Genomic DNA, 235,217 nt, shown 5'->3' with positions numbered 1-235,217 from the left:
TGGGCTTAATGAATTCCAGTTAACAGGAAGAGATGAAACTAGATTATCTACAGACTTTCCATCCCTAGGATTTAGCTCCTATTAGTTTAAGGTACATGAATTAAACAAGTATGTGGTGGTACTTACCCCCTAGTTGCTTCATTGCTTAACTCACTTGTTTCCTTGGTTTGATACTTCAGCACTGGGGGCCTGTCACCATAAATCACCATCCAGTACTTACTAGTGACATTTTTCCTTTGCAAGTTTATCCACTATCCAAATCAAACTCATTAACTGGAAAACTACTCCCCTCCCCATTAACAAAACAACTTTAACTTTATGCTGTATAGTTCAGGAGACTGGTACAAGTCATCAACCTAAGTTAATAAAAAAGTTTTGTCACTAAAAATAGATAATGGGTTTTACCCATTTACCAAATCTGCAGCTTAAAAAAGCAAAACCAAAACAGGAATAAAAAGTTGAGCGTGTTGTTCTCAGTGCTTTTTTTTAAGGGGGGAGGTGCCAGTGCTGCATACACTTGAGTACCACCAGAAAAAAATCAATGGTTGTTCTGGACACTTTGTTTATAGGCAAGACCCCAAAAATGCAGGAGTAAAACTTTTAGGAAGCTTCTTTTCATTTGCTTGTTGAACTTGGCCTGCAGGGATGGGGAGAGAAAGCCTGTTGGGGCAAAGTGTTCCCTAGCCCTAGTCTAGGAGCAGGTGGTGTACAAGGCTCAGGCCTGAAGACAAGTAAGCCTGGATGTAACCTGCCTACGTCAGATTATTTAAACATTTTTTAAAACAAGTTTGCCATTTTGTTTGCAAAGCGACAAAGCATGCACCTTCCTAATTATCTGTTGATCAATGTAAAAATAATTGTATATTAATCCTTGCTGGGATCAATCATCATCCCAAATATTGCAAAACTGATGACTTTGCATCTGGTGGAAATCAATGCAAATACAGAAAAGAAAACATTGTAAGAAATTAAGCATGAAGAAAGTGGAAATGTGATCATTGTATCATTTGCAGTATCTGTAATACTGGCACCATAGGCGCCGACTCCATGGGGCCTGAGGGGGCCCAAGCCCCCTCAAAAATTCGTTTGGGGGGGCTCTGCCCCCCCAATAATCTCGGGCGCCCCTCCAGCACAGCGCCACCGCCGCCCCTCCCCCAGCCCAAAATGCACAGGGTCGGGCTGCATGCCTCCTGCCCTCCCTCCCGAGCAAAAGCGCCACCCAATTTCCTTCGGAGCTGATTAATAGGCGCAGCATGCTCTCCCCTATTCGCTCACAAGGAGGCGGCGCCACTTTATCTGCATATTCATGAGCTTATTTATTATTCATGAGCTTATTTATTATTCATGAGCTTTCGCGGGCTCCCCCAATGTTTTTTATAAGTCGGCGCCCCTGACTGGCACCAACTTTGATGGATTTAAAAGGAGGGTTAGACCAATCCATGCAGAATAAGTACCAGTCACAACAGCTGTATGCAGGGGTAGGGAAGCCACAGACCACAGGCCTAATTAAGGCCACCAGTTTTCCTCATTTTGCCAGTGAGGTCACTTTGGCCACAATATGCCCACCTGCTCTACACCCACCAGACATGCCTGATGTCAGGTACAGAACAAGTGCTGATGATCAGCTGGTCAGAAGCACTTTGCAGACTATTTTGTCTGCAGCATCATTTAAAATTATGTGGGCAGAAACCGGACATTTGATGTCAGGTAACTGACAAGTGGGCAGCCCCACCTGTCAAATTTGGCCCACCAGCTGGATCCAGTTCTCCACCTGTGGGTATATGCTACTTCAAGGCTCAGAAGCACCAGGTCTCCAAATACCAGCCATTGGGGAACAACTGGAGTAGGAGACTGTCCTCACATCCCACTTGTAAACTTCCTATAAGCATCTGGTATGCAACTTTGGGAAACAGGATGCTGAACTACATAGGCCTTGGGTTCGATCCAGTAGGGATCATTTGGCATTCTTAAGGTTAACTGGCAGGATTCAGAAAACAAAATCCCTAACAAGCTGTTCCCAATGTATCATAGAGAATTCAGAAGATGAAGTGCTCATATTTTATGTTGGTCAACTGCCTCAGACCTCCCATGCACTCTTCTATGTGCCGGAGGACTTCGATGAAGCAGGCAGGGAATGGCAGGTATTAAAAAATTCTGGTTTCAATGAAAACTAGCTGATGTCTGTGAACTCTTAAAACACTTAATTTGGTTGTGTGTCTGCAAGCAGTTACTAAATGAACTTGCTATTCTTTTCTTTGTAATAGTCTCACTACATCTCTAGATCAATTGTCATTTCAAGGTCGTGCAATGTGATTCAATACTAAACTAAGTCTAGAAAAGGCTAACAGCACTTATACCAAATACTTGTGTTATGTGACATACAGTTTGATGCTTTCCATGGGAACAGAAGCTATTTAAGTTAGTACTAGGCTGGTGTCCAACTCTGTATTCATAAAAGAATAAGCAAAAATGCTAATTTGTACACAGAACACGACACTGAAAAGATCAGATTTTCATTCTGAACAATCTACATTGCATTATTGTTACTAAATTGCCTAATTACAATGCAGAATACCTTTCATTAATCACCATAATATTATTCACGGGACACAGATGACTCATGCTTGCAATTCATACCACTCACTTTGCATTCCCCACCACATTATTGGTATTCATTTTAAAAACACATTTCCACATTGCTTCACTGGTATTAAAGCTTCTTCCACCATTTAGTTTAGCCTCCCACACTGTTTAGTGAGTCTTTATCTGGGCATCTATTGGTTCTGTGGCACTCTAAGATTAGACTGCTAAGGTTCCTTTACAACACCTACTAAAGCCGGCCTCAAAGTGCGGCCATGCAACTTGTAGCCCACCTTGGACACTAAAGCCACAGTGCCAGGCTCCTTCCCTTCCATGGGAACGTGGAATAAGGCTTCGTGCTCATAGGGATCAAACTTGGCTCCAAGAGGATTCAGTTTCATCAAGCCATGTTTGGTGAACACTTTCTGTATTTGAACCTCAGTCATGACAAGACCTTCGTAAAGGTTTTTGAGATGTGGATTTTCATCCTTGAGTTCTTCTCTGGGAACACTCTCAGTTGCTTTTTCCAGAACATCAGCAACTTCCAGCAAATCTTTGCAGAAACTCTGAATTCCTAAAACAGGAAAAGCAAATAAAATTTCAGATAATCCTTAAAGATGCATCAACATTTCATCAGACAATGAAAGGAACCATTAATTTTATATTTTCTTCCAGGATTCAAAGCTTAGGCATGTATATGGTTAAAGATACATTATCAAGTATTACCAATACCAAAAATGACGTGCGACTGAATCTCCATTAAATTCAGATTTACCCTTATGTTAATGAAAATATATTTGGATACATTTTTAGAATTGGGGGCATAAAACTTATAGCTAGAAAATTATAAGTAACTTAACTCTTTTCACAACCACCCTCAAGCCTAAGTTTTAATAAGGTACCAGTGTATATGATAAACGTGCATTTTTTCTGTTCTGTACAATGACCCAATGTCATCTCTTGAAAATTTAACTGAAAGGGGTATTTGGCAAAGCAGTAAGCAATTCAAGCTGCAAAAACCTCCACCTTGTGGAATTCTTTTTCCTATAGTCAAGATCAGTGGTGAATTTCCAGCCTGGCATCCCTATTATGGCTCAGCAGAGGTCCTAATTTTGCATCTAAGGCCAGCTTCCCAAGTCACACACACCTGACATATATGACTCTGGAGTAGTGTGGGAGAAGTGAAACTGCAGTTTACCTGTGTGCTGTGAAGTATGCCTTCAAATCACCCGGGCAATGGAAGCAGGGTTTCCAGGTGCCACCAATCAACTGATCATCAGCACCTGCAAACCCAAGCCTTTGCCTGCACTGTTTTTGACTTCAGACCACATGTGCAAAAGGAAATGCTTTACCTGGTGTCATGATGATGTCACATTGATCACAAAAACGGCCCACAGGGGTTCTTGCTCTCACTTGTATATTTTCTCTCATGCTTACTAACCAAACAAGAATCATGTTCACGGATTCAAAGTACCAGCTGAAAAAGTATGTATCTAGATCTCTTGAAGCAGCACAGCATATGAGCTGAGTGGAAGTTCCATTTTGGAATTTCCAAGCTTAAGTTTTTGTTTATGTTTAATGTGGTGTTCTAGTGCTAGTAACAACAAATATAGCCTATACCTACCATATAACTTTGCTTCTTCTACCAATTTCTGAGTTCTTTGTCGTAGATTTTCTGCATCTGCCAGGGCACGTTTATACTTGTCCTGGACAAGGGGGAAAATAAACAGTGGAAATGTAAAACCAATTGCCTATGTAAAAAACTCCCAGGATATGGAGGCACAGAATGAATGAGTCCACCAAACACACCATCCTAACTGTGCTCCTGGATCAAAAGAGCTGTCTTTTCCTCCAAATGATACATTGAATTTGTGATGTGTCAGGTTTTTAATAGAACTTTATAAATGTTGTGACCCACAAGTGAGGGGATAATGGTTAAAAGCAAGACAGAAATATAAAGGGAGAGATATTACAGTGGTGCCCCGCAAGACGAATGCCTCGCAAGACGAAAAACTCTCTAGACGAAAGGGTTTTTTGGTTTTGCGTTGCTTCGCTAGACGAATTTCCCTATGGGCTTGCTTCGCAAGACGAAAACGTCTTGCGCTTTTTTTTTAAAGCCGCTTGAAGAGGCGCAGTTGCGACGGACCGTGCTTCGCAAGACGAAAAACATCGCAAGACGAAAAGACTCGCGGAACGAATTCTTTTCGTCTTGCGAGGCACCACTGTACTTCAGCCATTTGCTATGCTGTTAAATCCTACAATTATCTGGCAATATTAAGAGCAACATCAGCAAACCATGAGACACTCCTATTTTTGTGGCACCAGGGTCCTATTCCTCTTTTTTATTAACTAGATACATGGCAAAATCCTAACCATTCCCTTTTTAGACAAAGATGAAATCCAACTTTAGTTCACCAGTGGGGGGAAATTAATGACATGTACAGAGCTCAGGTAGTCTCAAGACATTTCAGTTACCGTATTTTTCGCACCATAGGACGCACCGGACAATAGGACGCACTTTGTTTTAGAGGGGGGAGAACAAGAAAAAAAAAATTCTCCCCCTCTCTGCCCAGCGCCCCTTCAGTGAAGCGGCAGGAGGCGCTGCACAGAGAGGGGGAGAACTTTCCCCCTCTTGTTTTCCCGCTCTAAAACAAGGTGCCGTTTAAGGTGCGTTCAGGCGGCTACCTTGGAAGCCTGGAGAGCGAGAGGGGTCGGTGTGCACTGACCCCTCTCGCTCTCCAGGCTTCAGGTTCCTTTCGACCTGTTCTTTGGGGCTGGCGGGGGGGGGGGGAGCCCACCACCAGCCCCAAAGAGCAGGTCAGGGAGCAGCGGAAAGGCGCAGCGGAGAGGCTCCTGCCATAGCCGCGCGTCACCTCTCCAGCCGGGAGAGAGTCGCGGGGGGCTGCTTTAGCCCCGCGCGCGCTCTCCCGGCTGGGGAGGTGACGCGCTGCTATAGAGGCTCCTGCCATAGCTGCGTGTCACCTCTCCAGCTGGGAGAGGGTCGCGGGGGGCTGCTTTTGAGGGCTGTACAAATATATAAACCAAAAGGAGTCTTACAGTGATTTCTTTTAATTGTTCTTCTAGTTTGGCCTTTTCCTCTATTAACATCTTTTCAGCAGAGCCAGTAACAGATTTTTGTTCATGTTGAGTCTGGTTTGGCTCTTCTTCCAAGTTTGGTCCAGTGCCTTTCTCCTGTGTCGCTATGCAAAGCAGCTGAGAAGTCCTGAAACAATATCAGGTTCAGTAAAACTCAAAGCAACTTTTTAAGACTGAGTACAAGAGGCCACCAGCACATTGCCACCTCTTATCCCCAAATCTTCTCTGAAAATTTATTATATTTATATACCACCCTTCATCCAAAGATCTCAGGGCAGTTCACAAGATAAAAATAGAAGATAAAATACAGGATGAGAGACTTATACTGTCCCTCCTTTATGTTTTACCTGGGGTTGGTGAGCTCTGCTCTAAAGTATCAGCATATTTAAGTGAACCAATACCCTCTATTGCCCACGTTGGTTTCAAAAACGTCCCGTTGGCACGTGCAAGGGAGACAATCCCTGCTCAAAAGGAATCAAGTCATTTGCTATTAAGGTGGATCGGGTATTGGAAAGCTTTTTAATACTGCCCCAAGCACCGGCCAAAGGTGAATCTGAAAGGATTCAACTGTCTAAAGAAAAAAAGAGAGAAAAGGTTGGGGGGCGGCGGCGGTAAATAGCAGCCATTCGCCCCGTCCACGCAGAGAAACTAAACCGGGAAAGATACCTCCTCCCGGAGTAAGACAGGCTGCGTGACGTAATGGGGTAGGATCTGAGCGAGACCACGGTTCAAATTCCGCCCCTGGGCTGGTGAAGCTCCCTGGGGGTGACCTTGGGGGCCAGGAGCTGCCTCCTCTCTGCCCAGCCTGCCTCACAGGGCGGTTGTGGAGCGGGGGGGGGGGCGGGGAGAGAACTACCTGAAGTCGCTTGGAGGGAAGCGAGGGATTAAATGCGACGAACGGGAAATATGTAAAATAAATAAAAGCAGATTCCGGGACGGGGGGGGGGGATGCGGGGGGACCGTCGGGCTGCGGGCCCGGCTTCCCGCCTCGTCGCCTCAGGCACGCGGAGCCCTCCCGGCCCTTCCCCCAGGGCGAAGTCCCGCCGCCTTTGCCGGCTTACCGCTGCGGGTGCTGTGGGACGAGAAAGGCGCCTCGGCCCGGCAACGCCGACAGCCCCGCCAGCCGCCACACGGACCGCACGGCTCTCACCGCCGCCGCCGCCGCCATGTTGCCGCTCGGCCTCCTCCCCCACCCCAAACGCACCAACGGAAACCGCCGCCGCCCAATCAGCAGGCAGGTCGAGCGGGCCGATTGGGCCATGTAACCAATCAGCGACGACCTCAGCTGCCGGACCTAAAATTGTACTATGAGGCAGCAGCGTTTTGCTGGCTGAAAGAATGGATGCTCCTCGAGAATACAGACATCTTGGATCTGGAAGGCTTCAATAATGCTTTTGGTTGGCATGCATATCTTTGGTATGACAAGGTTAACAGTACCTTTAAAAATCACATTGTTAGAAAAGCATTATTTAATGTCTGGATAAGATACAAAGACTTATTGGAAAATAAAACCCCTAGATGGGTGTCACCAGTGGAGGCTAAAGCAGTGAAGAAACTCAATATGGAGGTCGGATGGCCGAAGTATTGGGAAATTTTAGAACAGGATGGAGACAAGGTTAAACTACAAAGTCAGGAGAAATTGAAGCACAAAGTAGAAAATTGGTTTCAATATCGCCAAATAATGGAAATTTTTAAACAGGATAGGAAAATCGGTTTCCAAGTGGAGAAATCAAAACTAGAGACCGAATTGTTAGAACCCAATACTAAGAATCTATCTAGAATGTATAACTTGCTGTTGAAATGGAACACACAGGATGAAACAGTTAAATCTGCTATGATTAAGTGGGCGCAGGATGTTGGACACAACATTATGTCAGATGACTGGGAATGGTTATGGAACACCGGTATCAAATTTACGGCATGTAATGCCTTAAAGGAAAACATTATGAAAATGGTATACAGGTGGTACATGACCCCAGTCAAGCTGGCAAAAATCTATCATTTGCCCGATAATAAATGTTGGAAATGTAAAGAGACTGAAGGTACTTTTTACCACCTTTGGTGGACATGCCCGAAGATAAAGGCCTTCTGGGAAATGATCTATAATGAAATGAAAAAGGTACTTAAATGTACATTTTCCAAAAAACCAGAGGCCTTTCTCTTGGGCATTGTCGGCCAATTGGTGACAAAGAAAGATAGAAATTTCTTTATGTATGCCACAACAGCAGCAAGAATACTCATCGCAAAGTATTGGAAGACACAAGATTTACCTACTCTGGAAGAATGGCAGATGAAAGTGATGGACTATATGACACTGGCTGAGATGACAGGCAGAATCCGTGACCAACGTAAAGAGATGGTGGAAGAAGAATGGAAAAAATTTAAGAGCTATCTTAAGGACTACTACAAACTCAACGAATGTTAAAATGTTGTGGTTGCTAGAAGTAACAGGGTACAGGGATACAAGGTTAGATGATAAAGGAGGACTAAGATGACAGAGATTAGAAAGTAACAACTGGGAGTTGCTAGTTCAAATATGGACATTGGGATGCAAAGAGGGGGGGTATGGGGAAGTCCAAGAAAAGAGGTTCATGAAAATATCTTTGAAAGTATTTTGTATGTTTGTTTTGTTTTGTGTTTGTTTGTTCTTTTTTAAAAAATGCTGTAAAACCAATAAAAATTTATTAAAAAAAAAAAATAAAATAAATAAAAGCAGATTCCGGGACGGGGGGGGGGATGCGGGGGGACCGTCGGGCTGCGGGCCCGGCTTCCCGCCTCGTCGCCTCAGGCACGCGGAGCCCTCCCGGCCCTTCCCCCAGGGCGAAGTCCCGCCGCCTTTGCCGGCTTACCGCTGCGGGTGCTGTGGGACGAGAAAGGCGCCTCGGCCCGGCAACGCCGACAGCCCCGCCAGCCGCCACACGGACCGCACGGCTCTCACCGCCGCCGCCGCCGCCATGTTGCCGCTCGGCCTCCTCCCCCACCCCAAACGCACCAACGGAAACCGCCGCCGCCCAATCAGCAGGCAGGTCGAGCGGGCCGATTGGGCCATGTAACCAATCAGCGACGACCTCAGCAACAGCCTCTGCCCAATCATCAGGCAGGTCGACCGGAGTTCTCCTCTTCCCTGACCATGCAGCCAATCAGCCACGCCCTCGGAAGCACGTGCGTGAGAGGGAGGGAATAAAAACGTATGTCGACATCCGGGGCCTGCAGTTCGCCTTTTGAAAGCGAGCTACTGTGATTGCGAGTCAAACGAGAGCCGAGGGAAAGGCAGCTATAGATCTAATAATTAGACTCACACTGACATTTAACTTCTGGGTTCAGTCAGACCCGTGCTTGCTCTCCCAACGCAGAAGCATCAGGCAACAACTGAGAAATCTACGAATTTATTGTTAATATTTTTTTATTTTTTATTTTTATATTCAAAGTTATAACAAGACATATTATCCAAAAACATATCCTTAAAAATAAGGATATTGTTAATATTTTTTAGCGCACTGGCGCTTAGACGCCTCCAGATGCCTGCATGCCAAAATAAAGTGAAGTCGTAGAAAGAGTTCCTGGTCTTTCCCACTCAGGTCTTATTCGGGTTTTAATTTTTTTCAGCATTTTGAAAGAGTGCCAGTGCAGTCCATTATCCCCAGATGTGGGGCGTTATCGCTCTCACAATGTTAAATGGAGACGTCAAATTGAACCGAAGACTAGACGGGCGTGCTTCCGTGCGGCAGTTTCCTAGAATCATCGAATCGTAAAGGATTCCCGAGGGTCGTCTAGTCTAACCCCCTCAATGCAGGAATCTCAACATGCAGTCCCCCTTCCAATGGGAAACCATACTAGGTTTGCAAATCTGCTAGAAGTTTTATTGCTGCACCTGTGAACTCCATGTGGCTGACACACGCAACTGTTTTTGCAGCGTTCACAGATTGACCACGGTTGCATCATAACACCATCTCATCCCACCCCCTGCTTTTAAAACCGATTTACCGTTTTCAGCAAGCTCTGTGAGTGTGTGTGTGTGTGTGTTACTGGATTGTCTGTGGTAAATCCAGATTAAATTGTAAATAATATGTGATGGCATTCTGATTAAGACAATGTCATATGTGGGCACTGAACAAAATTTAGAATGGTAAAGTTGCAGGGGGTCCTAAGGGTCATCTGGTCCAACCCCCTGCAGTGCAGGAATCTCAACCAAATCACGCCTGCCAGATGGCCACCCAACCTCTGCTTAAAAACCTCCAAGGAAGGAGAGTCCACCACCTTTCAAGGGACTCCAACAGGTCTTACTGTCAGACAGTTCTTACGGATGTTTAGTTGGAATCCATTGGTTAGGGTCCTACCCTCCAGAGCAGGAGAATACAAGCTGGCTCCCTCTTCAGTATCTCCTCTCAGTCTCCTCTTTACCAGGTCAAACACACCCAACTCCCTCGACCATTCCTCATAAGGCTTGTATGTATGAACAGCACAGAGTCCAGAAGAAACTGCTGCCTAGAAGCACCATGTGCCATCATGGCTTGAAAGCTGAGTTTTCTCTGCACAAAGAGACACACTATGCATGCCATAGGCTTCAAAAAGCATAGCTCAGAAACATGGGCGTAGTCAGGCTTGGGGTGTGTGTGGGCAAAACTGAGATATATGCAACACGATTGGTCAGTTAGTGAAGTATTTTTATTCCTCCCTGTGGAACACCCTCCCATTGGATGTTAATGAGATAAAGAACTCTACAAGTTTTAGAAGACATCTGAAAACAGCCCTGTATCAGGAAGTTTTTAATGTTCGACATTTTATTATGCTTTTGTACTGTATGTGCTGGAAGTCGACCAGGGTGGCTGGGGCAACCCAGCCAGATAGGCAGGGGTATAAATAAAATAAATAACAACAATAATATTGACACAGTTTGGGCAGGGGCACACCATTTTCATGTATTGTTTACACAGTACATTTGTTACTGCAGCTGATACTTCTTGCACTCAATTATATGTAACAGTCAGGCCCAGATGAGACAATTTATCTATATAGACCATATAACACCGGTCTTGAAAGACCTACATTGGCTCCCAGTACGTTTCCGAGCACAATTCAAAGTGTTGGTGCTGACCTTTAAAGCCCTAAACGGCCTCGGTCCAGTATACCTGAAGGAGCGTCTCCACCCCCATCATTCTGCCCGGACGCTGAGGTCCAGCGCCGAGGGCCTTCTGGCGGTTCCCTCATTGCGAGAAGCAAAGCTACAGGGAACCAGGCAGAGGGCCTTCTCGGTAGTGGCGCCCGCCCTGTGGAACGCCCTTCCAGCAGATGTCAAAGTGATAAACAACTACCTGACATTCAGAAGACATCTTAAGGCAGCCCTGTTCAGGGAAGTTTTTAACGTGTGATATTTTACTGTATTTTTGGTTTTTATGGAAGCCGCCCAGAGTGGCTGGGGAGGCCCAGCCAGATGGGCGGGGTATAAATAATAACAACTTCTTCTTCTTCTTCTTATTATTATTATTATTATTATTATTATTATTATTATTATTATTATATATATTTATTTTGTGACAGTGTGAATCATGTGACCTATATACAGTGGGGGGTGTTTCTGTTTCTGAAACATGAAGTACATTCTGAGCATTTTCTTTTCTTTCATGTTTGATGCTGTTAGATTAAATAACGGGGGATAAAGGTTTTATGGTAATATTTGCGGTGGGGTGGACTGGATGACCTTTGGGGATACCTTCCAAGACTATAAGTCATATGATTCTTTGGTTGTATGATGGGGAGGGGTAATCTTGATGTATATTTAGGAGGCTTAGTTTGGTCAAAATCGAGCATACACTTCCAGAGTTAATGCTAAATACATTACTGTACTTCTGGTAAATGAGCCACCATAGCCACTAGAGGGCTGTGAAAAGTTGTGTCCCGGGCTTTTTAGACTTTTTAGACGCAGGTGGCGCTGTGGTCTAAACCACAGAGCCTAGGGCTTGCCGATCAGAAGGTTGGCAGTTCAAATCCCAGCAACAGGGTGAGCTCCCATTGCTCGGTCCCAGCTCCTGCCCACCTAGCAGTTCGAAATCACATCAAGTGCAAGTAGATAAATAGGTACTGCTCCGGCAGGAAAGTAAACAATGTTTCCATGCACTGCTCTGGTTTGCCAGAAGCAGCTTAGTCTTGCTGGCCACGTGACCCGGAAGCTGTACGCCAGCTCCCTCGGGCAATAAAGTGAGATGAGCGCCGCAACCCCAGAGTCGTCCGCGACTGGACCTAACGGTCAGGGGTCCCTTTACCTTTACCCATCTGAAACCAAAGGGGAACATTGGTTGCCAGATGTGATTTTTTAAAAAAGCTCCCACACCACACTACAGAAGCCATCCCAGTATCTGATTTGATCCTGGAACGTCCCACTTTTCCTTAGGACGTCCCTATTTTCATCAGAGAAATGTTAGAGGGTATGGGGGTTACCAATGCATGGACCACTGTGGTCAGTAATGGTTGCAGCTGGTATACCAGCCCAAGTTGATAGAAGGCACCCCTTGTCCCGGAGGTCAACTGGGACTGTAGTGATAAAGATGGATCAAGGAGTTTCCCCAAGTTGCAGACCTTCTCCTTGAGGTCAGAACAGGCAACTGACCTATTTCCCAGACAAGGCTGTTGTCTTTCTAGAATGGAAGCTCAGTTTGCTGACCCTCATCCTTCCACAGACTAGATTCAGCTTCTGGTATGTTAGTGCAACCTACGCAGCATTCAAAACTCCCATTGTTCTAGGTGCATTTTGCGACTGGGAATTTCATTAGCACAAGCATTTTTGAGCTCTGGGCGCAGGACTGCGCCTATGACTTCAGATTAAAACTGCCACTGAAGACTTCCAAGATATTGCTGCAGCGTCAGGCAAGCTGACAGGTTCTACCTCTCAGCCGGCCTTACAGAAAGGCAGTGTTTTGAGGGACCCTCATAAGAATATTAGTGGGGCGGGCAGGGAAAGCATGGCTTCATTTTTTGCATTCTTCAGATGAAGGCTAGACCATGTGAAAAATGAACATAAGATTTTAGCTGCAGTTCATTCATTTTCAGCTTTGTATTATTCTTATAAAAAATGCACCTAGACATTCTGTTGTGGTGCCCATAACCTAGGTTTGAGGTGCCATTTAGCTTCTAGCTTTCATATCTTAGTTTCTAACACTGAACTCACTCTAAATGAGGATTAGTGGCAGTGATGTGCAAAAACCCAATCTGGCATGTGGCAGCAGGATTCAGCAGTGTGTTCAACAAGTGATTGGTAGAAATGGGTGGAAATCAGCTTGAGCTGCTGTTTTCTCATGGCCACCACACACAGACATTGTTGTGAGAAATGGCCCTAAGAGGATCAAATATAATATGTGCCAACAAATATGGGGGTTGGGGTGGAGAATGCACATAGCAGACATGTGGAAATAGTCTATTGTGTGGGATCCTCCCTCCTTCCTTCCTTCCTTCCTTCCTTCCTTCCTTCCTTCCTTCCCATGTAAAAAGTAAGATCCATCTAAATGACCAGAGGAATCAACTGAAAGATACTGAAACCCTACTAATTTAAAAACAAACATACACACTAAGCCTCAATAGACATGAAGTTGCTCCTGAAAAGAACATAGTGTATCTTGGAGCTTATTTGTGGCAGTTCTTCCAGAATTCATTGTCAATAAGGATAATTTTTCACATAATCCTTCTCATTGATTTCTCACACATGGCATTTTACTCAGCGCCTGCCATTGATTTTCTTCTCAGAACCCATCATTCTCCTCTCTGACTCTTTTGACAGCCTGCAACCCCACGGGAACTTCACTCACGAGCCCTGTGGGCATCATTATCACCTTGTGTTCTTCTTCTGATCAGCCTAGAGGCCCTTGCTTATGAAGCAAAAAGGGTGTCCTGGCTCCCGTCCCAAAACACAACAGCAGATGGTCTTACTTGTAAGCAGGGATAGGATCTTTATTAAGACAGAGCAGCAGTACATTGTTGTGAGGTGGAAAGTTATGTCATGGGTATGTGAGCAAAATAGGTTCTCACCCTCATATTCCCATGGACTTGAATCATAGAATCATAGAATCATAGAATCATAGAGTTGGAAGAGACCACAAGGGCCATCGAGTCCAACCCCCTGCCAAGCAGGAAACACCATCAGAGCACTCCTGACATATGGTTGTCAAGCCTCTGCTTAAAGACCTCCAAAAAAGGAGACTCCACCACACTCCTTGGCAGCAAATTCCACTGTCGAACAGCTCTTACTGTCAGGAAGGTCTTCCTAATGTTTAGGTGGAATCTTATTTCTTGTAGTTTGGATCCATTGTTCCGTGTCCACTTCTCTGGAGCAGCAGAAAACAACCTTTCTCCCTCCTCTATGTGACATCCTTTTATATATTTGAACATGGCTATCATATCACCCCTTAACCTCCTCTTCTCCAGGCTAAACATGCCCAGCTCCCTTAGCCGTTCCTCATAAGGCATCGTTTCCAGGCCTTTGACCATTTTGGTTGCCCTCCTCTGGACACGTTCCAGTTTGTCAGTGTCCTTCTTGAACTGTGGTGCCCAGAACTGGAAACAGCACTCCAGGTGAGGTCTGACCAGAGCAGAATACAGTGGCACTATTACTTCCCTTGATCTAGATGCTATACTCCTATTGATGCAGCCCAGAATTGCATTGGCTTTTTTAGCTGCCGCGTCACACTGTTGGCTCATGTCAAGTTTGTGGTCAACCAAGACTCCTAGATCCTTTTCACATGTACTGCTCTCAAGCCAGGTGTCACCCATCTTGTATTTGTGCCTCTCATTTTTTTTGCCCAAGTGCAATACTTTACATTTCTCCCTGTTAAAGTTCATCTTGTTTGTTTTGGCCCAGTTCTCTAATCTGTCAAGGTCGTTTTGAAGTGTGTTCCTGTCCTCTGGGGTGTTAGCCACCCCTCCCAGTTTGGTGTCATCTGCAAATTTGATCAGGATGCCCTTGAGTCCATCATCCAAGTCGTTGATAAAGATGTTGAATAAGACCGGGCCCAAGACAGAACCCTGTGGCACCCCACTAGTCACTCTTCTCCAGGATGAAGAGGAACCATTGATGAGCACCCTTTGGGTTCGGTCAGTCAGCCAGTTACAAATCCACTGAGTGGTAGCATAGTCAAGACCGCATTTTACCAGCTTCTTTACAAGAGTATCATGGGGCACCTTGTCAAATGCCTTGCTGAAATCAAGGTAGGCTACATCCACTGCGTTCCCTTCATCTACCAGGCTTGTAATTCTGTCAAAAAACGAGATCAGGTTAGTCTGACATGACTTATTTTTCAGAAATCCATGCTGACTATTGGCGATCACAGCATTCCTTTCTAGGTGCTCACAGACTGTTTGCTTAATGATCTGCTCCAGAATCTTCCCTGGTATTGATGTCAGACTGACTGGGCGGTAATTATTTGGGTCCTCTCTTTCCCCCTTTTTGAAAATAGGGGCAACATTTGCCCTCCTCCAGTCTGCTGGGACTTCGCCTGTTCTCCAGGAATTCTCAAAGATGACTGCCAGTGGTTCTGAGATCACATCTGCCAGTTCTTTTAATACTCTTGGATGCAGTTCATCTGGCCCTGGAGACTTGAATACATCTAAACTAGCCAAGTATTCTTGTACTATCTCCTTAGTTATTCTGGGCTGTGTTTCCTTTGCTGAATCATTTGCTTCAAATTCTTCAGGTTGGGCATTGTTTTCTTTATCGGAGAAGACTAAGGCAAAGAAGGCATTGAGGAGTTCAGCCCTTTCTGTGTCCCCTGTTTGCATTTCACCATCTTCTCCTCTGAGTGACCCCACTGTTTCTTTGTTCTTCCTTTTGCTGCGAACATACCCATAAAAGCCTTTTTTGTTGCTTTTAACCTCTCTAGCAAGCCTGAGTTCATTCTGTGCTTTAGCTTTTCTGACTTTGTGTCTACACGTGCTAGCTATTTGTTTGAATTCCTCTTTGGTGGTTTCCCCCCTTTTCCATTTTTTGTACACATCCTTTTTTAATCTTAACTCAGTTAAAAGTTCTTTAGATAGCCACCCTGGCTTCTTTAGGCACCTTCCATGTTTCCGTCTCATTGGTATTGCCTGACATTGTGCAAAGCTAACCATGCTGGGGCATTTTAAACATTAGCCTATACAACATGGGGACTACATCCACAGAGGGGCTCTCCATACATCCAAGGGGTGAACATGTACAGGCATGTACAGTGGTACCTTGCTTTAAGAACAGCTTAGTTTATGAACAACTTGGATTAAGAAGGCTGCCAATGCAGAAGTAGGTGTTTTGGTTTGTGAACTTTGCCTTGGAAGCAGAACATGTTCTGCTTCCTGTTGAGTGTGTTCCATTTGTAAATTGAGTCCCTCACTGCTATGGGAAAGCACGCCTTGGTTTAAGAATGCTTTGGTTTAAGAATGGACTTCCGGAACGGATTAAGTTTGTAAACCAATTATTTGACTGGGGGCAAAGGCATTGGTTGTGTGGGTTTTCTATGGGTTCTGCTGTTGGCACTCTGGCATCCTGAAGAAGGGGGCCCTGCCAAATATCTGCCACAGCATCCAGCAAGGCAGCTGATAGACTGGTTCTTGGCATCCTTGTGTGCAAAAGAGGGGGGAATTATAATAAGCACCATGGTTGCTCACACAATCACAGCAGGGGGGGCAGTCCTAATCCCCTTCCGGGAGCCCCAAGAGTGCTAGTTGGGGCCACCACAGTCACAGGGAGCAGACACAGCTGCCTCCAAGACACAAGGTGAGCAAGTGATCCCCTCAAGCTGGTCAGGCAGCTTCCACAGATGCTCCAGTGGCACAGAACCATCACCTTCATTCTCTGTGCAAACCTCTGCTACCTCAGCCACAGGTAGGTCCCTGGCTCTGTTTTGGCTACTGCACACATCCTCCACAGGAGCTGAGAGTTCTGGCCTTGGGGAGAGAGGGGGGAAAGGGTGTTGAATGGTTCGGGCCACTTGCTTCAGCATCCACACCCACAGACCTATCACAACTGTAAAGTCATGTCCCACTGTGCATAACAAACTGTTTCACAGGGCACAATCGCTGCAAAGATCTTCTCTAAGGTTCTGTCTGGAGTTTCCTTGAAGCCCATGCTTGAATGGACAAGCTCCCAGCCTCACTTTCTGATGGTGGAGCCCCCTCGCTTTCCATGGTGCACATACACCATACGTTCCAACATTTCTCTGATGAAAATAGACATCCTATTCAATAATTAATATTTATACCCCACCCATGTGACTGGCTTGCCCCAGCCATTCTGGGTGGCTTCCAACATATATAAAAACATAATAAAACATTAAACATTTCAAAACTTCCCTATACAGGGCTGCCTTCAGATGTCTTCTAAAAGTTGTATCCTTACTTATCTCCTTGGTTTGGGGGTTTGTATAATGGCAAAAAGAAATACAATATGAAGATCCAAGCAGTACAGTGATCAAAGGAAAGGAACAAAGGTTTTGGGGGGAAATGGGGTGCTTCAGCCATTTCCTCCACTCTTTTCCACCACTCCAACTCCCAGCACTTTCTTTGCTAGGTTCTTCTGTCTGCTAACACATAAAAATGAGGGGGGGGGGCTTTCCCTGACATTACATGAGATGTGTATTTAACTTACATTCAAGAATTGTGTTTAGAGGTACCCCAGGTGATTTGGATCATCTCCACACCAGCTCTCCCAATGCCCATTGGCCTTAGACAAAGAACTGAGAGAGCGCTCTCTTTCTTATCCTAGTTCGTTCTAATATTGCAAAATGGAGTCCACTTAATTGCAATCAATGGATAATGCACAAGGGTGGGCTGGGGATCCTGGCATTGAGCCACGCAGAGTATACGAGAGACCCGGACAGCGGGGGGAGGAGGAGAAGGGGAGACACAGAGAGAGAGAGACCTCCTCACAGTCTTTCCTCTAGGTAGCAGCTTTGGATTTGCCGGTGGATGAGCCCAATCCCAATATTCACCTTGCAGGTGCACCACAGTGATAGGAAAAGATTGAGAGTGATCCTTGCATGCATATATCCTGGCTCAGCTTGCAAAGCAAGTCTTTGTACAGAGAGCTGGGCACATCCATAGAGAAAGGAAAAAGTGCGGAGTGATACTCTCATGCACACTTTCTGGCTCCGTTTCCAAAAACTCGGGCATTTTGGCAAATTCAAAAAATCCACCCGGACTAAAATCCCCTGAAGAAGAGGACCTGTACGGGAGATACCACATATGGCAACTTCCAGTGTGGAAGCCCAGTGCATTGTTACTCTCAGTTGCATTCACATACCACTTTCTTCTGTGCTCCTTGACCAGGCTCCAGCCACAACCACAAAGCATCATCTCATCACCATCCATAACTGGCTGATATACAAAGGCCTTCTCAGCATGCCAGATCAACTCACGCTTGCGTTTATCTGGAAGGGCCCTTTTCACCTGCCACCAACCATTCCACCAGGCTCCCTCAGTGGGAGAGATGGGAAGCAGGGCTCCTTCCACCAGCTCTGCTGAAAGGCCAGCTGCATCAGGCACCTTCTGCCCCTGAGCTGGTTATAGTCCAGGTGCTCATTATCAGAACCACTGTGCTTGCGTTTTCCTTTTCCCTCCTTGCCCCTTTTCCCTTGCATGTTGTTTTTGTAAGATGGGAAGCCTGAGGGCAGAGACTGCCTTGTTTTAATTGTTTGTAAGTCACTCTGGAAGTCTTTTTGGAAGAAGATTAGGGTATAAATGCTCAAAATAAATTTTAAAGATGCAGTGTGTGGACATATTCTTTTATTCCGAAATGCAAGATGCACTAGGCTGAAACCTATTTTTCAAGTTTGTTAGTATAGCAGTCTGGTAGTATTTAAAAATAAAAATACAAGAGACAGCTATCCCTCCTTTTACAACTTTCTCCAGGGGACTTTGTACAATGAAATATGCTAATCTCTCTGCCAATCTCTCATACAAGGTATGGGGAACCCTGGGCTCTGCAGATGTCGATCTACAACTCTGTGAACCGCCCCGAGACCTGTGGTTATAGGGCGGTATACAAATATAATAAATAATAATAATAGCAAAATAACTCCCATCAACCCCAGTAAGCATGGCCAGGGATTATGAGAGTTGTAGTTCAGCAACATAGAGAGAGCAAGAGAGCCAACTGTTTCCCACACCTGAATTGTAACACTTAACACGGACACTGGCACCAGAGCCTGCAATAAACCCAGATGCCAACTTTGCTGCCACATACACCCGAACAACACCATTACTGGCCCCAACAACATCACACATACCATCTCGGGACTATTCAATTGCTCATCGTCTAACATTGTGTATGCCATCAAATGCCAACAGTGTCCTTCAGCTCTCTATATTGGACAAACAGGCCAAACCTTACGCCAAAGAATAAATGGACATAAATCTGACATCAAGAATCACAAAACAGAGAAACCAGTAGGAGAACACTTCAATCTCCCAGGACATTCTATACAAGATCTCAAAGTAGCTGTTTTACTACAAAGGAATTTCAGAAATAGACTGGAAAGAGAAGTTGCTGAATTGCAACTCATTACCAAACTTAAAACCATGGAGAGACCTGGTCTGAACAGAGACATTGGATTCTTATCTCATTATACATGACTAAGCCATTTCTCACCTTCTCACCCCTTGCCTTTTCCTGTAAGACCTATTGCAGTCGTTAAGAGTCGTCAACAGGCTCATCTCAGCTATCTGCCAATCTCCCATTCCCACCACCCTTCTGAGTAATACCCCTCCCCACCTTCTCACTATATAGAAGGATCTGGCAACTTCTGTTTCAGTGTATCTGAAGAAGTGTGCATGCACACGAAAGCTCATACCAAGAACTAACTTAGTTGGTCTTTAAGGTGCTACTGGAAGGAATTTTTTTATTTTGACTATGGCAGACCAACACGGCTACCTATCTGTAACTGAATTGTAACAATGATCTCTCCATTTTGGCATATAAGGTGTATATAAATTAATAAAGATTCATGTGCCTGGCCTTTTCAATATGTCCTACTGGTGAGCAGGTCACCCACGGTCCACAGCTAAAGTACCTTCAGTTTTGGGATAAAGGAGTTACCAATAAGCATATGGTCATTATTCTGCTAGATGATGACAAGGGGGGGGGCGGGCTTCTGGATAAGGGCAGCATAACTGAAAAATGAGACACCTTGATCAAGTGGAGCTATTTATTTCACTATTTCTTCACAAACATTTTCTAGTACTTTAACTGAATTTTACATTATCATCACTGTGCTACAAATGGGGGCTTGAGGCTCTATTAAAACAATTTTTTTAAAAAATGTAACTGCACACCTGAAGATATAAGATTCAAAGCAACTGAACAAGTTCATGCATCTATTCATAAAGGAAAAAGTATCTAGGCTCCATTTTCCCAAAGAGAAGCATTTTGGATTTTTTAAACTTTGTAGACAATTATCCCTAATGGGATGAATGGAAAATGTGATTTATTTGCCTATTTGTAATGAGGTTTATTTGATGTAACATCTACTTTCACATACTTAATTACAAACACATGTAGAAAAGTGGCTGGTTCTTTAAAATGCTTTATTGATTGTCTTATTCACGGAGCAGCTGTTAAGGCTGGCATAAATTCATTTAGTCTGAAGTTGCAATCATTCTTTCCTCCAGTTAATATTGTGAAAAGCAGGTGATATAAAGGAAAAATACTGAGTTGGGTTGGTCATTGCTGAAATCTGTTTAGCACTCAGATGGTAAGTGCTAATGGATTATAGTTATGTTGTAGCTTGATATTAAATGGAAATAATGCATTATAGGAATTATTTTTTGGAGTTGGAAGTTGTAGCAGGAGGAATTACATTAGTCAAATGCAACTTGAAAAATATATTGTACTGAACTGGAACTCTGTTGTTCAGGACTACTTCACACTTCTTTGCAATATCTATGAAGCGAGTTGTATATTTTATACGACATTAGTCTACTATCTTACTGTAACACCTGTACCACATATGCTTATCACGTTTGAGAGTGACAGCACCACAGAATATGTATTAGAGTCCTGTTTGCGTTGGGTTTGTTTGATCATAGATCTGACCTTGTTGTGGGCATCACACATGCCAACCCTTGCTGCTTTTGGTATAGCCTACCTGGGAGGGCTGTTATGGTTAAAAACAGGTGAGACACGTATGCCGCTTTGAGCCCAGTGATGGAAGGGTGGACAACAAATGAGATGTCATCAGTCCCTGAATCTTTTAAAGAGCTAGCAACACTCTTGTACTGTCTCTCAATGACAGAATAAGAAGTGCCTGGCTGCCAGATCAGTCCCAACTAGTACAGCACTGCATACAAACCAGATGCCTGTGGCGAGTTTGCAGTGGATTAGAAGAACTAGCTGCACTTTGAACCAAGCAGGCAGTAACTAGTTTTAGAATCAGTCCGTCTGCTGACAGCCACTTCAGACAACGCTGAATTTAGCGTGGTGCAGGTGGTTCCTTGGCACAGGGTGCCAAGCCAAGGGGTCACAAAATTAAGAAAATCCATAATTGAGAAGATTCATTTGAAGAAACCAAATTTTGGCCTCACACAGAGTGCCATATAGGAGATAACTCCTAGGGGCCAAGGTCCCTTTGCTCCCCCTAAAAAATTTGAGCAGGCTGAGCCCCCCAAAGTTGATGGGCTTTGACATTTAAATGGGGTGTGGCGTGTGATAAATTATGTGAGGTTTGAGCTGGTCTTTGACCGTAATTATGATGATGATGATGTGAGGTGGGGCCTACCTGCCCCCCTCAATATTTTATTCAGGCTGACACCCGTTATGAAAGATGACTAAAGTCTGCCCCTGTGGTGATGTATCATTACATTGTCCAGGCCCAGTCTGAGGGCCAGAGCGCGATGGCACCTTCACCCGACTGTGCCTTGTGGCTGGGGCTTGCCTGTGCCTTATTTTCCTTCTCTGCCTGTTGCTGCCTCCTCCCTGTGCCAGGCGCTGGCGGTGGGCATAGCTGTCAACTTTTCCCTTTTCTTGCAAGGAATCCTATTCGGAATAAAGGAATTTCCCTTGAAAAAAGGGAAACGTTGACAGCTATGGCAGTAGGGGGAGATTTGACGGTTGCACCCCAGTTTCTGACGGGGGCCAATGCTGCTTGTTCCTCCCTCTGCTTTTCAACACTGCAATATATCACTACCGTATCACAACATCACCATCACAATGTTGAAAAGTTGGTATCACCCAGCGCTCTGGGACGTCTGCTTTGAGGGGCTGAGGGGCTTACTCAGTACGGACAGGGGCACTCCTAGGAATTTATTGGATTTCAAATCCCATGGGGGGGGGGCAGGGGCGGACTTTGGTAATACGGCCCCCACCCTGAGTGAGGACAAAATTTGGTGGCTCCCCCATAGAATAAATAGGCATCGTTATCATTATTTTGTGCTCCCTTGGCTCGGGGCGGGTGAGGCGCCCGCACGGCCCCAAATCGGGCGCTGGTGGAGGAAGCACCAGTGGCGTAGCGTGGGGGGTGCAGGGGGGGCTGGCCGCACCGGGCGCAACATCTGGGGGTTAGGGTTAGGGGGCGCAAATCCACGGGTTAGGGGGCGCAAATCCACGGGTTAGGGGGCGCAAATTACTTGCCTGGCCCCGGGTGCTGACAACCCACGCTACGCCACTGCGGAAGCACATTTCCCCGACGGGCCGAGCTGCCCCTGTCCTCCGTGGCAAGCAGGGGCCGAGGAGGCGCCGGGCGCGGGGCTGCCGTCCTCTTGCCAGCAGCCGTCGGGGAAGGCGGGCGGGCGGGCGGGCTCCGGGGCTCGGCGGGACCGGCCGGCAGAGGGCGGCGCTGCGCCTGGCCTGGGCGTGGAAGCCCTGCTGGCACGTTGTTTCCCACGCCGCGCGTCCGCGCCGCGCTCCCGCCTCCATCTCGGCTCGCTCCCTGCCGTCCTCCGCCTCCGCGCCCGCCTCGCCTGCCTGCCAGACTCGCATCCCTGCCCGGCGGCCGAGCATGGCGCCAGCAGCGGCGTCGGGCCGGGCAGCTCCGCTCCGCTTGCTGCTGCTGCTCGCGCTGGGCGCCTCCTGGGCGGCGCGCCCGCCGGACCGGAGCGGGCGCCAGAGACGCGGCAGCCCGCGGGACGAGGCGGGCGGCCTGCGGGGTCGCGCCGGCGGCGGGGGAGCTCCGGAGGCGGCCTCGCTGCTCACCACCTCCTTCGTGCTGAAAGGCGACGCGGCGCACAACCAGGCGATGGTGCACTGGACGGGCGAGAACAGCAGCGTAAGTGCGGCTCCCTCGCCCTGTGGGGGTTTTTTGGGGGGGGTGTAATCACGTGTCAGACTGGGGAGGCGGCAGGGGGGACCCGACCCCGGGGCACGTCCCGGGCATGTCTCGGCGCCCGGCTCTGGCAGCGGAAGAGTTAACCGGAGGGCGACGGGTTGCCGATTCAGGCTTCTTCCGAGGCTCCCCCCGCCGCCAGCTGAGCGAGTGGCTGCTGGGTGAGGAGCCCCCTTCATCCATCTGTCGGGCGGAAAGCGGGACGCGCCAGAAAGGGGTTCGCCTCCGAGGCTCCGCGCCGCCTCTCGCCTTCCGACGCCCGGTTCGCGAGGCGCGCGCGCCTTGGCTTCTGGATTGGACGGGGATTCCTCGGAATCCTGCGCGGCGCCGGCTGGAAACACCGGGAGACCCAGACTAGGTTGCGGCGAAACAATGGGAGACGCCCCCGCTCTCTTCTCCCACTCAGTATTTTGGTGCTGTCAAATGTATTGTCTGTCTAAACGCCCCTGGCAATTCATCTAATCGTGATTTACCGTTTTTCATATTTTTTTGTTTTGTTAACTTTGCTGCATGCAATGCACATTCTGTGGCTGACCTCCTTCGCAATGTCTTTATTTTGAAATGTATAATATTTTAGTTTCCTGTTAATCTTTATGTATACTTTATATCTGACTTTCTTTGGTATTGTTTTATTCTGGATTCTTTTATTTGGTGTTTTAATGTAGGCTGTAAACTACATTGAGGTTTTTCCCTTAACAATATAAAGCAGTATAGAAATTAGATTACTGGTGATTAGATTACTGGTGAGCCTTCCACATGGTCATAGAAAAATGATGCATGATCCGCCCAAGAGCCTCATGCTTGCCACAACACCTGTCCTTCTTAGGAATGCCATTTCCTTCCCCCGGTGCCTTGGGAGTTGTTTCAGAGGCATAGGACCAGGTTGTCACACATATGGGAAAAGTGTCTTGCTGGTCACACACAAAGTTGCCCTGGGCAGGGCGGCCACTGGTGTTTGAGGGAAGCTAGTGCTTTGCTGTGGTTATTGGGAGCGAGTGAAGTTGAGGTTGTGAGCACCAGTGTGGCTGCAAGATCCTTGAGTGGTAGATGTGCTTGGCTCCCTCTTGGGCCCAGTGAATGGTCTGGAGAACACATTGCTGGATCTCGACTGAATTACTTGGGCATGTAATCCCCATGTAAGCTGGATGGTGGATATTTAAATTGAAACACCCCCCAGACAATTTGCTTCCTTTGGCAGAGCAGCAAATCCTTCTCCCAACCGAGACCAGCTGATTTGGGGTTTCATGAAAAAGCTGCAAATTGCCAGTTGTTTAATTCCTTATTGCATTTTTGTTGCCAGGGAGAAGCACTTGTATGGTTTTCTGCCTCATGTGCGAAAATAATTTGGGTTACCTTGACTCGGCTTGGTGGGGGGTGGGGCAAGGGGGTATCATTTTTTGTTCTGTATTAGCAGAAGTGAAGCTCTGCTTCCAGCCAAGAAAAGGTGCTTAGTCACAAAATTATGTTTGTACCTGAGTGGGAAATCCCATGAAAACCCTTGTTTTTTTTCTTCCCTGGCTGTAAAAATGACAATGCTGTCTTTTTGTGACAGCCAACGCCACCTGCCCAAGGTGGGTGCACCTCTCTACCTAATGCTATGGCTAGCTCTGACACACATGTGCACTTACATGCATACTTAGAAATACAACATCCATTGTCTTTTTGAAAGCCATTTCTTACACTCTGAGGTAGCAAGAATACATAATGTACTACAAATCTAATAGTTTGTGTATGCAAATGCTATGGCCCCCTCACCACCTCCTGTGATTTCCACTGAGTCCTGTGACTTCTCAAAGGGTTCTGGATGTTTCTTATAGTTGATTGGAGGACTGTGGTCAACACATCTCAGTGCATACGGAAGGAGAATGGTGGAGCAGAGCGCTTGCTAGTTTCAAGGTTTTCCCAAGTTCTTGGTGGTGGGAGGAACGCATTGAGTTTCCCAGTGACTATATGCTAGTATTTTTAGCTAACCCACAACCTCTCTGGCTATTCTGGAGGACAACTCATTTCTGTGGGGGTTGAGGATGGTAGAAAACTCACTTAAGATACTCCTTAAAACTGTATTTCCTCTCCCTTTCTACGTCCAACTGAGTGGCAACGTATTTCTAAAGGGATGGTCTAGTGGTGGGGCTCAAGGCAACATAGCAATCCCAAGTGCTTTGAGGTAGGTCAACTGCAATTCTATAACTATTGGAAAGAAGAACATTTGTAGATCTTGAAACCAAGGCCAACATTGTCCATTTGGATCTGTTAAGTGTTTTCATTCACTTCCACATGGTTCCATCCTTATTTCAGACATCTTGATATATCAATATATCTCCCAGCCCTCTTCTGCTTGACTGTTTGGTGCCACCCTTTTTCATAATCTTCCACCATAGAAGATATAAGCATCAGATCTCCTTAACCAGTTTTCTGCTGGTGTGGGCAGAAAGCAGTGAAAGGGGGGGGGTCATACACACACAATGCTCTTTTCTGAACAGCACTAGCATTGCATTTGGGGACTGCTCTCAATGAGTGGATTCTTCAGGGCTTACTTGAAGATTCCTCCTATGCCCACATGGGGGATTGGTGGTTCTTGGAGACTAAGAATATGTTTGAACCATTGCCTCATGCTTGCCTTTTTTTTTTAAAAAAAGATATTTATTAAAGTTTTTAAAGTATAACAGTAAAAATGAAAAATAAAAAGAAACATACAAAATAAAAACAGTTAAAAAACACATTGATTTTCCATAACATATCTTCCTTACACTTATTTCCCCGGACCTCCTCATACCTCCCTTTTTTGTATTCCACTTCAATTTGTTAGTTCAGCAAATCCTTACCATTAAGCTTTTACCCTTTTGCAAACCTTTTTTCCTACCTCTTAAAGCATTACAGCTGGAAACCACTTAGTTTCTATCCAACATTCTTCTAGCATTCATTAATTTTACAATATTTCTGTAAATAGTCTTTAAATTTCTTCCAGTCTTCTTTCACCGACTCTTCTCCCTGGTCTCGAATTCTGCCAGTCATTTCTGCCAATTCCATGTAATCCATCACCTTCATCTGCCATTCTTCCAGAGTGGGTAAATCTTGTGTCTTCCAGTGCTTTGCAATGAGAATTCTTGCTGCTGCTGTAGCATACGTAAAGAAAGTTCTATCCTTCTTTGGCACCAAATGGCCCACTATGCCCAGGAGAAAGGCCTCTGGTTTCTTCAAGAAGGTATATTTAAATACCTTTTTCAATTCATTATATATCATTTCCCAGAAAGCCTTAATCCTTGGGCACGTCCACCAAAGGTGAAAGAATGTACCTTCATTTTCTTTACATTTCCAATATTTATTATCGGGCAAATGATAGATTTTTGCAAGCTTGACTGGGGTCATGTACCACCTGTATACCATTTTCATAATATTCTCTCTTAAGGCATTACATGGCGTGAACGTAATACCTGTGGTCCATAACTGTTCCCAGTCAGCAAACATAATATTACGTCCAACGTCTTGTGCCCATTTAATCATAGCAGATTTGACCGTTTCATCCTGTGTATTCCATTTCAACAGCAAGTTATACATTCTTGACAGATTCTTAGTTTTGGGTTCTAACAGTTCTGTTTCTAATTTTGACTTTTCCACCTGGAAGCCAATTTTCTTATCCAAATTATATACCTCCATTATCTGATAGTAATGAAGACAATCTCTCACTTTGTTCTTTAATTTTTCGAAACTCTGCAATTTCAATTTGTCTCTTTCTTGTTCCAAAATTTCCCAATATGTCGGCCCTCATGCTTGCCTTTTGTTTGTTCCTCTTCGTTTCCATACTATTCAGGAGATACTGATTTTTAAATCACCAAGGAAATGATGATTTTAAACTAAATTAATTTTCCCATTTTGTAAACCATGTATTTCCGTCGCAAATCTGCACACTGATAATCTCACATCAATTAAAGCATAGTTGTTGCAAATAAATAAAGTCTTTCTACTACCTAGGTCATGCAGCCAACAAGCCATTTGCCCTCTCACAGAATGATGTCTGCTTACAGACAATAAGGACAAATCGTGGAATTGCTGGATTTTTCTTTGACATTATCTGAACATATGGAAGAACACTAAGGGCAAGCTAGTGTATTTAAATGCAGACTTAACCCAATCACATGGCTAGGGCTGTGTAGGTGAAGATGAAGAATCACCATTCCTACCACACATGCCCCTGTTGTACTTCAAATTACACCCCCTCCTCCTGCTTTATTTGTGATTGGGGAAATTCAACATTTACTGTCACAAGTAGTTTGACCCTAAGCAGGATTATACCAGGTGTTTCTCATATATCCTTGGGCAGGGCCGGATTTAAGTTTGATGAGGCCCTAAGCTACTGAAGGTAATGGGGCCCTTTATATGTCCAGCTGCTATATGGTAATTTATCGACCTAATAGGTATCTAAAGCCTGTTGCTTTAGATTTTAGGTTTTATTTTATTTTATTTGTTTTTTATGTTATATTTTGGAAATGTACATCCAGTTTTTCCCCTTTAATTTTTTTGGGGGACCCCCAAGAGAGTGGGGCCCTAAGCTACAGCTTGTTTAACTTATAGGTAAATTTGGCACTGTCCGAGGGCATTCCTTGGGAAAACAACAGATGCCTCCTCAAGGATTAGCCTTGCCTCCCTTTCCTAAAATCCCAGGTTGTGTTTTTTCTTTTATTTTCAAAATTCAGACATTTTGTTGTGATCCACCCCCACCCCAATGTAGCCAGCTTACAAAAATGCTCTGGGAATATCCTTTGGTGGTATCCAGTCTTACAAGCAATTTAAGGAGCTGAAATGATGTTATACATCTGTGCCAGCAGCTTGTTCATTACCTTCAGTTTCTGCTTCATCTTTGTGTGATGGAAGATTCAAAGGGATAGAAGAGGTGCTGCAATAAAATATTTATCTGACACATAGGCACATATGCATTAACCTTTCCACTCCTGTTAGTGCTTGCTGGCAATATGCTGTGAAACCGCAGAATTTGCTGATGGCAGAGAAGTGGCAGAACCACCAGCACCGATTTTGGGCAGGATCACACCAAAGTCAGCACCGATGGCAGACTGGGACATTGCCAAGCATGAACTCCAGGTGCTGCTTAGAATGACAGAATCATATAATTTAAAATACAAAATAGAAATCTAAAATGAAATGTTGTTGTTGTTTAGTTGTTTAGTCGTGTCCGACTCTTTGTGACCCCCTGGACCAGAGCACACCAGGCACTCCTGTCTTCCACTGCCTCCCGCAATTTGGTCAAACTCATGCTGCTAGTTTTGAGAACACTGTCCAACCATCTCGTCCTCTGTCGTTCCCAACATCAGGGTCTTTTCCAGGGAGTCTTCTCTTCTCATGAGGTGGCCAAAGTATTGGAGCCTCAACTTCAGGATCTGTCCTTCCAGTGAGCACTCAAGGCTGATTTCCTTCAGAATGGATAGGTTTGATCTTCTTGCTGTCCATGGGACTCTCAAGAATCTCCTCCAGCACCATAATTCAAAAGCATCAATTCTTCGGCGATCAGCCTTCTTTATGGTCCAGCTCTCACTTCCATACATCACTACTGGGAAAACCATGGCTTTAACTATACGGACCTTTGTTGGTAATGTGATGTCTCTGCTTTTTAAGATGCTGTCTAGGTTTGCCATCGCCTTTCTCCCAAGGAGCAGGCGTCTTTTAATTTCGTGACTGCTGTCACCATCTGCAGTGATCATGGAGCCCAAGAAAGTAAAATCTCTCACTGCCTCCATTTCTTCCCCTTCTGTTTGCCAGGAGGTGATGGGCCCAGTGGACATGATCTTAGTCCCCCCCCCAAAAAAAAACTAAGATCAAAAATGAAATGAAAGTAATATAAATAATAGAACCATAGAATCTTAGAGCTGGAAGGTGTCCAAGTGTCATCTAGTCCAATCCCCCACAATGCAAGCATCTAGGCTAAAGCTTCCATGAGAGTTGGCCATCCAACCTCTGCTTCAAAACAAAACTCCAAGGAAGGCGAGTCCACCTCCTCTTGTGGGAATCGTCACCTGCCAGACAAGGAAGGAGCCAGTCTGGCTTCTGCAGGGAGGGAGTTCCAAAATGAGGCACAGTAGAGACTACTGTATGGTGGTTTTTTAAATGATATTTGGTTTATATACAACCTGAACTTAGATGGAGGGATTGCAGATTACAGTGGTGCCTCGCAAGACGAAAAGAATCCGTTCTGTGATTCTCTTCGTCTAGCGGTTTTTTCGTCTTGCAAAGCAAGCCCATTGACGGATTAGCGCTATTAGCGGCTTTTAGCGGCTTATCTGCTGATCGGATCAGCTGATAAGCGGCTTAGCGGCTTAGAAAAAGGGGGGGGGGGAAACCAGCAGGAACTCGCAAGACATTGTTGTCTTGCGAAGCAAGCCCATAGGAAATTCGTTTTGCGAAGCACCTCCAAAACGGAAAACTCTTTCGTCTAGCGAGTTTTCCGTCTTGCGAGGCATTCGTCTTGCGGGGCACCACTGTATTCACATCCTATGGGGGTCTGGCTTCCCCATTCAGGGTAGCCTTGTATTCAAAGGGCGGCAAAAAGCCATCCTCTGTGTCTCTTTGTTCCAGCTAGTCCTGCCCAGCTCACTTGGACCTCTGCCCCATCTTCTCATTTTCTCTGCCAACCAACTCCAAGGACCTCCCCAAGCCTACGGCATTCAAAGCTGAAGCCCTAAACCTTGCATTTTCCTCTTTCCATTAGCACCCAGCCAAGAAGGGGCACCACTCCCCTTTGTTTTCCAGTGGTTTCCTGGATGGCCACCCCTGGCTTTTGTCTCCTGCTAATGGCCCAGCCAGCCAGCTCTGCCTAGCCACCGTGACTCTTTAGCATAACTCAGGGGTCGGCAACGTGCAGCCCATGGGCCAGATGCAGCCCACGAAGATGGTTTTACCAGCCCACGAGCCGCCCGCGCAGATACCGGAAATCACATCTGCGCATGTCCAGACACTGAAAATCGCTTCTGCGGGAGCACGATTTTTGGCGTCTGGGTATGTGCAGAAGTGATTTCTGGCGCCGCGGACATGTGCAGACGCGATTTCTGACGTCATGCTGCACCAGTCCGGCCCACGGACGATCTCCAGGGGAGTGATCCGGCCCATGGCCGGTAAACCTTGCCAACCCCTGGCAAAACTAAATCCAAGGGGTTTCCCTGTCTGGCCAAGTTTAATCAAACCTTAATTAATTCTAACTTTTACTAAATCTAGGAGCTGTGGGGAGGAGCTGCCACCCAAGAACTTAGGGGAATGAGCCCCCCTCCAAAACTCATAACAATATGTTAAGTAACTCTTAGGGGGATACCCCCCCAATGCCCAGTCTAGTGAGCATTCTTTGTTGCCATGGAACGAGGACTGACTGCTTGGGAAGGGAAAATGGAAGAGGAAATAGAATGAAGTGCCTGGAACCCTGAACAGAAGCACTTCGTACTGCAACATTTTGTTGCAGGTGACACATGCATTCTTTAATCCTGTGATCTGTTAAACTAGAGGCTGATACTGGGTGTGCCCCCCTTCCTTTCAGAGATCAGGAAGCAGTTTGCAACAGGGATTGCTGTTTATCAATCCCGTTGTTAGACTAAAAAGAGGTGTTAAGGATTCTGAACGTTTTCTTCTTTTTCCAGAAAATGCCAATGGTAAAGAGAGGAGACCATTTTTAAATCCACATAATAGACATTTCCTTTTGTTTATTACATTGCTGATGGTTTCCATTTTCAACTTTTATTCTGTACCCCCCCCAGCCCATTTTCACAACTAAGATAGGAGCCTTTGGCTGTAGCAGCTCCGCCTAGTATGTGCTGTTATTGTTTCAATAAAATGAAGACCATTTTACTCATTTAGTCTATCATATAGTATGCTTTTATGTGCAAAGTTATACACAATGTTGTTTATGTTCTTAATGTCGCAAAGTAAGTTTGCATCTCATTTGCAGTTATTTGTTTCTTATGTTTCAGTCTCTCCCAACATTTCCATTTTTTGTGCCTTCAACATTTCTGAAAATCTTACATCTGTAGCCAAGGAAGAGAAAGGATTTTCCTGTGCTGGAAATCCTTTTCCTTCCAACCTCTCTTCACCACCACTAACCTTTTTGCTCTCAGGTTCCCATCCTTTACCTGTGTTGACACTGGGAGGAGATCTAGATTGTGCCTTGAATCTTTAATATTTTAATAAAAATAAAAATAGTTCTATGTTACAGCTTCATAGTTTACGTTTGATTTGATGCTTATTTGAATTTCTCTTTCTATAATAAACATGTAATAAACATATTCCATATAGTCGTTGCTAATAAACACTGGGATTACCAATGCTGTACTTTATGAACGTTGATACAGAGTGAGCTCCACTTTTAAAAACCAGTCCCTTCTTCCACCTGTCTTCACAATAATTATCAGTTGTGAGTATTTTGGACATTGTTTCCATTTTTACAGAAGCAAATTCTGAGTACAGCCGTTTCTGAAGACGGTTGTCCCACTTTTCACTGCTGCCAAGGGATGACGGAGGCTTTGAGAGAAAGGTTTCAGACTTAAAATCCTAAAGTGGTGGCTTTGTTATAGTGCAGTGCGAAGGAGGGGTTTTGGCGCTCTTCCTTTGGGGAGAGTGTAGGGTTGGGGAGAAAGCAATTATTGTCTCTTGCCCGTGGGCCCATTGAAAAACCAACCTAGATTAGGTGACTTTAAAAGAGATTCAACGCCATCCCCTGTGGATTAGACTATGTCTATCACTGTACCAGATTCCAAATGGAAAATTAATAGACCTGGCCCTGCCTGCAGGCTTGCAATTGAGAAAACTCAACACATGAGGGAGAAGGAAATGGGATAATGTGTCAAAAGTTAATTAGGAAAAGCAGAGACTGCTGGCAGTGAAGGGGAGACTGATTCTTTACACCAGAGCTTTCCAAACTGTGTGACACGTTAGTGTGTTGGCGTGTCACATGAATGTTCCCCGCTCTCTTCCCAGGGCTGGAAAGGGATACGTTTACCTCTGGTTTGCTAGTAAAACTGAATTACTGTGTCACAAAATGATGCACGTCTAAAAAGTTTGCCAACAACATGAAAAGTTTGGAAAGCTCTGGTCTAGACGGACCAAAGGTCTGACTTGATGTGGGGAAGCTTCTTATGTTCTCAGCTGGATATTCACAGTTTGAATTCTACACAGGAAAGGACAAAGGGACAATGAAGCTTATTTTGATGCTGGAGAATTGTTGTTATTTTTGTTCCTATATATTTATTAAATTTGCTAGTCACCTTATCCTGCCCAGGGCAACCCAAAGCAACTTACAACCAACCGACCAATGAAACCAACAATAAATCCCACATAAATACATTAAACTAAGAGGACAGAGAAATACATTAGAAACACCCCACCCTCTTCAAAAAGGCCACATATAGTAAAGGCCAAATGCCTGATTATAGGGGAAAGTTTTTGTAACGAAGGTGCCAGGCAAGCCTCCCTAGGGAGAGCATCCTACATGTTGGGATACTGCCAGGGAGATGAAGTCCATCATGGCCCCAAGCCGTCTGCCGGACGATCCATCGATCTCCCGTAGGCACGCAGTATCAGCAATTAGCAACATGAGTTTCTAGAAAAAAGCTTGCCACATTCTAGAGCTCATGCACACTCTATCAGCAGATAATTCACAGCCAAAAGTTGCACTCAGGAGAGCATTATTTACAAGTTTTATTCAGCGTTGATCAGAACAAAGAAAACCATGACTGCCTGCGTCAGTGTCTCCGGACACAGAGAGAAAAATGAAAGCAACAGAAAACATAAACATCCTGTGAACAGGAAATGCGCAGACTCTGTGACTCACAGCCTGCTCCCTTTTAAGGTGGAACGGAAATATCCTAACAGGATCCACCCCAGAAAAGGCCTGTTCTCGTGTTGTCAACCTCCGAAACTCTCATGGAGGGGGCGCATGAAGAAGGACCTCAGAAGATGATCACAGGACTCGGGTTCATATGGGGAGAGATGGTCCTTCAGGTATTTTGGTTCTGAGCCATTTAAGGCTTTATAGGTCAAAACCAGCATTTGAATTGGGCCCAAAATTTAATTGGCACCAGTGCATAGTTCAGTTTAGGAAGCTCTAATCTAGTATTTCAGCACATAAAGAAAAAATGTGTGATAAAAATAGTATAAAATACTAAATATTAATGCAGCTCATTGAATAACCACTGCTATAGAGAAAGAACTTAGACTAAAGGTTATTGGTGACAGTGAATACCAAAAATGTACATTATCAGTATTTAGGATGTTTGATGTAGGGAAGATTTAGGAAACTGAAACAAATAAATTGTATGTTCCCTCTTTAAATTGAGCTCCATGCCAAGTGTCAAGGAAAATTTAAATTGATTACTGGTATGGTTGCAGAAGGAAACTGTATCTATTGTATTTTATGCTTATAAATTGATAAGCTGGTAGACTGTGGCTTTTTCAATGCCTCTTGCCAAAACACAGCCATGAATGCAGGTGGCCTGCTACATAGATACCTGAGGTTTACAAAGGACTGTATATCTGTGTACTCTGTATCGGCAGTTTTTCAGGTTTTACCACTCTTCTTGGTCGCAGGATTTCTACCTTCATGTCAATGGAGTCATTCCTTTGAGCACTAATATGATAGAAGCATTGTGAACTTAATTTTGGAGCATTTTGTTACCATTAGCATTTACTTTCATAATAATTTACCAAACATGGCATATGACAGATATTTTTAAAAATTCTGGTGGGTGGGAGGTATTGGGGCAGAGGGCAGGAGCACAGGGTGTATTCAGAGGTGGAGAATATTGCATTAGTTTTCTTGATTATAATGCTAACACTTCTCTCCCGTTTTCTAATGATTCTTTCACGCTGCAGTACCTGTTGTATTATGAATTTGTGGATTTTTAACCAATATACCAGCATGACATGCCGAATTTCATTCACACCCGTGGCCATGGAGTGACACAACAATGAACAACCTTGGACAGTTTTCTATTCCCCCAGCCTTCTTCTCACACATGCTTCTGTTGCCCCCATCCCCCCCCCCCCCGTGAAAACAGCAGGAAAGAACACTATGCTGACATACTGCCCAAAATTTCGTAACTTTGCCCCCCTTTATTTTTTGGGTTAAGGGGGATCAAATAACACAGAAATAAGTGCTAAACATGCACTATATCCCATTAGTTTTACAGAAGTGGCTTTTATGTCATATGAAAGCTATAATATGATGCAGCAATTAAGGAATCCTCAGGGTAATTGAATAAACTGCAGTGTGAATTCAGCCTAGGTTGGGTTTCAGAGCACATGAGTTAAAACTAATTTCTCCTGTTTCTGTCTCTCACGTGAGATATGACCATTCACAGGTCTAGTGAGGGGCTATCTGTTCACAGATCACTCCTTCCAGAAGCTAAAGAAGCTCTTACATTAGAGGGAAATCTCCTGACACCAACTACTGGTCTTGTCCAGGGCCTGTCATATATGGACTCTGTTGTACCTTCCTCTAAATTCTGGAGAGGAAGGGAATCCAGCTATCCCTGTTGTCCCTCCTGGTGATTACGTTTGTGGGGAAACACAGCTAGATCCACAGGAGGCAGCGTGTTTGTGGGTCCCTGGATTGAACGGTGATCGCTTTTATTTTGACTGTTTGAAGCTGATGGCCATCTTAACAAGAATTATTTAAAAGCAGCTTGCATTCCCAGTGGAATGCATGCAGCCAGACAACTGATCACCCAGTTGCCAGCAGTCTGAGGAATAAGGTAGGATGAAAGCGGACGCGGCACAGCTGCAGCGGCCTAATGAGGATTGGTGGCGGCAGCGAGTGTTGAGGCATGGGTATGACACCCAGAGCTGTGCTACGTGTCAGAGGAGATGGAAGCAGCTCCAGTTGGATTTTATTATTCTATGTAAGTTACCTTGAAGCAGAGCCAGCCCAAGACAGTTTGGCACCTGAGGCCATCCACAAGATGCACACATACACACTGCCAGGGAAGAAGGGATGAGTGAAGATGTACATCAGAAACAAGGGTGGGAGGAGACCGGAAGCACCTTCTATTCACCATGAGGCTGCTGTAGAGGTGGCATTGTGGAGACTGCCAGGAGGCAGCAGATCTGGCCTCCAAGGACTGTGTGGCAACTGTTGCTGCCACAGTGACAGCAGCAGGTGATGCATTTGGTGGGGGTGAATCTGCTGTCCCTGCCGGTCCTGTCACCTGAGGTGGTTGTCTCACCCTGTCCTGCCTTGAAGGTCCTTCTGGATTGAAAGGTGAAGAGAAACAACTAACTAAAATAGGCAGATGGTGGTGGCTGCTCTAATGGAGAGCTTCTGTGGTGTAGTGCGATGAAAGTGCCAGACTAGGACTGGAGAGACCTGAGTTCAAGTCTTCAGTCAGCCATTAGCTCACTGAGTTACCTAGGGCCAGTCAGCCCTAAGCTCATGGAAAACATTGTGTTACACAGTTCCCTTTACTTTCTTTAACCTAGATATCCACTAGACTGCAGCATTAAACCCCAATCTAACCATATTTGCTGCTGAAAACCTGTGTTTGTCAACTGTTTTTTTAAACTGCTCAAGCCTGTTATTCTCTGTGTCAAGCAAGAGTCACTTTTGCTTAATTTGTTAATCATTGTATTAAATCAGAAAATGATTTATCTAGATAGGGCATTTGAATATGTGCATGTTGTTCTAGTCCTGCACAGCTCCTCTACTCGGTTCATTGTTCTGGTGAGGTTTTAGGGTGGAGGTTTCTGGTTTCAGCTTCCAGGCATAAGGACAGTTAAAGAATCCATTTAGCCAAACAGATTAGGCATATTTTCCATAGTTGCCACTGGTATCTAATTCAAAGCTTCAAACTGTAACTCTTTATTAAGTGATTCTTGAGTTTTCCAGATACATTGATACCTCGGGTTACATATGCTTCAGGTTGCAGACTCCGCTAACCCAGAAATAGTACCTTGGGTTAAGAACTTTGCTTCAGGATGAGAACAGAAATCGTTCTGTGGCAGCGCGGCGGCAGTGGGAGGCCCCATTATCTAAAGTGGTGCTTCAGGTTAAGAACAGTTTCAGGTTAAGAACGGACCTCCAGAACGAATTAAGTTCTTAACCCGCTGTATTGCTAATAATAATTAATAGTCTCTTGTGTTGTCTAGTGCCTGGCTGGAATATTTTCTGGGAGTCTTTTATAAGCCGCTCTGAGGTTCTCACACCATACATTTGCAGTGCTATTGCGTCACTTTAGTCACGGTTTCCTCCTAAGAATTCTGGGAACTATAGTTTGTTAAGGGCACTGAGAATTGTTAAGAAACTCTTAATCCCTCTTCACAGGAAACTGGGGAAGTGTAGCTCTGTGAGGGGAATATGGGTCTCTCAATAGCTCTTGGCACCCTTAACAAACTACAGTTCCCAGGATTCTTTGGGGGAAGCCACTGTTAAAGTGATATAGTAATGCTTGGTGCAGATGTGGCCTTGATTGCTCCATAACTGCTTAAATGAAAAACCGTCCACTCAAAAGCTTTCATTATCAGTAAATAATACAGCAGTGTGGTGTAGTGGTTAAGAGCGGTAGTCTCGTAATCTGGGGAACCAGGTTCGCTTCCCTGCTCCTCCACATGCAGCTGCTGGGTGACCTTGGGCCAGTCACACTTCTTTGGAGTCTTTCAGCCCCACTCACCTCACAGAGGGTTTGTTGTGGGGGAGGAAGGGAAAGGAGAATGTTAGCCGCTTTGAGACTCCTTCGGGTAGTGATAAAGCGGGATATCAAATCCAAACTCTTCTTCTTCTTTAAAAACAATGGTTTTTTCCCACAATACTGATTATCCTGTGGATAATATATGCACTGGCGGCGGAACAGGAGTGCGGAGGGAGCGGACCGCCACCGGCACCACTATTCCGGTAGGGTGCCATCCGGTAGGGTGCCACCCCACACACACATTGCCACCCTCCTGCGCACCGGGCGCCATGCCCCCACAGGCAGCGCATCACGCTCCCAGAACGCGTGCCACGCCCCTGGGATGCACGCCACGCCCCCCGGGGGGCACCAGCCACACCCCGCCTTCTCTCCGCCCCTGGTAGCAAAGCATGCAGCTTCACCACTAAATATATGGCCCACATTTGATGGTGATAGTAAGTGACAGCCCACTTGCCAAGATGGACTGTAAAGTTCTAAAATTATAGTTTTGTAATATTATTGAGTAGTATGAAGTAACCAATAAATTAATCTTTTCTTTCTTTGAGCATTATGCATTTCTGACCTTATTTCAATAATATAATTTATTTATTTATTGTAGACTCTCACAGAAGTTCAATTTAGCAGAGAAATAATTTATCATATTCAAAACAAAAAAATTGTGGAGTAGTGTGTTGCTTTTAGGCTGATATATATATATATATATATATATATATATATATATATATATATATGCAGGTTTTGGTGTCTTCGGGTGTCTTCCCGTGTAAGAGTTGGGGTGTCTAGGCGACGTTTCGACGAGGTCTCACTCGTCATCTTCAGGCTGGTGCTTTCGGCTTCTTGTTACTGGAACAGAGCAGGATCTCAGTGTTTGAGTTCCTATAAATACTGTTGAGGGGGTGTGGTGTATAGCCTCCAACGTTCTGGGCAGAGAGGAAGTTTCCAGGTTAGTGTGCCTTTTCTTCTTTTGTTCATTAATTACTTGAGGGATATCTTGAGTGATTTCTTGAGTGATATTCTGAGTACCACTTAGGCGGGTCATTAGGTGTGGATTAGTTGCTAAAGCTTTCGTGTCTTGACCTCTTGAGCTTGTGAAGAGTTTTTTTCTGAGAAGATGGCTGTACTGCACTTAGTTGTGCTCTGGCTTGGCTTCGTGTATAGGGGCGAGCTGTGGTTTTGTGCCCTGTGCCAGCCAGATCTGTGTAGGGATTGCAGGGGGGTGCAGCATCCGGAGGTGCCACTATGGTTTGGCTACTGGATGGTGTCTGTAATTTATCTGTGGAGAGGGTCTGGGTTTGGGTCTGGTGTGGTTGATTGGAGATGGCGTTCTGTGTGCCTCTGGTTCTGGTGTCGGTTTTTGTGGGGAGGGCTAATTTCCAGATGTCTGGCAGGCGGGACGTGTCGTCACGCTTGTTCATGTTGTGAGGGTGTTTCTCTATCTCGATGGCTTCCATGATTATTCTCTTGTGGTGATGTTCCATGTTAAAGAGCAATTTGGAATCTGCAAAATTAATTTCGTGTCCTGTTTCTTTCATGTGTTGGTAAAGAGAGGAAGTTTTTTCTTCTTTTTTGACGGCATTCTTGTGTTCTGCGATACGTGCATTTATTCGTCTGTTTGTTTGTCCAATGTACGTGGCTGGGCAGACTTTGCAGGGTATTTCATAGACCCCTTGGTTTTCTAATTGGATTTTATCTTTGGGGTTTCTGAGGATATTGGCTATTTTTTGGTTGGTGCAAAAGGCTGTTTTGATATTGTGTTTATGGAGGATTTTGCTAATTTTATCTGTAGTGCCCTTGATATAAGGAAGGAGGGCCATGCCATTGTTTTCTTCTGTGTCTTGGTTTTTGGGGGGTGTTTCTTTTTGGATTAGCTTCGTAACCCTGTTTTGCTGGTATCCGTTGGCGATTAACACATTTGAGAGATTCTGTAACTCAGTTGTCAAGTGGTCTTTGTCAGCCAGGCGTTTGGTTCTGGAGATGAGAGTCTTGGCTACGGAGTTTATTTGTGCAGGGTGGTGGTGTGATTGTGCATGTAAGTAGCGGTTGGTGTGTGTTTTTTTCCGGTAGATAGTGTGTCCTAGGGAGCCATCAGGTTTTTTGTAGATTAGGACGTCAAGGAAGGGAAGTTGGTTATTGGCTTCTATTTCCATAGTGAATTGTATTTTGGGGTGTAGGCTGTTGAGATGTGTGAGGAAGCTATCTAGTTTTTCCTTCCCGTGTGGCCAAATTACAAAGGTGTCGTCAACATATCTGAGCCAAAGTTTGGGTTTGTGTTCTGACTTGTCTAAAGCATTGGTTTCAAAGTGTTCCATGTACAGATTTGCGATGACCGGTGAGAGGGGTGATCCCATAGGTGCTCCTTCTATCTGTTTGTATCTTTGTCCATTGTGGATGAAGTACGTGTTGGTTAGGCAGTGGTTGGTCAGGTCCAGGATGTATTCGGGGGGATTGTATTTGTTTTGAATGGCTGTCAAGGCTTCATTAATGGGCACTTGTGTGAAGAGAGATACAACATCGAAGCTCACAAGTAGGTCATCGGGATGTAGGTTTTGCTTCTTTATTGTTTCTATGAACTGGAAGGAGTTTGTAACGTGTGAAGCGATAGATTCTGCATAGGGCTGAAGTTGCTTAGCGAGAAATTTAGCGAGATTTTGTAGAGGTGAGCCTATGGAGCTGACTATTGGTCTGAGTGGTGTTCCTTCTATGAAAGGAACTATGAAATACCCTGCAAAGTCTGCCCAGCCACGTACATTGGACAAACAAACAGACGAATAAATGCACGTATCGCAGAACACAAGAATGCCGTCAAAAAAGAAGAAAAAACTTCCTCTCTTTACCAACACATGAAAGAAACAGGACACAAAATTAATTTTGCAGATTCCAAATTGCTCTTTAACATGGAACATCACCACAAGAGAATAATCATGGAAGCCATCGAGATAGAGAAACACCCTCACAACATGAACAAGCGTGACGACACGTCCCGCCTGCCAGACATCTGGAAATTAGCCCTCCCCACAAAAACCGACACCAGAACCAGAGGCACACAGAACGCCATCTCCAATCAACCACACCAGACCCAAACCCAGACCCTCTCCACAGATAAATTACAGACACCATCCAGTAGCCAAACCATAGTGGCACCTCCGGATGCTGCACCCCCCTGCAATCCCTACACAGATCTGGCTGGCACAGGGCACAAAACCACAGCTCGCCCCTATACACGAAGCCAAGCCAGAGCACAACTAAGTGCAGTACAGCCATCTTCTCAGAAAAAAACTCTTCACAAGCTCAAGAGGTCAAGACACGAAAGCTTTAGCAACTAATCCACACCTAATGACCCGCCTAAGTGGTACTCAGAATATCACTCAAGAAATCACTCAAGATATCCCTCAAGTAATTAATGAACAAAAGAAGAAAAGGCACACTAACCTGGAAACTTCCTCTCTGCCCAGAACGTTGGAGGCTATACACCACACCCCCTCAACAGTATTTATAGGAACTCAAACACTGAGATCCTGCTCTGTTCCAGTAACAAGAAGCCGAAAGCACCAGCCTGAAGATGACGAGTGAGACCTCGTCGAAACGTCGCCTAGACACCCCAACTCTTACACGGGAAGACACCCGAAGACACCAAAACCTGCATTCCTGTACCCGTGAAAATCTACGAAAGCAAATATATATATATATATATATATGGAGGTTTTGGTGTCTTCGGGTATCTTCCCGTGTAAGAGTTGGGGTGTCTAGGCGACGTTTCGACGAGGTCTCACTCGTCATCTTCAGGCTGGTGCTTTCGGCTTCTTGTTACTGGAACAGAGCAGGATCTCAGTGTTTGAGTTCCTATAAATACTGTTGAGGGGGTGTGGTGTATAGCCTCCAACGTTCTGGGCAGAGAGGAAGTTTCCAGGTTAGTGTGCCTTAACAAGAAGCCGAAAGCACCAGCCTGAAGATGACGAGTGAGACCTCGTCGAAACGTCGCCTAGACACGGGAAGATACCCGAAGACACCAAAACCTGCATTCCTGTACCCGTGAAAATCTACGAAAGCAAATATATATATATATATATATATATATATATATACACATACACACACTGACATGGGAGTACCTTCCATTAATTCTTATATATGTTAGCTATGTAAATATAAGGGGACGCGGGTGGTGCTGTGGGTCCACAGAGCCTAGGGCTTGCCAATCAGAAGGTCGTGCCAACCTAGCAGTTCGAAAGCACCCTTAAGTGCAAGTAGATAAATAGGTACCGCTCTGGCGGGAAGGTAAACGGCATTTCCGTGCGCTGCTCTGGTTCGCCAGAAGCGGCTTAGTCATGCTGGCCACATGACCCAGAAAAACTGTCTGCGGACAAACGTCGGCTCCCTCGACCAGTAAAGCGAGATGAGCACTGCAACCCCAGAGTTGTCTGTGACTGAACCTAACGGTCAGGGGTCACTTTCCCTTTACCTTTTTATGTAAATATAAGCTCGGAAATTAGTTCAATTGTAGCATGTGCATAGTTCTTGTGTTTGCTTGTGGTTTTATTCATTATTATTAAAAAAACACTTTTACCACCGAATCCTGATTTCAGTGGGACAGTCTTAGATGAGGGTAAACATAAAATAACTCTTAAGAACTCAAAGTCTTGACATTTATTTATTTAATTGCATGTTGCTGTTTATTATTTTTGTTGTCTGACATAAATACCTTAGTTCTCTTATTCATTTGTTTTCCTTTAGGTGATTCTGATCCTTACCAAGTATTACCACAGTGATATGGGCAAAGTATTGGAGAGCTCTTTGTGGAGGTATGTTATTGTCTCATGCACTCAGTATGTGGTCAGATAGAGTCACATCCTGCTGTTTATTTCTTTTGTTCTCTTCAAAGAGCAGCTTGAAAAACTTGGAAAGACATTTAAAGGTTTGGAGCAATGGATACTCCTCTGATGTTACAATTTTAATAATAACTAGAGATTACAGGGGAGTATTTCATTTTCAAGAGTGGAACCTATTTGTAAACTTCCAGAGCCTTAATTCTGTTCAGATCTCTTCTAGCCTTATTTTATCTTATTTATTTTAGTTGTGTAAATGGGCAAGTAAATTAGCTCAGGATGTGGTATGTGCAGTTTTGGGTGCGTTAGTTTGCTTTATAAGCATTTTTACAGCCTTTACATTTTACATGTACCGTTCTGCACATGTTTACTCAAAAGTAAACCATACTGAACTCAATACTTTTTAACAGTGTTAAACACTGCAACCTTAATGATGATTAACCTTTAAAACCTTGATCAAATACATATATGCACACGCACACCCCACCTAATGCTTCTTAATGGATGTGATGAATTTCTTACTATATTCATGCACTTTTGTTAGTCCATATTTAAATCATCCACTGATTTTAATGGGGGGAAATCTGGAAGAGATGACTGCAAGTTACTTAAGATTCCATTTACTTCAGTGTGATTCATACTCAGCGGCAGAGCGTGCCTTCATGGCGCCCGGAGGGGGGGCATGTGTTTGTGCACTGGGGGAAGTACACCATCTCAGTGCCCATTTTATTTTGTTTTTTCTAACTCTTATTTATTGGTTTTTCACACAGAAAGAAAAAACTTTACAAATTTTAAGATGTACTGTAAATTACTTTATCCTTTGACTTCCCATTCTCCCCTTCCATGGTTTCCATATTTACTCTTGAATGCTGCATATTTCGCATATACTATTCAATACATCAATTTTAACCTATTTATCTTAGTAATTAATGCTGTTGCTTGCTCATATTTCAAGTCCTGCATGCGATTTCATCTTGCTATAGTTAGTTCTTTAAATACTCAATAAAAGGTTTCTAGACCTCAAAGGAGTTTCTCGTCATTTTGATCTCTAATATTTGCTGTTAATCTCGCCTGTTCCACATATTCTTCCTTTGTTGGAACTTCTTCTTTCCATCTTTGGGCATACAGTATTCGTGCTGCTGCTATGATATACATAAATGAGTTAACCAACTCTTTTGGTACATCATTATCTATGATTCCTATAAGAAAAGCTTTGGGTGTCTTGGGAATCATCAACCTGAACATCTTTTTAATCTCATTCTATATAATTTCCCAATAGCCTTTAACTATTTTTACAAGTCTACCACATTTAAGTGGCCATTTACATTTATTTGTTTACTGCTGCCTTTTTGTAATTTTACACCCCAGTCTGATGAAGGGGTGTGTGTAGAAGTAGAACTGACCGATCCCAACCCTTGCTGTGCTCAAACTAACCAGGCTGAAAGGCTGGAGGAAAAAAGAGGGGCTTAGATGTGTCATGTGGGCACATCTAACCCCCACCCCAAAAACATGGCTCTGTATGCCCTTTGTCCCCTCCTATCCCAGTTGGAGTACTTATGGCTCCGCTGGGCACTGGTGGCTTCCACAGTGGCAACAGATCTCTGCTCTGTCTGCAGATCTCCCTTTCCTCTCCGTCCCTCACCTGTGAGGGGGACAGCAGCAAACTCCTGTGGCTCTCTTCCAAGGCCGTAGGTGTACACCCTTAAGGATTTTGATGGGATTGCTGTTACTGTGGTGCAAATTTATTTTGTGATCTCATGTTTTTGTGCGTGCTGTTAGCATGCTATCAGAGCATTCTGCTACTGTTATTGGGGAGTGTTGTTTTGTGTGCAAGAGTGCCAACTTGAATAAAATATTGTGCGGGCCCAGATAAATGCTGCCCTGCATAATCAATCACATAACACAGTGCGCACACACCATTTCTGTGGGAATGCCCATCAACTTTGTGGGGGCCCGGCCCCCTCAAATATTTTATTGTGGTGGCCGAAGCCCCCACCGTCCCTAGGAGTTGGGTCCTATGTTTGTGTATTTTTTAAAAATAATGTATGTGTTTTTGTGTAGTAATACTGTGCATTTTTTCCTTGGGCTTAGGTTTTAAAATATGCTGTAAGTCGGTCAGAGACATTTGTGCAATAAGCAACTAATAAATAATAACAAAAATCTTAATGTTTTAATATCCTGTCTGGCTGCTGCAGTTTAATTGTTTTGTGACCGTGTGTTATTGGTTATAATTATAATGTTTCTATGTTGCTGCACATTTGTTTTGTCTATATGTTGCTGCGTAATTTAGAATATGATTTGTAAGCTGATTTTATTGTAAGAAAGTTTTCCTAAAAGGCAAGATACAAATTCATGAAGTCGATCAAATAATGGGCTTAGTCCAGAAACACTGGAGAAAATAAAAACATACTGTACTTCTTTTGGAACATGTGCTAAATGCTTATGCATCACTCACTGTCTCTGCTTTAGGCTTAACCCAGAACAGGTTAAATCAAACCTCCTAGTGCAGGTGAGCCGCCTCCTACCAACACTGCCTCTGATTTCCTGGGCTGAGCATCAGTTGGTTGGCTCCCATCCAGTCTGTTATGGATTACTGATTATCATGCATGAGCAACGCAGAAGTAACAAGATTTGTGGCAAAATACAACCTATGCTTCTGAAGGCATTTGCAGCATCTCTCTTAATTCTGTAATTTTATCAGCATGGAAACACTGAGATTATGGTTGCTTGTTTTTAAAACCCCTGTGATTAAATTTTATAGGCACTATCAAAATGCCAGGCATGCTGAGAGGTTGTGGTAGAGGTTGGTGGAGTGTGTGGTGGGAGCCCATGAAGGGGTGCAAAGAGTCTTTCTGTGTGCTGTGGACAGAGGCCCAGTTCTACCACTGCAGGGTCCTTCTCCACAGAGGCCATGTCCAGTGTCAAGGGCATTTTGTACAAGCACTGCCACATGTGCCATACACTTTTTTTGGGACATACAAGTAAATGAACGCCATCCACCTACATGGTAGAAAGTAAAGGAATTGTTGGTGGGGGGACTTAATCACTGAACTGTGCTTCTTCTAACAGCTAGTCTACTTGCCCTTAGAATTCAGTGGGAACCATAAACATATTAAGAAAATAATGCACTTAGGACACAGTTGAAGTGGAGTCCCTGGGACCCAGTGAATTTGGCTGGAATTTAGCCTCATGCCTAAGGAGCTAATTCTGTAATTTCTTCTAATGGGATGATCTCCCCTTCCCCACGTGTGCTGTTCTGGGGGTTCTCATTGCTGTGGAAGGTGGGATGATTAAAGTATCCCCTCACACCCAGTTTAATATTCCACCATTCTTCAGCAGAGTTTCTTTCTTTCAGCAAAGTAAGCGGCTCACGTTTATGTCAAGCAAAGCTTTAATAATAAAGAAAATTGTAACACAATAACATACTATCTGAGGGAAACTAAAACAGCATCATAAGGCAGGAATGAGACAAGAATGAAGAATGACAGTTTGTCTCTCTAACTGAACTTAACTGAGCACACAAAGGGAGGGGCCAATTCCGGAGCAGAACACCAAAGCCACACCCACCAGATGCCAGACATTCTACTATTCGAATTAGGCCCCAGTGTTTTTCTAACAGTCATGACCTTCCAGAGCAGATTTGGGGAGGCCTGGGGGTGGCACGAGGCAAGGAGAGAGAAAAGCCCCATTATGGGAGTCCTTGTGCTGGCTTTCACTAAAGGTACAAGGTAGTTGAATCCAGACCTTAATGTCGGAAAAGGGAGGCTGATTTGCTGTTGCTTCAGGGTGTCTGTTATTAGGGCCCCAAGGGTCACATTACAGGGAGTTGTACAGGCATAAGACAACTGAATCCTTTTGTCTTTGTGTAGATGGCAATGACCTTTTCTGTGGCACTCCAGAGTTGTGCCTTAGCAGGGGCTTACACAAGAAAAAGATGGGGGGCGGGGACTGGGACAGGAAAAATATTACAGGGGAGGATGTGGTTTTGCCACTCCAGCCCCAAGGAAAGTCTGCTGGAAGGCAAGGTAAAGAGTTGCCCTAGTTACTTCCACCATGGCTGGTGAGGGCTGGCAGACCTGGCTTCTCTAGTGGTGCCTCCTGCCTCTTTCCCTTCCTTATTTTTCCTCCTTCCAGCTGCTCCCCTCTGCTCCCCCCCCCCATCCTGCCTGCAAGAGGGTTTTGTTCTTGAAGCTGCAGACCGGCTCTCCTTCTTTGATGAGTCGTCCTCCCAGCTGCCATCAGCTGCTCCTTGCCGCTTCATAATTGCAGTGCTGTGCAGCCGCCATGGGAGAAGCTCATTTTGTTTGCCAGCAAGGGTGCTGGCTTAAATACAACTTTCACCCTGTGTTCCTTGTTGCTGGGATGGAGCAGGCAGTGATATGTGACTGGAGCTGGCTGCGGTGTCCCTGAGATCAGGGCTCTCATTCTCCCCACCATCTTAAGTGAATGGATGCCATTCACCTTATTGGAGGGCAGGGGAATGAATGGCCACTGCCAGTGCTTTTTTTCTAAAAAAATGTTTAGGGGTACTCTCATTTTGGCTGCTCCCCCTCCCTCCCCCCAACCCCTGGACGAGGGACTTGAGGTGGCGGTGGTGTTGAGAGGACGGGAAGGCCCCTGGTGGTGGCGGCTTGAGCGAGGAGGGGCCAGTGCTCGGTGGCTTACTCTAGCCCGGCAAGAGGAGGAGGAGCAGTGGTGGTGCCATCATCTTCACCGCGGCTGCCCCAGACTCCCCTCTCTGGGCACTGGCGGGGAGAATGATGGAGCTCCAGTCTGCGCTGCTACTGTGGAGACAGCTGGCATGTCAATCCGTCCGTTGGTCGGTCGGTTGGGGCAACACAAAATGTTTAGGGGTATGCATACTCCTGCGTCCTCCAGAAAAAAGCACTGGTCACTGCCAAACATATCTTTTGGGGACTTAGCTATACTGTACAGTGGTGCCTCGCAAGACGAAATTAATTCGTTCTGCGAGTTTTTTCGTCTTGCGAATTTTTCGTCTTGCGAAGCACGGTTTCCCAAAGTCTTCAAAAACACCAAAGTCTTCAAAAACCTCAAAAAAGGCTACCACACCGCGTGCTATAAGTTGCTCCTCGAAGTCACCCTGGGTATTAACGGTTTTAAGAAAAAAGAAACAAACTTGCAAGACGTTTTCATTTTTCGTCTTGCGAAGCAAGCCCATAGGGAAATTTGTCTTGCGAAGCAACTCAAAAAACGAAAAACTCTTTTGTCTTGCGAGTTTTTCGTTTTGCGAGGTACCACTGTACAGCTGAAAGATAACATTTTAAGTGCACTTTAAGTGCATTATACAAATGTGACACTAGGTGGTGCAGGTGAGCTTATGGGGAATTCCATATATATTTTAAAATGTTTTTTTAAAAAAAGCATTTTCACAGCTTTTTTATTTATGTGTAGATTCAGCCTCTGTGTAAATTAAAACTGACCATGAATGTGGCAGCTTCAGGGGCTGTGGGCAGGCTCTGCTCCCACCCTTGTGGCACTCCTGTGGTTTTACTTTCTCTCTATGGCAGGAAGTTGTAGGCTGCGTGAGGCAGCAGCCTTGCCCTCTAGCTCTCCTGTGAGTGTGTGTGTGTGTGGGGGGGGTATCTCTGCCTTCCTTGCTCCTTTCCACACCTCATCCACAAGAGCAATTCTCAGGCAGTGGATGCTGCTGCCGCTGCTGGAGAGAGAGGCCAGGGAAGAAGACTTGGACTCACCAGGGAGAGTCTCTTCTTGCTTCCTCACCTCAGCCATGGCAACAGCCCTCCAACTGGGCTGCCCTCACTCCGTATTGTGGAGGGAGGCTGGTTGTGGGCAGCTTTGAGAAAGCAGCAGCGCATCTGGAAAACCTGCTTCCCTCCCTTGCCTGTCTACACATTGTTCTGCTCTCAGTGGTTGATTTGCCTAAGGAAGAAAAAAAGAAGCAACTTTTAACACATAATGCCTTCTGCTGACCTGCAAGGGCATATAACAGGGTCCCGTAAGCAGGTAGACTTTGTATTTGTGGCAACCGCAGGTGGAGAGTGTCCAAAATTATTTATTACATTGCCCGCTATACACAGAACCTAGGAGGCACTTTTCAAATCCCTTGTTTGTCCAGGAAAGCTGCCTCTCCCTGGTGGAGAGGGTTCTCTGGCTGCTCAGTGATGCTAATGCTCCAGTAACTTATAATGTGGCCCTCTTTGCACTGGTGGCAAGTAAGATCAGGAAGAAGAACCTGGACAAATTTGCAGTAAGGGAGATTCAGAGCTCTAAATAGGAAAATACTGTATGCTGTGTGGAGTCCCCATTCTATGTGTGAATCTTCATTTTATGATATTGATTATTCAGGCAGTGGCTTTGCTTTTTATATACAGTTATATAGATATTTCTTTTCCTGAAAGTGTTTGTATGGTTTTGTCATGACCTTTGGCTAGTGCAATAAAGCTTATTTACCCTAACTAGAAAAAATTAAACAAGAAAACTTTTAACACACAAAGTTTTCTTTTTAATATATTTGGTGGTTGGGAGACTCTCCTGGTCCTAATTATTGCCTTTTTATTTTAGAAAAGTAGGGAGGACTTTAAAGGTTTGGGTTTCATTGCATCCTCCAAAATTCAAGGGTTCTTGGTTTATACAAGAATTTCCATGGTAGTTTCTAAAGTGCCAACAGATTTAAAAAGAAAGTGTTCTCAGGCTCTCAGTAGATGGCAGAATTGATATCAGGCCTATTCAGGGAGGTGCCATGGTGATAAACTGGTGTTGGAAGCTGAGAGGAAACAAAATGCCAGTGTTCTGTTAAGCTTCTGCAGATTTAGCCAGCTGCAACTAAGTGCTGTGGTGACAAACAAATTAAGAATGCCACAGATTAAAAACAAAGCATTGTCTATGTAAGGACCAAGACCTGGTTAAATTGCTAAGGATGGTGCTCCCTCCATGCATGTGTTTGTGGTTTTTGAAAGCAACAGCAACCTAAAATGATGTTGTCCTAGCAAGGTGCCCACCAATGTGCATCAAAATATGGCCACAATGATAAATTATAGCTGAATGGGTAAACGAGTGGTCACCTCAGCGACCATTCCCTGTTGTTTTAACCGCCTCCTGCCTTGGCCTTGTTTATTGGAAGGGACAAGGTTCTACTCCTCTGACCTAAAGGATCATGTTTGCTGTCTGGGGACCCAGATAAATGTCACTGAAGGCCCAGAGACGGTTGTGACGCAATGTGCCTTCCACCAACGGAGGCTGATGTGCCAGCTGCTCCTCCTCCCAAGCAGAGGTAGCTCAGCCACAGTGGTCCACACTTGGGTATCTTCAGATTAATGACCACCAATGCTAGTCGCCAAAGAGCACCTTAAACCTAGGTTACGGTCGCCTCCAAGGAATGTCTGTTTTCAGGGGATTGGACTGGATGACCCTTGGTACCGCCCAGCACTACAATTCTATCATTCTATGATCTCAACTACATTGCTTGACTGGAGCTTACACTTACAACAATTCACTTGTATGCAATAATGAGAAACACACACAGTAGAAATGGAAATGGTATTACGATTCACAGAGAGACTATGCTGCTGTGGACAGAATCATAGAATTGTAAAGTCCGAAGGGACCCCAAGTCATCTAGTCCAACCCTCTGCAGTGCAGGAATCTCAGCTAAAGCATCCCTGACCGATGGCCATCCAAAATTTGCTTAAAAACCTCCAATGGAGAGTCCACCACCTCCTGAAGGAGACCATTCCACAGTCAAGCAGCTCTTACTGTACTGTCAGAAAGTTTTTTCTGATGTTTAGTTGGAATCTCCTGTCTTGTAACTTGAAGCCATTTGTTCAAGTCCCAGGAGCAGGAGAAAACAAGCTTGTTCCCTCTTCCATGTGACAGCCCTTGAGACATTTGAAGATTCATATAGAACCAGTTGTGCATGTTCTTTTGTATCAGACGGTGCAGTCTAGTTCATTAAACATTTGGTTGTTAGCAGGGAATGGCAGTCAGATGTATGCAAGGTGACCTTCCTAATGTTTACTCGGGATGGGGATAAGATGGAGATAGTAGCCAGGTTGCTGCAAAACACAACAGTATTTTAATTGTTAGATGCAGATTCTGCTAATTGGTTTTATTGTACTGAACCTTTCAGAATCTTGTCCATATGCCAAAAAAGGTTTGAGATTGACTGAGATTGATTGATCGAAATGGTATTAACTATGGGCTAAGGCAGAAGTTTTTAAACTATGGTCTGTGAGTTCCATTTGGGAGGCCGGTGGAAAGGCTGCAGCAGAGTGAAATTTATCTGTACTCAGCTCCACACTTACGTTCCTTGATATGATGATGGAGGACAGAATTATTAAAAGGTTAGCAAGGCCCTAGACCAGGCCTCATGTTTCTCATAATGCATTGGATGATGATGGGGAAAGTGTTTTATTTTTCACATCCCTGTACGAGATAGGATTTTCATCACTTGTCACCCTCAAATCCAAATACAGAAATGGGAGGACTGCTGAGCCCAACCCAAGGCTAAAGCAGACAAAGATTACACCTGACGTTTGCTCACAAAAACCTCTGAGCTGCGTCACCAAGGACGTGCCACCACACTTGACGAAATGCTTCCCACCGGTGCCATCGGGTGCCAGGTGTGGATTGGGGCACAGGGCCACATGTGCCAAGTTGGAAGGAGGGGCGCTGTTGGCAGGCAGTCCTGCACGCACTTAGCCAACCTGCCTGAATCTCGGCAGTGCTTCCTTCCAAGTCAGGGAGTCCAGAGCGGGCTGCCTGGACTTCTCTGCTCCTGGGACGGGGAGGGAGAGCAGCATTTGCAAGAAGCTTCCTCGCCTTTCATTCTCTGAGAGGGAGAGGCGCCACCACTGTGCGCCCACCTCTCTGCCACCACCATGCAGCTTCTTCCCTGGCCCTGCCCACCCCCCACTGATGAGGTCCTGGGTTCAGGCTTGGTCCTCCTGACAGTGCCTCTGCGTGCCCGCGTGGCTCCTGCTTGCCTCTTCACCTAGTTTTTGGGAGCTCTTTGTTTTTCACTGCCTTAGAAAATTGGGGCCACCTCACTTTTCACCCTAAAAGCCAGTTCACTTATGAACCACTTTAAAAGCACCTGTAGAACCCTGGGGAGATTTTACTTCTTTATTCCATTGTGAGAACCATCCATTTATTTCTACTCTTTGCATCCAGTTCTAATTAAACCAGCTACTAATCCATAAGTGGACCTTCCCTTTTATCGTGTGATAAAGTGCAGTTTAGGAGCCTTCAATGAGGATTTTATCAAAAGCTTTTTAAAGGTCCAAGTACTCTGCCTGCTGAATCACCCCTATCCACATTCTGTTTGATATTTTCAAAGAACTCTGAAAGGTTAGTCAGAAGCCACACTGAGTCTCCTTTAGCAAGGCTTGTTCTTTTATGTCTGCCATTCTGGGGCCCTCCAGATATTTCTAGACTACCACTACACTGACCATTAGTTGGTTCAGGAGAAAAATATATAGAAAGGAGAATCCCTAAAGGCCAAGGTCCAAGTTTGGGGCAAGTGCCCTTTGGTGAGAGAGCCCTAGCAGACATTTAAAATCACAAAATATGCAGCAAAGTAAAGCATAGAAACATAGGTGTTTAGACCTTTAAAATATGTGCCCTTTAAAGTGAGTTCCAAAATGTCCTCTTAAAAAGTCCCCCCCCCCAAGTTTCCCTCTTCCCCCAGCATAGGAAAAGACATTTGGTAATTTTAAAAATATTTTACTTACAATCTTTCCAAAGTTCAGATTCATGTGCTTCAGAAAAGAGGTTGCACAGGCAATAAAACTTCACTTAGTTACAAAGTGGTGAAAGTTCCTAAATTATTGATATAGGAACTCAAGAATGGCTGGTGAGAGCCATATAGCTGAGCTGGAACAACCAGCTCTAACATCTTCAAACGTTGAGTTTCTCAGGTAGACTGGAGGTGAACAATAGGCTTGATTACCTATTTCCTCCCAAGGTGAGGGGAAGTGACCTAGACTAAGCCTGGCAAGGCAGCTTACTCTATGGCAAGGGTGGCCAACTCGCAAGAGACTGCATTCGACACACAGATTCAGCCCCCAATTTTTGAGAATTTGAGCCTAAGATCAAGGGAGAAAGGGGAACAGCCACTCATCAAAAGATCACTGCGGAAACAAACAGCCTCACTGAGTAAACTCCGTCTTCCGTTCTGCAGATCGTGCAACAAGGGAGGGCGGGAGGGGGGGTTCTGTTTTACCAGTGCTAAGGAAAGGGACCCAGCAATCGACCGCAATCTACCAAAACCTCACTGGGTCTACCAGTGATCCCTCGTGATCAACCTGTTAGACATCCCTGCTCTATGGTATTAACCACATTATGCACTAATTAGACTTAAGCATGTTGGGACGCGGGTGGCGCTGTGGGTTAAACCACAGAGCCTAGGGCTTGCCGATCAGAAGGTCGGCGGTTTGAATCCCCGAGACAGGGTGAGCTCCCGTTGTTCGGTCCCTGCTCCTGCCAACCTAGCAGTTCAAAAGCACGTCAAAAGTGCAAGTAGATAAATAGGTACCGCTCTGGCGGGAAGGTAAACGGCATTTCCGTGCACTGCTCTGGTTTCACCAGAAGTGGCTTAGTCATGCTGGCCACATGACCCAAAAAAACTGTCTGCGGACAAATATTGGCTCCTTCAGCCAGTAAAGCAAGATGAGCGCCGCAACCCCAGAGTCGTTTGTGACTGGACTTCACTGTCCGGGGTCCTTTACCTTTACCTTTTTTTGTTGGTTTTATGAGACTGGTTATCCAACACCATTGGTCATGTGGGCTGAACTAGGGCTGATAGGCGTTGTAGTCCAAGCATCTAGAAAGGCTGGAGAAGGCTGTTCTGTATGATTGATAACTTTATATTTAACCATGCTTTCCTCCAATTTACAAGGATCAGAAGTTATGCTCATGGTCCTAGATCTTACTTTTAAAATTGGTGGTATATGCACTACTTTGCAATCGTCTGGTATGGACAATTTAGGGACAGCTTACATATTTTTGTTACAAGATCAGCAATTTCACAGCTTACCCAGGGAGTTTCACTTGGCATCTATCATTACGTCTTTTTAGCACCATGCAACGAGAACTCTTAAAAGCCCAAGTGAATTGGATTTATTCTTCCGCTACAATTTTATTTTTGCTTTTTCTAGTCTGCTGTTTTTACTGTTTGTATGTGTTTTTATCAGTTTTATCTGATTTGTTAGTTGTCTTGGGAGTGATAATACTGAAAGGCAGTTGTCAGAGCTGCTTCCAGATCCTAGCTCACAGAGGATCACGCTAGCCAGCGTTCACTTTATAAAAGTCTTTATTGAGTTACAGTCTCCATTCTCAAGCTGCTGCGTGCAGCTCTACGTCTTATGGGTTAGACCGGCGAAGCTCCGTCTGAGTCTCCGCCTCCTGTACACCAGCTTAATACCCTAGCCTTACTCCACCTTTTCCGCCTGACCGTTCTTCTCTGGGTCCCTCTGCCCCCCGCTGTCTCTTCCTTCCTGGACTCTTCTGACGCGGACCCCCCGGACCCTTCTGTCTCCTTGCGTCGGGCTTTAGGACCTGGCTCCCTTTCCGGGCTGCTTACTGCGCCACCTTCCTGTGCATTTGAACTTGGCGCGCGCGCCCAACCTTCCACTTTCCGCTTAACCGTTTCTTCGCTCCCCGATGGAGGTGTGGCCACTCCTGACTCATGCCCTCCCCCCTGCTGCGAGCTGCCAGAGCTCGATACCTGGCGCCCTTCCTCTCCACTGCGCTCTGTTGGTGACGCTGGCCCCGATTTCCAACTGCTGCCCTCTGAGCCCCCTCTGGACCCTTCTTCCTGGGGTGTCCCCCTAGGCTCCCCCCTTGCTCTGGCCACTGGCGCTCCTTTCTGTGAATCTTCTGATTCACTGGAAAGACTCGGAGATCTCGGGTCGTCGTCATCACTCATCTTTTCTTCGGCCTCCTCCCCCTCGCTCTCTGTTTCCTCCCTTGCCCTCGCCTCTGCTCCTGAACCCCTGACAGCAGTTTTCAAAACACCTGATAAATAATAAATAGCATTGACACCATTACCTCACAGGCTTTGATTTCCTGCAAGGAACTGTAAAGTGTGAGTTCAAGGGAGTGGGGGGCATAAGTGCTGGGGAAGACCACTATCAGCTGCAGTACCAATTGGGACAGAATTAGTAACCTTTCCCGCCACAGCTCTATGTATCAGCATTGTGGTGTGTAGTTGTTGAGAATATATGAGAATATCTGTGAGTACATTAGAGCAAGGCTTTGATGCACATTTCTTTGACACAAATGTGGTTTGTTTTTGTTTGTTTTAAATACATTATGATACACAAAAAAGGGTGTACAATGGAAGGAAACTTTATTTAAGATGTGCAGTATAGATCCTTTAATAGCTGTATACATGAGATAAGGGCTGGGGTCCAGAGTTCCTGGGCTCATGTTCTGCATGGCCCCATTTATAGTAAATGCCCTCCCCCCCCCCCGCATGTCCAAATGGTATGTGTGGAATGTGTACCCCTTTCTCTCTTGCCTCATTCCCATAGAAATACCACGTTTCCTGTTTTTTGGAATAGACAGATAAACACAGAGAATAAAGTGGTATTAATTGTGTGGGAAAGGATTGTGATATTTTTGATAGGATTATTTTTCATGAAGATTTTAGTATATTGGAAGTGCCAAAGGAAATACGATACATTCTGGCTGGTTGTTTGCCTTTCCTATTTCTCTGCTTCAAGCTGGTAACTTGAAGCTTCTACAAATCAATTTTCATACTTGTGGAACGGCTTCCTGGTTGCCAGTTTCTCATCAAACATTTCTGTTGTTGGATGCTGACATATGTGGCCTGACCGTCCTATGAACTTTGTAAGAATTCAGTCATAATTATTCTGCTTCATTCAATGTCTACAGCAACAATTTGCCACAGTATAGTATGCTTGATGTCAGAACTTCTCACAGATTTTCATTTTCTATTCACCTTTTTATTATATTCTTTTACAAAGCAAGTGCCATAAAGCAAGTACTGTCTCCTCAGTATTAGACATTTGAAATAGGGTTCTCGTTTAATAGCCAAGTGGGTAGCTTGCTCATTTGTGGCACCCCTGCTGTGGGACTCCCACCCCAGGAGGATTTTGTTTTATTGTCTTTTAGGTGTCACATGAAGAAGACATCTCATTCTCTTGGGCATTTTAATTGGTTTGATGTTGGATAGTATGGGGGAGCTGCTATATTTTAAAACACAAATTCTTTGCTTTTTAAATAGGTATTTTAAATGTATATCATGCTAATTCTGTTGTTTGTTTATTGCCTCTAAATAATTTACTGCATTTTATTATTGTCCTACTGTAGATTACACTGTAAAGCAATTTTGTACCATGGCGTAGAAATGCTCTTAAACAAACAAACAAGGAAGCAAATGTGAACTCCCAGAAGGGAGGTTTGTGCTCAGAGGCCATCACCATGTGGGGCATTCCAGGGGCACGTTGGGGGAGCACTTTGGACCCACCAGAACTGGAGTCCCCTCTTCCCCTACACTCTCAGGCTGAAAAATGTATGCTTGCCTTGGAGCTGGTGCAGTTGTTTTCTCTCCCATTAGAGTCTATAAGGGGAGAATTTTCTGAGAGGGCTAACTGGTGGAGAGGGACACCTGGAAAATCCGCCCCTGCCCTTCCCTTCCTAGCTGGTGTGAGTTGGCAGGGCCTAGGGAGTGGCAGTTTATCTTCCACATAATTCCAGCACCACCATCACGGCCGTAGGATTCCTCTGTCCATAAATAATTGTGAAGGTAAAATATGTATCTGAGTGAAGAAAGGAGGCAGTTAAGGCACCATAGATGAAGAATTAAGACCTCAGCAATAACTTTCCACTCATTTCTGGCTTATCATAAATATAAAACCCAGTTTCATTTCTTGGCAACTTTGGACTTTCAGGGTGGCTAATAGAGCAAAGTTGTAACCCCTCCTTTTGTGGCATCTTTGAGTAGCTTCTCCAAGAGAAATTATACAGGACCATTCTCTACATGTTCTCTATTAGTGATCTCATCAAAACTTACAGCTTTCAATACACTGTTGATATCTAGCTCTTAAGCCCTGCCTCATAACTTTCTCCCTCTTTCCAGTTGTGTAACTTCACCTGCCTGCTTGCTATTTCTTACAGGATCTAAAGGTGTGGACACATCCAGAGGTTACATTTGCCCTGCTTGTTGCTCTATGGCATTGCTGAGCCAGAGTTAAGTGATCAGCCAATATGCCTAGAATTCTTTTCTCTGTTGAGCCCCTAGCCAGCAACAAAAAATGTGCGATTTTCTCTGTGTACATCTTACATTACTGAATTTAATTAGTATTATTCCACAAATTTGAGATCAACCAATTCATCCTGTGCAATTTCCTAATAATCTGTATTAACAATGGCTTGGGATTGCTGTCATCTAATGGTTAGATTCTAACCAAAACATTTCTCCTCAGCCCCCAGGCTTCTGTAAAATATGCAAATATTTAATAAAGTGGGCCCCATCACTGATTACATCCACTGCTTTCTTTTCTTCAACTGTACTGTTTGCTTTTAAGCAAAACCCTAAAAAGTCCCTTTAATACATATTTGACATGCCTCTTTTAAAGCAGAAATAATAGTTTCTTACATCATATGTAACCAAATGTTCTGTGAAATTTTAAACTGATTCAATCTGCTGAATTTAATTTTATCTGGAAAACCATCTACCTTCTAAAAAAAGGATATCAGATTAGCTTTAGTAGCCCCTGTAATGCCTTGCAGCTGTTTTCCTTCTCTGTCTCTGGCCCTGATTCAGAATTGCTAACAAGTAAAAAGGCAGAATGAAACCCAGCCTCAGCAACATAGAGGGTAGGATCCAATGTACTGTAAGCAGGAATCCCCTCCTGCAACAGGACTCCTCATTCTTCTCCCCCCCCCCCACAGCAGATCCCATGTGCCCCCCCATCTGGATGGGGACCCTATGGATCAGATTTTGGGGTTGCATGAAAGGGTGGAGAAATGCAACCAGACTCACGATTTCACCAGTGTCTACTGTTGGTTCCAGTAATTCCTGCATTGATGGATGGAGGGAACATCTCTCCTTTGTCTGAGTGGCAGCAGGGGAGTTGGGCATCACAATCTCCTGGATCTGACTTTCACTCTGCAGTACCAGCAAACTTTATGCGAAGAGGAAATGCTTTGTTTTTGGCCTATCTCCCTTCTCAGTCAAACCTAACATGGGTTGGCATAGTGCAGATGCACGCACCTTATGTACTAAAATGATTAAAACTGTTGAGCATTTAAAGTACATCCACAGGTTCTTTCATCTTCACCTGGCCTTTTGAACGCATTCATCCCATTTGATCTCTTTCTTTCTGTTTCTCCTACATGACCCTTAAGTGGCTTTTTACTCAGTCAGGGTGTTATGCTAATGTAACCACTACATTGGCCAGGATAGTAATTTTGTATCACAAATATTTCTCTCCTGATTTTTCTTTGATATTAAGCAGGAAAGATAAACCCTGTGGATAAATACACTTAAAGATTATTACTTATCCAATTTGGTATGGGACCTGTGCTTCCTATGCAAATTGCTTATAATTATTGCACAGTTGATTGAAAGAAGTTCCACATGTTTTTCTGTATATACAGTATCACCTACCTCTCTTCTCAACATTGGTCCTGTTGAAATTAAATACTTCAGTTACTCTTCTAATTCCAGCTACCTACCCACCTAAATTTTGCTAGAAAATAGTGATGTCCCTCCCTTTCATTTTTAGAATAGAATTGAGACTGTGTTGTTAAGAACAATTTGATTCCTCACTAGTCTTGAAATCTGGGTTGGGAGAGGAGCAAAGTTGCTCCGTTAACTCTCCCTCCTGATCACCCTTTTTACTACTACTACTACTACTACTACTACTAATGTATTATTTATTATTTATACCTCACCTATCTGGCTGATATATTGGTAGCACCATGTATAAAGAACCAAACACCATCCATGGCATTCAGTTATATACATTTGAACATATATATGCGAATCTGAATTGAGTAAAACAGGGCTAGGAACAGCCTGCAGTTACTTGGATTATTAATATCAATCCAAGGCACTGCTACATCTTTTCAGATGCAGGAATAACCTGTGGGAGTCATCCAGTAGCTCTGCAATTTAATAAGAGAAGCAGCCCATAGATTATCACTATTTTGGGTCCTGTCAAAAGACGACATTGTCTTATCCCCCCTCCCACTCTCTCTAGCTGTGGAAAGCTGAGGGCAGCATTCTTGCATTTATTTTATTACCTAATAGAGGATGTAGATCTTCAGACACAAGACAGCTGTGGTATTGTGCTTAATTTGTCTGGGGGGAAATTATGTTGAAGCTGAGGAGCTGAGAGTTAACCACGCTGTTTCCCGCCACGCCCCCCTAGGCCTGACCTGGTGGTGGAGTTGCTGCAGCCAGGCGCAAGGCGCACCATGGCTGAGGAGGGTGGAGGGCAGCATTGCCACCCATTCTCCTGACCCGAGGGCAGAGCTGCTGCAGCCAGGCGCAAGCCCCACAGCCAAAGCACGGCTCCTCCTTGTGTGGAGCCAGGCTCCAATGAAGGTGCCTGCTGTGGAGGTGCCTGTTTGTGCCCCCTCACAAAATTGCGCCCTGGGACATGGCCCCCATGTGCCCCCCCCACTAAGCCTCTGATGACTTGCCCATCGGATCATGTTTTTATTAAAGGGCAGGTGAATGTTGAACAATGTTGCTCTCAGGGAACACTCAACAGTTTTTCAATCAGTGGGGATGTCTTTTGAAGATTGTTCAGAAACAGCACTGGATTCAGAATATAACAATTGTTAACTGGAACTGACCTTTGAAGACACATAATGCCTGTTTTCAAAGAACGCTGACTGTTAGTTTTCTGGGCCAAGTTCAAAGTTTTTGAGTTTGAACATCCACAGTGACTTGGATCAGGGCGCCTTACAGATCTGCTCTTGAATATACGGCCATGTGTATTACGATGGTCCCATGTGCAGGAGGCAGTCTTCCTGCTGTCTTCTGAAAGTGAGCTGAGAACCCGCCTCTTGGTGCTTGCCCCCTTATTGTGGAATTCATGCCTTAAAGAGCTGCTCTCAGTATGTGGTTGCTTAGGTAGACATTTGCATCTGGATATGCTTCTAGATGTTGACTTTGATTTCTAAGAATTTTAACTGGCTCCGAGTTTTGTTTTTATTTCAGTGTTCCTTTTAAAATTATTTTAAGACCACCTTGAGCATTTCTAGTTATTAAGTGAGATAAAAGTATTCAAATAAATACAAAAATAAATTCAGAAATGTTCCAGATTTTACTTTTTCTATGCCTGTAGCTTCAGGTGCACCACAATTTTGCTTTCAAATCATTCAGCTATTCATTAGTTGCTTGTCCGCTCCCCCTGCCCCCACCCCAAAAAATGGCCTGTTGTTTTGCAGGCAGGCTTTTCAAATGCCTTCACTGTTTTCAGTATCCAAGAATAAAGCTCAAGGTTGCACAACAGGAAGGGCAAAGGAGGAAGACTTGATGTGATTCAAACTGTGCGGGAAGAAATTAAAGCTCAACTGCTTTGAAAGATGGATGCCTCTCAGTAGGAACTGAAAGAGGAATTACATGTAAGAACAGAAAATTGAGATGGGTTGCTAGGAAACTGATAAATGAACTGGAAGATAGGTTGAGAGGAAAAATAGAACAACAGATGGAACCTGTCTTTAGTGTCACATAGACTGACAGTCATTCCCATGTAGCTGAAGGAGTATGAAATGTCGCAACTAAGCAATGTGATGGTGAATTACCTCCTTCCCTACTGCTCTACATGCTGTCTAATTATATAATACATTGTCATTATTGCTGTTTATAAATAAACAAAAATAGAAAATGAAGCTATTGCCATTTCCGACTGAATTAGGGTAGCAAGACATAATTAGATCCCTTAATCTAGAATCCAAAGTCTCCAAGTTTAGAGCAGTCAGCAAGACTGCTTTGATGACAGATGACACTGTTCTACTCTCACTCTGCAATGCTGGAGAGGGTGCTTGGGGTGACTGTGTCAAAAACCCAATGATCCCCACTGTTACAAAATGGAAAGGGCTTCAATAGGGTCCTCTGCCCTATGTTCTGGAAAGCCCCCAAGAGCATTCAAGAATCCATTGGATTCCATTAGTCTCTGAAAGTGAACCATCTGGATTGGTGGTGGTGCTTGGCCACTTAGATTTTTCTTACAGCTTTGACATTTTTTTTTATATTAAGTGGTTTATAAATGCTTTTATGAAGAAATAAGGAACCAGGAGAAACCAGGAGGGGGAAAAGTTCACATGCAAATGCATGTGCTTTAAATGTATGTCTGTGCAGCTTATATTAAAGGACTCAGATGGGAGCAAATTTTCTGTTGGAACAGGGACTTGTGCCTCCACTGGAATCCGAGTTGTAACTGTGTGTCCTGTATCCTCTACTGGGCTCAGGGTGCCAATGGGTATGACTGATTTCTTTGGTTCACCCTCCTTATGTGGTTTTATGACACTTGCTAGTATCTGTCAGGCTTCTGGAAAAGCCTGCTGTCTCTTATCCAACACTGTAATCAGAAGCAGGCAAACTTACTTGTCAGTAATTAATTTTATTGCCCAGCAACCAGGGAGTCAGCATCCATCACATCCATCAGATAAGCAGGTCAGTTGCAGAAGCTAAAGTTCTGTGCTCTCTCTCCCTTATTTATACCTCCCTCCTTGCATTTTTTGCTGTGACTCAGCTTTTCTTAATTGTTCTAGCCTTTTCACGACACTTCATTCCTGCGCTGAAAGAGGGAGGAGAAGAAGCTGAATCAGGACTGTATTGCGAAGCAGGAGACCCAGCTCCTTCTCCATCTCTCTCAGCGTCTGTGGCCACCTCAAGCCTCTCCCTTCCCCCTCACACTCTGATGATGATTCCTCCCTGTCCCACCACGCTGAACCTGGTTCAAAGTCCCCTTCCCCCTCAGGTGCCTCCTGAACCACCGGCTGCCACCACTCTCCCTCATCCACCCAGCCCCTGACAGTGTGTCTCTCCAGTCATAAAAAATCTGGAAAAAGAAACCATAGTTAAAGGGCTAAAGTAGTAATAGGGAGAGATTATGTTCTTATTGATACAAACGTATCTAGAGGTCAGTCTCCTAAAAAATCAGAGGCAGAGAGCAATTTTGATGTTCTCAAACATCATCTCTTATACAGTGGTACCTTGGGTTACAAACACCTTGGGTTACAAACACTTCAGGTTATAGACTCTGCTAACCCAGAAGTAGTACCTCGGGTTGAGAACTTTGCCCCAGAAATCGCGCCGCAGTGGGAGGCCCCATTAGCAAAAGCGCGCCTCAGGTTAAGAACGGTTTCGGATTAAGAACGGATCTCCAGAACGAATTCAGTTCGTAATCAGAGGTACCACTGTACAGTACACTGCTAATCTATTCACGTGAGTACAAAATAACCAAGCAGTTACCACAATTGCAGCAATCTTCCCTATGACAGTTACACAATTGCAACACACTATCATCATTCTTAAGTCACTTGGAGATACTTGGATTCTTCTGACTAGCCAACCCTAACCATCTCATACTGTGTGGAAACATGTAGCCATCTTTCAGTGTCTCCTTTCATTGTCTTCTATTAGTGGTCTGCCAGCATCTGCTTTCAGTTACCTATGCTAATATTTTTGTTCTCTTCTCGACCTAGGACTTAGTGTAACTTCTATGCTTGACTGATCTTCTAGCGTTTAGTACACCATCGTCATAGCATAGCTGTTTACATTCCATTCCTTCAGTATTCTTTCACTGTTATCAGTAGACAAGCTATGCACAGCTTCTACCTTTTCTGTTAGGCCAGGGGGTGTCAACCTGGTCCCTAACACCCACTAGTGGGTGTTTCAGGATTCTAGGTGGGTGGTAGGAGTTCTACGGCAGCCTTCAAGGATTACGAAACACGTGTTTGTTGAGGAGCACGTGCCACTATCTCAAGATTCAGAGGCATCCTTGATGTAGCTTCATTGTAGTACTGTACACATTCACATCCCGATAGAGACAATATTTACTCAGCTACCTGTGTTGCCATTATGATGTGGTGTGGCATGTGAATTAGCAAAGCTCCTCAGTGTGCTAAAGTGTCTGGAGGCCGCACACACACAAATCAATTCCAAAAAAATATCTACAAAAGCCGCCTTGCAACAAAGTAGGAATATGAGCACTTGGAAACTTCTAGGATGTAAGGGATATGAAGGTTGCCTTAAGCATCCACTTCTATTAAAAAGGCAACACAAACAAATAGTATGCTGGTGTGCAACCTAAATAAAAAGCAACTGAAGATGATTTGCAATAAATGATTTCCACAAGAAGACATGCTTCAATATTCTGAGCAAATGAAATGGAAATGGCAAGAATCATTTTGGCTCAGTCCTATTGCCCATCAGCACTGGACTGACTTTCTCTCTGTGCTGGCAGATCTGAGCCTCTCCACTGAGCACAGAGCCACCTCCTAGGGGCTGTGGGGGCTTTGGCCCCCACAACAAAATATTTTAGGCGGCTGGAACCCCACAAAGTTGATGGGCATTCCCATTCAAATTGTTTGTGTGCACTGCATCGTGTAATTGATTATGCAGGGCGGGGCTTACCTGGCCCCCCACAATATTTTATTCAAGTTTGCATCCCTGCCACTAAGCAGTATTTTATGGGCATTGTACCATTAACGGTCTGATACTTTTCCTCTTCCATGCTCTGAGGCCTAAAAAAACCCCAACAAGTGTGCAGGCGGACAAGTGAACTGACTAATTATACCAATTAGGATGCCCCTTGGTTTCTTTTGGTTACATGTGACTGAGGAGAACAGCAATCAATGTCATTTTGACTTAGTGTTTGGGAATATATAAGGAATCTGAAGGTGTTTTGAGAAGCTGTTGTAAAATGTATGTTAGGCATGCTGTCATGTCCAATTTTCCTTCACAAGTTCTAGTTTCTGTGCTGCTGAAAAATTGCTTAAAATTCTGTTATTGAATTCATTTATTTTTCAAACCCTTTAACCGCTAAGGAGAGCCAAGTGAGAAGCAATTGAATGGTTAAAAAAACAAAACAATCTAGGTTTCTCTTGCATGTCAAGGGCTGTGAAATGAACAGATTATGCAGAATTTCAAATCTTCACAATCATAGCTATCTTTCAGATGTTGACGTTAATGCATAATTATTTTTACAAGATTATTATTTCCATGGTGACTTTGCCGTCTTTCCCTGTTATCCTATTTATGAGATTTCTTACCTGCCCTTAACTGCAAGGTCCCAGGATGGGTTCCACAAATGTAATATACAATCATAAAACCAGATAAACCAGCTATAATTATAAAAAAGTAAAACTTTTACAGTCAGAACAGAACAGTATGAATTCAACAAAATAGGTATGTCCTACAAAATAAAATATTTTAACTGACAGAGACCAAGGTAAAGAGAGATGTTTTGGCATTTGGTGAAAGCTCAGTGTACCACTGTGGGGAGTGGGGTTGCCACAGAGAAAGCTTACAATACTGAGGGTGGCAGAACTAGCATGAGACCCCCCTCAGTTTTAGCACCCAAGAGGGTCAGTAAGAGTGGAGATTTATTTCAGATATTAAAATGCATTGAAACTTAGCATGGTTTGTGCATGTTTTGGTGCGCCTCACCTGGTGTCTTGTTCTTCGATCATGTAGATCATGTTCTCTCTTGTCCTTCCCCTTGAAGGGCCCCACTGAGGGCAGAACTCACCATTATTTGTACATCCACTATTGTTTCTATAGGCTGCTGTAGTTTGAAAATGTCAAGGCTAAGGCTAACACTGGAAGGATACCTGTGTATTTTTTACTCTTGGAGACAAAAGCATTTTCTGATGGGTTCTTCCTACAATATAAGGTCAATGTCTTCTGTTTCATAAATCTGGATGATGCAAAATGGCGTGAATTTATGTAAAGCTTATTTCATTCATATTGTTACAAAGGTTGGGTAGCACCCCGCCCCCGCCAAGTGGTAGCAAGATTTCAGGGGGCTCCAGGCACTTGCCCAGGGGTTGTGCTCCTTTGGGGAATTGAAGATGCTGCTGGGATTTTGAAGAAACATGATTCAGTCACATATTTACAGCTTCAGTCTGCATGCAGGGAGTCCAGATCTTACAGCATGGTCCTTTCAAGAGGGGCTTGTTTCCCCACAGCAGTGCAACCATGGAGTCCAAGGCATTTTTCCCAGCCAGCCTGCTTGGCATAGGCACTGAGTTGCACCCAACATGTGGGCGGGGGCAGTGCATGATGCCACATGTGTGACACCCCCCCACACCTAGCTGGGCTGACTCAGCCTGCCATCCCCCACCCACCACCAGCCACCTTTTCTTCCTGCCCCATCCCTGGTGATCCTCAAAAGGAGGCAGCAGGGCCAAGCATCTTCATCCCGGTGCGTCCTTTTGAGGATCGTCGTGGAATTTTGGTGAGCCCAGGCCCCCTTCTTGAAAATATGGGGGGCCTGGCTCCCATGCCCCCCATAGATGGCACCCCTAGCTCTGTCTTTGTTCTCTCCTCCTTCCCAGCACACCTTGCTAAAGACACCCTTTTCCTGTCATCTCTCACATACCCCATCACCTCAGCATCTTCTGCCTGCCCAGGGAAAAATTCCCCTTAGATGGACCATCAACACATTTTGTCATGTTAATGCCTCTATCCCAGATGAGGCCCTGGCTTGGGAAGGAAGCTTAGCCTGCATTTTTTCACTGGCCTGCAGTCTTCCCTTCCCTACAGGTACGCGGGTGGCTCTGTGGTGTAAACCACTGAGCCACCGATCGGAAGGTTGGCGGTTCAAATCCCTGCGACGGGGTGAGCTCCTGTTGCTCGGTCCCAGCTCCTGCCAACCTAGCAATTCAAAAGCATGTCAGAGTGCAAGTAGATAAATAGGTACCACTCCAGTGGGAAGGTAAACGGCGTTTTCGTACGCTGCTCTGGTTCGCCAGAAGCGGCTTAGTCCTGCTGGCCACATGACCCAGAAAAACTGTCTGCGGACGTTTCCGCAGCCCCAGAGTTGTTCATGACTGGACTTAACTGTCAGGGGTCCTTTACCATTTATTAATTTCTAGGGTTTAGCTCCCCATCTATAACAATATGTTGTATTTGAGCAGGGCCTTCAGAATTGGGCAGTTACTTTACCTAAAATTTTTGTTTATAACAGTTTTCAGATGTATAATATGTGAGCTGTATATCAGCTCTATTTTGAAATGTAAAAATACTGGTTAATTACCACCATGCATTTAAAGTTCTGTTTTCCACCATACCAGGTCCTCAGATTTTGGAACATTATATACCAAGTTGAATCTACAGCCTGGAATTGCTACAGTCATTGAAAATTTCTACATCTGCCCCACTAACAAAAAAAAGGTAAGGGGGTACTCTTTACTATACAACTCAATAGGTCAGCTCAGGAAATGGCTGTCTTTACCTTCTACTTGGCCGAATTTAGCTCCTGCTGGATTATGCCATCCATGTTTAGCTCATAAAGGAGCAGCTGTAAAATAGGGATTAATGGAATGCTGTAGAACTCTGTATCAATACCTAAATATCATGTTTGAAGGATGCTAGCAATAAATAGTTTTAGTATTAACCATAGTTTGGTTTATTTAATCTTACTCTTTGAGATATTCATGTATCTAGCAAGTGACATAAAGGGTGGGAAGAAAGACCAATAACATGCATGAAAAGGTAAAAATAGATAACCTTGCCTGCAGGATCATAAGGAAAGCTGGAAATGTGTGCTGACATGAGCTGGAAGTAACTATAATTTATCTGAAAACATTGTATGGAACAACTGAAGAAATCTCATCTTTGTTGTCTGAAATGTTGTGACCTTTTGTGGATGCACACACAAACTTCCCATCTTTGCTCTTGGTACTCTGGAACAGGAGGCAATGCTAAATGTGAGTTTTAAATAACATAGCTGTGACTTCAAATGAACGTTATGAGAAGGCAACAGTTTTAAGAGCACTCAGGGTGCATTCAGACGTGGAGATAATTGCATTAGAGTTCCTGGTCACTTCTGTTCTGGTGTCTGATGTTCCTTTTACACTGCATTCCCAGTTGCATTATGCATGGAATTGTGGCTTTTTGAGTGAGACATTCATGCTACATTTAATTCACACCTGTGGGTCAGTTGCGACACAACAGCAGGCCTCATTAAACATGTTGCCACCACTCCCCACCCTTTATGTAAATGTGTGCTTCTGTTCCCCCATGATTCACCCATGAAAGCAGTGGGAAAGAACTGTATGCTGGGCAGAAGAGCAAACTCCTAGGGGCTGAGGGGTTTCCAGGCCTCCACTAAAATATTTGAGAGGCCTGCCCCCCAAAAGTTGATGGGCAGTGCCATTCAAATGGTGTCTGTGCACCATGTCATGTGATCAGTTATGCAGGGCAGGGCTTACTCTCCCCCCCAATATTTTATTCAAGTTGGCACCCCAGATGTTGGGATTCCGCTCCCAATTTTTTCACCCCACAGTTTTTCAGGTCAACAGAAATGAGTGCTAACCTTCTACTAGATTCCACTATTATTTCCAGAAGTAGCTTTTACATTGTGTGGAAGATCACACAAAATGTGAAAATGATCAAGTAAGGAAATTTTGGGGAAATGAAATAAAACACTGTATGAATGCAGCTTCAGAACTGAATAATTCTAGGGAGTGTGGCCTGTACAAGAGAAGGGGCTTTAAAAAAGAGGAACAGAGAAATAGAAATTGTATTGTCATCCAGTTGTTGCTTCTAATATCCCAGGATTTGATGGATGCTCTGTAGGAAAGATCTTCAAGTGGGAGAGGTTGTGGCCATCAGAATTAAAGGGTTGTGAAACAGTATTTTAATTGTTTTGGTTAAGATGACTGATTTATTGTCTCTAAATCATATACAAAGCTGTTTTTTCAGTGTCCTGGATGTGGTGTTCATGGTGTCTGTGTTCAGTAATGTATGTAACATTAGATTTTCAGGTGATGTTCTGCTTTATGAAATGGGCTTTATCAGTTGTCCTGCTTTAAAGGTAACCATTTTCCTATGGGAGGTCCAAGTGATACAACAACTCAGTTTATCATGATGTGACCCAGAATTGTTGATTGGTGGTTTTATTTCAGCACTCAGCTGTAAATTTAATAGATTTTGAGGTTGGCAGAAAGCAATTATGGAGGCTTGCTGATTGCTTTTGTTGTGAATTGGCTGCCAATCGGGTTGGAGGAATATAGTAAATGCCCAGTGTATGTTGATGTTCAGGGTATATCCACAGTGTACAAGGTGGGCATCTGTGGTCTATATTTTCCAGTGCATGTGGAATGGAGTGGACCTCAGTTTTCTCGTTCACACATTGAATTCCCCTAGGAAGACCCCTGGATTTATTCCAGCCTGTGACATTTTGTATTTCCATTCTTTTGATACTAATGAGCTGTAAAAACACCAAGTTCTCTCAGTTTAGTTAGCTTTGAAGCTGACAAAACCTCCGAAATCTTCACTTCTTGCTCTGAGCTTTTTAAAAAGTCTAGTTCCCATTTCCTCTTTTTAGCACACTGGTTGCTTTGTTAGGAGTGGAGTTGGGCATTTGTAAGATTGGAGGACTTCCTGGCTTTCTGTGTGTCACCCTTGTTTTAGTGCCCAAGACAGACAAGAATTGGTCTTGTTAGGATGGGGCCATCAGGCATGCTTGAAGGACTGGGATAAATTACAGGCTGCTGTTAAATGAGGTGACCCGAGCTGGAAGCATATTGATAATGCCTGGTAATTTGGCTTATTTGTCAATCAGTTGCTTCAAAATGATGTTTGAAGGCCTGATCTCTGTTTTTCTGGAGCCAAAGATGTATAAAGCTGGAGTCTGGAATGTAATGAATACTGCTTAGTTCACATGACAGATGTCATTAATTATGGGTTGCCTTGGGACTAAATAATTGTGTGTGCCTTTGTGGTTTGTTCATTGGTTGTAATGCTGTGTTACAGAAATATAATGAAAGCAATTATCATAGTAGTCAAGACATGAGATGATAAGGATTTGATTATTCAAAGACTTGTCCAATCATCAGTTGACATATTCGAGGGACATCACTGCAATTGTTGTGGGTCCCAATGGTGTCCCATGGGTGTTTTCTGTCACAAGTGTGGAAGCAAAATATGTGCTTTTTTAAAAAAAAAACACATGTCTGATAAAAATGGTACAATTGAGCTTTCCCAGCTGTATGAACATGAGAGTGTAAAGACATGGTTTTACACAAGTTGCACACCCATTGTGTACTGCTGCCCTTTGACAAATTACAAAGATACAGGTCTTGTTGACTGAGCTGGTTTGAAGATAAAAGAAAGGCAGGGATAAGACATGACTTTGAGCAGGAGAAGAATGGGCCACCAAATCAATACCAGTAAGAGAGGGGATGGGAATGAAAGAGAGTCTGGGAGAAACAGCCAATGAATTCTATTGATCTTGAAGGGGGCACTGGAATATCCAGAAAGAAATGGCAGAGAAAGACAGAGATACAAGGAAGACAGAGCTATTGATCAGTGCAGAGTCAGTCCAGATTAAATGAAGCTATATGATCACACACAGAGAGAAATGTACTCAAAAGATGCCTTAATGAAAGAACCTTGAGGAGATAAAGTGGGGAATATTCTTATGGGGAATCTTGAAACAATGCACAAAAAGTATGATATCTAAGCACCAAGGACCAAGCCACATATGATGCGGGAGCTCTGTCACGGAGACTGTAATGCTCTGTATGTTTACCTGGGAGTAAGTCCTGTTGAAATCATTGGGATTTATTTATAAACATGATATGATTGCTACTTGAATCTCCCAGGTACAATACAAAGAAGTCATGGGGTTTGGGGCAGCAGTGCTGGAGAAAGGAGTGTTCAACTCTTCCTCTGTGTCATTTTCCTGATCAGTATTTCTTCCCACCTGCACAAACTGCTAATAGCCTAGCTAGAAAAAAGACAGACACCAAACATGCCCCCCCCACCCAGCCATTTTGGAGAGTGATTTCGAGTTGAGGAAATTGCACAGGGGCAAATGCTGCTAGGTGCCCCTTCACCCAGCACTGCTGCCCAAGTCCACTCAGTATCCCCACACCCATAAGTGCTTTAAAGCTCTCACATCATCTGTGTAGTTTAGCCCTGCAAAAATGAAAAGCAAGAGAAATACAAAGACCAGGCAAGAATTCCAGAAGATTAGCGTGAGCAACTGTGTGAAATGCGGAGAAGAAATAAAGGAACATAAGAAGAAAGATGACACCTTGACCTTTAACTACCAACAGACCATTTGACATGTTTTGTAAGGGAGGCCTTAGCAGAATAGTTTGAAAAGAAACCAGATTGCAGGGATTCAATAAGAGAAACAGGGAGTGGAGGGAGATTGAGACTGTAGGAATAGACTATAAGTAATAATAATTTATATGGAAAATATAGCAAAGCAATAGCTTGGGGAAAAGTATAAAGATAAAAGGTATTTGCCAAGAGGAAGGCTGTAGCTGGCTTGAAAGGTACTCATCATGAGTATCATAGTGGGGAGCGTGGGAAAATGACAAAGAGCCAGAGTTTCGGGCTACATGAGCACCAGAATCAGCTTGGGAGAGCCAAGTTTGACCATGAGCCAATATGTGGAGATGTTCCAACAAGAAGAGTTGCCGACAATTACAAATTTGTTAAACACTGAGCAGCAATTAAGAAGGCCACAGAAAAAGAGAAGCAAAGAAATAGGAACTTGTCAGTTTAAGACCGATCAGATATGAAGAAAGGAAACAGTGACTGCCAAGGGATAAAGAATGAGAGAAGAGAAAATCAGGACAGTGCATCCAGCAAGGTAGGAAGGCGAAAACAAATGCACAGAGGCATGCAAAGCTAAGCTAGTTCAAGGGCTGGTGAAGGCCAAAGGCATCTGCAGGGTGGGAGTGGCCTTGTGTGGTCTGGTCCCATGCTGCTCTTGGAAGAACATGTGGGCAGGTGGATGGTGAGCTTACTTCCTATACCATTGTTGCTTATCAGGGCCAGTAGTACTAATGTAGAAGGTAGCCACGCCATCCTGCCCACAAAGATGGTAGCATGTTACTGGAGCTGCATAGATTGGAAGGTGCAGCAACCATGCTCACACTGCCAATGTATCTTTTGAATTAGCCTTAGAAACAGCAGTTGACTGAATATATGGGTTGCACAAACAAGACTGGAGAGTGCAGATAAATTGTGTGTCATATTGTAATGTCCAGATATCCACAAGACCTCACACTTTTAATTTTTTAGGAAACTGACAAACATTTCCTTAAATGGACCCACAAGAAGGACCCGTGCTAAGCATGCTGCAAAATCAGTGCCATCTTTTTATGCATTTAACCAGTAGTGGCCAGTGGGGGGGGGAGAGGGACAGCTGCAGAGCTGGCCCCCTGATACTGGCATCGCTGCAGCTCCCATGGCAGAGCCAGCCTGGTGCTCCTGACCTCAACACCACTCTATGATGCCAACCTGCAGCAACATCAAGTGTTGGGAAGGAGGTCTCGCAGCTCAGCCATGCCACACTGGCTGCTACCACATTTCAATAAAAAAGTTTGGTGGCCATTTCCCGGCGTGTGGCTGCTGTCACATGCTGACAGCTTCTAGAAGCCACAGGTGAGAGCTGAGTGCAGGAGTGGGGGAGCAAAGGTGGACAAACTACCCCAGAAGGAGCATGACGTGTCCCCCACCAGAGGTACTACCCCTCCTCTAAGACCCCAGACACCCCAAAAGATTGCAAAGATTGTTGCTTCTGGTGACTCATGTGACGGAAACCAAGCCCCTCCCCCATGGTGATACATGAGTGCCATCATATGTGCCGCCTCCCCTCAAACAGTCGCCGGTGCATAGGCATGATATGTCTCCTCAATGCACTACATCACATACACACCCCAAAAACCCAAACAGAATCCCAAAAACCTAAGCAGATTTCTCTAATAAAGGCTCACACCTGTGAGGTCTTAAAAATTTTAAGTGTCAAGTTGTCAAAACTTGTGCTGTCAAAGTTGTTGCACCACAGCGCCCCTAGTGGCCACTCCGTGGTAGTAGCAGGCAATGCCACAGGTTTCAATGAATGAAACACCCCACTGCAATTGTAGCAAGCAGCACCACGGGATAGGGGCCACTCTATCTATTTAAACTGAAGCAATTAATCAAGCTTGTTTTGCTAGGGAAAGTTTGTATATATGAATGTTTCGTAAATGATTTATTCTATAACATAAACCTCCAAAATTACCCCCACACACTTGTATTCTGGGAAACCTCTGCTGCCATAATCCCCTAAGTGTAAGATTCCCAGTACATTTCCAAGCACAATTCAAAGTGTTGGTGCTGACCTTTAAAGCCCTAAACAGTCTCGACCCAGTAAACCTGAAGGACATCTCCACCCCCATCATTCAGCCCCAGACACTGAGGTCCACCTCCGAGGGTTTTCTGGTGGTTCCCTCACTGTAAGAAGGGAACCAGGCAGAGGGCCTTCTTGGCAGTGGCACCCTCCCTGTGGAACACCCTCCCATCAGATGTCAAGGAGATAAAGAGCTACACAACTTTTAGAAGACCTTTGAAGACAGCCCTATATAGAGAAATTTTTAACATTTGATGTTTTATTATGTTTTCATATGTACTGAAAGCTGCCCAGAGTGGCTGGGGAAACCCAGCCAGATTTGCGGGGTATCAATTGTTGTTGTTGTTGTTGTTGTTGTTGTTGTTGTTGTTGTTTGTTGTTGTTGTCGTCACGTAGGCTCCAGCTTCTCAGGGGAAGGATCTGGGCAGGGTTTCTCCAGCACAATGGTTCTTGGTGGAGATGATTGAGGAGGTGTATGGCAATGATTGCCCAGACTTTCCAATGAATAGGATGTACCAATCCTGTTGATTGCTCATGTTGTTATTTGAATGTAACTGTTTAGAATGTTTCATGCAAATTCTGTCTGGAAAGGTGTAAGACAAAATGTTTGGTTTGACGCATTGTGATATTGACCTGTCTGACCTGCTGTAACCCCTTCTAATTTTGTGATGCACCTTTGACGTTTTCTGTGCCACAGATGCTTTGCTTATTGTTTTGTGGGAAATGTAAACCTTCAGAAGGCAGAACGTCCTTTAGGTTCTCCTTTCTTTGCTTTTAGAGAGGTTGAATCTTTGTCACGACTAATAAACGATCAAAGGCTTAACAGCCCACTTTGCTTATGGATTTTTGCCTGGTTGTCTTTTCTGTTAGTCTTCTACTCTGACCAGGGAGCCTAGCTTCTAGCAAAAACCTCAGGACAGCGAGCTCCAATTTCGTGTTGCAACGGAAAGCAAATTGATAGCACTCACAATGGCAATGCTAACTTCCATCCTTATTTCTGACTGAGTTTACAGTAGATTGCTAAGAGCCAGGGACTCACTTGTTCCTAAGATCCAGCCTGGCTCCACATGAAGCATCTCAGTTGTCCCCAGGGATGTCGGTTGAATTTGCAATATAATGTGCAACGTGGCTCTTCCATGACTGTAGCTCAAGCAGCCTGACGTGAATATATACAGATTGGGGGGTGGGGGTGGGAGAGAGCCCAGCAGTCTTAGCTGCTACTCAAGGGGACCAACTGAAATGAATGAACCTGACTAAGTTATGTCCATCAATTTCAATGGGTCTACTCTGAGTACAACTTAGCTGACTGCCATCCATTTCTAGCTGACTAGAAGTCACAGGTTTGGAGAAAGGCTGATCCACACATTGCATTCTCCATGTGTGACCACAGATAGCTTTGGACAGGTTGCATGGAGCAAATTTTGAATGTCTGAATAAGCACTTAGACGTTTTCTGATCTCAGCAAGGTAAGAAAACATTGCAAAAAGCATGTCTTACATATTTGAAGACCAAATAGGTTTCAGTTCTCTTTGTGCATTGCTGCTAGAGATGTGATCACTTTCTTTCAAGTTCTTTCTCCATATAGCTCTGGTACCAAAGGGGGAGAAATTGGGTTCCATTTGCTTTTTAATGTAAACTGTCTTATTTTCATTTTTCAAACCAATATATGAATATGAAATGCAACCACCTTTCAAAATCTAATTTCCTAGGTTTCATTAATTTTAGAATTTGGTAAAATTGAACACTGCCATGATGTCAGACATGCCTGTGATTTTAGCCACATCTTGCCAGGCATGTGTGACACCATGAGAGTTTTCAGTTTTACCAAATTTTCCAAACTAGTGAGAAATTGGATATGAACTTGCTTCCAACTAAAATGTTGGAAAGTCAGTGTTGTTGAAAGGTCACTAGGCAGCACTGAAATCGGTAGCTAGACATGCTTCTATTCTGTTACCAGTGGTTTGCCCATCTATTGTATTTTTTATAGAAGTGAGACACTGTTCTTTTCCAGGGGGTTTGTGAGAAATGTGCTACTCCTGTGGGTTCAGCCTGTCAGCTGTGGTCATTCTCCCCCAAGCACATTTTCTGATTATTAAAAATGCATGATGTGGTAAGGCCCGCAGTTCCTTTTTTTCTGCACCTAAAAGATCTGCTCCCCCAAAGTATTGAAAAATTTAACACCTTACTGACAGAATGTGTTCAGAAGATCAGTTTGTGAGTCTGCGTTAGCACTTTCAGAGGTTTTGTGCTGTGAATATACTTAGTACAAAAGTCTTGTAGAGAAGGTTTCTGATCCTGATTCTTGTTATGCACTGTCTTTCTCAAAGCTGCACACCTGCAGTGCTGTGACTAGTAGGTTTCCTGGCCAGAAGTTGTTGGCTATACAACAGGTCATCTCTTGCTGTAAAAAGAAATATAAGCCCCCAAATGTATCTTGTGCATTGCACTCTCTCATCTTGACCACAATGCCCTCTTCTCTGTTCATCTTTTCGTGTGTTGCCCTACGTTTTCTTCCATGCCAAATTCACTGTATATTCTCATTTTTGTGTGAAGGAGAAAAGACTATGATTTCTCAAAAGGCAAATAATTATAGCAAATTGGACTCTGCTGCCTGTCAAACCTATAATAGCTGGAGAGATGTAAGACTCTGCCAAGCAAAGGTGATGATCTGATTTACATTCCCAAATTCAATTCAGATCAATCCCCAAAGGCAATTTTGACTTAAGCAATGCTTTAGAGGGATAAAGGGGGAGTTCCAATCCTACAACAAAGAGTATTGAGAGCTATGATATGCCACTTAGGATTTCAAAATGCTTATAATCCAGGGGAAGGAAACCTTAACATTTCCAAAATAGTATCATGGAACATGATATGGGTGACTTAATACAATTGTAGATGGAAAGCAAGTAGAACATTTAACTGAATTCCATATTATACTCCTCTGGAAGACAAGGATTTTATTGTCAAATTGGATTTCTCCTCAGGGGTATGTAACTTTTAAAACCTGAGCTCTTGCATCAGTCAGGAAATTAATATGAACATAAAGCAATCCTGCCAGCTCCCATAGTTTTGTCACTATAAGCACACAAAGTTGGTATGAAGAACCACATTTTGGGAGGGTGTGTGTGGAATCTATAAGCTCTCTCTCTCTCTCTCTCTCTCTCTCTCTCTCTCTCTCTCTCTCTCTTCCTCTTCCAAAATTCTCAAAGTAATCATCTGCCAAAGATTTATTACTTTGGTAATATTTACTATATGCCGTATGCTGCTGGGGAACCAGTTGTCTCCAGCAAGGAAAGGGTTTAGATGGGGAGAAAACTAGCTGAGGAATCCATTATTCAGAATGCTTGTTACTTCCAGCCATGTCCCTGTGTTTAAGAATGAGTTGGCTGAACGGGAAATTGGTGGGTGGTGGTGGTTAAGTAGGTCATACGGTTCAAAATGGTTCAATGGATCAATTTGAAACTTGGCAGTATAGAAGAGGTAAGTTTGAGGATGCCAGATTTCAAGCAGAAAGGATGACAAAATTGGTTATTTTAAGAGATTAAGTTATTTACATGGTTTACACTGAGGGAAAGTAATTTCTGTCTGCCCAAGAGCCCCCACTCTCCCCCAGTGCCAATTCTAAGTCATGTAAAGAACTCAAGTTGGAGTAAAACCAAGAAAACATTTGGGCAACTTAATGATATGTTTTAAAATATATTAAAAACAAAAACCTGTAACAGGGTAAACATTTTCTGGTCTGGAAATACTATCGTGGGGAAAGCATCACGTTGATATTTTGTTTGTCAGACCTCTTATATCTTGTGTGTGGTCTTTGATTTATTTTTGCATCCTTCACCTCCATCGCAAAAGGGCACAAATATCCACATAACAACATATATGCAAGTTTCATGCAAATTTGTGTGTTTTGTGAATGCAGCAGAAATCCCAATTCACACAGGCACACAAAATCCTGATGGCACTCCTCTTCAAAAGTGTATTGTAAAGTTGTTGCAAGGGCTTCATTTCATCTGGAAGGAAACCACCTGTTTCTTGTAAAACTGAACCGGTGGTGCAACTGCAGTGGAGTTAAAGGGCAAAGACATTGAATATGTGCATTTGCCAAAGTGATTTTGGAATCACTGGGTATGTTTCGCCTAGAAAAGACAAGATTGAAAAGAGATACAATAGCCATATTGAAATATCTCAAGGGGCATCACATGGAAGAGGGAACAAGCTTATTTTCTCCTGCTCTGGAGGGTGGGACTCAAACCAATGGCTTCAAATTACAAGAAAGGAGATTCCAACTAAATACGAGGGAAAACTTTCTGACAGTCAGAGCTGCTTGACAGTGTAACGGTTTCCCTCAGGAAGTTGTGGACTCTCCTTCATTGGAGGTTTGTTTTGAAGCAGAGGTTGGATGGCCAACTCTCATGGATGCTTTAGCTGAGATTCCTGCATTGGCAGGGGGTGGGACTAGATGACCCTTGGGTACCTTCCAGCTCTAAGATTCTATGATTCCCTTAGGGTCCCTTTTATAAAATAGAGAATTTTAATGGCACTTGTGGGTGTTCCCAGGCATGCGAGAACAGAATCCCTGTGCTAGGAAACTGAACCCTGCAACATTCCTCAGCTGAAAATAGGGACTTTTCTCAGCCCAACTCACCCAACTGATAAGCGTCGGCTCATCTTGAGCTTGGCAGCAGCAGCACTAACAGGGAAATAGGGACATTCTGGGATCAATTCAGAGGCCAGGATGGCTTTTGTAATTCCAGGACTGGCCCTGGAAAATCAGGAAAAAAGATTCCAGACCTTTGGGTAATATAGGTCCAGTGTGGAGCGGATCTTCAATACGTGATCTGTTCAAGCATTATGTCTTTACAGTATATGAGCCACACCACTAAAAATGGTGAATTGGTACCAATTGGTGCTGGATAAAGTTGAATGTGTGTGGTTTTTTGTTTTTGTTTTTTGCAAGATTTATACCTCAGTAGTTGGAAGATAGGTGGTAATCTTGCAGTTTTCACTGTCTTACATATTTTCAGTGATGCTAAAGTTGGTGCCCAGTTCCTTATGCGACAAAGAGCCAAACTAATAGCCTCAATAGTTTATTTGATCCTACACCAGAAAATATGAATTATAATACCCCATATCGTACATTGCAATCACTTCTCCCCTTCAAGATACATTATTGTTTGCTGGGATAAAGATTGTTGTTCTTGAGCACTTCAATGCTTGATGACTTCAGCCTGCTGCTATGAATTAGAGGACTGTAGCTTTGCACCCCAAAAGAAGCGCCAGGCCACCCCCAAACGATACTTCCACAGCACCAGGGGATTGTCTCCTATGACATTCCATAGAGTTTTATCTCACCCACTGCTTCCTTTTTCTGCAAGGCATAGTCATTGCCCAAGTCAGCCCAAGACATTTTGGCACCTAGGGTGAACCGCAAAATGGTGGTGCCACACTCACAAACACCCAGGTGGCGTTGGAGGGTGCTGCTGAGGAGGAGACAGATCTGGCCTCCAAGGAATGCGCCACAGCCATCAGTGCTACTGCAGCAACGGCAGCAGCAGGCAATGCATTCCTTGGAGGCCAGATCTGCTGCCCCTGTGATCCAGCTGCCTGCATAGGCGCCGACTCCATGGGGCTTGAGGGGGCCCGAGCCCCCTCAAAAATTCGTTTGGGGGGGCTCAGCCCCCCCAATAATCTCGGGCGGCGGTGGGCGCGTCCGCGGCTTTTATAGGGCGCCCGGCGCGCACCAGCTCGATAACGGGCACCGGCGCGGCGGGGGGCGCCAGGCCGGGGGAGGAGGGCGGCCGGCCTGTCTCCTTGGCAACCCCATTGAGCAGCGCCGGCTCCCCCGGGAGGGCCATCCCCCCGCGCCGCCGATCGCCAACACCGCCGACGCTGTGGCTGCCCGAGCCCGAGCCCGACCCGGAGCCCGACCCTGAGCCCGAGCCTGAGCCCGAGCCCGAGCCCAAGCCCGTCAGTCAGTCAGTCAGGAAGGAAGGAGAAATGGGGAGGGAGACGAGGGAGGAAAATTGCGCGCAGGGTGAAGAAAGGAGAAGGGCGAACGAGACGAGCTTCCAACCCAAAAAAGGGCTGGAAGACTGGGAGGATGCAGGATCGGGAAAGAAAGCGACGCCTTCCCCGCCCGCGACGTCACCCGCTTGTCATTGGCAGCGCAGCGGGCGCCCAGAGGGGCTGGGCACCGGCGCAGGGCCGCTCCGCAGCCGCGGAGGATAGCTGCGCGGCTAGCAAGGTGCGCCGCGTAGAGCGCGGCCCTTGTGTGGCCCGGTGGCCAGGCAAGCTCGGGCGGGGACCCCCATGCGAATCTAAGACGGGAGAAGAGGGCAGAGCAAAGGGGGTCCCTTCCCCAACCTTCGGCTCTGAGACTTCCCTGAGCCCCAGAAAAGCGAAAGGATTTTCTCTTCTTCTTTTTTTATAAATATTTTATTAAGGTTTCAAATACAAAGTTAGAAACATACACTGAAGAAAAAAGTAAAAGAACAAGAAAAAGAAAAAAAGAAAAAGAAGAAAAGAAAACCAACCATTCAACACATTTTTTATATAACTAACTGGACTTCCTCGCATCTCCCTTACCCTGCATTCTTTATAATAAAGATATCAGCAAATTATTACCTTGTTTCGTACCTTATTTTGTACTTTTCAAATACTATACCTCTAAATTTAACATACTTTTCATCAGTTACTTATATCTTAAATTAAACATAGTATTACCTTAGATTTTGACCTTTTCTTACTTAAAATATAATTTCCTGTTTCCCAAATCTAATTGCTGAAGCTATAGTTTCCGAATCGTGTAAATTTTTAACATTCATACAACTTATATTGTTTTTGTAAATAGTCCTTAAATTTTTTCCAGTCCTCTTCCGTTGTTTCTTCTCCCAAATCTCGGATTCTGCCAGTCATTTCAGCCAGTTCCATGTAGTCCATCAATTGCGTCTGCCACTCTTCCAGTGTGGGCAAATCTTGTGTCTTCCAATATTTTGCGATAAGTATTCTTGCTGCTGTAGTTGCATACATAAAGAAAGTTCTATCCTTCTTTAACACTTTCTGGCCAACAATGCCCAAGAGGAAGGCCTCTGGTTTCTTGGGAAAGGTATACTTAAATACCTTTTTTAACTCATTATAGATCATTTCCCAGAAGGCCTTCACTTTTGGACAAGTCCACCAGAGGTGAAAGAATGTCCCTTCAGCCTCCTTACATTTCCAACATTTATTATCAGACAGGTGATATATTTTTGCAAGCTTGACTGGGGTCATGTACCACCTATAAATCATTTTCATAATATTTTCCTTCAAGGCATTACATGCCGTGAATTTCATTCCGGTGGTCCATAACCTTTCCCAGTCCTCAAACATGATGTTATACCCAATATCCTGAGCCCATTTTATCATGGCTGATTTGACTGTCTCATCCTGAGTGATTTTCTCTTCAACCTGCCCTCCATCCTCTTGCAGAAAACTCTTTGCCTGCCCTGCCCGTATCTCGTTTTTGCTTTTTAATTCCACACACGCACCCTTCGGACTTCGTGGCAATCGGGCGCGCGGGTGCGTTTCCTAAGAGAGTGAGTACCCCCGCCTCCTCCTCACCTGCTCCCTCGCCAGCCAGCCAGCCGCGCGCCCTGGCCGGAGAGCCCTGGCCGTCCCCGTCGCGCAATCGGCTGGATCTCCCTTCAGCAGGCCGTGCTCACAACTCGGCCCAGGGACCCCCCAGCAGCGGATCTCCGGCCCAGCTGAAGAATCCGGCAACAAGCCCCCTCCTCCCCAATCGCTCCGCCGAAATACGCTCCAAAACCCCCCAGATAGGCCGCCGGCCACCAAGTCTAGTGGCGCCCTGAGCGAGGGTCTCTCCCCAACACCGCCACCTCGAACTGCGTTCTCCCGGCTACCCGAGCGAACCAGCGGCAGGACCCCGGTATGGGCCCCCCCAATATTTTTTATAAGTCGGCGCCCCTGGCTGCCTGAGGCAGTTGCCTCACTTTGCCTCATGGGTGGGCCGACCCTGGCCACTGCCCTCCATGACAGTAATGGCCACAGCTGCCACAAATGTTCAAGGGAACTGTAGATTTGCTCCTCCAAATAAGCACTGGGTCACTTCCCAAAGACAGCCCTACATAGTGTGCATGTTTGCAAGGGAGCCCTGCAAGAGGAGAAACATCTGGCATGGGGGATTTGAAGATGAGGAGCAGTGCAGTTCCCTGCAGTTCCCTGTTCAAAATCACATTCTCCAGTAGCCAGTTTTCTTAGCCAATGCATCTTGTCACAGTATTGTTGCACACTTGAGTGCTCCTGTGCCACCGAAAGGTCAGTTCCCCTTACTCTCAGTTGCCACAAAGTACAGCTCATAACATGCCCCTCATTCATTTCCACTGTGTAAATGCAAATAGGACCAATAATGTTTATTGTACTACTGCATTATAGGACTCAGAAAGTTGATTGCATTCTACCTAATATGGAAATTTTCATTTACTTCTAATCGGGCTCCCTCATTAACTATTCTTCTAAAATGTCAACCTGGCAGCCTTTCAAGTGGGAAATTGATTTCTTTTGTTTTCTGTTTTTTAAAATAGCAAAAGGCTGATCTTCAGGTTGGGCTATTTATCTGGAAGATGCTCCAGAGGTGAAAACTAGACTGTCACTTTTATCTCACAGTTTCAGCAATACTCAGTTATTGCTACAGTCAGTTCCCTGGGTGTATACGTCTGAGAGTTAAAAACAAAAACCCGGAAAAGAGAATGAGAATATACACATTCCCTTTAGCACAGCTTTTGAAGGGAATCTGCATAAAATGTTTCCTCTAATTTCCCTTTTCGTGCCTAAATAAAAAACACTATTTTTGTGTATAACACTCAGTCACTTGAAGTCACCCTAAAATAGATAAGCACATTTATCCTTGCCCTTATAATAGAACCTGTTATCTGTTGTTGTTTTTTTTGATAATAGAACCTGTTATTAAATTGATGGCAGCAGATGGCCGTATTGTTGCAATGTGAAGATGTTCCCATATGCTGTTGTGATAAAATGGTGGTTTGTTGTTGTATCTCCACAAGCCGTAATTCTTGCAGGGCTTATGGAAGAGTAGCAGTACTGTATTTCTCTAGCCTAGTGAAACACAGGAACCTTTTTTGTACCAAGACAGACTATTCCAGCTGAGTTTTGTCTGCAGTGATGGGCAGGTGTCAGACTTGTAGGATCTACTTTGTTTTCTTCCCTAGAACCTTGAGATCTATTAGTCCAACGCATTTAATAGACCCCTAGATCCAGAACTCCATAGTAAGAGGTGCTTCCATCGCCCCATTTATTTAGAGGCCTAGGAGGGCGTGGGGTTGAGGAGGCAACCCATTCACGTTTTTCTCTTTTCACCAGATGACACAGTTGTATAGAGGACTGGCAAAGATAAGCCTGATGCAAGGTGTATTGACATAAGCAGTGATAAGGAGAATATTATTTAGCTCTTGGAGATAGTTGTACACCCTTTAAGCCAAATATTCAAAACAACCAGTAGGGGTTGAGAGGTGGTATGGAACAATTTGCCTTAGGTACAAATTGACTTTATTCGTCTTGAGCAATTTTAGCCTTCGGTGTGATGCCACCTTTGCCCCGTCAAAGCCTTTGGATGAATGCCAAGTTAAAATAGAAATTGAGATTAGTCTATTCAGCTACAAATATTTGATTGTCAATCACCATCACTATTTTGAATGACAATGTGTGTGTAACTGAATGTTGTATTAACACAATAATTAACACAAAAATACAGTTTTTCATCTACCTGGGTAATAATTATTTGTTAATTGGAATACTTAAAATACCAGTTTTTTCTGCCCTTACTGAGACTTTCAAAGTGGCCGACAATCACCATAAAAAGATCTACCAATAAAACAAAAACAGCAACAGCAGTCTTTAAGCAAAAGCAATCTGCCAAAAAAAGGAGAAAACTTCAGTAATTTACTGAGTAAATAGCTGTCTAAACAACAGTGTCTTAACAGCAGAAAGGGCTGGGGAGTTCAGAGCCTGCTTTCTCTCTGCCTCGGAGGGCCGTGGGGCGTGGAGCAGACCTCCCCGATGATCCAAGCATGTGGGTGGACTCATGTGGAGAAGGTGGGCCTTTATATATCCTGCTCTGGAATGCTTTAAGCCAGCGGCCAGCAACCTTCTTCAGCCGTGGGCCGGTCCACCGTCCCTCAGACCACGTGGTGGGACGGACTATATTTTGAAAAAAATAATGAACGACTTCCTATGCCCCACAAATAACCCAGAGATGCATTTTAAATAAAAGGACACATTCTCCTCATGTAAAAACACACTGAATTCCGAACCATCCGTGGGCCGGATTGAGAAGGCGATTGGGCCGCATCTGGGTCCCCAGGCCTTAGGTTGCCTACCCCTGGTTTAAGCCTTTAAAGGTTGGAAGCAGCACTTTGCATTGGGCCCAGAAACAACTGAATTGAAACTGGTTTTGTTTTGTCTGATAGTTTGAATCTTGCCAGCATTCTTACTGTGGTATTTGGCATTCAGCTGAAGTTTACATTCTTCAAAGGCAGCCCCACATACAGTTAGAAGTTATGTATAGCTAGATCTTGCTAGGATGCTACTAAGGCAGGCAGTAAAATACCGTATTTTGCGCCCCATAAGACGCTCCGGCCCATAAGACGCACCTAGTTTTTTGGGGGGGAAATAAAGGGAAAAAATTATTTTCCCCCAGGCGCGGGGCTGGGGCAGCCCGAGCTTCCCCCGACCCCAGCCCGCAAACAGGCAGCTCTCTGCAAGCCGTGGGAGCCCAGCGGTGGTTCCCGCTGCTTGCGGAGAGATCCGCGAAGCCTGCAGGCGCTGGGATCAGCGCGCGCAGGCTTCGGGATGCCTGCAACTCTCCCCAAGCAGCGGGAACGTTCCCGCTGCTTGCGGAGAGATCCGCGAAGCCTGCAGGCGCTGGGATCAGCGCGGGCAGGCTTCGGGATGCCGGCAACTCTCCCCAAGCAGCGGGAACGTTCCCGCTGCTTGCGGAGAGATCCGCGAAGCCTGCAGGCGCTGGGATCAGCGCGGGCAGGCTTCGGGATGCCTGCAACTCTCCCCAAGCAGCGGGAACGTTCCCGCTGCTTGCGGAGAGATCCGCGAAGCCTGCAGGCGCTGGGATCAGCGCGGGCAGGCTTCGGGATGCCTGCAACTCTCCCCAAGCAGCGGGAACGTTCCCGCTGCTTGCGGAGAGATCCGCGAAGCCTGCAGGCGCTGGGATCAGCGCGCGCAGGCTTCGGGATGCCGGCAACTCTCCCCAAGCAGCGGGAACGTTCCCGCTGCTTGCGGAGAGATCTGCGAAGCCTGCAGGCGCTGGGATCAGCGCGCGCAGGCTTCGGGATGCCGGCAACTCTCCCCAAGCAGCGGGAGCATTCCCGCTGCTTGGGGAGAGGTCCGCGAAGCCTGGAGAGCGAGAGGGGTCGGTGCGCACCTACCGCTCTCGCTCTCCAGGCTTCAGCGAAAGCCTGCATTCGCCCCATAAGACGCACCCACATTTCCCCTTCATTTTTGGAGGGGGAAAAGTGCGTCTTATAGGGCGAAAAATACGGTATACAGTGGTGCCTCGCAAGACGAAAAGAATCCGTTCTGTGATTCTCTTCGTCTAGCGGTTTTTTCGTCTTGCGAAGCAAGCCCATTGACGGATTAGCGGATTAGCGCTATTAGCGGCTAATCCTGATCGGATCAGCTGATAAGTGGCTTAGCGGCTTAGAAAAGGGGGGGGAGGGGAAAAAACCAGCAGGAACTCGCAAGACATTGTCGTCTTGCGAAGCAAGCCCATAGGAAATTCGTTTTGCGAAGCACCTCCAAAACGGAAAACTCTTTCGTCTAGTGAGTTTTCCGTCTTGCGAGGCATTCGTCTTGCGGGGCACCACTGTATAAGAAATCAACCTTTTCATTATAAATACTTGGGGGGGGGGGAAGGAAATTGATCCATTGCTTGCACATTTTGAAATGTAAGCATGGTTTCAGCATAATTTTTGAAGATGCTCTTTTATTAAGCTTATTTGTGATACTTCTTCTTTTCCCCGATATAAATAAGCTTGCTTCTTACTCTTCTATTAGCTACAGTGGTACCTCTGGTTACGAACTTAATTCGTTCCAGAGGTCCGTTCTTAACCTGAAACCGTTCTTAACCTGAGCTACCACTTTAGCTAATGGGGCCTCCCCCTGCCACCACACAATTTCTGTTCTCATCCTGAGGTAAAGTTCTTAACCTGAGGTACTACTTCTGGGTTAGCGGAGTCTGTAACCCGAAGTGTCTGTAACCTAAGGTGTTTGTAAGCCAAGGTACCACTGCATAAAGATTTTTCTAGCATCCATCTCCATGTATTTTGTAGGAAAAGGAAGCTTCCAAATGTGACAATGTAACCTACATTCTTTTTCTTACCTTCTGAATTTTTGCATTATTGTTTTCAGTGACTGCTTTCTATGAACAAATGAACGAACAATTGATGTGAGTTGTCATGACATGATGTGCCTGGGGCACTTTGATTAGTCGTAATTTTGTAGACCAGCCATGACCTTCCTACCCTGTTGTCATCTTCTTCTCTTTACAGAAATGATGTTCGATGCCACAGTGGCACATGCACCCGGGGCTATTACTTAGAGGCTGCCATAAGCATTGCTAATTACAGTAATTGCTTTGGCCACAATCCAGCCAAAGTTAAGCACTTTTAAGTCCCATTGATTTCAAATCAAAACTAAATGCCAGCATTTAAATCAATGAGTTTGAATGTGATGTTTTCACACACAAAGTAACACCCGGAAGTGTCTAATCGAATCTGTCTGAGGTTACATGGAGGCAAGCAAATTACTCTATAAATGTTAGATTTACCCAGTCTGTATGGAAATAACTTTTATAAAAAGACCAGGACAGCACAGAGAAACTACTGAGGTGACAGATGTGACTGGAGCACTTAATCTCCTGTATTTGGGCAGAAAACCAAATATTTAGACTCTGTTATACTGTATATACTATACGGCATTTCCGTGCGCTGCTTTGGTTCGCCAGAAGCAGCTTAGTCCTGCTGGCCACATGACCCGGAAGCTGTACGCCAGCTCCCTCGGCCAATAAAGTGAGATGAGTGCCGCAAACCCAGAGTCGTCCACAACTGGACCTAATGGTCAGGAGTCCCTTTACCTTTACCTTATACTGCTCATTAGACTTTGGCTGTGTGGCTTTGTTTGAGACAGAAATATGTTACTATGTGGGAAAATGATTTTCTTCCTCTTTTGTATAGAACTTTTAAAATTTCCTAATCAGTAAAGAAGCTGTACTTTGCTGCTTTTAAACATATGTATAGGAGCATGAACAGTGGGGGAATCAGATAAAACATAGTTGATATAGCCAACACTAATGCCATGTTACTTTTTTAAAAAAATCATTTTGGGTGTATTCTGGAAGCACCCATTGCCTCATTCAGTTCTGACATCTCTATGTACAAAAGTACATTACATCCACAGCGTTCCCCTGCTTGTTCCACCAAGCTTGTAACTCTTATCAAAAAGAGACATGAGATTCATCTGGCATGACTTGTTTGGGGAACTATAAAATAAGTAATTGCTTCCTCCTAGAATTTTCTTGTCCCTGTTGCTTGCATTCTTCTAAAATACAGACCTCACAATGGATTCTTTGTTCTGGTTCCACTCAGCTCCCCCTCCCCATAAGGCACGCCTGGTCCTTGAATTGTGCATTGTGCAAGGGAGGGGGCCCTTGATTTGTGATGGCCATGGTGAGGGGATGCGGAGGCCAGTCCCATTTGGTGGAGCAGGTGGGGATGGCGACTCTTTGCCTTGCTCTCTTCTGCCCCCTGCCTTCTCACAGCTGGCTTTCCTACTCCCACACCCACTAATGGTATGAGGCAAACAGACAAAACTTTTAGTCATTTTGGTATAGATCAGGCATGTCCAACAGGTAGATCGTGATCTACTGGTACATTGCGTGGTAGATCCTGGTTGACCTCTGGCTCCTCAGCGATCTCCTTACAAAAAAGCAAAAAAAGCAAAAAAACCCCACCAACTTTGGCTTCGGCTTCCTGAAAAAGCTCCACAACTTTGGGTAGATCACTGCCAGTCTTTTTACGACAATGGGTAGATCACTGCCAGTTTTTTTATACTGTGAGTAGATCACAGTCTATTGGGAGTTGGACGTCCCTGGTATAGATGAATACTGTTCACATGGAATCATACCTGCAGCGTCTTATCCAAGGAGGCACACAAAATTAATATGCACGCTATGTGAATTTTCCAGTGGCCAAAAACTAGAAGGTGTAAATTCTGTTGCATTACGTTTTATGGTTTTTTTATATTATAAGACATTTCTACATACCACCTGCTACATAGAACATATGCTGACAGTGTACAAAAATAAGCTCATAATTTGGTAACGCTCCCAAATTAAGAGCAGTTGCACGATATTTCTTTCACATAGTAATTAAAAACCACAGCAGAGCACTTCTGGAATGTGAAATTGCATAATAGTATGGGATAGAGGCTAGAACAATACAGAGGGAAATTTAATGCTGCCATCTCCAGGTAGCACATAGAATAGCATATGTCAACTGAGATCAATTTACCTAAATTCATGTTTTTAATGAGTAATGGAGTGAACAGACTCCTCCATACGGTTATATACATGGGTGCACTGCCATGTAGAGAGACTGGATGTGTATGCAGGAAGTCAATAACCATTTCTGTGATCACAATGGCTGAGGTGAGTGTGGCAGGGATGAGGGCTGCATGTACAGACTCATCCCACCTCCATTTTGCCTGCTGCTTTCCCCTGGGGAAACCCATGGTTTAGTGCTGAATCAGAACAAATGGCAACCAGGTTTGTCTCAGATTGCTGTTTGTTCCGATTTAGCACTAAAGAGCAGGTTTTCCAGGGGAAAGTGATAGGGCAAAGACAAAATCATTTGGCACAAGACAAGCAGAAGTGTGAATGAGCCCTGACTCACCCTAGACTTTCTCCATGTACCTGTTACCCACTTACACAATCACATGGAGAAATCTGAAAGAAAAAACTGGCTACTAATATATGAAGAGCAGAATGCCACTGTATACTGGTACATTTCTTATCACAGAAACCTGGTTAGCAGGAGGAGAATTTTATGTTATTACAAATCTGACAAGTTACTCCTCTTTCTGTTGTATTACAAATGTCCTTGGCAGTTCGTTGTATAGGTGCAAGCAAGGTTGGTATGTTTTTGGTGTGTCAAAAGGATGTGGACAGGAATCTCTAAACATTATGGATTTCCTTCTTCATGTTTTGATATGCAGCATTTTCATTTCATGCACATTTCTTTTGGTGGTACATGGACATTTCATTGGAAAGAGATGTAAAGCATCAAAGAACTTCTCTGGCTTTGCTGCCAGACTACAGACTGTCAGTGAGCTCTGGAAATTTATCTGTGATTGGTTTTTCCAGGCGCAGTGGCCCACATGTCAGAATAGTTAGGAGTTGCTTGGTTGCAGGGGTGCCAACTTGAATAATAGGCCCAGGTAAGCCCCGCCCTGCATAATCAATCACATGATGTGGCACACACAGACACTATTTGAATGGCAATGCCCATCAACTTTTTTGGGGGGGGGCGGCAGCCCCCTCAAATATTTTTTTGGGGTGGGCTAAAGACTACTCAGCCCCTAGGAGTTGGCTCCTGTGCTTGGTTGCCAGTTCCTCTTTTGCATAGCTTCTAAATGTACAGGGTGAGTCTTTTAAAAGAGGCCCCGTGGAACATGTATACTCTGTATCCACAGAGCCTCTTTTAAAGGACTCACCCTGTAGCATAGCTTCTTCTTTATGGGGCTCAGTACACTTCCACATGGAGTAGAGCACTGGAATGCATGTAGTCTGAATACCACCAGGCAGTGCTTATAGTCTTTCTATTTAAGCCTGTGTTGAGCAGACATGGGGTATAATTTAATTTCTGCATGATTTGCTTGTTAATTGAGCATTCTGCTTTCATTATATTTCCCTCCTAAACTGTTGTTACTAGGCTGCAACTCTTGGGAATTGGTGGGACAGAAAATGAACTCAATGAATAACTACAGTGGAACCTTGGTTCTTGAATGGCCTTGTTGACAAACAAATTGGCTCCCAAATTCCGAAAACCCAGAAGTAGGAGTTCTGGTTTTCGAATGTTTTTTGGAAGCTGAATGTCCGATGCGGCTTATGCTTGAGTGCAGGAAACTCCTGCAGCTAATCGGAAGCCGCGCCTTGGTTTTCGAACGTTTTGGAAGTCGAATGGACTTCCAGAGCAGATTATGATCGAGAACCAAGGTACCACTGTAATTCTCTTCTAGAGTGAGCCCAGTTTACTCTGTTCTTTGCTGCTACTGGAAATCTTTTCTCCCACTATCAGAGGCTGATGGAAGCACACAAACCGAGGATCCCTCTGTGCAGCACATGAATTTGGAACAGAACAGCACAATTGTGTTGTTATGAATCGTGTTGGATCATGTGTAATTTGCACAGTGTTTTACAATCTTCATCTTACTGATTACTGCAACATTAGAGATAATGCAATATTCTAATTTTACAAATAATGAAAGGAAATTGAGAAATGGCAAATTGCCAGATAGTGAGCTAGTTATGGTAATTCATATTAGGATTCCACCCCCTCCCAAGTTGATCTCCTATTTAATCCAAAATCAATTTTAGTCTTTTCCTCTTAATATTGTAGTTCAGGCTCAAGGCAAGCCCTGATAATGAACACTAGGTATTTTCAGAGTATCCATTGCAGGTATCCTGAAGTTGTAGCACTAGCCGACTCTGGTCTGATTTCATTGTTGCTCTCATTGCTGCAGCATGAACGGCAGCAAAACGCTTCTTTGCCATGCTCTTGGCCCCTTGCCGTATGTAGCGCTTAACATTCATAACATCTGACTGAAAAGGCATGATGTTGAATGTGTGAACGCATTTAACATGCCTGATTTTTTCTTATAACAATAGCAGCTCTCTCTTCCTGCGGCCCCAAGAGGGATTGGAACCTCAGCTTTGTGGTAATGGAGTTAACTCTTACCTCCCTCTGCAGTCCTGCCAAAAACCCTTCCTCCAGAAGCTTCTATTAGCTCAGGGGTCAGCAAGGTTTACCTCGCCTGGGCCGGTTCACTCCAGCAGAGATCCCTCCATGAGCTGCGTTGCGTGTGCACACACCTGCAATTTCCGGTGTCTGCGTCTGCGCAGATGCAATTTCTAGTGCCGCAGAAGCGAGTCCCCACGCCACGCAGGTTTAGTGCAGCACGTGGGGACTCGCCAAGCGGGCGGCTCGGTTTGGGGGCGGCTCGTGGGCCGGTTAAACGACCCCCATGGGCTGCTTGTGGCCCATGGGCCTTAGGTTGCCTACTCCTGTATTAGCTCCAGGAGACAAGCATGTTGGGACTGTTGCATGCGTGAAATGGTTAACCTGTCCCCCCTCTCTGTGTGCTGCAGTCCCAATCCTGGTTGAATGTCCCTGCAGCTTGCTATTGCTAAAATAAACAACAGCCGGTGTAGGCATTTGCATGCTTACATCACACCTGTTTGGACCCAGAGAATCACTTGGGGCATCTCTACGCTAGTGCATTCAGCCACAGGGGTTGCAGCCATGGGCCCTCCCCTCCCCTCCAACAAGTATGGATATTTTGCTTCCTATGTTGCCTGCAGCTCCGCAACCCTGCAGGGATTTTTCAGCAGCAGCCACGCTGCACAATGATGTGATCATCTGACCTTTGGCTCTATGAGGAGGGGGAAGTCTTCAGTGGTTTTGCTTACACACAGAATGTATCTTGAACTAATTTGTTCACTTCACCGTGTTTCACCGTGTTATTTCATAATCCATGGTACAACAGCCTTTCAGTCTCCTCTGAAATGTCACTTGTGGACAGTGAGTGACACTGTTACTCACTCTTGAGTTGAAAACAGCTATTTCTGGATCTGCCGTTAGTGGATTCAGTCTAGTTCCAAGCAAAATCTGGAGTGGATTGTCATGTGGGTTGTGTGCAAACTGGCAGGTGAGGAGGAGCAGGCTGGCTGAGCTGCCAAGCCCCAGCCCTGCTGGCAGGTCACCTTTTACAGCACTCAGTGGGTTTGAGGATGAAGGCTAGACATAGGGGGCCTCCCCTGCTTCAGGGCCCCCCAGGACATTGCTGCTTGGCTGTTAGCACATGAAAATTATAAATGCCTGAATAGGTCTGCCAGTGGGAACCGTGAAAGGTACTGCAGTGTGGCTCCAACAGGATGCCTGCATGAGACAATTCCTCTTGCAGAATTCAGTTAGTTTCTTTATGCAGTTTGCAGTGAATTGTGATCTAGACAAATAATTGACTGCTGACTCTCACCACCGCTAGAGATTTACCATGTACATGTTGGCATTTTTTAGATTATGAGCACATGGGCAAAGAATTGTCATTTTAAAATGTATTGTATCGCTCAGTAAGGAAAATGCTGTCTTAGGAAGCAGCTTTGCAGCATTAATGGTAGTATTAGGAAGATTAGTTCTTTCCAACATTTTATTATCCCCTCCTCCTTCCAACTGCAGTCCTTTCCCCCCGTATTTTGCTGCCTCCTTCCAAACATCTTGTGCCAGTTGTGATATGATCACTGATAAAGCATGAGGATAATTATTGTTCTAGCCTGCAACCCCACTAGGGAATAAGCACCGTAGAACAAAATGGAACTTTCTTTTGAGTTAACATTTATATGATTGTGCTATAAAAGTCCCTTCTCGTCTTCAGGGGATCCTGGGAATTGTAGTTCTATGGAGAAGTAGCATAGGGGATCCAAAAACAGAATTCCTACACCATCGTCCTACAAATCCTAGGTTGGTTTTTTTAGGAAAAGCCATGGGAGTTGAAGTGGCATAAAATCAATGGCTATAATTGTAGCTTATATGACCTGTCCTAAAGGCATTATCATTAAATGGCTGGTATAGTTCCTCTTTTGGTTTCTGGACCAGTTGGAAGGAAGATTGAGCTGAATCAGCTCAGTACATCTGTGCCTATTTTCTGCTCCTACATTTCTTTGCCTTTTAATAAGATGAAAAAGATTCCTGTAGGTAGAACAAGAGTCTGGCTAATCTGCTGTTCTTTTCTTTTGTAGATAATTCTTGTAAGTTCTTCCCATAATGACCTGGATCAGAGTCTTTTTATTAGCACAGATGAAGGAGCAACTTTTCAAAAGCAGCCTATTAATTTCTTTGTGGAAACCCTGATTTTTCATCCAAAGCAGGAGGATAAAGTGCTTGCCTACACCAAGGAGGGACAGGTAAGAAGGGTCAAGCGGTCATTTGACATTTCTGAAATGTTATACCAAAATAAGTTCTAACCACTTTAGAGGAATAGTATTCAGATAAGGGTGACATTATTTAGCAATGGAAAATTATTATTCAGGTCATTCAGTGTAGGCTGTACCCTACGCACATCCATCTCATCCTATTCTTCAACAGTTAGTGTTTCACAGCTGAATAACTGAGCAGAGTCCATCAAACAGCATTGGCTTTGAGTTGACACCAGCCAGTAAGGAAGTGATATTAGGTATATGAAAGTCATGACGATGATTGTACATGTGTGAGCCATTCTGTCATGCTATGATTATTTACCGTATTTTTCGCCCTATAGGACGCACTTTTTACCCTCCAAAAATGAAGGGGAAATCTGGGTGCGTCCTATGGGGCGAATGCAGGCTTTCGCTGAAGCCTGGAGAGCGAGAGGAGTCGGTGCGCACCAACCCCTCTCGCTCTCCAGGCTTCAGGAAGCTCTCCGCAAGCCTTGGGAGCCCGCGGGAGTTCCTGTCAGGCTCCCTAGGCTTGCGGATAGCAGCCTGCATCTCGAAGCCTGGGGCGCACTGCACAGCATGCCTGGTTTGGAGGCCGGTGGTGGGGAGAAGCGCGCTTCTCCCTGCCGCCAGCCCCACAAGCTCGGGGGACAGCAGGGAGGCAGAACGCCGCCACCCCGCTGTCCCCCGACATGGTTTGGAGGCTGGCGGCGGGGAGAAGCGCGCTTCTCCCTGCTGCCAGCCCCACAAGCTCGGGGGACAGCGGGGAGGCGGAACGTCGCCATCCCGCTGTTCCCCGACCTGGTTTGGGCTTCAGGCAGATATCCGCAAGGTGTGGGAGCCCGGCGGGAAGTCGCGCCGGTCTCCCAAGGCTTGCGGAGAGCTGCCTGTTCTGGGGGCTGGGGTCGGGGGAAGCTCGGGCTTCCCCCGCCCCAGCCCCGCGCCTGGGGAAAAATTTTCCCCCCTTTATTTCCCCCCCCCCCAAAAAAAACTAGGTGCGTCCTATGGGCCGGTGTGCCCTATGGGGTGAAAAATACGGTATATGAATCTGAATGTTGCTTCCTTTTTGGTCATGTTTTGTTGATATTTAAACAAATTGAAATGAACTAAGGGATGGCAGCCAGTAATTTGATCACCTGGACAGCTCACTCTTCATATTACTTCCAGCCTTGAAAATTCATTTGCCTGTGCTTATTGTACTTTGTAAGAAGGAATAAATAAAAACTGTACTAAAATGTTCTGCTTTTCTTATATTTTAAGCTTTATGCATCTCTTGACTTGGGGACAAGATGGACACTCCTGCAGGATCACGTGTCAAAAGACCATATATTTTGGTAAGAAACATAATGTTGGTCTCCAGAAATTAGAATTAAGGCAGATCTTTTGTTGGTTAGTGTGGTTTGATGAAAATTATCCTTGGATGAAGGAATACACTGCTCCAGGGCCGGGGAATCCTTGGCCCTCCATATATTATTGGTCTCCCATTAGCCCCAGCCAGCATGTCCAGTGTTCAAGGATTCAGGGAACTGGCAGTCCAGCAACTTCTGGAAAGCTAATACAATTGCGTGACCTGTGGTTTCAGTAGACATGGTAGAACAAATAGGTACAACTAGTCCTGCTTCTTCAATGGCCCACTCTTCAATGGTGTCACCCTCATCCACTGATTTGGTAGCAGCATGTGAGCTCTGATTTAGACAAAGAACTTGCATATTCCAAAGGTTTTCCTATTCATTGCAACAAAGCAGAAAATTTTGCGCCTGCAGATCTGAGCCCTGTGTCAAAGATAACTGAGAAACTTCCTCAGCTCCACTAAACACTAGATAATAGATAATATACTTATATTTTATATATTTGATTCCACAATCTGATCCAGTTATTTCAGTATAGTTCCTTGAATCACTACTTTTAAGTTTTATGTGACAAAACCCAATCAAACTACCATTCTTGTATGGAGGATTCATATAGCAAATTAACTGATGAAAAATGAATGTGAGAAGTATAAAACACACAAAAACATATATCAGGGCACAGGTCACTTAGGGAAAATAATATTGTGTGCAAAGTTGGAGGTAACCACTGCTGACTTTGTAAGAAAAAAATAAGTGAGACTTCTATCACATGTGCCCTAAGGCAAAAAGCTTTTGGTATATGGCAGAAGTGGGGATGCCCAGACCCAAGAACCCTCTTGACTTCTCTGTTTGGCCCTCTGTTTGGCCCATGCCCCGTCATGGGCCCTTCTTTCCACCCTGAGTGGTTTTGCCTGGCTGGAACGAACGCCGATGATGCTTCTTGCTTGCCCGGATGTAGGATGGAGAGCAGTGTATTGGTGTATGTAGAAACTAACTGGTTTCCACTTCTGCCTCAACTGATGACGATGGATCGTTCCAGTCCTCCAGGGCTGAAGAGAGGCTTGGACAAAAAGGAGGAGGGTAAGGAGGCCATAAAGCCCCCTGAACCTCCTCAGTAGGAATTGGGGAGACTAAGATACCTGCAGGTGCCTGTGGTGCCTGGGTTTGTCCCTGGGGGGCAGGGTTTGTCCCTGGGGGGGCAGGTGAGAGCTTCTCCATTGTCTGCCTCAGTGCATGGTAGATCTCCTCTTCGAGTTTTGGCTAACTTGAATAAAAGTTTAAAAGGCGCTTTCTGGGCAACATATTGAGGGATGCCACAAGCAAATCAGCTGCCGGCTCAGAGGATTGGGACTATGAAGGTATTTATTAGAAATTTCAATGACTTGAAAGGACAACTCCTGCTGTTAACTGGAATTAGAGGCAGTGGGCCAGATTGTTTGATGTTTTACTTGGAAATTGCCAAGGCTTTATTTTACTGCCCACCCCCAAATGAGGATTAAAAAGAGAGGAAAGTGTTTGGAACGTGAAAGCAAAGCAAATAACAATGGCATATAATTTCTCCATTAGAGAAATGGAGGAAAAGAGATCGCCTGAGTTGTGCTTGGTGACTTTGAGACTGGTTGAATTTGCAGTGGATCATCTTGACAAAAGACCTCAGAACAAAATTTTAATTTATGTTGGGAAGACTGGAACTGATCACTATGATCAAGGAATAGCCATGAGGGATTAAAGTAAATAGTAAGTCGGTCTGAAGAAGTGAATATATTAGTGTAGTGGTTCATCTGGAACTGTAAGGATACATTTGCCCTCAGACAAAAGGAGGTGGCCAAGTCTTTTATGGTTGGAATTCTCCAGGAAATATGGTAATATGGCACATCTCCTTCCTAACACAAAGGGTTGGTGGTAAAAGCTTTATCTCCAAAGGAATGTAACTAATGGCCTTGAAAGGTTGGAGCAAAGACTGAACATTAAAAGGAAAGAATCTGGTTTAAGGATGAGTCTTCATTGGAAGGATCTGTGCAGAGATTGGAAGAAAATGAAACTACAAGCAAGTTGGAAAGATGAAAGATTTAAACTACTATAACCTCACTTGTTGTTATTTGATATAATTTTGTTTTATTTTTATGCAGGAGTTAGTAAAGGTGCAGCTGAGGGATGAGGAATTTGCTTAAAAAATGGATGTTAATTGGTGATAAATTTGTAAAATAAGCAGCATGTAAAAGGGATGAATTGGAATACAGTATATGTCAAAGAGTGGGAAACCAGTTTTGAAAGAAACTGTATTAAATTTATTTTGATTTGGTTTTGATGTGTTATAAATTTGAATAGGAATAAAAATTAATTTGCAGAAAAAACCCTAGCTGACTACATTTGTTGCTCCACCCATTTTTGCTTCCATATGGGTCTCAGAAGGTTGTTGAGAAGTGAGTGTGGCCCTGGGCCCGAAAATGGCCCCCCACCCCTTATCAGGGCTGTCAGGCAGGCAGGATCATCGACAGGGCTGGTGCCTCCAGCCAGTCCCTGACACCCCTGGTGTCTGATCACTGAGGTAGAGTAACTACTCTTGCAAATCCAAATGTCAATTAGCTCATTATGTAAAGCTCAATATATGTTAAATGTTGGGAGAACAACAACAAAACCCGCTGCTGAAATAGAACTCATTAGAAAACTAGGTGATAAATAGTAATTGACAATCTTGAAATTATTAGCTGTGAGGATATATCATCATCATCATCATCATCATCATACCCATACTGGATGGCTTACAGCATATATAAAAACACAATAAAACATCAAACACTGAAAACCTCCCAATACAGGGCTGCCTTCAGATGTCTTCTAAAAGTTGTGTAGTTTGTGTAGTTCTTTATCTCCTTGACATCTGAAGGGAGAGCATTCCACAGGGAGGGCACCACTACTGAGAAGGCCCTCTGCCTGGTTCCCTGTAACTTCTCTTCTTGTAGTGAGGGAACCAGCAGAAAACCCTCAGAGGAGGACCTCAGTTGACTGGGCTGAGCGATGGGGGTGGAGAGGGTCCTTCAGGTATACTGCGCCAAGGCCATTTAGGGCTTTAAAGGTCAGCACCAACACTTTGAAATTGTGCTCGGAAACGTACTGGGAGCCAGTGAAGATCCTTTGGGACCAGTGTTATGTGGTCCTGGCAGCCACTCCCAGTCACCAGTCTAGCTGCCACATTCTTGATTAGTTGTAGTTTCTGAGTCACCTTCAAAGGTAGCCCAATGTAGAACACATTGTAGTAGTCCAAGCAGGAGATAACCAGGGCATGCATGACTCTGCCAAGACAGTCCACGGGCAGGGAGGGTCTCAGCCTGCGTACCAGATGGAGCTGGTAGACAGCTGCCCTGGACACAGAATTGACCTGCGCCTCCATGGATAGCTGTGAGTCCAAAATGACTCCAAGGCTGCAGACCTGGTCCTTCAGGGGCACAGTTACCCTGTTCAGGACCAGGGAGTCCCCCACACCCAACTGCCCCCTGTCCCCCCAAAACAGTATGTCTTGTCAGGATTGAACCTCAGTCTTTTAGCCACCATCAATCCTTCAACTGCCTCCAGACACTCACACAGGACATTCACTGCCTTCTGATTTAAAAGAGAGGTAGAGCTGGGTGTCATCCAAGTACTGCTGAACACCCAGCCCAAACCCCCTGATTATCTCTCTCAGCAACTTCACATAGATGTTGAAGAGCATCAGGGAGAGGACAGAGCCCTGAGGCACCCCACAAGTGAGAGCCCAGGGGTCTGAACACTCATCCCCCAACACCACTTTCTGGACACGGCCCAGGAGGAAGGAGCAGAACCATCTTCCATAGATTGTCCGGAAGGATACCATGGTCAATGGTATCAAAAGCCACTAGGAGATCCAGCAGAACCACGAAACAGCTTCCCCCTCTGTCCCTAACCCACCAGAGATCATTGACCAGTGTGACCAAGGCAGTTTCAGGTCTGAATCCTGATTGGAAGGGATTCAAATGGTCCTCATCCTCCAGGCCTGCCTGGAGTTGTTCAACGATCACCTGCTCAGTTACCTTGCTCAAGAATGGAAGATTTGAGACTGGGCAATAGCCGGCCATATTGGCCGGGTCCAAAGATTTTTTTTTAATAACCGCCTCTTTCAGCGGGTCTGGGAAGGCTCCCTCACAGAGGGAAACATTCACCACCCCGCAGAGCCCATCACTCAGTCCTTCCCGGCTCGCTTTTATGAGCCAGGATGGGCAAGGATCAAGGAGACAGGTGGTTGGTTTCACTTGTCCAAGCAGCCTGGCCACATCCTTGGAGGCAACAGATTGGAATTGAATTCTACGTTTTTAAAGATATATTAAAATATTTGTTGTTGTAGTAAATTGTATTATTTTACCACTTTGGTGTTTGCTGCCCTGGAAGGGTAGGGGTAGCATTGTAATAATTAAATGATAAAACCAACCGTGATACTCAAAATGTTGAAGTATCAGGAAGCACTGATTGGTTGGAAGCCTGTGGCTACCTACATTTAGTGGCAATAAAGAATTATAGGAATATAGTTTGATTTCATGATTCTATGAAAATATTAATGATATATATCTGAAAGAAAATTAGGCTGGAAGTCTTCAAATGATTAACTTTTTTGAAATGTAGTCTTTTAGAACTTCCGGGTTGGCGCTATCGTTTATTGGCGGATTCCCTCCGAGCTCCGGAGGGAATCGGCTCTGCAGAGCTGGGTCTTGCCGCGGCGGCGACGCGGGGACCCTTAAAATCACAGGCGCAGAAGCCTGTGAGCGTAGCGACTCGGCGGGCACCATTTGCGCCCCCCAAATCCGTGAAGGAGCCTTTCTAAAGGCTCGGGGACGGGGTGCGGCGCGGTGCTGAAAGTACTTCTTCATCTGCAGAGTGAAGCCGCAAGCCATTATCGGAGAGCGCTGACTTTTTCCTTGGGACATTCGGACTTTAAAACATCAACCCGTAAGTAATACGGAAATTGGAAGTTTAAAGAAAAATTTGCTGAAATCAGGAACGAGCGGGGAAGGGTTAAAAAGGAAGTCCGCCCCCCTCTTTGTAAACAATTTAAAGCAAAGGACCTGCTAGCTAAGGTCGAGAGAATTTTCCCTTTCTTTTTTGCAAAAGACTTTAATTTCACGGTTTGATATTACAAGAATTTTCACTGGAGGATAAAAGATTAATTTTAAGAGCTGAAGTTCTACCCCCCCCCCCCCGGATCCGGGATCGCTCCGTGAGAGAGCCTGTTGATGAAATACTGAAGAGCTTGACAGCTGTCAAATTAGCTGTCAAGACGGAAAAAGAGAACTATGTTTTTGTTGCTTCTGCTGGTTATATTTGTCACAATTTGTTGAAAACAAGGAAGGGCTGATACAAAATAACTTGACTTTTGGACTTGAGCTGAAAAAAATACTAAGGAGCTAAAATCCCCCTAGAGGGACTCAGTGACATTACAGGAATGGCTGGAGGAGGGAAAATCCAGGCTGAATTGGACAGAGCATTTGTTCTCTTGGGAAAGTTACAAGACCAATTTGATGTTTTGGCTACAAATGTTACAACTCTGGACTTTACAGTAAATAACATCTTGGAATCTGATAAGGATTTGAAACAAGAAGCCCATTCAATTGGACAAATAGAGAAACCTGAGAGTTTTGAGAATATGGAGAAGGAGACATACATCACCCCTGAAGAAAAGGAAGGAGGAACTGAAATTTTGCAGATGTCAAAGGAGAGCTGTATTTTGAGGCCTGACAGGATGGCAACAAAGGAAAATAAAAATCTGATGTGGAAAGCGCGGCCTGAACTGGAGATTGAGAAATGGAGAGATCTTCTTATGTGGAGATCAGAAGACCTAAGGATTACAAATGTGATTAAGGTGGAAGTTAGAGCTTTGGGGACTTTTGGACTTGAAAGGAACAAGAAACAAGAACTGGAACACCCCATAGGCTCTACTCTTAAGTATGGAGGCCTAGCTGGAAGAAACATGGTTCCTGTTGGGCCGGAGCTTCTCCAAGATTTGGTGTCTTATATTAAGGACTATCAAAAAGACCGGCAGAGAGGAACTGAGAGAGAATTAAGAGCCTTGGACGTGAGATCTCCAGGCTGATAGTAGATTAAGACTGATGGATACTTGTGGGGGCTGAAGCCGGGAAAGGGGGGGTTTAGTTTGGGAATCCAAAGGGTTCATAATTACAATTTATCTGGTTTTTATTTTGTTTGTTATTGGTATGTAAAATGGGAAATTCGTGGAAGGGAACCTTGGTCGACCTTAGGAAAAAACGTTTTAAGAATAAGAATCGATGTATAAGTTCGAGGTTTAAGTTTGGATAAGGTAAAATTGGATTTTTAAAATGAATTAAATTAAATGAAAATAAGGATAGCAAAAATAAATCTAAGATAAACTATTAAGTTAAAGTTGAGAAATAAGTAATAAGGATTTGCTGAGCTAATAATTAGAATTGGAATACAAGAAGGGGAGGTGTGAGGAGGTCTGAGAAATAAGTTAAAAGAAAATAAGCAATTGAAATTTTACATGTTTTTAATTGTGTTTTAAGTTTGGAAGTAAGTGATAAGAAAATAAGGGATTGAAATTATACTTGTTTTTTTGTTTGTGTTTTGTTTGTATTACTGTGTATTATTGTTCTTTTTATATAATTTTTGAAACCTCAATAAATATCTTTTTTTAAAAAAATGAAATGTAGTCTTTTAAATTACTCCACCTTTGTATTGATTTTGTATGTTCTTTGATGTACAGCTTTCAGTCTTTAATACTATTCGAAATATTGTACATCTGTATAGCTTTCTATTCTGCTTATACCTCATTTGCCTTTGTTCTTCTGTGTTCTTTATAGAGATAAATAATTAAAATAAAAGTAAAGGAAATGCACAGTGTGGAATGCAGGACAGAAATGTCATAAGCAAGCCTATTTAGTAAAAAAAACCCCAGAGCCCATAAATTAAACATACTCTGTTGTGAAGATCAAGTTAATTTCTTTCTCTCCAAGTAACTCAAAGTGCCAGAAGACATTAGCCTTTCATGCTAATTAGAGCAGACTGCTTATTCAGTACACTTTTTTATATATATAAAAATAATCCCCAATAGAACAGTATGTAGCAGCAACAACAACAACATCTATTGAGCTGGTTGTTTTATTGTACTTATGAATAATGCTGTTTTGACTGGATGATCAAGCAGTGGTTTACTTGTCAATCAACACTGCGGATAATAAATCTTGACTCCATTTATGTGTTTGGGTAAGCTCAACGTTAGCTTGGTGCAGAAGGACAAATGGGAGAAAATTCTCTAGGGCCATCTGTGATGTTAGTGAGGGTTTTAGGTTGTTATTCAAAGGATGACATTTATGACATCTCTTGGATCAGATACATAAGAGTGAATGCCCTGTGGGAGGGGGGTAATTAGAAAATAATAATTACACAGATATGACAGATTCTGTCTGATTAGAAAGCTTCATTTGTGCAGCATGAATTTAGAAGAGTTTACAAGAACTAAATCTGCACAAGAACTGAATTTGCTCACGCTGCTAGGATTCAAGTGTTGACTAGAGGCAGGAAAAAGTTGGCCAGAGTCTCTTAAGGGTTGTTTTGGGTATAATACAGCCTTGGTGGCTAAATGGGGGTTTTGGAGGCAACCCAATTATCCAACAAAGCCTGCTGCATGAAATGGGAACAAATGGTCCCACCACAAAAATGGTATTTTAGATTTTTCTTTAACACCCTTAATTTCCTCTAGACTTTAGGAAGGATTGTATGTACATCTATTAATTTGATATGCTATTGAGTTTGTTTGTTTGTTTGTTTGTTTGTTTGTTTGTTTATTAAAATTAGTTAACTTCCCATTAGAAATACCCACAATGGTATGCAAGAGTGAAAAAATAGGTATACAAAGAAATAAGAAATGAGACAGCCTACGAACACCCAGACAGGAATAACAAAAGCAGAGCATCATAACTAAAAGCAGACTCACCATGTTCAAATAAGAACTCAAAAAATTGTAGAATAGAAACAATTGGTTTGTTTCCAATGCTGCCATTCTGCTCATGCACCAGACTTCTGCTCACACACCGGTGCTTCTCCCTACTCTTCTTTTCCCCAAAACGCCCTCAAAATCTGCTCCAGATGTTTTGCAGGGGGAGGGGGAGCAGAGGAGAGAAAGGGCAAGTCCTGTTGTAGAACTGAAATGCTTCTCATGAAGCACTGGATGCAACCTGCTGCCTGGCAGGCTTCTCTAGGAAAACTTCCTTGCTGCAGATCTACCCCGACAAAGAGAGCAGAAGCTTTCCAGACAATTCTCCATAAGGTGGACTGAGCCAAGGGCATTGAGAGCTTTAGACATCGTATTCAGCACATTGATTTGAATTTTTTAATGGTTACACTTTCTGAAAATAATCAGACATGACTATTAGAAATAATGGTGTGTTGCTTTCAAATTTATTTCCTGCTTTTGTTACTTTGAAAACAAATGCAATTACTTTTTAGAAAAGGAAGGATTATGTAGAAAGGAAAGAATAAGTGTCACGAAGAGAAGACCACACAGAGGCTGCAGCAACAAGCTTTATTTCAGAGCCTATTTCTTTTCCGCTGTGGTTCAGCTTCCACTAACACCTACGTTGTTTGTCTTGCTATCTGCTATGATTGAAACCAACAGTGAATTATGTCATAGTGAAGGGATGGGGCTTGACTGCCCTGAACTGCCTGTGTATTATATGGGAATGCATATTTTTGCTTGTGTGCACTATGGGAATGTATGTGTTGCTTGCATGTAACCTACAGTGTAGTTTTAGGGATACTCTGGACTCCTATTTTTGTGTTTTTGACCTTTTACATTTTTTGAGATATTATACTTAAAAATCAGGAGGCAGAAAAAATGATGTCTTGCTTGATGTTGTGAGCAGTTGCATATAAATCCTTCTGTTTACCTGCTGCCCTGAGCTCCTTTGGGAGGAAGGGCAGGGCATAAATATAAGTAAGTAAGTAAGTAAGTACCCAAGGTCTATAGCTGTCCTGAGATACGTTTTGGTTTCATTATGCTCCCAGGGCAGTTGATGGAGTTGATGAAGACCCTAATTTGGTTCACATGGAAGTCCAAGATCCCAGAGGAGGTAGGCATTGGGGAGGTGATCCCCATTTCCTGCTTTCTTTTATTTAGAAACACACTTTTCATATATCATAAATTTGTTTTACTTATATGTATTCAGCAGGACCATTTTATCTCTCTTGCCTTGCTACTGCAATGGCTGGATGACCTGTCATTGTCATTGTGAACCTGCGTTGATGGTTGCGGCTTTTCAGATGAGATAAGTCAAATCCTTGGCTGCAGACGTACTAGCTCACATGGCAAATATATATAGTGTGAGGCACAGAGTTTACAGTGCAGGCCTTCTTTGTACACAACTACAGGTGAGGATACGCAAATGAAAATTAGGCTGATGGAGGTTTCAACCAAGCAGTCCAGCCCAGCAAAGATGAGCTCCATTAAGTATACTAACATTGCCAGCCACCCAAGAGGTGTGCAAGACCTCTTTGTTAGGAATGTTTCTACATTGCTGTAATGTAGAACTATAGGATGAATTTGAAGTTCTTTTTGAGTTAAAGTCAAGCCACCATACCCTGCTTCATTGAAAAGGCTATAAAGATGGCAATCTGGTCTTGCTTTTAATAATGAACATGTAATCCTAATTTTGAGTGAATGCTGAGCTAAGGTCAAGTTCATGTGCTGAAATAATATGTGGATAGTGTCCTTCTTGGGCTATTTGGAGACCTGAGAAAGAGTTGCTTCCTTCTACCAGTGCTTAGAACAATGAGTTCAAGTAGAATATGCTTCAGGAGCTGACTGTCCCCTCACCCTTTGCTCCAAGAAAGGAAGAGTGGCCTTCCACTGCTGCTACTCAGTACCAGCCACCTCCAGAAGATGTAGGCCATACTACACATAATGCTAATCCAGGCTCAGTACTACAACTGGGGAGGTAATTTTAACCTTTCTGGAGCTGCTGTGATCAGCAAAAATCCCCTGACCACCAGGCTGCTATTTGCATTGTGAGGGAAGTCTTCATTGGTGGGAGATTCCCACCCTATGCAAATGGCAGCCATGGGTGTGTATGGTTTCTCTAGTCTGTACAGCAGGGAAAGGGTTTAAGTCTACTGACCCTTTTAGTCCTGAGGACACACCACAGCTTCTACTTGCATTTGTAAAAAAGATCCACCCAGCTTAAAGTTATGCGATTCAGTGTCATGGGTAGTTTGCCTCACAACTGGCAAACTGCTTTAAAAGGAGAAAAGCAGCTGTCAAAGAAGTCAGGCAGCAAAGCAGTTCTAATGGGCTCCTATCCATCCCCCAGAATCCCTGACTTCTGAAGGAGGACCCCCACCCACATTTATATATCACTAGCTTCTGGGTGATAGATTTGTTGAGCAAACCTTTTGTGGCATGTGCATTTTCACAATAGGTCAACTGCTTCAGGAAAAGAATGTTAGCAGTTTAAAATAGCGCATCTGTTATTTATTTGCATGGTGACTAAATGTTTCCTGCCCTCTCTAGGCTTTCGCTACATGGCTTGTCAAATTCAGAACTGTTCAGATAAAACACCGAGAGCCCTCTTCATTGATAGCATTGACAAAAACTCATTGACAGTGCAGGATGACTACATATTCCTTCAGGTAATGCCACTCATGGAAGGTAAGTTACAAAAGTTTTAATGCAACCCTTAGCATATTTGCTTCCACAGTGTGGGGCTTACTGGCCAGAAATTTTCGGTTCGTAGCCTACGTGACATAAGGACCATCAGAACCAAAACGGAAATTTATTATAAGGAACATCTTTTAAATGGCCACATAACCCATTATGTTTCTTTGAAGACCTATGACAGGCAAAAGTGCTAATACGTCAACATGCAGCTTCTTTGGCCCCTTTTATAAGGTCTTCAGTCAAGGGGTCACTTGCAGTTGATGAGAGGTCCCTGCATTGCCTGTTGCGTCGCCCTCCAAAATAAGGCTTTTCCAGGTTAGGGACAAGGTAACAAAGGGTGGAAGACATGGGGGGACGGGACACACACAAGAGTAGCAATTTGAGTCAGGCCAAGCTAGGATGGGGTTTGAACCAAGTTGACCTGGTGTCAGGGTTGGTTCAGATGCAGGTCAGCGCTCAAGATCCAGAGACAAGCAGAAGTGTTAGCTCTTTATTCAAGAAAACAGCATACCAGGCAGCAATGCCCACAAACAAGATTGGCCCCCATGAAACAGTTGCCAGGATTGAAGGTCTTTGCCTTTTACTTCTCACTACGTCTCCCCACCAGCTGATGTCTCCCAAGCAGCCTTAACCTATGTCGGGGAGGGGCCACCTGTGCTCGTTGTTATGCAAACGCTAAGCTCTCCTTGGCCTTGGAGATGGGGGGGGGGGAAGCTTACTACAGTGGTGCCTCACAAGACAAAATTAATCCGTTCTGCGAGTCTCTTCGTCTAGCGGTTTTTTCGTCTTGCGAAGCAACCCTATTAGCGGATTAGCGGTTTAGCGGCTATTAAAGGCTTAGCGGCTATTAAAGGATTAGCGGATTAGCGGCTAAAAGGCTATTAGCAGATTAGCGGCTTAGAAAAAGGGGGGGAGCGAAAAAAATCGGAACACTTGCAAGACGTTTTCGTCTTGCAAAGCAAGCCCATAGGGAAAATCGTCTTGCGAAGCAGCTCAAAAATGGAAAACCCTTTCGTCTAGCGGGTTTTCCGTCTTGCGAGGCATTCATCTTGCGGGGCACCACTGTATAGTAGGAAAGACACTCTGTGGATGCGACAGCAGCCTCTGGCCCCTCCTCCTCTGCTCCGTGTCCTGAGTCTGCATTGCTTTCTTTGCTCTCACTCAAGCCTGTTGCTTCTGCAGCCTCCAATCCTTCTGCTCCGCTTCATCCTCTGACTTGTCCACCCTCTGGGCTCTAAGCCTTCGTTCTCAGAGCCCTAGTGGGCCTCCCTAGTGGACTCCCCAGCTGGTGCCTCTCACCACGCCTCTTCATCCAGCTAGTCCCTGATATTTGAGGCCTCCTTCAAGTGGAGCAATTCACATTTCAAGTCCCCACTTTTGAAAAGTCACTGCCTCTCTACTCAGCAGGTCAAATTTCATATGGAAAGGAGAATTTGTCTTCAGAGAGTGAGAGTCTCTTTTGAGGCCACCAAGTGAATTCATGGTGGAAGCAAGATTTGAACTGAGAGCTTCTTGATTTGTACCTCTACACTATACCAGCATTATGTTGAGATGCTATATAGTGACATTGAAATTTCTAGTTTTAATCATCAGTAATGAACTTTGTTTCTGTAATAGTTAGAAACTGATGATACCCACTATAAAACGGTACCAACCTTTTCTCTTTCACAGACATCATCAGTAAATCAAACAAACTATTATGTGTCTCACCTTCGGAATGAATTTGTACAGATGAAATTGCCAAAGTATGCATTACCTAAGGTAATTATCCACAAAATTCCTGTCCCTTTTCTTAGCCCAAAGTAGACTTGTTCTGTGCTTTGCTAGATTTCCCCACTAATTATTCTGTGCAAATGTTTAAATACAAGTAGCTAGCTCCCTGGTTGCATTCGTTAGGCACATGTGCGATCATTGACATGTGCTTTGTTTTCATCTCTGGAAGGGGGCAGAATGGGTCAGGGCGGGCTTGTACACACACCCTTCTAAAAATTGTCCATTTTAGAGCCAGTTACCTGTCAAATCTCTGGCCAGCCTCATTAAGATTATCTTTTACTGAGCTGCCTGGATGGACGATACAACAGAGTGAAGACACTTTGTATATGTGGACAACCACAGGTGGAGGACATCTCTCACTATTTACTGTACTGCCTACTATACACTGGACCCCAGAGGCAATTTCTCACCCTACCACCCGTACAGGAAAGATGTCTCTCCCCGGCAGAGAAGATCCTATGACTTCTTAGCAATGTAAACGTTTCAGTGACTCACAAAGTAGCCCTTTTTGCTCTGGCAGCCAAAAAGATCAGAAAGATGACCCTGGACAAAATTAGCATTGAACTGTAAGGGAAACACAGAGATCTAAATAGACACTATTATTTGTGGTGCAGCATCCCTTTACATATATTTATTTTTTATTCAGATTTGTCATGGCCTATGGCTAGTACAAAAGTTATTTACTTACACACCCCATCAAAGCACTCGGTGTGTCAGAACACAACCACCATGCAAACAGGGAGTTGCTTGTAGTTTACTTGCCCCAAACTGATAGTTGTTCCACTTCACCCACAGCCCAACACTGAAATACCCTTATATGAAATTGTGGGAAATGTATCCCCACATTCTCTCTGTGTATAATAGTCCCCTCAGAGCTTGAGGTCTAGATATCTGGAGGATCACCTACTTCAGTATCAACATGTTGTCCATGCTTTGGGATCTTCTTTGGAAGCCCTTCTCCATGGGCCCCCACTTCCTGAGATGAAGTGGATATAATCTGCAAAGAGGGCCTCCTCAGGTTGTTGCCAGATAGCCTGTTTATCAAACATTCACCCTGCAGGGACATTTGACAACATAGACTATACATTGAGCATCCATTATTATTTGTATGTGGATGTGTTAGACAATGTTGTGTCAAGCGAGAGTGAGTGATGTTGATACCTGATAGGTTCCAGAGAGGATGCACTGAACTCAGGAACCTATCATCATCAACAGTGATCATGGGCTTAGCTAAGTCTGCCTTTATCAGTCCTCAGAATTAGATATCATCAGCCATGGCTACAAATTCCGTCTCGGTCCCATACACAACTTTAGACCTCAGACGGGGCATCTGATGTGTGTGGCAACCATCTATTCTACCACTTCAACCCAAAAGAAGTAGATAGAGGACAGGCAGTTGTTGTCCGGAGCATAATTTCTTGGTGCTTGTTTCCTGATGAGAGGGGGTCACTACAGTTTAGGGAACCAGCCTTTCAGAGTATTCACTGCCTATGTTAACTGGTACAAGATCAAACTTCTCCTTCATCAACTTGGATTGCCAGGGGCCCAACCTACTTCTGATTCCCTGCAGCTTCACAAGCACTTCTGCATCACTGATTGATGCATATGATGTTTCTGACAAGTCATTCAGTATCCAACATGGGTAACTTGCTGTATAATCACACAAGCAATCCCAGCTCCCCCTTTGCAGAGGCTGTCATTTCCGTTCTCCTCAGTCCATGTATCTTCCTCAGAGATGTTGCATCTTGTAATCATATGGAAACAACAGAGTCTTATCTATTTTGTATAGCAGATAATGTGCTAGCAGATAAAGCTACATATTCTTTACCCTTCAGTTTTTCTGTTCCAAATAATACATGTGAGATTGGTCTGTGGGGTGAGAATTATAATAGTTTTTTTCTGGCATCTGGCAAGCGTGAGTTGGTTGTAAATGCTGTCCTGTCTGGTATACATTTTATTTTATATTGATCTTTTCCCCTTCAGGATTTACAAATTATCAGCACTGACGAGAGCCACGTGTTTGTGGCTATCCAGGAATGGTATCAGACAGATACTTACAACCTTTACCAGTCTGACCCACAGGGCGTCTCCTACTCCATTGTGCTAGAGAATGTCAGGAGCACCAAGCAGCCTGAGGAGAATGTGCTAATAGATATTCTGGAGGTAAAAGGCTCTTCATTTATTAGGCCCTTGTTTTGCTGACTCTTCTTGTTCCTTGATCCTTGTTCCTTTGAGTACTTTTGAATCAGAACGATTGTTCCTCTTTTTGCTATAATGGAATAGTCATGTTAGTATAAATACACCTTAGCCCTTTTGTGAGGGTGCTGGTTGAACTTGTTGTCTCTGGCCATGTGTGTGAGATGAGAGAGGGGGGGGAGAGAGGGGGGCAGAGAGAGAGAGAGAGAGAGCGCCTTTGGGGGTTCATGGAGCTCCTCCAACCTGCAGAGGGAGGATTGTTCAGTGTGCAGCCTCTATTTGCATTGGCCTCACGCATGGAGTGCCAGACCTGTTTGTGTCTTTCCGCACGATCTTTTCTAGACATCTGAAATCTTATATGTCTGTAACCCAAAGAATCTTAATTACTAAAAAAAATGGGCATTTGTATTACCCCCCCCCTTTCAAAATAAGGGACATGACAAATGCCCCCAAATAGATAAGGGGCCTCCAGGAGGTCAGAATTTGGTATACAACTAGTCTACTTTTGATTACTAGAACTACATATTTCTGAGGTGCATATTTGACTCTCTCAGAATAAGAGGAAATAATTGCCTCCCAAAGTATTTAAGGTATTTGCACATTATTTAAACAGCTAAAATTTAGTGCCCAATATATGCTGAGCACTGTTTAGCCATAGGAGGAAGACAGATCTCTAGACCTATCCTTTGTCCCTATGCTTAGCGGAATATTCAGTCTTACGCACGTGAAATACTTATTCTGCATCTGGTACAGTTACCACATGCCCAGATTGGCCCTTGGATTGGAGGGCATGACCATGGATTTCACATTATTTAATCTAAAAAAACTTTCAGTGATATAAAAATAAATGGTTATGTAGATAAGCAACTGGCATACTCACTTTTTTGTTACTCAGTAGCAAAATACTGCCATTAAATATACGTTAGAGAAGGCTGTGAATACTGCTTATTAACCTTTCTACATTTTGTGTTTGCAATGTAGATTAGGGGAGTCAAAGGAGTGTTTTTGGCTAATCAAAAAATAGATGGAAAAGTTACCACTCTTATAACATTCAACAAAGGCCGTAACTGGGACTATCTTACACCGCCAGCTGTTGATATGAATGGTAAACCAGTTGACTGCAAACCGGTAAGCATCTCCACCCCTAATTTGTAATGGCAAAAATAGTTATAACATATTACAGGTGTTGTGTTTTTTCTCCACCCTAAAATGTTTGTTCAGATTTTCAGGAATTAATCTAAACATTCAGCATAACAATCCAATTTTCCTAGTACCTTTTCAAGCTCCAGATGAAGAATTTCACAGTTTAATGTTCCTCCATGAGACAATTCCCTGCACATAAAATGCTAGAAGGCCAGCCTTGAACTCTTCTCCTGGACGTGCAACTTTTCTAGGCACGGTTACATTCCTCAGCCCCCAGGGATGCCGTCTGAAAGGGACCCAGTACAGCAGGAGCTGCACCTTGTGGTTCTGCTGCATGTTCAGATTGAGTCTCCAGCTCTGGAATTTACCTGGATTTGGAACAAGTTTTGATTGATCAAATATACAAATCTGATTAGAATGAGTGAGAAAATAATTTTCAATATCTTTCAAGCAAAACAGTATTTGTTCTTGCATCATATGACCAGGAAATTTGAATATGAAATTTGGATGTGTCTTTCTTCTATAAGCTCAGCGTCCCTTGAGACTATGCAGTTTTTCTTCTTCTATTGCTGTTTCATAGAATTGATGTAAATAAATAAAATAAAAAACTGGATTCATGCTGTAACATAAAGCAGCAAAAGTTTAAACTCAACAACCCCATTAATTTTGTTTAAATGGCCAGTCACATACAAATTTTCAGGTCCATTGAGAGCTGTGTTAAAATATTATATTAACTTAGATTTCTGAAAGGTAGCAGTCTCAAATAAAAGAAATCAAGATTTATGTGTTCTGAATCAGTAATAATAATAATAATAATAACAACAACAAATTTATTATCTATACCCCTCCCATCTGGCTGGGTTTCCCAGCCACTCTGGGCAGCTCACCATTAGTATTTGTCATTAGGCCAGACTAATTACTACTATTCACTGCTTACATTTGGACCATATGGGATTGAATTGTTTCTACTTCACTAATTTTCATTTAAAACAAAACAAAACTCCAAAGGGCATGATTTGGCATTTGGGACAAAAGGCGGAACTTGATCACTAAACAGAAGGAAGTGGGGGCTGCCGTGACATGGGCTTCAGCACCAGCCTCTCTTGTATAGGAAATGTATTGTAATGATTTTAGAATCATAGGATCATAGAATTGCAGAGTTGGAAGGGACCCAAGGGTCATCTAGTCGAACCCACTGCAATAAAGGAATATCAGCTAAAGCATCCATGACAGATAGCTATCCAACCTCTTGACAGTAGTCCATCTAACTTTCCTCCATCCTTTCATCTTCCTTACAATTCAGAGTAAAGGCACCATAATGCATGTAAATATATGTAATTAATTTGCCATCATTCTTTCTCAGACTTGCCCCTCTGCCTGGAACATGGGAATAATAATACTCATATGGTGGTGATGGTAATTGTAAAGGATAACAGCTCTGAAGCTGCTACACATTTCCCCCTTTGTATCTTAGCCCTATTAGGGCATTATGGTAATCTGGAAATTCCACATGTGAATATTGTTCATGAGGACAAGCACACTATCTGTGACCCCGCCTTGTCCCCCTCCGTTAGTTGAAGAACGACTGTCTGAAGCAGGGAACCTCCTGTATTTTTGTAGGTTCCCTATGCAATTTGAAAACAGGTTCTCCCCCATTACTTGGAGAGCCTACATGAGTAATGTAGCAAGGGGAACATCTGGGAGCATAGGAGTCTCCCCATTTCAGACCATTCATTCATTCATTTACATTTATATCCCACTTTTTTCTCAAAGGAGCTCAAGGCAGCATACATGGCTCTACCCCTCCTTGTTTAATCCCCACAATAATAACTCTGTGAGGCAGGTTAGGCTGACTGGCCAAAAGTCACCCACAGAGCTTCATGGACAAGTCGAGCCCTGGTCCCTTCCAGGTCATAGTCTGACATTCCAACCACAATGCCACACTGGCTCTTCAGTTCATGGAGGTTGATGAGGACGGGGGCGAAGGGCAGAGCTAGTGTGCTGGATCCCACAGGTCCTCTCCTCGCTTATATCACAGAATGCACAAGGAGGACTTTTTTTGCTTTATTTCCCACACTTTTTTCCCTATATGAGGATTGGTTACTGTGTTTTTCTAAACTGTTATGCATTAAGGGATTGTGTTTTGTGCTGTTTTGTGCTGAAGAGATGTCATGGAATACTCGTAAGTATTTTATCTATGGAGTCAGCTGCAGAATGTTTCCATCAGTCTGAGTTGATACAGAACACCAGTTTGTTTGAAAAACAGGTTCACACAGACCTTAGAGCAGGGTTGGAGAACCTGAACTACAGCTGCTGTCATGCCTGATCTTATGGGGCTGTTAGGGCAGCCTCCCCTTCTGTTTTTCCTTTCGGATTTTTTGTACTTGTGTGTACTTTGGGATTATCCTAAATCTGCCACTCTTGGTGCAATTTAGCTACATAAATATAAACACAGGAATTATTAGTACAATCGTACCTCCGCTTACGTATCCCTCTGGATATGTAAACTTTGGGTTGCGAAAACGGCAAACCCAGAAGTGTATACTTCCGGGTTTTGCCGCATGCGCAGAAGCACACCTCTGGTTACAGACTTTTTGGGATACGGCCAGGCCTCCAGAACGGATCCTGTCCGTAACCAGAGGTACCACTGTATATAGATAGAGTTATAATGTTGCAACACTATAGTGCAATATCATTATAACTTAATGTTATAGCACTATAATTTTTAAAAACAATTAGAATGATAGGATTATAGTGCTATAACACTCTTTCACTTTAAGTAACAAGTATAGCTAGAGAAGCATTCTAGCTCTGATTAAAATATTGATTAAGGTAGGCAAATAAAGGGACAATAAAATGCCAGTCACTGCATATATTATAATGAAGGTGTGCTGAACTGTGATGTGTTCATCTGCCCCAAACCTCACTGCCTATTTCAAATCTCATGCTTTAAAAAAAAAAAAGAAGACAGTGTAGTCCTAAGGGCATGTACGTCAATGAGAATTGCACTGTTCTTCCATTCTTCAAAAAAAAGGTGGACTTTCTATGGTCTGAGAAAAGGCAGAAGAAAGGAACAGAATTGGCACAGGAAAAATACTGGGTGCCAATGATTGGATAACACTGTTGTGTGGATGTCCCATAAAAAGTGAGTGACTGAAGCATGGCAATTCCAAAGTTAATGTCTAGTGTGGAAGCACCCAAGAACAGGGGTAGCTGTGTGGAGGACATAGAATAGGAAAACCTGATGAGGTGTCTGACCAGGAGAAAGAGAAACTTGGAGTTAGGGAACCGAGATGGGACTGCTGGAGGACAAGGGGAGAGAGTAGTGAAGTAAAAGCAAGAATCAGAAGGGAAGGAAGGTAGGAAGAAAAGGCAAAAGCGTTGGGGGGGAAAGAGGCAGGTTGCTGAGGAGATACTGGGCCAAGGATAAGAGCAGGAGGGAAATTTATCCTGTCCTTAGGGCAAGGGAGGCTGTATTGCCATTGACAGTAGAGGTGGCGGGGTGTGTGTGTGTGTCTAAATGCTGAACCGGCAGGGAGCGTGAGTCATGCTAAAATGCTTAAGGACCTTAGAATGCAATGCATAGGAAGAAGTAGGAACTTGTGGAAATGGAGGGTCGGGGCAGCATAGGAGCGAAGAAAGAGTGGCAAAAGAGGAGGTTGTTTGAAACTCAGCCTCAAGAGAGCGCAGGTCCAGGAGAGGCTGTGAGCGGCTGTTTTGTGGGTTAGGGAGCCAAAAGGGGGTGAAGTACCCTAAAGCAGCTTCTGACCCCCCCACCTAATTTGCACATTCTGAAACAATCCATTGAAATGCAGTCATCCTTTGACATTCACACTTTTGCAATTGATATTTTGCAATGCCATTCTCCAACCAAGTGGTGTGTAGTATAATAATAATAATAATAATAATAATAATAATTATTATTATTATTATTATTATTATTATTATTATTATTTATTTAAACCCTGCCCATCTGGCTGAGTTCCCCCCAATTGAGTGTTAAAAACAATACAGCATTTAAAACGTATTTACTGGGGGTAAAGTGTGCATATAAATGCATATATTAGTGAAAATAGTGTGTGCACTGTTTTGGGGGGGAAATTGCATACAGATATGTATCTGTTAGAAGAGATTCTCTGATGAATTTTAATGAGAACCTTTTTTAAAAAAGAGTTGTTAAAATCACAGACTGCTGCAGAAATGTGGAGAGCTGAACTTAATGTTGGGAAAATGTGAAACTGAGAAAAAATGAGTTTGACAGATCATATCTGGGCTCATCCACAATTCCTTTTGACCAATTGCTTTCCCCCAGGGAAAACCAGTCTTTAGCTCTCAGCTGGAACAAACTACAAGTTTTCTCCAGATTGATGTTTGCTCCGATTTAGAGTGGGTTTCCCTTGGGAAAGGAGCAGGGCAAAGGGAAAGCTGCTGGGACCCAAACTTTCTAGACACAGGACAATCGGAAGTGTAGCTGACCCCTCTCTTAATACATTTGTGAAGTCCCAGATCTAAGCTTGAAGAGACTCCAGTGAATTACTGAGAGGGTGATTCTTTGGACAGTGATTCTTTGTTGAAAAAAATGCAGAAAGTATTTTTTTGTCAGATCCTCTAATCATCAACTGTGGATCTGTGGAAATGTAATGTTTCTATTACAGATTTTGATTATTATTGCTTTTTATTTCCATTGATGCACCCTTAGGGTGAAGAGCAGGATAGAAATATCAATGATAAATAAATTGTGAATAAGAATAAGCTTAGTTTACAACTGATGACCAAACATTATCATCTTTGGAAAAATGTGTTTGGTTAACCCTTGCATTTTATTTTATTTTATTTTATTTTATTTTATTTTTGAAGCAGAAGGGTGTGAGTAGCAGGGATATCACTTTTGATTTTGCAATGAATCTTCTTTATTTACTTGTAATAATCACAATCACTTCCAAGCCTGGAGGAAGAAATTAGATACAGTAGAAAACCACGGGGTTGTCTGATATATATGGGAGATATGTCTTATTCCAGTGCAGAAAGAAGTATAAATGGAATTACCCTGAACTAGGAGAATTCTCTTTAAAATATATTTCTCAAAGTGACTATGGTGACTATGTAAAACATCCCTGTGACAACACATTTTTGCTGGTTAGTTAGTTGATTGTGTCTTGATGTTTTTTCCTGCTACAATTTCAATCTGATTAAGCAAAGGATGGGTGACTTTTTCAAAGACCACCAAAATCTAACAGTGCTAATGCTCTTAGAGATACAATAGGGTAATATCTCAGTACAGGGTCTGCTTCACTGTGCTGTTGGCATTAATGCACATTACATCAGCACAGGAGCAGTAGTCAAAGCAGAAATAGTAGCTGTACTAATAGTGTGTCTTCATGAAATAATTACCCTTGTCTCTCCAGAGAGAGCTGTCATTACATACCATTTACCCATAGTGTGTGGCTGTTTCAAAAATTAGAGGCATTCCTGCCATTCTGCTAAAAACAAAGACTTTTCTTTGTTATCTTTATAGCCTGATTGCCACCTTCACCTCCATCTCCGCTGGCCAGACAATCCATATGTGTCAGGAATGGTTCATACCAAGGATACAGCACCAGGACTCATAATGGGGGCAGGTAAAAAAAGAGAGTGCACTTTGTGTTTGGTGTTCATTGATCAAAAAGTTACATAATATTATATGACATTTAACCAATTCTCCATTGCATATTATCTATCCATATAAAGCAGTTAACTTACTTCATGTGTGCCTGGTTATTTTCATTGTGCTTGAAGAATAAAGCAGCACAGAAATGACCAAGGATGGGGCTCTCTCCTCCTCTGTCTTGCTTTTACCTTGCTGTAACTGTTGATGCCATCACCCCAGATGCCACACCCTCGGAGGAGAGGAAAATGCAGTGTATCTCATTCTTTTTATTCCTGACAAGGGAAAGAAGCGGCAGTGGCAGCAACAAGCACTTGGTAGGAGGAAGGTGGGAGCCACTGGGTGCTGTGTGGAGTGTTGTGTTCCCCTCTTTCTCCAGGCAAGTTGAGCACCAAGCGCACTGCACCCAGGAGGAGAGAGAGAGCCCAGGGGAAAGCCACATGACGCTGTGCAGTTCACAGACCCACAGCCCTTGCACTCTTGCCCTGAGTGCAGAACATCCAGTGGGAGCAAGAGAAACAATCCCATGAGCAGAAGGGGAGATGGGACAGTGGGGTGAAAGCGGGGGTGGGAGGCAGAAGCTGGGGGTGAAGGACTGAATCTGTCTGTTCCTCCTCTTCCTCTTCACTACTGTAGTTCACGTATGAAATAACTGAAGTTTGAAGACAGACCGAGATATTGTGGAACATAATTAACCAAGTGCATGCAAATGCTTTTTGCCATGATAAATTTATCCATGATAAATTTCTGCTGCCCTAGCTTGGTGTAAGGTGATTCAGCTCCGTCCGAACAAACAACCTGGCTCTTTCCCTTAGTGCTCCACGCCTGGAGTAACTGATTGCAGACACTTTCCCAAGGCCCTGCCACTGTAGTGTTGCTTGCAGGGGGTGAACCAAAAGCGCCATTGATACAACATCAGAATCATCAGAGCCACTGGGAAAAAATATTTGCCTATTCAGTGCACTACCTTTTTCTTGCCCTCTCTCTCAGTTGACTTCATTTCCCTTCAGTGATAGCACATTGCCAAATATTATTGGCTGTGTTCTGTAGTGTAGTGATGTCAACCTGGTCCTGCTTAGCTTGGATCACACATGTGACTAAACCAGGAAAGAGACTGTAGCAACCACCTGGAGAAAAACAGGGAACACCAGCAACGCCAAACAGGATTAAAAATTATATTCTCACGATGGAAGTGTTTTCCACATAATTTTTCCAATCCTCCCTTCCTCTCAGTCAAAAAATTTAAATGAATGAATATTGAATGCAAATCTGTTCATTATTAATTACTTTGAAAGTGACTGAAGCTGCACTGTATGAATTAAAAGGAAAAAAAGAAACAAGTTAGCCTACAATTAAAAAACAAGACACAAAAGGCAAAGCCCTTTTGAGGTCACAGGGAACCCTGGACTTATCTACACTTCCTCTTCTCCTGCTGCTTTCCCCTGGGGAAAACCACTCTTTAGTGTTCAGTTGGAGCAAACAGCACTTCAGGTTTTCCCTGGATTGCCATTTGTTCAGATCTTTTGCTAAAGAGCAGGTATTCCCGTGGAACCACTGGGACCCTTGCTTTCTAGGCACGGATCAAACAGAAGTGTGGATGAGCTCTTTCCCTGATGATGATGATGATGATGATGATGATGATGATAATTTTATTTTTTATTATATACCACCCATCTGACTGGGTTCCCCCAGCCTCTCTGAGCACTGCCTTCAGATGTCTTCTAAAAGTCAGGTAGTTGTTTATTTCCTTGACATCTGATAGGAGGGTGTTCCGCAGAGCACCACATATAGCATTTTAATGCAGAATGAGTATAATCACTTTATACAGCAGGTGAGAGTAATAATCTTTTTGAATGCTCCCTGGACCCAAATTAATTACTTTTCTTTTAAGTAGGAGTATCAAAAGCTAGCATATCAGAAGGCATAGCCCTCTCTTTAATATGCCTGAGTTTGTTCTGTGGGAGCATTCAAAGTCGTCTGGAGCAGTATAGTGCAGAATTCTAGCACCTCATTCTCTCCTCAGATTTTGCACAAAATAATTCTTAGAACCAGTTGAGGCCTTACTTCCGTGTGCAGGGAGATTGGGAACAGACCTTTGGCTCAAGACCTCCCTCACCTGACCTCATGGCACATAGAAGGGAGGTCCTGCAACTGGAGAATATTCCATGCATTTGTGCCCTGGATCTTTCTTTACTTTGCTTCTTGGACTGGCTTTCAGTGTTTTTTTTATGTTCCTGGTCTTACAAAACTTAGAGGCATGTGTGTTATCAAGGCCAGAACACAATAAGTGTAGGACCACTGTCAAAGTGTAGGATGAAGATGCAAGCTCAGCGACTGATCAGAAAACATCAACTTTTGTGTTGATGCTTGTGGTAAATTGTGCAGCCCAGCAAGAGACAACTAGTGGCTTCCTGTTAGTCATATGTATTGTTTTATACCAGTTCGAGGAGCAAACTAGAATTTAAAATGTAGTTCTTACTACTGAAGTGAAATGGGGTGTCTCTCATATCTAGAAAGTTACTTTTGAAGGCGTCGAGAGAGAGAGGCAGCGGCCTATATATACACTGCAAAAAGCCTTCTGTTCTCTGGTAGTCAGAAGAGACAGCCAGAGGCTGTGCAATTAAAGTTCTGGGTCTGACCAATAGGAAGTCACTTTGGAGGAGACAGTCAACATAGGCATCAAGACAGAAGATGAAACAGCAAAAATATATTGAATTGTATTTCAGAAAGTGGATTTTTACAAGCACTGAAAGAAAGTAAACCCCTGTGGAATGAAGTGCTTCATTTCTGAAGTGTGATACCAGCGACACACACTAGTGAGGGGAAAGAATGGCAGAAAACTAAACTGGCCGCATAGGAATCTTCAGAATTATATGAAAACTTACTGTTTGTTTGTATAGACTTACTGTCTATAGAATAAATTTCAAGGAAGTAGACACTGATGTAGCACAAGCTTGCCAGAACAGAATCGGAAAGTAAAGGCAGAGGATGGCTTGTTAGAAACAGGCGGAAGCCAACGCAGTACAGTGGGACCATTGTTCAGCTTAGAAGAAGAGACTCGGGGCAAGCCTGAATTACTGAGACTGCTCAACTTCTGACTTCACAAAGAAGGAAAGTTGTGACATGATATTTAGCCACATTGATCCAAACAATGATGAGGCCAACCAAAAGCATGCTCATGGATACATTGTTAACCCCAAATTAATTCAGATGAGCAGGACCTAGTAAGTGTCCAGGCCGGGTGAGCTTTCCCAGTTTCTTTGCTGTCATAGCAGAACTCCTGGGAAACCAGTTTCCTCCTAGAAGACTGGAGAAAAACTAATTTTGTCCTTGATCTTAATTAGGCTGGGCATTCTTTTCAGAATGAATTAACAGTTAAATCAAATGGGATTCATTCAGTTCAATTTTAATCCGTTCAAAAAGATCACACAGAGTATCAAAAGAATGTGAATGAAAATGGTTCTTGTTACTCACATTTGTATCTATTTGCTCTAAATTGGTACCATTCAGAGTTGGGGGCTTACCTTCAGGAGTGGCAATGGTGGCAGTGAGCTAACCTCAGAGACCCATCCTAATAGCTGCTATTCTCCTTCACCCTTAAGAAATGCTCTGAATTTTACATTGTCTTGGGGCATTCCAGTGAAAAAATGTTGTCTGCTATTTTAAATAACACAGCATCTCTGGGGGGGGGGGGAGATGGGGGAATGGTAACCTCCAGAAGGACCAAAGTAAAACTCTCTTGCCATCTGAAAACTAAAATTAAGGGAAATAATGAAATGAAAGTTCAGTATTTTTTTAAAAGGGCACCTCTGTAAGAAATGAACATCACTTGCATTCGTTGCAAATAGAAAAAGGATGACTAAGGAAATTTCTATTCCTGGAAAGGTCCCAGAGGAAATAACAAAAAAGCTCATTAAACTAGATTAAATATAGCAATTAATAGTGGTGAGTGTGGTTTTATACAAAGTTGCCACACAGCCCAGTCCTAGGCAAGTTTACTCAGTTTAATCAGAATTGCATCCTGCTATGTTCCATAAAAATATTGGGGTGAATTTGTAGAGTGCATTCCAGGATTGGGGTGCTGTGTTTGGGAGGGGCTTAGCATATTTGATAACTAATTCTGGCCGCCCTTTGTCTTCCATGCTGAGCCTGAACACTGTGGCCCTGTTTTCATTCTGCAATTATTTTATTTAACAAAATGTTGATTGAAATGAAACCTCTAAACGATTTACAATAAATATTTTAAAAGTATCAGTAAAACAACAACAACAAAACAGCAACGAAGTGATCAAGGGGGTGGAGCAACTCCCCTATGAAGAAGGGTTGCAGTGCTTGGGACTTTTTAGTTTAGAGAAAGGGCAAGTAAGAGGTGACATGGTACAAGTTTATAAAATTATGCATTGCATAACACTAGAACTCACGGGCATCCAGTGAAGCTGAATGCTGGAAGATTTAGGACAGGTAAAAGAAAGTACTTCCTTGCGTAGGGCATAGTCAGACTTCGGATCTTGCTCCCCCAGAGGCAGTGACAGCCACCAACTTAGATGGCTTTAAAAGAGAATTAGGCTGTCGTGGTCTTGGGCTTCCAGCCACGGCAGAGCTTAGTGGAGGGAGAAGCCAGCCAACCAGCCAAGTCTCAGTGGGGTCCTTGCCTGAAGGCAGAGTCTGTATACAAGGTCCAGTCCAGTCCTAAGGTCAGGAGTATCACATAGTCAGATGGTCTGGGAGTCAAGAAAGCCGAAGGTCCAAGGTCACGAGAAGTAAGAAGCAGCAAGGTCTGGTCAGGAACGATGAATGTCCCCAGCCTCCACAGTAGAGACACAGTCCCTCTCTGTGTTTCCCTTCTTCAGGCTGCTGCTCAGCAGGTGAAGCAGACTCTTGACCCATGGCAGACAAATTCATGGAGGAGGGGGCTATCAATGGCTACTAGCTATGATGGCTATCCACAGTTAACAGTGGGTGGAAACCACTGGAGGAGAGAGGGTAATCCAGCAGGCTATTTTTATGTTCTTATGTTCTCATAAAGTACTTCTCTACACCAGACAGTGTATGGGGTGTAACAGAGAGGAATATGCATATATGTGGAACCAGGCATGCTTAATCAACATAAATGATTAAAATGTGTTGGAAGCCACCCAGTGTCTGGGGCAACCCAGCCAGATGGGCGGGGTATAAATATTATTATTGCTATTGCTATTAAAATGACATATGCAATTTTTTAAGAGGCTCTCATACGAGGAGGGGGAATAGTTAATGCAACTTAGCATTGAGGCTATGCCAAGAAGGGATTACTTTAACATGAGAGAGAATAAGGGCAGCTCTCTGCAGCCAAAGTTGAGCAAGCCCCTGGCAGAGGAAATAAGATATTCTGCTTTGAGACAGAACTTGGACCACTAGTCTTTCCATTTCAGTCATGCAGTTAAATGGTCTGGTAATTGTAAAGTCTTTAAATGTAATTCTTCAGAACTGCCTGACTCATTATTGGGTGTTGGGGTTGCTGTTGGGAACCTGGAAGACACAGACAGCCTTTCACAGCTTTTGTGAGGCTAATGCTCATCATAAGATGAAAGCCCCTTGCTTGTGGGGTAGGTGGGTTCTTGTGTTTTGGAACAAATAACCACGAGTAACCCTTGCCTATTTTGCCTTTGTTCCCAGGCAATCTGGGTGCCCAGCTTGTTGAATATAAAGAAGAAATGTATATAACATCTGACTGTGGCAAAACCTGGAGACAAGTAAGGAAAATGAATCTGTTATGTTGTGTTCGTGTGTAGATTGCTATCTCCATTTCCTTACTGGCTCAGGCGTCTCTTCTCATATTATTGCTGTAGAGCTCCCCTAGTCAGACTAATACTGCTATCCCATCCACTCTTCCTTGGGGGATTGCTTCGGGTAAAGTTGGAATATAAAGTGACCAGTGCAAACATTTGCCTCATGCAATTCACCCTACCTCAATCTGCTCTGAAAGATTGGGAGAGCCTCACAGAGCTGTGAGCTGGGGAACAATAGGGGAGATTGTTCCGAATAGAATGCTTGCTCTGATGGAATAAGCACCATAGACACAGAATTCCACCCCATATATTCAAATATTTCTTATGTATTTAAACAAGTCTAGCACAATATACAGTCAGTTCAAGGAAATGTGTAACCATTTCAGTGTTTTAAGGACTGGTCTACACATTTCATTAATAATTAAATATATAGCATGGGATACTTTAGTAATACATTCCCCACCCCAGCCCAAAGCATGGTCATTTATTGGGTTTCCCCCCTACTTTCTAGGTCTTTGAAGAGGAGCATCACATCTTGTATCTGGATCATGGTGGAGTGATTGTGGCCATCAAAGACACCTCTATTCCACTGAAAATACTCAAGTAATTCTACAGTAAACTTCCATTTTCAGGAACAAGTCTATTCCATTGGTTGATATAAGTTTTTCCCTCCAATAATTTACTAATCTAATATTTGCTCTGCAAAGATGATGGTTTGGTTATATTGATGCAGTAATAAACACCGGACCTCTCTGAATGATACAAAGATCATTCATAGATGGGGCAGGCTTTTTGTTGAGCTTGCTTCCTCTGGGTTATCAGTCTGTTGCAGACAGAGGCAGGAGGCTGACTGGGCAGTGCTTTGATCCCAGTGAAACCTCCTTTAGGTAAGATATGAACTCTACTCACTGAGATGATCATCACACTTTTTGTAGGATATCCAGCCACATGTACAAACATACATGCATGCTGCACAGACCGTATTGTGAAGTTGAGTAACTGAGGGATGGGACATCACCACCATCCTACTCCCCTTCTATAAATATTCATTGTAGGCATGAGGATCACCTGAATAGTGTTACAGTGGGTAGGGGTTAAGACTGTGAAGGACTGTTCCCCAAGTTAAAGCAGCTAAGTCATGTTTCTGTGCAGTGCTTGCTTTGTTTTCTTGTGTTGCTGGCAATATTTCCTTGAGTCATTCAAACTTTTTAAAATTAATTATTCCTTGAGTTATATGTTTGTGTCTGGTGTGGCGTGAGAAAACTTTGTTTCATCCTGGACTGGATTGCCTGGGTCAAGCTGCACAGGAGCTTGGAATAGCACTGGAGGTTTGGATGAGCACTGGAGACTCCTTTGCAGCCCTGTGCTTCTGTATTTAGTGTAGAGCCCTACACCAAGCTTTTGAGTTAGGCAGGATTCCAGAACGTACTAATTCTTCATGAATTCTGTTTTTTAAAGGTGGGGATGATAGAGAATCTGCTGAGAGATACTAGAGAATGCAAGGTCTGAGTACACACTGGGAGCCAAAAGAGACATTGCACTAAATCACTTGCTGCTGCATCATTCAAAAAAACAATAACAGGTGCACAGTGTGATTTTCATCAGAACTGTATCACAATGAAAATCTCTCTCCCCTGTAGCAGTTGTTAGCTCCATGAGGAAAACTCCCTTTCGCCTTAATAGAAGTTTCTCTCTCTGGACTTATCAGCAGCTGTGGAGAGTGATATGTGAGATGGTACAGTTTCTGTCTACACTGTTCAGTTAGCCCCTCTCCCCAAGCCACAGTCCCAATGAAAACGGCTCCCACACCTGCCCTTAATTGATGTTTTTTAAACGGCATACCGTCTAGTTTAGTGTCCTCTCTAGCAAGGCCCTTAAACTGTGGGTGGGGTTCACCCCACCCTCCTGCAGCTTCAGCCAGTGCATAAACCTGGGATTCTCCAGAATACTATAGGACTTGGAAAAATATAGAGCTTATCCACGCTTACCTTTCCTCTGCTCTCTCCAGGCACAGTCCCTGTGAAAATCTGCTCTTTAAAGCTCAATCAGAGCAAACAACAGTCTGCAGAAAACCCGAACTGATGTTTGCTCTGGTTAAGCACTATAGTGTGGGTTTTTGTGGGGAAAGCTTAGAGGCAAGAAAAAACCACATTTGAACATGGAGCTTTTAAATGCGGACCTGTGCCTGGAAAAAACAGAGCAAAAGGTGTGGATAAGCACATATATGAGAAAATTTGCAGACTCTGGACTAATATAAAACCCACCATGTTGGTTTACTGGAGGAGAGGTGCTAACACCAACTTTTAAATTGCAGCTTATAGTGTAATCCTTCCATAGACATCTGTCTAGAGCAGCCTGTATCTCTGTTGTTGACGTCCATGCCTGGCACTCTGAATGGTGTTGTAGGTGTAAGGTAAATTAACAAATGCTAGGGTTTTGGTTATTGGTGATATGAAAGGAGAATACAAGTTGCAAAGGAATTTCTTGGTTGGCTTATGCAACCTGGCTGGCTTAGTGAAGAACAAACCTAACATGACAAAAAGTGTTGATGGGCCATTGAGGAGAGGAATCCTTTAGCCTGCAGGGGTGAGATGTTGATGGGGTGAATGTTTGAGGGGACAGGAAAATGAAGTTTTCAAGCAAGGGGTTGCTGGGAGAGAGAAGGAGGAAGGATTGTGGAGATCCATCTTGGAGAGGGAGGCGAAAGGTTGCCTGCACTGCTGCGGGTCATGCTGTGAGATCTGGACTTCCTCCATGCAGACTGAAGGTGTAAATAGGTGGGGGGAAAACATATTTCTTAAAGCACAACAGTCTCAGCCATGTCTTCTATTTTCCAAAGGAACACAGAGAGAGGGGCAGGCACCTGACTTTTGTAACAATATGGACATCTTCATCATATGTGAAGCTGAACTTCCACAGCAGGTCACCAGAGTAGATGTTATAATGCTGGAAGAAATATTTACAGTGGTGCCTCGCAAGACGAAAAGAATCCGTTCCGCGAGTCTCTTCGTCTTGCGGTTTTTTCGTCTTGTGAAGCAAGCCCATTAGCGGCTTAGCGGATTAGCGCTATTAGCGGATCAGCTGATAAGCGGCTTAGCGGATCAGCTGATAAGCGGCTTAGCGGATCAGCTGATTAGTGGCTTAGCGGATCAGCTGTTAAGCGGCTTAGCGGATCAGCTGATTAGCGGCTTAGCGGATCAGCTGTTAAGCGGCTTAGCGGATCAGCTGATAAGCGGCTTAGCGGCTTAGGATCAGCTGATAAACGGCTTAGTGGCTTGGGAAAGGGGGGGGGACCCCGCAGGAACTCGCAAGACATTTTCGTCTTGCGAAGCAAGCCCATAGGAAATTCGTTTTGCGAAGCACCTCCAAAATGGAAAACCCTTTCGTCTAGCGGGTTTTCCGTCTTGCGAGGCATTCGTCTTGCGGGGCACCACTGTACATGCATGTCTAAGAATCAAGACAGAAGTAAATCACAAACACTTTATTCTAAAACAAGTAGTAACAACCATAGCACAACTGAACACATATTCTTAGGTCTCACTATTCCGTATAGTTGACTCTCATCTCTTTTTATAGGCTGAATCCCTTCAGCTGTCGTGACTCAGAGAGAAACTGCTGTACATACTAAACCACCATAATTTGTCTATGCATGGCAAATTCTGTGTTCTTTCCTCTGAGGTGCTTATCAGTCCTTGATTTACTGGTGCAGTGTGCAAGACATGCTATTCTACAATGGAATGTGAAGATTTTAAGTTTCTAATTTGGAGAACTGATATGGTTGTTTGAGGGAAATGTACTGGTGGAGAGATTTAGCTGACTGGGATAACAACCAAAATAGGCATCCACACATTGTGACCTTCTCCCTTCATTGCTGTCTTCCTCCTCCATGACTTTTAGGGGATGGATTCAGTACATTCAGTCTCAAACCTTTATTGGCATATAGACAAAACTCCAAAAGGTTCAGTACAATAAAATCACTCAGCAAAATCTGCACCTAAGAATTAAAATACTGTTGTATAACATTCACGCATCCTCCTTGCGTACATTCACAACTCAACTACTATGGGCTTTTAAAGTCCTATGGCTTAATTAATTATTTCTAATGGTGGTGATGATCAGTACTTATTTTCAAACCATTCTGTATAAATGAGACCTGCAATAAATAAGAAACAATATTTTTTTCATTTACAGGTTTAGTGTGGATGAAGGCCAAACATGGAGCACTCATAACTTCACCAGTATCTCCGTTTTTGTTGATGGCCTGCTCAGTGAGCCTGGAGATGAGACTTTAGTCATGACGTGAGTAGAATCTACTGCACCAGTACACAAACTGCATGGGGAAAGTTGGAAGTTGCCTTTAGAATACATTCCTTGTTTGTGTGCGCGCGTGTGCTCATGCACACACCTACATGTTACAAGAATCACATCAGCCTCCACAGGCAACACAGATTCTCACTTCTGAAGATCCCCTAGAGATGGGCAGAGAAGGCTGTTGAGGATGACAAGGATACACGCAGGGAAGGGGGAGACCTAGTGACAAGGACTCGTCCACACTTCTGCTTGTCCTCTGCCTAGAATGCATGAGTAAGAGCAGTTTCCCTAAACCCTGATTGCTGTTTGTTCTGATTCAGAGCTAAACCATGGGTTTTCCTGGGTGACATCAGTGGGGCAAACGGAAGTGTGGGTGAGCCCTGATTGTCCCCAGGCACTGTGAAGGGAGGGGTAGGGACACAATTTGTCACTGATACGTAGAATTGTACACAAAATACTGTGACTACTAAGAGTCTGAAAATGCAACGTACGTTTTTACACCCAACAACCAAAATAGAACTTATTGATTGGTGTTACTCTCCTGCATTTTATCCCCTGTTTAACTGGTATCTAATTCTGAAGCTTTTGATCTTTCTCTTAGAATCTTTGGACACATTAGTTTCCGCTCAGATTGGGAGTTAGTGAAGGTAGATTTCCGCCCTTCTTTTCCTCGAGAATGCACCGACGAGGACTATGAATCATGGGACCTGACAAATCTACAGGTATAACCTCAGATAAAATAGTTGCTGCCACAACTGGTGACACTGGTCTGATTCAGTGTTACATGTACAAACTAGAGTGAACCCTTCTGTGCCTCTCCTCTCCTGCCTCCCACTTTTGTTTGTAAAGGGTGGATATGTAAAGCTTGTGTTATGTACTGAAGTTCTCACCCGGGCCAGCAGGGGGATACTGTAGATAGTTTTCACTCAGGTCCACATATGCAAATAAGGGATTGAAAGTGATGTTCAGTGATTGGATAGTTACAGAAAATGGTTACTGTTGCATTCTAGTGGAGCTCTGTATAAGCAGGCTGGCTGAACCCTTCAGTTCAGTTCTGTTCTGGTCTGTGAATAAACAAGAGCTGTTTGAAGAATAGCTGTGTCATCTGATATGTTCACCCACAACTTAACAGCTTCCATTCATGGTCTAGATATAACAAACTGCAGTTGCCTGTTTCATATAATTACAGAAAACTGTGGTGGTTTGCACAAACCATAGTTATTTAATAAGGCATCGTGTCATCTTGGCTTAATATCTTGGTTTCTTAACTAACTGTGATCTGTAAAAACTGCAGTTTTCTAATTTCAGACAAACTAAGAAACTGCAGTTTGTTATAAACACCAGTTGAAAACTTTTTAATTTCCCCCTCTTGTAGAGGAAGGGCAGTAGGGAGCATTTGATGCCAAGGCTCAAAACAGCTCATGTGTTTAACACTAAGGCGGCAGTCCTGCACTGCAGTTTAAGGAGTAAGTACCATTAAACTCAGCCTTTACTTCTGAGTAGACATGCCTAGGATTCAATAGGAAGTTTTTTCATGCCTAATTGTGTTGTGGGGAAATTTTCCACAGGGGTCACAGCACACATTAACCATTTCCTCCCTATCTGTGCCCCCCTCAAACAAAGCCAGCTTGCCACAGTAATTAGACAGACCCCTAGAGTAATTAGACTTTAAAAGCCACTTGTTGGTTCCAGTAAGATACTTTTTCTCAAGCCTAATTACTGTACTGTGGGGAGGGGAGGTTGCAGTCCAGATGGGGAAGCCTCATAAGCCACACCCAGCCTGTGGGAAAAATCTTCCCTACCCTTGGATGTTATTTGGGTTTCTAAATCTATGTCTTGTTTATTCCCAGAAATTGTCAGGGACTGGGCAGAGGAGGAATGGTGGATACCGCCTCCCCAGCTTGACCCTTCCAGGGAGGAGGAAGAGGAAGACAGTTTAGATTTACAACAAGGGTTTAAGGGAGGTCACAGCTCAGAGGCAATGAGGGTGAAAGTTGGGAAATAATGGGAGAAGAGGAGGAGGAAGAGGAAGCATCGGGGGGGGGGGGGGCGGACAACAACTGATGGACACAGTGTCTTTAGAAAGCATTCCAGACACTCCATCTCCCAGAACCCGGCAAGACTTGAAAGTAGAAGAGCAAAGAGCTCAAAGACACTTGTCAGCACCCGTAGGAGAGATGATGCAAATGACGAATGAGAAAGTGGGGGAGACGGGGGTGGAGATTCAGTTGGGACAGTGCCATTATCCAAGAGGCTGGGTTCTATAGCCTCTCTCTGTAAATACTGAAAGCAAACGGTAAGAAACATTTCCATGTCTTGTACATTCCTGGGCAACCAGCCAGAGGTCACTGGCAGCAGCCTGACAAAAATTCAGGTTGATAGCTGGCCATTAAGGAGTCACCAACATTGATTAGTATAAATCAAATATTACCTCTACTAATGTCAACCATTTAAAAATCTATTTTTTTAAGTGCTAAAGAGAATTGGCTAGCTGTTAGCTAAGGTGAGAGAGTCTGCATTATTAAAAGCCCTGTAGGCCAATTCAGATTGCTGGTTTTGACTTATAAAGCCTGAAAACTGGAGGGTGATAACGTGAGAGCGGGCCTTTTCTGTGGTGGCTCCCCGTTTGCGGAATGCTCTCCTCAGGGAACCTTCTTTAGGCACCAGGCCTTCTCCCAGGCCTTCGGTTAAGTAAACAATCTATGTCCTTTTAAACTGAATGTGTGTGGGTGTTTTCATTGTTTTCTTTGTCATTATGCTATGTATTTTAGTTTTTTATACTGTAAACCTTTCTGTGATCCTTGGATGATGGGCGGTAGGTAAATAACAAACAAAAAAACGAACAAACAAACAACCTTTGTATGTTTAATCCTATCTGGTAGTTATGAGAGTTCACATTCTAATGTTCAGGGCGACCTCTGCATCATGGGTCAGCGGAGAAGTTTTCGGAAGAGGAAGAGTTCCTCATGGTGCATTAAAGGAAGAAACTTCACATCCGCACTCACTTCCACAGCTTGTGAGTGCAGCCCTTCTGATTTCTCATGGTGAGCTTTTCTATATGTCTTTGTGATGGCTTAACTACATATTCTGTATTAATCTTATTGAAAACCCTAATATTTAACAGAAGTGGTAGTTATGCACTGGTTAGAAAGAGAAAATTATTTCTAGCTTTCCTTTGAGGATGTGGTGGTGGTAGTAGTAGTAGTAATAGTCAACACTTCATATCTCCAGCTGTTCTTTTTTATATATATATAATATTTTATTAGGTTTTAACAATAGAAAAGTTTAGAAAAATACAAAAACAAAAAAGATACAAAATTACAAAATACAAAAATACAGACATTGAACACAAAAAAAGAAAAAGAAAAAACACATCTAAAAGAAAACACAAATTCCCTCTTTCTTAATTTCTCATCTTTAGTTAACTTATTTTCCTGACTTCCTCACGTCTCCCATTTTTGTATCCCTTTTAAAAATTGGTTCAGCAAATTCATGTCCTATTAGTTTATCTATTATTAATCCAATCTTACATTTTACCTTGTTGCTAGAACCGCTGCAATTCATTTCAATGTCATCAGCATTCAAAAATTTTACAATATTTCTGCAAATAAGTTTTAAATTTCCTCCAATCTTCTTCCACCAACTCTTCTCCCTGGTCTCGGATTCTGCCAGTCATTTCCGCCATCTCCATATAGTCTATTAGTTGCATCTGCCATTCTTCCAAGGTGGGTAGGTCTTGTGTCTTCCAATGCTTTGCGATGAGAATTCTTGCTGCTGCTGTAGCATACATAAAGAAAGTTCTTATATCTCCAGCTGTTCTACCCCCCCCTATGCATTTGTCAGAGTTACTTAGAAGACTTCATACCCCACCTTTCAGTTCCAAAGGACCCCCATGGTACCTTACAGACAGATTTTGAAAACAATATAGGGCATTTGAAAATAAAGTATAAATATGTAGAATTTTGAAGTACATACAGCAGCAGCAGTAACTTCCCTCCCAAGGCCTTCGCACATAATGTGTTCACTGCCCACCAAAAGTTGAGCAGTTATTGAACCTGCAGGAGTTTCCTTGTAACATCATTTCGTAACTGTGAGGACTTGACTGGAAAGGCAGTGTCTCAGTCACAACCCCAAGCAATTTCTGGTGCCCCCCCAGCCCCCCCATAGTTGGGCTGTTGTGTTTGTTTTGTTTGATTCCATTTATGAATTTCACAGTGATTCCACAGCAAACAATTGGAAACATATTTCATATGTAAGAACAGTTAAAACCCAATACAGATAGAGGCCAGGATAACGAAGAACACTTAAAAGGTTTGTTGAAAAAGGATTGTGTTGTGTTTGGCTGCTAGCTGCTCTGGTCCTGTGTCAGTCAGAAAATGGACTGAGTGAGGACAGGAAGTAGCTACATACTCAGCTCTGAACATTTCCTGCCTTGGATGCAGGGTGGCTATCACAGCTCATGTGACGGCCTGAAAACTCACTAAAGCCATATTTCAGCTGAGACTAATGGTCCTTTTACAAGCACAAATGATCAAGCTGGTGGCACCTGCATTTAGTCCACAAAAACTAGGGAGAAACCCAGGACACAGTGGCTCAGCCATGACCAGAATCCTGCTGCCCAGGTCTGGACCAGCCCTTATATAAAGGTTGTTCCTTCATGGAGTGCTGTAGGGCCAGACCACGCTAGTGGAAAGAAGCATTGCACACATTCTTTCCAGAGCCTTTTTACCCACCACACTGCCTGCTTGGGTTTGGGAAGGAGCTTGCAGGTGATAGGCAGTTTGTTTGCATTGGGTCCTCTGGGCCCTGTGGCTGCATTCCGGTTGCAGGGCTCAGTAGACTCCTGCCATACAAGAGACCCTGGGGTGGGGGCTGGCTGACCCTCACTCACTTGGCATGAGATGGCCTCCCTATGGGCTACAAAAGATGCCAGTTGTGTACTCGTACTCCCCAGGCCACGTACACTACAAATAACACTTTACAAATTAATAGTAAAGACAAGTCAACTTCATGATTAATGCTTGTTTGTTGTTCTGTAGTGATTATGGGTTTGAGCGTTCAGCGCTGCAAAAATCTGAGCCAAACACGTGCTTTGCTGACTTTTGGTTCAACCCTGAAACTCCTCCTGAAGACTGTGTCTTAGGGCAGGCCTACAGAAGCAGCACAGGGTAAGTACTTGGGGAGTGTTCTGCTGTGGAAAGCAGCCCCATAGCTTCCTTCCTTTCTTCAGTTAATCCATTGCCTTTCTAAATGGATATTGAAAGGTTGCTGTTAGCCATTCCCAGTTTGGTTTAACAGACAAGCCTTTTTCTCAGGGAACTCTGAGAGTTGTGGCTTTGGGAAGAGAATAGGGGTCTCCTAAGACTCTCAGCACCCTGAACAAACTACAATTCCCAGGATTCTTTGGGTGAAGCCATGACAGTTTGAAGGGGTATCTTATTGCTTTGAATGCATGGTGTGGATGTGGCTTTATGTGGAAGCAAGTCCCATTGACCTTGGTGGGAATAACTTCCAAATAGAGATATAGCTCAGTGCTTTGCCTGCAAAATGTCCCAGGTTCAATTCCTGGTATCTCCAGGTAGGGGTCAAAATGCCCCCTGTCTGAAAGCCTGGAGAGCCACTTCTGGTTAGCCTGAACAAAGCTGAGCTAGATGGACCAGCCGTCTGGCTCAGTATAACACAGCTTCCTGTGTTTCTGGATTGTGCTGTTGGTTACCTTGGTCTGGTTCTCTTCCTGTTTTCCTCCTGCCTCATCCATGGAGAGAGATCAGATCCCTCCAAGTTATGATGCATGCTGTGTTTGGTGCACAGTCCCATTGTGCACTTAGATATGCTCTCTATTTCCATTTTTTCTACAGGTATCGCAAAGTTATATCTAATATATGTGAGGGTGGTGTGGATTTGCAGCAAAACGTATCTCGGCATCTGTGCCCTCTGACTGCTCCCAGAGGACTGCAGATAAGCATCAAAGGGGAGAGCCTTGCTGTTAAGCCTGGAGAAGATGTCACCTTCATTGTCAAACAAGATCAGGTAACTGTAATTTCCTGCCTCTGTAGATATTTGTCTCCCATCTGCTCAGTGAATGGATAGGAAGCTGGGAAATGGCATGAGGCCCTGCATATTTGTTAACCGCAGAAGAAAAGGCATATTAATCCAGGTGCTGACGGTTCCAATACCAGGACACTTAACACATTCTAAAACATTCCCCATATTAGTATTTGCTAACTGGGGCAGTTCAGTGGCTCCCATTGCAGGCCCAGGCCGCACACTTCCCACTCCTCCGCTCAGTTGAGCTACCAATAAAAGACACCACACAGTGGAATGGGATCAAATCAGGCCACAACTTTTATTGACTACAGATGAAGTGGTTTGGCATAGACATTGAGTAAGCATTTTAATTTCTGAGCTGCCTACGGGAAATGATATCAGGGTCAATCCGGCAGCAGGGATTCCTATGACTTACATCAAATGGGGGGATCCCTGCAGGGGTCCCTGCCTCTAGGAGCACTGAGGCCCAAGCCCACCGTCTGGGCAAATGAACAGAAGCAACTCCAGCATGGATCCCTTTAATGGGATGCCCTGTTTCTGGAGGGGAAAGCGAGGGTACAACCCCCCTCCAATCAAGACTAAGGTCACTCAGTGCCTAAACTGCCGAAGTTGTGATGATTGCTACGAGGTGGGCAAAACCTCCAAGTCATAGCCAGTTCTCCTGAGAGGCAAATTCCTACCCAGCCACAACAGCTACCGCAGCCGTAGGAAGCTCAGTTCAATGAGTAAATGCAAAATTACTAGAGTGAGTGGTGGGTTGATCCAACGAAGAAAAGCTGGGTGTCGGGGTCTGGTGTGGGCTGCTTTAAATCCCCCGGGAGCGGACCTGAGGGAAGCCTGATCGTTCTCTCTAGCGCGCTCCCGGAGAGCCCAGCTCTCTGTGCCAGTCTGCCACTGGCCAATTTGGCAGGCTGACACAGAGCAGGGTTTCAAGCTGGGAGCACGAACCGAAGCTCACGCTTCAGCAGGGATCAAGCCCTTCATTGTCAGTGTGGTGGAGGTGCTGGCCGTCCTGCAAAGCCACCACACCCCTACCTATAAGGGGGCAAGCGGACTTGCCCATGATCCTTGCAGCTGGGATCAACTTTTATTTGGAAGCAGGACATGTGTTTTATTCTTTCAGGATAGAGTTTCCACTTGGGTGGGTGGGGGGGAACCTTGGCCAATTCTTTCTGGGGAAAGATTCATTCCAAACTCCTTGTCCTCCCAGATCCAGCCCTGCCAATTAACGTGGAAGGAAGTTTGCTGCAGAGCTTTTCCTTGCTATTAATCCCCTCTGCTGTCTTCACATAACTTCCTCTTAACATATGTTAGGAAGAAAATGGCCCTTTGTTAGGTTGTTTGGATTATCCAAATATCACTTCTTCCAGAAAGTACTCCCAGTTTATTTTTCTTCCCCCACGGTGTTTTCCCCCTCAAGGCCATGCTGTTATGAACACCGCAGAGTCTCTTCTCTTGAGATGGAGCAGGAGTGGCAACCTACAGGCAGCCCTACTCTCTGTCCTCTCCTGATATCAAGGCTGGACAAGGGTTGCAAGACAACCCTGTGGAGTTTGGAACTGACAGGGTTAAAACTCCGTGGTGTCCTGTATCTGGGAGGAGCATGATGCAGGGAAGTGCATCACAGGCTTTGTCTGGGAGAGTTGCTTTCACTTCTGACTGAGACTGAGAGAAACAAGCAGCTTGGCACAGAAGCTGCACGGGTGTGCCTTTGGAGCACAGAAAGATGCTGGAAAGATGCCGGAAAGCTCTGCTGGAATGTGACTGATTTATGGCTTGTAAATAAAACGCCTCTAGAGATAAGAACCGATCTGTCTTTGGACTTGATTTATCCCTCATCTCACACGAAGCAGGACCGCTGCTGCTCTGCTCCCTGCCTGGGTCAGCTTCAAGCTTCCGAGCCGAGCTGCGCAGGGGAAGCGCTGGCTGGACGGCAGGGTCAATTTTCCCAAGCTTTAATTAAAATGATGCAGCTGCCTCAGGTTGGGGAATGTTGGTGAGGGGGCAGGGAGGAGTAGCAGCAGCAGCCCCCTATAGCTACTCCTCCTGAGTCCTTCACCCATTCTCCTCTCTGTGTCTGTCCTGTCCTGGGTCTCCTGGCTTAGCCTGCTGCCCTCAAATGCAGTGGAGTCTGCTGTCTTGTTGCCAGTGTTGAAGTACGAGCCAACTGCTAGTTGCCTTCTGTGTAAGGAATGTGGCGGTGGGGAACATGCCTGTGTGGGATGGCATCCCTTGCCCCGGAGTGAAATAAGCTAGGGAAAGTCAAAGATAGGGTGTGTAATCTAGGAACATCCTCATCCAGAAGACATCTGACCCTATATAAACCTCTGGGGAGATAGGCCACACCTCAAATTCCTGGACTTTTATTTGTTGTGGAGCTTGTAACAAAGCTTTACAGAGCTGCGTAAACTTGGGAAAGGGAACCCACATATTCACCAGTTCTGATCCAGTTCCCCATGCAGGTAGTCCTCAAAGAGCTGCTAAAACCACTCCAGTTCCAAGTGTAGGGTGCGGGGCTGCAGTTGTGCTTCCTCAGCCACTATTCTGGTAAACTCTTCCAAGAAAATGTTTACCAGAGTCTCACGATGCCTGCCCATTGCCATGTTGTTTGGGGCCAATGGGAGGTGGGGTCCAACAACATCTGGAGTTCCACAGGGTTTCCCATCCCTGATCTAGAGCAATGCTGAATCACCCTCTGAAAAGAAACAGAGAAGGGGCTTCTTCCAAGGAAAAAAAAGGAAAGAAATATTCCCTCCTCAGGCAGTATTCTTTGATGCATCATTCCTCATCAAGATCCAGTATTTTAGTGGAATCAACACACAGTGGGAATGGTGAATTTCCAGAGGAAGAGGAGGATTATGTATTGATTGATTGATGGTTCCCCGGTGTACATCAAAAAGGGGTTCAATCTATGTTAGAGAGAGTGACTGGGCTTGTTTCCCCTGGTGTAATGGGAGAGAGGGCTTTCTTGCTTCTGAGATCATCTCTCTCTAGTGTTGTGCCCAGCTTATCAGATACCTTATCTGGGCTGCTGCATAATATTTTGAGAGATCAGGAGCAGCTGAGCCACCCCCCATGGGTTGGAGGGTTTATTGGCTTAGATGTAGGTGTTTCAAAATATGACAGGTTGGTAGAGTTTGGAATAAGACTAAGATATATTGCCAGATATTCATTCTCACCACTGAAATTCATGAAACTCGGAATAAACTTTTCACTGTCCAGTTTTTTAGACCCTCAGGTTGGTTTGGGAACATTCCAAAGTGACCTGAGCTGGGGACAACAATCAGAAAAATCTGAATCTGAGGGAGAGCCTTGGATGATTAATTTACTTCTGTTGTTCTGCATGACACTGTCCCAAACACTTGGATTTTGATCTGAGTGTGGAGAGGAAGTTTGAGGGTTGGAAGACTTGATTCCCATTTTGAGGAAGGTCCTCATTGACATTTGAATCCAAGCCAAGCATGGATAAATTCATAGGAACTCCCACATTCTGAATGCTGAACAGGCATTATTCCAGGGAATAGTCTCACACATTTCATCTGATTTATTTAAGAATCTTCCAAATGTCTATGTATTAAAAGAGATGAAAGCCCTATGAAAGAATTGGCAGTAATAATCCTCCTGATGACTAATTCTGTTTGTTTCCCAGTGTCAGTCTTTATGATGGAGCTGAATGCAAGTGTGTGTGTGTGGCTTTGTTTTGGTTTTACCTGTCTCTTATTTTTGCTGTCCTTGGCTTTTCATAGGGAGATATTTTAAACACCAAGTATCAGCTGAACCTTGGCGATGGCGTTAAGGCCATCTATGTGAATCTCACATTGACAGGTGAACCCATACAACACCGCTATGCAAACCCTGGGATTTACCGAGTCTCAGTGATAGCTGAGAATGCTGCAGGCCGAGACGAAGCAGTTGTGTTTATTCAGGTTCAGTGTAAGTCTTGACCTCTTTTTCTTAATTCTTCTCTAGTCTTTTGTCATCAACATCCTTAGTAGCAGTAGAAGTAGTCATAGCCATACTACTATTGCCATAGGTCAGTCTTGGCAACCTGTGAAATGAAGGCTTTTGTCACTTCAGAAAGAAGCAGAGACTCAGCTAAATTTGACCAGCTAAGTGCTCTTTTTGTTTATGAACCCAAGGTGTGTTGGTGTGTCAGGGACTGCCAGAGGTCCATAGTATGTGATCTCTGACACATTTATTCAGTACGCTGGATCCCTGAAAGCTGTTCAGCACCCAAGCCCACCTGCTAGAAATCAATGGAAGCATACATAGGTGGCGCATGAGCTCTGCTTTGCACAAATCCCTGTGCTACAACATTAGGTAAAGGGTAAAGGGACCCCTGACCATTAGGTCATACCATTAGGTGCTACAACATTACTATTTGTCAATGTAGTACCTCTTATGCAGTCTGTTTTGCAGTGATGTGCAAAACAGATAGTGCGGAAAGTCTTTCAGTAACACTTAAGTCCATCTGTTTTGTTGCCCTAGCATCAAACTAGTGTGGGAACAGAGATTGTCTAGTCGGTCAGACATCCAGCAAAACCATGACTTAAGCTTTTGGCAGAAATTCAGGTGTGCAATTCCTGAGCTTGTCTGGCCAAGATGGAGAAACCTTCCCCATCCCACTAAGCTGAAGCTGAAGCAAAATCTCTTTGCATACTCTCTGGTCCCATAGGGTGTTGAAAGTGACTCTGCCAATATTTTGGCTCAGTCTGGTTAGGGAGTTGCACTATAACTTGGTCTGTCAATTTTGGGAGTTGCACAGCTCCTTTTATCAAAGCAGAAGGCTAAGCTACTTCATAGAGTCTCCATTCTCTGAATCTTGAAATGCCTTTCAAAGTTGGTGTGTTCAGTGCTGCTCAAACATGGATATGAGGGGCTTCATAAAGGCTTTGGAATCTACTTCCTACTTGTAAGCATAATAAAATCCACTTCTCTTTTTCTTGATGAAAATTTCAATGTGTCACAAATATTGCTTGGGTCCCTTAACGCTTTGAGTGGACATGCTGAACTTTCAAGCAAGAGCATCTCAAATATTCAAGAAAATTTCATTCTGTAGGAGAGTTAATTCGGTGACCATTTTCTTGTATATTCTAGCATGCAAGAGAAAGTGCTGCCGGAAAGTGATTCACCACTTGGCTTTGGCCATTTACCTCAACCTGTTGGCAATGTGGGATTTGCTTGAAATGCATTGCTTATGTCTCTCAGCGCTTCAGTATGATATTGCTGATGAATTGTTTAAAGATTTCAGAACCTGAAGTGCTTGATAAATTAATAGTTTCTTAATTAATGATGGGGACTTTTTTTAGCTCCACTGCAGGCATTACAGCTAGAAGTAGTTCCTGTTACTGGCAAAAATCAGAAGGTGAACCTGACAGCCATCATCTTTCCCAGAAACGCTAACTTTACACTGTTTTACTGGTGGATTGGAAACAACCTTCAGGTATTGACTAGTAATTAATTCTGACTTCTCCAATATTTAAAACAGGAGTTCCTAACCTGTGGCTCTCAAGATATTGCTGGACCCCAACTCTCATTAGCCCCAGCCATCACGGCTAATAGGCAGATATAATGGGTCTTGTAATCCAGCAACTTTTAGAGGTTTACCACCCCTGTTTTAAAACTTTGCTTCTTATTCTTGTAGCACATATAAGAAACATCACAATCTTATGCGATACCATTCTGTTACACAAAATTTTGTCTCCATTATCCTTTGTATTTACCTGAGCACTGCAACTCCTTTTTTTCAAGAGTACTCACAATTATAAAGACCTTTTGGGTCTTTAGGATTTTAAACTATTATCATTTTCCAGAACTAAGGTTAGCATTAACCTTGGCTAAGTGTCAACTAAGGAATTGGCTCTTCTGGATAGAATCTAGAAGAGACCTGCAACTAATTAGAAACACCAATTTCCCCCTTGATATCCATTCCTGAGAACAGAGCATTTTAGAACTAGTTACCTGAACAAATTCTCACCAGTTTCCTTAAGAAATGCCTCTATTGAGCTGCATTCCCAAGTGATGCCCTGCAGTCCTGGATAGTCACTACAAGAAGGTCCCATATGCAGACAGACCACAAGTGGAAGACATCACTTGTGATCTGCCAGCCTGCCCCTTATGTGGAGACCCAAGAGGTCGTTTTCTGAAGCCTTTGTTCACACAAGCAAGCTAGCACACCCCCAGCAGAAAATGTGCTGTTTCTTTGGAGTGACAATAATAGTTTCGCAACACAGACAGTGGCCCTCTATACACGGGCTGAAAAAATCAGAGAAAGGGAGTTAGATAAAATTGCTATAAATTGTTGTGGAAATTCAGAGGTTTGATTTCAAATCAAATTGAATTTGAGTTTGTTGTCTCTGGTAACTTCTCTCACTTAATATCATGGATGTTGGCTTATATTATTATTTTAGTAATACTATTGCTACAAGTTTGTCAAGGCTTTTGGCTAGAACAATAAATTTAGGAACAAACAAAGTATAGCAGTACGGAAGAGTGATAATCCTTTTATAAATAGTAAATAATATTTTTATTAGGAATTCAGTGTATGAGAGGGTAAGAGGTCACCTTAGATGCCCTGATAGAAATTGGCTTAATTTCTTACTTTGGCCAACTTAACCTGTCCAGCTTCTTAAAACTATGCCCATTCTCAAGCAACCTGTTTGATGTGGGTGTTCAGTTTCCCATGTACAAATCACAGAAGGGAGAATCGTTGTCACTTACGCACATACAGACAGACTCCATCTACATTAAGGTCCCATCCAGGAGTGGCGTGTCCCGTTTCTCCACTGGAGATGGAACAGGAAGTCCTGCTTTGCCCTGCCTTCAGGGCTCCTGCCATCACTGACCTGCTTCCGCAGCTGCCACGCAGCCTGCCCCATCTCCCACTGGTGAAGGGCTGCCACCATCAATGCCAATTTTGGGCACGTCGATTTTTGGTGAAATCTCACCCAAAATGACTGTGATATTGTCCCAAATCAGCACTGATGGGGCGGCAGAAGCAGCAGCCTCACCTGCCTCATGGCTGCACCCGCTCTGGTCACCTCCGGTCACATCCACACCATCTGCTTGGCTTTGTCCAAAGAATCCTGGGAACTGTAGTTTTTTGAGGTTGCTGGAAATTGTAGCTCTGTGGAGGGTAAACGACAGTTATCAGGATTCATTGGAGAAATTCATTGTGTGCTTTAAATATGTTTTAAATGTATGGTGTTGATGCGACCTAGGTTTCAAAAGCTTATTTGCCTACTTTTCTTAAGTTAGCTAGTTTTTTTAGTCCTTTCCCTCATTGGCTAATAAGCTCTGTCTGCTCATTTCAATTGGGTAAGATTTTGAAACAACTGAGAGAATTTAGGTACCGTATTTACACGAGTCTAATGCACCACCAAATTTAATGCACATCTCAATTTTCAGAACCTTGAAACCAAAAAATTGTTTGTTGGTAAATGTAAATGTGCCATTGAATCTAATGCACACCTTTATTTTTGCAACGTGATTTGGCCAAAAAAGTGCACATTAGATTTGAGTAAATACAGTAATTCAAACAGCAATCTCTTGGCAGATCCAAAACTGGAACTGGTTTTGGCCATGATGTCAGCTGTGTCTGCTTTTCCTTGCATCTTTCTACTGGTGTTACATTTGCTTGGGAGCTCTGGAAACCAGCCCTTTGTGCACTGCCACCCCCACCACCAAAACACCCCCACTGGAAATGGCTGAGATCAAAACGACTCCTGAAAGCAAGTGGCGTTTGGGGCACTGCCCAGATACAACATCATGCCAGACAGTGAGGAAAGGCTTTTGTCTAAGGAAACTGGTATTTTGTTAGTTTTTATGCTTTTTTTGCCAGCTCTAAAGTGTTCGTCTTCCTTATTTATTCCATTCAAATATACTGTACATTCTGATTTCCTTCATAATATAGTTAATATTTTTGCATTTTCCTTAAAATTTAGTGTCTCACATCTTTCATACTTCTACTCAGGCTTGTTCTGGATAACATGCACCCGATGATACACAGATAATTTTGATGTGTATGTATGTATGTATGTAAAAAAAAACATTTTAAAATTAAAAGCAGCACCAGGAGGCTGCAATTTTGAGGGAAGTAGCAGCAGGGGACGAGGGAAAGCTGCTTTATTTACTTTTTTCTGCCCAGAGCTGCCCCTCCCAAGCTGCTTCCCCCTGCCATGTGTTCTAGGTGCATGTTTGCAGGATAGACATGTTCAGAACTGGAAAAGTCAGCATAGGAGGATTTGGAGCCAGTTGAGAAAGGGTTAAGCGCCTTTCCTCCCCTGCTGTCCTTCCACTCAAAATTGCAGGTTCCTGAAGCTCTTCTTTTTTTCAAAAACTGGTGGGGTTTCGTTATGCACATTTGCATGCAGCATCTAGCTTCCCATGTGAATTTCTAAAAAAGAAGAAACAAGAATATGTACTGCATGCTCCTCTGAAAATAATTGTTGCTTGACCTTGGATCTTCTGCTGCTAATCCCCGATGCCTTGGCGCACCCTGCTGCTACCCAGAGACTACCCAGGAGCGCTTTCCAGGGTTGAGCCTTGGCAGCAAATACAAGTTCCAGGGTAATGCCCTGGTGAATCCTCACACAAACAAAGCCCTGCTTAGACCAAATTAAACAGTTTGTTACCATATGAAATATTTATGCTTCCACAGTTGCAATGTTCTCAGCATTTTTCTTCACCCTTCATTTGTTTCTCACCCTCTGCTCTAGGACTGAAAGAAAATGGCCCCCATTCCACGTGCCATTTGCAGGTTTTTGTGAATTGGTGCTAGCAATGGTAGTCTTCTTTTTGGTTTTTTAAGACCTTGTTTGGTGCCCTTGCTCATAAGCATTGGAGCTTCTCTTGGCGGCTGCCACCTGTTGGCTTCTGTTTTTGTTTCATAATGTCCTGGAATGACGCTGCGTCTGAGACATTGCAGGGAACAAAAATGGCACCTGCCAGCTGGTAGTGATCAAGGGAAGCTCCTCTGCTGACAAAGGTGGTGTGGACACACTTTTTTAATAAAAGGGTTAAAAGTGGGGAGAAAGACGAGCACCATCGCTGCTGCCAATGGGAAGTTCCCTCAGATGTTTCAAATAATTTTGCTTCCCCTGAAAATTGTCCCCAGGTTTGTTACCCCCTTCAATTTGAAGATGAAAGCTCTTAGTTGAACATTTGGGCTTTGCTTATTTTTTCCTCTTTCTTTTCTTTTCTTTTTTTTTAGCCACTTCTGTCACTGGAGAATTTTTTGGTAACCAGTTTTGCAGAGGTGGGGGAAGTCAGAGTTACAGTTCAGGCTTCCTGTGGGAACTCCATGCTTCAGGATTCCAAGATTGTCCGGGTTTTGGGTGAGACACTTTCCTTTCAAATATATATTTTAAACTATGCAAATTCTTTCACCTCCATCCTATTGTAGCTGAGACAGCTTGGGTTAAAGCTTGGGCTTTTCTGAATATTTACAAGTCCGTGGGTGCTTCAGCTGTGAACATGACAAATCCTGGCACGCAATCAGCTTTGGGGAATTAATTCTACTCTTCCAGTGATTGTCATGGTTTTGTTACTCGTGTGTGTTCATGTACTATGTAGTTATGCCCTTAGTTGCTTGTTTTCTGTTGTGAAAATTTTCAGATAAAGACTGTGGTTATAGAATATTTCTTTTGCATAATAGCCTTGTTCAGAGAAACTTTTGTGCAAATCCAGAATTGGTTTTTTTTATGTATACAAAATTTGTTTTTAAGTTCTCTCTCCCTGTTTCCAGATAATTTTCAAGTACTTCCTCTAAGGTTTTCTGAACACCTGGACTTATACAACCCAAACATACCTGCCTGGCGGGAAGATGTTGGCCGTGTCGTAACACAACAGATTGCAAAGGTGCTCTGATGGTTTGCAAATTTAGCAGAGAGGGAACAGAGGGAATGTGGAGCCTTTGGAGAAGCTTGTATATAGAGTTAGTGCAGCAGGATGACATACCTGGGTTTTGGTTTTACTTCTTGTTCCCTTTGTGTCTTTAAATGAAGTAGAGACATTTTTCAGGGAGAATGTGGTTTTACGTTATTTATTTATCAAGTTATCAAGGTTTTAACAGTGATTGTAAATAAATGCTCTTGAATTGCTTGTATTTACTCAAATCTAATGCTCACCATTTTTGGCCAAATTGTGGTACAAAAATTAAGGTACGCTTTTGAATCAATGGCACATTTACAATCACCAGCAAATACTTTTTTTGGTTTCAAGGTTCTGAAATTTGAGGTGTGCATTAGATTTAAAATTATGGCATATAATTTAGGGCTCAAGCAACAAAGTGCAAACAATGCTTTGATATACTGTACATCAGCGAGGATCCATAACAAGCACAAATTGACTTCTCTTGAGAGGAATATGATTAACTCATTATTCGGGAGTAATTTTCTTAAAATACTTGTCACTGGCTTGAGAGGAATGCCTATCGTAAAAAGAATAGTGGAATACTTATGATACAAAAATGATTTTGATCTGTTATGTTCACCTCCTATCAGTATTTCACTAAATTGTTTTGCTCAATTTCAGACACATTACCTACATCACTATAATTTTCAATATCACCTCCTCACAAGAAAATGTTTCACATTCAGATTGTTTTTTTATTTATTGTCCAACGATGGAAGGAACCTCTAATAAACCAATAGAGGCTTGGGTTAATAACATCTGGAGCATTGCTCTATCATCATCATCGAGGGGATATATCAATTAAAAATGTCTAGCCAGATTGTTGCTTGGGTTCAAGCCAACATGACAGTGATGTGGGATTGAGGATTAGAATGATCATTTTGTGATACTATGGCAATGGACAAAGCTGTATTGTAACTTTTGAAAAAATGTTTTAATGTTTTTTTTTTAAAGAATATATACATATTCCACCACCTCCTGCCTCCGGTTTTGATGTAACTATGCAATGGGGTTTTGTTGGTTGTTCAGTTGGAAGTTGCCTTGAGCAAGATAAAATGACTAACTAACTAAATAAATAGATCTCCCACCTTGCCCTGCAAGGTGCACACAGACAAACATATTGCTTACCATGTTAGAAGATGGAACTGCAATCTTTTGCATACTTAGCTAGGAAAGAGACTCACTGAACACAATGGGACTTAACATAGTGTAAATGCATAAGATCAGACCATAGCTGTCAACTTTTCCCTTTTCTTGCGAGGAATCCTATTCAGAATAAGGGAATTTCCCTTTTTAAAAGGGGGAAATTGACAGCTATGGATCAGACTGCATAACCATCTGTTAAAATTGGGGAGGAAAAAAGGGAATCTTTGCCAACTTGAGTCCCATCAGGGGAAAAGGTGGGGTATAAATAATTAGATGATGATGATACAGCACTCAGCACTAAATCTGTCATTAGTGCAAGCAATAAGGCACTGGTGAAACTACAAGACACTTGAACTTAATAAGTATTTTCCACTTTTTAAAACAAATTGCCTAAATCTTCCAATTATTATTCTTTATTCTTTATTACATCCATTTGTTTGTTTGTTTGTTTGTTTGTTTGTTCTTTTCCAGTAGTTATTCCAAACCTTGACTAATTCATGTGAGGCAAGAAACAAATCAAATCACTTTAAAGGAGCTATAATAGAGCAGTTTATTACAAAGGTAGCCGTGCAGTCCAAGTCCATTTCTGAATGGTTTCTCTCCCCTCAGGAAACAGGCGTACCTGAAGAAGGTCTTGTTACAGTAGTAAAACCTGGACTGCCCACAACTGCAGATTTACACGTGCTTCTATCCATGAACCACACCAAAAGCAAAATAAGTATGTCTAGCAATAAGGTAAGAAGACTGATGAATATTAATTTAGAACACAATACACATTGACTGTCTCACTCCTTATTAAACTAAGAGCACTGTGTAATTTTGCAACATGTCTAGCATAGCAGAAATTCACTCTTTGAATGGCCTAAAAGTATTTTAGGAGGGGACTGTCACATTGAATGTTCCCTCTAACAGCTGATGCATCATCACGACTACATCTGTTCTATGTGCCTGGAGCCCCCAGGACACAGGTCATGTATGCACACTCCTAATATATGGGGATGTGCAGCACTGGTATAGGAAGCAACCATCCAATTAGGCTGCAATTGTAAGGTATGAATTGGCCCTAGATTCACATTCCAATTTTCTTATTTCTCCTTCTCCTCCTTGGAAAGAGTGCAAGGCATTAGCCTTGGAGAGCGTATCATGTTACATGAAAAAAAAACCCTGTGCCCCAAATACTGTACATGCTGAATTGAGACAGATATCATCCTGACAAACACTGCTCAGTCTTGTCTTATCATTTCTTTTTTAATATGGGCAGTTACTGGATGCATAATCATGCCTCAGTGCTCTTGCAGCTGAAGCATGAAGTGAAAAGTCCTTGTGACTACCACTGAACAAAATCAATATTTCAGAAGTCACAGGGCCCCTATAGTATTAAAATATTCATCTTTTGCCATCAGCTTTAATAGCAATTATTTCAGATTCTGCAGCGTCAGGATTCACTGCCTTCTCATAGATGAATGTTTTGCCTCAAAATTTGCTGTGGGTAACCCAGATTTGAGTACAGTGGTACCTCGGGTTACATACGCTTCAGGTTACAGACTCCGCTAACCCAGAAATAGTGCTTCAGGTTAAGAACTTTGTTTCATGATGAGAACAGAAATCGTGCTCCGGCAGCGCAGCAGCAGCAGGAGGCCCCATTAGCTAAAGTGGTGCTTCAGGTTAAGAACAGTTTCAGGTTAAGTACGGACTCCCGGAACGAATTAAGTACTTAACCCGAGGTACCACTGTATAAGAAACCCCTACTTCATTTTGAATTTTACTTTTGGCTGAATTTTCATAGCAACTCAACAGTGAATAACTCCACACAAGCAATGACTTCCTTTTGGCGGTTGTGGAAGGTAGGACCTGCCTAATGCAGTTTTTCTTATGTTTCCAGAGAATAGCTGCTATTAAGCAATCTTTGAATGCCCAGAACATCAGTTTCTTCATGAGAGGAGGACACTGGGTCTTTGTGACCTTAGTTAGCTCGGATTCAGGTAAAATGTGTATCCTTTTTTGACAGTTAGTTGATGTTCCTCTCATGTTTAAGTTAAAATAATATTGAAGCTCCATATTGGTTTGGAATTCACACACACACACACACACACACACACACACACCAGTCAGCCTATCATTACAATTAAAACAATCACTTTGAATAAAATTTAAATCTTGCTCTTAAATATTATATGGAAGAAAATCCTATTGAAGTGAAGATTCCCTGCGTCCAGAAATGAGGTTAGGCCTGGGGAGTTAGATCTTTCCCACACCATACATAAAGCACGTGGCCTCCCCCAAAGCATCCTGGGACTTTGTGAAGGGGGCTGGGAATTGCAGTTAAGTCAATGGCTATACCCTTCCCAGGACCTTAGTCCCATTGACTTTACTGCATTGTGGACAAGATGAGTGGATACAGTTTAGGGTCACTTTATTAAAAAAGAATCTGCACTAATGCTAAATACAGAGGATGGTTGGTTGTGCTCAGGATTGAATTTAACAGTGTGTGCCTTTGGTTTCAGATTCTCAGAGTATTGGAGGAGGAGGGTACTGGGCGATAATGGCCCTTTTTGTCATCTCTCTGGTGGCTGTAGGTGCTATCATCCTCTACAAGTTTAAAAGGCAAGTGATTTTATATCTGGCATCATATGCAGAATATGTTTATAAAGCAGAAGTTGTCTGGAAATCATAGGAAAAGCTTTTCTTTTCTTTAAAAAAAAAAATTCACCTTTTTTCCAACATCTTTTCCCTAACCCTATTATTATAAGCTCATGGTATGTTAATAGCTTCCAAAACAGATATAAAGCAGATATAATAATAATAATTCCCCTTTTTAGGAAACAAAATATTATTCACAGTAGGGACAGATTTTTAAAAAATTAAACTGAAAGTAACTTTGCCTGTACAAAACGTTGTGAGTAAAGTCTGTGGGGAAATGATTTTTCCAGGATGTGTAGCAGCTTCAGAACCCCTGTGCCTGCAGGGCAGAAAGGTCCCAGTGGCTTTGCGTTCCGTTCCCTGCCCCCACCCACCCAGGCTGGGCTAGGCTCCTGCCCCACGTCCCGGGTGGAAGCCTTTCGGTCCAGAAATCAAAAAGTAAAAAAATACCCCCTTGCCTGATCAAGTATTTGGGGGCGAGTCCTGAATAACACTGTATGACTAGACTTCAAAATGGTTTGCAGTGGTTGATGTGACTGTTATTCCCTCTGCTGCAACAAGGGAAAAGTAAGAGTATCTGGTGAGTTGGTGTCAGCCCTCTCTACCAAAACTCAGCAGAGCAGAACCTGGCGCTTCCATGCATCTTTCAGGGGTTGCCTGGTGCTCAGCTTCCTAAGAGCAGCATTGTAGAGTTAGGACAGTAGCATTCATTTCACTTTAATTATAGTCACAAGCTGTACCAATCCGAGTTACTAAAGATCCATTGTTCATAATAATGAGTAAGCAGGAAACGAGCAATCTGTTGTTCCAAGGTCAAAATTCAATTCCTTCAAGTGAGCAACGAGCAATCATAACACTGGAAATACAAATGAGAAGAGTACTTCGGGGCTAAACAAATCATTTTCTTAGTCAGCTTATGTCACAAACACTAGGTTAGATCTGGGGATACTTGAGGAATTCAATTTCTGATTCAAAACAACCTGATCTACACTTCCCAAATGGAAGGAGGAACATAACTATCCTTCAAAAGTAGTTCTCAACTCAAATAAAATACACAAAAATGTGTTAAACTTTTAAAAATAACATCTATTTATAAATGTGCACATTGAGATAATAATGAACAATCACAAATAAATGCAGAAATGGAATGGACCTGAAAAATTGACACAGAATGTAAATAGATTGATCTGTCCAGCCCTAGTTGGATAGAAGAGTTCTCTGGAACTGAGGGTTGGGACACTGAACTCTGCAGACATCAAATTTCCCGTTCTTTGGCCACACTGACACATAACAATCAGCCGTTGTTTCTGGTTTGTTGTGCACAATCAACACACAGGTGCAACCTGAAGCTTTGCTTCTCCCCTGATGCAAATAGAGAAACAAACATGGGAAAAACGAAGCATGACTATGGGTTCAGATGTAACAGGAAGCCAAGCTTAACTGACAATTCCTGGTTTGTATCTCTGCTTGCCTCAGGGAAGAAGCAGAACATCAAGTCGTACCTGCATGTTGATTGTGCACAACCAAGTCATATAGAACTGTGTCCGATGACCCAGAATGCCAGTGGTGTGCCCCATGGGCAGACATCCCACAGGCATCTTGTTGGCCACTGTGAGAACAAGATCCCGAACCATGGCCTCTTTTTATGTTCTTAACCAGGGATTTGCCTCAATGCACCTTTTAAACATTCCTTTTGGAGGTAAAGATTTAGGCCAGGGGTCAGCAACGTTTTTTGAGGCTGGGGCGGTCCACTCCCTGACAGACCTCTCGATGGGCCGGAGCGTGTGCACCCATGCGGGTGCTCAAGCTATTTTCGGCGCTCTTCTGAGATGGAGGAGCACCCGTGCACATGCGCACATGCTATTTCCGTCGCTCTTCTGACCCGGAAGTCAGTTCCCATGGCGAGAAAAAAAATGGTGCCCCCCCCCAAGCACGGAATCTGCACGCCGATCCACGGAATGGCCATGGGCCGGTTCCAGGAAGCTCATGGGCCAGAACCAGTCCATGGGTCTTAGGTTGCCAACATCTGATTTAGGTCCTAGTATGGCTATAGTAGCATGCAAAAAATAGGTGGTTCTAGGTTGGCAAGTACATTCCCATCAGCATGAATAGGTGCTTCTAGCCAATTCAATTGAGTCTTAATGAGCTGGTACTATCCACACCCATTTGTGGATCAGAGCAGCACTGTACAACATTGCATTACAATCCTGTCTTGTACTCTTAAGGAAATTACCAGGCAGAAATGTCTATGCACAGATGCAAAATGAAAAAGAACAAGAGATGACCAACCCTGTAAACCGTAGAGAGGACACCCAAAATATCATCCAGGGGGAGGAGTTTATTGATGATGATCTTGATTGTCAAACACTGGGAAATGCAAGAGGTACGTACACCTTCTCTTTCTTTACTGGCAAATTTCTGCTCCGCTCTCAAAAGGGTTCTCATAATCAATAATACCAACTGCTATATTATTGCAGCATCCAAAAAAATATGTTGTACACATGTCAGTCCATGGGAACAAATATTTATTTAGGACCCAAGTGCTGAATGAATAAAATAAGGAAAATTATAACGGCAGTGGTGGTAGGGGAAAATCACTACTAACTGTATGCTTGACAAGCACTATACAGCAGTAACTCACTTTTTCTTTTATAATTACATTAATTATGAAAGCAGTTGTTTCATTCCATTCCATAAGCGTTTGGAAATCCATTTCCAATGTACCAGCAGCCTGAGTGGCATTCTTCATTATGTTGTGGTCATTGTAGACCACAGCAGCTGTATTATTCATATCTGAATTCTGATTTACCAAAGGTTACATCCACACCATACTTCCTCCAGAGAATCCTGTGGACTGCAGTTTGTTAAAGGTGTTGGGAATTGTAACTGTGTGAGGGGGAAATGGCAGTTTCCAGGATTCTTTGGGGAAAGCCATGACTGTTAAAGTGCTATACAGTGGAACCTCGAGTTGCGGATGTAATCCGTGATGGAGGCACGTCCGCAACCCGCAGCGTTCGCATCCTGAAGCGCCGCGTCTGCGCCGGCACAATTTGATGCTTCTGCGCATGCGCAAAGCGCGCATGTGTGAGTGGCGAAACCTGGAAATAACCCGTTCCAGTACTTCCGGGTTTCCTGCAGTCCATAACCCAAAAACACATAACCTGAAGCGTCCATAACATGATGTATGACTGTAAATGTGCTTTAAATGCAAGGTGTAGATGTGGCATCAAACATACATTCTGGGTTCTTCAATCTATATATTTTATTAATTAATGGAAATATTGATTTTAAAAAGTATATGCTGAAGTAATCTAACATTTAATACTTTATAAAATATGTCAATTAGGTTGACATTTATTAGTTCTTGTAAAAAGTGACTACAGCTAAATCTGTTAGCTTGACTAGGGGTTACTTCCTATTCTAGTTACTCACTGCTGAGGGAGAGGTGACTCTGAAGGCCTAAGGACTAGAAAGTGAGCACCGTGGCACCAATTTTAAAAAGAGGATTGGGGCTACAGGGAGTGGCAAGAGAGCCTGGAAATCACGGGCCAATTAGCTTAATGTTTGTCCTGGTAGAAATACTAGTTGAAGATAAAACAAGCAAGCATATAGAACAAGCCCCACTGAAGCAAAATCAGCATGGCTTCTGCAAGGATACATCCCATCTCACTCCTTTTTAGAGTGTCAATACCATATAGATAGTGGTGATCCAGTTGAGAAACTACTTCACCAAAGACTCCTGAGTAAGCTCAGCAGTCATGGAATCAGAGGCAGGCTCCTCTTTTGTATCAGGTATTGTTTAAGTAAGAATAGATGGACAGATCTATCAACAGAAGGATGTAGAAAGTGGAGTCCCCCAAAGATCAGTATTAGGACCTATACTTTTTAACTTATTCTGAAATGATTTGGAGCTAGGGGTGAGCAGTGGGGTGGCCATGATTGCTAATGATGCAAAGTGGTTAAAAGAAAAAGAGGTAGTGAAGAGCTCCAAAAAAGATGAGTGGTGAAATGGTGAACACAGTTCAATGTAAACAAGTGTAAAGTGGTGCATGTGAAGAGAAAAAACCCAATTTCACATATACCCTAATGAGGTCTGAACCATCTCTGACTGACCAGGAATGATACCTTGGGGTCATAGTGGATAGCTCAACAAAGATGTTGAGCTGTGAAAAAGGCAAATTTCCTGCTAGGGATAATTAGGAAAGGAAAACAAAACTGATATAATGCCATTACACAAATCAATGGTTCAACCACATTTGTAATACAGTGGTAACTCGGGTTACATACGCTTCAGGTTACAGACTCTGCTAACCCAGAAATAGTGCTTCAGGTTAAGAACTTTGCTTCAGGATAAGAACAGAAATTGTGCTCCGGCGGCGTGGCGGCAGCAGGAGGCCCCATGAGCTAAACTGGGGCTTCAGGTTAAGAACAGTTTCAGGTTAAGAACGGACCTCTGGAACGAATTAAGTATTTAACCCGAGGTACCACTGTATACAAATTCATGGAAGATAAGACTAGCAATGGCTACTAGCCACAGTGGCTTTGTTCTGCCTCCGCTGCCTCTTCCACTGTGAAGACAGACACAAAGAATCCATTCAACTTTTCTACAATCTCCTTTTCTTCTTTTCGCACACTTTTGACCTTGTCATTCTAGGGTCCCACCACTTCTCTAGTTATCCTCCTGCCTCTGATGTATTTAAATAATTCATTGTTATTGTTTATGTTTTTAGCAATTTGCTTCTCAAATTCATTTTAAGCCCCTGCTATTGTCTGCTTGCATTTCTTTTCTTTTTTGTTCTCTTCATTTGGACCAAACTTCCATTTTCAAAAGGAAACCTTTTTGTCTCTAACAGCTAATTGAATTCTGCTTTAACCACAGAGGCTTTGGTGGTACATTTCTTGATCTGTGTTATATATTTTAGCTGAACTTCCCAAGCACATGGGTGTCTGCAGAAATAATTTCAGGGGCAGGGGTAGATTTGTAAAAAGTAGATTTGTAAAAAGATTTTTAACTATAGGTTGTTGATGATGATTTGCAGTCTTCATAGAACGTAATTCCACAAACCATTGCATTGTGCTAAAGAGAAGCAACGAGAAATCATAGTGGATTGTGCCTGTTGGAAATTCACTGCATTTTATGGGATTATACATATCAGAACTAACTTCTAACAAATTCCTTTATTTGTCCATTTACCAATAACAGAGAAAAACATACAGCTTGAGTTTGTCCATTGAACATCAATACTTGGAATTCTAAACCAAATTAAAACCCCTAAGGCTGAATTTCCCCTACTTTTACACATTCATTGTGGTGAATGCCAAACCCAAGGTCTGAAACCACTCTGGTTCTTTTGTTAAAGCTTTTAAAATTATTATTAAATTTCTATACCAAGGGACATGGGTGGCGCTTTGGGTTAAACCACAGAGCCTAGGGCTTGCTGATCAGAAGGTCAGCGGTTCAAATCCCTGCAACGGGGTGAGCTCCCGTTGCTCGGTCCCAGCTCCTGCCAACCTAGCAGTTCGAAAGCACGTCAAAGTGCAAGTAGATAAATAGGTGGGAAGGAAACTGCGTTTCCATGCGCTGCTCTGGTTCGCCAGAAGCGGCTTAGTCCTGCTGGCCACATGACCCGGAAGCTGTACACCGGCTCCCTCGGCCAGTAAAGCAAGATGAGCACTGCAACCCCAGAGTCGGTCACGACTGGACCTAATGGTCAGGGGTCCCTTTACCTTTAAATTTCTATACCACCCTTCATCTGAGGATCACAGGGCAGTTTATAATATAAAAACACAAAAATACATAACATAGTAACAAACAAACAAATAACCGTCCCACCCCCCAGTTTAAAAGGCCAAAGATTGTTTAATTACCCGGTGGCCTGGAATAAAAGGAATGGTTTTGCCTGGTAGCTAAAGATATATAATGATGGTGCCAGGTGACCCTCCCTGGGGAGACCATTCCACAAATGGGGAGCCATCACAGAAAAGGCCCATTCTTGTTTTGCTACCTTCAAGATCTTTTGTGGACCTCAGATGAGGGTTGCCGGGTCAGGGTTGGCTGATAAGGAAGAGGGTTATCTGTCCTTGACACTAAATAAAATACAGTACTAGGTGGATCATTCTGTAAACAAAAAGTGAAGTTGTCAACGGTCTTTTATGAATTTATCCTTGGGATAGCTCTTCCATTTTTCTCTATGGGCGCTCAACAAACACAAGCCTGACAATTAGTCTTCACTCATTGTCGATTTTAGCCCTGCCTTCGCCCTCCACAATGTACCAAAGGATTGTTTAGTTGTTCATTGTGTAACTGGGAGGGAAAGTGCTATGAGAATGACCATTTTAATAGCAGAGCACATTTTGTTGTGGTCCAGTAGTTCAGTAAGGCTCATGATCCAAACATCACCCAGTGATGGTTATATTTCTTTGGTAGACTCTCAGCTTGTTCAAGGGCTATGTTCCCAGGGTGTGGGGGGGGAGGGGTACGCATAAAACTGAAATCACATTTAGTCAGAAAACCCTTGGCACCAACAAGTTGTGTTTAATTTGTGCAATGTCAGCTGGCCAGCTGCAAAGCAGGTAAAACTGTGATCACACAAGTTAAATGTGTCCAAGTTGTGAGTCTTTTTGCCAACAATTCATACCAAGTAACAGACTCATCCCCAAAGTTTTCAAATTTGTAAAGTTCCTGAATGGGATTGAAAGTTTCATCAATGAAAGAGGACATCCGTGAGATAATTAGTGAATCCAAAGACAAACAATGCAAGTTGTTGTCCATGATGCACACAACTGGAACGAAATACGTCTTCTCTTGGTTTTGCCTGGTCCTGCTAATTGCTTGAGTTGCTTGATAATAAGGGGTATTTTTCTGCAAACACACAGATACTCTTTCATTGTTGAATCCCCCAGCTTTCACATAGCATTGGTATGTTGGGAATTAGTCTTTGGATGCTCTTAGGGAAATTTTTTATGATGCCTTTAATTGTGCCAACTGTGGGATTAGCAGTAGACAATGGTGGTCTAATATATTGCCCTGATTTGTGCTTGAACCCTTTAGTTGAGCAACCCTTGTATACTTGTACAACTAACTTATTGAGACTGAGTCCAAAATCAGAACAGGCAGATGAGATGGCATTGAGAATACCTGCTGCAGTTCGGTCTGAGACTGAAATGAACCCAATGAATTCTCACGTTCAGATGCATTCACATCACTTTCTGCCGGGCTGGAATGGTTTTCCATGTTTTATCACTGCTTTCATGATTTGCTGTAACCTGCCCTGTGCCCTTATGGTGAAGTGCAGGTAAGAAAACTTATAAGCAAACATAGGGCAGCCTTCCACCCAACCCCCATGGAAAATCCATGGAAAGTCAGCAGAAACGAGAGCTGCCATATTTCACGAAGTGAAAATCCAAAAACATACAAATTGTGCCCCCCCCCCTTTTTGGAAAAAACAATTTTTTGGTTATGTAGCAAAAAATCCAGGATGAACTGCAGCTTTTCGGAAATTCCCCACAGACGTCACTTCCACGTTGAAATCCCGGAAATTCTCCCCAGACGTATGGCAACCCTAGCACAAACAATGTTGTTTCCTTCTGCCCCACGCCAGGGACATTTAGCCTCATGGTAATATCATCCCTACCCTATCTGAAACTGCATTTTTCTGGTGAATGGTCCATTCCAGAATTTTTATTTTTTATTTTTGTTTCTATAGCCTCCATTTTGCTAATTAGCCGCAATAGTGGTTTGATGCACATTCCCTTTTTCGAGATCTAGTGACATGCTGTTCTTTTGAGAGAGATCCCTGTGATACACTCAGATTCAGCACAAGGACCTATAAACGTGAGCACAGCATCCCTAGGTGGATGAGGAACAGCTGCCAGGCTTGGTTCCCAGCACCCTCAGGGCCGACCCACCCACGAGGCAAGGGGAGGTGGCTGCCTCAGACGGCAGGATCCACAGGGGGCGCAGATTCGGGGGGCCATGGTAGCAGCAAGAGCTGTGGCACACGCCTTGGAGGCCTCCTCAGCATTCGCACCCCCCACATGCTGCCTCTGCCGCAACATCTTGGCGAATAGGAGGCATTGCTGGGCTCCTCCCACCCTTGTTCCTGATGTAGATCTTCCTTCATCCCTTCTTCCCTGGCTGGGTGCAGGGACATTTTGTGGTTCGACTCAGGTGCCAAAGTGCCTTAGGCCAGCCCTGCTTAGATGATAGACCAGAACTACTATTCTGAAGGGGGAAGCAGGATTTGGATTAAGCCTTCCCTGCCCCGCCTCACACTCCCAGCCAGGTGATTGGTACTCTTGTTGATTGACTGGGGCTGCCTGTATGCCCCCGGTTTAGTGCAAATGTATCATCAGGTCAGGGCCATGGTGTAAGGAAACTTTTCAATTATTCCATTCATTCTCTTTGTCGTAGATTTTTCTTAGCTAAACTGCAGGGGACGCTTCCTCCAATTAGGATCTGAAATACATGTGACAAACGTTAGATTTGCCATGGGGATTCCCTCCTCATCTTTGAGACAGTTTGAACAGACCCTTCTCTGTTTTACAGCGTAGTGTGACTAAACAAATCCTAGCTTTCTGTTCTCTCTTCTCATAATTTTGGAATTTTTACAGTGGCATATTTCTAGACTCACCCATCCACTTCTTTTGTTTTTATATATTTTATGTTGCCTACTTTATCGCCACCCCCACCTTGGGACTTCTCCACACCATTACCTTGCAGTGACTCCTTCTGGGAGAGGTGGAAACTTGAACAGCTACAGAGTTCCCTTATTGCTGATGGCAGTCAGTGTCCAGTCCCAGGTCAGTGTCATCTTAAAAGGAAGCCTATGGTTCCATTCTTCTCCCTTGCCTCCTCCCCCAAAACCACTTTATGATGTCACTTGGCTCAACACTATAGGGATTCCCAATAGTTCATTGAAAGCCAACATTTTTAGCAACACAAAACTGCTGCACCACTCTCACCTGATGCGATTTTGATAAAACCCACCATCCCATTTGGTGGAATTGTTCCTGGACTAGATGGGGGTGGGGTTCCTGTCAAAATCCTGTAATTTGCTAACCATTGTGCTTTGTTTTTCTGTTCCTTAGGCAATCTCTCAGGCATGGTTCTGAGCACTAATTCCAGGGAGAAGCACAGTTACCTGATTAGCTGATACTCACAAATGAACATATAGACTCTTCTGTTGGGTCCCTCCTTCTCCCTCTGAAGATATAACTACTGGTGGGATGGAGAAGTTGTCTTGAAGATAGGCACAGATGTGTAATACTTGGAGAGAAAGATAATATAATTTGTTTCCATGGCTGTGGACTTTTTTTACACCTCAAACTAAGATAGCAGATCTGTAGCCCTAGGCACACTTGCAACCACCTTTTCTGTCTCCCGTGTCTCTAGTTCTCGATGTTCATTTAATTGAATGCATACAGCACTTAGCTCACTGTGGCAGTATCAAGTAGGAGGCTGCAGTTCTTGAGCCATGAAGACTGGTATTAAAAGCTGTTGGCTAGTTGAAGCAGAAATCTGGTGGAATGTTGGGAATAGTTTCCTTTTACAAGGAAGTGACTCCTGGGTCTGATGTGGCCCAACCGAAGAATTCAGAGAGATACTGTCAAGAGACACGTTGCTGACTCACTAGCATCCCTCTTCAGGCCCCGTGCAAGTCCTTCAGGCTGCAGCAGCTATTTGAAAACATCGTACAGGGTGATGCTGAAGTGGGAAGTCTCACAGCTTCTTGTACATCACCACTAGGAAACTCTCTGCTTTGTTTTGTTCCCAGACCAGGTTTCCTCCTTTTCAGACACCACCCACCCTTCCGTAAGTGGGTACCACTAGACTGACTGGTAGTTTGCAACCTACATAATTATATAGTATACAGCTTGGGCTGCCTTACTGTCTTTTGGTCCCCATAACAGCAAGTGTAATTACTTTTTTATTTCTGTAACCCTTTTTTGTATCTTTTTAAACTTTCTATTTTTATAGCTATACAAGCATTCCTGTCTCAGGATAGTACTGTCAAAGCAGCATACTTGGAACTTGCTATTTTAGTCTTTTTCCTTTTTCTACTGTGGGGCGGAACAAACTGGAAAAAACACACTGCCTTGGATGTGTCTGACAATCTGGTGAATTAAATTTGAGAATTAATTCCATTGAAATGATTGCACTTTCTCAATCTTACCCCTAGGTGTCACGCTTCATTCCTGAGACCTGCGTTGAGCTAGACCTTATTTCTGTGTGCAGGACAGTGGTCTCCTGTGATGGTTACTGTTGTTTTGAAGGTGTGAAAGTTAAATGCTGTGTTTGCTTATTCTACCCCAAGTAGCTTCATGGAGCAGGAACTGCAAGGTTGCAGCCGAACCTGCATCTAATTGTATTTGCTCTGAGACTCTTGTGTAGGAAATGAACCACAGCACTGCTTGGAACTAGTCACTGAGCATCTTTCTAACTGTCTCACTTTTTACAAAGAACTAGCAGAGTTACCTTAGGTTTGCTGAATAGCAGTGGATAACCAAGCATAAATAAGAATGAGTTATGTCACACTTACTAGTATTGTATGTATTAGATTATTATGTCTCCAAGGTGCCAATGTTTATTTTGCTGAAAGCACATTCCATTTTGTCATGTTCTATTTTGTCCTCTTGTGAGCACTAAAGCAAATCCTGCAGAACTGTTAAGCACAATGCATTCAGGAACTGGCTATCCAAATGGATGATGACATTGCTGTGAATGAATTGTGTCTTTTTGCCACTTGCTCAGGATCTCAGTCTGTCTTTGTTGATGCCGCAAGACCTACTAATGCCCTGAACGTTTGCTTTGGAAGGAGCCATGCAGACTGCCGCTTTGCCTGCACAGTGCTTAGCAGCTGGTGAGAGAACATGGGCATGAGAAGTCCCAAGGACTTTATTTCACTGTTCATAGTACTGCTGGCACTGTAAACAGCAAAACCTCGCCAGATAGGATATAGGATAGAATTCCTGTCCACCAGAAACCCTATGAGGAAGGCAAATCACCACAGGTCTATGGGGTACATCCAGATGGGTGTTTATGCTTCGCATGTGGGCAAATTTTTCACAACATTTTCATGATGATTGGTATCAAATGCCAACTCTTATTTCAAGGATAATCAGGATTTACCCTTTCTGGAAAAATCCAATAAATTATATATATTAAAAACCTGTTTACAATATTAAGCCCCTGTTTAGAAGAACACAAGGTCCCATGGATTACTAAAAATGGGGGGGAACTGGTCTGTGTTATGACTCCAGCAAAATTAAATCTTATGGCATTCAATAGTTTCTTGGAACACTTTCTTGAGAAGTGGATTATTAGAACAACTGTATTTAAAGTGCTAATAAGTCAGTTGATGTCCAGTGCTAACTCTTAATTCTAGATTTTTAGTATTGCCTCATGGAAAATACTGCTTCTCGTCCTTGGAATGGAAAATTCCCACCTTGAATCTACACACAGGAAATTCCAGTTCTGCTCCTCCCCCAATCAGAATAATCAGAATAATAATAATAATAATAATTTATTTATACCCCACCCATCTGGCTGAGTTTCCCCAGCCACTCTGGGCTGCTTCCAATCAAGTGTTAAAAACAATACAGCATTAAATATTAAAAACTTCCCTAAACAGGGAATAGAAAGAAGCTAAATGGTGTGTTTGTTTTGAGATGTTTTGGTTGTTGTGCTTTTGATTTGTTACTTGAGCACTATTTAACATTAGCATGCATTTACTGTAAACGCACACTTGTTTTCTCTGCCTGCCTTAATGTTTTTATAAGGTGTATTGTTCATGCTGGGTATGAGTTACAGTCCATTATTCCAACCTATAGTTCCATGGGCATTGTTGCACAGACATGGAACTCCTGCTTCTTATATTCTTTAGTAAAGAGAGAAGCCTTGCACATATGAAAGAACATGTGCAAATACGCAGTCCCCTTTACTGAAGTGACTGAGCTTTTATTTCCATCACCTTCTATCTTTTCTTGCATGTGTGAAAAAACATTGTCTTTGGCTGATAAAGTGCAATGCAGAGTTAACATTTTTCTAACTTTGCTGTAAGTGCTCCTCCTTCCAAACATGGAGGGAGACTTTTTTGGGAGGCGGGGGGACAAATTAAAAGGGTTGGACTCTTATTGCAAGAAAGTTCAGATTCTGACAATTTGAAGTCACATAATATTGATATAGCTTTTGCTGTGCTTTTTAATATATACATTTGCATAGCGGTCACAGCATGATGTTTTCTCCATTGCCAGATAAACTGCTGGGAACTGTGGGTGAGTTTCTGCTTGAATGCCAGAAGGGAAATCGTGACACAATAGGGGTTTTCACATTGCATTCAAAGAGTGTACAATCTGTGTACCTGTGTACACAAATAGTTGAGCTGTACACTCGTACAGCTACTCACATGTAGCGTTCTAGGAGTGTGTAATCTGTGTGCACAATAGTTGAGGTGTACCAATCAATATGTGTACACTCTTTCACAGAAACGCTTGTACATATGTAAAGACAGCTTGTACCTATGTACAGTGTAACATGTGAACAAGCTTTGTATCTTCTCCCTATATGAGAGTGGAGTGGAGCAGTACTGATTGCAAGGTTTTTTTTCCTGTGTAATAAAAAGTTTGGAATCTTTTAGCAGTTCTTTTATTGACAGGTAAGGCTGCAATCCTAACCCCACTGCCTCCAAAGTAAGTCACATTTACTTCTGTGTAAGATGAGTGTGTTTGCAAAAAGAGGATGCCTGTTACCCTTGCCTCCTTCCTCCATGTTGTGGTTGAATAGATTTTTAAAGTCCCATCCTTAGCAGCAAAATTGAAGCACAGGAATTAGGCTGTAAAGCCGCCTTTTGAGCAAATCCAGCTAACTAAGTAGGCTGGCTTCCCCCTTTCTTCCTTAACAAACCATCAGGCAACAACTTGGGAAGTAAGTTTAAAAATATTATTTACTTCCTTATAATCTTGCATTGGTTCAACAGTCAAACCTTTGCAGGCAAAATATTTATATTTACAGTATAGCCAGCTTCAGGCTGGAGCAAGCAGAGATATGTCTGCATCCAAGACTGGTCAAAAAAAGCAAGAAAGAAAAGAAGGAAAATGTTTTTCAAAGGTCTGACTTTCTGCCTCTCAACAATACAGCTCTGTGGTATTAGCCCCTTCTAACTAGCAAGAATGTGCATTTGTTAGATTTGGCAGCTAATCTCCCGCACATGTCTAATATTAGATTGTAATCTCCTTGGTGCAGCAGTTTGTTTGTTTTTTACTCTGCAAAAGCATAATACACACTGATGACATAATATAAATCATAAGAAGATGCTACATGATCTGTTGCCTGGTCCAAAGCCCCACAGTGAGGGTGGCCGGAAGAAGCAAGGGTAGGGATACTAGCAATGTGAAAGCGTGGCTCAGGCATGGAAGCTCTGAGCAGTGGTGACCTGTTCTGGGCCAGCTGGGCATAAGACTCACGGAGGCCTGACGAAAAGGGGGCAGCTCAGGTCCCAGCCCTTTAGAAAGGGTTGATGATTCCACTCATCAGTTGATAATCGGGACTCACTGTCCAGACTTTTAAGAGAAGGCATAAGGAAATTTTGAAGCCGCCTAGTAGGGAGCACCTCTTTTCATAAAGCAAGGTGGAGGCTTAAAAAAATTAAACAGAAGCAGCACTGTCTCATTGGTTTTGTGGTGACCTGCAGTTTTCACCTCTCCTAAGGTATGTACTGCAGTTTCATGTCTTTCATTTTGCACCCTGTTTCTCATAGCATGTGCATGCACACACCCCACTGTCTGCAACTGCCAAAAGGCTTGTTAAGCTCTGAGATGCCTGATTTGAATTCATGAACCACTTAAAATGGGAGCAGTATAAGGCAGAGACAGGTGACCAGTAGACACCAGTAGACCAGTGACAGCAAATGCAAAACTCAGCTACCTCAACTTCTGCTACAGCTTTTGTCATCTTGTTTGTAGGTAGTAGGTGACAGCTCATGGTATTTGCTCCATGGATTAAATTGAGACAAAGGAAGTGGCTGCCGCCACCCACATCTCTCTTCACTGCCAGAATCATCTAAAAACACTGCCATCCCTATAGCCATTCACTTTATCTCTGGGTGATGCTGTGGTGGAAGAAAAATTTCAGGAGAGCTGACACATTTTAGAGTTTGACAATATATCCAAGAATTTCTTCTGATTTAAAGAGATGACTCAGGCATCTTGGGAGAGTTCATAATCTTTCTGTTCATAATTATGGTGAAAATTGACATTTTGAAAGGGGAAATGAATCCATCTTAAATTAACTGACTGAAAAGCTTGTGGGAAGGCAATTAAGTACAATCAAATTAATATAATTGATCAAATTACTAATTGGTGCAAATTCAGTTGAAATTAATTATTTTAAAGTTCCACTGATTTCAGTGGGAGATACTGGCATATTAGTTCAGTCTTCTTTATGGAAAGCAATGGGAGTTAATGCTTTGACTGGAATGTACCTTCTCTGATGACTAAGAGAAAATGGGTGGTCATTGCAGCAAGAATGAACTATACCTGGAGATTCTTTCCAGAACACTACCAATACAGAGAAAACATTATAGAAAGGGAGAAAGGGGGCATGTGTGTTGCCATGTGCCATGTATTTTGTACATTAAAATACATAACAAGAAGACAGGCTTTCAGATCACCCCCACTAGAAAACATACATATTTCCTGATAGATTTGATTTTTATGGACAGGTGGACTTGGATGTCTGTGTTTCTATCAAGTTTTGTAGCCCTTTCTAAATACTTCAGAGCAAGAACCAAGCTAAGTATTTATCCATCAACATCCTTTTGAAAAGCGCTATGCACCAAGAAACAAGACAGCCTTTGCTGCTTCAAAACATCTCTAAAATCTGCAAAACATCACCTGTGTGGTGTTCCCAGCCTATTTCACCGATGTATCTACCGTACCTTCCAACATTCTTCAGCTCCAGATAGCGACATTTCTCACTCCACCCCCCCAACCAACTGACCCTCCTCGACCCCCATTTTTGTGCTCCCGCCCACAGAGCATTTCCTATCAGAAGGGAAGTGCTTCCACCACTTCACCAACAGGACACAGCACACAAGCCCTCCACCATTCTGAAAAACCCTCTTAATCCCTATTTTATTTTATTCTTTGGTATGCTTACAAAAAGAAAAACGCACATCAATAAATACATTTGAGAAAGATTAGATATGGATGCACAAAGCATTAAAAAAATAAAAATAAATCAAGACTCCATGCCCTTTGCTCCGCTCCCTTTCCTGCTGTCCTGGGCGACGCTGCCCTAGGTGTGCCAGGCAGGCTGGGCCTCAGTGGAAGCCGCCTCTCCTCCTCTCCCACTTTCCAGCAGTCTCTACAAGCTGCCCAGGGAGGAGACTGGCAACAGCGGCCCTGGAGAGGCAACGGGATGCTCCCTCATCCCTCACAGCAGCCACCACAGCTGCTACTCAGGACAAGCGCCGGCTCCTCCTCTCCTTCAGCTTAGTGTCAGCAGCGCTGGGGGGGGGGTAGGGCATTCCAGGATCAAATCAGAAGCTGGGATGGCTTTCGGAATGCCAGGACTGTCCCTGGAAAATTGGGACACTTGGAGGGTATGATCTACTCCTATTTGATATGTAATATCGTATGCATTTTTTTGTTTTTGAAAAGTCTTCTGGGATAGCTCAGTCAGGAGAGTATAAGACTCTTTAATCTAAGGGTTGTGGATTCAAGCTCCATGTTTTACAGAAGATTCCTGCATTGGATGATTCTTGTGCTCCCTTTCAACTCTACAGCTCTATGATTCTGTGAAATACAAGAGACACCCAGGAAGCCCCTGGCCTGAAGAGCGGGGATATTAAATTATCAAAATTAAATGACCAAACCCATTAATTTGTGAACTGAGGTGCAAGTAAGACTGCTTAGGATTTGCCTCCCGCTACATTTCTAGCCCAGTTTCAATTCTTATTACAAAAGAATTTCAGAAACAGACTTGAAAGAGAAGTTGCTGAATTACAACTTATCACTAAACTGAAAACTATGGCGAGACCTGGTCTTAATAGAGATATTGGATTCCTGTCTCATTACATGCTAATCATCTGCATACTATCCCTTGCTTTTTCCTGTAGGACTAATTGCAGTTGTTAACAGTTGTCAACAGGTTTACCATACCCAGTGAGTCAATCACCCATCTCCTACTACCCTCCTGAGAAAAACCCCACCCCACCAGGGTCTGGTGACTTCTGTTTCAGTGTATCTGAAGAAGTCTGCATGCACACGAAAGCTCATGCCAAGAACAAACTTAGTTGGTCCCTAAGGTGCTACTGGACAATTTTTTTATATATTTCGACTGCATCAGACCAACCCGGCTACCTACCTGAATCTAGCTGTTTCAATCATGATTCACATGCAATGTGCAGCATGTACTTTGAGGGATGAAGGCCAACAGTGCATGTTATGGCTCCACATTCACTCGTAGTTGATGGCTTACTGTTAACTTGCAGAAGGCTCAGACATCCCTCCTCCCCTCTCGGCCTATGATTGCAACAAAAGGTGATTAGCATCACATCCAAACCATAGGTTGTGGTTCATTATTGGCTTGTGAATTGTGGTTTTGCTCAGTCTGCATTTCAGCCCTAACACTGAACTAGGGAGTGTGCTTGGTTGCTCCCACTCAAACTAGGTGGTGAGTGAAAGAGCAGAGATCTCTCCATTCATTGTAAACCATTAGGGTTTAACATGCTGTGTAAACTGCCTCATTCTATCATTGTCAGTAACTTCCAATCTTTGAGCATGTAGGCATCAGGAACCTGGATTAAGGGGGTCACTCCTGTTAGCACCCTGTGAGTTTTCTTTCAGCCCTGCATTACAACAATCTAGAGCGTATATTTTCAGTAGTTTGTGAGGTACTGGTCCTCTGAGTGTGGAACCTGGGTCCCAGAACTGCTATAAAAAGTTGTGGTTCATTATTGGCAGGGAAGCAAAGGGTGGGTTTCTCCCCTAGGACTCCTGCCTCCCCACTTTAGTCTGCAATAACCCAAGATAAGGCAGGGGAGGGAGAAAGAGAGATTTGTCTTTCCCCCTCACATACTAATGCTGGCCAAAAGCCGACACAGGCCTCTTTAATGATCACACTCTTCCTTCTTGCTGTGCTATTCTCTTTCCTCAAGAGGCATCTCTGTAAAAGATTCCATCTGTGCACTACCTACAAACATCAAGGCAAGAAAGAGAGGCAAAAGCTGCTTCATGTTTATGGAATTTCCTACCCCACCCCCTGAAGGCTTGTCAGAAATCTGCCCTGAGAACATTTTTGGAACCGTGAAGCAATCCTGCCAAAGTAAGGTGTGGCTAAAGTGGAGATTTAACTGTCTTGTGTTTTCATTCTGATGGTTCCAATGGGACTGAGGCACACCTAGTGTACTCTGGATTTCATCCACTGTATGTGCACACTTTGGGCTTTGGCAAGAGAGAGATGTGTGCATTGCAGTTTGCTTTATTTCGTTAATTCTTGCTGCCCACTGTCTTAGTTATAACTACAAGTGAGGAAATAATTTGATTTCTCCAAAATTATATGTATAAAACAATGAGCAATCAGAATGGCTTGGCACCAGCCAATTTGCCTGCCCTGTCTGATATTCTAAATAGTTTCTCATATGAGCACCTAACAACAAAACTCCATGGAAAAAGCTTCTTCCATGACTTGCTCTTCACACCAGTATGAACAATGCCTCAGATAAGAGAATCTTCAATCTAAGTGCTGCAACTTTCCTTATAGTATTGCATCTATTATTATTAGCATTTATGCCCTGTTAGAATTATTGCCCAGCTCATTCTGAATGCAGAACAATTCCATTAAGACAATCTTGCAATGCATCCAAAAAGTGCTCAGGCTTGGACTTCTAGGAGTCTTCAGGTAGGAGCTGTGGATCTGGGAGAAGGGTGAGCTACTAAAAAAGAAGAAGTGAGAATGCTTTTCTAGACAGTTTGAACCTGCTGTTTCTCTCAAAGATCACAAGCCTTGAATTTGGATCCAGAAGGTAATGAGTACACAATGCGGAAGAATCTAAATGTTCTGGTGACTGATGCAATGCATTCTGCACTAGTTGACATGCCTGAATCTTCCCTGAAGGCAAACCGGCAAGTCTCTTTTAGTCCATTGATGTACACTTGCCAGGTTCCTGATAAAAGAAAGTGCAGCTCTTATTGGATAGCATTGGAGGGAGGTGGTCTTGGCCACTGTTACCATCTGGGCACTTCTAAGACTATAGTCCTGAGTGATGAGAATATGACATCCAGCCCCTCAAATCTTTGTTGAGAGCTCATGCATGACCATCATTTCATTAGTCTAGTCAAATTCAGTTTTCAGTTGCCCTCATATCACAGCACCCTCACAGCAAGCCGCTATGCTTATAGTAACCATGACATTTGTTTATTAATGTGAACTAGACTTTAGGCTCATGAGAAATGCTTGCGTCTCTTTATATGGAAATACAGTAACACTAAAGGCTTTCAGCTCCTGGATGTAGATTTGAGTCAACTGTGATGCTTATTTATACAGGCCATGAAGGTGTAAGTTACCTTCCAAACGTCCAGGAGCATGAGGAATAATTTATAAACAGTGATTTGTACTCAGATTTCAGAAATATGTTCAATATGTTTATATGCTCTTAATAATCATCACAAGTTTTCCAATCTTTTACTTCTGTCTCACCTAATTTTGATGTGATAATACCAGACACACTTTCCTATTACTATTTTAGATAACATTAGCCAGGTATCTTGGTACATAAGGGGTGGGAAGAAAGAGGAGTCTTGATTGCCAAACTGGCTAGAGGGTGGGTAGGATGGAGGAGCCAGTATATTTTTGTATATTTGTAGTGGCAATTTTGTAGTGATATGTTCTGGTTTTGAGCAGCAGCAACTAAAACATTTGAAGAGACTTTATGTTAACACTTAACTATGGTTCAATTGCACAATCAATAGTTCAATCTAAGTAGCTGAAGACTCTGAATTAGGAGCAGCCACTGATTTGATAAATAAGTACATAAGGTGCACAATGCAGCTTTATGCACATCTACATCAAAATATGTAAGCAGGTCAATTGCTGTATCCCACAGCAAATTGCATTTGTTCTGAGAAACTGTACCACAAAATTTCCTTTATTAAAAGTTGTTTGACACTCTTGATTTTGTCTTTATTTTTGAGTTAAGGCTCTGAGTCAGAGTACATGCAGAGGACAGATGGGCGGGGTATAAATAATAAATAATTATAAATTATTATTATTATAACCTTTCTATGCACAATTGCTAGGATTTAACATATACCATAATAGTAATAATATGAGGCTGAATTTGGTCCAGTTGCTTTGCATTGATCAGAACTGGCCATATTCTGGTTATAATATGTAGAAAGAATGATTGGTCTTACCTGAAGTGTATATTTGGGAGTAGGGATGCTGAAGCCAATGGGGAAAATATCGACCCCCTGGAGGCGGAGGTGTGCTGTGCCACGAGCACATTACTTTGGAGAACATTATTGGAGATGAGGAGAGGCCAAAGGGGAGTGTCCTGAATTGAAAAATGATGGTTGCCTAGGGTGAATTGAAGATATTGTTGATGTGTGGGATGGAGTGAGAAGTGAAGGTATGCGTCTTAAGAGATTGCTACTCAATATGAAATATCTGTGGTGTAAGGACTCTCAGTTTGAGTTCTGAGATTCCATCTTGAATCTCTTGTAAGCCACGTAACGGTTGAGGAAGCGTAAATTGAGAACAGGATGCCATTTTTGGGGATCTCTTTTTGGCACAACAAAAAATATGGAGTAGGAACCACGAAAGTGCTGATCTGAGGGAACAGCACTATAGCTTCCACAGACAGAAGATGGCGAACACAAGTCCAAACAGCTTGCAAACGTACTTTATTTCTTGGCAAGGGCAAGGGAATGAAACGTTGGGGGACGGATGGAAATGAATTCTATGAAATAATTTCTGAAACCCAGCAATTGGATACTGGCATCTGCCAGGCGAGGAGGGAAAGAATCGGCCCCCGCACCCGGGGCACAGATCCGCCATTGGGTTTGCTGTTTTGTGGCTTTGGTACTGGAAAAAGTTGGAAAGCGATGAAACCCTTGCCTGCCTTGGAAGCATTGTCTAAAGCATTGAGGTCTGAACCTGACGTCCCTTTGCCTATTCTGGGAGTGAAAGGATTGGAAACAAGAAGAGTCGGAAGAAACGCCTGGTTGGGTGCTTGTCATCTCTCTGGGTCAGCAAGATTTTTCTCTTATCTTTTGATTCTATAAAGACATCTTTCAACACCACTTCTCCAAAAAGCTGACCTCCTGAAAAAGGTTCAGTGGAAAGGTTTAGAGGCAGCACCAGCATGCCAGGACTTCAGCCAGAGAGTGCATCTACCTGGATGGCACTGCTCTAGCTGCAAACTGCATGAAGTCCATGGAAGCATTTGCCATACTGGAGCTTTAAGGAGTTTGGCAAGAATCTGTTGCTGTCGAGCTGGATATGGGGAGGAGATGGCAACAGATCCTCAAACCAGACAGTATATGCTCAAGCTATGCAGGCAGCTCTCATGGAGGGGGCCGCTGCATCATGGGTCTTAGTAAGGCATAGTCAATTCTCCTATCAGTAGTGTCCCAAAGTTGAGCATTCCTTCTTGGGAACCAAACTGGTCTGTCTATAGAAGGAGAAGACTATATGCCATGAATTCAGGATTCAAGTCATATAGTTTGCTAACTAAGGCAGAATTTCTTTTAGAGTGCATAGGTGCATCAAGCTCAGATTTAACTACTGCCTTAAGCACTGAGGGAACCAACATGAAGTTGGATGGGATATGGCTAGGAGTTAACAAATACACATCACTCTCTGGTTCAGTGACTGATCTGTCAGGTTGAGCAGTTAATTCTAAGACGTGCATTATCTTATGTTTCAGGGTGAGGGCACTAGCCTCCTGAAACAGCCACATGGAAAAAGGTTCATCCTGCATAAATTCTTCACTCCTATCATCATCCACCTCCTATTCCTGAAAAACGGTTGGGAAGGAAGGCAAGGGAAAATCCTCATTCTTATCATCACCTATGGAGGCGAATGGGTTAGGGGCTCCATAATAGTCAGAGAAGCACAACACAGACAGAAAGACTACAGAGCCACAGCCCTTGATTGCAAATTATAAGCTCTCAATTCCATTTGCTACACTGCGGACCAGGAGGAGGAATAGGCAAAGTCCACCAACTGCCTCAGTTACACGCAAGCAGCCATCTGGGGGATAAAATTAGAAATGTAGAGGCCCCACTCCATCTGTCATTCCACGGACCAGGAGGGCAGAGTTGCCAATCACAATGTAGAAAGGGCTAGCTAGTGGCTGTGGTGGCAGAAGGAAGGAGGAAACCATGGGGCAAGGGCTCCTCCCTTACCGCTTTTGTGATCTGAGGAAAAAAGGCGCGCGGCCTTTCAGGGCCATTGTGCACCAAAGCAACACAGAAAGCAAAAAGAAACAAACTGCCAGAAGTGAAAACAACCCCCTTAAATCCAAGCACTAAATAGAAAAAAGGACGAGAAGAAACCAAGGAGAAGAAAACAGTTTGGTGGCAAAAGCCACCAAAGCGCTGCAGAAATAAAGAGTGTTCCTTATCTTTCCAATCAGTAAAGCTGTAGCACCTGAGGCGCTGGTGAGAGAGGCTAGAAAAAGAAAGAAAAAGACGTTCACAGGAACTCTGGATTTTCAGAATGGCAACGATTACCTAAAAACAGGGTAAAAGAAAGTAGGAATGGGTTTTAGGGAGAGTTGGGGTTTTTTGGTTTTGTTTTCTAAAGACAGGAATTTAGAGGAAATGACAGGGAAGGAAATTAAACTGAAAATGAGAAGAAATGAAATAGGCTTATCTGGCGAAAAAGTAGAGCCATGAGGAATGAACTGCTGCGCCAGGCAGGAGGAAAAAACTGGGGACGCCTAGCCTACTTCACGCCATTCTTTGCTCCTGCCTAGTGTCCTGTGACGAGGACACAGCCGTCCCACTGGCTCCAGCATCCCACGAGGTAAATTCAGTGCTTTTCTTCTAGAAAAATGGTGCCGGTCCTGCGTACCCTTGAATACCCCAAGAAAAAAAGCTGTGTGGAATTGCCATTGGATCACTGCCATCGCATCCTGCGCCTCACCCTCTGCGGCCACAAGGAACATGGAGTGGGGGGGCATGGAAACGGGAGGAGGGGTCCAGAGGTAATTACTTCTATGCCAAAGATGGTGAAAGCAAAACACACTCTTGACACTGAAAGTTTTCCACTCTTATCACCGGAACCCAACTTAACCTTGTAGGTGAAATTTGAGCTTCCAAACATATTTCTGCTTCTGCTTTCATTTCCGCAAGTGGCACCTGCCTTGGAGGTGGCCCAGATCAAACCAAAGTGTGATCTGGATGGCAGCTGCATGCTAGAGGTATGTTCTGGTAGTAGAGGAAGGCACAGGAACGTGTTATTGTGTTTTCCCTACTGTTCTAAACCAATCTAAAGTTGGCAGTGTAACCCAGAGACAGAAATAACTTCCCAGCAGCTTCAAGACATCACCAAAAAGCTGTCATTCAACAGATCAGAAAAGTGAACAGTTAAGATACAAAGGCTGAGTTTTCACAGGTATTTTTATTAATAATGTCAATTAATGTGTTACACCAATTAGGTGCCTGTCATATTATTTTCTGGGAAAGAAAGGTAAAAAACTAAAACAAGTAAGGCCTGCATTTCGTGTGGCCCTTTTCTCCTTCCAATTTGGGCTTCTACAAACTTCTATTGTCTTTCTCAGAAGATAGAGATTGCTCTTGACCCAGCATTTCATAACTAACAGCAGCCACACCAACACTGAGAAATGAAATGTAAAATACAATGAAATAAAACATAGGAGATATGAAAACATAATAACAGCTCACAAAAAATCCCCTTGCTTTAGTGTTCCTTCTTCATGGAAAACTTTAAATACGATTTTGTCTTTGAAAATACAATCATAAAAATAATTACATTCTTAATACAAGAGTATTCTTTTAAGTGAAACAACTCAGATCCATTGGTAGGTTTGGTAATAATGGAAGACTGATACAGAATTATTAATACATTAAAATTTTATTTTTTGCAAAGTCTTGCTCCCCAAATTATAACCTGATATTTAAAAAGTAGACCCACATCCCCACCCAATGACATAAATTACAACTTCCATAACAAAAATAAAAAACAGTTCCTGATTCATACTTTATTTTGGAATACTAGATCAGTAAAATGTCCTCACAAACATAGAAATGCAGTGTACAAAACCACTTCCTTAAAGCAATTCTTGATCATTAGTAAAACCTTTGCTAAAGGCCTGTGTGAAATGCATGATGGGAACGGGGGGGGGGAGCAGGTGAGGAGTAGATCTCTCTCCAATCTGCAGACTTATCCTGGATTCTGTTTTTCTAAGTTGCAGCAGAGCATGACAGAATGCTTGTAACTGGTTTATCTAGAAGGTTGCACAGGAACCCTTCTACCCAAGCTAAAATCACGGAAACTGCTCCCCTGGAAGCACATCAAGGGGTCTTCCTGGCCATTCAGAGCTCTGCCACAGCACTATTCTGCGCATGCACACACACAAACATACACACTGAGAAAGGGGTGGAGTATATTTCACAGCATTTAATATGGTCTATTTAGAGGTTCTTTCTGTTTTGGTTTGTTTCTGCTTTTTTATCTGTATAAATCCATACTGTACATTATTTGTATATACCTGGCACTTCCAAGACAAAAACCAAATAACAGCAGGAACATCAGAAGGACTCCCACTGGGCTGTGGGGAGGCAGCCCAATCCCTTTACAATGCCTTGTTTTTGAAAAGTACTAACTCTCGTGGAGAAGAAGTTCAATAATACAGTTACCAAAATGGTTCCTGCAAAGTCAGCATGCCAAACAAATCCCCACCTTCTGCATTAAGGGCAATACACACAAACCCTCACTCTGCTGAAAGGTTTCCCTCAAAGGGTGTAACTACACAGGGACTCCTTTCCCTCTCAGGCCCAAGACAGGGACGCCTCCTCCTCCCATTCACACCCTGCTATTTGGGAAGGCTTTTCTGTTTTCTTAAAAAGTCCTCTGCACGTCTTAAGAATTTTTAGATATGCATTTTTATGCCTTCTTAAAAATGTACCAATACATATATATTATTATTTTAACAAAACAAAAAAAGGGACACCTGCTTTTTGATGGCCACACTAACCAGTCAATTAGTATTCTGCTAATTCAGATGAGGAGGTAACTTTGTGCTTGTCAAAAGGGTTAGCCAACCAGAACTCCACTGAGCCTACTTTTACTGGGAAGAGGAGGTACCTGATGTTCCTTCATTTCATTCATTCACTTATGTACCTTTCCTTAAAAAGCTGCAGAGCAGGCAGGCTCCCTCCTCAAGCTACGCACGTCTGTCTTGGGCCTGAGTTTAGTGAAATTTACCAACCAGGGGGGCGGATACGAAGATGCAGCAACTGAAATTTAGAATACACATTCTGCTCAAAGTAAGTTTCACAAGGGAAAAATAAAATTGCACATATCTGGTAATTTATTCTAGTTATTGTGCTCTATGATCTGTTTAAAAGGGACAACAACAGAAGCTGCTTCCTTATTAAACGTGCTGATCTAAGGTCTAGCATATATCATAAATATGTACATCTATAAATTAAACATTTAATGAAATATACAAATAAATTAGTTTAAAATAATTTGCCTAAATAAAATAACTTTTGTATACACTTCCTTGCACGGGACATTTTGTGGGATATAGATGACCTTTCTGCACACCTGCCAGAGAACTAAAGGAAAAAGCAATGAGAGAGGTGGGCAGTGCTTGCCACAATTAACCCCTTCAGGGAGCATTTCATCCTCCCTACACGCTTCAGAAATTAACAAAAAGCTTATTATGTGACCAATTTGCAACAAGTGATGCATCTACAGGGTTTACTCAAACCCGTCCATGGGCTGCTCCATTCAGGACACTAGTGGAGGCTGTTCTTATACAAATTCCTTTGCATGTGCAGAGCTGCCCTCATCACTTCCTCGATATGAAAGCAAAGCATGGGCTGTCTGGGGACATTTTGTTTGCTTCCCCTCCACAGGCAGACAATCCAAGCAGCTGGTCAGTAGGGCACCAATGGACTATGGCAGTAGATTGCCTTTCCAGTCACATATGCAGGAAACAAAGCCCTCTAATTCTTTGTATGCGCAGTGGTGCCCATTGACACCAGCGGCAGATTCAATATGCATGCAGCAAAACAAATGGTCCTGTGCTCAGATCTGGCTCTAATCATTCTGAACAAGGACAGTGCCTCAAAGCTTCACAGTGTGGTCAGTGTGAATGATTAGATTAGGAACACAGGAGCACGAGGAACATGTTGGGAGTTTTCGTGGGAATTTTAAACCTTCCTCTGATGGAAATCATGCAGATGGAGGGCAGAACTGTGTAAAAGAGCCGCCTTTCATCACACCAGCCTGTCCAAACTTGAGGCCCTCCTCCGTAAGCCCCTGCCAATTAAAGTTAGGTAGGTGGTGGCCAGCAAGGGGGGGGGGGAGAGATGACACTTTAATTCATAGCACCCCATTTGTGGATTGTCGTCTCCAACTATGATGTCATTTTAGCACCAGAGGAAGATCTGAGCATTTCAGCATATAATGTGAGCTGGTCTTGATTACAATTTTACACATTCTGCTGGATTGTATGAGTTTGCTTTAATTCCTGCTTCTACTCTGCAATATATACCACATCTCAAGGTGGGGAAAACAAAGTCAGTTTATCCACCTTCTTCCATGTTCTGGAGGGATCCTGCCAACAGGGAGGGTCAACGTAAGGGTGTCCCGTCCCCCACCTCTGGCCTTGATTTTTAAACACAATTTCCCTCCCATTGGAAATTAAATGGGGTGAACTGATGGGCTGACGTAATTTTCTCCCTGGTTTGGGGACATCAGGGGAGCCGGGAGGCTGTGGATCCTTTGGCTACTGAAGTTGTCATGACAGCACAGAGGAGAACTCCCACGTCAGATCCCCCTTTAGGATCAAAGCTCTCTCTTTCCACCAACCAGGAGGGATCTCGGCCATCCTATGGCCCATGGGGTGCCTTCAATGGATTTGTAAAGCACAGTAAATAAAACAGCATAAAGCCAAACATAATAATGCTCTGTTACATTTATCTGTAACACAGCACTCGCCCAGAAGGCGCCATTTGCCTACGACCTGACCTTCCCTATCCTCAGTTTCTGGGTGGTGGCTGAAACTTTCACTTTGGGTCCGATTATCCCTTTCTGGAAAGTCCCTGGGGGGCCTACCTGATCTTATGTGGAAGGATATTGCTGGGATAGGAGACTCAAAAGAAGATGGATGCCACCTCTCTTGAGTAGTTCCCCCCTCCCTACTTATCTTATTAAAATAAAATGCATACATACATAAAATTAAAACTCTGACTTGAGCTTGGTCTCCTCCGTGACATGGTGATGGGGTGCCTTGGACCCCTTGAGTTGCAGGGGAGGGCAGGATGGAAAACTTGTCATTTGGGGAGGGATTGTTCCTGCTCTGGCTCTTAGCTGAGCACCCCCAAAGTGGCAGGTAGGTCAGAAGAGCAGCCTGCTCCGTCAGCATTGCAGCAGGGCGGGAGAGTGTCCTGGCTACCTTGTAGCTTGACCTGAACTCAGCTCCATAGAAGGGATAAAGAGACGCTCTCCCTGGAAGGACTGCCTGCTTACAGAAAGAGGCAAAAAAGAATTCAGGGAGCAGACACACACTTCTAACTAAGGCTGCAACCCTAACCCCACTTACTTGGGAGTAAGCCTACTGAATTCAATAGGGCTTACTTCTGAGTCGACATGGTTAGGATCACACCGTAAACCTCCCTATCGTGGTCTCTTCTGTCTGTTCTCAGGAAAGAAACAGAAGGAGCAAGAAGCACCGGCCAGTGGATGCTGCCTCCCAGCTGCCTTGCACAATATGCCTGAAGAGGGAAAGACCTTGGAGCAGCCCATGCGCACAGCAGCTGTTTTCCTAAGATCACACAAAACTCTGGACTGAAGCAACAGATATACTAAGGAGTACCAGAGGAAATTTTTGTTACACTTATGAGACATTTCTTTGGGAGGTGCAGAATAATAAATGATCATTTATATTCCACTTTTCAAGCGTTTGAAGCATTTCACACACATTATTTGCAACAACCCTGCAAGACAGGCCAGTATCATTACCATTATTGATGATGATGATTATTATTACTATCCCCATATTGCAGATTGGGTGGTGAGGCCAAGACACTGCAGCCTGCCCATGGCCACCTAGCAAGTTCACAGCCGAAGTGGGTTTTCAGCTGCAAACTTCTTGGCTTACAACTCATGCTTTTAGCAGGAAAAAGAAACGTCATATAAACTTAGAAAAATAAACATGAAATTGTTTTCTTTAAAAAATATAGGGACACATACCATCTTCTAAGCAGAGATCACTGAAGAGAAGAGGTGCTTAAGGATAACAATTAAAAATTCATTGGAGGTTGAAAGAATTTTGCCTTTTAGCATTGAGAGAAAAGTGGTATTATTTTAAAAAGGGGGGGTGTTACATTTTTTAAAAATCAGATTTTTTTTCTTGGAATGTTTCTGAATGCAATGATACATTAGTTGTTCCTTATTTTCTTCCTATATATCCTCCTCAAAACAACTTTAACTCTGGAGGGGAATTTGAAGTAGAGAGTTATTGGTCCTGTTTACTTTGAGTGAAGTGAGATCCATTTCTATTGGCTTTTTGTGGGAGTGGGGAATCCATCTAAAACATTTGAAGAAAATAAAAACATCTTCAAAAATAACATTTAAAAATGATGGAAGCTCTTTCTAGTACAGCTGGGAGGAGCCGTTCTACACTAGTACCAAGGTAATATTTCACTTGTGTTATCCTTCTTGGTCTCTAATCACCATGGAAAACAGCAGGTCCACGACTTCCACAGCGGCTGCAGTTTTTCAGTCTTCTACTTTAAAAACCTTGTAAGAACTGAATGAATGCCACAGAGTTGAGAATCCCCACATCTATCCAGCAACTTCTACAGAGAGCCAACATCTGATTTTGTACCAAATGATTAAAGCTATCTAAAACTATTTCAAATGAGTACTGAAACATGCCAATCTCAAATTCCATCCAACACAATTGCTAGTTTAACCTGATCCATCTACGTAACCATTTAAAATGTTCCTTTTATATTATGTTATTTCCGGAAGAAGTGTCACAGTAACAAAAGTGACACATTCAAGATGGCCCTCCTCTTGGCTGTGTTAAACTATATTGACCACTAACTGAACAGGATTGACAAACCCTTTACATCTTGGTGCAGGTAAATCTTCTTCAGTCCATCTTGAGCCATACCAAACAGGCACTAGTGACGATTTTACTTCTTTATGTTCCATTTTTCATCTCCCATTCCTAGAGGGGGAGACATTATATCAAAGTCATGTAATACTTGACTCAAGTACATCTAAAATGCAAGAGTTGTTCAGTGGACTTTACTGTATTCCAGGCTGCCACAGCCTATGCAGAAAAGGGGCCGAATTGCAATTTATGCAAGTTAAAAGTAATCTTTATCTGTATTTACTTCACATGAACTAGAACATGAGGTTAATACACAAGAGAGACATGCTGCCATTCCATTATCTGCAGCTTACTGGAAGGGAAGAAATCAGGCAAGTCCAGAAAGAAATTCTAGAACCTAAAATTCTTACTGGCTTGAAAAAATAATTGTACTATTTAACATCCTGTGATTCTTTGTATATCCGCCCCTGCTCACTGCTGGAATAAGGCCCCAAAGGCTTTCCACTGTGGTAATGTGGCTATATGATTTTAAGAAGTTACTGCAACTAAGGGCCTGTTGGAGGAGTATGTGTGAACTTGTAGAGCAGGACTGTAGTGGTGGAATCCAGCCCAGTTTCCTTCCTCCCTCTGGGGTAGGAGACGGGGGCTCAGGACCTTTCAAAGCTTGGCTTCCAGCCAGAAGAATGGAAGTAACTGGACCGGATAGGACCAGATCACAGATGAGACTGCTAAAGCCTGCCCCATCTCCTTAAGGAAGGGTGCAGCCTAAGGTGTAAGCAAAATTCCCCCTTTTTAAATCAAAATTGTGAGTGGATTTTATCTGATATGCTAGGCTTGGTCCAAGACGTCCATTTCTCACATGACAGCATGCCATGCCTTCCACATGAAGATCTGCTTGCTTGAAAACACCCTGAAGTGAAAACTACACACCCTGTTAAAACCACAGAAAAAGAAAGGCCTTCCCTCTGAGGAAGCATGTGGGACAAAATCCTCAGGATTAAACCAGCAACTTCCTACAGGGAAAGTGTCCTAAGAAGACTGCATCATCTCTGCGACTGAGCTAATGTCCCACTTGTCTCTCCTGCACCCACCACCAGCTACTGGGCAAAGCATTTCTTTGTAACAAAAATGTGAATCACAACATCAGAAAAAAATATATACTGGAAACTGGACTGCAGTGCAGTACAAAACAGGCAACCAATGAAAAAGGAGGGAGTCGGTTGTTATCCAGGCACAAGTCTTGATGTGAAGTTTGTTTCTGGGGGGAAAACCTACAACTGAAATTATCTGAGGCTGTTAAAAATGAGGGGAAGTGTGTTTGCCTCCTGTGAACAGTTGGCAAGAATACAGACAGAGGAAGCAAAAACAGAACTCTGAGAATGGGACTGTTCCACTTGCTAGTGGTACAAGAGTTGGTAGAGATGATTGCTGCTAATTTTAAGTGCTAAATTTCTTTAAATCATGTTTAAAGTGAAAATACATTTAACATATTTATTATGTAATTTGCTTTTTTAAATGGAAGTTTAATGGAAGTTTTTGCATGGTTAAAAGTGCCCTTTTTACGTTATTTCCTTGCCAGTGTAAATTTCTTTTTTAAAAACATAAACCGCTGGCTCAGGAAGTGAATTCTATACAATACCAAACACAAGAGTCCAGTAAGAAAAATGCAGACCTTTGACAGGAATGAATGCTGATCCCAATTGTATAAAACCAAAGTAGAGCCAATTTTCAGTTTTGTTTCAGTTGAGTAATTTGACTTCATGTATATCAACATTAAAATAGTGAGGTCACACCACAGATAGATAAAATTTAGAAAGTACTTTTTCACATCATCAAGAAAATGAAAAATATCTTAGGATAAACAGGGAAATGTATGCAATCAGTGACTGAGAACAACAAAGCATGTATGAGTACGTATTTCAAAAACTTAGGGCTCGTCAGCCCTTCTGCTTGGCCCAAGCCTAGAAAGCATGGGCTTGTGTGGATTTCTGCTTGTCCCACGCCTCCTAAGCACAGGACTGAGTGGTTTTGTCCTTGTCCCGCTGCTTTCACCAGAAAAACCCACTCTGTAGCAATAAATAGGAACAGACACCAATCTGTAGAAAACCAAACTGAAATTTGCTCCAATTCAGTAGCAAAGATCAGGTCTCCCTGGGGAAAGGGGCAGGGCAAGAGCAAGTCTGGATGAGTCCTCATTCTTGTAAGCCGTGGGAAATACAATAATGTAACAAAGTTTCAGCTCTTAAAGCAAAATACAAGGAGTGTATTATAGGAAACTGAAGAGGACCTGAAAATGTTCAACTATTCTTCCCTTCAGTGTGAACTAAAAGAGCAATCACAGCCTTTTAAGACAAGATAGCCATTAACTTTTTCTTTTCTGAACAGTGGCAACCCTTTCAGAACCAAAGTGAGACAGAAAACTGGCTCCTCTAGTGTGGGCAAAAAGCAAATAAGCCAAGCCTGTAAATATTGGCAGAGTAACATTGGACGCTGAGGCAGATCTCACCTTTGCCTTCTGAAGCACATGGCCTCTGCATGGAGAGGTGCTTGAGGAGGAATGTCTTTTCAGGACTACAGCACTGTTCACAGGCACAGAACATTCAGTATCACTTGTGTCACAGCTGGAGATAGGTGAATTCTCCAGAGTCTGATGTTTTAGAACTGGAGACTGTAAGAATACAAAACCATTTGAAATCATGACAGCTATCAAAACCTGCTCCTTGGTCTCAGGAACCATCGTGCAAATTTAGGATGCAATAGCTTAAGAGGTGTGCAGGTGGACCATGAGCAAACGACTTTCCAAAATGTATAGATGGGACTACAGAGTGTGACTGATCTGAGATGGTTTACTAATTGCCTTTATCTGGTAACAAGAGCAGTACTTTAATGCAGTGGTTCCCAATTAGCTAATTACTGAGGGCCCCCTATTTTTCACAAGTCAAGTACTGACCCGCTACTTTCAAATTTTTTGATACCGCAAAGCAATTTTTTGAACAAAATGTTGGCTAGCCCCTAATAAGCAAAAATTTTTAGGTACGCTAAAAAACAAAACTAGGGCTAAGTGATATCTGGTTTTCAGCATTGTGATACATCAGCAGCTAGACAGCACAATATTCCAATATATAATGACGTCTGAAACTGGAGATCAGGCGTGGGGATGAGGGAAGGAGCAGCCGCAGAGATTGGATGGGTAGGGGGAGGCAAGGAAGGGGAGTCACTTCCACTGCATGGTTTGAGTGGGAGGAGATGGGGAGGGGGTGCATAAGCCCCCCGGTCAGCAAGGCAGCCAGGGAAGATGCACGTCCACTGTGGCTGCTGCTGCTTTCCTGCTGACTGAGAAAAGCCGCTCTGCCTCCGTGCCAGGGGAAGGTAGTGCCACAGTTCCTTGAAGTGAGGGCGATCAGCTGCCCTGTTCTCCATCCGCGTGAGGGAAGGCAGCTCAGATCAGCAGTGTTATCGGCTGAGATCATCATGCAATATTGACAACACCTTGAAACTGGCTGCTCTGCTCTCCCCTCACGTGAGGAGCGTTATATTGCTGCATATTGCCAGGTCAAAATTGTTATTGCGGTGTGATTTCAAAACTGGTTTGGGCCAATACATTGAAAAATTGCATAGTGCTAGAATAGACCATAAAATTTGTGATATTACCATGAAAAATGACGAAAAATCGCTTGGAGGAGGCAAGGGATGGGGCCACGGACATCCTGGGTGTGTTCCACTGACCCCCAGGGGTCCCCGGATCCCTAACTGGGAACTGCTGCTTTAATAAAAGTACCTGTGCAGTTGAGGTTCCTGATTTAGGCTCAATCGCCAGTCCCAATGTGATGCCACCAGCCAAAGCTTTCTTCAGGTTCTCTTTCACCTCTGTCAGCTCTAGTTCCAGAGTAACACGTTCAGACTCTTTCAACTTACACTCCTCTTCCAACTTCTTTAGTTTATCTTCAAGGATAACTAGTGTTTTCCTACCTGAAATTCAGAGGCAAGGTAAGTGATATCTGAGGCAGGGGGAGATTTGTACATTCCTAGTTACTCAATGAGGCCACAACCCTGCAAGCAACTTCAAGACGGAGGCATAAGACTTACTGCAATTTGACCAGATACAATCTTGGTTTCTTCCTCCTTTGTAATATCTAGTTGAGTTTACATCTCTGTCCTGGTGCCATTACCCCCATGACTCCTTTAATGATTATTTAGTAGTAGTAATAGGAAGAACCAATGATAATATTTCTGATTATGTTTAATGTGTTTTATGCATTTTTATCCTATTTTATTTCCGCATATTGCTTTGGGGCATTCTGTTGTGGGAAAAGACTAACTAACTAGTCATGTACCTTCTCCTGCTACTGGAAGTATCTTTCCTGAGATTCTGGTCATACAATGGTCTAAGAAGATCAAACACCCAGCATACCAGCATTTGCTTCCAGGGCTGCTCTAAGGTCTTTCCTTTCCTTTCGAAGCTGAGCCAGGCGATTCCTCAGAGTTTCTCTTCTCCTCAACAGCTCCTCCTCTTTGGTCTGCAACCTCTTTGCATCTGCTTCAACACGGTTCTTTCCATATTTGTACTGTTCAGCACCTACACATAAAGGTTAACTATTAGGCATCAGAGAGCAGGAATGCTATTAATCTTACCTTCTTGTATGGCTCAGTGGTTAAGTATCTGCTTTGCATGTGGGAGAGCTAAGGGTCACTCCCTGGCACCTCCAGCTTATGCTGGGAATATGCAGTGTTTCTCAAACTTGGGGTCTTCAGCTGCTGTTGAACTACAACACCCATCAATCCTGACAACTGCTACTGCTGGGTAGGGATGGCAAGAGTTGCAGTCCAACAGACTTCCGGGTTAGCGCGATCGGCTAATGGCGGATTCCCTCCGAGCTCCGGAGGGAATCGGCTCTGCTGGAAACGGGTCTTGCCGCGACGGCGACGCGGGGACCCTTAGAAACCGCAGGCGCGGATGCCTGCAGACCTGGTGACTCGGTGGGCACCTTAAGCGCCCCCCCGACCCACGAAGAGCCTTTTTAAAGGCTTCGGAGAGGGTACGGAGAGTGGCGCGGTGCTGAGAGTAGACCGCTACTCCAGTGGAGCGAAGCCGTGTGCCATGGCCGGAAAGCGCTGACTTTTTCCCCTAAATCTGGACCTGAAAAGAAATAACCCGTGAGTAGAATGGAATTCAGACTTTAAAATACCTATCTTTGAATTTGGCACGACCGGGGGATGTGTTAAAGGGAAGTCCGCACCCCCCCCTCTTACAAATGATCTAAAGCAAGAACAGGAGAACTAAGGTGGAGAGTTCATCCTTCTCGGTGCGAGCTAAAAGATATTAGCTTCCACGATTTGACAAAAGAAGTTTTGAGCTGGAGTGTGAGAGTGGAATTTCAGAAGTTTTATTTTGTGCAACCCCCCCTCCCGGACCCGGGAGCGTCCTGTGTCTGAGTCTGTTGAAGAGGAATAAAGAGTTTGACAGCTGTCAAAGCTGTCAAACGGGCAGTTTAAAGTTAAAAAATTTGTTACTTAAGATCTCTCTGGACTAAATGTGTTACATTTGAATTAAAGTTGTTGGAAACAAAGAAACAAACAACGAGGTAAAGGATTGTTGGGAAAAGACTATTAAGTAACCGGAATCCCTCTAGGGGGAATTCTGAGACATTACAATGGCTGCAGATGGAAAATTACTAGCTGAGATAGAAAGAATGTTTTTCCTTGTGGGAATTTTACAAGAGCAGAGTCTGGCTATGAATAAACAACTTACAACCTTGACTTCTGGAACAAGTAGCTCTGCTGAATGTACCGAGGACTTGGATGAGAAAAAATCTGCAGCTGAATTAGAAGAGATATCTCAAGAACTGAAGGAGACTAAACAAATGGAGAAAGTACAGATGGAAAGTACCAACCAGAAGCCTACACTAGTGGATTGCAAGGAAGAAGACCCTCGGATTATATGGATTACAAATCTGTGAAAGATGAAGGAGGAGGCCCCTGGAGTATTTGGAATACAGGAACTTAAAAGAAAGAAGAAATATAATTGGGGCCTTCACCTTGAATATGAAGGATTAGTGGAACTTTTGCAGCAGCTGTCACCAAGTATTCTTGTGGGAAGAAAACCTGGTTTGATTGGGATAGAACTCCTTCGAGATTCGATGACCAACACAAAGGACTACCAACAAAACCGGCAGAGAGGGACTGAAAGAGACTTGAAGGCCTCGGACGTGAGGAATCCAGGCTAAGAACTGTTATTGTGGACATGTACTTGGGAAGGGACGGAAACCGGGGATGGGAGGGAGGGGAAAACAGAATATTGAAAACGTTTAGGACTTTTGGGTTTAGTTAGTATGATCCATATTCAATATAAAATGGGAAATCGATGGAAGGGAACTTGGGTCCACCTTAGGAAAGAACTTAATTTTTTATAAGAGATGTAATATTAATACTAATATGATAAGGAGGAGAAATAACAACTTGCTGACTTAATTAAGGGAATTAGGATGTATGAAGGGGGGGTGGGGGGAAGTCAAGGAACAAGGTTAAGAAAGTAAGGTTTTGAAATTATACATGTTTTTGTCTTTGTCTTTTTGTGTGTGGTGTGTCTTTATAAAATTTGAAAATCTAATAAATTTTTTATAAAAAAAAAAGAGTTGCAGTCCAACAACAGCTGAAGGCCCAAGTTCGGGAAACACTGCCCTCGAGAGCCACTGCCACGTAGACAATACTGAGCTAAATGGACGAAGGGTCTTGACTCAGCATAAGGCAACTCCCCAGGTTCTTATTAATCAAAAAGCTAAGTCCCAACACAGACATTCTAACAGCCACCCAGCAGATGTGGCTGTTTTCCGAGGCATACAAATCCTTTCTCAAATGTAACCACCAAATCTCTGAACCATATTCCAAGATCTCTCTGCTTGTCACATCTCTTTCCCAGTGTGGTTGCTGTACCCACGCCAACTGTGGTCCAGGGGTGTAAACCTTTCAGCACATTTGTTTTAGCTGAACAGCCTTGGGATGTCTGTCACTTGTGTGGTTTGTAAAACACACCAGGAATCAAACCCATGTGGGTTTAAATACTTGGACCAAAGCAAGAGCAGTCAGGAAGGCTGTGGCAAACATGTCAGCGAAGTTACATGTAAAGGAAATCCAGAATGGTTCCAAAATTCTTAAGTAATGAACAGGAAGACTAAGAAAAAAAGATGAGAGTTTAATTAAGTTCCCTAGTTGTTCAGTGATTAACTAGTAATTGGAAATCACCAAATTAATTACCAAATGCTAACTGGTAGGACTGTTAACTTTCAGATGACCTGAGAGTTAAGAAGGGCATGTGTAAGAAATGGAAGAAAGGAAATCACAAAGGAGGAGTAGCCAACAGTTGCAGCGGGAAAGTCAGGCTGGCTAAAGCTCAGAATGAGCTCGGGCTCCCAAGAGAGGGTAAAAAAGATAAAAAAGGTTTCTTTGGCTATGTCCAAAGTAAGAGGAAAAACAAGCAAGTGGTAGGTCCTATGTGTGGCGAAGAAGAACTACTCAACACCTCCTTTGCCTCTGTCTTCACCAAAAGGAAAGCGATGCTCAACATTGTGACAACAGAATAAATGATGTAAGGAAGGAGCTGCAGCCCAAGACAGGAAAAGAGAAGGGAACACCTAGCGACTTTAAATGAATTCAGCTCTCCAGGGCCTGATGAGCGACATCCAAGGGTACTAAAGGAGCTTGCGGATGTAATTTCAGAGCCTTTGTCTATTATATTTGAGAATTCTTGGAGAACAGAGGGAGGCAGGATAATGTTGTCCCCATCTTCAAAAAGGGGGGAAAGGAAGACCCAGATAACTACCGACCGGTGAGCTTAACATCAGTATCAGGGAAGGTCCTAGAACAGAAAATTCAAGAGTCGGTCTGTGAGCATTTAGAAAAGAAAGCTGTGATTACTAAGACCCAGCACGGGATTCTCAAAATAAGTCATGCCAGACCAATCTGATTTCTTTTTTTGATCAAATTACAAACTTGGTGGATTAGGGAAATGCTGTGGACATAGCGTATCATGATTTCAGTAAGGCTTGTGACAAAGTCCCCCATGATATTTTCACGATGAAACTGGTAAAATGTGGGTTGAACAAGGCAGCGGTTAGATGGATTTGTAGCTGGTCGACAGACCAAACCCAAAGAGTACTCATTAATGGTTCCTCATCATCCTGGAAAAAAGTGACAAGTGGGGTGGCACAGGGTTCTGTCCTGGGCCCATTGTTCTTCAACGTCTTCATAAACGACTTGGATGAAAGAATTGAGGGGATGCTCATCAGATTTGCAGATGACACCAAACTGGGAGGGATAGCTAATACTGCAGAAGACAGAATCAGAATTCAACATGATCCTATCAGATTGGAGAACTGGGCACAAGCTAACAAAATGAATTTCAATAGGGACAAATGTAAGGTTCTGCACTTAGGCAGATGCATAAATATAGGCTGGGGAACATCTGGTTTACTAGCAGTACAAGTGAATGCTGTTCTAGGCTGCATCAGGAGAAGTCTAGTGTCCAGATCAAGGGAAGTAATAGAACCCCTCTATTCTGCCTTACTCAGACCACACCTGGAATACTGTGTCCAATTCTGGGCACCACAATTTAAGCAGGATGTTGACAAGCTGGAACGTGTGCAGAGGAGGGCAGCCAAGATGATCCAGGGTCTGGAAAGTAAGCCTTATGAGGAGCACTTGAAGGAGTTGGGTATGTTTAGCCTGGAAAAGAGGAGACTGAGAGGAGATATGATAGCCATCTTCAAATATCCTAGTGTCTGTCACATGGTGGAAGGAGCAAGCTTGTTTTCTTCCTGCTCTAGCTCTGGAGGGTAGGACATGAACCAATGGCTTCAAGTTGCAAGAAAGGAGATTCCAACTAAGCATTCGGGAAGAACTTTCAGACAGTAAGAGCTGTTTGGCAGTGGAACAGATTCCCGCGAGAGCTGGTGGACTCTCCTGCCTTGGAGGTTTCTAAGCAGAGGTTGGATAGCCATCTCCCATGGATGATCTAGCTGAGATTCCTGCATTGGCAGTGGGTGGGACTAGATGACCCTTGGGGTCCCTTCCAACTCTAAGATTCTACAATTCTATGTAGCTGATTAATCAGTTAACTGATGAAAAATATTTAAACTGACTGAAAAAGTCGATTTTTCTTTCCTTAAACAGGAAACACTCACTAGAATTGCTGCGTTTTACATTTGAAGCAGATTCTGATTTCTTTTGGGGGTTGTTTAATGTTCTTCCTTTCCCCATTATTCCATTTGTAGCAGCAGAAGCCTTCTTTCCTTTAAACTGATAGAAAAAAATATGTGTTTAGTAATTAAATATATATTTAGCAGTAATTATTCAATGACAGGGTTTACACTTTTCCTAGAACAAAGCTTCAAAACTGTCCCAAGCGGCCCAATTGGAAGCAGGTTACAAGTTTAAAAAACTAGGTCAGCTGGGAAGGATGCTTCTTCTAAAGCCGCAAAGATAAAACAAAAAGCACCTGCAGTTTCTTACTGAGCAGCACACAACAGTGAGACTGCACATTTCTTAAGTCACAGGCTACAGGTGACTATTCAAAATTTTGAGGAACCATTCAGAATGTGCCACATGGTTTTGCAAGGATCTATGTTGCTAATTAATCGCAGTGCATGCTGCTCAGAAGACCACACTTTGTCCCTCTCTTCAGGAACCTGGGAAGGAAGCAAACCACAAGTGCTGGCTTACTGTTTTGTATAAAGTAGCATTTGTGGTTCACTTCTCGCCTAACAACTTACCAAGGTAAGCCAGAAACAAACTTTTGGCTTACTATCATGGTTTGTTGGAAGAGAAATAAACAATGAGTGCTGGTTTACTCCCCAGCACATTGGAGAAAGAAGTCAGGGGAGGGAAGTTGGGGGGGGGGGTACCCTTGAGCAGAATTGCTTGCCCCCTTTTGCTATGGTTTGAAGTGAAGCATGAATCAGGTGAGTGTGAAACTTTACCCTCCAAAAAAGGAAGTCAATTTCAAATTTGCATACAAAAAGCAGAATTTCAGCCCTAATTCTGCTGCCTGACTTCAAAAGTAACTATACTGCCAGATTTTGACTTTTCTACCTCAAAGCTGTTTTACATATAACAATTTCAAACTTGGGGAACATGTACAGTTGCAATCAAAATTATTCAACCCCTATTGCAAATCAGGTTTACTATCAAAATTTACAGGCTTTCAGCTGTTTGCAATGAGCATTATTATTATTATTATTATTATTATTATTATTATTATTATTATTAACTGAATTTATATACCGCCCTATACCCAGGGGTCAAAAACAAAGGCAATTGCAATAGCTCAGGAAACACCTTGGGTTGGATTCAGATGAGCAGCTTAGTTGATGAGCTACCAAAGCATTTAAACAAACAAACAAAAAAGATGCTCCACAGTTCAAATATATTCCAAGGTAAAGTGGTGACCTTGCCACTAGATTGTTACTACCTTGCCAACAACAACATCCTGCCCAACTGCTTGTGAAGGTTTTCACCAGCTCATTTTTTAATCTGAAAATCCCCACCATCCACGGGGTTCACAGACTGTTTTGAGCTTGTGAAAGAATAACACCCCAGAAAGAATTTGAAAAGAGAATGGGGCATAGAATTGAGCACACATACAGATTCTAAATGTAACTTTTGTATTCAAGATTAGTGGATGTTTTCTTGTGGAACTGAAGGGTGCCTCCTATTCAACAGAGTGGAAAGGCTCAGACAGTATGAATTACATGTGGTTTCTGCACTCTTAACTGTCAGTACAGTACTGCCAACACCTGTGTGTTAATGTGTGTGTGCATGTGCATGCTCTACTTTTAAAATCTAGCCCAGACATGAACAACCTATGGCCCTTCAGATCTTGTTAGATTCCAAATTCCCATCACCCCATGCCAGCGTGGTTAGTGGGACTTGTGGAACAATGACATGTGGAGGGTCAGTGGTTTGGTAGCTCTGACCTAGACTAACCCAATGAAGAGAATCCCCTGGGAGCAGAGCATGGGTTGATGGGCTTGTGTTTCATTTCACTGATTCTTCCACCCTCCAAAAAATATTACGCATTTCTGTGACTATTAGCAACACAATGGGCAATGCAGCATGCCGCCTTGGTTAAATTTCAAGCGTTTGGTGCCAGTGCATTATCTCAGAGATACACAAAAGAAAGTTGGATTAAGAGAAATAAGCAGCGCAGTACCTGTGACACAGATCCCCTCCCCACAGCAGAGGTATTAGTGACAGATTGAGCAGAAGACAGATTGGATGAGACAGGATATTTATAGTGGTTAGAGGACAGTTTGTCAGTAGATAACCTATTTCGGTCTGCTGGTGGGTAGCGTGCAAAGATTTTCGGAGACGGCAAGTTATCGTACAGGCCCATATTATCATAAAGCCCATCTTCTCTCATGTTTCTGCCACGAGAAGCAGGAAAGCCATCTTCCGGTTCCCACTGAAACACACATACTTAGTAAATTAACACAAACTTCATGCATTGGGGGGAAAACATGAAACCATTAGAAAGTTATTTCTGAGATCCCCGTCTCAGCATGCATTGCCTCCATAAGAATCTGCTTTAATTTTAAGTACCATAATTCTCTCAGTTCTTGAGCTGCTTTTGGAAGCTGCAGTAAAGCCATCTTGGATCTATTCCCCACACAGCCACAATATGGGAGGAATTCAGCATCATGCTGTTAGGATTGTTCAGTCAGCACAAGTATTTTTGCTTGCCAGGTGGAATGATCTCCCCTCTTCTCCCCCGTGAACTGTTCTGGGGGATTCTCCTGAACCCCCCAGAGCCAATCTGGCAGGGGGGGCGGGGAGAGAAAACGTTCTGCTGTGCTAATGGGACTCATTGCGCTTGCTCCTGCCACCACAACTATTTAGTTCAATCCAGCCCTGTGATTCCAGATGCAGCATTTATGCTATCTGTCCTTACTGAACCTACAACACAAGTGCCAATGACATAATAAAGATACAGTGGTGCCTCGCAAGACGAAAAGAATCCGTTCTGTGATTCTCTTCGTCTAGCGGTTTTTTCGTCTTGCGAAGCAAGCCCATTGACGGATTAGCGGATTAGCGCTATTAGCGGCTTATCTGCTGATCGGATCAGCTGATAAGCGGCTTAGCGGCTTAGAAAAAGGGGGGAAAGGAAAAAAAACGAGCAGGAACTCGCAAAACATTGTCGTCTTGCGAAGCAAGCCCATAGGAAATTTGTTTTGCGAAGCACCTCCAAAACGGAAAACTCTTTCGTCTAGCGAGTTTTCCGTCTTGCGAGGCATTCGTCTTGCGGGGCACCACTGTACAGAAGTTGGCTGGTGGGTCAAAACCACAAGGAAAATGAGATAGCAAGCATCTGGCTATACCATACTAGGATGTGGCCTGGTTCATATGTAGAGAAGATACTTAAGAAACCAGTTTGTTTTGGTAGAGACAACCTCAAACCAGTTTCCATGAAGTCCAAAGCAGTTTAAGAGCTTCCTAGAAACCAGACTCACATCCTGGTTTGAACACAGAGCTTAAACCACAGTTTCCTAGTTTGAATATAATGTGGAAATGGTTTAACAAGTCAAGAAGTCTCCTTTGCAGCCCAGAGAAGAGAAAGGGGATGAAGGAGACAGCAGCATCAGCAGCATCATTCTCATTTCATTCTTAGTTTGTGAGGTTCAGATCTGATCAAATCTTAGCTTTAAACTTTTCTCTGGGAGTTGCATTAATGCTTTGGCTAATAGAGGACTATTGAATTGTATATATTTATGCTGATTTACATGGGCATTTGTATTAAAACTATATGCCCTACTTTCAAAGAATCTGTACTTGAGACATAGCAGTATGTTGGGATCATGCCCAGTGAAACTCTGACAAGTGACTTTGGGGGCTCAACACACATAAATGATTTGACCTACACAAAAATCAATTCTTACTGATCCATTTATGCAAGGAACATCGTCATAATGAAGTGCCATCCCGCTGGGACACGCATAGCCATTGGCAGCATTTCCTCGGTAAGGATTAGTAGACAGAACCCGTCTGTTCATAAAACTAAAACAAAAGCAAAAACAGAACAGAGTTTATGCTGAAAGCACACACAGGGAGTAAGCATGATTCACCCTTCCTCTCTCCCCCCCACCCTTCAAATTCTTCCTTGCATTTCTCCCTGCCTGCTGAAGGGTTTTTCATTACAAACACACCCAGTATGGTATCACAGGCTGAAGTGTAAGCCAGGAATCTATCATTTAGCAATGCACTGTGTGGGTGGCGGTGGGAGAGCAGTTCCTGTACACATTAATTGATTTTTAGGAAATATAGCTATGTACTCCCCATAGCAATGGAAAGTAGGATTCTGAAGAAAAGGGCCAAAGATGACTACAAGATTTTAGGAACAAGGCTGAAGTTTTAAGAAATGAAATGATACTCTTAAATCTTCCTAGTGGTAGGAAGTTTCTCAGGAAGGAGAACGTATTTTCTGGAAATGAAAGCATGTTGTTGCATGTGGTGTCAGCAAATCGCTTCAGCTTTTTTCATCACAACTTGTAGCTCCAAAACGACAAATAATGGGAAGAGATGGACTTCACCTCACTAGAAAGAATCATTATAAACATGCTCTTGATTATACAATGGTGGCTCTTTCCCTAGGGCCTGTCTGTAGCCAGAGGATGATTGCTGCATCCCAATGCTGTTTTGGGCAAGTCTGGGGCCGAATGGATATACTGCATATATAAGTTGCTTTGATTAAATTAGTAACTTGAGTAAAAACTTGGTCCTAAGAGAAATGCAGGCTGGGTCCTTCTTCCCCAAACCATGGTATTTTCTCTTTCAAGTATCTGGCAGTGGTTCAAGATTTCCAAAGCTTTCTCTATTTTTGCAGGTACACTTGAAAACTGCCATGGGGGGGCTGCTATCATCTATAATTATAGGTCTGTTAGCCAACAGGGAAGAAGTACTTCATTTGATATTTAAAGGGGGTTTGAGTTGACAGTAGGGCTTCAACATGTAATTAATTGATTGGATTAATCTATTTCAACACTTTTAATTTACTTTAAATGATGTTAAAGTATCATGCAGAATATTTTAAAATAATACACATACATTTATTAACAGTGCTTATAAAACTGCAGTTGGCAAGCACCATCTGAAAAAAAACTTCCTCCTTTGCTTCTTGCTTCAGAAATACTGTTTTTATCCTTATGCAAATTTATTGGTTATTCAACATTATTAATCAATTAGAATTTATTTGATTGGGCTGCAGCCCTAATTCACAGCAGGTTTTTTGTGAAGCATTTTGAGTGAACACGAGTGTTTAACAATAACATCACAATGCTCTGATACTTCATTCAGAAGTAAATCTCACTGGCTTCAATTGAATTTACTTTCTGGCAAATGTGTTTAGGACTGTAGCTTAAGTTGTTTGATGGATTAGAAATAGATACCTTCAGCTTCTACTCACAACGTCAAGCTGTCACAGACAAATCTGGTACCACTGGTCTAAATTAAGCCAGAATATGGCTGGCTGAGCAGCCTGAACCTACCAGAGGGAAAACAAGCCTTTAACCATTCTTTTTGCCAGCTGGTTGCCAGGTTACATGACCGGGGAGGAGGGTAAGGAGCCTTCCTCTCTGCTCCTGCCCCCACACCCCTTTTTAAGGGTTTACATCAGCTTATTTTAGCCATCTGGGATGGAGGAAATACAGCGGTGCATCTCTGGCTGAGCAGAGGATGAGGGAGTTAAGCTGACACAGCCCAGTTCCGCGAGGAACTCCTTAAGGCCAGCCGGAGATCCACCGAACCCTAACCCACGCATCCAGGAGGATCTTCCTATAGGATTGCTCCTTACATCTTTTTGAGCATAGAGTCAAAACAATGAAGAACCTAGAGTTCCTGAAAATGTTCTTAACTGGTTTAGCTCCTCCTACCAGAAGGTCTGTTTTGCGGCTTGAATGACACTTGCCGTCACATCCACATCTATGTAGTCATAGTGCAGAGTGCCAGGATCTGCAGAGGAGCCACTTTCAGCCAGCAAAATACCAATCCACCTGCCCATGTCTTCTGAAGATGAAGCCTACACAAAGATGGGGAAATGTCAGGCAAACATGCACTCTGGTCACGTGAAAGGCATCGCTTTTCATTCAAGTGTACTTTTTTTTCATTATCAAAAACAGTGCATTCTAGTGAACGCATGCCTCACTCTTCAACAGAAAAACATTTTCAGGACAGCTCACCAAAACCAAGCTAAAAACAAGAAGAAGAATGTACAAAAACAACAAGTAAGCAGGATCAAAGCAGCAATTAATACAATTACACAAAATTAAAAGCGTAAAGAAAGTGTAATTGGCAACAGAGGCACCTCTGTAGAGAAGAGCATGTCCTAAGTGGGGCACCACAAAAGAGAGGTCTCTCTCCAGCTGCCACCTCCCTCACATCGGATGAATGGCACACCCCCCCCCCGGGTGACATGAGAGGTGGGAAGCCGCCAGTTAGCTAGCTCTATTGATTAGAACTGTGTTTCTGATTTGGGGGCCATATGGCCCCCTGGGGCTGCTCAGGATATTCCATGGGGGGCAAGGTGAAAATAATGTAAATGGGGGGCAACAACATGAGGCTAGGGGGCCACGGAGGGAAGTGAGAAGTGAAGATTTTTATTCTTCTAATCCTGATTGGCTAATTATTATCAAATCATTATCCGCTTGGCTCCTTTCTGCCAGCTGCATTTTCCTGGAGCAGTCCTGATTTCTTTCTGGCAGAAGAGGGTGATTGCCGAGGCTCCCGTTTTGCCCAGTAGAGTCCGCGATCCAGACCCCCAGGTCAGGTAAGTGCGGTGGTGGGGTGGCAATGGGCAGGGCTGGGCGAGACTGAGCTGCTTGTTGCTGCCGGCAGGGCTTGACCCGTGGCATCATGGGCCTGACTCCACAAGGCACAGGGTGCAATCCACCCCAGTGCCTAGTGGATCAGGGCCACTGGGTGTTGTCAAGGGGTGCAGGGCCCATCGGCAGAGTCAATCTGGCTCTGCAAGGTGGGGGGTTAAATCCACCCCAAAGTGTCTACTCAGAAGAAAGCAGGACTGAGTTCAGTGCACCTTACTCCCAGGTAAGGGTGTGTGAGTTTTATCTAGGTGGCCAGGGCTCCTCCGGATAACAATATCTTTTTGCACCAGGCCAGTGAGGATCACTTGCTTTTAAAAATTTCCCCACATATACAGAACTCCCTGTACACCTCGGTGTCAATTAACTTGGGTCAAATAAGTGTTGTTTACTTTTTGTAACACATGGGAGGTGGATCTCCCTCGGAAGGTTCTGGACTCTCATTCTGTCATGGATGCTTTAGCTGAGTTTCATTGCAGGGGGGTGCACTAGAAAGAACCCTTGGGGTCTCTTCCAGCTCCATTATTTTATGTTTTTTCTGCTTCAACAATATTTCATTATGTTCCTATCATTTTATGCAATTATATTTTGTATAAAAATTGCAAAAATAAAAAATGTTCTATTTACAAACAAAACATTTAAATAACTACCTTTCTACCTATAGGATGGGGGGGATGGGCATAGCCAGTATTTTTGCTGGGGGGGCAGGCTTTCGTTAGGGTGGGAGAATCTCCTATTTGTATTGATTTTTACTTATTTTGGGGGGCAGCTGCCCCCCACCCCCTTGACTATGTCGGGGGGGGGGCACAGGAAGGAAACAAGGTCGTAAGGGGGCCGTGGTCTGAAAAAGGCTGGGAAACACTGGGTGAGAGCATGGTGCTGATAATGCCAAGGTTGCAGGTTAGATTCCCACCCAGGCCACCTGCATATTCCTGCCTTGCAGGGGGCTGGACTAGATGACCCCTGGGTTTAACTCTACAAGTCTATGATTCTATGTTATAGTACAGCATAGGCAATAATGGCAGTATTCCCATTATACAACCATACAGAGAGGTTAATGAGAGAAGCACTACATTCAAATGTAAATATTATTTTGTTTTCCGATTATCTTCTCCTCAGGGACTTAGTGAGAAGTGGAAACTAAGAACTGAAGAGAGAATCCATCCAAGCCACTTTCTGGCCTGATATTATAGTTCAATAGTATTGTACACTGCCTTGCAAATTAAGGTAATCTTGAGACTTATGTGCCCTACAGATAAGATTTGGAAGAGAGATCAATTTCCCCCAAAATAGAAGCAATTATTAGACACTTTAAATAATGGAAGCACTATAATAAAGAAGTTTCAAAAGCTGTAAATTGATCCAACCGTGAAAAGTGTGGGACAAGAGTGGGAACAAAGGAAATCCTGCTTCCAACATATAATTGGAGACTTTCCTAGGTATGGCATACATTGGTCAGAGAATGGGATTTTGCTTATGTCACTATCGGCACAGGATAAGCACACTAAACAACTTAACCTCTAATACGGCAACCTCTTGTGCATTTCGAAGCAGGCGGAATGTCAAGGGGTGTTTGGAGTCCAATCCTGGAATAACTTCACAGCCACGGAGAGGAATAGAGACAATATGGGTCTTTAGATCTGTTCTGTCTTTGTGGAAAATGAGCTTATTATCTTTCACTCTGCACCAGCGCTCACGCCACCGGTTATTTGACAGCACATTAAGATATCCTGCAAAACACAAAGACAGGCACTTTCCACTAAAAAAAAAAGTTCATTCAACTGGACCCACCACAAAGACCCCAAAATCAACGGCAAACTTGTGGTTGTACAAATGCCCTTCTCTCTCTGCAGTGGCCAAGGAGTGCCTGTGGTTGTGTCACCACAACACCATGGGCTCCTTTGAAATGATATATACCCACAAGGCTGTATTACTGGTCAGCCTGTGCAAGGTGTATAAACCTCAGGACAGAGTCATATGGATATGTAAATGATTTGACCCACCAATGCTTATTAGGGTTGTTGTTCATCTCAGCTGTATCATAATTGTGTTTATTTGGGGATGACGACAAAAACATATTTTTTTAAAAAATCAAGTCAACTCTGGTTCTCATCAAAATTAAGGATGTGAAACTGAAGAATAAATACTACAGCTGAGCAGAAACAGGGGGTGCTTTTAACTAAAGCTTTATTGAGCCACAGAAAAGACGTCTCTCTTTGGGCACTCTCCAGTTGGGGTGGCGGAGACAGTGCAAGTGTTTACCATGCAGCTGCACGATTGTCCAACGCACACACAAGACATGTGCTCTCTCCCCCAAGAAGCAGAAGCAGCAGCTTCCATCTTTCTTTTAAACTAGAGCTCTCAATGGAAATGTCTGAAGGCGGTTTCCAGGTGTGCTTAGAATCTTCCCCACAACAGAAAACTGAGAACAGGAAGGAGGCCTCCAAGTGCATTGATTCAGGGCTGGAAGCTGGGGGCTGGAGTAGGCAGGCCAGCACACCCAGGGACACTGAGGGTGGGGTAGCAGGACTGCCCCCACCACAAGTCGCGTAATCAAAATCAACACAAGTCTGCATTAGCATATTGTCTTTTTTTCAAAGACCTAAGGGAGAACCAGGTACACAGCCAAGCGTCTCTGATGATTGCTACTGCATCAAGGTCGGCTGCCTCTGTAGAATGCCATGGAAACTTTAAAGAAAACTCTTTACCTTGGGGCATTTTTCTCTATTACTCTTGCTTGAAAGTGGATGAGGACCCACTTCTGGTTTGTGTGTGTGTTTGTTGTGTTTATATCCCACCTTTTCCTCCAAGGAGCTCAAGGTGGTGTGTGTGGTTCTTCCCCTCCTCATTTAATCCCCACAACCCCCCTGTGAGGTAGGCGAGGCTGAGAGGAAGTGGCTGGCCCAAGGGCGCCCAGTGAGCTTCATGGCCAAGTAGAGATTTGCATCCTGGTCTCCCAGGTCCTAGGCTGACACTTTAACCACTGCACCACACTTCTCAACACTGTAGAGATGGAAAAAGTACCAGAGAGCAATAAAAAGGGGCTGCATGTAATAGTAAACCATGTTTTAGCACTATGTACTTGCGCAGGAAGACACAGCCACAAGCACATGGCTCTGTCTCTCTCTCTCAACAACTCCTATACAGCAGAGTTTAGTTGCACTTTCCACAAAGCCTGGCTTCTCAGTACCTGCAAATCAAAGATTCTGGTTAAAACGAACAGTGTTTAAGCTTCATAACCCATACTTTGAAGCTGGATTGTTTAAAAACAGACCAGAATTTGTTTTAAATTATGATCTGTGGTCCATACAAAGCAAGCCAGGTCTTGTGGAAAGTGAACCTAAGCACTGCTTAAGTCCTCTCAACCACATTTGAAGTTGGGACACAGATGAGAGTGGAGATGCCAATCTTTAAAGCTACTATTAAATCATCAGAGCCCAAATTCAGTGGGTGAAAGAGGAACGTAACAGTAAACCTAGGAGATTGAAACACCACTAAATACTGAAGTTTGGTGGAGCTTTTTTTACCTGTTGCCCTTTCAAGTTTAATTGCAGGTAGCAACATGGGAAGTTACTCACCACAAGTTGGGATATCTTCTTCAGCTGATGAGGTTTGTTCATCTGTGGAGGGCTTCTTCTTTCCTAGGCCAATTATCTTTGTTATCTTCTTCCCTGTTACTTTAGACACAGTGCCCTTGGAATCTGTCTTAGTGCTCTTTTTCCTCTTTACTATTAAGAAAAGCATGCACGTGTCAGTCTTGCAAGATTTCAAAATTTCACACCTGCATCTTTAACAGCAGCCTGGCATCTACATTTGGAGACCTCTTAAGATATTGTAACCAAATTTTGTGTGGTGGTTCCTGAGCTTAAGGAACAGGTTTTCAGCTACGTTGCAATACGACTGGACATCGTTATGAATCAAGCTGGCAGAATGAACCTTTCCTCAGAGTGAATGTCTATGAAAATTCCATTTTTCTTCTCACCTTTCCAGCACTTAAAATACTGTGAACATTTTATGGTGTGACTCAAACACTGACAGTAGCATATTACCTTGCTCTTTTCCATTACAGATGGCAGCTATTCCATTTTCTACAATCCCCTCACCATCAGAACTTGGTCTTTCTGAAGATAGTTTCTGCAGGACAAAAGAACTAGGTCATCAGTAATGGGGTCACAGTGGAACTGATGTATTATGAATCAGAATGTGCCCACTATTTATCTGGCCATGGGACAAATTTGAGACAGTCAATAATTTATTTTCAAAAATTAACCTCTTCACAGAAGCATTAAATGCATAATACTTGTCAAACCCATTCAATATTACATTATCCCTCCACTGTGGAATTATCTGTACAATACTTTTGTAAAAAATGATCAAAGTGCTTTGACTCTCTCTATATAAACCAGAGTCCAGATTTACTTTCCTTCTGTAGTTATTTATAAATGACCCGGGGGAGTCATGTGGAGCTCAGTCACAAAATGTAAAGTATTGCATTTCCTAATAGAGACTATACCTCTGCCCTTATTTCCCATTACATTTCTGCCCATGGCCTTTACTTGACCGCCCTTGGATCATTCTCCTCAGTGTTCTTGCTATTCTCCTAACAGAAGAGGGAGTTCATTCTAGCCTTTATCTGACACCAGATCACTTGCATTGCGATTAAATGCCTCCTTAAAACCACTTTTTCAGCAACGTTTGGCTTCACCTCTAAATTCCCACCCAGCCACAACTGTGACCCATTACTTGTGACTGGCCTGCCCCTGGACAGACATGTGTCGGAGAGGATGCCTGCAGGAAAGGAGCCTAGCCATGAACAGCTGCTGCTGCTGCTGCTTCTAGGTAGACTTCCATCAACTCAGGACTCCCAGTCATGCAGAGGTCCCAACTGATAGCAGCCTTACTGCACAATGCTTTTTATATTTGTGGTGCTACGAAAAGATAACAGGAAGAAAATTAGCCCATCCACATGTACATCTGAAAAGAGCTGTTAAATCTTTTCACAGTACACCTTTTACCCTCTTTCTCTTCATTCCACCTCCCAGGGATTTCTATGTTCATTTTCTTTATGCATATATTTAGTCCTTGATCTCACTATGCACCAAGATTTAAGCATTCCTTCATTGTGCAGATGTTCCTGAAAATATCTGAATAATGGTGCTGGAATCCTGCCTGTCCTTATAACTTCTGTGCTCACAAACAGTCAGAGCTCTCTTTGGCAAACACTGGGCCAAAAACAACATTCACAGCAGTTGCAGAAGAAGATTGCTCTTATTCCTGTATGAGTGTGTTGCAGTTGTTTTGAGGGAAAGCCTTTTTCCCATTTCCTTTTTGCAGTAAAAGAAAAATAAACTTTTTTTGTAATTCGTTTTCCTCCACACAGGCTGATGCCCCAGCACCCAAAGCACACTTCTCCTCCTCCTCTGTTCTGTTAACTTGCAGGCAGGAGCAGCAGCAGCAGGAACAGTGGCGGCGGCAGGGGTGTGCAGTGAATGGAAATTAAGCTTTCCTTTCTCTCCTCCATCACCCCAATGCCCTGGGCAGCACAGCACATCAGGGCAGAACACCCAGAGGACTAACCAAAGCAGCCCAGAGGAAAATTACTGTGCTTTTTCATCTATAAGACGCCCCCATGTATAAGATGCCCCCTATTTTGGGGGACTGAAATTTCAGAAAATGGGGGAGATGGCAAACCTTTTTTTGCGGAGGATTGCCCAGAGCTGTTGAGCTTTTTTTTGGTGGGGGGGGGGGATTAAAGAGGGTTGTTGAGCTTTTTAAGGGGGGGAATGCCAAAAACCGCTCACCTGCACACACCTCTCAAAATCTGCCTCCTGTCTGTCCCCTCGCCGGCAGAAGCTGCCAACTGCCTGCCCAATTGCTGTAGCGTCGGACAATCAACACCACCCACTGACGCAGCAACCAATAACATGCACAATAGCCGCTGACAGCAACCAATCAAACGTCCACCCTATGCACTACCCATGTATAAGACGATGCCCACTTTTTAGCATGATTTTTAAAGGGGAATACCTCGTCTTATCCACGGAAAAGTATGGTATGTCTCCAATGGTTCCCTGGGCTTCATGCCCTGAAACTGGAGGGTATCATTTGTCTACCATGTTTGACTTTAAAGATCAGGCAGATCAGGAAACCAAAAATGAAAGGTAATTAACAAGAAAACTAAAAGGACAGCAATCTTCCAATTTTTTCAAAACAGACACGGGGAAGGGGGCTTGTTTTGCAGGTCTGTGTGCCTGAAATGATTAGCACACAACTAGCAAAAATGTATTACTTAAAAATGTAGAAATCCTTATTTGAGATAGCGACATATATGAAGAGACTCTCAACCAAACCATCATTCTTAGAAAAGGTTAACTACCCATATTTCATGGTGCAACACTCATACACTGCATTTTCCAGTAGTCTTATTGTACAATTACCTTTTCCAGTTCAGTCTTGTGCACAGGAGAATTGGATGAAGGTCCATCTGAATCTGTAGCTCCAATATAGCTGCTGCAAACTTCCTTAATTACCTTCAAAGAAATGCAAAAAGAAAAGAGCCATTTTTTCTTGAAACTGAAGATATTGTACTGGAGGGGAGGAGAACATATAAGAGATTGTGATTGTAGTTAGCTGCTATATTGAAAATATCATAAATATCATAAAAATATGAATTCTGATACTTCTCAAGGAAGCCATCTTTTTATACTTCTCATTATGTTTAGTCAGCTTCCTTATGCATGTCTTGGAGGAGCCACAAGGTAAAGAGGTGGAAGGTTTCAACTTCCATAATAGCTAAACCCAAATCTGAGACAGAAAAAGGCTTGCATAAAAGGGCCCTGCAAACCAACATAACAGGACTGAGCCCTGAGGCAAATAATACTGTGTCAGACACATTAAATAACAAGTTATCCAATGTAGGAGCCTCAAAACAGCAATGCAGCAGTAGGGACAGCCATGGATCCCAATATAGTCCATTCCCCTGAGAGGTGCATGAAAAAATGTTGAAATACACACACAAATGCCACTTTTGCCCTGGCTGGAACAAGCCAACAAGACTTCAGGTATGGGGTCGACCTTTAACTCAGCCTTGCTGCTCAGGACCAGGGCTTAGGATTGCTCAACCCATCTCACTTTTTAGCCTTGTTGCACAGCCACCATTTATAGAAATAGCTTACAACAGTTGTCTGACCCTTCATAATTTTCTAAATTTCCATTGATGCTATTATTTTTTCAAGCATCATGTACCATATCGAAACAATTTTATAGCAAGTGTAAATTATGTAATTTATGTTGTCATTGCATTATTCCACGCCAGGGGTCAGCAACTTTTTTCAGCAGGGGGCCGGTCCACTGTCCCTCAGACCTTGTGGGGGGGCCGGACTATATTTTGGAGAGAAAAAAATGAACAAATTCCTATGCCCCACAAATAACCCAGAGATGCATTTAAAATAAAAACATACATTATACTTATGCAAAAACACCAGGCAGGCCCCACAAATAACCCAGAGATGCATTTTAAATAAAAGGACGCATTCTACTCATGTAAAAAAATGCTGATTCCCGGACCATCTGTGGGCCGGATTTAGAAGGCGATTGGGCCGGATCCAGGCCCCAGGCCTTAGTTTGCCTACCATGTTCCACGCCATTTACTTCAATGCAAAGAAACACGGGGGGGGGGGGGCGGGGAGGCGGCAATCCATCACATATCATTTGTGGAATGAAAACAGCAGCAGCAACAGTAAATACAGATAGTATTCACTTGATTGATTTCAGTTCTGGGTGTGAGACGAACAAGCATACATGGGAAATTTTCGCTCCCACTTCTGTTTTCACCAGTCATTCCTGACAGCAACAGAAGCAGAGGCTGGAATGGAGACATGTCCTTGCATGAAACCTTCTTCTCAACATCACAATAGAATGAGTTCTTTTTTTCCTCTAGTGCCAGCCATATCTTCCTACTTATTTTGGCATTATAGCCAGATGGGATACGGATTTTCTGTTCTCCCACTCTGGAATATATCTCGAGGGATTTTTCAGCAACACCACTATACTTAACAACTTTTTCTTCTGTATCACAGGCACCCCCACAAGACTAGTTAATAATTCTTTTCAAAGCGTCCTCTTTTTAAAAAATTGGTAGGAAAGTTGGAGTAACAAGGCTGATTTGTTGGACAAAGTGCTAAGCATTTTTATCCAAAAATGTGAATTCTAAAACAGATTTGGAAGTATTCAAAAAAATTCAAATGGATGTACTTCCCTTTACTGCAAATGTACTGTATTTACACAAAAAAGCTGCACTTCTGCTGCTGCCTCTTTCATGACCCTGACAAAATTGCTCATATTTTCAGCATCTGCTCATCCCACAGAGTCAATTAGTTTTGGCCACACACAATAATGGAAGTCACAGAGAGGACACAAGAAATAACTTGGCAGTGATCATGGAGCTGTATCTGTGCAGTCATGCATTTTCTCAAAAGCCTTATTTCACCACTACAGCAGGAAGGGATCCAGAGTCCTCACAGTCATCAAGACAGCTCTTTCCATCCAAAAGAGATCGCTACAAAAGAAGCTTTGGTGGGTTGTGGGTAGAGACCTGCACACCCTCAATCCCACTGCAGTGGCAATTTTATTTGATTTAACCATGCTCTTCAAGCACAAATCAACAAATTAAAAACAATGAAATCATCAATAAACTGAAAATTATAAAATGGCAGAAGAGATCCTGCAGCATCCCGCTCGCTGTCTTGGCTTCTTTGCTCTTTGGGGCTGGGGGGGGGGGAACCCGGGCTTCCCCTGACAGCCCCAGAAGCTCTGGAAGAAGTGCAGCCTGTCCACTGCTCTTTGGGGCTGGGGGGGGCAATAAGATTTTTTTTCTTGATTCCCCCCCCCCCTAAAAACTAGGTGCGCCTTATGGAGCGAAAAATACGGTAAATAAAATGTTGAGATTTTACACTATAACCAAAATGACTTCTGCTTGTTATTTTTGAAATCAATATAATCTGTTTACTTATGAACACACATGGGATTATGATTATGTCTAAACAAATATTTTAAAGCACTTTGGACCGGATTCAACTAAGCAGATGCAGAATGCTAGCAGAATGAGACATTCCTCTCCTCCCCCATGTATATTCCTCTCCCCCCAATGACCTCTGAGGGGTCTGGAGACCCTCCCCCTGAACAGCCTGTGCAGGGGGAGAGGGGAGATCATTCTGCTGGGCAAGCTGAAATGCTTTCACGGATGAAACCATTGGAAAACCATGGTGATAACTTATTCCCCCAGCCATGGGGGAAAACCATGATGATAAATTATTCCCACACACAAAAAAAATTCAGAACAGCTACTGAAAAGTAAAAGGTGCAAAGTTTTCCCCAGGAATTTTATCAGAATAGATATATGGTTGATTATTTCACAATATGCGGCAGATGACTAAAGAAGAATTTTGGTGTATATTATGCAGTGGGTATGTTAAATAACAAGACTTGACCAATTTTATCCAAAAGTAAAATCTGACGAACAAGATTTATTTTATTTCATGTTACATAGGATTAAACATTTCCCCTTATTACTACTGAACAATGTACAAAAACACTTAGAATGAAGTCACTTAAAAGTGCTTTGACAAGACAACTATTAGAAATCTGCAACCGTTTTTGGGATTCTTGGCTACATAATCCATCCTCAAGTATTGGAATGAAACAACACCATGTGCCTCACCTACTTATACTTAGGAAGACCTACCTCAGAGATTAAAGGAGAAAGGCAAAGGAAATGAAATAATATATTTTTAAAAAGATTATCTTAAATTCCCCACAAATAAGCAGGGCATAGAGTAGGGAAAGCAAACAAACCTGCCTGATCCATCTGAACCTTCCTAGTGCTCTAGAGAAGATAGATAGATAGATAGATAGATAGATAGATAGATAGATAGATAGCCCATCAAACGAGAATTGAAAGACACAGGGGAAAAAGTAGGAAGGTAGGTAGGCATACTGATGTTTATGGTACAGTAGTAGCTTTCCATATTGAGGCACACTCTGTGTCAAGAACCTGTTACCAATAGTTTAAGCAACCAGAGGAAGTCAGACAATATAGTTCAGAAACCCAAATAGAGCTCAGAGACCAACATCAGCACTTAGGCTAAGTTCTTATCAGGTAATTGGGCACAGAGAGACAAAAGAGGGAGGGGATCCTGTATCAGAAATTTTAACTAACAATTCCGTTTTTGAGATCAAAAGGCAAGGGACAAATACTACAAATCAATGTTGTGAAAGAGACTTCCCTCCAACCCTTTTCTGGTTTAGACCAAGGAAGTAGACTTTATAACCTGATGAAAATCAGAGTTCAAGTAACATGCAAGGGGAAGGTTTTTTACGGATCTGGGAAAGGTGTTATGCAAGAATCCAGCACAAACAAGTAGGCACAGGACCTAGGCTCACACAAAGGGAACTCAGAAGAAGCATTTACAGTTAGAACCGAAAAGGTGCCGTCATGCAGGCAGCGCAGGAAGTCGGGAGCAGGAGCTGAGCTCGGGCTACAAGGCAGAACAGAGGGCAGACATAGTAGGAAGGCTCCAGAATAGATCAAAGGGTCTCTGAAGCTTACCGCTACCAGGACAGCTCCAAAACACACTTATTCAAAAGAGGACTCCCAACTTGAAAAGGAGCATGGACACATAGGAGGAGATCCCATCAAAGGAGGATTCCAGACAGGACAACACGGCACAAGACACGACAGACCTGAGGCAAAGAACAAGGGGCTGCACCAGCCAGCTGTGTGGAGAGTTAGTGGGGAACCTGCTGCTTCAAACACAAAACTTTAAAGGAGATATACAGTGCACTCTACGATAGGGCAAGCAGGGGAAAGATGTGACTGTATTCACACTGCCATTTGCCACCAAGCGGCTCACTGGTGACTAAACCACATTTTATAAAGCATGTAATGAAGATGTCCAATTCTGGGAAGGTTCCTGTATTGCAAAATAGCTCATTTGCAAGAAACGAGTGGAGTTAGAATGAGAGACGGCTGGCTGCATGCGAGACCGGCTTCCACTCTAGCCAGTGTATCTTGTCTCTGAAGCAGAACAGGCAGTGTGAAAATAGCCCTTCAGTCCTTACAAGGTAGCTGCTTCCTTGTGCAAACGGGCATGAATCAGAATGCCAATTTGCAAACGAAACAGCATGTAAAAGCAAATGGGAAATAATTCTTCATAAACTACTTTAATAAATTTCAAGAGCCACTGGAGAAAAGTTACTTTGCCTGAGAGTCCTTCTGAAACTAATTTAGGCTTCAACACTGCAAAGGAGGGGGAAGTATATGAAAAACTGAACTTTAGCAATTACAGGCAACTGCTTACTATGCGGCAAAAGTGCCTTGATAAGATTAGCAGCATTGAGCTCATTCCGTTTCTGAGGTCAAGGACAACTTTCTGCCAAAATTAATCACCTGCCTTTCTATTGTGCTTTGTCAGCATGCAGTTGGATTTCAAAATATGGACACTTCAGAGCCCCCCTAAGGCAGGAAAATTTTAAGTGGCTACTACAGAATCATAAATACAAATGTAACACTTTTTGCCCTAGCTTTTTAGAGAAATAATACTTTCCGCATGCAAAAAGATAGCCTTAACATTCTACAATGTGCAGTCATCAGCCAAGCTGCAATTGTTTGGAACAAAGTCCCAATGGAACAAGAGAAGTGAAATCTGGTGACTTTTAAGTGAACTGAATCAGGACTAACTTTAGCTAAAAGTAGGGCTATTTACATTTCAACTACTTCGGATTGTTGGTGAAACCTGAATAATTACACTTTTTTAAATAACCAAACATATGAACAGAAAAAGTAAAACAACAAAAAGTAGAAGCTGGGAGTGAAAATTTGAGAAGGCAGGAGCAGATTAAAAGATGAATGAGTACTAGGTCACATCACCAGTTGATTGAATCCTCAGAAGAGGACAACAGCAACTACAACACCACACTAAGCCATCTCATACAATGTTTATGTATGGGTTAAGGATACTCGTGGGCTGAATTATCATTCCACCAGTAGCAGCTGGCAGGATGCAAGGGGTGGAGCTGCACTGCTCTCCCAACTCCCCAACACCATGTGTGGCTGCTACTTACCAAGGGGCATGGCATGAACAGCTCAGCGTGATGCTCAGTGTGATGCGCAGCGGCAGAGCCAGTTTGACTCTCCTGCCACAGTGTGGGGGACCATGCTGCGCTGCCTGCACCTCACCCTCTCAGTAAGCAGCAGCCAAAACATGGCGTTGGGAAGCTGGGAGAGCAATGTAGACCCACCTGCACCACACCATGGGCCAACGCTGCTGCATGCCCCAAGGCCACGAGTAATGGAATAGTGCCAACACTTCACACTTCCAACAGATCTTCAAGTTTACTCACATACACTTTCATGGCCCCAAGATCACTATAGGAAACGGGACTGGTTAAAGTTGCAGTACGTACCTTCAGCCACTGATCTGCCTGCTCCTTGCTCTGTACAGCAAGCACTAAAGCATCTTGCCCCTGGTGTGTGATTTTCAGCTCATGCTTCTTCTTTTTGCTATCTTTGGGAATGTAGGTAATACTGCAGCCACTCAACAAAAGTTCCACCTGAGGCTGTTGGTCCTTGGAACTCTTATAGCACTAAACACACAATTAAGAATGATATTAGGACAAAGCTTCATTGTGTGCAAAAAGCAGTTCCAATCTAAAGCTAAAAAAAAAAATATTGCTTCATCTTTCCACTAATCAAAGATAAACAGCATCAACATTAACACAACTATATTGAGACCATGTCATGGTTCCTAAAATAGCAATAAAATTTGTTGTCAGAAAAACTAGTAATGAAACAGAAGCCCCAGCTGAATTCTGGTACTCTGATCCACAAAGCTTTTACCTATGGCAATAAATTTTGCTGCTGTGAGATTTTGTGATAAGTGGGTTGTCCTGCTGGTTGTGTTTTCACCAGGCTAATGGCAGCAGCAAGTCAGCCAGCACGCTCAGGCAGGTGGCTGACAGCCTCATGGATAGTTTTCCCAGGCTTCAATACACTATAACTGGCATTATCACAAAAACCATAAATTTTAGTCACCAGTAGTTTGTTGTCTTTGATCACACAAAGCAGTTTAGTCCACTGCCCAAATCGCTTCTTTCTTAAAAGGAAGGCACAGATTTTAGCATCCTTAACAAGGTCCATCGATGCTTCTTCAGAAGGCCACTGGTGTCTCATTTTCTTCCCTTTCCCATCCTCATCCTCTTCATCATAAGACTCGTAAGAGCTGCTCATAGCATCAGAATCGTAATCTTAGGGAAAAAGTGGTGGGGTGGGGAGTTCTATTAAAATAAACTTAACCAAACAGCACATCCCAACAAAGCCACATTTGGAACAAAACAGTCTGCTCAGAATGATTTCATGTCTATCAAAACATTTTCTTAAGTAATATCAGTAGATTAAAAGATCAATAGACGTAACTCTACTGAGTAACTTTTTATAGAAGTATCACATTTACATTTTCACTATCAAAGTTAGCTTACAAATAATAACCAAAGCCACAATAACTATAAAACAAAGGAAGAAATGCAGAATCCTAAACCTATTTGTTTGGGAAGTTGGTTCAAATATTTAAGGGTCTTGTTGTCCAGCCCTCTCTCATTAACTACACCTCCTCATAATGTGAGAAGGAAAATGCTGATCTGAAAGACACCCAAATCCCAGGCCTGCCTCCTTATACATAAAATAAGTTTTATATGCCCATGAAAGGGCAAATGTTTAATCAGTTTGTGCAGTTCCACAATGACTTCAATTCGACATTCTTAAGTGAGCCAACCAGATATCTACGGGAAGCCCTCTCTTGCTCAGAATCCCCAGAAATTGGTGCTCAAAGACATTCTGTTTCTAACACTGAAGCCACAGATATAGTGACAGCACAATTCAAACCCAAGATCCACCAGGATGGTAAGTAAGTTTTCTCGCGGAGCCCTTATCCTGGCTTAGCCAGAGGCACAGCAGGGGAAGTCTCCTATCCCAGCTCAGCCAAAGCTGGCTGAACTGAGGCCAGTGTAAAAAGGAGTGTGGCTGGGTGGGATAACACATGGGTGACTTGCACCTATTCCAAACCCCCTTCAGCTTGGTCATGTGACCTAAGATCCTGGTAAGGGATTGGACTAGTGGACCCTCAGGATCCCTTCCAACTCTATAATCCTATGGAAGCTACAGCGTCAAAAAAGGTGGTGAAAGTCAAACTCTATTATAAAGGCTTGTTTTCTCTCTGCCAGACTCAGGCCAGCTCAGCTGGCAGTAGCCTTGTTCCTCAATGGAGTTTGGAAATAAGGGTAACTTATGCTAGCTTCATTTATGCCAGTTTAAATTACCCAGAGTAGATTCTGCTGGCTTCCTATAGTTAGAATTGCTTGGTAAAAAGGTCAAGCGGATCATTATTTGAAAAGTGCAAGACAGTCTTGAATGCTTGAGTAGCATACAGTGAGCAAAAATAATTCTTGGTAGGTAACCTAGAATACTGATCAAGTGTCTCAACATTTACCTTCTCAATCCTACCAACAAATGAAATGGAATCTAGTTTAGCTAAAACAGGTTTATCAGTTTTGTGCAGATATAATATATATTGCCTGCATTTTTTTCCTGTTTGCAGTTGACTTTACTCAGTTGTGTATCTTTTACTTACTGGATGTGATGTATTCTGGAGCCTTTCCTGGACTGAGCGGTACTGCTTCCTCATAGTAACCTTCAGGAAGGGATGAGGAGGGTAATGGTGGTGGACCATTATCTGGTGGCTAAATGGGGGAAGAAAGTTTGTTTTTGTTATTATTTATTTATTTTATATTATATTATATTAATATACCACTATCAAAAAACTATTATTGCAGCGGTTTACAACAATATAAAAACATAAAAGCAGGCAATAAAAGAATAAAAAGTTAAAAGCAAGTTAAAAGCAAAAAACCAAAAACCAAGCATCAATAGACCATTGTGGGGGGTGTACTCCCAATTGCCTACATAGGCCTGGCACAACAGAAAACGTTTCAGCAGGCATTTAGAAGTTGGCACAGAAGCCACCCTCTGACTCTCTGTTGGTAGGGTGTTTCTCAGGACTAGGCCGATGACACTTAAAGCTCAATTTCTTTGGAATGACCAAAAACTTTCTTGCAGATGATCTCAGCGGCTGAGCTGGAATATAAGGGTCCAGGCGGTCCCTGAGGTATCCTGGCCCCAAGTTGTTCAGGGCTTTGTAAATCAATGCAAGAACCTTAAACGTGGCTCATTAGCAGATGGGACAGCTAATGCAGCTGTTTTAACAACACAGTCACATGTTCTCAACCAGAATCTCCCATCATCAATCTGGCTGCAGCATCCTGCACCACCTGGAGCTTCTGAACCAGACCCAAGGGCAGCTCCACAAAAGTTAAGCACATTGAATGACCAAAAGAAAACATCACGGTGTTGTGGTTGTTGTTTTTATATTATGTTCAGATCTTGCAACTTCTTTAGGAATCCTAAATGGAAATTTAAACGTCCAAACGCAGCTTTTGCAAAGCTACCTTTTCTTCTAAGGTAGGGAAATGTGATCCGAGTGTTCTACCAATTACTTAGCAGCACAGGACTGCGCCCAAAAGTCTTCCACATCAAGACGATGTGTAACAAAGTAGAGAGAGTGATTATGATGGACTCTGCATCAGTGGAGAATTTATTGGCTACTGCAAGGCTGTTATCTTAAAGAAGGACAGAGAACCAAATATACTTGAATGACCTGCTGGTCTTGTCAACAGGGTGGAGGAGTGCTCTTGTGTCCCTCCACCCTTTTCCTTTCCCCCACTTGTAACTAGTTGCCTTCTATAGAAAGCAATGGGAGGGAAATAAAAGGGCCCAGACTATGCCACCTCCAGGGCTGGCATCATTCACCCCCTGGTTTGGGGACCTACCAGAAAGGACTTAGTCCCACACAACGCACTCAGGGCCAAAGGATGGCATGGCCTGACAAATTCAGCAAATCTGCTGGTTGCAATGTAAATCAAGCAAAACCAAGCAACGGGTAGTCATTTAAAACAATAGCACAAATGTTTGTAATTCTAAATGGAAAGACAGAGATGTTAAATATTCAAGAATAAAGTTATCAGAGTACTTGCCCAACAGTTAAAATATCACATGGGCCTAGGACTAAGATGTGGCAGCATTTACAAAGATAGTCCACAGCAAAATGTGCCTAGATGAGTCAGATGCTTTCCATAAAAAGGCAGGTTCAACCAAGTTGAAGAGACTGATTGGGAATAATAAAATCACTGAGTTGAGAAAGTCATTAGAAGAAGGGATGGAGATCACTAAACATTATCATGTTGCTATTATAACAGCTGTGGTAGAATGAACAAATACAAGTAAAAATTACTCATGCTGGGAATTGGAAGAAAGCAAGTGGGACCTGTAACAATATGTGGTGTGGATTAATTCTCTTCAGGACTCCAAGCAGCCACACCTGGAAGAATTTCACTATTAGTTATAGGATTGAACAAATATTTCTCTGGCAGCATATAAACATTATTAGTGGGCTAGAATGTGTTTTTTCTTTAAGGTGGAGAATGCAGGCAGCCTGATATTAGGATAGCTTTGGTCCTGTAGGTGAGAGATGATGGGAGGAAGGGAGGGGTATTTATATGAGGCATCATGTTTACAGAATTATTTTTCTTGGTGTAGTGTGAGGAAGATGGTGAAGCGTCACTGCATGGTTTGTGAGAAAGTTGGAGGAAGTAGTTTCTATAACCTCCAGAACCACCTGCCCCTGCAGAGTGAGAGATGGAGAGGGCAAGTGCCTGGTATGAAGGCTTTGTTCATGGGATGTTTATGGATTATTGCTCGTATGTCAGTATTTGTCCAGGTTTCTCTGGGTCTCACAGAGTAGGCATGCGAGTATGTTGTTGTTTGAGGATGGGAAGCTGAGCTGTGGGAAGAGTGTCAAGAGTGTGATCTGACAGTGTCCTAGAATAGTAATTATGAGCATATTAGTTTAGGGTGTTTTTGAGTTTCATTAGTGTGAATGTGTTGTTCATGTATAGAATGTGCTTGGGTGGAACAGAAGGTGATGTATTTTTAGCAGTAATTGTGTTTTTGTTGTATAGGGGGCTGGGAATGCAATTGGACTGTGACTGTTTTTGCATATGTGGATGGGAAGAGCAGCTTGATTTTTCTTTTGCCCAATTGTTGATCCTGTTGTTTAAAACGTGGAAATTACACTTTTCATCTGTAATATTCTATTTTCTAGTCCTTAACGGATTTTTCGTTTGGGAGTTTGCTATGTTTTACAATGTAGAATTTTATTTCCATTTGTGAAGCTGATTTTTATGCATAATGTGCTCAGAAGATGCACTATTTAGTTTTTCATTGTGTCAAAATGGGAAATTAGTGGTATTTTTGTATTTGTTTTTAATTCTCCTAAATAAATAAATTATCAACAGTCAAAATACTAATTATCAACTTACGTTATCAAATAACAACTAAATATTAACAAATATAGTCTATCAAATACTTACATTAAATACAATTATACACTAGCTGTCAAATACTGTCTAATATTAACTTCTATTGCATTCAAGCCATAAAATATAGTGATTTGCATTGTAACAGGGATTTTCACACTATGTCCCAGGGCACCCTGAGTTCTTTGGAGGAGTAGATTAAAGACAGCTTGTGCCCTTGGTCTGCAATGTGAACCACAGGAATGTCTGGTGTTACAAGACCCAAGTGAGTACAAGACCCAAGAACACACTGCAGCATCTTGTACAATGTTCAGGGATTCTGTGGAGAACACAGATAAATTCCTTGGCATATGTCAGTAGAGCAATTATTCCCTGAAGATAGAAGTATGAAAACAACTGAGACTGATTAACATGTCAGCTATCCAATATCGCAAAATATTAATTGGCAGGCATCAAATACGGAAATCAATTAAAATTGGGTGAAAATTTGGTGTAGTATCTTCATTGAAAATGAAACACTGGGAATAGTCAATAAGCAAATTTGTTTCAATGATATTTAAGTATGAACAGGAAGACCTGGTGGATAATCTGTTAAGTATTAGCTCAAAGTGAAAGTCAAATTGCTCTACAAGTAGAAGGTATGGCAAGGAAGGCATGGCAAATCATCCTACTGGATATGCCGCTTTCACACTTTAAATAGATATGAGGGAGCAGGTTATACATACAAATAAACAAATAGGCAAACGAATTCCAAAGCTGTACTATTTTTAAAAAATTGAGAAAGATCTCTTCATTAGCAAACACTTAGAATATACTCACCAGCCATTGCTGAGGAATCTCTGGCAGAGGCATCTGAGGAGGAGCAGGTAAGTTACTGGTAACCTCTTGTTTCTGTGCATTTTCTTTTATTTCAAAATCTAATGTGAGGATGGGGAAAAGACTATGTAAAATTGATATTAATTAATGGAGTTGGTGACGCTTACCATGGCATCAACTCAAAGCTTACACATAGGACATGGGGTGGGAGAGAAGGAATAACACATTACAAGGGCAGTGACTTGCTAAATGAAAATAAAAACAAGAGGGAGTTAAGAATCCTTACTTTAAGAAGCCACTAAAGTTTATCATGAGGGAACATCCTTGAAGCTGCAAAGAAAGGAGTGGGAAGGCACTCTTGCCCCCACTTGAGGCATGATGAGAATGATGCAAATCTTTCCTCTGGGAATGGGGCACTAGTGAGTGTTGTGGCCTATCCAGTGCAAACACCCCCTCCTCCCTTGAAAACAGCCTTTAACTGAAACCAATGGCTGTTTTCAAGACAAAATGCCATGGGGTGGCAGTTTTAGAAGGGTCAGAAAGTAAGTGGTCAACCCTCCATTCTCCATGCCCTGTGACACCACCACCCCTTAAAAAAGAAGTCCCTCACATGCAGGGAAATGAGACTTGGAAACAGCCTTTCATTGGGCTGAATGAGAAGCTGCTTTCAAGCCTAACTGCTGTGCAAAGAAGAGTTAACCCTCCTCCTTCCTCCCCCCAACTCCATGAAACACCCCTGTTCCCTGTTAGAGGCATGCACTGTTTGTGCCCAATTTGACCACACTCCCTGCACTCAGCACTAATAAATAATAAATAAATAATAATAATAATAATAATAATAAATAATATAAGAATATAATAATAATATAATAATTAATAATTATTATTATTAATAATAATAATAATAATAATAATAATAATAATAATAATAATATATTATTTATACCCAGCCCATCTGGCTGGGTTTCCCAGCCACTCTGGGCGGCTTCCATCCGAATATTAAAAACACAATACAGCATCAAACATTAAAAACTTCCCTAAACAAGGCCGCCTGGTAGATGTCTTTTAAAAGTAAGATAGTTGTTTATTGCCTTGACATCTGCTGGGAGGGCGTTCCACAGGGCAGGCGCCACTACCGTGAAGGCCCTCTGCCTGGTTCCCTGTAACTTCACTTCTCGCAGTGAGGGAACCACCAGAAGGTTCACCCCTGCAAGAATGGCCACTTGGAAATGCTGTTCTACTCGGGTGCAGAACCTGTAAGCCAGACTGCAACAAGATGAGGAGGGGGGAACTGGGTGAGGTTTTGTTTTCCTAGTGCTCTGGGTCTTACACAGTCTTACCTCACCCCACACCATATGCTAATAACATAAACCTGGCATTAACCTTTTGATGATTGTATCCTCAGAAGAATGTTACTCAAAGCTGCCTTCTTCTCCCTGACTGTGGTTGTTAAGTATTCATGGTCCAGAAGCTGAAGAAACAGCTGTAGTTCAACTATTAATTCTTCCATGGCTGAAACAAAATAAAAACAATTTCGTATAATGAAAATAAGCGTAAAATTACATTTAGAACAGGCAGCCTAGCAGAACTGTAAAAGGAAGCTGCTGGTAGTGGTTTAAATTGTACATAGCAGCTTCCTGTCTATTGTTGTTTGAGACCATTTGAACAACAGTTCCCCCTTAGGTAGGAATGGTATTTATACCAAGGCACTCCAGTGACAGGCAACTGAAGGGAAAGCACACTTCTATGGATAGGGGTAAGATGGCCAACTGGTAAATCCACCACCCAAACCAATTTCATCTAACCCTTCGCTTGATGCCATTTTTCACATTTCTGCATTTATAGTCCACCTTCACTGACAGTCTGTTTATTTGGCACAACATACTTCTGGCCTCTATGAGACGCGGGTGGCGCTGTGGGTTAAACCACAGGGCCTAGGACTTGCCGATCAGAAGGTCAGCGGTTCGAATCCACATGACGGGGTGAGCTCCTGCCAACCAAGCAGTTCGAAAGCACGTCAAAGTGCAAGTAGATAAATAGGTACCACTCCAGCGGGAAGGTAAACGGCGTTTGCGTGCGCTGCTCTGGTTCGCCAGAAGTGGCTTAGTCATGCTGGCCACATGACCCGGGAAAAACTGTCTGCGGACAAATGCCGGCTCCCTTGGCCAATAAAGTGAGATGAGCGCCGCAACCCCAGAGTCGGTCATGACTGGCCCTAATGGTCAGGGGTCCCTTTACCTTGACCTTACTTCTGGCCTCTAGACTACTGTCAGGAAAATGAGTGATCTTTGAAGATTGAGAAAGTGCTCCTCCCTTGGACAGAGGGATAAACAGTTTGCAGCAAAGCCAGTTCAAGCATTACCTACTCCCTCTTTAGACTAGAGCACATTCTTCCCTTTATTGATGCTCATCTACAAACATTAACATGTGGAAGCCAAGGGATGGGATGGGTATAAAGTGCCCTACACTGCCAGATGATGATGGTGAAACAGGACACTACACATATTTGGGGAAATGTGTGATGTAAACAGCTTTTAGATGTCTGAGGCACCATGAGGAAGAGCTTTGAGCTTTCTAGTAACATTTGAACCTGCCCTTCATATGCAAAGGCACAGAAAAAAAGAAGCAGAGCAGCTAAGATGATCCAGGCGATGGAATGCAGGGAGCCTTAATAGATTAGAACAAATATTTCATGTACTGACAGTATAGCACAGAGTTAATATTGTCTGTTTTCTAGGAAAAAGCAAAACAGATTTATTGACCATAAAATTTCTGATGCCATGGAAAAATCAACTGCTAGATTTATTTATCAAACTACATCACCCTTTATTTAAGGCTATCCATAAAGATAACCAGGTAACTTTCTGAGAAGCAAGGTTTAATTAGATACTGTTACTGAAGATGTTGTTATGTTGCCTAGGGGAAAGCAGCACAACTGAGAGATCTCAGGGGAAGGTCAATTCCCAGGTGGTCTATATTCATCCTCACCCTTGATCTGGCAGCACATTTCTTCTATGAAAAGTAAAAAAAAAAAAAGGATACAGTGAGGGCAGAGACACAAATGGGGGCAGCCCTCCCATAATGAACAAGCCTAACTTTCAACAAGACTATAAAAAAATGAATGTAAAGATTAATTCGGTTGGCTGGTTCAGATGTTCTCAGAAACAAAATTTTGTATATGAACACTTAGATGTAAGTGTACAAACACCTGGATAACTATTAATCATGGCCACAAGCCTAGATTGCTTTTAAATGAATTAGAAATGTTTATATTTCATTTTTTATGCCCATCATCTGAATATCTTAGAGTGGTTCACAGCATAAAAATACAGAATGAACAAAACAAACCAATAACCTCCCTCCCAATGTTCATGGAGAAGGAGCCCGTCCCCCCTGGTTGTGAGCTCCCAGAGAAATCTGGCTGGCTGTGTTGGAAGCAGAACGCTAAGTGAGGAGGAGCTCTGGTCTCTTCCACCAAGACAATTCCTACGTTAAGAGAAGATGGAGCATGCATTTCCAATTATGAGACACACATTATGAGCAGCTCTACATATCTGCTGTATATTAAATGTTAAGTGTAAACAAAATATGGATAAATACGCTGATATGCCGATCCCCATACCATCTCAAAGGCAGGAGGAATGTTTGTCCTACACTGAGACTCTCATTAGTTGGCCATCAGGGCTGCACCCAGCTGAGTCCTCCGGCTCAGGCAATGACAACCACTAACCACACTACAACGGGGATGGATTTTCTCATCTTGCCAGCTGCTTCTGTTGCTCACTTGAAAATTAATAAGGCTCATATCAGAATTAAGAAGCTATTGCTGCCATCTGTCTTCCTTAAAACACCACCACACTGAATTATTAAACCCTGCAAACAAACACACATTTCTTTTATGTGATTTCAGTTACTTCTGCACCAACAGAATCCTTTGCAAATAAAAAGCCAGAAGACTTTATTTGCCATTTCATTTTGTCAACCTGCAATTCCTAATAGCACTTTTCATTTGTTTTCATCTTTAGCCCTCCACAAAGAATTACACATTTGAGTTACCTCTTAAATATTTAAATGATTTTATATTTTGTACAACCAAGTCAAAACCCACCACTAGAAGTATAACTGAAAGGTTTCTTTTGCGGGGGGGGCGGCATGTTTCTTGGCAAAGGAGGAAAAGGGAAAATCCTTCATTAAGTCTCCCCATTACCATCAACGCTATCAAGCCTTCATCAACATATGGCTGAAAATGGTCACTATGGGACTTGGCATGGCCTGTCTGTCTGAGTGTGCAGCTGCCAACTGTCTGTAGAAAACAGCTGTGACACACACAAATGACTGGTAGAGGCAAATCTTACAGAGGTCTTGCTTCAGATATCACATTACAGTATATTTCATAATCCTCTCCCCACCCCATCCTCCATTAACATGAGGGAGGGTATGGATTAGGTATTTGAACTTCCAAGAGAGAACTAAGTCATAAATAAGTTTCAGTGTGGTATATCAATGCTCAGAGATAATTCACATTACACTGTTGCTGGTTTTATTCTGTTGTGATTTCAATCTTTTAATTGTAAACAACATACGTAAGTTTGAAGTTGACACGGTAACCAGAGTAAACCATAATTCTGTTCACATCACTTTTTTAGGTGTCTTTCGATACCACAGCAAAACGTTCCAAGTTTTCAAAAGACAGTATGTTGGATCTTCTTAGCCAAGTAATCCAGCAGAACACAGGCAAAGCGTTTACAATTATGCAAATTGTTTGAAATGCCATATGCCATTATACCTCTTTGTTCCTTTTCTGCACTACTTCTCCACAAATGAAGTTCAGATGCCAGGAGTTTCTTTGACTTAACACTCCAAAACACAAGAACCACACCTAATTGGAGAAAGTTGAGCAGCTATATGCCAAGCGCAGAGGGGCGTAGCTTAGAGAGACTACAAGTCTCTAAAAGAAACATTACATCAGGCATCTGTTTGCCAGAAGTGATCAAAACGAGCATACACACCCCATCTCCACCACAACAAAAATGTGCAAATATCGTTCTTTCTAGTGCTATTCACAATAAATAAAAAGTTAAGCTGTCATGTACACAGTGGACAACAGCCAAATAACCAAGTCATTTGTCAGCATTTCACCAGTCAATTGACAGGTCTACCACCTTAAGAGGGAAGATCCCAGTGTTTCCCAAAACACGCCTATGTTTGGGGAAGGGCCCAACTGCTTACATTTAAGTGTGAACTGGCCCCCAGATCAAGGTGGCAGCTTTTTCAAGGAGATGCAGTTACTCAGCACCAGCCTGCTAGGCTCCCCCTTGGTATGACTCCAGTTTCATTTACTTTTTTATAACTACAGAATCCATGGCAGACCAAAACAACCAACCAAAGGCTCACCTTGGCAGGAAACACATCAGCAAATTTTAGTCTGGTTTTATGGGCAACAATTGCAATCAATTCCTCTTTACATGTTCCAAACTTATCAAAGTAACACATTCTCAAGGTAAGAATGATTCTGGCAAGAGTTGCTGACAAATCTTTCCCTAGAGAGAGCACACCATTAACAGAATAGTGCACCATTATCCTCACCTGCTTGTTGTCAGCCATCATATTAGTACATAGCACACATATTTCCAAGTGGTGAGGTGTTCCAAGACAGCACAACAAGGTTAAAATTCCTTTGAATGAGAAAGCACTGAAGATCAGACACACCAGTTCATCCAGATGATCAGAAGCGCCAGACACATCCTTTGAATACTGAGGGGCCCACTCCCCCCCAAAAATATTATGGGGGCCAAAACTGCTTTGGCCCCTAGGAGTCAGCACCTATGCTGGGGATTTAGGGCATTCTTACAATATTTCTTTAATTTACAAATATACTGTATAAGCAAAGTGGTCCTAAAAGCAGAGAGAATCAATCCAACTCCTAGAGAGCAGCTATGGCAGGCTGCTCTAAAGCAGTGTTTCCCAACCTTGGGTCCCCAACTGTTTTCAGACTACAGTTCCCATCATCCCTGACCACTGGTCTTGCTGGCTAGGGATGATGGGAGTTGTAGTCCAAAACCAGCTAGAAACCCAAGGTTGTGAAACACTGCTCTAAAGTGGCACTCAGGTTCAGCTAACCCCTACTAAACTGTCTCTCTCTGCCTGCTTCTGAACCCACGTTGCTGGAAACCACAGGAAGGGAGACTGTTCTGGTGCTCAAATCTGCCTGCGGGTTTCCCACAGGCATCTGGCTAGCCACTGTGAGAACAAGATGCTGGACCAGGTGGTCCACTGCCCTGATCCAGAAGGCTGCTCTTATGTTCTTCCACCTATTCATTTCCCAAAAACCGCACACACACATATAAACACACCTTGCGGTGCACAGGTCCAAGCCCCTCTTCATGCAGATGAATTGTCCATTCCAGAGAAAGGGGAAAATTGCATAGCTCAGTTGGTTAGAGCATGGTGGCAATAACACCAGAGTTGCAGGTTCTATTCCCATATGGAACAGCTGCATATCAGAGGCTTGGACTAGAAGATCCTCAGGGTTCCTACTGTTCTATGATTCTTTTTGTCAAGGCCATGACCATTCTTTCACAGTGAGTAAACCGACCAAGCATATCACAATGATAAGAATGACTGCCAACCCGTACCATCTTGTGCATTCCTTCCAAAGAGGTCACTGACATATTATTATTATTATTATTATTATACTGCTCTATACTCAGAGGTCCCAGGGTGGTTCACATAGTCTGGAAGTTAACGGCTGTGCAAGCATCTGTCAAGGAACTAGATGTAAATCATACGTTCAAGATTCTAAAATAAGAGCTGATTTTAAAAGGCAACACCAGCAAAAAAAAGTGCAGGTTATAATTCATTCCACATCCTCCTTTTAATCTGTGCTTCATTCATTTCCTAGCTCTATTATCATCATCAGCCCTCAAATCATCTGGGAGTAGCTTTCATTCTCTAAGATCCAATTGTTGTTTGTGGGTTTCGCAAGTAGCTTCAAAGAGAACTACTTGGTTAACAAACAACTGCCACCTTATGAAATGCAACTACAACCAGTATTGAAGCAAATGTGCTACACACTCAGGAGGTCATTGTCCAAAAGCCTACTTCAGTCCTCAACACCACTTCCTATGTACGAAGACCTAACTGCAGCAGACCTCAAAAAAACAAATTTTGGGTCCACTGTGCTCCATACTTCAGTCCCAAAACACATTTGAAAGGCAATATTCCATGTAAAGTTATTTAAAAGCAGGAAAATATATTACCTCCCTTAGATTAAGCAATATTTAGCATATTTGTCATTAACTCGTTTATTGTTTTCAGACCTTGGAATCTTGTTGCTTCCAAATGCGTCTTCAAAATATATTGTGGACGTAAGAGTTAATGACATTAATTTGAATAGACAGATAAGGTTGCATTCCCAAATTCCCCTGGTGGTAGCAATGTTATCAATAAGATGGTCATACACCCTTTTCCAGATATTAGCAAGTTACAGTTTAAATCAAAGTCAAATTTTGCTTACCAAAACAGCCAAGTCAAATCAAAGTCAAACAGAGAAGTTATCGACTTTTACCTGCAGGTTAGGGAATTAAATAATTTAGAGAAGGGGAGGCTAACCCCAGTTTGGGGTCCTGATCTGAACTCCCCAATATTTTTTTCCTGCCCCTCAGACCCTACAGATTTTGGTGGCACAGGCAAAATAAAGAAATGAAGAACTAAAATAGATATTGGGGTGAGCAGAGATAGAGCCCAGCACACTGATAGAGATGTAAATTGCCTCTACTCTGCTCATGAGATCGATTAGAGAGGTGGGTGGGAGCCTTTTGTGCTTGTCTGCCCGTGCTTGCACATCCTAAAGCGCATATGTGAGTTTATGGCCACACCCACTTTTGCAAAGCCCCACCACTAGCATGAGGTCCCTGGAGAGTTGGCCAAGGACAAATCTGGCCCTCACTCCAAGAATATTAGTCATCTCCGATTTAGAGGAAATTGCTGAACTAAAACACTTTTCTTCTTTGATCCCCCTGTTCTGCAGCTCTTAGTTGCTGGTCCTCTGCTCAATCCTCTGCCTAAAGGAAAAGATAATGGGTCATACCCAACTAACCTATTGAGAAATTCAGTTCGGATCTTAATGCTAACCTGCCTAATATGTAAACCCAAAGACTGCTAGCCTTCTAAATCTGCACTTCTCCAAATTTTGTGATGCTGTTCTCCGTCCAAATGATGCATATAAAAATGTGCACAAGGATACACATATATTAGTTAAAATAGCATATCAAAATGCATTATATTTGCAAAAATGTGTAAATCAAACGAAATTACATGCAAATATTAGGAGACTGGCAATAAAATGTTGGAAAACTTTCACAATGATTTTTAAAGTTGCAAACCTATATGGGAACGTGGAGAACTGAACTTGAATCTGGAATAAAGATGACAATTGGTCATTCTTGAGGCAATGCCTCATACAGGAGGAGATGCAGAGCAGATTAATGATGGAATTATTTAATTTGGTATAAAAACCACCCTAAAATTTTCAGAAAGACTACCTCAAATTAAAATTCTCAATTCTTCTCAAAAGCAAGCCCTACCAAATATAATAGGATTGGTCTCAAATTAAGTATACAGAGGATTTTTAAATATATATTTTTAAAGCAGACAAATATAGCTACGGTTCTAACAAAGTACATGAAAGTAATTTCTATACAGATGCACAAATCACAGAAGGCTACTAATTTGTTTTCAGTCATCTGGGGAAAACACAGCTGTCCCCTAAACCATACAACTAGGAATAAACAAAATAAAACCAAGCATAAATTATATTTTAGTCAAGTAAAATTCTGTCCCTTCTCCAACCACACAGAAAGAGGGGAAACACATTTTGAAAAGACCAGAAAAAGGAGCAGGAAACTGGTAGGAAGGGACTCTGGTGAGATGGAAGAACATGGCAACCAAGAGGCATCAAAAGAGATCAGGGGCAGAATGCACCCCCTGGGCTGCCAGTTGCTCACATGTGGCCTAATAAACCGGTAACAGCGCATTTGGGAGCATTCCAAACCCTTTGAGAACCAGTGGAACTTCTTCCCAGCTCTGAGCAGATTTTCTGCTCTGGTTAAATCCAGGCCAAGTTATACCTGAAATTAACTCTGCTAAGTGTTGAGCAATTGGCTTGTTTGGCCTACAGGCCATGATATTTTCCATTTTAGTGCAGGACCCTGCAGAAGAAAAGAGGGCCACTGGGAGTCAGGGAGAGCCTCTGCCTTTCTTTGGAGCCCAAATAAGGGTGCAGTTTCTCTTTGAGCTTGTGCTGAGTTCAGAGACACTTGGAAAGCACAAAGATGACCCATTGTTTTCCAAGTGTTTTTAGGGTTCAGTGAGAGGATGGGAAGAAGCCCTGCCCTCCTCTAGGTTCCAGAGCAGATTGGGAGCACTTGCCAGATTAAAAAGTATGATTGCCAATGGCGAGCACATTTGCAGATTCGGGTCAAACCTTTGGGGACTTGACCTGTATTGTTAATAACAAGGACTGATGGCCATCATTTTAAGTTTGTGTGGCAATGTGTCTTCTTCCGGCATCTTTCTATTGGACAATCTTACAATTAACTTTCAGATTTCACTTATGGTTACAAGAGCTCAGGGAGTTGAGGGAACAGGATATCAATCCCATTTGGGTACTCTGGTTGGCTACTAAAATATCTCAGCAAAGTAGTCCTTAAGTGGACTGCACTTCAATGGAAAAATAACTTTCTTGCAAATGGGTCCCAAATTTAGCATAATTGTTTTTAAATATGTCTTGGCCTGGACTGGACCAGAGCTGAACCTGAAAATCAGTCTCCATTTTTCTACAGTTCCTTATGACTGCTAAGACACTGACTTTCTTTTAAGATGCTAAAGCCAAACATTACAGCTACCCAGTACTCAGGCTCACATTCCTGGAAATCATCAGAATTAAAATATGTTGTTGGATTACGGGGTTAGGGAACCAGAGTCACAGTATGTAAAGTTTTGAATCTTAATGATTGGTTCAACAGAATTAGAGTATGTGTTATGCTTTTTCTGTCATTTTTTATACTTATATGGAGAACAAAATTATTGAATTAACATGGGAGAACTAAAATTTCCAATGTGAAGGAGGAAACCCAGAGCCAAATAAATAAAAAATGAAGCTCAAGCATGGCATATATATTTTTGGTGCCGTCCACACACAAAAAAGTTTCTTTTCCTTCTTTTGGAAATAATGTATGCAATAAAAAATAAATGAAGCTAGAGATCATTATGTCCTCATGACAGTTTGCTGGAATATATTTTTAACTGTATGATGAAGGAACCCATTAACTAATCTATTAATTATAGGGAGATGGCATCTAAGAAGGAAGCATATGAAAAATATCTAAGTATGGAATACTCTGTTGACAGTGGCACTTACACGCCAATATTTAAAGTGAAGAAAGAAACCAGGTGTATTCTGTGGAAAGTGGAACCACTGTTTGAACTTTTAGAAATATAAAATATGGGTGAAATATATCTAGGGACATTCTACTTCATCATGTCCTTCTCTCAGTTTGAGGCATATTTTTCTACAGATTTTTCTGTTAGTAATACTTTCCTGAGCTATAATTTTGTATATTTAAATGGAAAACTTGAGAGTAGAAATTAAAACAATTTCTCAAAGAATTAAAAATAAATTGTAAGAATGACAATTGCTCTACATTTCTTACTCTAATATACTTTTAAGGATGGCAATTATTTTCATATCCATTATTCAGTTACAGTATATGCTTTCCTTAATCCTCACAAGTTTATTAATTGGAACTAACCTGACACATTCTGCAGTGTAACTACAGTATTCCTTTAGCCAGGTGGTCAGATTTTTATCAGGCTTTAGTAACAATGTGTTTGGTAGCATCCCGTTGCTAGCAGGTCCACAAAAGTTGCTACCTCAAAGATTTTTACTAACCTGCTTACAAATATGTATGTTAGCAATTTGTAGCATACTGACAGGCTAATTTAGGAAGAAGAAAATGCAAACTAATAATAATAAATGTACCCCTGGTCACCTGGAAGCAACTCCCCTCAGCACCAGGCAAGTCCCTATTTAGATATGCAAAAGTCATTGGATCCTTGAGTGAGACACCAGCAACTTCCTGGGGGCTGCACTTTTCAGTCTCCTTGCCAGAAGGAGCCAAACACGCACAGGGGGCAATCTTGGGCACCTTTACCTGGGAGTAAGCCCAACTGAATGCACAGACTTGCATCTAGGCTTAACTCTGCGTGGCTTCGCTCCGTCACGACCCAGAGTCCCATTCCCCGGCCTCCAACGGGGGTTGCCACTCACAACTAACTTGGGCCGGATTTTGAGGAGTTCCCATTAGCGAGAGCCTTTCCAGGATGGTGGGACGAGACTGGCCGGGCTCCCCCGGGGAACGGGCCCCGCCGCCCTCCGCGTCTGCCCTGCTCCCCGTGACAGGAATCCCCCAAAGTGCATCCGCATCTGCCGCCCCCGCCAGCCTCCGAGACGCCGCCGCCGCGGCGCAGGGAGCGAGGAGCGCGCAGGCAGCGGCTGGGCAGGACTGGCCTCCGCCCGCGGCGCCCTCCTCGCCCTCCCGCGCTCCGGCCTGGCAGCCAGCGAGGGAGGGAGGGAGCGGCCGGGGCTCCCCGAGGCCGCCTTTTGTCTCCGCGCTGGGGGCGCCGCCGGCTCCCTCCTTCGCCTCCCGGGAGCCCAGCGCGGCGCTGGCCAGCCCCCCCCCCTTCCGCCCGCCCCCCTTACCTGGCGCCCGCCGGGTCCGGCGGCGGCTGCAGACGAAGCAGGGAAGGAGACGCCCGCCCGCCCGCCCGCCCCGCGCGCTCCCGCTCTCTCTCTCTCGGCGGCCGGGGAGCGGGGCCAAAGCGGGCCCCCACCCGAGTGGCGGCGGCGCGAGCCAATGGGCGAGCTGGGGGAGAGGGGGAGGCGGGGCCCCAGAGAACAAAGGAGGGAGGGGGCTGCGCCGGACAGCCTCGCCCGGGACGCCCCGGTTCCGCCGGGTTGGAAGCCGGAGGCCTGCCTCTGCTGGGCGCGGAGGGCAGGCGGGTCCGGGTCGCGCCCCGAGAGCGGCGGGGTCCGCGCGCAGCCTGCCCTCCCGGCCGGGAAGCGGCTCCGGGGCTCCGCCTGAAGCCACGCAGAGCCCTGACTTGGCAAAAGGCGAAGCGGAGCCTCCGGGGGGAAGGGCGGCCGGATTCCCCTCCCGGGCGGGTCCGGTGGTCTCCCGCCTCCTCGGAGGAAGGGTCTCTTCTTCAGCTTTTCTGGTCCTTGGTGGCCCCGCTGGGAGAAGCCGAAAGAAATAATGGCCGGGCCATGAAAGTTCTCTCTTTTATAAAAGGGATCCTCATAGAATCGTAGAGTTGGAAGGGATCCCCAGGGCTATCCAGTACTGTACAACCCCTGCAAGCAGGAATCACAACGGAAGCATCCATGGCAGACAGCCATCCAACCTCTGCTTAAAAACCTCCCAGGAAGGAGAGACCGCAACCTCCCGAGGGAGACCAGTCCCCTGTTGGACAGCCCTTGCCAGCAGAAAGTTCTTTCCAATGTTTAGTCAAGATTTGATTAGAACGTAAATCCACTGGTTCGAGTCCTACCTTCCCTAATGGAAGAATACAAGCTTGCTCCATTTCCCATGCGAAATGCCCCTTAGACGTTTGAAGATGGCTATCATATCTCTTCTCAGTCTCCTGCCTTAGGTTGGTGGATCAGTGGACCTCCGATGGGAACGTAGTCCAGAGGGAGCAGGCCTGGACTAGGAACCCTTGACTGAATGCTGAAATCCTCACCGCAGGCAGGAAACTCCCTGCCATCAACAGAGGAAGAGCAGCGCTTACTCCCCATGACCCCACAGTAGCTGCTGCAAGGCCTGTGACACCCAGATCTTTATCCCAACAGAAGTGCATGCTTTTTGTACTTTCAGGTGGGATCTGTCTTGGTGGTGCATCCTGGAGGCTGCTCTTTAAAATGGAGGCTAGGGACCCTGTGAAGATTGAAGCACCCTGCCAGCTGACTATAAAAAGCTGGCGGAACTGGGGATTATGACCTGGCCTAAGATGGTGTGAGTGTGTCTTCTGTGTCGCTCCCCTCTACACTTGAGGATCTGGAAGCGTAGTTGCATCCCCAGGTGGCAGAAATGACGGTACCTCCCTGCTTCGCACTAGAGGAAAATGAAGTGAAAGGAGACAGGGATTTCTAAAAATGACGTACAGTATAATAAAAGTGTCCATAGTGTGGTGATGGTGTAAGTCAGGATGGGGGGGGGGGAAGCTCCCTTGGTCTCCCTCAAGAGAGGTGTATCTTTGCTGGAGAACAAACAGGGTTCACTCATTTTTGAAGACACTGTTTATACCTCATATGAACGAGGCAGCAGTACGAAAGAGTAAGATGTCTTCTCCCTTCTTTGCTATTAATCTTGGAGGGCTTTAAAAAGAAAAAAGAAGAAAAAGACTAAAATCAACCAAGATGGGACTGTGTCAGGGTTGTCCTTCCTGGCTTCTTTGTCAGAGGCAGCGAGATCTGTGGCAGAGACTTGTGCTTGGCATTATTGTTTTGTGTGGTAAGGACTATGCCAAGCACCCCATCTTTCCTCTCAGATAAAATAGTTTAACTCAGGGGTCCTCAAACTTTTTAAACGGGGCCGGTTCACTGTCCCTCAGACACTGTTGGGGGCCGGACTATACTTTGGAAAAAATGTGAACAAATTCCTATGCACACTGCACATATTTTATTTGTAGTGCACAAAGAACAGGAAAAACAATACAATATTTAAAATGAACTATAGTGGTACCTCGGGTTAAGTACTTAATTCATTCTGGAGGTCCGTTCTTAACCTGAAACTGTTCTTAACCTGAAGCACCACTTTAGCTAATGGGGCCTCCTGCTGCTGCCACGCCGCCAGAGCACGATTTCTATTCTCATCCTGAAGCAAAGTTCTTAACCCGAGGTACTATTTCTGGGTTAGCGGAGTCTGTAACCTGAAGTGTATGTAACCTGAAGCATATGTAACCCGAGGTACAACTGTATTTTAATCAGCATAAACTTATAAGCATTTCAATGGGGGGTATGGGCCTGCTTTTGGCTAGTGAGATGGTCAGTATCACTAATGCTCATCCCTGCAACCCAGCCTGCACATGGATCTCCCTCACCCCATGGCCCAGTCCACATGTGGGCCTTCCATGCCCCCATCCCCACAACCCAGCCTATACACGTGTCTGCCTGTACGCACACATCCCCACAACCCAGCTTATACACGGCTCCCTAACCCCCACGCCCAGCCTATGCATGTGCTTCCCTAACCTGATCCCCATGACCCAGCCCACGCCTGTGTCTCCTTAAGCCCCATCCTCACAACCCAACTTGCCCGCGTGTCTCCCTAACCCCCATCCACCCGCCCAGCTTGCACGCCTGTCCGCCAACCCCAAATCCCCACACGCCAACTTGCCCGTGCGTCTTCCTACCCCCAATCGTCACTGTCGCCTGGCATATCACAAACTCCATGTCACAGCCCTGCAGGCGCATCAGAACCAATGGCACAGCCAGGAGCGAGGCGGGCACCCCGGGAGGTGGCATGAGAGTGCGGTGTGCTGCAGCGCCAGCAAGGCTCTCGCACCAGGCCCCTCCTTGCCCACGGCTGCAACCCATCCAGGGTGGGGAGACGGGCAGGGAGAGGCCCAGGCGGCGCCTCTCTCCTCCGCAACCCCCTCCCTCCCTAACTGCCTCCTCCTCCTCCTCCAAACACAAGAGAACTCATCTTCCTCTCCCAACCCTGGGTGGGCCGGGTTCAGGACCCTGGCGGGCTGGATCTGGTCCTTGGCCCGTAGTTTGAGGACCCCTGGCTTAATGCACCAGGCTTCGGAAACGAAACCCACTCAACAAGTTGCTCAGAAACATCATTTCACTGGGGTGCGGTGTCACATTGCCACACGTCCTGCCTGTCTCTAATTGTGGCTGCCATGTTCAGAGAAAGGGGGTGACCCACATGAGGATGTGGACATGAAGGTGCCTTCCATTAACTTTCGGGCGAGCAATTGACATGCCAGAATCAACACAGTTGAAGACCCTTCATAAATTTACCCAGTTCTGCCTTAAAACCAGTAAGGAGTAGCTTGGCTTCTCCAGCTGGGAAACACTTCATGTTCTACAATTTGTAGAACAAGCCAACACTTCTTTTGTCGAGCACAATACTCCAGGCAGATGTGGGACCCATGGACACAGCTGCTGGCCTCCTCCCTTGGGCAGCTTGTAGCGGTTGCTGGAGAGCGGGGGGGGGGGGGTCTGCTGCTGCTGTGGGCCAGCCCTATGGGACACACTGGCTCTGAGGGGCAGGCAGAGGGGCAGGGCTGCCCTGGGTGGGAAGAAAGGCAGAGGAGAAAGACAAAAGGAGCCTTGATTTAAAAACTTGTGTGTATGTGTGTGTCTAATCTTGCCCCTGTCTAAAATTTATTTATTGGTGTGTGCTTTTCTTTTCGTAAATCTACCGAAGAATAAAATAAAATCAGGATTATGGGTTTTCTCAGGACAGTGGAGGGCATGTGCTGTGTGCCGTTGGCGTAGAGGTGGTGGCACTCACCCTTCCTCTGGTAGGAAATGTTCTGCAGGGAGGTTGAGGAGGGTCAGGGAGGGAGGGAGAAATGTCCCTGAAGAAGGGTGTGATACACACACTAACCACTTCTGCAAGTCTCCTACTGAGATTCTATTATTAGTTTTGTGCCCAGTTTGTCTTTTAAATTTGTTGCCACACAATTAAAAAGCCCATTTTGGCCACACCCTTTTGGACATGAGGCCCCCAGAAAGTTGACCATAGATCCAGTGAAATGATGTTTCTGAGCAACTTGTTGAGTGGGTTTAGTTTGAGAATTCCTGGAGAACAGGCGAAGTCCCGGCAGACTGGAGGAGGGCAAATGTTGTCCCTATTTTCAAAAAGGGGAAAAGAGAGGACCCAAATAATTACCGCCCAGTCAGTCTGACATCAATACCAGGGAAGATTCTGGAGCAGATCATTAAGAAAACAGTCTGTGAGCACCTAGAAAGGAATGCTGTGATCACCAATAGTCAGCATGGATTTCTGAAAAATAAGTCATGTCAGACTAACCTGATCTCGTTTTTTGACAGAATTACAAGCCTGGTAGATGAAGGGAACTCAGTGGATATAGCCTACCTTGATTTCAGTGGGGCATTTGACAAGGTGCCCCATGATATTCTTGTAAAGAAGCTGGTAAAATGCGGTCTTGACTATGCTACCACTCAGTGGATTTGTAACTGGCTGACTGACCGAACCCAAAGGGTGCTCATCAATGGTTCCTCTTCATCCTGGAGAAGAGTGACTAGTGGGGTGCCACAGGGTTCTGTCTTGGGCCCGGTCTTATTCAACATCTTTATCAACGACTTGGATGATGGACTCAAGGGCATCCTGATCAAATTTGCAGATGACACCAAACTGGGAGGGGTGGCTAACACCCCAGAGGACAGGATCACACTTCAAAACGACCTTGACAGATTAGAAAACTGGGCCAAAACAAACAAGATGAATTTTAACAGGGAGAAATGTAAAGTATTGCACTTGGGCAAAAAAAATGAGAGGCACAAATACAAGATGGGGGACACCTGGCTTGAGAGCAGTACATGTGAAAAGGATCTAGGAGTCTTGGTTGACCACAAACTTGACATGAGCCAACAGTTTGACCCGGCAGCTAAAAAAGCCAATGCAATTCTGGGCTGCATCAATAGGAGTATAGCATCTAGATCAAGGGAAGTAATAGTGCCACTGTATTCTGCTCTGGTCAGACCTCGCCTGGAGTACTGTGTCCAGTTCTGGGCACCACAATTCAAGAAGGACACTGACAAACTGGAACGTGTCCAGAGGAGGGCAACCAAAATGGTCAAAGGCCTGGAAACGATGCCTTATGAGGAACGGCTAAGGGAGCTGGGCATGTTTAGCCTGGAGAAGAGGAGGTTAAGGGGTGATATGATAGCCATGTTCAAATATATAAAAGGATGTCACATAGAGGAGGGAGAAAGGTTGTTTTCTGCTGCTCCAGAGAAGCGGAAATGGAGCAATGGAGCCAAACTACAAGAAAGAAGATTCCACCTAAACATTAGGAAGAACTTCCTGACAGTAAGAGCTGTTTGACAGTGGAATTTGCTGCCAAGGAGTGTGGTGGAGTCTCCTACTTTGGAGGTCTTTAAGCAGAGGCTTGACAACCATATGTCAGGAGTGCTCTGATGGTGTTTCCTGCTTGGCAGGGGGTTGGACTCGATGGCCCTTGTGGTCTCTTCCAACTCTATGATTCTATGATTCTATGATTCTATGATCCCTGGCCCCAAGGGATTCGCCACCCCTGGTTGAATATTATTGTCGGTATGTAGTTGCTTAGAAGGAAAGCCCCAAAATACTAACTTTTATTTTATTTTAACCTGAAGCTTAATCAGCATTAAAAGGCTTATAGCATTTGTGTTAGCCCTCACATTCAGCAAAGAATGTGGTCACACATTCAGCAAAGAGGAAGGCATGGAGTGACAGACATGTACGAAGTTCCTTTGCACAAAGAGGAGGCTGCTTAGCACAGACTCTCTCTTCACAGGGAAGGGTGCTAGGCTTATGTACTGATATGTGCGTAACACCCCTTCACACATGCATCAAAGAATGAAGGTGGGGGTTTATCTAGCTGGGAATGGGGCTGTCCCATGCAGCCCTGTGAGGGGGTTGCTCTGAACTCCATAGTGAGACAACTGAAATTTTAACCAGTCAATGGTGAAACAAAATGTAAACTTCACCTATATGCTAATTGAGGTCTAAACTGGCAGAGAGAGATGTGCAGAGAGAGATGTGCTGGAACAAAGAGTGAGGGAGAGATGTATATGCAGCTGTGTAGATGCTTAAAATGTTGAGGTAATTTTAATCTGTTTTAGTATTTCAACTTTTGTATGTTTTAAAGTGTGTGGTTAATTTTTCTTGTATTTATTGTTTTGTCCTTTTGTAAACTGCTTTGAGCATTTTTTAAAAAAATAAAGTGGTGTATAAATTTTATGAAATAAATCAATAACATATGTAAAGTGTGTGTGTGTATGTGTGAATGAGAGACAAGTGTGGCTGTGGTGTGTATGTGTGCTGAATAGATGTAGTTGTGTGTGTGTGTGTGTGAGAGAGAGAGAGAGAGAGAGAGAGAGAGAGCACACGCACAAGTGTGGTATGGCCTCCTTAAATGTTTTTTTGGGACTGCGCACAAGTGCCAAGTTGCTCCCAAGCTTGTGGCATCACACATCTCCTCACACTAGGCAGGCCAGTGCAGCCTTCCACTAAGCCATGCTGGTCCCCGCAGCGTCGGAAGATGCTGTGCAGGCCAGTGGAACCTCACGCAGTGGAAGCACACTAGTCCCCACTGCTTTTCCGGACACCATGCAGGCTGGGGCAGCCTTCCACCAGCTGCAGGGAGACCCAATGGGGCTGGCAGGCTGTGGGATAGTGGAAATTTTGGAGAGGGGCCTTGGCTCCCAGCCCCCACTAGATGGCGCCCCTGGTATTGGGAAATGTTCCTTGTAATATGAACGTTGGATTTTACAGGATTGTCACAAAATACAATCTTCCAACACCTCTAATAATAATAATAATAATAATAATAATAATAATAATAATAATAATAATATTTATAGCCCACCTGTCTGGCTGGGTTTCCCCAGCCACTCTGGGCTGCCTACAGCACATACAAAAACATAGTAAAACATCCCTATACAGGGCTGCCTTCAGATGTCTTGTAAAAGTTGTGTAGTTCTTTATTTCCTTGACATCTGCTGGGAGGGCGTTCCACAGGGCGGGTACCACCACTGAGTAGGCCCTCTGCCTGGTTCCCTGTAACCTCACTTCTCGCATGGAGGGAACTGCCAGAAGGCCCTTGGTGCTGGATCTCGGTGTCCGGGCTGAAAGATGTGGGTGGAGACGCTCCTTCAGGTATTCTGGGCCAAGGCCGTTTGGGGCTTTAAAGGTCAGCACCAACACTTTGAATGGTGCTCGGAAACGTACAGTGGTGCCTCGCAAGACGAAAAGAATCCGTTCCGCGATTCTCGTCGTCTAGCGATTTTTTCGTCTTGCGAAGCAAGCCCATTGATTAGCGCTACAGCGGTCTAGTGGCTTTCCGTGATCAGCTGTTAAGCGGTTTTTTCAGCGGAACAGCTGATAGGCGGCTTAGGAAAAGGGGGGGAGCGAAAAAAACCCGCGGGGACGCGCAAGATTTTTTCGTCTTGCGAAGCAACCCCATAGGGCAATTCGTTTTGCGAAGCGCCTCCAAAACGGAAAACCCTTTCGTCTAGCGGGTTTTCCGTCTTGCGAGGCGTTCGTCTTGCGGGGCACCACTGTACCTGCAATGTAGAGATTACAATACTGTACTACATCAAAGGGCAGTTGTAAGCCACTCTCTCTTAACCACTGTCACCACTCTCTCCCTCAATAACTGTCTTAATCCAACTCTCTAACCTAGACATACCAAGATGTGTTGGACTACAATCCCCATCATCCTCTGACCATTGAACGTATTGGCTGGGGCTGTTGGGAGTTGTAGTTATTCATGCATTGTATTTGTATCCCCACTTTTTTCTCCCAGGAGCTCAAGGTGGGGTACATGGTCCTCCCCCGTCTCATTTAATCCCCACAAGAACTCTGCAAGGTAGGTTTGGTGGAAAGTGACAGGCCCAAGGGCACCCAGTGTGCTTCATGACCAAGTAGCAGGATTTGAACCCTGGTCTCCCAGGACCTAGCCAACACACTAACCACTACACCACAGACTGGAATGCGCAGTGGTTCTCAAAGGGTGTGGCACATGTGCCTGGAAGATTCTAGGACAGTCAAAGAAACAATTAAACATTTCAATAATGTGTAGTGTAGTGTAGTGTAGTATATATATATATAAATTGCAGAATATGGATAGATATCTTTTCAAAATGAGAGCAAGAGCATCAAGTGATACTGAGGACAATCCTTGTTTTGATTTGTTTTTAATTAGTTTTTATTAAAGATTTTCTTGTGTAACAAAGCAAACAAGAAAGAAAGGAAATCCTGGACATGTCCTCTTTTGGGGGGGGCTACATGCCCATCTGGGGGGATTTTTTACAAGTTATAGCAATCGCCTGGTTTTGGTGGGGGGTTGATTTTTAATTTTACTTTTTTGTGCTCAGCTGATTCTGAATCGCGCTCGGGCTCCGACAACTTTCTTTTGTCCAGATTCATGTTCTTATGCAGCTGCATTGTTTGATACTTTCTGGGTGTCCCCTGATCACATAATAATGTAGTTGTGTTCTATGCTATAAATCAAAGATTGCTATGAGTTGTTTCCTTTTGTTTTCCAGCGTATTTATTATCAATAAAAAAGTCCGAGAACCACTGGGTTATAGCCCTCACACATCTCTATGTGTGGAGGACAGAGGAGTTTTCATCAATATATATATGTTGTTGTTGTTGTTTAGTCGTTTAGTCATGTCCGACTCTTCGTGACCCCCTGGACCAGAGCACGCCAGGCACTCCTGTCTTCCACTGCCTCCCGCAGTTTGGTCAGACTCATGTTTGTGGCTTCGAGAACACTGTCCAACCATCTTGTCCTCTGTCGTCCCCTTCTCCTTGTGCCCTCCATCTTTCCCAACATCAGGGTCTTTTCCAGGGAGTCTTCTCTTCTCATGAGGTGGCCAAAGTCTTGGAGTCTCAGCTTCAGGATCTGTCCTTCCAGTGAGCACTCAGGGCTGATTTCCTTCAGAATGGATGTGTTTGATCTTCTTGCAGTCCATGGGACTCTCAAGAGTCTCCTCCAGCACCATAATTCAAAAGCATCAATTCTTCGGCGATCAGCCTTCTTTATGGTCCAGCTCTCACTTCCATACATCACTACTGGGAAAACCATGGCTTTAACTATACAGACCTTTGTTGGCAAGGTGATGTCTCTGCTTTTTAATATGCTGTCTAGGTTTGCCATCGCCTTTCTCCCAAGGAGCAGGCGTCTTTTAATTTCATGACTGCTGTCACTATCTGCAGTGATCATGGAGCCCAAGAAAGTAAAATCTCTCACTGCCTCCATTTCTTCCCCTTCTATTTGCCAGGAGGTGATGGGACCAGTGGCCATGATCTTCGTTTTTTTGATGTTGAGCTCATATTTTGCGCTCTCCTCTTTCACCCTCATTAAAAGGTTCTTTAATTCCTCCTCACTTTCTGCCATCAAGGTTGTGTCATCTGCATATCTGAGGTTGTCAGGGAACTGCCATCGGAGGAACAGGTGGGGAGAGGGCTCACGGAGGCTGGGAGGGAATCAGCAGCGAAAGCAGGGACCAGCAGGGGGAGAGATGGGTCTCTGGAGGAAGGTCTCATGAATGCGGAGAGAGACGCAGCAGCTAAAGCAGGAACTAGCAGGGAAGAGGGAGGGCTCAGGGACACGTCCAGCGAGAACAGCGGGGAGGTGTCAGAAGCTCCCATAGGGAGACCCATTCCTCGCCGGAAGCTGTCACGTCGTGAGTCCAGAAGACGTATTTCCGTTAAGGAGCTTCTATGCTGGAAGCGCTTCCGAAAGCAACCACTGTCGGAATCTGCAAGTGACTAGGGCAGACATGTCTGAGGAGCTCTGTCACACACAGAGGTTTGTGGAGTTGCACAAACTCTGAGGGATCACGATTTTACGCACAAGCAGCTAATCATCCCATCACAGCATTCCGACAGTCTCTGTACGCTGCCTGTGCAGGAGAAGGCATCATGAGCGACCCAGCCGGAACCGAAGGAGCAGGGGTTGGAGCTGGTCCAAGCTTGGAAGAAAGGTACCGAGCGTTGGAAATCCAGCTGGCGCTGCAGACGGCGAGGCTTGAGGAGAGAAGGGCTCAGGATGCAGACAAGAAGGGGAGAGCCACCCAGTTCAACAGAAAGGTACCAGGATTGGTGCAGAAGTTTGGGGGGGACCCCAAGGACTACCATGCCTTTAGAACAGAGATGCAATATGCCCTCAATGTGCAGTTTGATGAATTCCCTGATGAGGAATTGCGAGTGGCTTTCGTGATTGGGCATCTTGAGAGGGGGGCGAGGGACTGGGTTCGACCCCTGATGGCAACGCACAATGACATCCTAAAGGACACCATGAAGTTCTTTCGTGCAATGGATCTCATGTTTTCCCGCGATATTGAGGAGGGAGTGGTGCGCAGACAGCTAATGGCTTGCAAGCAGGGAAGCCGATCTGTCCGTGAGTACTGGACTGAGTTCACCATGCTGGTTCACAGATTGGGGTGGGATTTATCGGCGGCACCCATTCAAATGCTTTTTGAAGAAGGCCTTGCTTCGGCTGTGAAAGACGAACTTTCCCGGGGTCCTAGGGCGGATTCTATGGATCAGCTGACTAAATCTGCGCTGACCATAGGAGCGCGCCAGGAGGCGAGAGCTTTGGAGAGGCGGGAAGGGAAGGGGGAACGCTGGAAGGAGTTCCGCATTCCAGACATTCCAGAGACAACTTTCCCGCCGGCAGAGCCGATGGAAATCGGAACAGCGCGCGCGCGCGCAGTTTCAAAACCCAGTGAGGGGGGAAAGAAGGAGGGAAAAGGCGCCCGGAAATGCTATCTCTGCCAACAGCCAGGTCACTTTGCCAGAGTCTGCCCCCAGAGGAAGGAATGGCAAGGGATGGTGGGAGCTGTTGAAGGAAGAGAGGAGGGAAAACCGGAGCAGGTAAAGGCCAACGCCTGGTTGCCACAGTCGGGGCACAGCAGCCAGGCCGAAGAGCAGTGAAAGTGCCCATGCCAGAAGCTCCTCAACCTGCTCTAGTGATTGAAGTGTCGCTAGAGCTGCAAAATGGACACCCCCTAAAGATAAAGGCGCTGTTGGACTCAGGCAGCTCCTGCAATTTTATGAGCAAAGAGTTTGCTGCTGAACACCAGATACAGACGATCCCTTTAAGCAACCCCCTGCAGGTGACCACGATCGATGGCAGGGAGTTGTTGGGAGGAGAAGTCAGCTTGCAGACCGTCCCAATGATAATGAGGGTGGCAAGGCACACAGAACTGATAGCGTTTAATGTGGCCACCTTGGGAGGAGCTCCTATTATTTTGGGGATGAGCTGGCTAGCGCTACATGATCCGCTGGTGGGCTGGCATCAGAGAGTGGTTTCCTTTGGTTCAGCACATTGCTTAGAACACTGCAAAGGGGGAAAGGGTTCAGCAGGGGCCCAAGCCACCCTAGCAGGGACGGAAGTAATGGAGAAGGTGAAGGTACCACCACAATACGCAGATCTCAGCGACGTGTTCAGCGAGAAGGAAGCTGACCAACTACCCCCGCATAGGCCCTTTGACTGTCAAATCAATTTACTCCCTGGAGCACAGCTTCCTGTAGGCAAGTTGTATGCCATGTCAGACAGAGAAATGCAGGAGCTAAGAGAGTTCATTGACAAGAACCTGAAGAGAGGCTTCATCAGAGAGTCCAAAGCAGCGGGAGGTAGCCCAGTGTTTTTTGTGGACAAGAAACACACGGACAAGCCGAGACTGGTGTGTGACTTCAGGGGGTTAAATGCAGTGACAGAACCAGTGGCTTTCCCTATGCCCAGGATTGACGACATTTTGACCAGGGTGCGGAAGGGAAAGATTTTTACAAAGCTGGACCTAAGGGGGGCGTACAACCTGATACGTATAAGGAAAGGGGATGAATGGAAAACCACCATGTTCACCCCTTTGGGGGCATTTGAATATCTCGTGATGCCATTTGGCTTACAAGCAGGCTCGGCGTGCTTCCAATCGTTTATGAACCACGTACTGGGGCCTTTGCTTTACAAGAATTGCGTGGCCTTCCTAGATGACGTGTTGGTGTATTCTGAGAATGAGGAGCAGCATGTGAGAGACGTCAGAGAAGTGTTGAGCAGGCTGCAAGCCAACAGGCTGTGGGTGAAACTGGAGAAGTGTCAGTTCCATACCAAGGAGGTGGAATTCCTGGGGTACCGCCTGTCAGACAAGGGATTGGCCATGGATCCCGGCAAGGTCCAGGCAGTGCTGGAATGGAAAACACCCAAAACCAAGAAGGATGTGCAGAGGTTCCTAGGGTTTGGGAACTTTTATCGTAAGTTAATCCGAAACTTTGCCCACCTGACGGCGCCCATAACGGACTGTCTCAGCAGTAAGAAGAAATTTGTTTGGACTGCGGAGGCGGAGCGAGCGTTTGAGGAACTAAAAAGGGCCTTCGCCTCTGAAGGACAACTTCTGCATGTGGATTTACAAAAAAAGCTGAGAGTCAAAACAGACGCCTCAGACAGAGCCATAGGGGCGGTGCTTCTTCTGCAGCCAGGGAAGGAGGAGTCAGAGTGGAGACCGTGTGCCTTTTTTTCGCGAAAGCTGAACAAATCCGAGAGGAACTACACGGTGTACGACCGAGAACCTCTTGCTATTCATGAGGCTTTCCGGAGATGGAGGCACCTGCTAATTGGTGCACAACATAAGGTGCAAGTGTGCACTGACCATAAGAACCTAGAGTATTGGAGAACGGCGCGAGTGCTCAACCAACGGCAGTTGAGATGGGCCCAGGAGTTCTCCAAATTTAACTTTGAGATTTGTTACGTGCCAGGCCCAGAGAACGTTAGGGCGGACGCTCTCTCACGCAAACCTGAATATTTGGAGGGGGAGGGAGCACCCGAAGAAACACATGTCATTCCAGAGGACCGCTGGGTGTGTGGGGGGGCATTGGTGGGGCAAAGGGAACTGGTAGAGGGTACGGTGCATGATGAATACGCCCAGGACAAACTCAGGGGTCTCAGGAGGGAGGGAGACAAACCCGGGGGTTTTGAGGAGAGAAACGGGGCGTTGTATTACAAGGGAGCGTTATATATACCTGAAGGTGATTTGAGGGAGAAGGTACTCAAGCAACTGCACGATAGCCCCACAGCAGGGCATTTTGGGCAACACAAAACCATGTGGCTGGTTACCAGGGAATTTTGGTGGCCCAAGGTCAGGGAAGATGTGAGGGAGTATGTGAGAGGGTGTGACCAATGCCAGCGAGCCAAGGGGGAGAGGCGGGCACCGGCAGGGTTATTAGAACCACTACCCACACCTGAAAGACCATGGGAAACAGTGGCAATAGATTTCATGACTGATCTGCCAAGGTCCAGAGGGAAAACAGCCATCATGGTTGTGGTAGACCTGTTAACCAAAATGGCCCACTTTATAGCCTGCTCACATGCTGTCACGGCAGAAAAAACCGCTAAATTGTTTGTAGAAAATGTGTTTAGGTTGCATGGCGCCCCCTTGAGGGTGGTTTCAGACCGAGGGAAACAATTTACTTCCAGGTTCTGGAGGAAGCTCATGAGCTTACTGCATGTAGAGGTCAATTTTTCGACTGCCCGGCATCCTGAAACCAACGGGCAGGCGGAAAGAGCCAATGGCATCCTCCAGCAATATTTGAGGTGTTATGTGAATGACAGAGAGAATGATTGGGTGGAGAAGCTGGCGTTGGCAGAATTTTCCTACAACAATGCGGAGAACGTGTCCACGGGGATGAGCCCCTTTTTGGCTAATTACGGGTGCCATCCCCGAGCTTTCCCAGGGGGGGAAGGGGAGAACTGGAGCGTTCCAGCTGCCGAACAGTTCGTAGAAGAAATGGAAGCGATCCATCGCCAGCTCCAACTTAACTTAGACAGGGCCAAGGAGGAATATAAGAGGCAGGCAGACAAAAACAGAAGAGAAGGTGAAACCATTAGGGTGGGGGACCAGGTGTGGCTGTCAACCCAAGGGTTACCATTCAAAGGGGGTTGTAAGAAGTTAAGACCCAAAAGACTGGGCCCATTTGAAGTCACGCAACAGGTCAACCCAGTGGCTTTCAGACTCCGGTTACCGAACCACATGAAGCTGCATCCAGTTTTCCACAGGTCGTTGCTGTCACCGTATAAAGGGGACAGAGAAGGAAGGGTCACTCGGGGACCAGCAATGGAGGAGAAGGAACACAGCTACCATGTAGCGGAGATTCTCGACTCCAGGTGGAAGGGAGATCAAGTAGAGTATTTGGTAACGTGGGAAGGGGAACCGGAGTCGGAAAACACCTGGGTCATGGCAGAGGATGTCAATGACGAGGTTTTAATAGAAACGTTTCATCAGAGGTTCCCACGTAAACCTCAGCCAGTGGCGAGGTTCCGGAGGGAATACTTTGCCACCACCGACGAAGAAGAAGAGTTGGAGGGGTTTACTGATTCCGAGGAGGAGGAGGATTCAGCGAGCCGGAACGGAGACCGATGGAGGGAAATGTTCGAGACGTCTGAAGATGAAGAGGATTCTTTTCGGGGTTTTACCTCCTCACCGCCCAGAGGAGAGGGAATGGGCGGGGGTGAAGGGGGTCCTGGAGGGGAGGTGGATGTCAGGGAACTGCCATCGGAGGAACAGGTGGGGAGAGGGCTCACGGAGGCTGAGAGGGAATCAGCAGCGAAAGCAGGGACCAGCAGGGGGATAGATGGGTCTCTGGAGGAAGGTCTCATGAATGCGGAGAGAGACGGAGCAGCTAAGGCAGGAACTAGCAGGGAAGAGGGAGGGCTCAGGGACACGTCCAGCGAGAACAGCAGGGAGGTGTCAGAAGCTCCCATAGGGAGACCCATTCTTCGCCGGAAGCTGTCACGCCGTGAGTCCAGAAGACGTGTTTCCGTTAAGGAGCTTCTATGCTGGAAGCGCTTCCGAAAGCAACCACTGTCGGAATCTGCAAGTGACTAGGGCAGACATGTCTGAGGAGCTCTGTCACACACAGAGGTTTGTGGAGTTGCACAAACTCTGAGGGACCACGATTTTACGCACAAGCAGCTAATCATCCCATCACAGAGGTTGTTGATATTTCTTCCGGCAATTCTTAATTCCGGCTTGGGATTCATCCAGCCCAGCCTTTCACATGATGAATTCTGCATATAAGTTAAATAAGCATAAAAAACAATATATTTTTAATGCTTATTTAAGCATAAAAAAGGCATGTGGTGGCTGTTCACATTCAGACCTGCATCCTTCCCTCCACATATTATGGCAGTGGCAAGTGACTGAGGAGACAGGCCTCTAAGGAACAGGATGCATTCCATAACTTCATGAATAGGGGAATCACACACACATTATAAAGCAAGAGCGAAACCTAACATGGAAAGCTACCATATCACTTCCTTTCATCATCTTGAATTTTAATTTATCTATTTACCCAAAGCTGTTGGGAATCACATATTACAGCAAACAGCCAATGTTATAAGAATGGCTATGTAAGGGGTACAAAAAGTGAACAAGGAAGGTTGTGTGTACTTCATTGCGACAATGAAACTTATTTTGGGGAGCAGTGTGTGTCTGTGTGTTCATGCAACCTTTGTTCAGGGTACTTAAGCAACGTTGCATTGAATCAGAAGAAATGGGAACTGAGAATCAACTTCAGCCTTGTAGCTATGATTAAAGGGAAGGAATCTGCTATGAGTGATGTGAAGCAGACCCAACTTGCATATGTAACAATGCATGTGAATTTTCTGTTCACACAAGCAAAGTAAATGTACACCTGGTCACATTGCAGTCTTGATTGTGCACACAAAAAGAAGTAACTTATGTGAATTGTTAAATGTGCAGATTGAAGCAGTTTCATAATTTTGAGCCAACAATGTGATGAAAGAAGAAGAAAATACAGTTTTTGGAAGCATCCGCTTAAGTCTTCTTAGCAGGCGCAAGGCAAGTCTCATCTGTCATTGTGTATTCAGTGTTGAAGAGGAAAGGCAGGTTAGAAGTGATGCATCTCCAAGAGCAACTAACATGATTGCAGGACTGTGGAATCAGTATTCTGAACATAAGTTAAATGAGTTTGGCCATTCTAGCTCTTTTCTAAAATGGGAGGATGATGGCACTTACACTTCTGAGCTGACACTTTAGCACTAAACCAGAAATGTGTTTAAAATTTCTCTAAAAATAGGGGTGAAATGTGATGTTGGGCAACCCTCTGGCTGCCTTGGCCTCACACTTTGCCTTGTCTGCGGTGCAGATGAGCAAAAGGACAGGAAGCAGAGGCAGACAGCACTGAGGAGAATCAGATGCACACGAGGCGTGTGCCCCTCAGCACCACCACCAACTCTCTTTCCAATATGTGCTTAAAGGAGGGGAATTGTGCTCAGACATACATCTGAGAAGTGAAGTATTTGGAAAATAGAAGCATACACATTTGCATTTATCATGGTTAAATGGCTCTGATTCAAAAGGAAAGTCACAAATACGCGTCAACAGTATGTAAGGTCCTCCGTGCTTCTACCCAAAGATCTGTGTCATAACAATGGATTTCAGTGTCCTGTGCAGAGCAATCCTAAACGTGTTCAATCAGAAATAATCCCCACTCAAATTCAATGGGACTTATTTCCAGAGAAGTGCACACAGGATTGTAGTCTGGGTGTTTAACTCTGTGCAGGATTGTGGCCTTGGAATGATAAGCGCTTTATGCAGAGAACCTTTCACTAGCAAGTATAAGCTTTTATAATGTTTTTATCATTGAAATCCCTTACATAGGATATTTCTAGATGTTAAAAAATGTGAACCAGACCATAAAGACCCACTTTAAATAAAGAGGATGGAAAGTGAATGTCAAGTTTCTAGCTCTCTCTCGTTTAAGGCTATTATGTGAACTAAAAAGTGCTGGAATGCAGGAATTTCAAAAACAGAACATAAACCAATGGCCTTAATGCCATTGTTTGTACAGGTCTGGTTTTCGGGACAAAGTGCCTTCCTTCCCTCCTCCTAGTCCTGCCCAAAATGGGTTGGGCGGAGGCTTCAGCTCACGCTGTTTCACAAAGGTGACAGTGACCAGCAGAGAGGGCAAGCGCACACCAGTAGCAAACCATCAGGACAGGAAGCTGCTCTAGGGGTGGCGGGGGGGGGGGGCTTGTGGGAAGCTGTGAGCTGCTTCAGAAATCATTGTCCCTGGATGTCTTCAGGGCTCCCAGCCTCCCTTGCAGACATGCCCTGGAGAAGAGTGGACAAGACAGAGAATAAATCCTTGTTCCAAAGCCCAGCAGAGTTGCCTACAGTGGAGGCCCCTTCATCCCTACCAGAGACCAAAATGGCTGGCTTCCCTCTGTCCCAGGAGACAATGGAGGAGTGCGCCTTTGGGGTTCAGATCAAGCTGTTGGAAGGTTACAGCATCTGTTGTGGCTGTAGAGACTGATACAGGACAGATATGTTTTGTTGCAGCTGGGGCAGATTAAGGCGTCCTGTTGTGCTGCTGCAGATGCACCGCAGCAGTTCTTTGCTTTGCACTCCTCCCAGTGGTCGTCCCCCCCCCCATCACTACTATGAACTTGACTGGTACTACGGTCGTCTGCAAAGGATTCCCACACAGTGATGTTGAAGTTGCCGGCCTTCATGTCACATTTGCAGACATCTTTGTTAACACAGAGTTGATCTGCCAATTGGCCTGGTGCTGAGGCCAGCTCCCCCTAGAGGATGTCCTTGGGGATCCTGTCCAGTGGGTTGTTTAAGAGACAGGTCTCTTTTATTTCCTGAGAGGTATCCTTACTGAAGAGTGGTGGCCAAGGAAGCAGGGAGGAACTTGCTTGAATCAGGGCCAATCTGGACCCCTGGCCCCCAATTTATATGTTTGTGAGTTGGTGGGGGTTAGCTTGCAGGATGCCCGAGTCCCTTGGGGTCCTGGATCCAGCAAGGGTTAAAATCTAACGGAGGATTCAATTGTTGAACTGACCAGGCAAGCTTCTTCTGGAGAACCAAACCCTGGGTAAACCCCTGGAACGCCTGGAGTCTTGCACCCTTCGGAGACTGGGGCCGGATGCAACAATATTTCTATCCCAGCATTCTGGCCAATGAGCAGAACATTCCAGCACAGTTGCCTACTCTCTCCCAAAAGAAGTTCCCTCCTGCCCTTTTCAGCTGATCTTTCTTTTCCAGAAGGCCTTTCACTTGGGGGCTCCGCTTGCCTTTGCTCTCTAGCCCGGCTGCCGCTTCCTCCTGCAGCAATGTGATTTGCCTCTTTCACTGGAAGCCGGCTTGTTGTTGGTCTTGTGCCGCAGAAGGCTTTCCTGGGCTGGCTGGCTGGGCGCCCGACCACGTTGGCTCGCCTGCCATTCTCCGGCGCTGGGCATC

General features: G+C 43.8%; 3 protein-coding genes and 1 long non-coding RNA gene across 7 annotated transcripts; 1 reads left to right on the top strand and 3 right to left on the bottom strand.

Annotated features, from left to right (window-relative positions):
* Nucleotides 1–2,431: 2,431 nt before the first annotated feature.
* On the bottom strand, nucleotides 2,432–6,883 carry GRPEL1 (GrpE like 1, mitochondrial). Its single transcript, XM_081206646.1, has 4 exons — nucleotides 6,738–6,883; nucleotides 5,638–5,803; nucleotides 4,205–4,286; nucleotides 2,432–3,154 (listed from the first exon to the last, which is right to left on the bottom strand). The coding sequence occupies exons 1-4, from the start codon at nucleotides 6,842–6,844 to the stop codon at nucleotides 2,808–2,810; spliced, it is 702 nt and encodes a 233-aa protein (XP_081062772.1). The 5' UTR covers nucleotides 6,845–6,883; the 3' UTR covers nucleotides 2,432–2,807.
* A 15,868-nt stretch (nucleotides 6,884–22,751) lies between these two features.
* On the top strand, nucleotides 22,752–155,290 carry SORCS2 (sortilin related VPS10 domain containing receptor 2). The gene is made up of 28 exons (XM_081206241.1): nucleotides 22,752–22,889; nucleotides 41,345–41,412; nucleotides 64,702–64,801; nucleotides 89,860–90,024; nucleotides 91,294–91,367; nucleotides 100,428–100,492; nucleotides 101,929–102,047; nucleotides 103,747–103,836; nucleotides 105,832–106,011; nucleotides 107,026–107,172; nucleotides 112,703–112,805; nucleotides 118,487–118,563; nucleotides 119,111–119,202; nucleotides 122,791–122,898; nucleotides 123,512–123,632; nucleotides 125,821–125,954; nucleotides 127,950–128,078; nucleotides 128,769–128,940; nucleotides 132,705–132,891; nucleotides 134,268–134,401; nucleotides 138,170–138,293; nucleotides 138,704–138,816; nucleotides 140,626–140,751; nucleotides 141,899–141,998; nucleotides 142,521–142,620; nucleotides 144,882–145,039; nucleotides 151,379–151,458; nucleotides 151,747–155,290. Exons 1-28 carry the CDS (start codon nucleotides 22,860–22,862, stop codon nucleotides 151,768–151,770), a joined length of 3,120 nt encoding a protein of 1,039 aa, XP_081062367.1. The 5' UTR covers nucleotides 22,752–22,859; the 3' UTR covers nucleotides 151,771–155,290.
* Nucleotides 72,301–80,662, bottom strand: LOC308592602. Its single transcript, XR_014010574.1, has 3 exons — nucleotides 80,542–80,662; nucleotides 75,409–75,525; nucleotides 72,301–73,164 (listed from the first exon to the last, which is right to left on the bottom strand). It is a non-coding gene; the product is annotated as an uncharacterized lncRNA (long non-coding RNA).
* Nucleotides 155,291–170,231: 14,941 nt separating the features above from the next.
* AFAP1 (actin filament associated protein 1) lies at nucleotides 170,232–217,009 on the bottom strand. Of its 4 annotated transcripts, none has more exons than XM_081206266.1 (18): nucleotides 216,903–217,009; nucleotides 206,525–206,653; nucleotides 205,145–205,242; nucleotides 201,526–201,634; nucleotides 199,935–200,146; nucleotides 199,307–199,486; nucleotides 193,282–193,374; nucleotides 190,894–190,978; nucleotides 190,423–190,572; nucleotides 188,363–188,574; nucleotides 185,900–186,045; nucleotides 183,893–184,028; nucleotides 182,188–182,439; nucleotides 180,161–180,275; nucleotides 175,396–175,560; nucleotides 174,763–174,953; nucleotides 173,491–173,652; nucleotides 170,232–171,098 (listed from the first exon to the last, which is right to left on the bottom strand). In XM_081206266.1, the coding sequence occupies exons 2-18, from the start codon at nucleotides 206,649–206,651 to the stop codon at nucleotides 171,072–171,074; spliced, it is 2,460 nt and encodes an 819-aa protein (XP_081062392.1). In that variant the 5' UTR covers nucleotides 206,652–206,653; nucleotides 216,903–217,009; the 3' UTR covers nucleotides 170,232–171,071. The 4 variants fall into 4 exon arrangements, with proteins under 4 accessions (XP_081062392.1, XP_081062393.1, XP_081062394.1 ...); XM_081206267.1 differs by having other exon boundaries at nucleotides 183,911–184,028; XM_081206268.1 differs by lacking the exon at nucleotides 182,188–182,439.
* Between the last annotated feature and the right edge of the window lie 18,208 nt (nucleotides 217,010–235,217).

Source organism: Podarcis bocagei (genome assembly GCF_964188305.1).
Source record: "Podarcis bocagei genome assembly, chromosome: 8".
Taxonomy (NCBI): Eukaryota; Metazoa; Chordata; class Lepidosauria; order Squamata; family Lacertidae; genus Podarcis; species Podarcis bocagei.
The sequence above is the reverse complement of the archived record's forward strand: the minus strand, read 5'-3'. Positions and strand labels throughout refer to the sequence as shown.

Bases quoted from the DNA above. Each gene is read 5' to 3' on its own strand.
- GRPEL1 (XM_081206646.1), bottom strand. From the start codon at position 6,844: ATGGCGGCGGCGGCGGCGGTGAGAGCCGTGCGGTCCGTGTGGCGGCTG. The intron at 5,804-6,737 runs GTAAGCCGGCAA...ATATTGTTTCAG, and splicing joins GTCCCACAGCACCCGCAGCG to GACTTCTCAGCTGCTTTGCA. The intron at 4,287-5,637 runs GTAAGACTCCTT...CCCCTTGTCCAG, and splicing joins AACAATTAAAAGAAATCACT to GACAAGTATAAACGTGCCCT.
- SORCS2 (XM_081206241.1), top strand. From the start codon at position 22,860: ATGGTGCACTGGACGGGCGAGAACAGCAGC. The intron at 123,633-125,820 runs GTATAACCTCAG...TCTAATGTTCAG, and splicing joins GGGACCTGACAAATCTACAG to GGCGACCTCTGCATCATGGG. The intron at 128,079-128,768 runs GTAAGTACTTGG...TTTTTTCTACAG, and splicing joins GCCTACAGAAGCAGCACAGG to GTATCGCAAAGTTATATCTA.
- AFAP1 (XM_081206266.1), bottom strand. From the start codon at position 206,651: ATGGAAGAATTAATAGTTGAACTACAGCTGTTTCTTCAGCTTCTGGAC. The intron at 200,147-201,525 runs GTAAGTAAAAGA...TTTTTCCCTAAG, and splicing joins TCCAGAATACATCACATCCA to ATTACGATTCTGATGCTATG. The intron at 199,487-199,934 runs GTGACTAAAATT...TTGTGTGTTTAG, and splicing joins TCAAAGACAACAAACTACTG to TGCTATAAGAGTTCCAAGGA.